Source organism: Antedon bifida, chromosome 1 (genome assembly GCF_963402885.1).
Source record: "Antedon bifida chromosome 1, ecAntBifi1.1, whole genome shotgun sequence".
Classification (NCBI taxonomy): domain Eukaryota; kingdom Metazoa; phylum Echinodermata; class Crinoidea; order Comatulida; family Antedonidae; genus Antedon; species Antedon bifida.
In genome coordinates, this window is record NC_136226.1 from 30151275 (window position 1) to 30439632 (window position 288358).

General features: G+C 32.7%; 25 protein-coding genes across 31 annotated transcripts in view; 10 read left to right on the forward strand and 15 right to left on the reverse strand.

Moving 5' to 3' along the window:
* Positions 1-418: 418 nt before the first annotated feature.
* LOC144835930 (uncharacterized) lies at positions 419-4898 on the reverse strand. The gene is made up of 3 exons (XM_078691063.1): positions 4691-4898; positions 548-2695; positions 419-454 (listed from the first exon to the last, which is right to left on the reverse strand). Exons 2-3 carry the CDS (start codon positions 2693-2695, stop codon positions 419-421), a joined length of 2184 nt encoding a protein of 727 aa, XP_078547189.1. The 5' UTR covers positions 4691-4898.
* A 4575-nt stretch (positions 4899-9473) lies between these two features.
* LOC144849133 (peptide-N(4)-(N-acetyl-beta-glucosaminyl)asparagine amidase-like) lies at positions 9474-22681 on the reverse strand. The gene is made up of 12 exons (XM_078706149.1): positions 22548-22681; positions 21172-21286; positions 20663-20794; positions 15683-15842; positions 15069-15291; positions 14512-14633; positions 13859-14004; positions 13344-13454; positions 12711-12896; positions 12048-12236; positions 11251-11425; positions 9474-10455 (listed from the first exon to the last, which is right to left on the reverse strand). The coding sequence occupies exons 1-12, from the start codon at positions 22658-22660 to the stop codon at positions 10280-10282; spliced, it is 1848 nt and encodes a 615-aa protein (XP_078562275.1). The 5' UTR covers positions 22661-22681; the 3' UTR covers positions 9474-10279.
* Positions 22682-22917: 236 nt separating this feature from the next.
* On the reverse strand, positions 22918-31651 carry LOC144835939 (protoporphyrinogen oxidase-like). The gene is made up of 10 exons (XM_078691074.1): positions 31498-31651; positions 30688-30819; positions 29425-29673; positions 28577-28733; positions 27952-28109; positions 27576-27648; positions 25799-25917; positions 25253-25366; positions 24282-24474; positions 22918-23819 (listed from the first exon to the last, which is right to left on the reverse strand). The coding sequence occupies exons 1-10, from the start codon at positions 31609-31611 to the stop codon at positions 23686-23688; spliced, it is 1443 nt and encodes a 480-aa protein (XP_078547200.1). The 5' UTR covers positions 31612-31651; the 3' UTR covers positions 22918-23685.
* Positions 31652-33392: 1741 nt separating this feature from the next.
* On the reverse strand, positions 33393-53649 carry LOC144849142 (uncharacterized). Its single transcript, XM_078706162.1, has 15 exons — positions 53535-53649; positions 51405-51561; positions 50002-50096; positions 49488-49611; positions 48903-49005; positions 48211-48398; positions 47490-47656; positions 39042-39171; positions 38364-38408; positions 37395-37448; positions 37198-37278; positions 36537-36581; positions 36389-36421; positions 35372-35514; positions 33393-34944 (listed from the first exon to the last, which is right to left on the reverse strand). The coding sequence occupies exons 2-15, from the start codon at positions 51496-51498 to the stop codon at positions 34654-34656; spliced, it is 1593 nt and encodes a 530-aa protein (XP_078562288.1). The 5' UTR covers positions 51499-51561; positions 53535-53649; the 3' UTR covers positions 33393-34653.
* Positions 40907-45639, forward strand: LOC144852822 (uncharacterized). Its single transcript, XM_078711106.1, has one exon. It carries the CDS (start codon positions 40927-40929, stop codon positions 45637-45639), a length of 4713 nt encoding a protein of 1570 aa, XP_078567232.1. The 5' UTR covers positions 40907-40926.
* Positions 53650-54045: 396 nt separating the features above from the next.
* LOC144850160 (V-type proton ATPase subunit E-like) lies at positions 54046-133625 on the reverse strand. Of its 2 annotated transcripts, XM_078707393.1 has the most exons (8): positions 133616-133625; positions 64743-64854; positions 64277-64342; positions 63519-63628; positions 62396-62621; positions 59128-59222; positions 58846-58933; positions 54046-54773 (listed from the first exon to the last, which is right to left on the reverse strand). In XM_078707393.1, exons 2-8 carry the CDS (start codon positions 64773-64775, stop codon positions 54711-54713), a joined length of 681 nt encoding a protein of 226 aa, XP_078563519.1. In that variant the 5' UTR covers positions 64776-64854; positions 133616-133625; the 3' UTR covers positions 54046-54710. The 2 variants fall into 2 exon arrangements, with proteins under 2 accessions (XP_078563519.1, XP_078563511.1); XM_078707385.1 differs by lacking the exon at positions 133616-133625 and having other exon boundaries at positions 64743-64886.
* On the reverse strand, positions 66445-85875 carry LOC144850005 (mitochondrial glutamate carrier 1-like). Its single transcript, XM_078707166.1, has 9 exons — positions 85736-85875; positions 81561-81741; positions 78798-78932; positions 78032-78087; positions 74690-74780; positions 70894-71012; positions 70341-70597; positions 69794-69893; positions 66445-68946 (listed from the first exon to the last, which is right to left on the reverse strand). The coding sequence occupies exons 2-9, from the start codon at positions 81572-81574 to the stop codon at positions 68726-68728; spliced, it is 993 nt and encodes a 330-aa protein (XP_078563292.1). The 5' UTR covers positions 81575-81741; positions 85736-85875; the 3' UTR covers positions 66445-68725.
* On the forward strand, positions 87033-94177 carry LOC144857300 (uncharacterized). The gene is made up of 13 exons (XM_078714621.1): positions 87033-87100; positions 87787-88082; positions 88379-88491; positions 88625-88798; positions 89203-89346; positions 89592-89687; positions 90101-90415; positions 90639-90731; positions 91135-91332; positions 91716-91791; positions 91915-92070; positions 92268-92399; positions 92573-94177. Exons 2-13 carry the CDS (start codon positions 87858-87860, stop codon positions 92642-92644), a joined length of 1794 nt encoding a protein of 597 aa, XP_078570747.1. The 5' UTR covers positions 87033-87100; positions 87787-87857; the 3' UTR covers positions 92645-94177.
* LOC144857464 (phospholipid phosphatase 3-like) lies at positions 94154-97673 on the reverse strand. Its single transcript, XM_078714622.1, has 6 exons — positions 97617-97673; positions 96927-97081; positions 96104-96354; positions 95778-95835; positions 95172-95348; positions 94154-94887 (listed from the first exon to the last, which is right to left on the reverse strand). Exons 1-6 carry the CDS (start codon positions 97663-97665, stop codon positions 94810-94812), a joined length of 768 nt encoding a protein of 255 aa, XP_078570748.1. The 5' UTR covers positions 97666-97673; the 3' UTR covers positions 94154-94809.
* Positions 98101-101479, reverse strand: LOC144857630 (putative phosphatidate phosphatase). Its single transcript, XM_078714623.1, has 6 exons — positions 101320-101479; positions 100550-100704; positions 99974-100221; positions 99731-99788; positions 99203-99379; positions 98101-98793 (listed from the first exon to the last, which is right to left on the reverse strand). The coding sequence occupies exons 1-6, from the start codon at positions 101363-101365 to the stop codon at positions 98725-98727; spliced, it is 753 nt and encodes a 250-aa protein (XP_078570749.1). The 5' UTR covers positions 101366-101479; the 3' UTR covers positions 98101-98724.
* On the reverse strand, positions 101750-106017 carry LOC144835948 (macrophage-expressed gene 1 protein-like). The gene is made up of 3 exons (XM_078691086.1): positions 105834-106017; positions 105182-105318; positions 101750-104545 (listed from the first exon to the last, which is right to left on the reverse strand). The coding sequence occupies exons 1-3, from the start codon at positions 106015-106017 to the stop codon at positions 102719-102721; spliced, it is 2148 nt and encodes a 715-aa protein (XP_078547212.1). The 3' UTR covers positions 101750-102718.
* Positions 106353-111793, forward strand: LOC144850210 (transmembrane protein 138-like). The gene is made up of 5 exons (XM_078707447.1): positions 106353-106463; positions 108410-108573; positions 109194-109365; positions 109556-109637; positions 111343-111793. The coding sequence occupies exons 2-5, from the start codon at positions 108449-108451 to the stop codon at positions 111450-111452; spliced, it is 489 nt and encodes a 162-aa protein (XP_078563573.1). The 5' UTR covers positions 106353-106463; positions 108410-108448; the 3' UTR covers positions 111453-111793.
* LOC144835957 (galactosylceramide sulfotransferase-like) lies at positions 113145-116707 on the reverse strand. Its single transcript, XM_078691097.1, has 4 exons — positions 116682-116707; positions 116219-116294; positions 114858-115149; positions 113145-114347 (listed from the first exon to the last, which is right to left on the reverse strand). Exons 1-4 carry the CDS (start codon positions 116705-116707, stop codon positions 113593-113595), a joined length of 1149 nt encoding a protein of 382 aa, XP_078547223.1. The 3' UTR covers positions 113145-113592.
* On the reverse strand, positions 120413-123205 carry LOC144835964 (galactose-3-O-sulfotransferase 3-like). Its single transcript, XM_078691110.1, has 3 exons — positions 123102-123205; positions 121710-122671; positions 120413-121161 (listed from the first exon to the last, which is right to left on the reverse strand). Exons 1-3 carry the CDS (start codon positions 123203-123205, stop codon positions 120416-120418), a joined length of 1812 nt encoding a protein of 603 aa, XP_078547236.1. The 3' UTR covers positions 120413-120415.
* Positions 124452-126741, forward strand: LOC144849951 (galactosylceramide sulfotransferase-like). The gene is made up of 3 exons (XM_078707090.1): positions 124452-124571; positions 124968-125320; positions 125913-126741. The coding sequence occupies exons 1-3, from the start codon at positions 124480-124482 to the stop codon at positions 126629-126631; spliced, it is 1164 nt and encodes a 387-aa protein (XP_078563216.1). The 5' UTR covers positions 124452-124479; the 3' UTR covers positions 126632-126741.
* Positions 129007-140757, forward strand: LOC144849929 (galactosylceramide sulfotransferase-like). The gene is made up of 4 exons (XM_078707061.1): positions 129007-129114; positions 137252-137336; positions 138118-138397; positions 139303-140757. Exons 1-4 carry the CDS (start codon positions 129023-129025, stop codon positions 140046-140048), a joined length of 1203 nt encoding a protein of 400 aa, XP_078563187.1. The 5' UTR covers positions 129007-129022; the 3' UTR covers positions 140049-140757.
* LOC144857796 (galactosylceramide sulfotransferase-like) lies at positions 130446-131692 on the forward strand. The gene is made up of 2 exons (XM_078714624.1): positions 130446-130519; positions 130701-131692. Exons 1-2 carry the CDS (start codon positions 130453-130455, stop codon positions 131444-131446), a joined length of 813 nt encoding a protein of 270 aa, XP_078570750.1. The 5' UTR covers positions 130446-130452; the 3' UTR covers positions 131447-131692.
* LOC144850120 (galactose-3-O-sulfotransferase 3-like) lies at positions 133622-135351 on the forward strand. The gene is made up of 2 exons (XM_078707327.1): positions 133622-133716; positions 134379-135351. Exons 1-2 carry the CDS (start codon positions 133650-133652, stop codon positions 135083-135085), a joined length of 774 nt encoding a protein of 257 aa, XP_078563453.1. The 5' UTR covers positions 133622-133649; the 3' UTR covers positions 135086-135351.
* Positions 140689-146760, reverse strand: LOC144849822 (galactosylceramide sulfotransferase-like). Of its 2 annotated transcripts, none has more exons than XM_078706902.1 (5): positions 146667-146760; positions 145382-145522; positions 144754-144820; positions 142090-142471; positions 140689-141709 (listed from the first exon to the last, which is right to left on the reverse strand). In XM_078706902.1, the coding sequence occupies exons 2-5, from the start codon at positions 145498-145500 to the stop codon at positions 140931-140933; spliced, it is 1347 nt and encodes a 448-aa protein (XP_078563028.1). In that variant the 5' UTR covers positions 145501-145522; positions 146667-146760; the 3' UTR covers positions 140689-140930. The 2 variants fall into 2 exon arrangements, with proteins under 2 accessions (XP_078563028.1, XP_078563035.1); XM_078706909.1 differs by having other exon boundaries at positions 145382-145553; positions 146667-146759.
* A 6037-nt stretch (positions 146761-152797) lies between these two features.
* On the reverse strand, positions 152798-166835 carry LOC144849515 (uncharacterized). Its single transcript, XM_078706447.1, has 21 exons — positions 166751-166835; positions 166206-166340; positions 165627-165771; positions 165061-165199; positions 162206-162280; positions 161909-162057; positions 161519-161603; positions 160887-161198; positions 160183-160297; positions 159837-159875; positions 159360-159520; positions 158945-159075; positions 158363-158681; positions 158067-158243; positions 157545-157658; positions 157352-157442; positions 156897-157033; positions 156156-156345; positions 155967-156025; positions 155359-155481; positions 152798-154543 (listed from the first exon to the last, which is right to left on the reverse strand). The coding sequence occupies exons 2-21, from the start codon at positions 166315-166317 to the stop codon at positions 154484-154486; spliced, it is 2733 nt and encodes a 910-aa protein (XP_078562573.1). The 5' UTR covers positions 166318-166340; positions 166751-166835; the 3' UTR covers positions 152798-154483.
* A 1919-nt stretch (positions 166836-168754) lies between these two features.
* On the forward strand, positions 168755-203624 carry LOC144849981 (L-lactate dehydrogenase-like). Its single transcript, XM_078707129.1, has 10 exons — positions 168755-168906; positions 169586-169734; positions 170175-170292; positions 170742-170852; positions 171004-171066; positions 171211-171384; positions 171670-171790; positions 172224-172347; positions 172860-173708; positions 203568-203624. The coding sequence occupies exons 1-9, from the start codon at positions 168822-168824 to the stop codon at positions 173028-173030; spliced, it is 1116 nt and encodes a 371-aa protein (XP_078563255.1). The 5' UTR covers positions 168755-168821; the 3' UTR covers positions 173031-173708; positions 203568-203624.
* LOC144849460 (receptor-type tyrosine-protein phosphatase beta-like) lies at positions 174162-191858 on the reverse strand. Of its 2 annotated transcripts, none has more exons than XM_078706382.1 (21): positions 191644-191858; positions 189120-189159; positions 187654-187932; positions 187001-187267; positions 186229-186501; positions 185439-185705; positions 184686-184943; positions 184002-184268; positions 183436-183714; positions 182283-182537; positions 181587-181865; positions 180830-181096; positions 180290-180417; positions 179349-179444; positions 178762-178828; positions 178444-178590; positions 177668-177805; positions 177376-177493; positions 176807-176877; positions 176434-176563; positions 174162-175945 (listed from the first exon to the last, which is right to left on the reverse strand). In XM_078706382.1, the coding sequence occupies exons 1-21, from the start codon at positions 191662-191664 to the stop codon at positions 175432-175434; spliced, it is 4161 nt and encodes a 1386-aa protein (XP_078562508.1). In that variant the 5' UTR covers positions 191665-191858; the 3' UTR covers positions 174162-175431. The 2 variants fall into 2 exon arrangements, with proteins under 2 accessions (XP_078562508.1, XP_078562499.1); XM_078706373.1 differs by having other exon boundaries at positions 176434-176566.
* On the forward strand, positions 192881-203057 carry LOC144849523 (death-associated protein kinase dapk-1-like). Its single transcript, XM_078706459.1, has 15 exons — positions 192881-192952; positions 193247-193298; positions 193514-193643; positions 193745-193852; positions 194028-194126; positions 194496-194600; positions 194882-194983; positions 195621-195746; positions 196052-196126; positions 196411-196527; positions 197447-197677; positions 198120-198220; positions 199182-199335; positions 200102-200281; positions 200765-203057. Exons 2-15 carry the CDS (start codon positions 193285-193287, stop codon positions 201923-201925), a joined length of 2703 nt encoding a protein of 900 aa, XP_078562585.1. The 5' UTR covers positions 192881-192952; positions 193247-193284; the 3' UTR covers positions 201926-203057.
* Positions 203625-204340: 716 nt separating the features above from the next.
* Positions 204341-213330, reverse strand: LOC144850129 (putative Bax inhibitor 1). 4 transcript variants are annotated; one of them, XM_078707362.1, is made up of 9 exons: positions 213312-213330; positions 210896-210981; positions 207478-207586; positions 206901-207015; positions 206286-206432; positions 206106-206185; positions 205566-205666; positions 205259-205331; positions 204341-204725 (listed from the first exon to the last, which is right to left on the reverse strand). In XM_078707362.1, the coding sequence occupies exons 2-9, from the start codon at positions 210955-210957 to the stop codon at positions 204708-204710; spliced, it is 705 nt and encodes a 234-aa protein (XP_078563488.1). In that variant the 5' UTR covers positions 210958-210981; positions 213312-213330; the 3' UTR covers positions 204341-204707. The 4 variants fall into 4 exon arrangements, with proteins under 4 accessions (XP_078563488.1, XP_078563471.1, XP_078563479.1 ...); XM_078707345.1 differs by lacking the exon at positions 213312-213330 and adding an exon at positions 211587-211682; XM_078707353.1 differs by lacking the exon at positions 213312-213330 and adding an exon at positions 211517-211562.
* Positions 213331-277477: 64147 nt separating this feature from the next.
* Positions 277478-288358, forward strand: part of LOC144849624 (dipeptidyl peptidase 4-like) — a 53212-nt gene continuing 42331 nt past the window's right edge. The window contains exon 1 of the mRNA XM_078706597.1: positions 277478-277567. Coding sequence (XP_078562723.1) covers positions 277478-277567 — 90 coding nt within the window. The remainder of the gene's footprint in view (positions 277568-288358) is intronic.

The window sequence follows — 288358 nt, forward strand, 5'->3', positions numbered from 1 at the left end:
TTATTATTACCCAATCGGGTATCCCGTTTAGGGGGTCCCAAATGAGGGGTTCTACTGTAATTATAACCTTTTGATATCCCAAATTACTGTATCATGTTATCTGTATAACCTTTGATAATGTATTCTCACCCAGTCCCCCCCCCCCCCTACATTAGAATACACAGTACGTTATAAAAGATATTAATGTGTACATTAAAATAAAACATTGAAATATTGAACATTAAACATCCAATTTGTATACACTATATTAAAGTAAGATCATGTGATTGTGTCTTACGTAGTTAAATGTAAAAACATATTTTTAATTAATTTCATAATTAAACAAAAATTAATATGTCAAAATATTAAGATAACAACAGAACATTTAAATACACAACTAAATTAAGACATAAAATGGTAATAATTTAGTTTGTGTACACTAATTGCTTAATAATGTGATTGTTCCTGATCTGTTCTGATTACGAACATTTAACAGAAATGTATCAATTATCTGGATGCATAAATGTTTTCATGTTTTGTAGCTAATTTAATAATTAAATATTTTTACATTGTTTGGTACATGGTTTGCAACTACAACTCTCCTTGGTCTTTGTGAGATTACAGCAATCCCTGCTGGAACATCCAACCCATCATCTTCGTTATCTATTCGTTTAATGAACTTACCATTTTGATCAAATAGTTGTAGTTTATGATTACTGGATACTATCATATTCCCATCCATATCTATGATTATACCACAAGGAGCCAAGACTTTACCATCTTCACCACCAGAGCCTACAAGGATCTTTATCAGCTTATCATTATCATCAAACATTTGTATTCTCTTATTATCATGATCAGCAACAATCACATGACCATCCTTTGTTACAGCAACATCATCTGGTTGTTTCATTTGACCTGCTTCACTACCTTCAGAACCTATCTTACCCAGTAGACTACCGTCATCAATATTGAATTTAAACACACAGTGACATTCACGGTCTGCTATATATAACATCCTGGTCTGTTGGTTTACTGTTACTCCATCAGGATATTTTAATACTCTTTTACCAAAGGTTCGGATTTCATGATATTGATTATCATTCATTACAACACATTTACCTAAATGGTCGCAATATACCATGTGACCATTGCCTATTTGATGCATGCGAGTGACTTGTACATTTTGTGGTATTTGTATCTTAGAAACAAAACCACCTGATTGATCAAACTTTATTAGATCTTTACTGCCACTTGACACTAACATACATCCATCACTATCCAATACTACATCTGTCACTTTGTTTGTTTTCGAATGTTCTTTATACTCTGATATGTTATCTATGGTATGTACAAGTCCAACAGGTTCCACCTTGATACTCACTGGTGAACCTATGACATGTGACATATCTCCATCATTGATATCCATGTGCCAGTCTTCTTCCAAATCACATCTACCTGTTACTGTGTACTGTCCCTTTCTGCGTGTTACTTCAGTGGCTGATTTCGCACCTGATGAGTTGCTTAGTGTGGCTGTTAATTGACCAACATCAATCTCTGCTAGACTTGATACTGTCACACTAAATGACTGTCCTTTTGTTATTGAAATGTTCTCATCTTCTTTATTAACCTTGTATACACCACCAAGAGTGATAAGTCTACCAACACCTTCGCGATTCATCAACTCAACCAGCTGTGGAGATGGAATAAACTTTAGTGTAATTCTTGTTCTAGTAAATGAATTGTCCAATTCATCCGCTGCAGCGTCATTCTCAACTACAGTGATTGTCGTCTGGTATGATGCAAGGTTTTCTGTTTCTGTTGGTTTATTCATTGTTTTCTTGATTGATTCCATCAACGTGTTTACTTGTGTCAGCTTGAATTCAATACTTTTAACTTGACGATCGATAACTTTGCTTTGTTCTTTATAAATCTGTGTAAGATTTGCCATCATTATCTTCGTTTCTTCCTTCACCTTTCTGATAATTGTCTTCTCGTGAATTTCAATCGCTGTTCTGCTTAACTTCAAATTAGATTCAAACTCTGATCTCTCTTTAGTAATAACATCTAATCTCTCTTTTAGTTTTCTCTTAATGCCTTCAGCTGTCTTCATAGTTTCAGTAACAGTTTTGTTGATGTCGTTCAGAGCTGTCAGCATTGGTATCACCTTATGTTGATTTCTATAACAACTGAGAATATGTTTGCAATCTTCACATGCAGAAAGTTTACATGTACGACAGTAATCTTCCAATTTTTTATCCGGGTGATTTTGGCAGTTTAGTGAATCTTCACTTTGTTCTTCTATGTCTGTATCCAGTGTGTATAGTGAATGGTTCGCCAGCGCAGGGAACATCTTATGATGTTGGATGCATTGTCGACACATATACATTTCACATTCAGAGCAATAGTCCTGAGGTTGATTCGCACATCTTGAGCATGCTTCTGGTTTTTCGGATTCAATCTTCTCAACGTATTCAACTAGGTAACTGATTGTTTCATTGCACTTCAAATGTTTCAAATCACCATCTTTAAGATCGTACGTCTGACGGCATTTTGGACATCGTATCTTGCCGTGTCTTCTCATCAAATCTTGCAGGCAGTTAAGACAGTAAGTGTGAAGACAGTTAAGCGCCTTTGGATCTGTGAATCTTTGTAGACAGATTGAACATTCCAAATCTCTTTTGTCAAAAAACTTCAATACTGTTTTAGCAGACATCTGTAAAATAAAATACAGTATTTTTTTTCAGTTAGTGTAAACTATAAGATGTATTCCAGACGGAAGGACAGAGTGCGAGGATGATCAATATATAGTCTAGGACCTGGGTCAGATTTGTATGCATTTAATTTAGGAGAGAATATCTCAACTGTTATAGGACAATTTGACCCCAACGAACAACATGGAATGTGTGCCAAATTCGCTATCCGGGACGAACATGCCCAAAATCGGGGTCAAAGGTTAAAAATGTGTGGTTCTTATATCTCGACAACCGCTTGTCGTACAGATTTGCTTTTGGTGTCAAATTGTTCAAAATATACATATTTATATTCGGTCTAACACAACTTTTAGCGAAAAAATGACCGGAAATTCTTTTACTGACCTTTGACCCAAAAATGACCAAAAAACACATTTTCAGGTTAAATTATTCTTTAAAATGCCAATGGACAAACTGTATGGTATCAAATGAAAGCATACACAATATGCTACCCATTGCTACCCAACTTGTATTGAAAATTTTTAATTATGAAGCTAATTGTATGGAAAATGTGCATATTTTGATTATTTTTATACAAAAAATGAATATTTGGTAGCGTAATTGTTATGTTTATTTATATAATATTAAATAATTTTAGTGTTTGAAAAAACTATTTGGTATCAAATGAAAGCCCATAAAATATTCTATCCATTGCTACCCAACTTGTATTAAAAGTCTGTAATTATGACGCTAATTTTGTTAAAAATGTGCATATTTTATTATTTTTTTACTAAAATGGGTATATTAAATAGTGTATAGTTATTTTGGTTTATTTATAATATTAAATAAATCAAGAGTTCTTTTGGTATCAAATTGTTTAGAATATACATATTTATATTTGGTCTAACACAACTTTTAGCGAAAAAATGACCGGAAATGCTTTTACTGACCTTTGACCCAAAAATGACCAAAAAACACATTTTCGATTAAATTATTCTTTAAAATGCCAATGGACAAACTGTATGGTATCAAATGAAAACATACACAATATGCTACCCATTGCTACCCAACTTGTATTGAACATTTTTAATTATGAATCCAATTGTATGGAAAATGTGCATATTTTGATTATTTTTATACAAAAAATGAATATTTGGTAGCGTAATTGTTATGTTTATTTATATAAAAAGTTGTGTTAGACCGAATATAAATATGTATATTCTGAACAATTTGACACCAAAAGAAAATCTGTACGACAAGTGGTTGTCGAGATATAAGAACCACACATTTTTAACCTTTGACCCCGATTTTGGGCATGTTCGTCCCGGATAGCGAATTTGGCACACATTCCATGTTGTTCGTTGGGGTCAAATTATCCTATAACAGTTGAGATATTCTCTCCTAAATTAAATGCATACAAATCTGACCCAGGTCCTAGACTAATAGGCCTACTGTTGGCTTTGGGTGAAGAAAGAATAAGAAAATGCTTTCTTAAAATTGTCTACTATTAAAAGAAGAGCAACCAACATAAAGTACGGTAACGGTTATAACCTCTGTCAATTATTATTTACGGGAAAGAAAAATCTAAAACCATCACCGCTATAATAATACAATGATCAACAAATATATACATAAGGAATGTTTATGATTTGAATAGGGTTAATTTTAATTATTATAAAAATTGAGGCGGAGCCAAGATTAATTCTGTCACGAATACAACATTCGTTATTCACACATTGTGTAACAACTTTTATTCAATTTCATGTATTGTAAATGGCGACACCACGCAGTAAATATCAAGTTGGATTTCACAAATATAACCCAACCTATCGTATCTTTTATTATAAAATGTTTACATAAAGCTAAGAAGAGTGGCCTATAATAGTAGAGCATACCTTCAATCGCTACAATGAGAGAAAATAATATATGGCTGGATACAAAATATATTGTCCATTTGTTATAGGTGTTAATACACATTCTAGAACCTTATTTTTACTATAGAAAAAGTTATGACTTACTTTGAAAATGTTGTAAACTTCAAAAGACTGTAAATATTTTGACGAACCTTCTACTTGTGTTCCTGTTGTCTGTTGTGTATTAGCCAATGTATCTTCTGGCCTTTAAATATTGTTATTGAACGTTCTTTCATCTAGTAGACTGGAAATGTGATCCGTCTACTTGCGATCAGTTGAATGTGTGTAGGTGTAGGTTATTCTCTGCTGTTAAGGGTGTATTGCACAATTCAAGGTACCAAGTTCACTGCAAAGTACACATATCTTAATAATATAATATTTGTATTTAGAAAATCAGGGTAGTAAATTAATAAAAAGCAAACTTCTTTGTTTGCTTTTTTGCGCAATTGTGAAATAGAGGTAAACAAAAGTCAGTTTACATAAGATAGTGTTAACCATAATATTTAATATTAACGTTATATTGTTACACACGAAAAGACCCGTTTGAGAAGTTGACTCAAACTTTAGTGAATAGGCCTACACTTTATATAATGTTAAAATTCCTCATGTGGATTTCAATTTTTATTAAAAGTTAATGAGTGCCTGGTCCTCCAAAGACAATATGGGTAAATGTTATTGTTTTAATACGTTTTAATTATTAAATACGGTTTGTCAATGTTTACACAAATTAACTTGGAAAAATAAGCCTTTTAATTTGAATTCATGATCAATTTGTAACTATAACTAAAATTGGGAAAATCCAGTGTTCTGATTGGACATGCTTTATTTATTTGTGTTTGCTAGTTACGCTTAGCAACTAGATACAAAATGTGTTATCAAAGTTTATAGATTAAATTGTGTAGGTCATAGATTTATCACGTAACCAGGTCCATGGATTTATTATTAACTTTTTATTTGTATTTCAATCAACAAAAGTTAACTAAATGAAGTATAGTAAACCTATGTTGCATAAAACAAGAATAAGGCTATTGAATGAATGAATGTTTGGTTCAAACTATGTCCTTTGAACAATGATATGTCTTCCTACTGAGTGCATGTTTTATTACAGTATTTTTTCTGTACTTTTTTTCAATCGTAAAACCAATCTTCCAATTTACACAAACAATTAACTCGTTGAATGAGGTGAATGTTCGTGATATGTTTTATAACACACCTAAACTAAGGTAAATTCAAATTCATTGTAAATGGCGAGCATGCACAGTCATATACAGCGGAATCACGCATTACCAATCACTTATTTTGATTTGAAGTGAAAATTGTAAAATCTAAAACTTCAATCTTGTTTTATAACACACCTAAACTAAGTTTAAATTCAAATTCATTGTAAATTGCGAGCATGCACAGTCATATACAACCAGTGGCGTATCCAGTGGGGTACAGAATTTTTTCCAAAAATGGCCAAATTTCGACCTTTTTATTTTTCGATAAAACTGGTTACCATAGCATAATGGACATGCGCAGAACCCATTATTCGACTCTACGCATGTTTATTGTGCTATAGTAACCATTTATGTCAAAAAATAAAAGGGTCGAAAAATGGCCATTTTTCGAAAATTTCCCAGTACTATAGTACAGGGATTTTTTCCAAAAATGGCCAAATTTCGACTTTTTTATTTTTCTATGAAACTGGTTACTATAGCATAATTGACATGCGCAGAACCCATTATTCGACTCTGCGCATGTTTATTGTGCTATAGTAACCATTTATGTCAAAAAATAAAAGGGACGAAAATGGCCATTTTTCGAAAATTTCCCTGTACTATAGTAAAGGGATTTTTTCCAAAAATGGTCAAATTTCGACCTTTTTATTTTTCGATAAAACTGGTTACTATAGCATAATGGACATGCGCAGAACCCATTATTCGACTCTGCGCATGTTTATTGTGCTATAGTAACCATTTATGTCAAAAAATAAAAGGGTCGAAAAATGGTCATTTTTCGAAAATTTCCCTGTACTATAGTAAAGGGATTTTTTCCAAAAATGGTCAAATTTCGAGCATTTTATTTTTCGATAAAACTGGTTACTATAGCATAGTTGACATGCGCAGAACCCATTATTCGACTCTGCGCATGTTTATTGTGCTATAGTAACCATTTATGTCAAAAAATAAAAGGGTCTAAAAATGGCCATTTTTCGAAAATTTCCCTGTTCTATAGTACAGAATTTTTTCCAAAAATGGCCAAATTTCGACCTTTTTGTTTTTCGATAAAACTGGTTACTATAGCATAATTGACATGCGCAGAACCCATTATTCGACACTGCGCATGTTTATTGTGCTATAGTAACCATTTATGTCAAAAAATAAAAGGGTCGAAAAATGGCAATTTTTCGAAAATTTCCCTGTACTATAGTACAGGGATTTTTTCCAAAAATGGCCAAATTTCGACTTTTTTATTTTTCTATGAAACTGGTTACTATAGCATAATTGACATGCGCAGAACCCATTATTCGACTCTGCGCATGTTTATTGTGCTATAGTAACCATTTATGTCAAAAAATAAAAGGGACGAAAATGGCCATTTTTCGAAAATTTCCCTGTACTATAGTACAGGGATTTTTTCCAAAAATGGCAAAATTTCAACTTTTTTATTTTTTTTAGATAAAACTGGTTACTATAGCATAATTGACATGCGCAGAACCCATTATTCGACTCTGCGCATGTTTATTGTGCTATAGTAACCATTTATGTCAAAAAATAAAAGGGTCGAAAAATGGTCATTTTTCGAAAATTTCCCTGTACTGTAGTACAGGGATTTTTTCCAAAAATGGCCAAATTTCGACTTTTTTATTTTTCTATGAAACTGGTTACTATAGCATAATTGACATGCGCAGAACCCATTATTCGACTCTGCGCATGTTTATTGTGCTATAGTAACCATTTATGTCAAAAAATAAAAGGGACGAAAATGGCCATTTTTCGAAAATTTCCCTGTACTATAGTAAAGGGATTTTTTCCAAAAATGGTCAAATTTCGACCTTTTTATTTTTCGATAAAACTGGTTACTATAGCATAATGGACATGCGCAGAACCCATTATTCGACTCTGCGCATGTTTATTGTGCTATAGTAACCATTTATGTCAAAAAATAAAAGGGTCGAAAAATGGTCATTTTTCGAAAATTTCCCTGTACTATAGTAAAGGGATTTTTTCCAAAAATGGTCAAATTTCGAGCATTTTATTTTTCGATAAAACTGGTTACGATAGCATAATTGACATGCGCAGAACCCATTATTCGACACTGCGCATGTTTATTGTGCTATAGTAACCATTTATGTCAAAAAATAAAAGGGTCGAAAAATGGCCATTTTTCGAAAATTTCCCTGTACTATAGTACAGGGATTTTTTCCAAAAATGGCAAAATTTCGACTTTTTTATTTTTCGATAAAACTGGTTACAATAGCATAATTGACATGCGCAGAACCCATTGTTCTACTCTGCGCATGTTTATTGTGCTATAGTAACCATTTATGTCAAAAAATAAAAGGGTCGAAAAATGGCCATTTTTCGAAAATTTCTCTGTACTATAGTACATGGATTTTTTCTAAAAATGGCCAAAGTTCGACCTTTTTATTTTTCGATAAAACTGGTTACTATAGCATAGTTGACATGCGCAGAACCCATTATTCGACTCTGTGCATGTTTATTGTGCTATAGTAACCATTTATGTCAAAAAATAAAAGGGTCGAAAAATGGCCATTTTTCGAAAATTTCCCTGTACGATAGTACATGGATTTTTTCTAAAAATGGCCAAAGTTCGACCTTTTTATTTTTCGATAAAACTGGTTACTAATAGCATAGTTGACATGCGCAGAACCCATTATTCGACTCTGTGGACCTTGGTATCAAGTATAAATCAATACGAATGCTATTGTGTTAAACGGCAAGTTAGATATTATACCGCGCCTATATGCGCGCCTTTGCCACTCGGTATTGAAGATGTTTGACATCGTCATAAATTACCATTTCCTAACATAATAAACAGTAACATCTACATGAACATTCTAGAATGTGTTTAGATTTTAAGAAACCATGTATAATTATTATAAGAACAATCAGAAACATTCTAAAAGTATGATCATATATTGCGTTATCATCATCTTATAGAGTCATAGTAACCAGTTATGTCGAAAAATAAAAGGGTCAAAATTTTTCAAAAATGGCCAACATATCGACTTTTAAAAAATTCACTTATTATGCGATAATATTGCCATATATGCACATATATTGCATTATCATCATCTTATAGAGTCATAGTAACCAGTTATGTCGAAAAATAAAAGTGTCAAAATTTTTCAAAAATGGCCAACATATCGACTTTTAAAAAATTCACTTATTATGCGATAATATTGCCATATATGCACATATATTGCATTATCATCATCTTATAGAGTCATAGTAACCAGTTATGTCGAAAAATAAAAGGGTCAAAATTTTTCAAAAATGGCCAACATATCGACTTTTAAAAAATTCACTTATTATGCGATAATATTGCCATATATGCACATATATTGCATTATCATCCTCTTATAGAGTCATAGTAACCAGTTATGTCGAAAAATAAAAGGGTCAAAATTTTTCAAAAATGGCCAACATATCGACTTTTAAAAAATTCACTTATTATGCGATAATATTGCCATATATGCACATATATTGCATTATCATCATCTTATAGAGTCATAGTAACCAGTTATGTCGAAAAATAAAAGGGTCAACATTTTTCAAAAATGGCCAACATATCGACTTTTAAAAAATTCACTTATTATGCGATAATATTGCCATATATGCACATATATTGCATTATCATCATCTTATAGAGTCATAGTAACCAGTTATGTCGAAAAATAAAAGGACCATAGTAACCAGTTATGTCAAAAGTATAGTACACATATTAAATTATAGTTTTTCAATAATTTATTAATTACAAGTTTTAATGAACACCTGTCGTTACTTCTACAAATTTACTATAACATAACATACATACTATAAAAGTTTCCACATATGAATCTATCTCAGATTTAAGCATAATTTATATAGATATCAATATTTTATACAATACATCATCAGACCGCAAATATATATATATAAACACATCAGGCATAGAATAAATTCTAAACCGCCCAGTGATATACTGAAATTTAATTAATTAATTAATTTGAAACGATAAAGATGAGGAAATCTGTGAGAATGAGAAAAAGTCACCCCAACCAAAATTCAAACCGGGAACCTTCTGCTTGATATGCAGATGTCCTTTAATATTCTCGAGGTGGTATAAATTTATGTGTTATTCATTTTAATGTTGTGAAATGATTTTAATGTTTATATTGAATTTCTCAATTTCTGAGATCAATACATGTTACAGATAGGAATACTGTACTAATTTACCCATATAATTGTCAGAATAATATATTTAAAATATTTTGGAAACACGGCGAACGTTTTGCAATTTTTAAAGTATTTTATATCAGGTTCTGCTTTTACGGATTTTTTCGAAAGCTTTTCCAACTTTCGTAAGTCCTTGATTGACACCGAAGTGTTTACGAAAGTTGGAAAAGCTTTCGAAAAAATCTGTAAAAGCAGTAACTGATATAAACTACTTAAAGGTGAAAACAATACACAAATCATTATATAATTTCTATGTATTTTTTAGTGTAATCTTAACATCCCAAGGGTAGCTGTCCATATCATTTAGGCCCATCCTGAACAGCTGTGTGTGTTGCCATGCAACGTCACCTTTACCTCCGCTTAGCACGGCTTTTAACGTAACTACTTTAGCTCCATTTATTTCAGTGATTCGTGCAGACTTTCCATCTGAAATTTACGAATATCATGATTTAATTTCAATCAATAGATTATGTTTCTTGCATCTTTGTAAAATGATTAGACATTATTATATATAATATTATATATATAATACTGTACAATCATATAAATCCAAAGGCAAATTACTGAAAAAATGACAATGCTGTGGGTATCAGTGGCTGGATCTCAATGGAGATACAAAATAAAAGCGAAAAGCTAAATCAAAACGAGAAGTAAAACAGCCAGAAAAGTTAGCAGAGCTTTCGGGCAACACTAGCCCTTCATCAGTGCAAGTGAAGGGATTTGGATAACGTCATAGTATAAAGCTGGCAAGTGCTGCCTGGGTGGACAGGAATAAAATAAATATAACAAAGGGAGACAGGGTGGAGTCTGTACTGTCTGTACAATCATATATATATACTGTATAATACTGCAATCTTCGGCCGTTTCCCCGCTAGCAAAATCGATCGAGCATATACAATAACAGTTTAAGAGCGCCACGGGCAGCAGGTCATCGTCGTTCGAGCATGCAATTGGGATGGAGGTATAGTAATCTCTTGCGCCCATTATTTATTAAAAATTATAACACATCAATCAAAGTACAATATTTATAAGTGTGAACAGGGAAACAACCTTTCTGTCTTCCCTAACTTAAGAATACAGTAAACATATTCACTTTATGAGTTTCAGTTTTCTAGAACATAATTTATCATGGTTCCGTATTATATTAAACTTCTAGATAAACAAGAATTAATACTGAAAATTAAACTTTATTGATAGTTAAATTTAAAAGTAAAAACCTACCTCCTTTAAGTAATACGCACGTTTCTCCATCACACAATGTCCAAACAATCCTTCCAGACTCAAAAGTTGTACTAACCAGCTTAACATCAATATGCTCTACAACTAAACCAGTGTTGGATACATCAAACCTCCAGCTAATGGATGCTTCTGAAGGACCTCCTCGTGCTAGATACACCTGAAGTTAATAAAGTAGTATAGTACTGTCAGTGGGGTTGTATGTAGATATAGACAGATTAACTTTATTAGATGTAATTGTAAAAAACATAAAGCTCTGTCTACACTATCAAACTAGTTTGACAATAAAAAGTGTGATGTGCCCAAATATGGTAGTGATATTCCCAAATAGTGATATGAAATCATCATGTCCGTATATGGGCACATGACATTTTTTTGTCACATAAAGGTTTCTAGTGTAGACAGAGCTTAGTGAATTGTACTTGGAACGAAACATAACATATTTTTGGAAATGACGCTGGATTAAGATGCAAGTTATGAATTTCAATTCCTGTCGGAAAAATAAAACAACTTGACGTCCAAATATATGGGGGGAAAAATCATTAAAAAAAATAAATTTAAAAAAAATTCAAAAAAATAGATTAATAAATAAAACAAAAATCCAAACAATCAAAGCTAAACCCAACAACAGCTGTGAATATTGCCAACACTAGTTCCGTGACATCAACATGATTGTGAGAACTCATAAAAACATAACAAATCTCACAAAACGAAGATACTACTTTGTGCAAGTTTGTCTTGCTTAAAAACCGTATTTAAATATATATGATAACGTTACCCACCTTCTTCCAATCATATTCTTCTTTTAAATTTATATTGCTCATTGTAAACACGCCACTCTCCCAGTCTTCCAGCTCAGTATTGCCATTGGATACACGTCTGTAGATGTTACTAGACGGCGAATATTGCACATGTAGTGTTTTACTCGTCTTTTCCATTTCTGTCGGTTCAAACGTGTGACCTTTGCTCTCCTAAGAGAATCAAATAAAGAGTTAACTGGTGTGTTGATATTTGGCATCAGACAGGTGACAGGCTGGGTGAGCGGCATTGCACTGCTTCTGTGGCGATTCACAAGAAGATTGTCTATAGATACACTGCATAACAGTAAAGAGCTATATGTCAAAATGCATCTTTTGAAGTATTGAAATATTTTATTTATACTGGGTAACCTCTTCAGTCAAAGATTGGTCTCCAAAAGGGCCCAGTTATGATCAGTGGCTGTGATTTATTAGTACACCGGGGTAACCCCCTACTCATCTCGAAAAATGTACTAGGTTCTTTAAAGTGCACATGAGCTAGATGTGAACACTGGACCTACGGTTTATAGTTCTTATCCAAGAAAACTCGTTCTACCACCAGAACCATGGAGCGAGTGAGCCTCTAACTCTTGCCGATGTTATGGCTACGTAATTACAGTCTACAATCCTAAATGCTCAGCCACTTACTGATATTGAGTTGGCAGCTCCCTGTGCACCCATTTCACCTCTAGAACTTCGCCAGGCTACCGAGCCAGATACCCTACCCTGCTCTTCACCATCTTGGGCTTTTTTAGTTGCTAAAAACTCTGCAAGTTCCAATGAAAACCTCTTTTTAAGAATGTCTTTTCTAAATGATGATATATTACGTTGCCTCTAAAAACAAAAGGAATTAATAGTTTGATGTAAAATTGAAGAAACACTAACAATTTTAAATTGCAGTTAAAACAGCATATCATTTAACTCACATAATTGTACTTTTAAGTACAGTACATATTATGAGAACACTTACATGTGTACTTAGTAAAAGGTACAGTTATGTCAGAGTAGGGCAAACATCTGACTAATTATCTTAAGCTCTGTCTACACTATCAAACTTTATCTGACAAAAAAATGGAATCGCCCATATATGTACATGATGATGTCATATCACCACCATATTTGGGCATATCACACTTTTTTTGTCAAGTTTAATAGTGTAGACAGAACTCTAGCTCCACAAACCAAAGCTATTTCGAAGTAGTTATCCAATTAGTAGCATATCATATACATAGCTACCACCCTCTACCTAAAAGAGACCACAGTGAGAAGGAATACACATACCGTATTGTTGAGCTTTTCTAATCTGTCCATTAACACTTCTTGACGGCACTGAGTACGCCGCGTCAAAACTTCTCCATGTTTAGAAGAATAACGCCATGTCACATCTACCACCTGAAATTATTAAAATGTATTTGAATGTGTATAAAAAATTAGCATACAACATACTGTACGAGACAATTCTTGCATCAATATATCAATTTTTCAAGGTTTTTTAAGTCAATTGAATGGTTAATGACCAGGTTTCGAAAACCAGCAGTAAAAACTTTTTTTTTCCAGTACACACATGTTTTTTATTTTATTTTAAAGATGTATTGTCCTCCAAAAACATGAAAAATGAAGATTAATTAAAGCGTATATATATACAGGATAAAAACATATCAGGTATAATAGATGTAGCACTACTTTTACATATGGTCCTGTTTTTAGAAAGAAAGGTTAAAAACATGCATAAAAACACTTTAAAATTTGCTAATAAAACTGTAAAAATATATATCTTGTTTACAAAGATTACCTACCTCTTCACAAGAAAATGCAATAATGTAGGTCAACTTCTTGTCCCATCCATTTTCATAGAGCAATGGTTTATCACAAGTGTTTTCACATGCGTCACAATGCAACCAACGCTTCTGAGAATTTGAATAAACCTCCGTCCACACATGGTCTATTGATGAGAGATATAGTAGTTACACACAAATGTTTTGTAGAAAATAAAACAAAAAATTGGTGAGTGTGTTTTCTATATATTTAGTGCATTGTTCGGTGTATGTATAACATTTGAATAAACCTCCGTCCACACATGGTCTATTGATAAAAGATATAGTTACACACAAATGTTTTGTAGAAAATAAAACACAAAATTGGCAAGTGTTGTGTAAAAATTACTATATATTTAGTGCATTATGTATGTATAAAATTGCTTTATAAGCAACAATTACTGCATTGTACCCCATAGCTTTTGGAGGTGTGTTTTTATAACTATGCCTTTTGTTTATTAACATCTTTGATTGGCTGAATTGTTTATTATGTAATTTTGTGACTGATACATGTTGTCCTTCTCTTCACCTGATGATAGGCGATGCTCGAAAAATGTTGTATTAATAAATTTATATTGAGGCAGTTTTAACTTGTTTGATTTTTATAAAATGATTGTATAGATATAAATTATAACCTGTCCAGTCAAGAACATATCTTGCTTCAAAGCCAGCAGCTCTACAACACAGGGTGAAACAATTCGCCCATTCACCGCATCGACCAGTCCGTGTCTCTAACAACTTGCCTGGGTCATTATACCTGCATAGTAAAGACATGAAATTATATGAATTAACTATATGGATTAACCTAGTAAACTATAGGTATTACCCTAGTTAACTATGTATTAACCTAATAGACTATTGGTAATAACTAGAGGAATATTAACCAAGTTAACTATAGGTACTAAACAATGTAAATAAACCTTTAATTTTTTTGTTTTATATATTTAGGCAAATTGCCAAGGGTAAGTCAAATTGCCAAGGATAACCAACCATAAGCGAATTCATTCACTATCCTTCTTAAAGGTGGCAATCCTGTTCACAACACAAACATATACACAAGATGCTCTACATAAACAAAGTCTTTGGGAGTGGAGTTGTAATTTGTCATTGGAAAATCCTGACATATGACAGGACTTGAACCCAGGACCCTTGGATTGGTAGCCAAGCATCATAACCACTTAGAGTTGTTTACCTTGGAAAACGTGTAGTAAGAGAGCATACTGTACACCTATACGCCTCTACGGTTTGGGCACCCCATCGGAGGTCATCAGCTGTTGGTACCTGCGTACCAGAGGCTTGCGTACGTGCCTGACAATGCCGACATGGTGGCGAATCCATCCAGCTAAAAAATCGACTTTTAAACCATTTTAGCAATTCTAGGAGAAGGTAATCTTGTAAATCATATGGTTTGTCATCTGGAAAAAAAAAAAGTTGTAGGAATTGAATTAAAGTAGATTAAAACAAGTAGTAGTACTGTAGTAGTATTTTATAAAGCTCTGACAGTTTGACAAAAAAAGTGTGATGTGCACAAATATGTTGGTGATGTGCCCAAATATGGTAGTGATATGACATCATCATGTCCATATATGAGCAAATCACTTTTTTTTTTGTCACATAAAGTTTGATAGTGTAGACAAAGCTTTAGAATAAATATTTTGTCTCCGAATGTTTGTTTAAATTCATTTAAATGAGTGGAAAATAAACAAAACAAAACCTGATTTTGTTTGTCTATGTTGAGCAGGGGCATGTATTTATTGCTACTTTCATATATACATTACTGTATTAATAATATTTTCAAGTCCTTACTTGTAGATTCTTGGTTTCTTTGCAATTTTCTTTGGGCTTTCTGTTTAAGTTCATGGAGGGGCATCACCTGACATGCTTTTTGTTGTAAGGAAACTTCTTCATATAACATCACATGATCAAATGAAACTTGGATCTTCCTTAAAAATGCTTGCTCCTCTGACTAAAACAAATAAACACTTAAAACTTTAGCTTTAGACACAGTTAGAAAATAAAATATAAACAAAATAAAATATAAACAGAAATAATATAATGTTGGACTTGATGCAAGGTATTATGCACTTGTCAATTGTATGACCCACTATACAACCCCCAAGAGAGGTACGTCATTTGTATGATCTGCGTCATGTATACCATGACGCACCCCTGTGTCACAAAATTGACTTACCTTTACGTGACAATGACGCACCAATTTTTTAAATAGTGACCAAGCTTTTCGAGAGAACAAAGAGGAACCATGACTGTCCTTTTGTGGTAAAGTGACATTGACTCACCGTTGTCTATTGAGGTGACGTACCATTTAGGTTTTTTAACGCACCACTGTGACATTAATTATTTGTAAATGACGCACCCCTGACACACCTCTCCCAGGGGTCATACAGTGCATCATACAATTGACAAGTGCATTAACAAAGGGGCTAGATACAAAAGCATATAGACCGGGCGCCCGGAAGATTTATTCATGTGAAAAGATACAAAAGGTTTGATGATTTAGTTAGGTGCGTATTAGGGCGAGATGCAATATTCGACATTGCTGCCGGGTCACAGCCTGTACATGGGGCCTGTGGGGATCATAACATAGGGGGGTAAAAATGCATTTATTCATGTGAAGCGATACAAGAATAAACTTTTTTGGATATCATTCGCAGTGGGCTACTAATGATTACATCACCAATGACAGCAACTTTATCCTGTACAGGGCGCCAAACAGCAACATTTTAGGGCCACGCCCAAATGGGTTTATTCATGTGAAGCGATACAAGGTTAAATCTTTTTTTAATGGCAGCAGTACATATTGGGGATGACAAAAACACCAATGACAGCAACTTTATCCTGTACATAAGCTCAGACAGCAGCCCTAAAGGTCCGCAGTTTCCCCCTATTCGGCTATATACTCGGCGCGTATGTCGTCTTATGGCGTTCAGCTAAAATACGTAATGCGGACTCGGACTGACAATAAATAAACAGTAGAATGGTAAAACAATAAATAAAGAGAGCAGTTGTTTCCTGTACCAAATCATCAAACATCAAATTCTTAGGAACTCGCCCAAAATGGGTTTATCCATGAAGTATGTAATCATTTTTGAAACTTTATCCGGTACACAGCAGTTCAAATGTCCGAGGCTCTATTCGTGATCAACAAAGTTGATAATACAAACACATTCACGATAACGAGTGACTTTTATTTTATAATTGAAATATATCTTTATTTTGGAATAATAAATAACACCAACAAAAACACTTAAAATAACCAACAGCAGATTTGTATTTTAGGGTAACATTTTGAACAATCAATATTATATCAAAATCATTATTTCGATCAAAATAATATAATTTAAGAATATTTTTCAGATAAACTAAATAATTACACTCATAATGATCGACACCGGTACCGATTATTGTACATTATTATTATAACTCGATTTAAATATTGTTTTAATTACACACTAGACACTAGTGATATGTCTATATGAAAAAAGGCAACGAAATCTAAATTTGCAACATTTTTTAACATAACATAATAGTATAAAGTAAATAATAGTTCGAATTCAACATAATCACTTAGAGAATTGGTAAGGTATAGATTAGACTATCGATTGCACACTATTACTGTATTTTTAACTCAATTTAAATTAAAAAAAGTAACCGTTTTCATTTGAATTAGACTGATAAAAAACAAAAAACTTAATTTGCCAACATTTTAAACATCGTTACTTGTCCATAATGGATCGACTACTGTATCGATTACTGCACATTGTTTTACTTTAACTGAACCAAGGTCAAATTTGTAATTGTTACTGTACTAACATTAGACAGTGATATCTGATAAAAGGCAACATTAATAATACTGGACCAAATTAAATATCGTTACTTATCCACAATGGATCGACTACTGTATTGATTATTGCACATTATTTTACTAACTAACATAAGAAAGTGATATCTGATAAACGCAACAAACTGAATCGAATTAAATATCGTTACTTATCCATAATGGATCGACTACTGTATTGATTACTGCACATTATTTTTACTATAACTGCCCAAGTCAAATTTAAATTGTTACTGTACTAACATTAGACAGTGATATCTGATAAAATGCAACATACTCAGGACTAAATTAAATATCGTTACTGTATCGATTATTGCACATTATTTTACTATAACTGTCAAATTTAAAATTGTTACCATGTGAAATCACACTCACCCAGCATCTGTTGAGGGCAAATTATGCATTATGTGGAGACACGCTCATACTCCTCAGCCAACACAAAACCTACACCCACTAAACTATGGATGGGTTGATAATGGTGATGGAAGGTATGTACCTAAATGGTTTGATGGAAATGCTCTACCAGATACGTTGACTAGTGATCCATACTCGGAACAAAGTGCTATCTTGACGATACTAATGCAGGAATATTGGAAGAAAGTGATGATGAAGAACTTGAAATAATAGATTTTGAAGCTGAAATCGATGATGACCAACCTTGGAGTGATGACAGTGAAAGTGACTGTGATGATGACGAATAGAGAAACTTAAAAGATTATGCATTACGGCTGATTTAATAGTTTTTAATCGTTTACATAAAACATTTGACAGTTTTGAAGTAAATATTGTATAATATATCAAATATAAATACTGAACTATTTGATCCATAGATAGTTGGCAACAAGAATCCAGTATCATTACAGTGTGATATAATCAAATTTATAAATGACGCTGTCACAAATCATTTAAAAAGAAATCCAATAGCCCCTATTGGTTTCATTATATCGTGTATTCTGTTCAGCTAGTAATATGGAATATGATGAATGTACAATATTCAGTTATTTAATGCATACAGCCAGTAACCTCGATGTCTTTGCTCAATTGTGCTTTTACAGTGTGTCGGTAGTTACACGTCTGCATGTAGAATTTTCGACCTGGGTTCAGTTAGAGTAAAATAATGTGCAATAATCGATACAGTAGTCGATCCATTATGGATAAGTAACGATATTTAATTTGGTCCTGAGTATGTTGCATTTTATCAGATATCACTGTCTAATGTTAGTACAGTAACAATTTTAAATTTGACATGGGCAGTTATAGTAAAATAATGTGCAGTAATCAATACAGTAGTCGATCCATTATGGATAAGTAACGATATTTAATTCGATTCAGTTTGTTGCGTTTTATCAGATATTACTTTCTTATGTTAGTTAGTAAAATAATGTGCAATAATCAATACAGTAGTCGATCCATTGTGGATAAGTAACGATATTTAATTTGGTCCAGTATTATTAATGTTGCCTTTTATCAGATATCACTGTTTAATGTTAGTACAGTAACAATTAAAAATTTGACTTTGGTTCAGTTAAAGTAAAACAATGTGCAGTAATCGATACAGTAGTCGATCCATTATGGACAAGTAACGATGTTTAAAATGTTGGCAGATTAAGGTTTTTGTTGGTTTTTATCAGTCTAATTCACATGAAAACGGTTACTTTTTTTTATTTAAATTGAGTTAAAAATACAGTAATAGTGTGCAATCGATAGTCTAATCTATACCTTACCAATTCTCTAAGTGATTATGTTGAATTCGAACTATTATTTACTTTATACTATTATGTTATGTTAAAAAATGTTGCAAATTTAGATTTCGTTGCCTTTTTTCATATAGACATATCACTAGTGTCTAGTGTGTAATTAAAACAATATTTAAATCGAGTTATAATAATAATGTACAATAATCGGTACCGGTGTCGATCATTATGAGTGTAATTATTTAGTTTATCTGAAAAATATTCTTAAATTATATTATTTTGATCGAAATAATGATTTTGATATAATATTGATTGTTCAAAATGTTACCCTAAAATACAAATCTGCTGTTGGTTATTTTTTAAGTGTTTTTGTTGGTGTCATTTATTATTCCAAAATAAAGATATATTTCAATTATAAAATAAAAGTCACTCGTTATCGTGAATGTGTGTTTGTATTATCGACATTGTTGATCACGAATGGAGCCTCGGGCATTTGAGCTGCTGTGTACCGGATAAAGTGAAAAAAAACCCAATTTTTTCAAAAATGATTCATATACTTCATGGATAAACCCATTTTGGGCGAGTTCCTAAGAGTGTGATGTTTGATGATTTGGTACAGGAAACAACTGCTCTCTTTATTTATTGTTTTAGCATTCTACTGTGTATTTATTGTCAGTCCGAGTCCCTATCACGTATTTCTAACTCAGCTGAACGCCATAAGACGACATACGCGTCGAGTATATAGCCGAATAAGGGGAACTGCGGACCTTTAGGGCTGCTGTCTGAGCTTATGTACAGGATAAAGTTGCTGTCATTGGTGTTTTTGTCATCCCCAATATGTACTGCTGCCATTAAAAAAAGATTCAACCTTGTATCGCTTCACATGAATAAACCCATTTGGGCGTGGCCCTAAAATGTTGCTGTTTGGCGCCCCGTACAGGATAAAGTTGCTGTCATTGGTGATGTAATCATTAGTAGCCCACTGCGAATGATATCCAAAAAAGTTTATCCTTGTATCGCTTCACATGAATAAATGCATTTTTACCCCCCTATGTTATGATCCCCACAGGCCCAATGTACAGGCTGTGACCCGGCAGCAATGTCGAATATTGCATCTCGCCCTAATACGCACCTAACTACATCATCAAACCTTTTGTATCTTTATACATGAATAAATCTTCCGGGCGCCCGGTCTAATAACATATAAATCAAAACAATGAATTACTAATGACTTACTGGTGATGGTTTACTAATTCCTCTGAGAGCATGTTGTGATAGAACCTTCAAACGGGCACTAGCTAGACATGATTGGATTTCACAAACAACTGATAAAGAATTAGTGTCTGGGAATCGAAGAAATTCATCATCCTGTGAATACAGTATACAGATAACAATTAGTAGTGGCCTAAAGCTTTGTCTAAACTATCAAAAAAAAGTGTTTCACAAAAAAAGTGTGCTTGCCTAAATATGGTAGTGATTTGCCAAAATATGGTAGTGATATGACATCATCATGTCCATGTGCACATCACATAAAGTTTGATAATGATAGTGTAGACAGAGCTTTACTTTATATTTTTTATATGGAAATATTGTAAAGTAGCCAAGTGCTGCAGTTCTCAATTTACAACAAAACATAAATTTACCCATATTTATCCTAACATTTACCAATTTATATTGATTTCGCCATGCAAACCTTCAAACAATATTTACCAATTCAGTACTATATTTGAAGGTGTTTTACTTACTTCTTCAAATCCCATCAAAAGTAGACACTCAACGGCACCAATAGATGGTAACAGACGGTCATTAAAAGCTTTATTTACTAAAGGAATGCTACAATATTTTGGAACTTTTGGATATCTGAAAAACAAAAATGCCTTAAATTATTTTTCAGTAATATTAATTAAAATATTATAACATTGGGTAGATGTACCAGACCTCGGCAATGTGCCAAACCTCGGCAGGTTGTATTTATATTAGTTATAATTAATTAAATAATTGATATTTTTTGTTTATCTTAACGTATAATATACTTTATTTATAGGTGGTAAATATAAACCACCGATCGTTTACTAGACACCAGCGAAACATGTCTGCCAGTAGCCATAAAAACTGAAACCTGAAAACCGGAAGTGACATTTCAGCAAAATAGACCAATGAGCTAACACGTGACTGTTCCATTTAAAGTTCCAGGGCATGAAAAATTACACACGAGGGACATGTCTGGGATTGAAATAGGCTCCTACTGTAGTGTAGCAACATTCCAGAATATTCCATTTTCAAACCAATGAAAAAATATAGGGTTTATGAGGGGTGTTAAGATGTTTGGTTGATAATTAATGATATGTGCCAGACTTCGGCACCTAACGGAAATAACTAATTAAATTAAATTATTTGCAATGTTGTTTATTAAATTTTATTCCAAATATAATTGTTGGTAAAATAAATTGAATATTGCTGTTTTTTGAATCATTTATTTCACATCTGGCCATGGCTAGGCCTAGCCTAGCTAGGCCTGCTATTTCATCGACGATCGATTGCGCAATCGCTCGCGCGTAATTCCAGGGCTTGCTTGGGCAGCGTATGCCGAGGATTGGCACACACATGCCGAGGTTTGGTACATAAATAAAAAACACATTTTTTATTATTGTTTGTTAATTATAAATATTTATTTGATAATTCACACTGTATTTACTACTTATATAAATACTAAAAACTCTAGCAAAAAAATATTTTGTGATGCTTTTAAAAAATACACGTAAATAACGAATTTCCCTGTAACCTGCCGAGGTCTGGCACATCTACCCTTGTCATTCAAGTGACATTATTATTTATTGTTGTTTCTCATTATTGAACTATTTTGTGATGCCAAACAATTTTTACAGATGTCAGAGAGTAATAATGTAGGCCTAGGCAGGGCCTAGTTTATTAATATTTTATTAGGCTAAATAACAATTTAACAAATTAGGCCTAGGCTAGGCCTAGTAGACCATTGTTGTACTGCACTGCTACTGTTATTAGAGTGTCTGTCTGGCTCGCGTAGTCCTCTCTAGCTAGCTAGCCTAGGCCTAGCGTTTTTCAAACAGCAGTAGGCCTAGCACTATTTATTTAAAAACCTTACCGTATTAGATTATTCGCAAAGCGAAGTAATAAATTCGAAACATCTAAAAATACAGGTGTTTCATTTTTAAGAAGTTGTTGAACGTTTTCGCTTACGACGACAGCGTTCGCCATTTTTGTTATTCTGCTGTAGTGGTCACGTGATAATGCTTCTTAGCACGACAGCGCCCTCATTTTTTCCTTTTTAAGTCAACAAAAAAACACTCTTTTTTCAATAAACATCAAATAACATTTCGCAATGTGATTTAAAATGATGCTGTTGTGAAGTCTGGCTTTTTCAAATCATTGAACATTTATTTCTTGTCAGGGAGGACATGATTTAACATTCATTTTTATTTACTGAAGCATCAAAATACCAATTACAAATTAAATTTATTTATAGTGGAAAATTACTTCCATTTATTGTCATTTGCATATAAAATATACATAGAAATTATGTTTGCTCTGAGATATACAAAAACAGATAAATGAAAAACTAACAAAAACAATTACAAAGTGTCACATCACTCTCGTATACTGTACTGACAAGCATTTAGTGCTCGAATGGCAGCTGGATAAAAGCTGTTACGAAACCTGTACGAGAGATGATGGACTGATAACGTCTAGCGCTACGTAACACCTCAAATACATTATGCATGGGATGAGTAGAATGTGGAATTCTTAGAATTCTTTAGTAAATATATTGTCATTCAAATTATCTCTGAATACAAAATTTTAAAAAAAAATATTTTATTTTATACAATCAAAATAATATAGAAACCTAACTGTCAAATTATAGAAACAGTGCTCATATTCGGAACATGATTTCATAATCGTGTCGAGCATAGCTCATTAGCGAAAGTTCCATATTTTTTAGTTTTATGAAAAAATGTCTCTGGCGGGATTCGAACCTGCAACCTCTCGCTTACAGGGCGAGTATCATACCACTAGACCACAGAGCCATATATGGTATTATCACAGATTTTCACCCACCAGATACATTCTCTCATACAACAAACGCCCTCATAATCAGTGGAGGCCTAACTAGTCATAATAAATTCCAAATTTAATACGCAACAGGTTTTTAAATAATATTGTATATGTAAATTAATTGTGTTTAGAAACCTAAATGATTTGTTGTACATAAAATGATTCTGTTTTTAAATAGATTGTATAATTTGATTGACTGCGTTGCGTGAATTGTTTATACAGTCATTAACACTGACTCCATAGTAAGATGATCCTAGCAATGATAGTGGTAGTCTCTCATCCATTATGTATGACTCCAGATTTTCTATAAGAAAAAATATTTATGCATTTACAATTATTTCTTTGAAAGATTATATAGAATAAAAGAGGATAACAAAATTGTGTATTTTACGCCACCATATATTTATCATTATTTTAAAATAAAATTTAATGACAAAAAAGATTGACGTTTCGGAACCATCATGGAACCATGATATATGAATAGGAATGTCCTAAAGGAAGTGTTCCTCTGTATATAACCGAGTTTGGTAACTCCAGAGGGCGCCATATTTACAAGGTCAATCGGTGATCTCAATTTACATCATCGCGCTAGCCTCGCGCCTTTGAACTTTTTTTGTCCTGATTTACCTTTTAAATATGGCGCCATCTGGAGTTTTTAAAGTAACTTATTATAACAAGAGTACTATTCCATAATCAATTCGAGTAAAAAAAGTATTTTTTAAATTAAATAATTATCAATTATTGTCTTTTATAATATTTTTCTTACCTAAAACTTTAAAATGACCTGGTTTGTAAGTTGGGATACATTTCTGATGAATTTTTACTGCAGTATTTATTGGTTCGTCAACGATACCAAGATGGTCTCTGATATTGTCCTTAGCAACTGTCAATAAATGGTCGTTATCTACCGAGGTCACACTCCCAAAATGCTCCTGGAACCAGCTTCCACCCATCATACACTGAAAAATAAAAGTAAATTTTCTGGTAATAGGATTAAATCGAAGTATAAATGCTTCATATTAAATGTGTGGCTTGCATGAGGTAACCAGCTTATATCTATTGTAATTATAATGTGTGGAGGTTTTACTGTATTAAAGTCTCTACTCGCTTGGTTGATTGAATATCACAGTTGTTATTCAGTAATACGGTGTAATACACAATATAATACAAATTTAGGAATGATACAGGATAATACGGTAATAAAGAAACAGGAACAAAGTATAAATGATGCTGTAAGTGAGGTGTGGCTGTAGATGTGCTTCTGAGGAAGTAACGGTAAGGTGTGTCTTAGAAGAAGTGTCTATGAGGTGTGTCTTCGAAGAAGTGTCTATGAGGTGTGTCTTCGAAGAAGTGTCTATGAGGTGTGTCTGGGCTCTTCTGAAACTTGGGGGTATATCGGCTTCTGTTCATTAGTATATGTCATTACATCATCTCTGGGCTTAACTATTGGTCCTAAGTTTGTCCAGGCACCTTTTGGATGTGTGTATGAGGCTTATAGTTCCATTTCCATTTGTCTATTTCATTTGTGTGACAGCACAATTTATTTAATATATGGTGAAGATAAATACAAAATAATAATTTGAGTTGCAATTAAAACCATAAGGTCAAAACCAGAAGACAAACAATTTTTCTTGTCCTGTTAGACCTTATATTTGATGAAAATACAGATAAACGATAACTATGTCGTTCAAAATGTCGTTTGTTGCCGCAAATTGAAAATTTAACAACCATACTTACTGTTAATCTGGTTGAGGGTGAATCTTGACTATCATTACTTGGAAATGTACATGAATCAAAGATTACACCTAGAAGTTTACTTTGTTGATTTGATGGAATAAGATAACCAAAGCCCTAAATAAATAAAGAAAATGTAGTATAAATAGTTGTATCAAATTCAATATCTTGATAGCAATATATATAAGAATAATCCAATGATGCATAAAAGATCTAATAAGGTCGAAACAGTACTGTAATGTCTGATTTGATATTACACTCCTCTACATTCTGCTATGTACATAGTACCCTGTATGCTGTTTTTGTTTGTTTCGAAACGGTGCATTTTTGATGTGAATACTATTAGCATTTTGCAAAGCATGCTCGTTGAGTTTGTGCACTCTTTGTGTTCATAATCCGTGTACCATGTCCCACATAACTGGCTCAGCCTATATATTGTGCCAGTTCTGTGGTACATACCATTTCGAAACCTAAGCTGCACTTGCGAGAACTGCAGATTGGATATATACAGTATATGTATGTTTTTAGATAGATACAAAACTGACATACCTGTTGCTTTAGTATATTGCCGTTATATTGCAAATTAACAACAGCAACATCAACCGCATCCATCGAAGACAGCGCATCCCTAAAGGTAGAATCATGCTTCGGTAAAACGGATGTAAGAGCTGAAATTGAAAAAAGGACACTGTGTAAAACTGAATCAATATGCTGTACACAATTCTGCCGCACGAATACAAGACTATGAAAGAAAATAATTCTACCAGTTAATTCTATGTACAAAAGTGGTCTTAAGCAAGCTCTGTCTACACTATCAAACAAGTTTGAAAAAAAAAAGTGTGATGTGCCCAAATATGGTAGTCATATGACATTATCATGTCCATATATGGGCACATTACATTTTTTATCACATAAAGTTTGATAGTGTAGACAAGGCTTTACTGCAATTGTCAAGAATATTTATTAATTACTTTTATATATGGGCTCAGGTTTTAACGGTATTTTAAACAAGTTAAAAAGTAAGATGATACACAGAAAGCTGCAACATATCACAACAGAATTCAAGCCTACTTAATGATGATTTTGTTTACAGATTTATGAAAAGGAGTACTGTAGATGTTTACATTTTGATTAGCAATAACCACTGACCTAAACTTATGTTCTGTTAAAGAAGTGAAGCCTTATATTAATTTTTATATGCATATTCTGATATTTATTTTATTAATAATTAATTAGTTCCTTTTTGACATTTGTTTGCTGCGCAAGACAATTTGTATATAATGATGGTCATGTTGAGAATTAAAATTCTCTCACCATACATGGTCTTTATAAAGACATCTGAAAACATCAACACTTTCAAAATACGACTAAAAACCCATTTTTACACAGAGGCATTTCCTGCTTAACTTTGTCAAGCGCCTTTGAACATTATTATGGATACTGGCGCTATATAAATCTGATTGATTGATTGATGGTCCTTATTTCTTTATTCCGGTGAAAACGTGCAATGACCGCACAGAGTCACTAAAGATGGTTTGTGATTTTGGCTATGCATTGATATCAATAAGGCGGTATTGTGTAAAATTTGGCTATGCTACACTGGCGAAAATATTCCCTGCGTTTATAGGCTAAGTATTATAAAAAAAAAAATCTATTATTTAACCTTGAATCCCTAAATAGTATCATTTAACTATGCAAACCTTCAAACAATATATTACCCAGCTCTACGGGGAGCTGTTACATCAACTTGTCAGAAGAGTTTATTTATCAAACGCGCTAAACTTGTTAACAACCTGACCTTTCTTAAGAGATGCAGAGACTCCAATGTTATCCCAAGAGGACTGCGGATTAATAGAAACAATGCTCTTCAATCCCTCCAACTGTGTGAACTTGCCGTTGTTTCTGGCTTTCACACCAATCCCACCCTTTCCCACTAAGTTTCCTGGACTTTCTGAATTCTCACTCCTGAGGACGATCAAAGCATATTGATCGAAACGTCGAGAAACTCAACAGTTCTTTTCAGAACTAACATATGTGGTGTACCGCAAACTTATATCTTCTTCAATTTTAAGGAGCAAACTTCATAGTTGAAGGCTACTGCTCCACTAAGGGTCCCATTGTGACATCGGCAGCCAACTACGGCGCCAATTCGTCTGTCCACGACAGTGTGTGTGTATGAATGAACTAGTACACCGGGGTAACCCCCTACTCGTCTCGAAAGATGTACTAGGTTCTTTAAAGTGCACATGAGCCAGATGTACACTGGACCTACGGTTTATAGTCCTTATCCGAGAAGACTATCAACATCATTTACCTTGTTATTTACCTTGTGAGGGTATTGCACTCAATACATGGTCAGCTTCTATGCAGGTTCCTGTACTTGTTGAAACATTAGCGACCTTAAAGAAATTTAAACATACTTCCATATTATACAAATACATAGATCTTGAGTACACCAGCAGTGAAGTCAACTGATGCTAAGTATCCGTCAATGAAGTAGGCTTACTTCATCAAGGCTTCTATGAATGGATGACGAGTTGGGAGCAGGAACGCTAGTAGACCAAACCCAGTACTGTTTTGATTACGATCATGTGGGAAATTACCTCAAGACGGCTACAAGAACAGTAAAGATGGTTTTGTATATATATTTTATAAGAATGCATATTTTAACAAATGTATTGTTATTATATGGCTAGCTTTACCTTTTTACCTGTATCCATTTCCTTGAAATCAATGGATGTACACGCTGTAGACGTCATCACACTAACTCCTGCATCGATCAAAGTTTCATATATTTTGTCGGGTAGCTTTTGAAGTCCTCCCTCTAATGACCACATTGTCCAACGCTCATTGTTGATCTCTCAATCAGGTGGTTTGATTGGATATCTGAACTACTTTCTACAAAAAAAAAACGATCAATAATAACTAATTAATGAAAACACTCATAAACTGAGTGAAGTACTTTGGAAAACATTGCCACAGAGAGCGCATGTTGATATTTTGGCCCACGTTAAAAGAATACAAATTTTCCTTCTTTTTTATTTGTGAAGCTATTAATAAACCGACTTTTATGCATTTCAATAGGCATGTTCTTTAAGTATATACCTATTTACACTGAAAAATTCAGAATGATAACTTGAAAATTGTAGGTGCTATCATGCTAACAAGTGCATGCAATGGAAAGAATATTTTCATGAAATAAATGAGTAAACTAATAGAGAGATTGTAAAACAGATATGCATGGCAAAGATATTCATTTGCTTTTTTTTTAATGTGGTAAACAAAAAGCAAAGGTAAATATAAAGAATAAAGAAAAAATAAAATTACCTTGTGTAGCTTTGGAAGGACTTAGACTAGCAAGAACAACCGAGCCACGGGACTGTTCCGCATCAAATAACATCGGAAAACATGCCCTGACACTAAGTTTACGGCAATCTGCTGCGAATACCCCAATACACAAAGCATCAACTAGATAATCTGCAATCTTAAACAATATAAAAATATTTCGAATTATAAATAAAACTGTAAAGGCCACTAAATCTAAAAAAGAAAAAAAAACCCTCCCCAAATATCACCACGGTATTTGGGGGTGGACATCTGGCATTTCTTGATTTATAATAGAAACAGGGGAAAAACTAATTGTCTAATTTCATTCTATCAAGTGGTTTGAAAGCCTTCTGGGCACATTCTTTTTGAAACCCATGCTTTATAGTACAATACTAATCTTAAGCTCTGTCTACACTATCAAACTAGTTTGACAAAAAAAAGTGTGATTTGCCCATATATTATGGTAGTGATATGCTTAAATATGGTGACAATATGTCATCATCATGTCCAATATGGGCACATCACATTTGTTTTGTCACATAAAGTTTGATTAAAGTGTAGACATAGCTTTAAATTCTGTCTACTAGTTTGACAAAAAAAGTGTGATTTGCTAAATATGGTAGTGATATATGACATCATCATGTCCATATATGGGCACATCACATTTGTTTTGTCACATAAAGTTTGATTAAAGTGTAGACATAGCTTTAAATTCTGTCTACACGTTTGACAAAAAAAGTGTGATGTGCCCAAATATGGTAGTGATATGACATCATCATGTCCATATATGGGCACATCACATTTTTGTGTCACATAAAGTTTGATAGTGTAGACAGAGCTTTACTTACATCATTTGAAAATCTTCGACTAATAAACGAATGTATACTTTCATCTTCTTTTAAAGATTTTTTCTTGAATATTTCTTTTATTAAAGTAGTGATAAGACGTTGACTAAAGAGTGGTTGTTTCTTGAAAAGCGCCCCAAGATTGTTAGGTAGAGTATGAAGTTGTCCGTTGGCGTAGATGAAGCGGTTTTGCGACCCAGGATGTGTCTGCAATACTGGTAAAACCGTATCAGACAAACCAAGATCATTTACCTGAATAAAACAAGGATGTTGTAAACTATAATTTAATTTAAATGTGAATCAAAATGCAGTTGTAATTACAACTCTCTGGTGCAACCATTTAACCAAATAATAATGAACATCAAAATTAGAGTTGATAACACTATTTTAATTCTATTTTATCAAAGTATTATTCAAAGTATTTTATCTTTTAGCATTGGATGTTTTTATGGTAACTTTACTGAAAATGATAAGAAAAATATTGAGAGACCACGTAAAATTGCACAACGTATTATTAAAGCTGATCTAACGCCTTGTTCATTTATCTATGAAAAGAGTATTTTAAAAAAAGTAAACAATATTATGGAAGACCCCACTCATCCGTTACATTACTGTTATAACTTAAATAGATCAGGTATTAAGGGTCTTTCACACCTGTTCCGGCACGGTTCCGGTCCGGCACCGGAAAATCCAATCGAACGTCAATGTTTCGTTTTCACGCGGCTACGCGCATATCGATTGGCGCATAGCCGCGTGAAAACGAAACATTGATGTTCGATTCCCCGGACCGGAACCGTGCCGGAACAGGTGTGAAAGACCCTTTAGGCTACGACCTGCAAGAGCAAATCTTTGCAGAACTAGAAAATCCTTCGTTGTAAATAGTATTCATATTTTTAATTCTAATGTAAGACGATAATGCAATTTTTAAATAGTTTTACATTTTTAACAGTATTTTTAACTTTTTATCTTGTATTTTTAATCTGTTATAATACTGCACGTTTTAAATTGTTGCAATATTGTTGTTTTAATCTACCAAGCAAAGTGAATTTCCATTTTTATGGACAAATAAAATTTCTTGAATCTTGAATCTTGAATTACTATTTTGAAAATTAATAAAAAGAGATAAATATACACGATTTCCCCTAATCTTGTATTACAGTATAGATGTAAATCTTAACCTGCTGTGGAGTCAATAAAACAATTAAAAGAGTAATTTCTTTAGCAAAAGACATAAAAAATTAAATGAAAACAGGACTGAAAGATTACCAAATCAAGTGACGCCCTACCAACTCCAAAAGGTCGTAGACTCCTTGGTCCATGCTCAAATATCGCCCCATTGTTCAGCCGAGTAGATTCAATCCAGCCACCAATCCGTGGACTGTTTTCCAAGACCGTAACCTTTATTAAAACAAATTCATTTAAATAAATAAAATATAATAGTTTGTAGGTACAGGTAAAAGGTAAGGAGGTAAGTATAATCAAAGATTTTACGAATCAATAATGGTTTGAACAAAATACTACTTTTTCACATTATAAAAATAATTTAAAGATGTATTGTCCCCCTGAAAAATAATGAAAAAAAATTTTTTTTGTTGAATATGCCATTTTAATGTCACATAATAGTTATTGACTTCGACCAAAAATTGGATCGAAAAAAAAATTATTTACCTGAAAAAACTGGAATTTAAAGCAAAAAATGGTCAAATTGGCTGCCAGCCAATGGATTTTTGGTTGAATTTAACCATTTATCATGTTATTTTATAAGTGAAAACATTATTTTTTTCCGTTTATTTTCTACGGAAGTAATTCACTTTATTAAAACTACAAAATAACCTATTCAAAGTCTGATTTAATTAATCTTCATTTTTCATGTTTTTGGGGGACAATACATCTTTAACTATATTTTTCATGGAATAAAATAGCGCATACTGTGCGATTACATTTCAATGTTGGTTTTGGTACGACTTGACCATTTATTGACAGACACCCTCCTAGTGTCATTTTCCTCCCTGCGAGACAACAGAAATTCTGGCCAGAGGTACGAGGCTAGCATTTGGGGTATGAGTTTGCCCTTACCTTATTTAAACACCTTTGGTGTTTCGATCCATTTAAAGACATCTGCAAGTAATAAGCAGCAGACAACCCACTTATTCCGCCACCAAGAACGACAAAATTTCGTACTTTTTCCATCACTTTTTCGGACGCAAAGACGAAAGACACCGCCGGCAAACACGGGAAAACCGCCTGATAACTTTTATGGCGCGCTACATATGCATAAATTTAAGTATAGAGTTCAATAACAGACGGACACATTATAATAAATTCTTTTTTGTGCTCTTTTTTTTATTGCACTAAAAATTGCACTTGAAATTTACAAACTCAGCAACAAAAGCTAAAGTATCTGGCTACAATTATATTAGTGTCACTAGGCTATGTTGCAGACCTCTCAACTTTTCCAATAACCTTCATCAAAGTTTCCAGATACCTCAATACATTGCAGATACAGAAATGCAAAAAAAAAAATATTGCTATAAAACCGGATTAACTGATGGTCCTAACTCCCCGATTAAAGCCGGCTTTATCAGATAGACGGTCTTACTAAAGCCACGCCTGTTAGACCATTTCTATAAAACAGTTTTAGCTAAGACCGCGTACAGTAACAAATTGAGGGTGTACTTTACACGTAGAATACCAAATAAGGTAATGTTCAACACGCTTGCCAGATTAACAATCATAACTCCTTCGAGTAGGCTTTAATTTTAAAGACCGCTTACAGGTTAGACCGTGGTATAGCAAAACGTGAACTTAAAGAATTTATTTCCAGTTAATATTGTTCGTACTATGTATCTATATTTTTTTTTTTTATCTGTCAACGATTTTAACTTCTATATGAATTTTATATAATCATTGTAAATTTATAGGCCTTTAATATATATTATGTCATTTGAATATTTAATATTTTATGTGTTGTACTGTATGTATGTTTTATCGAGGGCCCTGAATGATCAGTTCTATTTGGAACTGGATAGGCTACCCTCAGTAAAGATGATAATAAATAAATGGTCTATAATAAAGACTGCTTGCTATGTCACGAATTATAGCCGGCTAAGACTGTCTATGGACCGCTTATAGCAATCCGCCTCTATATTTATAATTTGATTTTAAATAGCGTCCTCTATTGTTTGATGTATTTTTCAAAATGGAATAGTGTTAAGTGCATAAAAATAAATAGTTTGATACACGGCATACATACATAATGTCTCCCAAAGAAATCATTATAATCTGGGCTTAATTAGGCAATCAATTAGCATAACTGTATTTTCTCTCGTCATGTCTAATTTTAATTTTACATGGCCAATAACAGGATGTCTTAAAGACACAATATAAATATAAATTTTAAAGAAGAAATTGGCTACGTTGAAACTTTTTAAAATTAAGGGTAAAATGAACGCTCGGTATTTAGATGGAAAAGGCAATTAGCAAATGACAAATGATATTTAAAAATTGAGTGAATGTTTTAAACAGGTTTTAAAGGCACTAAGACTTAAATAGAAAATATCAATAGAAGGATTATTATTAACTAAATTATTATACGAGGGGGGCAATCTATGGACAAAACCAGGCACTAAGACTTAAATAGAAAATATCAATAGAAGGATTATAATTAACTAAATTATTATACGAGGGGGGCAATCTATGGACGAAACCATCCTTAGTACAGTTAACTCTATTGAAGGAACAACTAAAATATTGTGCCATTATTAATGCGTATGTCTTATTTTCGTGAAGAGAAACATTTGATGACATGTCTAGCAGTGATAAATTATATGGCGCGCTATATATGCATAAATTTAAGTATAGAGTTGAATAACAGACGGACACATTAATATAATAATTTTTTTTTGTGCTCTTTTTTTTTATTTAGAAACGTTATACTCTATTTCATACAGCAACAAATAGGCTGAGCTTTGAATAAAAATATCGAATCAATATGCATCCTGTGCTTGGAAAGAATAAATATTAATATTTTACTATGTGTCATTGAGGTATACATTATAATAGGGACCAGATTGCACTAAAAATTGCACTTGAAATTTACAAACTCAGCAACAAAATCTAAAGTATATGGCTACAATTATATTAGTGTCACTATGTTGCAGACCTCTCAACTTTCCCAATAATCTCCATCAAAGATACCATAATACATTGCAGATGCAGAAATGGAAAAAAAAAAATATCTTGATTTTATAATTTTCTGTAGAGGGAATTACTATTATTTAGTATATTTTGATTGTATATTTAGCGCCCTCTATGGTTTAATGTATTTTTCAAAATGTGATAGCACCCTCTGTAGTTTGGACATGCTTTCATCCCCAAAATACTTCATTTTTCCAATTGGGAAGGCCCGGATGGGAGTGGCATTTTATTATAATACCCTCTTGTAACATGATTTACTATTTTTCAAGGATTTTCATTGGTAATTTGTAAGGCACGGTACAGTGATTGGAAGTGGTTTTCTTCCAACAATTATGCATAAGGAAATACAATAATACTCTATTACCAATCTTTTTTCTGAGAAATTTCCTGAAATTGTTTCACCAAAGATTAAAAAGAAAAATGGATAATAGCAAGATTTCACAAAAAATATAAATATTGCTTCCTTCCTTTTGTTACCACAGCGGATATGAGGTAAAAAAATAAACTAAACGAAAAATGAAAAAAATTACAAGATCCGTCAAAATACGTTTTCATAATAGCAAGATTGCACAGAAGATATAAATATTGCTTCCGATCCTCCATTGTTACCACAGCGGATATGAGGTAAAAAACAAATTACCAGAAAAATGAAACAAATTTCAAGGTTTGTCGGTCAAAGTATGCAAGATTGCTCAGAAAAAATATTTCCTTCTTCCTTTGTTACCATAGCGGAAGCGGATACGAGATAAAAACAAATTAAACGAAAAATGAAATAAGTATCATATTACAACCAAAATAAGTATTATATTTAAGAAATTATCAGAAAAAGAACAATAAAAACCTTCATTCTCAAATAAATAAATTTTAAAATTATATATAAACAAAAAAATAACAAAAAGATAAGTAAAAACTATTTGATTTTGTTGATAAATAATCTTGGAAACGTGTTTAAAAAATGCTGCAAGTGCATAAAAATTAAAATAAATATGACATGACATACATGTCTCTCAAAGAACTCTGGGATAAATTAGGCAATCAATTAGCATAATCATATTTTCTCTCGTCATGTTGTGCCATTATTAACGCGTATGTCTTGTTTTCGTGAAGAGAAATATTTGATGACAGGTCTACCACCAGTGTATTTTCATTACTACTATCTTTTATGTTTAAATAATCAACAGATCTGGTAACATCATCAAGGCTGAGCCTATCAACCGACAACGTTCCTTGCCCGCTGTCATACTCATTGCTGTAACGCATTCTAGAAGAGTATTCCCTTGATTTCAGAGAGTCAAATATCTCTGGTTCGGTTTTAAACTGTGGCACCTAAAGTCAAAATAATAAAAACATTATATATAAATAATTATGTACATTCATAACGATATAATCAGTACATTGATAAGTAATGCGACAATAATAATAATACGAATTTGTAATGCGCCAATTCCAGCAGTAAATGATCAAAGGCGCGGTGTATGAGAGAGCTCAATTTGAAAGAAAAAGATGAGTTTTCAAGGCAGATTTAAAGGCGATAGTAGAAGAACATGATCTAATAGAGGCGGGTAGTTCATTCCATAAGCGAGAGGCAGCAGAAGTAAAGGTGCTTAGGCCATACGTTTTAGTGTTAAAAGTCGGAACGGAAAGGAGACGAGAAGGTATGGGAAGAGGAAGAAGGTCAGAGATATAACGATATACAACCATTAATGTGAAATCTGCTGAAAAAATAAAACTACTAAAATAATTTCCCACTCACTCTATAACCAGCAGGTACATTGTGAAATTTTGGATCAGGAATTTCCCAAAACAGTTTCTTAACAGCGAGTCGAAAAAACCGGACTGCGAATATACCAATAGCTGAGATAAACAGCCCTATTCCTATGAATAATATGTATTTTTCTATTTAAAAAAGAAAATATTATTATTGATTATTAAAACAAGAGTATTACTGTCAGTTGTTTTCTAGTGTGGGCCTGATTGTTAATTTCAAATAAACTTGCGGACCAGATAGATTGTAGAATTAAAGGTCTATTTACGCCATACTTTATATGGAGTCCAGAGGAAGGGGTTTAAACCTGAAAGCACTTATGTTTTAAGGATATATACATAAAAAAACAATTTTCGGCAGTAGCTCTTTGTGGTTCATAGGAAATGCATTTGCATTTGCCTGTTGAGACCCCATGTTTCATTTTCAAGGGCAGTATAAAATAATTCAATTTGTATTTAAAATGTTAGAATTTATCAAGTATTGTATTTATTTGAATAAAAAAAAATAAATAATAAAAATTTGCTCCAGGGCGTTTATTGTTCAGGAAGGTTTTATGGGGGGGGGGGGGGGGGGCATTTATTCAAGGGGCGTTTATTTTGTTGGTGTAATATGGTAACATGTATAATCAAATAAATACTCCGTAGATATGAAAAAATACAACACAATTAATATCGAGAAGTGATAATATGAAAATTGTATCAAAATGCTTGGTAAATTTTAGATCATGTCAATCAATGAATTCTACTACAAATAGAAATGTGTTGTAGGCCCTAATACAATATTGTGTAGATATGTATGTGGAAGGTGTTTATTCGAGTAAATAATTAAAGGTCCCGGGGAGTTTATTCGAGGGGTGGGGGTGTTTATTCGAACGATGTTCTATGGGGGTGGGGTGTTTATTTGGGGGAGGCGTTTATTCAAACCGGGACATTTATTCGATAAATACGGTTGTATTTGAAGAAACAAACAAATGCTACTCAACAAAATTGACAAAACAAGTATTACCTGGCGTTGTTATTTCTTTTCGATGAACACTTTCTAAGAAAAATAAAATTAATATTTAATGTGAGCTTGCAATCTGAATTAAGATATGCGTAATGTACCTGTACATGTTTTATTCATGCTCTACTAAAAATAATTTAAAAAATATTACCTGAAGCTGATAATGGAGTAGTAGCTATTGATTTGGTAAAACTTTCTAAAAAAATAAGTATAGATGCTTTGGTCATTTCAAGTGTGATGTGCCTATATATGGTAGTTATATGCCCAAATATGGTAGTGATATGACATCATCATGTCACATTTTTTGATACATAAATTTGATGTGTAGACAGAGCATTAGAAACATTGGTAGTTTAATAAAATGCTAATATTTCCTGTCTTTCTCTCTGAGATGGCCAATTTAATTTAATTCATTTAAAAAAAAATTAATATTACTCTTTTGATTCAAATTATTTTGTGCATTATATTTATTTTGTTTATCTTTATAAATTCTATTTATTTTAATTTTAATTGTTGCATGTTTATGTCTTGTCATATTGTGTTTTTGTGAGGGTCCCTAATGATCAGCTTCGGCTGGATGGACCACCCTCGTAAAATATTGTTGAAATAAATAAATTTACTGTTTTGTGCCACCATTGATATTAACGCAGTTTAAAAACATATTTTTTAATGAGGTCATTTAGAATACAATTTTATTTATAGACTTTTTTGGAATGTACAATATGGTTGTTGATGGTATCCAGAAAACAGTGACACAACAGAGTTCATCTGAATCCAAATACATGTCAATACAATTCACAGATACAAATTACCTGGTGTGAATATGTCTGTCATCAGACTAGTAGAATTGTTTGTTGGTTTGAATGTTAGAGTAGCAGAATTGAATGGGGCGACTGAAAAAAACAGAAAACAGAAAAACTTGTATGAAAAAAAATGTATTGAAATATATTACAAACTGTCACAGGAATAGAAAGAAAGGCAAATTTGAAAAAAAAAAATGGGAAATTACCTTGAAATTCAACAGTAGATGGAATAGGTTTTGGTTTGGAAGATGAAAAATTTCCTAAAAAAAAAAACCAAATATATTTTATTTATTTTTTTTTTTATTCAATCGAAACCAACAGCGATAATTACCACCACTAACTGGTTTGATACAAATAAAGCCAGGACTGTTTAAAGCACATTGATTGGTCCTAACATTGATCAAGGGCTTCTCTCGTCCAGTGCCCACCTTGACCAGAGGAAAGGCATAAGCCAATACGTCTGAGGCAGATACTAGCAATATGCTTTAGGTAGTCATACTAATAATGATAATAATGTTCAATTTAATATTAGCGCAAAATGCAGGGCGCAGCAAAGCGCTGAACAATCAGCCAAAAAAGGAGCAAGCACAAAATTAATGGCGCAAATTAACAAATTCACACAATAGCTCCTGTACCAGGGGGATTACCAACTATCTGATAGAGACAGTGACTAATTTACTATTGGTAATCCTTGGCCATGTGTGCCCAAAGACATAAAATAAAATAGGTGGGATTTGAGGAGTTGTTTAAATGTGGCGAGTGATTCAACTTTCCTGATTGAGTTTGGAAGGGTTTTCCAAAGAACATCAGCTGACCAGGAAAAGGCGCGTTGTCCATAATATTGTATTTTTTTATTATCTTCCATAATAATGTAATACTGTTGATAAATGTAAGATTAATATTTACAGTGAGCACCTAATAACATATGACTGAGTCGTGAGGTAGTTTCCCGATTAATCGTACGATCAAAAGGGTACTGGGTATGATCAACTAGCGTTCGTGTTCCCACCTAATCATCAATTCATAGAAGTACTGATGAAGATATCAATCTGTGGCGACTGGAATGGACCCGAGACCTGGCTGTCTTCGACTTTTTATGTTAATAATGAAATTATCTTCTAATATTTAGAAAAGAGAACTGTATATCTCAATTGAAATAATAACCAAATAATTACCTGTGGATGTGACCGGAAATAACGTAGTTGATTCGGTAGCATTTCCTAAATTAATAGGAAATACTTTAGTTATTATAATAAATTCGTGTTTGTGATTCTGGTTTGGCTTAGTTCTCAGAATTATTTGTTTTGACATAGTACTCAGAATTATTTGTTTTGACTCAGTACTCAGAATTATTTGTTTGGACTTAGTATTCAGAATTATTATTTTTAATTGACAAATTCATGCTACTGTAATCAAACATTTAGAATTACTTCTTAAGCTCTGTCTACACTATCAAACTAGTTTGACAAAAAAGTGTGATGTGTCCAAATATGATAGTGATATGACATCATCATGTCCATATACAGTATGGGCACATCACATTTTTTTTTTATTTTGTTGTGTTAGAGGCTTTCTAATTTAATGAGACTGTGGCTTGGTTGCCTGTTACCCAACCCTAGGGTCTTGGTTCAAGTCCTGTTATAGTTCCCTGTTTTTCTGACGTCAAATACAGCACCACTACCTAAACCTCATATGAAACTTTGTTTGAGTGCTTGCTGTTTGATTGAAAACAAATTAAATAAAACTACAAAGAAAATTTCAAATGACCATTTTAAAGGTTAAAGTTTTTCATCAGAATTATTGTTTATTCAAACTTATTAACCATTAAATCATTACTGAATTGTGGTACTCACCATCTGGTTCAGTTGTAAATTCAACCCGTTTTGGTTCACTCCATGCTCTAACATTTTTACATCGGGCTTCAAATACATATTTTGTGTTAGGTTTCAGTCCATATTCAATCCATTTCTTCTTTTTTTCAAACTACAAGATAAGGAACAGAAATTAAAAACAACTGAATACAGTTATCAGTATGACTTCCACTAATATATTTTTATAATCCTATTTATTATAACCTCCCCAACAGGGTTTGGTAAAAGCTTCCATTCTTAATGTTATCTGAGTATAATCCCAACATACTGTACACTATTTTTCAAAAAAAATGTACCTAGGACAAATGAGACTATACTCTAATTGGCGATTTAATTTAGTGCCACAATAGCTAGGTTTCTAATACTTGCTGTTTAAAGCTCTGTTGTCACAAGTGACATAAAGTTGTGTATATATTTTGCAAGTCATTCTTACTTTTCCTTTTGTTTTCACTATTTGAACCTTTCTTTTGTTTTAGGAAGCTATTGTGTGAAGCCAGTGGAGCAGAGTATTTGTGTTGCAGAGAAGGATTGTGTGGAGGTTGCTGATTGGAGGAGAGGTGTAAGAGTTAAGTTAGTGTGTGAGTTGCTGATTGGTGGAGAAGGATAAGGTGGTGATATGTGGAAAATTGAGGGAATTTTGAGGTAGATGGAAATTGAGAGGAGACAGAGAAGGAGGGCTATGTTATGTTAAGCCAGAAAGGGATAGGTGAATATTGATATGAGAAACTAAGACGTACAGGAGAAGAAGTAATTGAATTATGGTGATATAGAGCTGAAGCAGAAAGGAAATAAAGAGATATACATGAAGTTAATAAATTGTGAGTTGGAGATAATTATGGTGATATAGAGCTGAAGCAGAAAGGAAATAAAGTGATATACATGAAGTTAATAAATTGTGAGTTGGAAGTAATACTATAAGGCTGTACTTAAATGTAGAACTGTTAATTGTTGAGATTACTGAGGATTAATTTAAATTGTGAATGTACATTGACGGAAGAAATAACTGTTGGAAACAGCAGACGTTGTTGCATGTAAAGAATTGTTTGGAAATATTGAAGAGTAACTGGATTGATACTGATATTATTTTACGTGGAAAGGAGAAAGAAATAATTGGTCGGGGAGCGGATTGCAGTGCAGAACGACATCAAGAAACAATTTAACTTTATATTTGATTTATTTATATGTCAGAAAATAGGAAGAATTATAATTGATAATACAAGCAGAACGGGAGCAGAGGCGTGGGAGTTGTTTATTTGCGGAATCGCTTTAACTTTTATCTTTCTAATTTGTTTTGTGTCAGCGTAGGAGAGAAGGCAAGAAGGAACGATATTGTGGACATTTATTATTGTTTAATTATTCATCTTGTGATATTATTGTATTTGAAAGGGGGGGGGGGGGGGTTTCGGGGATTTATTTAAAAATAAGAAGATTGTTGATATTTTGTTTGGAAGGATTGGGAAATTCGGGGAATTGCATAAAGTTGTGGGGAATAGGAATACGGTATCATTGTTTGAGAATCGGTTGGGTTTTTTTTTGTGGGTTTTTTTTTTGGGGTTTGAATTATAAAAGAAAGAATTGGTTGTCAAAGATTATTATTAAATTTTACTTTTTACATTTATATGTGTACGATTGTGGCTATTTACCGTTGTTCATCGTTGGTTACCGGCAATTACATGTCCGAAAGAGCCGTAATTGCGGCTGTGTGACATTTATGGGGGCTCGTCCGGGAAACTTTGTAACCTAGCGTGGACATTGGTAGATGAAACAATTGTACGTGATTCTTGGATTGTCTATTTGCCATATTATTGGCATACTGTATACTTATATTGGATACTTATATATATATATATTTTTTTTTTCTTAAGAAATGGATCTCACTAAAATTGTTGACGCAGGAAAAGCGTTGGGGTTAGATGGAGTGGAATTAAGAGAGTTTGTGGAAAAGAGAGAGGAAGCTGCCAGAGAGAGAGAAGAGAGAGCACTAGAGAGAGAAGAGAGAAACAGGGAGAGAGAAGAAAAACAGCGAAACAGGGACAGGGAGAGAGAAGAAATGGAGCGAAACAGAGACAGAGAGAGAGAGGCACTAGAGAAGGAAGAGAGAGAGAGAAGAGAGGCACTAGAGAAGGAAGAGAGAGAGAGAAGAGAGGCACTAGAGAAGGAAGAGAGAGAGAGAAGAGAGGTATTAGAGAGGGACGAAGCAGAGAGAAAAAGAGCGAGTGAAGAAAAAGAGAGAGAAAACGAACAGGCCTATCTTATAGAAATGCGAAGGTTAGAAATCCAATTAGAACAAGAAAAGAATCGGGCACGGCCGGGTGGTAGAGTATTACCCAATCCTGAGTCACGGGTTAAGGCCAGTAAACCTAAATTACCCCCTTTCCATGATCGAACAGATGACCTAGATGCCTATCTGAAAAGGTTTGAACGGTATGCGACTAGTCAGGAGTGGAAAGAAATTGAGTGGCCGGTTAACTTAAGTGCCCTACTAACTGGGAAGGCTCTCGAGGTTTATTCCAGGTTGTCGTCAGCTGAAGCTAACGATTACAAACTGTTGAAATTGGCTCTTCTAAAACGGTTTCAGTTAACCGCCGATGGATTTCGACATAAGTTACGAACAGCTAAGCCCGAATACGGAGAAAGCGGCCCGCAATTTGCTGCGAGGATAAGCAATTATCTTGATAGGTGGATTGACCTAGCAGAGGGGGAAAAAACCTTTCAGGGGTTAAAAGATTTATTGCTGCGAGAGCAGTTTACCGATGGGTGTGGGAAGGACCTAGCTCTGTTCCTAAGGGAACGTCAACCGAAAACGATACAAGCGATGGCTGAAATTGCGGAGCAATATTTGGAAGCTCGTGGGGGATTATTTGGTAAACCAATAGAGTTTAAACAAAAAGAGCCAAATTCTCCTCAACTCTCCTCTAATAATGTTCCCAGTACATCCTCATCACAAAGCCCTTCTAGTTTCCGTAGTCCAACTTGTTTTATATGTCATCGTGTAGGTCACCTAGCTAGAAATTGCAGAGCCTCAACTATGCATAAGCCAAACTCTCCTCCAAAATGTTACCGATGCTTAAAAACAGGACATATTGTCAGAAATTGTAGACAGGACGCCAACAGTTGCGCTGGGTTGTCTACTTCACCACAAACAGAGTCTGATTGCCAGAAATGTACAAAACAACACGAATGTAAAGCCAAAGAAGAAATTCCCGATGTGGGTGCCAGTATGGTTACGAAAATGTCAGAGTCTTTAAATCAATGTTGTATCAATAATGATGGTGATAAGGTCACTCTTCAATGTGGGCACTGTCTTCCAATTATGACAGCGGCTCTAAATAATTCAATTAGTAAAATGCCCGTTTATACAGGTTGTGTTGGGTCACGCTGCGTCTCTGTTCTTCGTGACAGTGGCTGTAGTGGGGTGGTTGTGAAGAAAGATCTTGTATCAGCCGAACAACTTACTGGGAAGGAGAAAACCTGTGTGCTGATTGATGGCACGGTCCGCAACTTACCGGTTGCATTAATACATGTTAATACTCCATTTTTTTCAGGAAAGACGTATGCACTATGTATGAATAACCCTATTTATGACTTGATATTAGGTAATATTGCAGGAGTACGAGCACCAGGAAATCCAGATCCCACATGGACAGAGCGAAATCTTCAAGGATGTTCTGTTGTTACCCGGTCTCAAGCTAACACTATGGATAAACCATTCAGAACACTTAAAACTACAGAAATACACAAGCAAATCATCACAGCGGGAATTATGAAAACCGCCCAGCAACAAGATATCAGCCTTGCAAAATTCAAGGATCTTGCAGAGAAACAAACTACAACTGTGAGTAACAAACAAGCCGAGGCTAGGTTCATTTATCATAAAGACCTATTATATAGGCAATTTTCCTCTCCTAATATTGAACACGGGGATAAGTTTACCCAACTAGTAGTGCCAGCTGACTATCGACGCCAGGTAATGCGCCAAGCCCATGAAACCTTATTAGGAGGACACCAAGGGGTAAAAAAGACGACAGATAAAGTGTTGACAACATTTTGGTGGCCTGGGGTAACTGCAGATATTACTCGATATTGTCGATCCTGTGACATTTGTCAGAGAACTGTACAAAAAGGTAGAGTTACGAAAGTGCCTCTAGGAAGCATGCCTTTGATCGAGGTGCCGTTTGAACGGATTGCCGTTGATATAGTTGGTCCCATTTTCCCCATGTCTAAAGGTCGTAATCGTTATATACTCACAATAATAGATTTTGCTACTCGTTATCCAGAGGCAGTGCCTCTACCAAATATTGAAGCTGAACGGGTTGCTGAGGCCTTGGTTGGTGTTTTCTCTAGACTTGGTATCCCGAAAGAAATGCTTACCGATAGGGGATCACAATTTACATCTGAAGTCATGAGGCAAGTTAGTAAGTTGTTGTCTATACGTCAGGTAATGACATCTCCATATCACCCAGCTTGTAATGGTTTGGTCGAACGGTTCAATGGAACACTCAAACAAATGCTGAAACGTATGTGTGCAGAAAGGCCTACTGATTGGGATCGTTACATTGACCCACTACTTTTTGCGGTTAGGGAATCTTCACAAGAAAGTTTAGGGTTTTCTCCTTTTGAACTGTTATATGGCCGTACCGTACGAGGACCCATGTCCATCCTAAGGGAATTGTGGACCGAAGAAATCGAAACACCAGAAACAAAAACCACCTACCAGTACGTTATGGATTTACGGGAACGACTACATGAAACCTGTCAGATGGCTCAGAAGAATCTACAAAAATCTAAGGTCAGGTACAAACAATATTATGACAAAAAGAGTAAGTCTCGGGAATTTGAGGTTGGGGATAAGGTACTACTTTTATTACCCACAGACAAAAACAAACTATTGCTTCAATGGAAAGGTCCTTTTAAGGTTGTAAAGAAATTTGGGTATCTAGACTACCAAATTGACCTTAACGGGAAATTCAAAATATTTCACGCCAATCTCTTGAAAAAGTATTATGAGCGAACCGCAGACATTAGTGCTGCCTTAGGGGTATCCGAGCCTTCTGGTATCCTTGAATTAGCTAGCACCGCTGTTATTGAATGCGAACCTAATGAAACATTTACAAATAACCAAAATTATCATCTATCGAATGAGAATCTTTTACAGCTCCACCCTCTACTAGCAAAAGAAACAACAGCCGACATCCACATCAACGAAAGCCTGGATGATACACTAAAGCATGAGGTGCACCGACTTATCGGAAACTACAAAGATGTACTGACGGATTTACCGGGTAAGACTACACTTGGGCAGCATGAAATCAAGCTGGAAACTGATGATACAATCCGTTCCAAGCCCTATCCACTTCCACATGCGTTGCGAGGTACCATTAAGGATGAGGTAACTATGATGTTAAATCTGGGTGTAGTGGAGCCTTCAGGGGCACCGTTTGCCTCTCCAATAGTATTGGTAAAGAAACCGGATGGGTCAAATCGATTCTGCGTGGATTTTCGGAAACTTAATCAGGTTACAGTTTTTGACGCCGAACCGATTCCGGACCAAGAGGAACTGTTCACAAAGTTGGCCCATGATCATTATTTTACTAAGATAGATTTAAGTAAAGGGTATTGGCAAGTTCCCATGGATGAAGCGTCAAAACCTTTAACAGCCTTTCTAACACCAGATGGTTTGTTTCAATTTAATGTCATGCCGTTCGGCTTAGTCAATGCACCGGCTACTTTCAGTCGTATCATGAGAAAATTACTCAAAGGAATGGATAATACACTTAATTATATTGATGACATTCTAATTCACACAGCTTCTTGGGATCAACATATGAAATGTTTGTCTGAATTGTTTGGACGTCTCCGCAGGGCCAATCTAACTGCTCGACCAAGCAAATGTTTCATTGGTTATGAAACAATCGAGTTTCTTGGCCATGTGGTAGGGAAAGGACATGTTCAACCTCGAGTGGAGAAGATACAAAGCATCTTGTCAGCCAAACAACCAGAAACAAAGAAACAACTCCGGTCATTCCTTGGGATGACCAACTACTATAGAAAGTTCATTCCTAATTACTCTGTGATTGCTTGTCCATTAACCGACAAAACGAAGAATCGGGAACCTAACCGAATATGTTGGGAGAAGGCCCAGGAAAGTGCGTTTGTTAAACTTAAGGAAAAATTAAACAGTACTCCAATTTTATGCCTTCCTAATTTAAACAAAGATTTTATTTTGAGAACAGATGCGTCCGAATATGGAGTGGGAGCGGTTCTAATGCAGCAGTATGGTGACGTGAAGTTTCCCGTGGCGTACGCTAGCAAGAAACTGCTTCCTCGAGAAAAAGCATATTCAGTGATGGAGAAAGAATGCTTAGCCATTGTATGGAGTGTACGAAAATTTGAGTCTTATTTATATGGACGAAACTTCACGTTGGAAACTGATCACCAGCCGCTTGTGTTTATGCACAGAGCGAAATTGTCCAATGGGCGAATTATGAGATGGGCCCTGGCGCTACAACCGTACAAGTTCCGAATAGAGGCGATTAAAGGCAGTGAAAATGTAGGAGCTGATTATTTAAGTCGAGTGTAAATAGGACCCGTCACGGTATGGAGAAAATGTTGATACATTATTCTTTTAGAGGGGAGTAAATGTCACAAGTGACATAAAGTTGTGTATATATTTTGCAAGTCATTCTTACTTTTCCTTTTGTTTTCACTATTTGAACCTTTCTTTTGTTTTAGGAAGCTATTGTGTGAAGCCAGTGGAGCAGAGTATTTGTGTTGCAGAGAAGGATTGTGTGGAGGTTGCTGATTGGAGGAGAGGTGTAAGAGTTAAGTTAGTGTGTGAGTTGCTGATTGGTGGAGAAGGATAAGGTGGTGATATGTGGAAAATTGAGGGAATTTTGAGGTAGATGGAAATTGAGAGGAGACAGAGAAGGAGGGCTATGTTATGTTAAGCCAGAAAGGGATAGGTGAATATTGATATGAGAAACTAAGACGTACAGGAGAAGAAGTAATTGAATTATGGTGATATAGAGCTGAAGCAGAAAGGAAATAAAGAGATATACATGAAGTTAATAAATTGTGAGTTGGAGATAATTATGGTGATATAGAGCTGAAGCAGAAAGGAAATAAAGTGATATACATGAAGTTAATAAATTGTGAGTTGGAAGTAATACTATAAGGCTGTACTTAAATGTAGAACTGTTAATTGTTGAGATTACTGAGGATTAATTTAAATTGTGAATGTACATTGACGGAAGAAATAACTGTTGGAAACAGCAGACGTTGTTGCATGTAAAGAATTGTTTGGAAATATTGAAGAGTAACTGGATTGATACTGATATTATTTTACGTGGAAAGGAGAAAGAAATAATTGGTCGGGGAGCGGATTGCAGTGCAGAACGACATCAAGAAACAATTTAACTTTATATTTGATTTATTTATATGTCAGAAAATAGGAAGAATTATAATTGATAATACAAGCAGAACGGGAGCAGAGGCGTGGGAGTTGTTTATTTGCGGAATCGCTTTAACTTTTATCTTTCTAATTTGTTTTGTGTCAGCGTAGGAGAGAAGGCAAGAAGGAACGATATTGTGGACATTTATTATTGTTTAATTATTCATCTTGTGATATTATTGTATTTGAAAGGGGGGGGGGGGGGGGTTTCGGGGATTTATTTAAAAATAAGAAGATTGTTGATATTTTGTTTGGAAGGATTGGGAAATTCGGGGAATTGCATAAAGTTGTGGGGAATAGGAATACGGTATCATTGTTTGAGAATCGGTTGGGTTTTTTTTTGTGGGTTTTTTTTTTGGGGTTTGAATTATAAAAGAAAGAATTGGTTGTCAAAGATTATTATTAAATTTTACTTTTTACATTTATATGTGTACGATTGTGGCTATTTACCGTTGTTCATCGTTGGTTACCGGCAATTACATGTCCGAAAGAGCCGTAATTGCGGCTGTGTGACATCTGTCTACACTATCAAACATTATGTGATGTGTCCATATGTAGACATGATGATGTCATATCACTACCATATTTGGACACATTACACTTTTTTTATAAACTAGTTTGGTAGTGTAGACGGAGCTTAAATGTAGGTAGGTACTTGCTAGGTGTCCTTGCAGAATACTTCAATAGTATTACCCCTTTTGCATTGCCTAGCAGAGATTTAAAGTTTCACACACCAGGACATGAACATCATGTGGTGTGCGTGTGTTGCAGTGCAAATTCTAGCGATGTGAAAGGGGTACATGTCTTTAAGCTCTGTCTACACTATCAAACTTTGTGACAAAAAAAATGTGATGTGCCCATATATAGACATGATGATGTCATATCACTACTGTATTTAAGCATATCACTACCATATTTGGGCACATTACACTTTTTTTATAAACTAGTTTGATAGTGTAGACAGAACTTTATGTCATTACCTCTACGCATGGACTCTCTGGGTCATTGGGCTGTATCTGACAAATCTGTTTATCTAAATTTGATCTGAGAGACTTGCTATTCCAATCTGTAGGATCTCTAAAACGGAGCTTTACTGTCGTCGCATTCAACATTTTGTGATCAAAATAATCCAGAGGATTAGGTATAGCTGGAAGAAAGAAGGCTCAAGTCAAATATGTTTGTTTCTGCTAAGTTCATTTTTTGATTTTTTAAACATTTTAATAAGGCCCACTTACAAAATGGAACTATTTAAGAACACTGCGTCAGGGAGTTGAGTGATTAGATGTTTTGCCCTACTGTTGGTGCAGTACCCACTGCTTACTTGGGCTCGAATCTAACCACTAGCCATCAGCGCAAGCTCGGTGGTCTAGAGGTATGAACGCCAGGCTAGTGATCTGGAGGTCGTGGGTTCGAGTCCCACCCGAGAACTACTTGCGAATTTTTTTGCAAGTATTCTCAAATGTACTTAGTATAAAGTACAAATTACGTCAGAGTAGGGCAAAACATCTAATAACACTATCAATCACATAATGAATGTGATGTGTGCGGAAATGTTACATAGGCTTATATATATTTACATACAATATTTTAAGGAAAACATTGCCTCATAGGCAGGCCTCCTAAATTTAGAAAATTGTAGCGCAAAAGATAGGACATATACTGAAACCACCCCCTTCTCAAAATCCACGCCACTGTACCTACCTACAATACTGGCTCTTAACTCGTATTTTATACCATACACTTTCATATACTCATTCATATAATCAATTCGAACTCCAACGAGAGCTGTGTTATGCAAATCATCTGGACAGCACTCTGTTACATTTCCAATCTTTCTTTTGTTTTTGCACTCTCTGTATCTTCGAAAATCGCCCATTTCATAATTTCCACTTTAAGAAAAAGAAATTTTTTTTATGTAAATGCTTTTAAAGAGTCTTGGGTTACATTTATATCTATATCCTACATGATACCAAGGCAATCTAACAACAAGACGTTAAGATAGGAACTTGTAACAGTCCTTTGATCTTATATCTGGCTGCGACAAATATCAACAGTACTGTAATTTGTACATATTCTCCACAACGTTAAGGGGTGTGCAACTGATCGTGTCGCAGCCACAGATAAACCATTTGATCTCCGGTTCTCAGCATCCTGTTGTTTGATTGCCTTGATGATGCACTCAGATCTTATAAACATTTTAGGAGAGAGCATAACTGAAAAATGCCCCCATTAAATATGGCAAGCTCAATTTTCTAAACAGATAATGTATACAAACTACTTTCAATATCAACGGTATAAAAAATCTGAAATTTTCCAAGAGATTTCAAGTTTAAATGACAAAAATCAAGACAAGTTTATATAGAAAGCATATTTCAATTTGCAATTATACTTACCTCCCATAATACATTGTGTAGTTTGTTGAATTTGAATTTTCTTTCCATGTAAAACATAAATCTGACCCAGTTCTTGACATGTATGTAATGTCTTCTGGTTGTTCTACAACAAATAAGTATTTTTTGCTTTGTTAATTCAGAATTTTGATGTTATTATGTCTCCCAACATTTATACAGGATACAGTGGCGGATCCAGGATTTTGAAATAGGGGGCCCAGCAGTGGCGTAACGGCTATGAGCGTTCACTGGCTAAACCCAGGGGCACCGGAGCTCATGAGGGCCCATGTGCAATGTCCAGAAGAAAAAACAGGCAATAAAATATGCCGAAAAAGGATAAAAATGCCCGAGGCCCATTGGAACTTGCAGGGCCACTTAGGTTTCCTAAAAATGGTGAAATAAAGGGCTGAGCTTAATGTGATGTCCTACAGTATCTTTTGCATTACAATTTGCCGGCAACCCGGGCTGGCTGGGTGTGAGTTGGGAGGTCTGCTGTAGTTCCACCAGATAGTGTACTACCTGTAAAGGTTTTACAGCAAAACAATATACTTTCAACATATTTTTGTTAATGTGATGTTCTTGACTTACGTGGTCTAAGCTTCTCATCTGTGCAATTCTGGCAACCTTGCGTGCACCGTACAGAATATTGAGGAAACTTTGCGTCTTTATCATTCAACTGCAGATTCCAGGAGACACTATAATCTTTCACAACCTAAAGTGTAATAAATGTTAATGGATATAGATAAGGCATTATAGATAAGAGGCACTATATAATATGTCAATGGATAATTCTTGTTTATCATTTGTTGACAAATGTATTTCTTTTCTTTTGTTTGTATATATATATAGTATGTTTCAAATGTTTGAAATAAAACAATTTTTTTTTTAAGGATTTAGGATTTTAGGATTACCGATATACCCGGAATAAATCTGGGTTGGATGTTGACTTGAGAATAATAGTACTGTCTTTACAAATATATTTAGGCTTAGTACAGGTAATGATAAAAGTTGGTTTATTGCTGATGGTACAATATAAAGTATTTTCAGGGCTTATGACATAACACCTAATTCTGTATCCCTTTCTTCACAAAAAAATTCTAACCTCTCTAGTGGCTTGTACCTCCCACTCATATTCAAAATTTCCGGTTGCAGACATCAATAAGTCTGCCTCACATACTTCTTTGACCATTTGGTTGTCTGTAATAAAGAAACAGTTTTTTTTAAATAAATGCCAAACCCATAGATAAATTAGTCACATGGTTTTTGTTAAAGAATACATGACTTTTTATGCAGATATGTTATGTGCGATTTGAACAATTTTCACATTTAAAATACTACATTCAAATTGCACAACACAATTTTAAATAGTGCAAGATATTTTTCATCATTTGATGCCAAAGATCGTAATTTTTAAACGTTTATGAATATATATTTAGGTTTTGGTGGATATGTCTGCTTAACAAATCCTATTTTATTATTATTATTAAATCTTAATATTATACAGTATTTATAAAGGCAAGTAAATAAATTAATTATTATTAATTATACAAAGAATACGATTTATGTTTTAGTCTAGCCTATGTAGCCAAGGTAAAGTGCTCTCAGTCGGAGTGCAGTGTGAATTAAGACGGCGATTCCTCCATTCCGTTCCGTGTGTTCAGATTGTGCAAGGGTATTGTTATATTCAATACGTTTAAGACTACGTAGGTTCTCAGTGAAATAAACACAAGAAATCGTCAAATTATAAACTAGTAACTTTACTAACGTCCTGTAAAAACTAGGCTTCAGCCCGAAAGACCCACAAGTATGCTCATAGTGCACGCATGCGCTAAAACTGATACACGCTGTTGAATAGTACGTGCTTGAGCATAAACAATAACACCACAAATTGCATAACAGCTTTTTTTATTTTAAACAAGAGGAGACGACTCACAATAAAACTATCAATGATATAAAACAAGATTATTGTGGTCAAATTTATGAGTCAATTTCTGTAACTTGTTACTATTTATGAATATTAGCAATCGGTATACTGGACAGTGAGTAATTGTTATTTTAATATAATGAAATTCATTGCAATACCAAAACTATTGTACAAATCTATTTTAAGATATATTATATGTTTTGTTTCAAAACCCAAAATGATGTAACCTCCTGTATCATTTTTGTATTATTGTTTAAATGAATAGAATAGATTCTAATCAAATCACCTTGTTTTAAATTTAAAGATATATTGTCCCCCTAAAAAAAAAATGTTCACATTTTTTTTAATATGCCATTTAATGTCACATAATAGTTATTCACTTTAACCAAAAACTGGATCAAAAAAAAAAAATTTTTTACCTGAAAAAAAATGTAATTTAAAGTAAAACATACTTAAATTTTCTATCAGACAATGTTTTTTGGTTAAAATTAAATGTTTCTTTTATCTTTTGTGAAAAAAATCAATTATGCAATTCAAGACAATAAATAGCTTTCAAAATAGTGTTAATAATTATAATATACCTGCTTTTGATAATGATATTATCGCCAGAGAGATGAACCAAAATAAACACCTCATTCCTCTGTCAACTCCTTCAGTATTAACTACAGCAACCATATATTGTGCTTTATACACGATTTCTTTCTAATTCTCAGAAATTCTTGGTAAATTGCGCATACTCTAATGAGGAAACAAGAATACTTAATGTCAAAATAAATGATGATTACTTTCAATCAGTACATAAAAATGGTACATACTACTATATTCATTAGAGAGACTTGTCAGTTATGCAAATTGAATTTAATTTAATTCTTATTTCCAGATATTAGTTACAGTATCCTGAATAAAACATTTCTATAAATTTTATAGTTAAAAAATGAAAGCTGTTATTTAAACTATGAATTGAATTATAAGTCAACAAAGATATTTTAAAGATGTATTGTCTCCCAAAAATTTAAAAATAAAGATGAATACAATTTGAATTTAGTAGGTCATTTTGTAGTTTAATAAACTGTTTCTTTTGCCAAGAAGATCAAATTTAAATACACACAGTTGTTTTTATTTCTGTATGCATGAAATTGATGAAAGAAGAATTCTCATACGATGGGTGCCTAGGGTTTTTCTTGCTAATCTCTGTCAGAGAGTAAAGCTCTATTTATACACTATTAAAATTTATGTGACAAATTAATGTGATGTGCCCATATATGGACATGATGATGTCATATCACTACCATGCTTGGACACATCACATTTTTTTGTCACATAAATTTTTATAGTGTATAGATAGAGCTTTACTCTCTGCTGGATGTGAAGGGAAAAACAATAAACATCAAAACGATATTTGCGACAACCAATTATCGTCAGTGAATTGTAAAATGAGCTAGGCCATATTATAAGAAACTGAACATTCAGATAATGCTCCAGCTACTGTACTGTACACCCATGGAGTTGGTACAAAACAATTGTTATGGGCGTCCCTGAAATTTAAACACATCACATGTTTGTATGTTCAGTCAGTCACGTCATCCAGATATTGATTGTTAATAATCAACCAATATTGTTGCACAATATTGTATTATTATCATGTTTTGTTAAGAAATATTGAATCATGTATGACTAACATGCCTTGTCTTTTTAGAATTATAGGTGTGTTACAAACTGCACTCTTCAATACATTCAGGAATGCTGTAGGTGTGCTGTTTGTATTTTGGTGTGTACGTGTAGAAGTTTACCAAATTTAAGCGTGTTGTAAATCACACTCCTCAGGGGCAGTTTAGGAGTGTGTCAGGTGAGTGAGTGATCGCACTCGCTCACCTCAAAAGACACGGCCTGCTAATAATTATGACAAAAACCCACATTATAATTTTATAATTCAATTCAATCTTTATTTATTTTGTTAAAAACATGAGGAGTACAATAAAAAAACAATTGTAATAAAATGACTGACGAAAATGGAACTCAATAAAACCTTAAAATAGGTTATAAAAGTAATGAGTTCAGTTAAAAGTTAGAAATATGAATTAATTATATAAAATGGTAGAATTGCATACCATATCAATTATTAGAATAAACGCCCTGCTTTGAATAAATGCCTCACTCGAACAAAGGCCCCTATAGAATATCATTTTAAATAAACGCCCCCACCTCGAATAAACGTCTCAGGGCCTTTATTTCCTCAAATAAACACACGCATATTTACACAATAATAATGGCATTTCTATTTATAGTAGAATTCATTGATTGACATGATCTACAATTTACCAAGCATTTTGATACAATTTTTACTGTATTTTTTTTCACTTCTCGATTGTATTGACAATTGTATTTTTTTAAATCTAGGCCTAGCCTACTAGCCTAGCTAGGCCTAGCCTAGATGTGGTCATTATTTGATTAACACTGTTTACCATTATTACACCCAAAAAATAAACGCCTCCCTCGAATAACACTTCCTTCGAATAAATGGATTTAAATGGACCCGCCGATTGAACTTCCCCAAAATTGTGCCCGATCGTCCACAGGAATCTTGTGTACCCCCGATCGTTTGGTTTGGCCGGCCACATCGACATTTATTAGGCTAGGCCTAGGCCGGTCGGTGTTAGGCCTACTTCCAACTAATTGGTATAGTATAAGGACGCCTAAAAAAGCATACTTACTCGTCGTCAGCTAGGCGTCAAGAAAATACAAATAACTTGCAATGAATGACACTTGAAAACAAAAACCCACATTATTATTTCGGTGACACTACTGTAACACGACACACGCGCTGCATGCATCGAATCGAATCAGTGTTGTTGAATCTGAGCATGCGTTATGATGAGGTAGCCACCATCAATATTAATACGTAATAATAGATAGAAGCATGGAGGAGGTATAAAATTAGTTTGATTAAAGATTTTTCACCCTGAAAAAATTGTTTTTTATTTAATTTAGGCTCCATTAAGCTATACTGTATAAAACTATAATCCATTTTCTAATTATTATCGATGAATGCTACAGTGAACACATATGGGTTTTCTTGTAATATTATTACAGAGCAATTGTTATATGGCATTAGTTTAGTGGCTCAAAAGTAATTTTGATTTAAAAAATCCTGGCGGCAACCATGGAGCGGCAACTATGTTTTTTTCTTGACTCAGTATCAACAACATTTGACAAAAGACCACATTCAGATTTTAAAATGGTTTATTTTTTTCAATGCATATGATTTTTTAATTATTTGACCAACAATTACAGAAAGATATTACAACGTACGTAAGAAAAATGAAAGGCTTAAGCAGAGTTAAGCTTTGCTCGGAGGTCAATAAATAAATAAACACTAACTTCCAGAGAGCATCGAGCGATATCATCTGCCGAGATGCACTTTGCACTACTGTGATAGTAGGCTTACCTTTCCGGTAGAAGTGCAGTATTCACAGTACTATATGACAATTACCCCCACGCTACCACTAAATAAACCAATTGATGCATAACATACAATAACGGTACAATAATACTTGAATATAAGTTCAAACAACAATATTCATCTTTATGACCAAATTTACATTCAACTCCCACATACTATATTATACCATATTTTTCATTTATAACCATTATACCGCCCACAGTCGAATACAATAATAAAACCAGATTTAACAATTCTAATTTCATTTGAAAACGTACTCAAGAATTCTAGTATGTATACTTAAAAGATTAATAAACTCCCAAGAAATTAAGTCTACACCATATAATATATCTATATAACTTTATTTATATTAATAGCCAGGTATTTTTGTTAAATGTCACAACTTCTTAGCGGATGATTTAAGGATGTTTCACTTGCTCGTTAGCATCTAATCAAGAAACTTCCTGTTTTCATTAGCACCAAACAAAGCTGTTCTTATCTGTGGTAACATCTAAAAATAAAATTAATTGTTTAAATATTTAAATATATATGTAAAATAAAATACTAAAAGATGAGGGCTTAGCTATTTGATCACTGGTGCGCGTACATACAATTGATGGACTAGTAATGTTCCGCCATACCACGCTGAGAGTCGCTTTCCAATCAGGTTTGAAATGAACAATACCATGAAAGCCCCAGTGGTCTAATGGTTAGGACAGCTGCATATCAAGCAGAAGGTTCTGAGTTTGAATCTCGGTTGGGGCGACTTTTTCTCATTTTCACAGATTTCCTCATCTTATCGTTAATTAATTAAATTTCAGTATATCACTGGGCAATTTAGAATTTATTCGGTGCCTGTGATGTTTATAAAATATATATATGAAATACTATCGAAATACAGACTGATGAACTAGCAACATAAAACACATTGAGCAAATATTAAATATTAGTACTGCTTTAATAAGGGACCACCTCTAATTAGAACAGAGAATTTATTCATGTCATGTAAAGATATATGGCTAAGATTCAATAATCAATATTGCTGCCGGGTCATATCCTGTAAATTTTCCCTGGGGACACCAAATAAGGGGGGTAAAAAATCGATTTAATCATGTGAAAAGCCACACGGATAAAAGTTGTTGGGCATCGTCCCCATATGTGTATACAATGTTAAAACAGCAATGACAGCAATTTTATCCTGTAAGTTGCCCGAGACAGTAGCCCCAAGTGACCAATGGTGTTATTCATGTCAAGAGCCACACGGCTAATTCCTTTTGCATTGTAACTGTCACACATTGGCATGCACAAAAATACCATTGACAGCAACCTTAACCTGTAAGTTGCTCTAAACAGTAGCCCAGTATCCCAACAATTACCGATTCGCCCCCTACAAGATTTAATAACTCGAAGAGCCACACAGCTAGTTCCTTTTGCATTGTATCTCATAGAGATATCTATTATATATCTATCATACTCATGACTTTGGGATAGGCCTATACGAAAATACCATTGACAGCAATGCCTCAAATTTCCGATTACGGTCCTCTACAAGATTTGATAAATCGAAGACAACAGCTAATTCTTTTTCTTAACTGTTACACATTGAGCTATACGAAATTATAATATTAATAATTACAGTATAATATAGATACAGTCAACTCTTCCAATACCGGACACCTTTGGACTGACCTAATATGTCTGGTTTTCTAGAAAGTCTGGTATTCAGAATGTGTTTTTAATGGTAAAAATGAATTTGGGACCTTTTGGACCTCAAGAAAAGTCTGGTTTTGCGAGAGTTTCCGGTTTTCAGAGAGTCCAGTATTGGGAGAGTGCTAATTATGTGAAAACAATCGGCATTAGATCTGACCCTTCGGGATACATTGTGTCACAGATTAACCCTAAAGTATAAGACAAATCATTAAAAAACATAGATGCCTAAATGATTTAATGTGTCGAATGACTAAATTTCTTAATTATCATCGTGTTCTTCTTCTTTGTCCCATCATCATTCCATGGATTGCTTACATACTGTATCTATGTTATAGGCCTACATAACTATCTGTATCAGAACCAAAATCCGACTACAAGCCACATTTTCTTCATATAAGTTATCAGCATCACATCAAATATAGCGTTTCCTGGCTCTTATTCTCCTGTCAATGTTTAGTAGTAATCGAGGCACTTAGTGACCATCCCATCGTTATAAATCCCAAATTCAGCAGATGCGGATTCTGGGCCAGGGTGTGTACTCACAGGCGGCAGTGAATTAGATATTATGTGGAATTAAAGCTATGGCTATATAGATATCGTGATAGAGGAATAACTAAAGCAAGTCTGTTTAGTAAAAGCACTATTCTTTCGAATTGCATGTTAGTAAACCTGGACACTGACTAAACTCAAGATCAGTGCTTTTGAGTTATGATATCATAATTGGATGTATGCTACAATGCTCGAAAATTCAGAAGCTAACAGGATAAAGTTGTAGCTGTCATGAGTGTATCCGAATGTGTACAGTTCCAATACAAAAGAATTAGCCATGTTAGCTCTTCACATGATGAAACCTGTCTGGGCCAACTTAGAGATTAAAGTTGCTGTCATGAGTATTTTCGTATTGTATAAGTGGAATTAGTCGTCTCTTCACGCGCTTAAATCTTAGTATAGGTTTATAGTAAATGTTTGGGTTACTGTCTGGGGGAAAACATTGCTGCTGGCTAACATGTATTTTTTATATTTTAATGGTATTTTCGTATATCCCAAGGGTAATAATTACAATGCAAAAAAAAATTAGCTGTGTGGTTAAATCTTGTAGTGGCTGGGGAATTTGTAGGCTACTGTCTTGGGCAATGTACAGAATAAAGTTGCTGTTAATGGTATTTTCGTATATCCCCTGCAATGGAAAGTTATAACAATATGCCATGTGGCTCTTCGAGTTATTAAATCTTGTAGGGGTCGGAATCGGAACCTTTGAGAAGGTTGTGTACTTTTGACCCATAGGCGTTCAGGGGGTATTTTGTAAAGGGGGTTTAAGTAATGTACTTTTTCCTTTCCTTCGGACTAACACGTCAATAATGGTTGTTCCCTCCATCCACCCCTTCTTTCCAACATTTCATGATGGAAATAATTATATCTCAATTTGTTTCTGTATATTAAGTCAACGATATGTTTAGTTACGATTCTGGCATGTGTGCCCATAATAATTATATCTCAATTTGTTTATGTATATTAAGTCAACGATATGTTTAGTTACAATTTTACCGTGCATGCAAACCTTTTTTATTCTTTGTCTCTCTCTCTCAACTACCGTCGAACAAGCAGGACGTATTTGTTTTACTTACTACCGTTGTTTGTTAACTCAAGAAACTTTGCGTATCCTGTACATGTACAGAAGAAACTATATTATCGGAATATATTATGTGTATATAATTACGGAGCCAAGTATAAGAAGCTACTAATGATATTTGAACCCAATGCATGCTCTCACAACACAGTATAGTGGGTAAGTTGGATCTCACTAAAGATTTTTTTATATCTCAATGGTATTTTCGTATATCCCATGGGTAATAATCACAATGCAAAACAAATTAGCTGTGTGGTTAAATCTTGTAGTGGCCGGGGAATGTGTAGGCTACTGTCTTGGGCAACGTACAGAATAAAGTTGCTGTCAACAGTGTTTTCGTATATCCCCTGCAATGGAAAGTTATAACAATATCCTGTGTGGCTCTTCGAGTTATTAAATCTTGTAGGGGTTGGAATCGTTAATTGTTGGTCTAATATCTGGGAAAACTTACAGGATAAAGTTCCTGTCAACAGTATTTTCGTCTCCCAAAGTATAATAGTTACAATGAAAAAGGAATTTGCCGTGTGGTTTTTTTCTCATGATTAAATCTTGTATGGCCCAACGGACGTTTTTGGGCTACTGTCTGGGGCAACTTACAGGATAAAGTTGCTGTCAATGGTATTTTTGTGCATCCCAATGTGTAACAGTTACAATGCAAAAGAAATTAGACATGTGGCTCTTCGCATGATTAAATCTTGTATGGCCCAACAGGCATTTTCGGGCTACTGTCTGGGGCAACTTACATGATAAAGTTGCTGTCAATGGTTTTGTGCATCCCAATGTGTAACAGTTACAATGCAAAAGGAATTAGCTGTGTGACTCTTGACATGATTAACACCATTTTTGAGTGGTCATTTTGGGCTACTGTCTCGGGCAACTTACAGGATAAAGTTGCTGTCATTGCTGTTTTAACATTATATACACATATGTATGTCCAACAACTTTTATCCGTGTGGCTTTTCACATAATTAAATAGATTTTTCCACTTTACTCTGACCAATAAGTCATCTACTCTAACTTGGGAGATCTTGTCTAGATATTGGTACTGGTATATTGGTATCACAGATGTCAACCAGCTTTTTGGAGATAAATCTATGCAATATAAACCCTAGTAAACTGTGATTGATTGATATTATTTATGATTGATTATTTGGTAGCGAGACAATTTGGCCCAGGACTATTCGTCTCACCAAGTGGGCCGAATTGTCTCATGGCCATATCATCCCGAATTTGAATATTTGCCTACCTGCTGGTTAATCTGGTTTAGTCTACTGTCAAGTGAATTGCTAACTTTTATCTTTGCATTTTGAGCCAATAACTCAATACCACCAGAACTGGAAAAAATATTAAATTGAAAACAGCATGATTAATTAATTTGCTTCCAATTATGAATTTATAATACATGAAGAAAACGTTGCAGCAATTGGCTGGTATGCGAGATGACGATAGCAACAGAAGTGAACAAAATTAATTCAAACAAAATGTATGACAATTAATAATTAACATATAACATTAATGTATAACTTACACGTGAGCTCCTAAATGATGATCCTTACTAACGGTAACACTCACATCTTTCTTAGTTGCTTCTTTATATTTTTCTATTGTTTTATCGATTACACTCTTTAAAAAAAATTGAAAATTATTATTGGGAAAGTGATTCAACTACTTTAATAGTAAAAAGATATGGCACACATGGCGTTTCATATGTACTTGATCTGGAATCTATTTAAAAAACAAATGATGATGGACTAACATCATAAAAAGACATTTACAGTACTAGACACTTTGTGCAAATATCAGACTTCTAAAAATCTTCATTGAATTAATTTCGTTATGTGGTTAGGATAAATTAGAATTTTTAATATAAATTGTTATTAATAACTGCCAATTTCAGGAAAGAACAGACGTACATTTTAATAATTACTAAGAAGCTGGTATTATTATAATATTTCATAATTAATCATCCTCTCATCATTATTAATGTTGAATTTTTAAAATGTTATTTGTTACAAGCCTATCATATTCTTCAAATCTCATATGATGATGGATGCTATGTTTACTATCTTTAAATGTCATCTAGTAGACACCCACCCACATTCCTAATTTAGTTTACGTCAATGCAAAATATATTTTGGTGGATGGTGATAACAATATTATGTCTGACGTCTGTCATGAACGACAATGTCAATTAGTTTTACATTCATCTGACTAAGCCAGGATTGTTTAAAGCATGTTGATTGGTCTGAACATTGATCAAGGGCTTCTCTCGTCCAGTGCCCACCTTGACCAGAGGAAAGGCCTGGGCCAATACATCTGAGGCAGATACTAGATGCAGGGGCTCAGCCCCAAGATTCAGCAGTGCTGATTTCAAATGCCTAATGGGACCCCAGCTCCATATATAGCACACGATATTCCCAGATGGTCTCCCATCCAAGCTCAAACCATTGCTTAACTTCAGTGATTTGACAAGAACCGGTGTTTGAACGTGGTAAAGCCGTATATAAATAATATTAATAAGGAATACATGATAACTGTATAATTAAGTAGTAAATCCGAGTTTAAAACCCCTATTGTAATAAAATATAAATCTGTGTAACAACATTGATAATAGTAGTAGTAATTAGTCTTGTTTATTTTATTTCATTTATATGTAATTTTTACTTTCTATGGACCAGAGATTCCCGAAATAAAAGATTGAATGAAAAAAATGAATAATGATCCTACTTAATTTCAGGTATTTATAATGAGCGTCATGAAATAAGCCCACTTTAATATTAATGGTACTAAAGGACATTTTTCTAGTGTTAAAAGAAATTAATTAAAATTTACTTTTATTTGTTTATATAGGAAAATACTATTTTGATTACTGTGCCAAGAATGCATATACAGTGGAATGCCTTCTTGCATTGAGACTATATAATATTTTGTCTGTAATATTGCTATACAACGATTTGTTACGGATATATTATGTGATCATGGTGTACCTGCCAACTCTCACGAAAAATGTGCGAGTCTCATGCATAAGGGCAGATTATTTATGCCTCACGCAAAAGTGGCTATTTCTCACAAATCCATTAAAATATTCAGAAAAAAACATTATTTTGAAATTAACTTGCCCATTATGAAGGAAAAATAGCCTAAGAATACACATTATTTAATTAATTTGACCATAATTAGCTTGTTTATCTGTATTGTGGTTAATAATAATAACCTATAAATTATAGGACCATGTTTATTATGTAGTACAGAAAAAACAAACATAGAGGGTGTATTTCACAATTATTTTGAGTTAAAATAACACAGAGGGCGCTCCATACAATTTTAATTTAATATCTCACACATTGGCCACTGGAAAAGTTGCCAGGTATAGTATAGTATTACAAAATAAAAAGATGAATACAAATGAATTACAAATAGTAACCCAGTTGACAGTTTTAGTTGAAAATCAGTAAAATTTCAATCTTATAATTTCATTATGAAAAGTCCTGTAGCACCAAAAAGGGGCTTATTTCTTGACACTTAACCGCTGTCAGAAAAGGTTTATATTTTATAACAATAGAAATCTTAAACTTGAGCTACCCTTATAAATAAGGTATTGTAAGATAACTGTTTATAAATTTTATATTTTAAATTTCCTAATCAAAATATTGTAGAAGTATAGGCTTGGTTCCCACTCGGACGCAACGCAAGGATGTTAGCGCAATGCAAGCGATTTAACCAATGACAAGCAATAATTTTGATAATCCATTGCTTGTGATTGTTTTTTTTTTGTATATATATTTAGGCAAATTGCCAAGGATAACCATAAATGAATTCATTCACTATCCTTCTTAAAGGTGGCAATCCTGTTCACAAGACAAACATATACACAATATTATTATTTATTATTATTACAAGTCGTTGGCAGTGGAAAAAAATACTGACATATGATATGACAGGACTTGAACCCAGGACCCTTGGATTGGTAGCCAAGCATCATAACCACAAAGCCACAACTTCACTCCTTGCGTTGCATCCTGATGGAAACCAAGCTTTATCAAATACAAGTGACAAGACAAATGGAAAGTAGATTTGAACTGCAACATGCACATACGTTAAACTATTATGAACGTCGACAATTATGCCATCCTATGACATGCTTCCAGAAAACTGAGGAGCTATAATAGATTCAAAATTGGCATTAATTTGACAATATTTCTAACTTTTTGAACTAAAACGCGCGCAAATGGTATAAATCAACGTGTTCGTATGACGGCATTTTAATTTGAAATGATGTCAATCTTTTTTAAAATGACTAGAAAAGGCTAGAAAATCATAATTCAAGAAAAAAAAACATGATTTTTATGCTGCGTGCGCACCCTACGCGTAAATTTTTTCGAAATTAGAAATTACTTTTGCGCATTTTGAAACTTTAAATGCGTGTGCGCGCATAACTTCTTGTGAAACATGACATTTTTAATCCATAGAAAGTTTGCCCTTGATATGACTTAAATTTTCACCAAGTGTCAATACAAAATGAATTTTGGTTTATAATCTATGACCAATCATTGAAATTCATAAAATCGTGCGTAACTTACGCTACGCGACTCTAAAGTCATATAACGAAGTTTCTTGCACATCTACAGGTCAATCTTATGACAAAGTTATACAATCATATGTTGACCAGAATTAGAGATACGCTGCCAACAAAATTCCGGGAAAGAAAGAATAACATAGAAGAAAAAAAAAAAGATCGTGACAATAACAAGGGGTTATCCGCCAAGTGCGGATAATCAATAAAATGATTGACATACTTCAACAATTGAGACATCCGCTTGCCGACAGACCACTACAACAGCTGGTTCCAACAGTTGAAAGAGACCCTGTAGAAGGAGACCTTCAAGGATTTGAGAATACCGAGACTTGTCTAACGTCACTTCTCCGAGTCGTCTTCTAGCTTCTTCTAAAAGCTGGTCCACATGATCTTCACGTGCTTTCAGAACTTTCAACCTGGCTTGATTCAGCATATTAGATTGTTGACTGCATGAAACAAAGGTCATAGATCATAAGGTTGTATTAAAATACATTTTTGCAGGTGCATTGAAATTATGTAATTTTGTTAGGACTAGTAAACAATTCACTGTAGTGAAACAAAAAATATATTCAGTACATAGAAAGCAATAAATAAATAAAAATAAGTATTTATATAATAAATAATCACTTGTACTGATGATGGGCTAGTGTTGCCCGAAAGCTCTACTAACTTTTCTGGCTGTTTTACTTTATCGTTTTGATTTAGCTTTTCGCTATTTTTTTTGTATCTCCATTGAGATCCAGCCACTGATACTCACAGCATTGTCATTTTTTCAGTAATTTGGATTTATAATAAATAAAATAATATACACAGGTTATACACAGTATATATACCAGTGGTCTAATGGTTAGGATATCTGCACATGAAGCAGGAGGTTCCGGATTCAAATCTTGGTTGGGATGGCCTTTCCTAACCTTAAATTAATTAATAATAAGTATCACCGGGAGGTTTAGAGTTTCTCTATGCTTGTAAATTTATATATTTTTATAGTTACTTAGCCAGTTAAAATATACATTTGACAATATACTGTAGTAAGTATACAGCATCAACAATATCAGGTATATGCACTGCTGGTTGTTTAAAAAAAACTATGGTAGGGTATATAGATTGTTAGGCGCCCTAATTTCTGGACTATACTATAGTACAGTATCAAATTTCTTTTTAACTACAGCCCTGTCTACACTATCAAACTTTATGTGACCAAAAAATGTGATGTGCCCATATATGGACATGATGATGTCATATCACTACCATAATTGGGTATATTACTACCATATTTGGGCACATCATATTTTTTGGTCTTTTTTTAGTGTAGACAGAGCTTTATACAAATAAGGACGTACATTCTTCGTTGAAGTTCCAGATTTTTTTCTTTACGCTCGTAATACTCTAAAATCTTCACTCGTTGATTTTGTACTAGACGTCCCTTTTCAATCTGAAATTCTTCTTCAGCCTGTCAACAGAAATGTAAATAAATATAGATTTTTAAAAAAATGTTTACAAGAAGTATATTTTGTCTTTCTACAGTTACTACTTTTATATTTTATACAAATTTTTATGATCAAACTTATTCAACTAATTCAGTGATGTTTGAAACTTAAGGTTTCTTTGGTGGGTGTGGGTAGTCTGAATGGAATCTTCGCCCGGTATCCCCCGGTAGGATCCGGTACGCCAGGTAGGAGCTCGGTATCGCCTGGTAAAACGATGCCAAGTACATGTTATTAAGATGCTTTAGAAATAAATTTAACTTAGATATATTTTTCTTTTCAGAAAAAAATTAAAATAATTATTAAATTTTTCATTTGTCACAATGCGTCAACAACAAAACATCACTTATCATAGAGGGCGGAAAAAACATTTTTTTTGTTTCAGTTTTTATATTTAAAAATGTACAAAACATACAATTAAATATCACAATAACATTTTGTTAATAATATAATGTTATGTTATATTATAATATATGTTAATATTATGTTACCATGTACTTTATATCATTTTATATCATAAAACCCCATCAGGCGATAAGAGGCCCTGCCGGGCGTAGATCAACATGACCCAGCCCACCAGCAAAATTACATCCTTGTAATTACTAATAATTTACCTTGGTATCAATTTCATCAGCTTTCTCTACAGCCTCTTGGTTTATAAAAGCCATCATATGTTCTATCTGTGTTTAAAAAATAATTAGTAAATATTATTAAATACGGCACAGGGACATTTCAACCGGGGGGGGGGGGGTTTTGGCCAAGCAAGGCAAGGGATGTTTACATTTATATAAATACATAAATAAGCTTGATTCAATAGATAGCATAGGCCCTAGTATTATTTTAGTATATTATTAGTAAATTACATTTGTGGTAAACTAATTAACAATGTTTGGTTTTAATTCATTAATTTGTTCTTGGCGTTTCATGAATTTGGGCTGTCCATAACCGGCGGCCGAATTGCACTGTGACCGCGTAGCCTCCCACTAGAAGGAAGGCCTAGGCCTAGCTATTAAGTAGTAGCTATTATAGTAGGCCTAGCCTAGCCAATTGCCTAGCTAACAAATGAATACGCTAATGCACCTGTTTCTGAACATCTTCTTCGTTAAGCGCCATATTTTATCTTGGGAATGTACTAAATGGTATAGAATATTATTCACAGAAAACACCGCAAATTAAATATTATTTTCTGGCTCAGTTTCTACTCTTTTTTTCGCCTCAATAAGAAATCATGTGATATGATGTGATATATCGATCCTCAAGAGTTTTGGTATATAGAGGGGGTACTACAGTTTCAAAGCACACTCGACTCACACAACCGATGTGGCCAAATCTAACATATTGTGCTTTATGGCATAAATTTGGGTCATTTGGTATTGGCATCGATTGTTAAAACATATGAATAGTTTTACCTAAATCTGCCACCCTTTTTGAAAATCTGAATCTAATGGCAACAGTGGAAAATCAAAGCAGAATTTAACCAATATCCCTATCCATGAAAATCCGTCCAAAAATATGAGAAAAATCTCTTGTAATATAATGATTTCTTGTGATGTGGTATTGTAATACCAAAGGAGGAAACCTTTTTAAAAATCCTATACACTAATCCAAACCCTAAAGCTCTTTCTACACTATCAAACTTGTTTAACAAAAAAAGTGTGATGTGCCCAAATATGGTAGTGATATGACATCATTATGGACACATTTTTCACATAAAGTTTGATAGTGTAGACAGAGCTTAACACGAACTTCATATAGCCAGCCATAACAACAGAGCATGCTCATGTCTGAGTCATTTATATTATTTTATATTCATATACCACATATACTGTACATATTATACCATATATCCTCAGGGTATAATCCCACTTCAGGTCTAATCCCACCTCCTACCTTATGTCTGATTTCACAAACAGGCATAGGTCCACCCCCAAATCTGGTCAAAAAGTGATGATTCTCCATGAAAATGACAAAAGTCTATGCTGGTCTTGAGTTAATTAAACACAGTCATTTAATGAGTGGTTAGTCCCTAATGAGTTAACTCATTGACATGGCTCAACGATTTGTTTAATTAAAGAAAGTGCCTTCAGAAAGTTGAATACCGTGAAATGAAATAAAGCTGCTCACCTTTTTATCATCTTTGCAATTGTGATCCAATAATTTCAATAATTTGGTTCAATTGTGATAGATTTCATTTGTAAAACATGCAGTATCACCGTCAAATCAATCAGTTATCATTGTGGACATCACCAATCTTAAGCTCTGTCTACACTATCAAACTTTATGTGACAAAAAAATGTGATGTGCCCATATATGGACATGATGTCATATCACATCACACTTTTTTGTCACATAATGTTTGATAGTGTACTGTATAGACAGAGCTTTATGACCAATCATGTCGTCATTAACATTATCAACCGTATAGTATACAGTTTATCAGCAACAAGATCGCCAATGCACCATCAATATGACAAATACAATGTTACCATCAACATTTATCGTCAATGCAGTATTATCACCAACATCACTCACACACTCTTTCATTCCAATTGTCTCTCTCCACCCAGGTGTATAAATGGGAACCCGGTATAGATCAAGACACAACTTTGCGCTGATTACTAGCTGCATTATGGGAGTATGTTTCCATACGTGTTTGATCCAAAAAAAATTACTGATGGTTAATAATGTTCAGCGCATTTCACAACATTAGGCGCTATATAAATCCAGGATATTATTATTATTCCAAAAATAAACAAATAAATGTTACAGACTGTATATTTATTCTCATATCTACAATAATCACTTTTTTATAATGTACATGTTCAATGCAAACCTCATGCATAGAGATTACTGCATCCATCTGCAACACTAAAGCTTGGTTCCCACTGGAACGCAAGCGCATTGACCAATCCAAGCGATGGTATTAATCGAACCGTTCCTTGTGATTGGTCAATGGCTTATGTCCTTGCATTGCATTCTAGTGGGAACCAAGCTTAATAACTAAACATAGGCTTATTATGTCAAATGGATCTTATCCACATAAAGAAATAATGTTGATGATGCGTCACATCACAGCCGTCGCTGGCACATCCTTTAGAACACAATCTTACCAATGATTTAGAATTACATTGTACTATATGTTTAACAATTTTTAAAAAGTAGTAAAAGTAAATGCCGATTCCTGAATGACTGTAAGTAACACAATACAAATACTGTTTACAGTAGATTATAATAGCCAATCACAGTACAGCATGTGATACAGGTTCCATGGCAAAGTATAAGGCTCTGTTTACACTATCAAACTAGTTTGACAAAATACTGAGTGTGATGTACCCAAATATGGTAGTGATATGCTTAAATATGGTAGTGATGGGTCAACCAGATCAGCTACAGTGATTAAGTTCACTTAGGTTGACCCTGGTCTCCCCAATTTCAGTTTTTTTGTTATGTATATACTGAAATAGACCGAATAAATAATGAAATCAAATATCACTACCATACCATATATGGGTACATCACATTTTTTTTGTACCATAAAATTTGATAGTGTAGACATACAGTAGATATTTCAGCATTACTTAGGCCCTATGACACATCATCTATAATATTCGATTACATTACTCTTTCCCTAATTAATTTCACAGAGCACCTTGTTTTAGTGGCTTTAAATTACTTGTTTCATTTATGCAAATTCACATTGGAATGAAGAATTAAGGAATTGTAACAAAATCGTTACTTTAGTTCATACAAAGAATTTAACTTTGTACGTGTACTGTTTTGTTTTTTGACATAATTGAAATGAAACTTGAAATTAAATCTAATAAACTCAACTTAAGCTCTGTCCACACTATCAAACTTTGAGTGACAAAAAAGTGTGATGTGCCCAAATATGGCAGTGGTATGACATCATCATGTCCATATATGGGCACATCGCACATTTTTTTGTCACATAAAGTTTGATAGTGTGGACAGAACTTCAGTTTATGTCAACCATTTCTCTCTTCATGATTGAGGCCTACAACATTTTTAACACCATTTTTATAACCAAGGCACGAAGCCTTCCGCTAAATGCTAAATAATAAATAAGACAGAAAATAGTAATACAACAACAACTATGCTTCTATTTTTAAAGGAACACAAAGCAATTTGTTGGAAGCTGTATAAGGCTTACTGTTATACAATATTCACATAAAAAAATATAATCTAATGTTATGTTCTCAGTTGCATATGTAACCCTGGTATACCAACCCAATTGCAATCTACTCTATAGACATTAAATGTCCCAACAAAATATAAACCATTTTACTAAATAAATAACTAAATTATTTAAAAACAGAATAAATAACTTCTATTTTAATTAATATCAGCTGTTTAGGTTCATTGTTCATTTTTTTTTCTTACTATATTAAAGTTGCACTTTTTAACATTTAGTAGTGGGGGGGGGGGGGGGGGCAGGATGCTGAGATACAGACATATCGGACCAAGTATAGTTTACTATTTAGTGTATTGTGGAATGGGTTTACACATATAAATTTACTATTACTGTATGAATAAATGCATAGCTAGCACTATAAATGATATTACTGATTGAGCCTAAAGCTTGGTTCCCACTAGATACGCAGCATAACAAAAATGCCCTTCCAATAATTGTGTTTTCCCCCGCCTGCGTGAAATCAAACCTGCGATGTTTGCAGCACTGTTGCGTCATCGGTTCCCACTTATGATTACACAATACAGCACTTTGCGTCAGTACGTTTTCCCCCTCCGACGAGAAGATACATAGCACTTTGCGTAGATATGTTGCTGCATTGCGTTCTAATGGGAACCACGCTTTAGGCTCAGTACATGTTTACTTTATTTTTAATTTTCTGCATACAATTAAAAACAAAGTAAAAACCAACTGAGCTCATGTCAATAATAGTCACAAAGGTCTGGCAAGTAGCATTCACTTATTACACGTATACGTTGGAAGATCTAAGGACATACTGTACGTCAAGGCATACTAAGAAGGTTTGGCACAAATACTCATCAACTAAATGACCGAAGCCACTAATTGGTCAATTCTACGGACGATTAATACCTAGGACGAATTCACCAACACCGATGTAGTACACGCCCTGAGCAATGCCGAATAATGGAGCTATTACGAGCATTCGACATGAAGCACCCTTGAAGAAAGCAGACACGCCCTCATTTCTGTATATTTTCATTGCACAATCCACGATACCGGTATAGCACTGTTCTCCCTTAGCTTGTTTTATTAACTGTAGTCTTGTCTTTATAACTGAAAGTATAAAAAACATAAGCAATATATTTAAACTGAAGCAGAAAAATATCAATAACATGAACTAATATCAATTTTATTAGTCAAAAGTATAGTAAATACATCTGGAAATATGAGCTGGTGACCCATATCTGAAAGAGCAGGGCCACGAGCTATCTTAAACCTACAGCTCCACAATATTTTTATTCAACACAAACTTTTACAATATTCACTAGTTATATGGCTTCACTTATACACCATGAATAAATAAATAATTCTGTAAAGATGTTCATGATAGAAAAAATATAAGTATAAAAAATCAAATGCATGCTCTACTTTGAAAAGGTCTAAGCTATTATATGACAGAGGAAGAGTTATTCAATTCCATCACGTACAGTTATATAGTTACTATTAAGTGTATACAATATCAAAGCAATGGGTTTATACAGCAAATGCTTGTTATTTGCAGTATATCAATTTAATTCTTAGATTTCAAATCTATAAAGTTTAGTATCAGAATATGTCGTGGAAGTAATTTCATTGCAATTCTCATGAGAAAATACGGCTTATTCCATCTACGTACTTCAGTACGCAATACTCTCCCTTAAGATTGATTGAATCTTTCTGCTGCATTTACGCATCGGTGAACATCATCTCATTTTATATGCTTATTATTAGTTTAATAAAATCAATCCAATGCATATTTATTTTTTAGCTCCTACGTACGTAATCAAAGTTTTCAAATCACATGTAATTCTAATAATCAAAGTATTGAAACGGTTCAAAATTCAAATATTTAAAAACAAATTACTACATTAAAAAAATAACTGATTTCTTTTGTAAAAACATAAATAAAATAGTTACTTACCATCTATAGGGTTGACTGATATGGAAGAACACGTTGCTGCTAGGCAACCAGATACAAATGAATGGCCAAACGTTGCTTTTCCTCCTTCATATGGTATCCCCTACAAAAACATTAAAAAATAATTTTTATGATATTTTTTTTTTACTTATTTAATCACACTCTTGTTTACAGCCAGCCAATTCTGGCTTATGAGTGAACAAATATATAATATAGCAATTAAAATAAACACAGATAAAAACATCAAAAAAATAACAAGTTTTAACAGTCTTATACAAGCAAAGGACTCAACATTTTTATATATTTAGTAGTAGTTTATATTAGCTGCTGCTTTTACAGATTTTTTCGAGAGCTTTTCCAGTCCTTGATTGACACCAAAGTAAAAATAATTTTATTTATGTAAATAAATATATTAAAATTTACTTGTTAGAGGGAATAATATTAATATATTTCTTTAAGTATTTGGCTTATGTATTCAAGTAACCACACCAGACACCAAATTTAGTTGAAATTGTTAAAATTTAAAATATAAATGCACAAAAGATCTCACCTTTTGATTGAGGTACGCAAACAGTGGAAAATAGATCATCGAAAATGGAATGTCTCGCATCAACGTGGCTCCAAGCCCCCGATATATTCCCAGAATTCCTTTAGCACGAAAGAGCTCCCTCGTAATCTCGATGGCTGTGGGTGTCCTCGACCCGGCAGCAGTCGCTGAGTAAGCCCTTGTGAGTAACGGACTGAGTTTGGAAGATAATTCTCCGGATGGACCTTGAGCTGACATGTTTCGAAGACTATTTAAGCTTGCTGAAAACAACAATTAATCAATTAATCATAGTGGTTTAAAAAGATTTAATTCTAATTTAAAATCTTTTTTTTTATGCATTTATGGAAATTAATTTTTAAGCTATAAAGTACAACAATAACAAAAAATGTTGGCCACAACAAGGGTATTTGATAAAAATTTAACTGTTAATTTTGTCTTTTTATAAGTGACATTTTTTCTATGGAAATTTATTAATCTACATTTTTCATGTTTTTGGGGGACAATACTGTACATCTTAAATTTTTAAAAATTACAACAAATATATAAAATATCTTACTACTTCTTCCAGCATCCTGAAGTTGAATTTTCAACATTTCCATAGGGGTGGTGATCACTACTTGGCACAGCCCAGCACCTCCCCCTGCTATCAGCTGTTTGTACATTGGAAGTTTTTCACTATTAAAAAAAGTTTTTAGTATGTATTGTAAGTAAGTTGCACAGATATATTTTATTTTTGACTTTTTAATTGACATTATTTAAATGGTTATTTAAAATTAAAATTAGGAAACAAAAAACTGAAATAAAAAAACCAGGTGCGAAGAAGGAAGAAAAAAGACCATAGAAACCTAGTAAAAAGGACTGTTGAAGGAACACTTAATATCTATAATAGCGAGCAACACGATAACGCTAATCAAATTTCTTGTTGAAAACAACACACTTAAATCAAATAAAACATATTTGTTCTTCATATAATAGAGTGATTTTATTGAATGTCAAAGCAATTGATTAAGCACGATATTAGCAAGTATCTGAAAGTGAGTGGGCAGTGGGGGTAGCGCCATTGGCTGTAATCGAAATCTCTGCAGACAGTATTTGCATTCAGGTATCATATGCTGTAAAAGAATATGAACAGATATTGATTGGTAAATATCTACATTCCATTCACAATGTAAAATGTAATTAACTTTGGATACAGTTTCAGATACGCCTGCCTAGAGCAGAATAGAACAGTCAACCAAATACTTCACAGAACGAAAACTGGGTTCAAATCCTAAACTCTGCAAATGCCTAGGATTCGGTACATTCATTCCATGATGTGCCTAAATATGATAGTGATATGCCCAAATGTGGTAGTGACATGACATCATCATGTCCATATATGGGCACATCAAATTTTTTGTCACATAAAGTTTGAGAGTGTAGACAGAGCTTAACAATTATTCATTATTATATACAGTACCTACTTTACTAGTGTTTATTTTTACATTAATATTCTTTGCGATTGCCACCAATAAGAATTTTGATTTTTAGAACGACTAGATAGTGTTTAAATTACATTGTTAATATTCTTCATGAGCACTATCATCAAGAATTAAAAAAACCCATTTTGACTCAAGCATAGGTATGACATGTCACAAATGTCAAAATAGTTGTCTTTTATATGAATAGCTGAATCTCCATCTAGAACTTAGACTATTTCACAAGAAACTTTATGTAAAAAAAAAATGTAATGTGCCCATATATGGACATGATGTCATATCACTACCGTATTTAAATATACCACTACCATATTTGGGCACATCACACTTTTTTTGTCAGGAACTAGTTTGATAGTGATAGTGTAGACAGACCTTAAGTATACATAAAAACTGATGTGTTTTCCAATTCACCTATAAGTACAAGTGTATAATCTATACAATTTGTTTTAAACAAATTACCATAAAAACCTACGCATACACTGATAGATTTCCAAAGAAACTATCCAGCATAGCGCATCATGCATTGTAGCATTAAACAAACTGGAGACAGATAGATAACAAGTGATTGCAACTAAGCCTCATGACACTACAGATATTTCATACAATTAATACTTAGATTTCAGATGACATTTAAAACCTAATAAGAATAGATAGTCTTCTTGGAACTTGTGAATAATGTGTATTTTCTTCTTTTTAATTTTTTGATTTGTATTATATTTTGTAAAATGTATCTTTGGCCTGAATAAATAATACAAAATGTATTAATGCACATACACTATAATGTACTGTTTTTCTACAAATGGTTTCATCTGCCCAACTGGAAATGTACACATATACATATTCTTTGTGCAATTATCTTTTAATAAGAGTAGTCAAAAGTTTAATCCAATAAAGTAAATAAGTCTTTTGGATCAATCACCTAGATCAGGTCAGAATCCAATCACATTAATAATATTAATTATATTTTAATAGGATAATAATAAATGAATTTATTGGGGTTGTGGCATACAGTGACCTCAAATAAGGTTTTTTTAATACAATTATTAACTTTACTAAAGCGATCAAGCAACCATTCCATAGTAATAATGTTCATAATTATGTATTAATGATTAATCATAAATTGAGACAGTATCATTAATAATAAACAAAGTTGAACATTACTATACAGTAATACTGTATTGCTTTCAACCAATAAAATACACATTTTATGATGCAATCTACTAACAAGTCTTTGTATATAGTAGCTGGTATACACTGTCTACTCTGTGTTACTGTACAGTAGCAAGTCTGTTTTTGAACCAGTGAATCATATAACAGTATCCTTGTTACAAGTTGAACATTACTATACAAAGTACAGTACTATATTACTATTCAACCAATAATATACACATATTGATGATGCAAGATACTACTAAATGGGGTCTTGTATACTACTGTAAACTGGTATACACTGTATACCAACTCTGGAATTGCCAGTCTGTGTTCCTTTTTGGACCAGTTCTTATTTGTTTTCTTATTACCATACTCACTGGTTCATTTTTTAAAGACTTGCATATTAGTATGTTAAGATCAGATTTAAAGGTTTCATAGATAGTAATTGAAAATTAATTACAATCTTGTTTGTTCTATTTCTGTTAGCTATTTATTTGATCTCATTTATTCATCTCTCCCACAAATGGATACACACTCTCGGCACATAATGAATTGTGGTTTTACTTTCCAATATTTACAATTTATTTCAATGTATTAGTGTACTAACTACCTACACAGAATGTACCCATATTTCTTGCACAATTACTAATACTAGTAGAGATAAGTTGTTTCCCTGAAGTGCTATTTAGATTTCAAGCAAATAGCAATGTAAAATCTAGTCTATATTTTGTGTAACATTTTCCTTCAAAACATTGACATACTGCAGTATTATGTTGGAAGGACATACAAAAAAAAACCCACAAAGTTAGTACTTTTGACTTCAAGACAAATTTGGAAACAAATTAAAATTTCGTTTTTTTTCCATATTACTGTATACAATTATGGTAAAAAATGTTCTCAATTCAAAGTTAGCTGTTGCTATCTGAATAGCAAATTTGAAAACAAATTAAAATTATCTTTCGTTTTTTTTCCATATTAAATTATTATTACTGTATACATTACAATTATGGTAAAAAAGTTTTCAATTCAAAGTTAGCTGTTGCTCTCTAAATATTATTATTTACATAAATGCATGAGTAACTTTAATACGCATCTTATTTATCTTTGACTTGAGTGGCCACTTTCAAAATGTCCTTGCCGCACTTTATATCTTTAAAACAGACTTTATCAAAGCGGCACACTTCACACAAGTAGGCACTTCTTGAAAGATGCTACTTGTCCAACAATTTCTGGTTTTTACAAAAGATTTGATCGTTTTACCGATTACAAAATGTTGTAACCAAATATAGGAATGCACAAATTTTCATCACAAGACCTAACATATTTTCACAGAAAGTGAAATTACCTATTTGGAAACTACAACAGTCTAAACTTGCCAATTACAGGATCAAACTTAATGTAACAAGAAAATGTGATGTGCCCATATATGGACATGATGATATCCCTACCATATTTAAGAATATCACTAACATTTATGGGCATATCATATTTTTTTGTCACATAAAGTTTGATAGTGTAGACAAAGCTTTAGGGGGTGGAGTAGAAAGAGTTGTGAGTTACAACTCTGACACTAGATTAGGATTGAACCCTGACATTAGATTAGGATTGAACCCTGACACTAGTTCAGGATTGAACCCTAGACATTAGGTTTGGAAGGCAAGCACATTAACCCTAACCCTAACCCTAACCAAGCTACTATCACATACTATCAGACTCACTTACCCATTTTTACTAAGTAACGCTCTAAAGATATCATTTCCAACGAGCTTGATGGCTTTCTCTGGCGATATCAACGTAACATTTACACCATAACCTAAAACACGAAAAGTAAACAGTTTAGTTTTGCTATAAATTAACTGACATGGAAATATGATTGATATTACGTTATTTATATGTAATTTTTAATAAAACTATTACAAAATAGAATAAACATACATTTTTTTCATTATAAATTCTGTTTTTGGTACAAATGATTATATATTTCAATGATATTCAAATCAAATCTATCTTTTTTTGTAAGGTATGATTAAATTAAAATAGGCACAAATATACAATTAAAATACAGTTTTTTTTCAAGTTTCATAGCTGTACTTATATACAGCGGTTACTCATTACATGATTACATGTACACATTCATTGCAATTGCTTTGAAAATTGTAAACGTATCGATCATTCAAAAGGGAAATAAGAGCACGCACATGTACGCTGCTCATATATCTTATGGAGACTGAATATCTGAAAGGCTTCCAGAATTTTAATCAATCTAATCTAATTTATAGCATTTGTAACATATTTCACATTTTTGATTGCTTACTTTTTTTTAAGAGAAAATTTGTTAAAATACCAACTGTACATGAATTTCAAAAGGGTACTTATATTAAAAATTAAATCAATAATTTTTGTTTTAAATTATTAATAATATGCTCTTTTTGACATTTTATTTAATTGTTAAAATACGAACTGAAAATTTGTGAAAAAGTGTATTTATATTAAAAATTAAATCAATGTTTTTTAAATTTTTTTATTAATAATAATGCTTTTTTTTAACATGGGGTTATTTATTGTAGATTTGGACAAATAATTTTTGCATATATAATTTAAAAAATGTTTGATGATTATAAATAAAAATGCTAAAATAATTGAATCAACTATGGTATATGCTTTATTCCTTGGGTTTATACTTTATTATTAATATTTTCAATTTATTTTCCAAATTAGCAATAGTTATAAATTATTAATATTATGTAATGCATTAAATAAATTAAATGCATTAAATATTAAAATATTAATTCAACAAATTCTTCTGCATTAAGAAGAAATGAGATCATGCTTTATCAAATAACACACCAAACATGGATATCATCCGTAAGACCCGCTGTTTCATCTCGTACGGAGCTTCCACTTGGTGAGCGTAGTGCCCTCATGGTTGGCGTGTTTCTTGCGGCAGAAGGTTGGGCGTATACTGAAACAGAATAAACCATGGCAAGACCATGCAACCACTGTACATCATTAGAGAACATACTGTCCCCTGTCGTATCTTATGTACAACAATGGAAAGCCTATATCAACCAGTTTTAAATGGTGCACCCAATAAAATACTACATCAAAAACAATCTCACATATTGCAGCATTGAACATTTAAAAAAATTAAATTTATGTAATATTTTAAAAGTTATGTTATATTAACATCACAGACACAGAATAAATTCTAAACCGCCCAGTGATATACTGAAGTTTAATTCATTAATTTGAAACGATAAAGATGAGGAAATCTGTGAGAACGAGAAAAAGTCACTTATATATAAAACATAAAAGAGGGTTAAATAATTGTTTTGCTTTCTATTTAGGCAAATACCCAAGGATAAACATAGGTGGCCCTTTCATTCTCAGCATGCGCTGTTTAGGTTCATCTCTATAAATAAGGTGAAATAATAAATGATAAGAAAAAGCGATTCACTATCCTTGGAAAGGTGGCAATCTTGTTCTTCACAAGATTTATTCTGGGGATTTATTGAAATATTAAAGCACCTACTGTAGAAATGTATAAATAGAATCTATGCCTCTACTTTGCAAATTTTGAATAAATTATAGTAAACTTTGAATAATAAATCAATTATTAATCATGATTAATTACAAATAATTTCATCACATTACATATGATATTGATTATGTAATAATCATTTATCTTGTGATAACGCATATAATAGTTACATGAAAATGTTTTTAATGTCAAAGGTTATTTAAATTCTTAATATTGCTATCTATTTTTTTAATGTATTATTATTTGCAGTATTCAACTTGTTCTTTACAAATTAATTCAATCTAATTTGACTGTACTTATTTTTTCATATTTATTTTTACTATTTAATTTTGTTTGTGATAATGCATAATAGTTACATGATAATGTTATTAAAAGTCAAAGATACTGTAATTTAAATTCTTAAAATTGTCTTTATTTAAATTACTATATTCATTTTTGTAATGTATTATTATTTTCAGTATTCAACTTGTTCTTTATAAATTAATTCAATTTGACTGTACTTATTTTCATATTTAGTTTTAATATTTAATTGTGTTTATTTAATAATATTGATATCTTATTTCTCACAAAATAATGTTTGATAATTAATTAATTAATTTAATTCAAGAGGTGCCAACTTCTTTGTTGGACATTGGCCCATGGTTTCCTTTTAAGATTTTTTAATAAATAAATAATTTTTTCAGAAGAAAATCCAGATTCTATCTTTAATGATATTCAGAAACAACTTCTTTGTTGGGACATTTGCCTATGGTTTTTTTATGCTGAATTTTTAATATATAATTTATTATTTTCAGAAGAAAAATAAAATCCAGATTCTATTTTTAGTAATATATTCAGCAAATTTAAAAATCAATAATTACGATTTACTTTCTTCCCCCGCTAAATCTGAAGAATAGACATGTAGTGTATTAGCTACCTACAGGGAAATGCTACTATAGATCAAAGGACTTGTGCATAAAGACATAAATAATTACTACACTATCCACACTTGACTAAAGGAATGCGTGTGTAAATAATATGCGTGTTGTGTGCAAGGAATATGTGTATGCGTCTGTACCAGCATAGAGATATATAGGGAATATATAATAATATAATATATATAATATTTAATATCTCTATGGTAACCAGGAATATTTTGTGTTATGTACTAAATTTACTTTTAAGTGCAATATAAAAATGTTAATATTTGATTTTTTTTTCCTTCTATAAAAAGAGTATAAAAGGCCAATTTACACAGATGAGTGGAATCGCATCCTGTAGCTTGTCCCACATAAAATATGCATCTATCATGAGCAGAAGCCGCCCGTTCGCTCCGCATGGTATGTAAATGGTCAAAAGGTTTAACATAGATTCTATAGTTGTATTACCGTTACCGCTCGTCTGTGTAAATTGGCCTTTAACATTTCATCAAGTTCACAGTGTGATTTTTACAAATTATAAATATGGGTGCAAAAAAACCCCACCAAATAAATGTACTAAGAAATTAATATACAACAATTCTATATTATAATATTCAAACTCACCTTTGTATAGACCACGGAATCCTTCTTGTCTCAACGTCTTAATGAAGCAATCATGCCTGTCGGGAACAAAAATAAGTTTTAAAAAACAATATCTTTAATAAGTGCAGTATAATTTAAACAATATCTTAAGATAGTATAGTATAACTTTTAAAATATCTTAAAATTGAACAGTATAATTTAAACAATATCTTAAGATGTGCAGTATAATTTAAATAATATCTTAAGATAGAACAGTATAATTTAAACAATATCTTAAAATAGAACAGTATAATTTAAACAATATCTTAAGATATTGCGGTATAATTTAAATAATATCTTAAGATAGTAACAGTATAATTTAAACAATATCTTTGATAGTGCAGTATAATTTAAATAATATTTTAAGATATTGCGGTATAATTTAAATAATATCTTAAGATATTGCGGTATAATTTTAAATTTTAATCAATTGATTGGCAAGATGTTTTATTCATAAAAATAATTGACTGACGAGAAGAAGCCATCAATAATTCATAGTACAGAAAATGTAATTGCTTATAATTCACAACTTTGCTGGAGGTGCAATAGGATACGTACTAGATAGTGATTAAGTTCGCTTTTTAGGAATCCTCTCTGCCTGGTTTTGTGTGTTGTTTTTTTCTTGCTCTTTGTCAATGTTTTGTAAATTGCATTTTTACAAGACACTAAATAAATGAAATGAGATTTTATAGCATGGAGATGCTACAATGAATTTGTGGAAATAGACCAAAATATGTACAGTACTTACAGACTGCTGTACATGCGAGTACCAGTACATCCAGTTTGCTGGTTCTGAAGACGTGTTTTGACTAAATCTATTGGAAAAATACAGGTTACTCCAACGATCCCAGCAACAGCACCGTTTATGCACTTGGCGCCAACTCTGTAAAACAATAAATACATGACTAACTTACTAATGACATTTTTAGTTAGTGAAAAGTTAAAATTAGTGGCATTTAACCAAACAGGTGAAAGTAAAGTAAAATTATGATAATTTCAAAATGAAAGAAATGTTATACTGTTCTTTTCTATTCTGGATTGAATGAATAATGCAAGATGACAAAATAAAAGGTATTGAAGTGACAGTAGAATCACTATGGGACATCCCTATTAAGAGGAAATGAACGAAGGAGGGAAATACAGTAGATTTTAACACTGTGGCAAACACATCATGGTTGTTTGTGGGGAAACTCCCACCTGAGGACATAGTTTATGGACTATACCATTTGTGGAGAGGGGTGTTCAATGAAAATGTGTACTCTTCGAGGAGAAAGGCTTTTGTTGGTTTATCCAGGTAAGGTAGGCACGAAATACTGTAGTTGATACATTTTTGTAGATGTTCCCTTCATAGCGGTTCTACAGTAGCTAACTCTACAAAATGCATGCAGGAAAATAGTACAATAACACAGTACAATTTTGTGTCAATACATTAATTATTTTTTTGAAACAAACTGAAGAATTAAAATTAGATAAAGTAAATTTTAAGAATTAAAAGTTTTAATTTTGTGATGTTAGACAAATTTAATAAAACAATCCTCTAATTTAATGGAATGCCGTATAATGTACTGTATTTATGCATAGATAATTATTTGCATAAATTATGCCTGCTAATGCTATTAATCACATGTCAAATTTGTTTCTGTTTTAATTGAGTAAATTTAAACAAAACTAATACACTTAATTACCAATGCAGATCACTATGCTGGTATATTACAGGCAGTTTATTAGTAGTACTGTACTTTATTTAAATACTATTATTAAGCTGTTACTAGTAATGTTAATAAATTATTTATGTTTTAAGCGATGTAATAAATAAAAGATCAAACAAATTATAATAATATAGATATCGCATAATTGCATAAAAACAATTTTATCTAAAACATTTAGTGGAGCTGAAGATTGGTGGTTAAAGTGCTTGCCTTCCAATCCCAAGGTCTGGGGTTCACCTGACCAGGACCTTGTGTAACTCACAACTCTTTCAACTCCACTCCCTAAGCCTCAAATGAGACTTAGTTTATATTTAAGCACACACAATAAATTATAAAATAGTTTATCCATCCTGTAATTGGCGAGTTTGTGCTCACTGTAGTGTTGGATGCTTATTTTATGAAAATTTACAAACACTAAACTGAAAATGTTTTATGAAAAAAAGCAAATTTTAAAATGAACACTAATTTAAATACAACAAGTGTTACATTCAATTGGAATAACACCAAATTGGATTACTGTACAACACCAAAATAACACTAACAAATAAAAACACCCAACAAAAACATTCATGATAAATTTGATAAAATTCAGAACACTGTATACTAGACATACTGAGATATTGGAATGCACAATAGTATCTTTTCTTTTGCTGCCTCTGAGGAGGACACTGGTTTAGCCTCTGAGGAGGACACTGGTTTAGCCTCTGAGGAGGACACTGGTTTAGCCTCTGAGGAGGACACTGGTTTAGCCTCTGAGGAGGACACTGGTTTAGCCTCTGAGGAGGACACTGGTTTAGCCTCTGAGGAGGACACTGGTTTAGCCTCTGAGGAGGACACTGGTTTAGCCTCTGAGGAGGACACTGGTTTAGCCTCTGAAGATGGACTGTTTTGACGTCTGGTGGCAGCGAGGGGAAAAATAAATACATTGCAATAAGTTTTTGTTTTATTAGTATTTTCATAATAAACTTAAGCTTGGTTCCCATAAATTGATAACGCCCGGTGCAAGTTGACCAATGCCAAGCGACAGTTTGAATAATCTATTGCTTGTGATTGGTCAAATCACTTACGATGCGATTTCGTCCTTGCGTTGCGTGTCTAGTTGGGAGCCAAGTACAACGATGAGAATCAATTTATGTTTTTTTTTTTATCAATTCTAGCAGAGGTTATTTCTTTCTTTAATGTTTTATTATTATTATATTAATAATTTAACTTAATCATTTCTCTTCCTCATAATAATTGTTATTATTCTACCAATACCATATAATTTGACAGGGGCCTTCAGTAATACCATTAAATTACGCCTCTTACATTAATCTGCACAATGCATAATGGGATCCATTTAGAATTTGATTGAAATCCAATATACAGTTAGTACATTATCCTTGGAAACTAAATTACCTAATGAATGTTTATTAAACATACTCTGAATGACTGACAGTATTTTTAATAAAAACACTAATGGTCTGACACTGACAGTACTGTAGTTTACTATTCGTTGTGTTCAAACATTACGTAATAAAATATTCCCCATACAGTTACTAGTGACCGACTGTACACCCCTTTAATATTGCCTACCAAAACTCTAGCGTTTACACACACTGGGATGTCAACCCTGGAGTTGTATACGGTATGTCACTCTGCCACTGAAATAATGGGTGTCCAGGGCCTAAAAGTAGTGAAATGATGTCCTATCTTTTTGACCTTCAGAGTTTGATATATGATATAAAAGGGACATAAGACTGGTACGATGAAAAAAATTCTAAGTAGTAAGAATCTAATATTAAATAACATACAGTACTTACCCAATATCTCCCATTCCTAGTGACGAAAAATGTTCTGGCAATACTTTTTTTGAAGGAACTTTTTTTGTTGTCCGTAAAAGTTAATAATGAATGTAGTTTATGTAAGTAGTGTCAAATCTGCAGTAATAATACTGTAACCAGTTAGGTTTTCTCTACCCGCACAAACAGTCAGTCAGGGTACCTGTAATAATAAACAAGTTATTCATAAAGTTATTTACATATATAATATATACAGGTAAATTACGGATATACTCTGTACGATAAATAATAAATATTTCATAATCAAAATTATAACAGATAATTAATACAATGTAACTGTAGATAATGAATGTATTTCCCTGTGTACGAATAATTAGATAAAGAATTACAAGACAAAATAAGGTAGCCCACCAGCATTATAGATTATAAATGATAAAAACAATCCGTCGGGTTGCAGAAAAATAAAAATAATCATTATTTTATTTTAAAAAGACATGGCTGATAAATTTTAAACCTGTTTAGCCCCGCCTAAATCCGTGCCTGGCCCACCATCCTGCCTTGTAGACAAAATTACTGTCCTCTAGAGGATGAAGTTATATTTAATAACTCAAAAGAGAGGAATCTTTTTCCAACATGCATCTTTGTTTGCAGTTTGATAAAGAAATTGCACTAAATAATTCAACTTGAAGTGAATTGTACATAATAGCTGTAGTGCTAGTGCAATGTTTGTTGATAACCATGTTCCCTCCTTCTATGAGTACATTCGGAAATCAATTTTTTGTTTCAAAACAAAAATTGAAAAAAGCTGTAATACTTTAATAACATGTGTTTTGTCTCGAATTCTAAAAGATTCAAAGTTGCACAGAAAATGGATTGAACTTCTGTATACATAATGTCATGTATACTTTTACATATGTTAACTTTTATCAGTATAGCCATTATAATGTTATTTCACTCCAGTTGAAAAGACGGTTTTCCGACGGCATTATTATGTGCGACATGTGGTATAGATTTTTTACTTACTTACTTACATTTATTAGAATATTGTTGTGTTATGATATGGACTTTGTTCTGAAATAAAAGTGAATTGAATTGAATATAAACCTTCATGTATTGTATCTTTACAACTGAATGATGGTACACAGTAAGCAGAGGATGAAATAAATTTCACATAGATATCTACACTATCAAACTTTATGTGACAAAAAAATGTGATATGCCCATATATGGACATGATGATGTCATATCACTACCATATTTGGGCACATCACACTTTCTTTGTCAAATAAAGTTTGATAGTGTAGACAGAGCTTTATACGAGACAATGAATCTTTATATTCTGGATAGTATTACAACTTTTACTGTAGGATGCAGAGAATGGATGTCATGACGAGTGAGAACAGCTGTCAGAGAAAATAATGCATACATCATTCATACAGTTGATGCATGCTGTTTCACCCAGGTATGCATAACACATGAACTTAAGCTCTGTCTACACTATCAACAAAAGTTTTGTGTGCCCAAATATGGTAGTGATATGCCCAAATATGGTAGTGATATGCCCAAGTATGGTAGTGATGACATCATCATGTCCATATACAGTACTGTATGGGCATATACTCAGTACTGTATGGGCACATCACATTTTGTTGTCACATAAAGTTTGATAGTGTAGACAGAGCTTAAGACCAAATATAATGCATTTAGTTTCGTCCTCATCAATTTTTAAAGCAGGTTCATGACTATATAAGCTTATTTTTTTTAATTAATAAATAACAATAAAATGGAAGGATTGCTCAATTTTTCATCAAAATTGCATAAATGCTATATTTGGAGTTTATAAACACAGTAGTATATATAATATATTTTTTTAAACACCAGAAATACAACCATCAAGATTTATACACAGTATTTATTTTTGGAAGAGCTACTTTAGTGTGTTAATTTGAACTCGAGAACTTACACAGAAGACAAGTCATAGTAAACATAACCAAATAAATTCTAAGTATAGAAATTAAAGTCAATATTGTAACAGATAATAGAGTGCCTATTCTAATTACGAGGATACTGACGTCAGCATACTTATGAGAGATAGTAAAGTATGATGATATCAGAATTCAATTCTATTTTTACTCCAATAAACATCCATTACGTTTGCCTCCTATACCAAGGATGTTACATAAACATTCACGAAGAAGGACATCTCCATCAAAATCAAGTCAATAATTTCTAAAATTTTGGGCACTTACTTCGATCCTTGTGATGCCTTTAATTAGAAATATGGTAGGCTCATTGTACAATGCATTAGCTAAGATAGATAATTGCATTGCACTGATTTTTAATAAGAAATGCATTACGATACTCATCGATGGTGCCTAAGTTAATGGACTGAAAGTCTGATAAATTCTATCATTAAAACGAAATCCCCTATTAGTTGTAAACCTATTAAGTATAATCTTCAGGTATTTAATCTTTCCCTGTAATTTCAAACAAACTTACATTTTCAAGAACTATATTTAAGTATTCTAGTGTTTATCAAGTCATTGCTCTGGTTAATGTTTAATGTTAAGGTCAATTTTAAATATTCATAATCTTTGCAAGAAAAGGAACCACTTTAAAAGCTTAGACCCCATTTACACTTACGATTTAGGCCGGCCCTGGGTCGGCCCTGGGTCGGCAATTGATAAGTGTAAATACTCCAAAAAGTTAGGCCGGCCCTGGGCCGGACGCAGATCTGGGCCACCTCTCCAGGTAGGTTCAGGAGCGGCTTTTACGTTTTGGGCCGGCTTACGCAGTGAACCGTGAACAACGTTTGACCTTTTTATGAGGTGGTTGTTATGACGATCCGACATTCTCGGTACATACCTTCTTTTTCGCGCGACAATTTGTTTTCTTCATCATTTATATTCCGTAGTTAAATTTATTTGTACCAATTTTTATAAGATGTCTGAAAATCGTGGTTCCAATTGGACATACGAGGAGGTACTTGGGTTGATATTTTGTAAAATGAACCTCCTCTTCATTATCCTCATCTGTGACTTCTTTCAATAAAGTATTCCTCCGCTTGTTTCGCATATACATAAAATACAGCCATATATATATAAAACAGTGGGGTTCATTTTGTTTTTTAACGGGACGGGACAAAAAACAACAACAGTATAAATATAAAATGGTCGGTTCGCGCGGAAAGTTGAATTGACGATCGAGCGAGAAAAATGTAAACAAACTGTACTTCGTATCCCAGCATGCAATGGTACTTCCGATAAAATTATTTACGACCAGTAATCTGCGTCGGTAGTGTAAACGCTCTGGGCCGGCCTAAAAAGTAAATATTTGCAACCGGCCCAGGACCGGCCCTGGACCCAAACGAAAGTGTAAATGGGGTCTTAGTTTTCCACTGATAAGGCAGGCCCCGTAGCCAGCATGAGGCAGATGAGGTGAGAAATTTTCAATTTTCACTACCCACCTCAATTCCCCAGCAGAGATCGTCATATTTTTAATTAATTATATTTAAAGAATCTTGCCTCGTCCGTTTTGAACCTCTCGCTACGGCCTTGCCTTGGGTTGTTAAATTAATATCTTTTTCCAGAAAAAAAGAGACTGTAGGCCACAAGAAAGTCAAGTTCTTAATTAAAGTAAACCTTCAGAAAGGAATAGGGGCTTGTAATGACACTGAAGCAGCGAGTGATAAACACAATTTCAAGCAAGTAAACCTGCTGTCAAAAATATTAACAAAACCCTGCTGTAGAATATAAAGTACCTGTAATAACAAAACTAAATAAAAATATAAAATAATTATAAATTAAAATATAAATTAATAAGTTTTTAATTTTGTTAGAAACATATTTAATACTTTACAATAATTTACTGGAAATTATCAAAAAATAAACAGAGATGAGGAAATCTGTAAGGGACGGAGAAAAAAAATCCAAAGTACATTGGTCGATTTACACTTACTTCCGTGTGTTGTACGTCCACAGGCAGCTGCAGCAGGCAAAAAGGACTCTCGACTCGGGGCTCGTCAGGAGAAAATTCGGAACCAGTGCAGTCAGTGTGGAATGTGTACGTCGAGTGTAGCGCATGCCGATTACCGGCGGCGGCGCAAGGGAATGCCTGTTTTTATTAATTAATTCATTACTAGGCCTAGACCTACAATATGCTTACATAACATTACTATAATAATTATTAATACATACCTTATAGGCCTATGCCGAGTGTAGTAGATAGAATGGGCTACAGCCTGTCAATGTTTTTGTTTCAATTTATGAATGAACAGATAAATAGCAGACAGTCTACGTAACCGCTTATTTACCGCTATTATTATGATCATGCTTTGTATGAATGGGACGGTTAGCAATGGCAACCATTACCTCTCATGTGTATGGTCAATCACTATTATAGATTCTTCTACTTTTTGAAAGGGGAAAATAGTTTAATTCTGTTATGTATGACGTTACAATTTATAATGCTCACACCTTTTACATAGTCTATCAATCTGCGGTGAGTATGACGTCGTTCTACATATACATTTTATTTTCATGGGGAGTTCATTACTTCTCTCCCTTTTTTTACCTTATAATTATAATAAGCCAATGATATTATACTTTGTGCGGTACTTAATTTGTACACACCCCTTTTTCTTTTTTATACCTCGAGTCTATTTCATTTTGCGGCGGATGTGTCACATACTACTCTGTAATTATTTGGGTGCGATGTTTTTCACACGTAAAAAAACACGAACAAAAATGTATTGGTTGTAGTGTATAACGTGGTTTTATGGGCCTATTTTTGGTTCTAAGTGAAGAAGGGGAAAATCCGTTTTTCAGAAATTAATAATGTTTGGTTTCTAATGTTTTTATTTGAGTGAGTCTGACCAAGGCAACTAAGAACAGGACACTCGGAGCTCGCCTTGTGCCAAGAGGAACTCGTATACACAGTCCTCTTTGATATTATGTCTGGCTACGACAAATACTGGAGTGATATGTACATAACTATTCTTTTAGTAAAGGCCCATGTGTACTAGGACGATAACGATCGACGATAAATAAGATAAACACACATTTTTCATGTATAAAACAAAAGAAATCTAAAAAGTTTTTTATCGTAGATATATAACCATCTATATGCTTCCTTTGATGAAAATAATATTTTCCCACGTCCAATCAAATGACGTCATGATTAGTAAAAGCAATAATATCGTGACAATACAACAATTTTATTGATCATGACGTCATTTTATTGGTTTTTTAAAAGCAGGGAGATTTAACCCTGATCAAAAACAGCATACATTATTAAAACTGATCGTGTCGCAGCCACAGATGAACTCCTTGATCTCCGGAGCTCGCGGAATCCTGTTGCAGATGCCTTGATCTGACTCCATGATCTGACACAATTAAATCTACGCTATAAATAGGTTGAGAGGGTCACCTAAACAAAGCAGCAAGTAATCGATGGGTCATCTCAGATATGTGAAAACGCCACCAGACGGTGTGACACAAGCAATGAGCAATAAAAATGATTTTATGTTGAAATCCACTTCTTTTTTATATTTATTAAGCCAGGTATGTATAATGCTATATGTCACTGTTGATTTTCTTCATTATGCATTCTTTATAGTAACACTGTTTTATTTGTTTACTACACATCATTATAGAGATCGTTCATTTAGCAAGTAGGTGTGAATGCAACAATGTTTAGTGTTACTAAGAAACAACACTAACAATTGCACAGTGGGGAACCCTTTCATTCGTGCCCACTCTAAGAACCTGCTTAAAGTCAAGAAGGTAGTTCACGGGCCTACCATTACGAGACCGCCCGTCCTAGAAGTAGCTATATTTTAGACTATATTTTCCATTAAAAAACTAAAGATAGGGTTTATATATTATATTATTATGTTAAAGATATATTGTCCTAACATTTTTTTTTCAATTTTTGTTGTTGAATACTTATACCATTTTAATGTCACATAATACTAATAGTTATTCACTTTGACCAAAAACTAGATGAAAAAAAAACTGTTTTTTGGTTAAAATTAACCTGTTTCTTTTGTCTTTTTATAAGTGTAATAATTTTTCCTGTGAATAACTTTATTAAAACTGCAAAATGGCCTATTCAAAGTCATTCATTTTTCATGTTTTTGGGGGACAATACATCTTTAATTAAAACGCTTTCTTTTGTTGGTATCATTGTAATCATCGGGTAATTGAGATGTTAAAAAATATCACATTATTCCATTTTTTAAATTTAGATGGATACTTTGTGACTATTTTACTTCGTGGTTGAAGTTCCAAAAGAATGGTTTGACAGTAGCTAAACAAGATGACAGAGACAACTGATCCCCACAGCACAGAGGGGCAACAAAGCGACCCAAACAAGCAAGTCTTCCCTTTGATTTCAAACACAGGTATTCAAGTTTATCCCATCTCACAGCAGCAGGGTCTTGACGAGAAATATGTTGGGGTTGAGTTACCGAAAATTGGTGAACGAACCGTGAAGAATTATGAGCCAAAAGAAAATAATGCACTCATACCCTCACTTCCAAAGGTAAGTTTATAAAATTTAATAATTTTTAAAAAAAATGTCACGATTTAAAATTAAATATACAGTCGACTCTCCCAATACTGGACTATCTGAAAACCGGAAACTCTCCCAATGCCAGACTTTTCTCGAGGTCCAAAATTTCTCAAATTCATTTTTACCATTAGAAACACATTCTGAATACCAGACTTTCTGGAAAACCAGTCCAAAGGTGTCCAGTATTGGGAGAGTCGACTGTAAATGATTTACTTTATAATTGTTTGCTGATAAAATAATGATGAAATTTATATTAATTTGTTCAGGTACCGACAAATAGAAAAAATACATCACAGAGATGCCAAAGAGAACACTTTTCACTTTTAGAGAAAACTCATGTTCCAGCAGACAGCATGCCATACCAAGTTTGCAATTTCAGGTGACATTTTTTTTTTTTTATTAGAAAAAAAGTAATTAAAAACCATAGTGAAACTTGTGAAATCCCAAAGATCAGTTTAAAATATTCACATAATATCAAGAAAGAAAATGAAAACATAAAATTAATTTTACAGATCGAGTTCCAAGATACAAATGGTACCACTGTCAAAGCGCCATCGCGACATGTTTACAAATTTGAAATCAGCGACAGTTGTCTTGAAAAAAAAGCAGGTTCCGGTTCATAGCAGGCGATTCCTATGGGAAGAAGGTATACATGAGAGAAAGCAAAGTCCAGCAAAGTGCTTATCGTAAGATTTCATTCTATTCCTAATCAACCTCTTTCAGTGATTAATTTTCATAATGTTCATTCATCACTGTTCATTGATACATCATATTCCTGTATATTGGTCTTCGCTACCCGAATCTATTAAAAACTTTTGATGTAGATTTAAGTCATATCTTTTTTATTCTCAACATCATGTATAGTTTTTTTTTATTCGTTTTTATGAATTTTAACTTTTTGTATTGAATTATAATGTTGTATAATAAAAAGCTGGGACTTCTGGCTTATATAGAGCTTCATTATCTCTTTAGAAGCTCCTGACTAAATAAATTTAAAAAAATGTAATTAAACCCTTTAAGTAGGGCCCTTTGGTAAGAATAAGTTGAGTTTTGTTTTTATACTGTACATTTTTTTTAAATAAAAAATTAGGTCCAAGACACTTCCTGAAAAGTTTGAAGATTGTGAAGAGCAGCTTAATCAATTCAGAGACGAAAAACGAAAGCTTGAACCGTACCATCGAAAAAAGCGTAATGAGCTCTGCATAGGGGGCGACACCATTCTCATATGTGAAAGGTAAAACATTAATTATATAAAGCTCTGTCTACACTATCAAACTAGTTGGACAAAAAAAGTGTGATATGCCCAAATATGGTAATGATATGACATCATCATATCATGGGCACATCACTTTTTTTGTCACATAAAGTTTGATAGTGTAGACGGAGCTTAAAGTGATAGATACAGTATAATCTATTTGAAGTGTATTTGTTTAGATTTAGATAAAAAGAGATTCAAGGCATGCAAATTTTTTTTTTCAGAGACAATTATAGTTCAGATTTAAATAAACTTCGTCATTTACCTCTGCCCGTGCATTCTCAAGAATTGCTGACAGGCAAAGGAATCAATCTACCCTCGTAAGTATAAAACTAATTCTAAAAGACATTGTTTTTTCTGATACTGAAATGCTTTCTTTACAATCCATTATCATAATAAAATAACAATAGAAATTCTTCTTAAAGATTGGCAAATATTGTATGATAAAAAACAGATATATATATATATAAAATATAAAACAAAAATTCATATATATACAGAATAAAGATTGGCAAATATTAGTATGATAAAAAACAGAAACATTTTAAAATTGATATACTGTACTGTACAGAGTACACACACATTATTGCACAAAAGTTAGGTTTTAAAAATGCAGTTATTGTAAAAAAGTTAAAATATGATAAAAATGCATAAAACGTTTGGTTAGAAAAATTTTTTTTTTTTTTTGGTTTATTTATTCACGGAGAAATAATTCTGTTTGATTTATTTATAGCAATCATTCTTGTCATCGTAAGCGTGAACAATGGGAGGCACGGTTAGACAACGAATGCAAAGCAATCGCTTACTCAGCTCCGCCAAAAACCTCAAAGCCAGAAGTATCTGCAGTAAGTTCATCTGACGAAAAGAAAAAAAACCAGCAACAGCCGGCTGTGAAAGTTCGTCGAACTTCTTCAAGAAAAAATATCTGTAAACCAAGTGCGACTAAGGATACAAAAACGGTTGTTGGGAAAGTTGTGCCTAATAAGGAAAAGAAAGACAAAAAGGATTGTAACCAAGCTAATGTTAATGTATTGCCAACATCTGCAGGGTATGTTTATATTTATGTTTTATGTATTTAAAAAGTACTATAATGAGAATTTTTAGAAACACCCCTAAACCTAAAATGGTACCTACAATTTAATTGTAATGTTTTTGTGACTGTATTTTCATGCTGTTTAAACATGCAGTATCTTCCTGGTTTAATGCAGGATTTGACAACACATAGTGTATGGAGAAAATACCATACAATACATACATACTCCTTCTTATAGGGATGAGGGATTTTTAGAAGATGAGCACAACATGGAGACAGATGAGACTAAACAAGAAGACCAACTAAGAGTGTTTCCTACAGAACAAGAAAGGTAGGTTAAGTACTACAGGGCCGTAGCCACCAGTCACTTTTTCACAGAGGCCTTTGACAACCCAGTGGCTTGAACAGAGATTGTTCCCTTTTTTTTGCGAAAACTCTATTTCTTGTGGCTACAGCACTATACTGTTACTGTACAAACAACGAGAAGGTTTTTGTCTCTTTGTTTAAAAAAGTTCAGTGTATATGTCACATATATGTCATATTCCTGCACTTCAACTGTAATTTTAGGATGCTCCAAGAATAAAAACACTCCACTACATCCTAAAAGATTAATCAGTTAAGTTCAAAGAACTTATTAGAAAACAACATTTTTATTGAACTTTAAAAGTAAATTAATCATAGAGTCCTATGTACTGCACACACCTTTATCAAAATGTTTCTGTTTACTTTTAAAGGCCAGATTCAGAAATGGACATTGAGTACACAAGTTCAGACCAAGAAATCATTAACCTTCGACCTCCACGTAGCTCAATACCGCTTAAGTCTGTCTCTCCAAACCTGCTGAAGGCAGCTGATCTGAGCCTATACCTTACAGATGACAGAAAACAGGAGCTGGCAGAACAATTCAACAAATTAGACTCAAATAAAGACGGGTATGTTTCACTTCTGCACGATTCCAATCACTGGAAGCTCTGTCTACACTATCAAACTTTATGTAAAAAAATAATGTGATGTGCCCATATATGGACATGATGATGTCATAGCACATATTTAAGCATATCACTACCATATTTGGGTACATCACACTTTTTTTGTCAAAGAAGTATGATAGTGTAGACAGAGCTTTTCTACGCTTAACAACAACTTTCATTCATTTATCAGTCAGAACTGGATAGCAATGCTGTCGCAATCTTTCATATTATTTTACCGTCATATCAGGTTCAATTAAAATTTAAGCGTTCTAGCTACAGATAATCCTCCTCTGAACACATTTTAAATTTGGTCTAAAAAGATCAATTTCTTTAATTATTTTCAGACATATTACTTTCAATGAATTGAAAACGTCAATGCCAAAAACATTAACTAAATACCAGGAACGGTTTATCAAAGAGGTGAGTCTGTCTGTCACTTGCTACCGCTCGTTACCTTTAAGAATAAAATTGAGATATTTATATGAGTAAAGAAAAACAATTGAAAAACAAATCTGGTATGAAATATTTCAATGACTTCCATAGGTTTATGATATAATAAGCTCAAGTACATTCTTTGGGCTTGAGGAGTTCATTAGTGTCACATGTCTCTGCCAGAATATCAGTAAGCTAGGTGGTCATTTGAGGGATGCATTTGAGGACTGTAATACAACGTTGGAACAATCCATTACACATTTTGTGGTAAGAGAACAAAAATGCTTGTTTTTAAAAGCTATACAGAAAATTGAACTTTGTGCTTTGGGGACAAGCACTCCCCCTTTTTGTCAGCTAAAATGTAATGCATTACAGTAATATTCTAATGTTAGTACTCCCCTGTTAGTGACCCAGAGATGAAATATTTGTTACTAAATCTCAATCAACAAAATTTATTTTTTCAGATGTTGTTCGCCAATGTGGACAGACAGCAGACAGGTTCTGTTTCAACTGATTCGCTCAAAGAGATACTCTCCATGGCTTTGAACAGAGATATTACAAGCATACCATTTGAAATGATGTTAAAAACGATCAATGTAAGTCAATTTGAATTTGAAATAATATCAGGATTTTAAAGATCCATTAATGGTAAAAACAAAGACCACAAATCTGGAAAGAGGGAAGAAAGTCGCCCAATAATTAGGAACTTCTCAGCCATATAAAACATTTTTGTTTGAATTTTTCAATATTTTTTATTTTGTTCTTTCAGAAAAATCACTCAGCAACAATCAACAAAGTGGAATTCCTTTCGTACATTCCATATTTTCTGACATTTAAATGAGTCAGATTAACATTTTAACCCAAATTTTTCAGAAATCTACCTCATTCAATGTATTCATTTATACTAGTTGAAAGTATATCTGCATTTCGTACATTTTAAGTCCAATTTACAAGAAAAAGGGTTTTTATTTATTTCATAGTCCGTTGGACTAGTTAATGCTGCAGATTTATGTGTTAATGTGCTAGTCCGAAAATTACAAACATACAGCTTAAGAAATGTCATCAGGCATGGTTATTATTTCCGTATATGCTGAGATATAATCCCACTTCTGGTCTATAATCCCACCCCATACTTTATGTCTGATTTCACAAACAGGCATATCCCCGGGTATAGTCCCAGTATTGATATTTGATCTGGATGTAGGCCTCTCTCCAGCCAGTTCAGATGAGTTTTTACAAGAAATGCTAACCAATCATTTTTTCCTGAACCAGGGTTTCCCCAGGTATAGTCCCATCCACCAAAATCGGGCCAATTTCATGTTCTAGCAGGGTGGGATTATACCAGAGGATATATGGTAATAATGAATCCAAGGTTTGGACAGAAGCTAATATAAACAGGCACACTGTTTTCTTTGCTACTGTTTTCCATTTCTTGTTCATATAATACTTCATACAGAAAAACTTACCAAGCAGTATTTTATCTTACACTGTATTTATTAAAACAAGATTTCAAAACTTATTTTTGTATATTTATATATTTACTAATAATAGTATGTTTATCTAAATTTATATACTTTTACAAATCTCACACCAAGTAAACAAATTGCAGCTAATTTTGCATGAAATAATATAAAATTAATACAAACTTCATTATTCAAAATGTATGTAAATTATGTTAAAAGGTATTAATCTTTATAAATATTCATATTTATCTTTATAAATATTCATATTTAATTTTCTATTCTACTAGAGTGTTTATTTTATGTTCTATATTTTTCTTACACCATTTTTAATGGAAGCAATTTAATCTGGTAAAAAAAATCGGTTTAACACTGAAATACTTTTATTCCTTATCTGTTTTATGATAATACTTCACCACTTCCAGTATTAAATATATGTAGTATTTTGGTCTTTCGCCATAAATGGAATAGCTGTGAACTTAAAACCAAATAACACTAAATGTACTAAATATATATATAGTACTATTAATAATGCCAAATAAACAAGCCAAACAACTTTTTTACTACTCTGAATTTCACCAGAGAATTTACCGCTTTTTTGTTCTCTTCCCTGTTCCAACCATACGTGTAGATCCCACCTGAGATTGATGTGGCTATAATCTATTTATAATTTAATGCTTTAATACTTATCCTATGAATTGGTAATTAAGAGGTCCTATTAAAGAGGTATGTAAGTACGAATTGTATATTGCCATTATTTTGAAAATATGTTAAGTTTGTAAATATGTTATATCACCTTGTTTGAAATATAAATAGGCGCAATATGTTTGTGGTGCGACTTTTTTAACTAAAGATTGTGTATTAATATTATTAAAATTTTGTGTTAATTTTGGAGCAATATATACTTCTGAATTTGCAAATAATTATTACATGTCTTTTTGTTGTCGTTTTCTTTTGTAGTATACAAAATGAAGTTTCCCACTGGCATTGTTTATTATACCAGAATTTAACGTTGTTAACATTGTACTGTGAGTGTTTGGAAATGATCTTGGTGATGAGAATGAGTTCTAATAGTTTTGACTTGTTTGTAGCATGGACTTAATAATATTATAGGTCCATGCTTGTATAAGGCATCCTAATTATCAAGTTATTCAACTAAGGCTCAGATAATTAAAAAAATAAAGTGCGGATCAGACCATACCAAACAACTAAGTACTCAATCAAAATGCAACGATTTGTCCTTCACGTCAAAGGTTAATATGTATCGCATTTATCCGGTATGTATCCGATTTGAATGAGATAATTATCGGTTATTTTTTTCTCTAGTGGAATCGGTTAAATTCCATTTCCACAGGCAGTTTATCGGTTAATTATTAGTTAATTTTTATCAGTTAATTATCGGTTAATTTTTGGCTGCAGAAACACTGCTTAATACATGAACTTAATGGTCATGATCTTAAAACTAAGCACCTCTTACCCCATTTTTACCACAATCTTCAAATTGTAATATATTATTTTATTATCAATAATAAATGCCTACTACGTTTTAGTCCACTTTGGTTTGGTTCGTATTGGATGGAGGAATGTTTGGTTTTCTTTGGAAAAAATCTGTTGCGCTAACAATCTGTAAATAAAAATTTTTTTTTTAAATATTGAAACAAATCTGAATTCATGATAAAAGTCTGTGTACACTATCAATCTAGTGACAAAAAAAGTGTGATGTGCCCAAATATGGTAGTGATATGGCCAAATATGGTAGTGTTATGACATCATGTCATCACGTTCATATATGGTCACATCACATTTTTTGTCACAAAGTTTGATAGTGTAGACAAGGCTTTATAGAATGTAGAAAATGAAAAACAAAAATTATTTTTCTGGTATGAATTCATTGTAAAATAAACTTACCACAAATAATGCAGAAAGTATACCAAGAGCTGAGCCAACGATAACATCACTAACATGATGCTTATACTCTGTGATACGAGAACAACTTGTAAAGATGGCTCCTAGAAACATCAGACCTTGCAGCATTGGTTTCAACAAAACAAACTTTTTTAATGTCCAACGCGACTCATAGTAACACTAAAAATATAATGTACAAATAATAATATTCATAATGTTTTCAAAGTAGATAAACATTGGTTTTAATATATGCAATGTAATTGAGAGAAATGGAATGAAATCCAACTGTATAATAAGCAGTGTTAGTGGATTCTTGTATGAAATTGATGGACTTTGGATGCAATTTATAGAGTAATTACTATTATATCATTAGGATTTTTTTTAAATAATAAATTATTCTGGCCAAGAAACTAGTAGTAGGGCTAAAATCTAAATAGAGTGTGCTATACATTACATACATATTATTCACTCATGCATCCTTCAATATCTACTTTAAATTTCACCGATTACAAAAATGGCCGATCCTAGATTTCATTATCAAATTGTTTCTGCTGGGTTTGACATACATTTTTTAAAGGTATTAATATTGTTATTTATGTTTTTACTTACTGATAAATAGACAAAGAAATAGAAAGAAACTCCAGCATGTAAAGATGGAAATGATCGACTGAAAAGAAAAAAGGGAAATTTAAAAAACACAATTCTATATCTAATTGTATAGAAAATAGAGGTTGAATGTAAAATAAAGCTCTGTCTACACTATCAAACTTTATGCGACAAAAAAATGTAATGTGCCCATATAGACATGATGATGTCATATCACTACCATATTTGGGCATTATCACTACCATATTTGGGCACATCATTACCATATTTGAGTACATCACAAACTAGCTTGATGTGTAGACAGAGCTTTAGGAAATGAATTCACTTACATTGCTTCATGGTACTTGGTATTTTCACATATAACGTCATCATTGACGGCGATATAATGTTCCTGTTGCAGCAGCTTTACGTTTGGCTGGCAGACTGCGTTGTAATACGGTCTTGGCACGCCACTAACATGCTTTAATGCTGTCCCAATGTTTAGTACAAACAGTATCCCAAATGTACATTTTGTAAATTGATTTAAAAAAGCATAAACTTTAGAATGTGTCTTGTTTGTCAAGATCTCAAATACGATGAACTATTGATAAAATAAAAAAAATAATGATTGTTTAAATTTAAATTTAAAATGCCATCACCATCTTTTTCTTTAACAGTGACTAATTATTAAATTCTGATTTTTAAAAATCCTAATATATTTTATTAAAATAATATAGAACATACTAGGTTTAATAATACATTCAGTAATACTGTATAAATACCAGGGTAAGATCCAAAGGGAATGCTTCTGATTTTATAACTGCTTTTTGACATATAATGTTAGCGCTCCGCCCACTTAAACAATCCTAGATCCGCCCCTGAATACTATAAACTATATCATTTAAAAATATTTATCTACACATGCCGATTCTGTATTACAGGAAAATACATGTTTAGGCCTAAAATTTCTTTTATGCCTTTCAATATTTCTTGTTTGGTTCTTAGTAGTAGATGCACTTTTATTAAGTGTCACCCACTGATATAAAAGCATATGTTCAATAAATTTTTATTATTGTTATTGCCATAGATGAACAGTTGCCATAATGATGATAAATAAATAAAAATGTTTAAAGATTTTCTAATCATTTTGATAAACTAAATCTTCATACTTACAGATGCGATAGGAATAATGAATCCAAGTTCGACAAGGAAAGCACTTGTGACCGTGTCTTGTACATACGGGTAACTATAACGTACATCACCTATATGATGGCCGGGCATATGCCACATCGGCATATACTTACTAATACAGTACAAACTTGTACATTCTTTAAAATTAAAAAAGCAATATTTTATTATCATTTTCTCAAATAAAAAAAAAATGAAATTTTAACCACTCACCATACAGACTTATGTGCTAAGTCAATTGTCATACTTAATTAATTTTTATTTTTTTATTTTTCCTTGCATTTTTTATATATCTGTTTTTTTTTACATTTTTTTTATATTTACAATGATCTCTTCTTTAATATTTTGGGAAAAAACCTACAACATTTTTGGCTTATCCAATTCCCTATTATCTCCACTTTATATGTGTAAAGCGCTAACCCATCAGAAACTAAGCAGGGAGTTTTATATAAAACAAGTACCACCTCCCTGCTTGGATTAATCCCGATTAATAGGTGTGTTCGGATCCGTGTGTTCTCAGTAAAAAGACCGGCGCCAGTGGTATTACCTTACCTAGGCCTGGCGATCTGGACTAATCAAATGCAGGTTAGCAACTGCCTTATAGGGACAAAGAAGCAATATGGAAGTGCAATAGAAAGTGCACATGACTATGTTATTATTTATTTATCTTCTTACCAATAAATATTAATAAGAAATCAAACACAAGTTCCAATGTTTCTACCATGGTTTCTACTTAGAATCCAAAATCTAAATTTAGTCGACACCAAGATCAACAGCGCCCTCATTTCAAAATTACTTTGATCAAAGATCTTTATAAAGCTCGGTCTACATTATCAAACGGTTTCAAAGGTTTGGTATGCCCAAATACGGTAGTGATATGTCCAAATATGGTAGTGACATGACATCATCAATGTCCATATATGGGCACATCACACTTTTTTCTGTCAAATAATGTAGTGTAGACAGAGATTAAGATCTTTGCTTTCATTATTTCTTTGTATTTGAGGCTTTCAAAATTGGCCATTAGAAAACAAAATTGAATGCCACATCCTTTAGTTCTAAAGTTTTTTTGTATTTACAGAACTTATCTGCTACCAATATTTCTACTTATTATTATACCTATGTTATAAACAGAAATAGAGTATATAGACATTTTTACTTCTAAACATTTTATTGGAAACGGTACTTCAAATTAAAAATCAGCATAGACAGAAATTAATTCGACTCGATTAGTTACAAAGTGTTTCTATTTTAGAAGTAGTTAGGAGGTAATTCACACTGGATCGAACACTGTTCTTTTATCTATGATTATTACTTATTATTAATGAAAAGTTGTAATCTTAAGCTCTGTCAAAACTATCAAATTTTATGTGACAAAAATGTGATGTGCCCATATATGGACATGATGATGTCATATCACTACGATATTTGGTCATAGCACTACCATATTATTTGTCACATCACTTTTTTTGTCAAACTAGTTGGATAGTGTAGACAGAGCTTTAGTTCACAGCTTGGTGAATGTATATAAATATTGCAAACTTTATTATAGTGTGTATATATAGTATATAATGCCAGTGTACAATACAATGTATAATAGAAATAAAGGTAAAGTAATTTTACATTATAAATTATAGTACTGAATTGGCAATGGCATATTTAGTGATAGTTATATATCTATTGCATGCAACTTGATACATTCCGAGTATACTATAGTTAGGTGATATTTACAAGCACATTTTTTTTCTCTTTCAGATAAGAATGTTTCTTGTCCGTCAAATACTTAGTTTTTCTTGTATTTAGGTTTCTCTTCTGTGTTTCGAGATCTTAAAATATCTGTACAACTGTAAACCTGAAAAGGTGATAAATAAGAAATAGGTTATTAGGACAAACGGCCATAATAAGAACATTGGAAGACAATGCAACTGTAGGCCTAGTAGTCATTCCAAAAGAATTTAATACTGAAGGCATGCATTGCAACCACACAGCCAAACCTCTGTCTACACTATCAAACTAGTTTGACAAACAAAGTGTGATGTGTCCAAATATGGTAGTGCTATGCTTAAATATGGTAGTGATAAGACATCATCATGTCCATATATGGGCACATTACATTTTTTTGTCACATAAACTTTGATAGTGTAGACACTTGGTTCCCACTTGGACACCAATGCATATTGACCAATCACAAGCACCAATGATCTATCGCATCGTGATTGGTTAAATTAATTGCGGTATGCTTACATCCTTGTTTTACTTACCACAAACAGCGCAGTTAATGCACCCAAGATCATGCCGGCAATTACATCTGATGTGTGGTGTTTGTAATCTGTGATGCGGGTACAACTTGCGTACAAGGCAAACACAAATGCGGCTGCTTGTAAAGTCGGTTTCACGGTCACTGGTTTCTGGGCTGTCCACCGTACCTGTACATATAACTGAAATTACACAAACACTTTACATATTTAATTGACAATCAATTCTCAATGTTATATAAAAAAAATTAGAAAAAAAAAATTCAGAAGAAGACAGCTATAAGAACAGTAATGAGAAAGGATTTATTTTGAATGTTAAGCTCTGTCTACACTATCAAACTTTACGTGACAAAAAAAGTGATGTGCCCATATATGGACATGATGATGTCATATCACTACCATATTTAAGCATATCACTACCATATTTGGACACATCACACTTTGTTTGTCAAACTAGTTTGATAGTGTAGACAGAGATTTAACACTGTTGTTTCACTACAACCCTTTGTTACTTAAAACTTTTCCATTACTTACCACAAAATAGATCATAGCGTAAAATGCCACACTGGCATGAAGAGCAGGAAATGATCGCCTGTAACAAAAAATAATAAATTATGTAATTAAGCTTTCAAAAATTCTTTTGAAAACAAAATTGTATTTAACATCTAGATTGGGCTGCTTGCGTTGCGTTGCGTTCGTCGGCTTATATCTTTACGTTGCATCTTTGGAATCAAACTTAACGAAAGAGTAAATTACAAAAATAAATCAACTCCTTACGTAGCTTCACGCAGTGTAGTTGCACAATCCTCATTGTCTGCAATAACGTATGGAAAGCCATCGGTGCATTTAGGCTTGCAGACTGTATTATAATAGGGTCTTGGCACACCAGTTACACTCTTTAATGTTTGTCCAATTATCAACATCAACAACATGCCAAATATGTACTTAGATATCTGACGAAGACATTCAACCAATTTCGACTGGCCTGCTTGTGAGGTTCTTGTAAATAGCTCAAACACGATAAACTGAAAAAGTGAAAACAGATTTATAGTTTTATGTATTAAGCTCTGTCTACACTATCAAAGCTTGACAAAAAAGTGTGATGTGCCCAAATATGGTAGTGATATGACATCATGATGACCATATATGGGCACTACATCACATTTTTTGTCACATAAAGTTTGATAGTTTAGACAGCGCTTTACAATAGTTAATGCTTGAGTTGATACTTTCGTACATTTGTTACACTAATTGGGTTTTGCTCTTTTAAGGGAAAAATAAGAAACATAGTAGTTGGAATGTATCTTGCGGAGTTGAATGACAATACAGTAAACTATTATTATCTTTACTTACCGAAAATATTGGCACTCCAATTGTGACCTGGTACAGAAACTCACCCGATAGAGTACCACTACGAAGAGGGTAGCTGTATTCTGGAGAGTTACAAACATGACCAGGCATGTGGGTAGTTGGAAGATGGTACTTCAAATAATGGTGGATTCCACCCTCTGTTAAAAATAAGCAAAAAGTGTGCCATATAATACCAGATTAACTATTTACTACAAACAGCTATCTATCAGTCAAATTTTTATATAATAAAAACACAAAAATAACATACCTACACTTGATTAAAAATATATCAACATAAAAAAATAATAAATTATTCACGCAGTACACAGTAAATAAGCTGTAGGACTAGGCCTAGGATAATTAATAAATTAAAATAGTTAGAGGCCCTAGGCCTAGCAAGAAAGGCTACCAAACATGTGGTCCGAATGAATGTCGTAACATTGTCTCTATATATACACTAAAAAAGACAGGCCTAACTAGTAAAAGAGGCAGCCTACATACGGTAGGCTATTAATTAGGATATTCTGGAATACTAGACCTAGCCTACCCGTAATAAGCGCCCTAGAATACTAGGCCTATTATTGTAGCTAAGCTAGAGGTTAGAGCAGGTGCCGCGCCAGGGTCGGGAGCTGTCTGTTCGCATGGCTGGAGAGAGTAGACTATCTACTATATGCTCTAGGCTTAGCCTAGGCCTAGCTAGCTAGGCTATCCTCTAGCTTAAATATAGGAGGCGTGTGTAGTAGTCGTAGTCTAGTTAATTTCTAGTTACGTACCTGCTAAAATAACAGCCAAATCAACTAAAAGATCAGCCATATTCATATGATGGAAGATAAATAAATATTTATTATCTAAAATAATTTCGTTTGTGAATCATAAAAGAGCATGATACCCAAACTACTTCCGTCGTCCGTTTGTTACTTGTTATTTCTGATTGGTTAATACTTTTATGGACTCAACCAATCACGAAGAGTAAACTTCTGATATTTAGGTAAGGTGTACAAAAAATGCATCTTTTTTACGATGTACAATTTTCTAGTAGTAGGAGTAGTATTGCTTTTCAATACAATGAGTTGATTTTTTTCTTTTTTTCGATGTAAATAGCCAAATTACGTTGCTTTTCTGTTATCTATGTTGTTGGTCCTGGGATTGTTTTAAACTTAATCTATTACTACCGTACACTAGTTAATGATATGTTTGAATTGTATTGAATAATAATGCATTAAACGATTCATAATATTTGTATATTTATTGCTCTGATCATTCGTACAATTTGTGATAAATAATACACCATGAACCTCCCAGTTACTATAGCATTACTAACTACTGAAAATAGAGGTGTTGGCCTAGGCTGCTATTTATACAAGCAAGATCAACTCACCTCGACTCAAAGCGAACCCACATTGTAAATATAAACACAAAAGTTAAGGAAATGACGTCATCGGGTCGCTGTACATTGTATAGGCTATATTATCAAATTTGTGTAACTGATGTTTTTAAAGCATCGTCTTAATTAAGGATAGGCCTAAATCAAGAAAGTACACTGTAATTTCATGTACACTTTAAAAATAGTGTTTTTCCACACATTTAGCTTTTAAACACGTATTTAGCGTGTTAAAACCTAAACGTGTTTATAGCTACACGTTGTTTTCCTCCACTCGTTAAGCAGTCAACATGTCACTATATTCAGTCGACATGTTTATCTACGTGTTTAGCGTTGCGTGCATATGATTTTACTGTGTCGAAAAAAGCTCCACACATGAGCTCCACACATGGCAAATTAAAAACGTTTTTAAAAACCTAAACGTTTCTTTATATTGCTCCACATGTTTAACAATCAACACGTCACTGATGTGTTGAGTTGGATACAGACTACATTTAGAATGTAGAACCTTAACATGTTCATATCTAAACATGTTTAAGGCTAAATGTGTAGTAAAAGTGGGTACAAAATAGATATTTAAGATCTAAACACTATTTTTACAGAGGTAATAGGTATGAAAGAGCATTCGTTGATTTAATATTTAAAATTGGTAACCATTATAATGTCATGTATGCACTGAGTAATAACAAATTATTTAGAGCGCGAGAAGAAAAAACAATCTGCACGGAAAAGTGAATTAAAAAAGTGAAGCAAAAAGTAAATATTCAGACCATAGAATCTCAAAACCTATGTTACTGTACAAATGTTAAGAAAGAAAATGTTAACAGATAAATAAGTGTATATAAGTATTGACTTTTAACGGTGGCAGTAGACGCATAACTATCGGAAACAGCAGCAGAGGTATCCGAAAGATAATCCGGAACGTTTGGCGTTTCGTCTCCAAATGCATACTTGTTCCATCCATCTGTACTTCTGTTCTTCAACCACATTTCTCCTACTGAGTAATCCATATAGGCCATGGTATTAGTGCGATTGGCGGATGGCTGTGGTCGATCTGCGTAAGGTGGTCTGATGGGCAGTTGAGTAGTCCCCAGTAATATTCTATCGCCGCTGTTACTTCCATTCTTAGAACGCAAACAATAACTAAACAGACATGTACTATCCATTATAGTAGCTGTATATGGTGAAAATCCGTGTGGACATTTCTTTAATGTTTCATCGTAAAGATTGTATCTGGTGGTCGCATTAGCTGCAAACGGATTGGCAACGTTGCAAGTGAAAACTCCGCCAAATTCGATGCTAGATGCCAGCGTATGGGCTCGTGTATCCTTGCTAACACATACTCTTACACCGTACCCTAACGATAAGGCTATAAAGTATTCGGGGCAGTCTGTGCTTTTAGTGACAGGATTTGGAACATTTGGCAATGTGTACATACCACCGAAATAGTACTTTGTGTCCTTATCATTACGTTTACCACACCAATAGCTTGCGATCTCAGCATAATCTGTCTTTCTTTCCACAGTCATCACATCCATACACGATCGCCGAAACCAACCTTTGCTAGTGCATTCGCGTTTCATACTTGGTACGTTGTTTGGCTTTGAGATTGTCTGCCTCGAAATGAAATACCCAACAAAACCGTGCGGGCAATTCACCCATCCTGTAAATGGATTATTCCTAACTTCTTCATCACACATAGTAGACGACTCGGACCAGCACGTTGTATACGCACCACCTATCATGTATCCACTTTCCTGTTCGGGAGGGTCACATAAATCTGCCTGATTGGTATTGGCCAGAAAATTAAAGTTTTTATTTTCACTATCCAAGCAACCTTTAATTGTGTTCATTGCGTAGTATCTATAGACAGCATTTTCTATTTCAGCGGACACCTGGTAAATAAGGAATTTCGGCATATCTCTGATTAATGCACTTGTGACGAATGTATGTAAAGGTTCTCCTGCTTCGTCTAAGGCAACCATATTGTTGTGTATACCGTCCTCCCAATCACTTATACTCATACTTGACCTTAGCACCGGACCACCATAACTGTCGATATGATTATCAACTGTTTCTAAGTTCATCCTACTCCTTGTTCCTTCTTCTATTGCAGCACCTGCTGATACCGACACTCGGAATCTTCCACCGAGGAAATTCGCGCTGGCACTGCTCTTTATCTCTGCCATATGAGCATCTGATGTATCGCGTTTTGTATTCTCCATTTGGAATTCTTGGATGATGGCAGCACCGGCTTCAACCCTAGTTAACACGTGCGTACCAAAGTCACGTACCATTTCATCACTAAGATACGCCGCCATCACATTATCCCCGTTGTTCAGTGTATTTCCAATCTCCATGACACGAACTTTAAACTCATCCGTCAGAGCTGTTCCGACAGATCCCAATAGAACGTTGTAGATTCGATGACGTAATTGTACGCGCGTGGTGATCATTCCTTTTTTGGATTGTCGTCTTTTGTTTGCCTGTACTTCTAAGGAGAAACTTCCGCTGACTGATACACCGAGTTTTCTAAATGATGCATCTGCATTTATAGAAGCTGATTTGGCGCTTTTATATTCTGACCAGTGCTGAAACACGTCAACAGAATTATCAACCTATTAAGTTTTTAAAAGAGAAAAAATAAAATATATATGACTGTGATTGAAAACTAGAATCACTGAATCAATGTGTTGATGTTTGTAAATTCTATTGAATTGGACATGCACCTTAAAGCTTTGTCTACACTATCAAACTAGTTTGACAAAAAATATGGTAGTGCACGCCCAAATATGGTAGTGATATGGGTACATCACATTTTGTTGTCACCTGATAGTGTAGACAGAGCTTAAAGCTGATTCAAATCAACCGACGGCAGTGCTCGTGACGTGATCGGTAAACTCAAAACTCCCATGATGCACTCCGATGATTTATCACAAAAAGTTTGATCGCAAAATAAGAACGAGCCTCGATTGATTGACAAGGCCTACTACCAGGGCCGTAGCCAACATGAGGCAGACGAGGCGCTCACTCTCGTCTGAAATTTTCAATTTTCAACACCCACCCCAATCCCCCCCAGCACAGATCGTCATATTTTATATTAATAATAATTATATTTAAAGCATCTCTGCCTCGTCTGTTTTAACCTCCTCCCGCTTCGGCCCTGACTACTGACTATCTCCAATAGAAGAAGATAATGTAGCCGTTATTTACTGTTTTTGCCCCACCCTGTATTTGAGACTAATTTACCTTACCTTACTCTGTTTGATTGGAATAGTGTACATTCCATCGGGTATTAGATATTGCTCATCCTCAGTCAATCTACATTGTTTGTATTCATACTTCATTACCATACCCATAAAGACATTTCGCAGGTTGTCCCAGCCAACACCTTAAATAAAATGTTACATAATCAGTTATTATTGAGTTTAACCATAATGTACAATTTATCCAAATCAGATTACTGTCGTTTCCAGTTTAAAATAAAGGTCAATTCAGACTGCGTCGTACGCGCGCGCGACGACGAGGTCCGTCTTCACTCTCGTCGGTGCTGTCTGAGTTGAATCCCGACGAGACGAGTCGTCTTATCATAGCGCAGTTTTAAGTCGTCGGGAGAACATTAAAACATGTTTAATTTTCTCCCGACGAGACGACTCGTCGGGTCTCGCGTACGACGCTGTCTGAGTTGGCTTTATTAATGCCTGGAGCAATAAATAATAAGTTCCGATCTGTTCCGATGATCAAATCATTTGCGACTACATAAGATATACGAATCAATATGTCATCAGCAAGGTGTTTTACTCAGGCCTAAATACGTGTTAATTCTGAGTCTTTAAAAAAAGCAATACAAAGTGGAATATAATGTAAAAGTTGCTTTTTTTCATTGCAACGACTAGTACTGCTTACCTGGAAGTACTCCTAACACACGCATGCCTGTGCCATTATTTTCAGTCAGAAACTTGCAATTCTGAGGATGTCCTTCTGGTAGGCGGACGTGATATCTCCTACTGGTCTCATTATTGTCGGCTTTACAGCACGTCGGTACAAGAACCGCAAACGAAACAGCTAAGATCACCACGTTCGTGAACATACTGCTAACAATGAATAGCTACAAACTCAAAACTAACATTTATAGTATCAAAACACTTTCGATATTCCAAATTTGGATCGAAAGTCTAAAGCATTTTTTTATTAGTTTTTTTCAAATTATTACCGAATAAATATGAGCTATTTGTTATCATTTTTATCAATTTCTAAAATTTTGAAACAACTTATTTACATCATATTTGAAAATACATTTCTAATTGTTTCTGTAATTATTATAAATAACATTTGTTTGTGTGTAAATAGTAATACTGTAATACGCTAATCACAATGTTCAATTTGTGCTCTTTTGGCGCGCCATACATTATTGATCGTCGTTAAGTAACGCCGAAATGTTAACCCGCATGCTGCGCTGCTGTGTGTGGCTGTTTCACAAACTCCATCCACCAACAGGCAGGCCTAGCTATTAAAAAAAAAAGGAGACAGAAAACGGTAGTCTATAAACTGATGAACAAAATGAGCTAGCCTATAAATCCTTTCTAGCATAGTATAGGGCCTATCCCGCCTAGGCCCTAGCTAATAAGTAGAGGCTAGCAAGGCTAGGCAGATAGCCTAGTGGCCTGGCTAGCTAGTACTACTATAGGCTAGGCCTTTATGGTGCTACTGTAGTATAAGAATGTAGCCTAGTAGTACTGAGTACACTTTAGTTTAGGAGTGTCTAATTATATAAAAGCTTATATAGGCCTAGGCCTAGATATGTTTATACTTAGATTAATAAGAAAAATATATTTTTGTTTATTATGATCATATCTTAATTCTTATTCATCGTATAATACATTTTAGTTTTGCTTGTACTTTCATTAGAAAGCAGTCTACTCTATTAATTATTATAATTATATAGGGGGCCTACATATGGGAGACAACCAAAATTACGAACAATAATTATAGATACTTGTTTTCATTTATTTCATTAATATGGCTGCACTGTATTATCATTCTACTTTTGATAATTAACTTTTGCGGGTGTGTAGAAAGCGACGACCTCGAATTGGACGACCCCAACGACCCGGGCGACCTCGAATTGGACGACCTAGAATTGGACGACCCATAACACGAAACCGACGACCCCTATAGCCTAGCCTAGCCTAGGCCTAAGTGTGGTATTAACATCCCGAAGCCGAACATAGCCAAAGATCTTTAAACCATACCTTATATAATACTCGCAAGCAAGCAATTGGTTGAAAAAATACAGAAATATCGCCATTTGATACTGAATGTGTCGACACGAACAAACGAACATATATGGAACGCCAAGAGTGCATCATTAAAACTGCATTTGACTCGATTGGCACACGAAATATCATAAACATGGCAAACCGGGTAAAAAAACGGCCCCTTTTTCAGCGGCGGGTAAGGTTTGCTCAGTGGATTGGACATCGCTAACCCAAATAATCAAATCAAATCAAATCACCTTACCCGCCGCTGAAAAAGGGGCCGTTTTGACCTGATTTCCCATGTTTATGATATTTTGTGTGCTAATCGAGTCGAATGCAGTTTTAATAATGCACTCTTGGTGTTCCATATCTGTTCGTTTGTTCGTGTCGACACATTCAGTATCAAATGGCGATATTTCTGTATTTTTTCAATCAATTGCTTGCTTACGAGTATTATATAAGGTATGGTTTAAAGATCTTTTGCTATGTTCGGCTTCGGGATGTTATACCACACTTAGGCCTAGGCTAGGCTAGGCTATAGGGGTCGTCGGTTTCGTGTTATGGGTCGTCCAATTCTAGATCGTCCAATTCGAGGTCGCCCGGGTCGTTGGGGTCGTCCAATTCGAGGTCGTCGCTTTCTACACACCCTAACTTTTGCTGATTAATTTTGTTTTATTACAACGCTGGCATTGATTTTACTGTTTTATTCTTTTATTATAATAAAGAGTTTGAGTCAGGCCAATCTCTGTCTACACTATCAAACTAGTTTTACAAAAAGTGTGATGTGCCCAAATATGGTAGTGATATGCTTAAATATGGTACAGTAGTGATATGACATTATCATGTCCATATATGGGCACATCACATTTTTTTGTCACATAAAGTTTGATAGTGTAGACAGAGCCTAATGTTGCTACAGTATAAGTAAAAGGATACCTCAACAAGAACTCAATCCTGACCTTCAGATCATTCCAATTCTCTATTACATTTTTTTTTCATTTCAAAACATTCACATAACAAGATATCAGAAAACAAAGTGATTAGAAAAAAAAAAGTAAACAAATAACATAAATTATATTGAAAATTATGATTGTTGATTTAATAAAATTGAAAAATTTACGTCTTAACTAAAACATACATAAAACATAATCTATGTATTAATCTATGTATTAATAATTACAATTTTTTTTTTATTGAAAATCTTATTTATGATGTAAAAAAAAGAAGTTAATTAGTACCTGAGAACCTGTGTGATAATCCAACATGCAAGTGGGCCAATATCGCGGTGTGCTGTATCTACAGTATTTCCTTCTATTTGTTGATCTCTGTGTAAATGCATTTGCTGATCTTATACGTGAAGACAAAGTGGCTCAGCTAGTTCTCTTTATGTGAGTATCTGTGCATTTTGTAAAGCTGTGTCCACAAACTTTGATGTGCCCAAATATGGTAGTGATATGCTTAAATATGGTAGTGATATGACATCATCATGTCCATATATGGCCACATCACATTTTTTGTCACATAAAGTTTGATAGTGTAGACAGAGCTTTAGCGTAACATTCAAAATATAAATGCTTTACACAATCCTAGTATTATTTATATTGTAACATGCCTTACAGTGTGTATAATACTACTACACTCTTTTTTAATTTAATTCCCTCAATAACTATATATCAAAATTCAAATTTTAATATTTTATATTACACAGGCAATATTTGTATACATAGTACTCTACTGTAGTGTAGTAATAAATGCCTACTCAACCATGACAGCCAGGTCATGTGATTAAATTGGTATACTGTTTGGTTTTCTGAAAAGTCCAGAGTAGGAAAAAATTCTGTTTTTTGGGGGAAATTTCTGTGCTTTACGGTACTATAAATGGCTTTTACTGTGAACTTTCTCCTGTGTCATTTTTTGATTGTATATACTGATCTACAGAATAACAATTTTTAAACTAATAGGAATGAAGTGTAGGATCCTTAAATATATGTTTTATTTTTTTCTACAGAGTACAAGATATATGTCTGATATTCGCCACTATTGTCATTTTCTTGATGTTCTTTAATACGTACGTATTTCAAGCAGGCCTTGTCGGATTTCTTGTGCGTAAATTTAAATCAACTATTATAATCTTGTTCATCTACTTTATGCTGTGTTTAGGACTTCATCTATGGACAGTTGTAAGCATTTTATTTACTTATTTTGTATATTTTTAGTAAAATTGTATCATAATTGTTCCAGTAAATTTAATTGGTATTTCTTTTTTTATAGTTGTCATTTCAATTATATTACTGTTTACATTATACACAATGAAACTTTTCTATTAGAAATTTATGAATTTTACTTCACTTTCACTTTTGTTTTACTAAGCTATTGAGATGGAGTAGACCGAACCTGTACATATGGGAAAACAGACCTGGATATACAGCCCTGTATTCATTGCAACGAATTGGTAAGACCTGAATAGGTTATACAATACAAAGATAAACATTTTTTGCACACATGGTGTTTCATACATATTTGATCTAGAATAGACAACATTAAAAATACATCAACGTCTAATACAAAAGTGTAAAGCTTTGTCTACACTATTAAACTTGACGTGAACAAAAAATGTGATGTGTCCATATAATAGGTTATAGAATACAAAGATAAACGTTTTTTGCACACATAGTGTTTCATATATATTTGAGCTGAAATAAACAACATAAAAAAGACATTAACGTCTAATATACAAAAGTGTAAATGAGAACTAATTTCCAATTAAAGAAATGAATGAGTTTCGATATTGCATTTCATCATGTGATCACAACAATAAAATAAACTATTTACATTGGCGGGGCCTAAAGTAGTGAAATACAGTAAAGTGCTGATCGGAATTATTTTATGTCCTATCTTTTGCATTACAATTTGTGAAATTGGCCCCCATCCCACTTTGAATTCGCCCCGGATTTAATTTGTATTTAAATTTAGAAACATTTATATATTGACTGAGATGCACATTCCCAACTTATAGAATAATAAAACTATTTTATTTTAAACCTACTCTCTTTATAAAAAAAGTTACTTTTAAAATAATTAAAATAAATGTTCGTGCATAATAATTTGGTTTCTTGTTTTTTCTTCTAATTTCCTGGTTATTAACTACCATATATGGTGATAAAAATTGTACTGTAGCTGATTTGCATAATGTTTATCTTCTTTCGAAACCAAAATTTATTTTAATAAGTTTTTAAGATAACAGGATTATTTTCTCAGGGCCACCAAAGACATACTAAAAATGAGAGTTATTCAAAGTTTGCATGTTGGCTTGGCCGAAATTACTCTCGTTTTAAGTCAGGTCACCAATGGCAGGTTGAGGGAAGGTCAGAAATTTGATGGGAATAAAAACAGATTTCATAATTTTTTTTTTTATTCACAATTACAATATTCAATAGTATACCAAAATAAGCTGGTGCTTGTCAGTTTGGTAACCATTTAAATGTACGGCATATACATGCCAGACAACATTCATAAACAAAAACAATTATGTACAACATGGGTTGCTGTGAGGAAATTCCTCCTACTTTAATAGTGGCGCACATAAGCGCGACCACCAATCAAAGTGACCACCACAGGTGAGGTATAAAATAACAAAAAAAACGGATGAATTTGTCCCCAGGAGGCCGCACTACCAATCATGAGCGACTCAGTATAATAGGCCTAATGGTTGGTAGATGATATACTTTAGGCTTTTATGTTGTATGGGTGGATATTGGTCGAAATTTGACTGTAAAAAGCTACTCAGGACACACTATGTAGACTCAAAATACCGATGACCAAAATGCTACCATATCAGGGATAGAAAGCCGATCTACCAGTGTAGCTCTTGCGCTATTTTTAGAACTCAATTTCAATCAATCAAAATTAACATTTATCTCCAAAAAATCTCCAATAAATCACAGAAATGAAAATAACAATAAGACATCAAGCGGTACATTTAATTGCAGTATAAATCATATTAATACATTTTCAATTGGTAGAGGTAAATATATTACAAAAACATGGCCGCTAAGTATCATTTGATAACTAATATTTTGCAATCTTTTTGAAATTATTTACATTTTGTATGGTTTATGTTTTTAACGATTATAATACTATCATTCAATTTATTATAGGAGCTGTGCTGTATTACTATTTTTACAAAAGAACCGCATTACGCTTGGGAGACCCACGCTTTTACCGAGATTCAGATTGGCTGCGTCAAGAATTTCAAAAAGTGCGGTAACACGAAACTATCTATTGTCTACCCTTTGTGTGTGATTTAAATTTAAACCTTGTATAATTAAACCAAGAATCGACGGGTACAAATGTGAGGTGATGTTCACATTTACCTTGAGTGACATTCAACGGGTCATCATCAGTGGTGTAACGCAAAGGCCTGAGGCCCCTGGTTTAGAGACCCCAAGTGGCTCCCCAACGCTGGAGGCTTCAGGCGTTTTTAGCCTTTTTTGACATATTTTAATGCCTGCTTTCTTCCTCTAGCCCAGCTCAGGGGGCTCTGTAAGCTCGGGGCCCTTGGATTTAGCCAGTGAGCGCTCATAGCCGTTACGCCACTGGTCATCATCGTATGATGTAAATAAAACCAAATTTCTTCTTTGTCACGTAACTAAGGTATTCAAATGACCAATCAGAATATACCGTTAAAAAAGTCAATTTTGTACAGTCACCAAATATGGAAGTGACTTTTCTGATTGGTTACATTATTCTGTCACAATCTTGAATGAACAACGACTAATTATTGATTGTTCAATTTACTGTGAAAATTTAACAATAAAAACGGATTTTGTAAATATATTTATTTTACGTGTGTCACAAATTGGACCCTCTTTTTCACAAACTATTTTGTATCTTTCATTTTATATTGTTTTTTTTAAACGACACATTATAGTAGCTATGTCAAAGGTCAAAGTGATATGCAAATGCATATATTAACGTTTTGTTTCATTTCACTTGTGATGTATTTATTCGTATACAGTTCCATTTTTAACTACTTCTATATTGTTTTATGAATGACGATAATTAATAACAATACCGATACTGTTATGTTAACAGAGATGACGTTTATGCTAGTTTTTATTTTGGATTGTTTATAAGTTTGTTGCCAAATTAGGATAAATACTATTCTTTTTCTATACAAGTTTAAGTTTTATTTTTTTTTTCCACCGAAACCGTTCAATTCATTTCAATATAAATGTTTTTTATATATTTACAAATGACAATAAATTTACTTACGTAAGTGCTGCAAATTCATTCATTCCGGACAAAGTAATTGATAATAATGTTTACGTAATATTTTTTTAGAAATTCTGTAATAAAATTAACATACTACACAATATATACACAATTTAACCCAACAATTTTAACAAATAAAAATCTTTTTAAATAAATACATTTGATAACCATTGTATAGTGCTGATTATACAATGTCGTCTCTACCACGATAATTTCATTTATTTCGTCAATACAGAAAAACATAACAAAACCCATGAAGGTGACAGGATTAAACAAAAGCAAACTTAATTGCTGTACAATTAATAATAAACAGTTTTAGATAATTGTTGTATTTGTTTTATAAATATAATAAAGTTTCAGTTTAATATCTTAGGCTGAATCAAGGTATTTTATGGAAGGCATAAATAGCATTCTTGCCAGTGTAAAGAAATTGCTTTGTTTATGTCAAATTTATAGTTGTAATTTTCTGATTTGTACAGTATTGTTGTTTTTATACACAGAGCCGTACACGTCCAATTAGTAAACTTTATCTATTTACTATTCCATATTAAATGTTCGTCCTTAACTAAAACTGGTTACAGCCTGTTTGCTCTTCTTGTTGACGGTCTCATGCTAGTAGTAAGTCATTCTGCGCATGCTCAGAAACATGAAAATCTATCATGACTTTTAGACTCGATAGCTGTATAGCCGGGTTCTGAAACGACTATTTAATATTCCATATTAAATGTTCAGCAGCAACTAAAACGGTTTACAGCCTGTTTGCTTTTTTAGACGTTCTTATGCTTGTGGTAAGTCATTTTGCGCATGCTCAGAAACATATGAAACTCTAGCATGACTATTAGACTCGATAGCTGTGTAGCCGCGTTGTGAAACGACAGGAATTACCTCTGTAAACTAGAACAAAAGCGCGTTTGTGTTGTATTTTGTTTGTATTTTTGTTGGCCGGACTTTCATCCGCCGCAATACAGGAACAGATTTAAGTAAAATTAAGCGTGTCTCTGGTTTTTTCCAGTTTTCTCCGCTGCCGCGTTATCGTTTAACACCGGCGTCAAATCCAATGCGGTATCTCACAATACGGATTAACGGTTAAACTACTTATCTTTTAACGCCGGCATAAAATCCAATGCGGTATCTCAATGCGGATTGACGGCTAAGTTAAGTTGTTTTTGTCTAATATATTCTGTATACGGCTGCTCCCACCATCCTAACCGGCGACACCCTTCATCCATTTGTCCAAATGCGTCTCTTTTGAATTGAAAATCGCGAAATAATCGTCCATCGACTCTTTTATCGGTGCATTTTTCTTCCCAAAATTGTTTTTGTTGTTTAAATATTTCCACCTCTTTTTCCATGCGTTCGTTGCCGAATGCTTGCACACGCCTCCAAAACGTCCGATTAAAATGATCGAATAGGAGCACGTCTCCTTTATTCCATTTCCGAATCCGATGTTTTTCAGGTTCGGTTAATTCTCGTATTCTTTGTTTATTTCGTACGACCTTGGGTAAATACACAATATCGTCGTAATCCCAACACATTAAATCTTTAAGAAGAATCATAGATTCATCAAAATAATCCGATATTAATACTAAATCGATATCCTGATCTAAAGACGTTATCCTCTGTTTAATCTTATCTTCGTTGAATTTATCACGCATGCGTGTTAACCCAAAATCGTGCATCATGGGACATTTATTCGGACCGTACGTATAGTTTATGTTGGATGGATCGTTCTCGGCTCGTCTTATAAACTCCATTAGCGGATTATCATACTGGTCAAGTCCAAGTTTATGACTGGACCCGTAGTAATCGAAAGTGGATTCGAAATTCTTAACTGGAGATCTCACAATAGAAACAAATGCTGTATTCGTTGCCATGACAGCTTGCATTTCTGAAAATAAGAAGAACTAGTTTTGAAAATGAAAACTAAAAGCTACTAGTATTTCTACTTTCGAAAACATTAAAATCCATAATTGTTTTATTTATTGCTTTAATCGTAAATAGAAATTTATATATTTCTTTTCGTACATAAGTTAGGGACCCCTTATGAAACGTCACAAAATATTCATTAGTCATGTCCATGAGGATGATAAGTAAGAATTGCTACAATTTGCTAAAGCAAACGCATGCATTCCGTCGAGTCGATTAAACTATGGATTTTACATGTCGATGTATGGGGTTCGAATCCCATGAGCGACTTCTTTTTACTTTATAGTGAGAGACCGATTATAATATAGAGGGTTAGGTTTAGTTATTTTATATGTAAGAAGAAGTTTGGCTATCTTTCACATAAGTTGGTTTCATTTAGCCAATTATCGCTAAGTTTGGTGGGCTGGTAGGTCACCAACTTACCCGGGTAAATAACTAAATGTCCGTCTCGTAACCAGGACAGTTAAATTACCTTGTTTATTGAAGACAGCATGATGACAAAATATATCGTACTGTTGTATACCAGGTATGTGCATCACAAACTCGCGTTTGAACCGCCGCGTGTAGTCGAAGACGTGTCGGTAGTAAAACGCGTTTTCGTTTGGAAGTGCGAACGTTAAATTGCGTTTATCACCGAAACGCAGTAGTATATTTTGCAACGTAGAACTGGCGCATTTGTGCGTCTTTTGAAATAGTATGCTTGTCCTAGGTTTACATCTGTTACTGTTTGGTGAGTTCTGATTCTTTTCTTGCTGCGGTGGTACCTAAAATATGGGAAACAGAAACAGCGTCACTTTAAAGCCTTTGTCTACACTATCAAACGTTATGTGATGTGCCATATATAGACATGATGATGTCATGTCACTACCATATTTAAGCATATCACTATTTGGTCACATCACACTTTTTTTATCAAACTAGTTTGATAATAATAATGTAGACAGAGCTTTAAAAGTTGTAACTGGAGGAATGAAGTGCTCAATACGAAGCAAACAAGAAAAGAAAACGCCATCAATGTTTCGACGTTCCTGTGTTGTGCTTTTTAAAATATCAAAAATGAATAACAGTACATGATAGGAGGGAAATGCTACTTATAAAAGATCGCAATGTGATAGGTCACATTGTGAAAGGATCCCACGGGTGTGGACTGTGTAATTGTGTTTATGTAATTTGTAAAACATTTTGTCTGCTGACACGCAGAGATGTTCGTGTCGTACATAGAATCATGGAAAAGTCTGAATCAATCTTCTACAATTAGATTCATATGCTTTTAAGACTGGAGATTACTATCATCTGTGACCAGGGCAATCTAATAACAGGACACTGAGCTCGCCTTGACAAGATAGGAACTCGTAAAGGCCCTTTGATCTTTTGTCTGGCTGCGACAAATACCAACAGTGTGTGTACAGTCATAATGAATATGTCATATTCTCCGCGGCGCACGGTGTCTGTTAAAAATGGGCGTGGGACTGATCGTGTCGCAGCCACAGACCAACCCTTTGATCTCCTGAGCATCCTGTTGTTCGATTGCCTTGATGTGACTGAGTAAATAGATAAATCTCTCTGAAAAGTTTGGTTTTCGATAATTTTGTTGTGGCGTTATTATGGGCACGGGCTTGCCTTGCCTTGCCAAGATATGGACTCGTAACAGTACTGTAACTATGTTAAAAATTGGTGTGGAACTGTGTCGCAGTCACAGATACACCCTTTGATCTCCTGAGCTCGGCATCCTGTTGTTCTATTGCCTTGACTGAGTAAATAGATAAAACTCTCTATGAAAAGTTTGGTTTACGATGATTGTTTTTGGGGCGTTATTATGGGCACGTAACTTACATTTTCATTTATAATCTTAACAAGTCGATTAATTTCTTCCTCTAACTGTAGTATTGGCTGTGACCCCGGCTGTGACCTACAAAAAACATAAAGGAAATAATCTAAAGCTCTGTCTACACTATCAAACTGTATGTGACAACAATAATTATGTTATGTGCCCATATATGGACATGATGATATCATATCACTACAATCTTTGGGCATGGCACTACCATATTTTTATGCCACACTTTTTTGTCAAACTATTTTGATAGTGTAGACAGAGTTTAATTGATTTTGTTATAAAAATTATGTTATGATTAATCAAAATAATGTTGCTATTTTGTACTTATAAGTACCATTTCTTTATATTTCAAACCATTAATTGTTCATTTGAAGCAATTACCATGAAATGTGATTCAACTACATTGTCTATGGAACGGAAATGGTGCAATTAATACTTCGCTAGTAGAATAATAATTACAAACAAAATATTACCTTTCTTGGCATGCCTGGTTGTGTCCAGGGTGGTTTAGGTGTAACGATATTAACATATAGAAGATAATAGTGATTAACAACCCAATCCAAAACAGTCTTTGTTTCATCTTCGTTTTATCCTCAGTTCTACGAATATCATAATTTAATTTCTATTTGAGAAAAAGGAAATGGAGGGGAAATTAACAATCATCAAATAATAATGATTTTCGAATATTCAAACGACATTTTACTTAATTTAATACTGACCCACCGGCTTATGATATTATGATTGGCCTACTTAACTATTTTGTAAATAATTGTCAGTAACACCACCACGAAAGGGACAACCAATCCGATTGGATTGAATGCGACCATGGACCTGATCGCGACAACGATCTAGATTAAGCGATCAGAAACTAAATAGATTGGAATCTATATTAGCAAAATGTAGAAAGCGACAGAGGACGTTCTATTTAACAATGAAGATGCAGCAAACTCGAGATTTTAATAAGTTTGTGTGACGTCACCAATATATCGATTTTGTTCCTGAAAATCAATGGTTGATTTTCGTCTTGAAAATTATGGACGTTATCGTGCAAACAAAGATATAGGACTTAAGACATAGACAAGTACTTGTATGTATAGACAATTGTTTGCAAGTATTTTACCAATAACAGCTAGGGAAATTTACGAATGGCTGGGTATCAAAAAGTACGACTAAAGCTCTGTCTACACTATCAAACTTTATGTGACAAAAATATGATGTGCCCATATATGAACATGATGGTGTCATATCACTACCATATTTCGGCATATCACTACCATATTCGGGCACATCAAACTAGTTTGATAGTGTAGACAGAGCTTAAGATACGGCGGTAGGAACGCATTCGTCAACATAGTGTCTTTCGTGGCATCCTCACTGAACCCTTATCGTACATTTACATACATTTCTACTCTATTCATTATCACTAATACTAATCCTAGATACAATCATGACATGAAGAAATTACGTCATCATGTTTCAATACCTTCGTTGAAATATGAATTTCGATGACTACTGATTCTACACCATCGTAACATCATCGATGCAATAGTAGGCCTACTCTTAATGTCATATTTTAACAATTTATTTTCTTTGTACAAATTCAACTTGTCTAATAAATGCCAGGTTCTGCTGCGGATATTAACAGAATCGATTTAACATTGGATTTCATGAATCATGGATGAATTAGAAGCCGTCTAAAATAACATGATAAATGATTCTATGTTATAGGCGTTATTGTAATAGAGGCTTAGTAACACACAGGATACACCCATTTAAAGTGACCCAATTAGAAAATAAAATAATATTAATTATTATTATCAAAATATGATTTCTTTTTGTGAGGTAATCTTTTCCAAACTAGGATTAAGAAACTATAGAATTATAAATAAACGTACTTACCTAGCATAGTTCATTGCCTGCAATGTACACGATATTCAACCTTTTCCAACGATGTCATATCTTTACTCTGCTTGGGAATATTTTGGTTTTAAAAATCAGGTTTCCTTCTGTATGAATCACAGAGCCGAGCAGAGGAAACAGCTTATTAGTACAACTTTCGTGAAAACAGACGATAAGTGCCTTACTATGACATCATAGTTTAGAGAGCGCTGATTTGTCAGTTGTTATAGGCCTACACTTCTTGTGTTGAAATTATTTAAAACTCGCAGAGTCGCTTTCCGCGGCCGTCGGGATACGTTTGTGTCGTGGGGATGGCTACTCCATTATCTGCAGTAGTGTTGTATATTCCAATTAAATGGATTGGTGGTGAAAAAGAAATATGAAAACAAGAACCTTACTTATTATACCACCTTGTTGTAATTTATTCTACAAATATGAAAACACATACGGTAGCTTATAATACCTTTGTTGCAGTCTTTTATAGAAATATGATAAAACCACATACGGTAGCTTATGTACGTTTTATACTCATTTATTAAATTCATATTTTAATAATGAAACGTCTAATATTAAAGGTACCTTATTTATCGTGTTATTAATTCTGTTTGCACCGAGAATTTGTCACTTATTAAGTCTATTTTTTATGTTAATTATTGTAAGAAAGTTAAGTCGCATTTTTAAAATAATTTTGTATTGACCACGGTATTTGTGAAAGTGTGAACTTCTTATTATTTAATAACGATTTAGATAGCATTTACATATTATTATGATTGCCATTTTAAATATATTTATATATTACATTGATTTGTGCTTCTCCTTCTGGAGGTTTTATGAAATAATTTAAAAAATATAATGTAGTAAAATAATACTGTTAGCCTAATACATAAATGACAATATAAACCTGCACCAGCAAACACGCTAGTATCGTTCGAATATGACATATAGGCCTAATAATCCTGGCGTATAAACAGACGATCAGGCCCACGGACGATCGGACCCATCATACACTTTGAGCTGGTGCACAATTTTGAATCAAATCCATGAAAAAAAAATGATTCGATGTGAAACATTCTTTGGTATAATGTTATACTGTGACGACACTACGAAAATACATCGTTATACAAGAAAACAGTTGTACCCTAGACTTCATTTACAGTATTAAGCTCTGTCTACACTATCGAACTTTATGTGACGACAAAATGTGATGTGCCAATATGGACACGATGTCATATATAACTTCAAACGCGCGCGTGCCATAATGTATCAGATAATATTGATTATTGATTATAAGAGCACATGCATGTCAATTCTACGAACAGTAAAGTACCGTATAGTTATTGATTTTGTAAAACGGTTAATTATCAATTATAGGATGATCATCTAAGGAAATATCGCATTAATTTGGTTGTCAGCAGCAGTTTACGTTAAACAAAGAGTGACATCCGTTCTACAAACAAGGCATCAATCTTAGGGCTTAGAGAGACATTACAATATAAATATAGTGGTTGGTGAAACCCCTTCGAAGCAGCTGAGGGAATTAGGAAGTGTCTCAAGTACTCCTCCGCCTACCGGTTTCTCGCCGATAAAAACCAGGACGACACAATGGGACAAAACAATAAATGTATAATTCTATATTTAGTTGTAATTATTGTTTTGAATGACAAACGAACATGAAAGGTCATGCTCCTTTGGAAAAATATAACCTAAAGATTGTTGTTTATTGCTGGTCCAAGAAATATAAAACACGTGGGCAATTATAAACTACACATTTTTTCATTCAAAAAATCATTACTTATAGTATTCATTCATTTATAGACAGCATTTTTAAATTGTGTAATGCACGTCATGTGTTATCATTAAAGATGTATTGTCCCTCTGAAAAATAATTCTTACATTTTTGTTGTTGAATATGACATTTTTATTTTTTTTAAGTTTGACATGTGAAAACATTTTTTTTTTCGTTGGAAGAGATTTACTCTATTAAACCTTCAAAATAACAAATTCAAAGTCTGATTTAATTAATCTTCATTTTTCATGTTTTTGGGGGACAACTCAATTACCTGATTTGATTTGTGAACACCAAACGTGGCGCGATACAAAATACACGAAATGCGTAGTTTAAGTGATATAAGTGATTTTCTATTTTATATTATGTATAATATTATGAGAAAATCGAACAAAGACAATCAATAAATAAATCATTTCCACTGAATGCAAGAAAATAATGAAAACATACACAATTTTGTATAGTATTTAATTGCTGATAAATGTTCTTTTGATAGTTAAAACCCCTGTTAGTTATCTATAGTAGTAATATTGAACGCCACATGTTGTTTTTGACGTATGTATCTCGTATAAAACACTTCCAGTCTAGTCATTCTCCAACATGGCGATCCTTCTTCCATTTTACCATTTGCTTTTACACCAACAAAATAACGAGAGATATTACTGCCGTTTGTACACTTTTCTTTCCAAAACTCTTTTCTTTCTCTGAATTGTTTTAATTCTTTCCGCATTCGATCTCGTCCGAACTCCTCTATTTCCCGCCACAATGATTGGTTGAAATAGTCGAATAGTTGTACGTCACCGAAATTCCATGTTTTGATTCGATCAGATAAACTATCATCAATGATGTTTCTACTTTCGTTTTTACGAACAAGTTGAGGGAAATAAACAATATCGTCAAAATCCCAGCATAATCTCTCTTTTAGAATAATCAAGGACTCGTCAAAATGATCCGTAATGACTGCAAATTGCATTGACGATTTAACATTGTTAATTATTGAATCTATCACTGATTCATTTCCTTTATCTTTCAGCCCAAATGCATTTAACATTGGGTTTCGTTTCTTAACGTATTTCGCATTTGATGGTTCTGCTTTCTCGGCTCTGTTGATGAACTCGAGTAAAGGGTTCGTGTAGTTGAGTAGGTCCAAATGCTTTGCATATCCAAAGTATGAAAAAGTTGACTCAAACACTCGAACCGGACTTCGAATAACAGTCATAATGAGGGCGCCATCATACACAATGTTCTTAAATGCTAAAGGTAGACACAACAAATATCAATATAAATGTTAATTGTTATTTCTTTTATTTTAATGTTAATAATATCAATATCAACATTTATTATATAGGGACCGTTCGTTTTTACGACTCACCACTAGTACGCACCTATTAAGTCTACGCATGCATGCTCATATTTCTGGAAGTACGCTGACTTTTCGACTCAACAGCTACGTCATATAGTCGATCGCGTGGGGCGTCGTGAATGTAACACTATAAATTAAGGATCTATAGAATATCATTGAATTAAGTACAAAACATCGTATAATAAAACATGGAATTATCAGCAAATGTTGATTATAATCCAATATGGTGAACGGTTTTTTTTATAATAACTAAGGCCTTGTCTACACTATCAAACTTTATGTGACAAAACAATGTGAATGTGCCCATATATGGACATGATAATGTCATACCACTACCATATTTAGGAATATCACTCCCATATTTGGGCAAATCACACTTTTTTTGTCAAACTAGTTTGATAGTGTAGACAGAGCTTAAAAGATATCACAGGAAACCTACCTGTTTCATTGTATATACAGTGGTGACATAGAAGGTTATATCTTGGAACAGGCAACTCTTCAACAAATTCCGTTATCAGTGGTCTGCTCAGGGTGTACATGTGATCGTATGGATTGTTACCAATTTTTGGAAGCGCAAACGTCAAGTTGTGTTGGTCACCATATCGGAGAAGTATGTTTTGCATTGTAGAGCTTCCACATTTGTGAGTTTTAAGAAATGCGATGTTCTTTCTTGGTGTACATTTTTCCGGTACATACTCTGCCGAAACACGCTGGGTGTTAATGCCTTTTGGTGTTGTTTGGTCAGTGAAGGTTGGTGTGATTTGGTCAGTAGTGTTGGAACCGTTCGTGCCATGGTCAGTAGTAGTGTTAGAGTCGTGTTTGCCTTGGTCAGTAGTGTTGGAACCGTATGTGCCTTGGTTCGTAGTGTTTGAACCAACATGTGTGATTTGGTCAGCAGTGTTGAAACCGTGTGTGCCTTGGCCAGTAGTGTTGAAACCATGTGTGCCTTGGCCAGTAGTGTTGGAACCGTGTGTGCCTTGGCCAGTAGTGTTGGAACCGTGTGTGCCTTGGCCAGTAGTGTTGGAACCGTGTGTTTCTTGGTCAACAGTGTTGGAACCACGGAGGTTTATATCTCCATGGTTGGACGCGTGTGTTAATTGGTCAGCAGTGTTGGAACCGTGTGTTATTTGGTCAGCAGTGTTAGAACCGTGTGTTATTTGGTCAGCAGTGTTGGAACCGTGTGTTACTCCAGTAGTCTTTGAGTTGTGTGAGCCTTGATCAGCAGTGCTGAAGCCGCGTGTGACTTGGTCAGTAGAACTGAAGCTGTGTGTTCCTCGGTCATTAGAGCTAGGACCTGGCCTGTACGTTGTCGTTAAATGCTGTGTTGAACTTTGTGCCCCAGCTTGTAATCTTGCAACTGAAACATTCGGCGCTGAATATTCCCAAAGTCGATTTAAAATACTGAAAATAGTTACACGTTTTTAGTTTAGGCCTGCTTAAAAATATTTCACAAACTTGAATTTGTTATGGCCTAAGTAGGCCCGACTTTCATTCAATATTACAATGTGATAGGCCTAATATTCAACCATCGTGATAATATATTAGAAATATTGATTACTGTGAAAAACAACGATGGTGGTGATGATGGTTAGGAAGTGATATTGACATCAATGGACAGAGCCATTCGTAGTTCAATTCAATCAAATTACATAAAGCTCTGTCTACACTATCAAACTTTATGTGACATAAAAATGTGATGCGCCCATATATGGGCATGATGATGATCACTACCATATTTAAGCATATCACTACCATATTTGGGCACATCACATTTGTTTGTTACATAAAGTTTCATAGTGTAGACAGAGCATAAGGTATCTTCAAATCTTACCTCCTATCATCAAAGGGTGATTTCGACCACAAAATCCAACTGCATCCAGTTATAAATAAACTGACGAGTAGTACATTTCGGTAGTAGTATGCTAATGTCGCCATTTGTAGTTAAATTTAACAATGAATTATTAAGCTAACCACCAAAAAGAGGTGTAATCAATCAATTATTCAAATTAAAAGGGAAATCGATATCGGGGCATTCAGAAAGTAAGCTAATTCATTCGCCTGTGCTTGGTTTTGTTTAAAAGTTAGAAGTGATCGGTTCTTTCTTTGTTAATAAGTTATACTAATAATTTACTACGGATGCCCGCTATGCTTAAATCATGGAGTAGTTTAAAGTCTGGTTCCCACTATAGGACGTAACGCAAGGACGTAGACGCAACGCAAGCGAGTTGACCAATCACAGGCGACTGTTCGAATAATCCATCGCTTGAGATTGGTCAAATCACTTTGCGTTGCGTTACGTCCTTGCTTTGCGTCCTAGTGGGAATCAAGTTTTGATTAAGTAGATAGACTTAAGATTTAGATTGTGTGTCACGTGATGATAATTATGTAATAGGTAGGCCTACTCAATTAAACCCGTCCTACAATAGTGTATTTTTTTTTCCGTTCATATGCTAGTTCAGAATTGTATATGCTCATTCTTAATGCAATCGCGACCTCAGATGACGAGAGTATGGCGCGCCAAGCTGTCATTTATTCGGAAATAAAGATATTCTATTCGTGAAATAAAACTAATATTTCATTCTGTCAAGAATGAAATCTCTCAACTTATGAAAATATTTGCCATTGGAAACGTTCATTATTTGTAAATTTTAATATTCATAATACAGCAATTTACGGCAAATTAGTATAAAGCAAAGTTACCAATATAATAATAAAAAAATAACTAATAATAATAATAATAATAAATAATAATAATAAATGAAATAATATAATAATAATAGTTATATTATTATTAATGTATAATAATGAAATGGTACGGTAGTGAACATGCGCAGTCTCACAGGCAGTAGGTCTATAGTAAACATACGACGAAAGTTACAACTTAATTCTAGATTATCTCAAATGAAAGTATATACAGTAATTGATTACTTCGTGGAGGGAAATGGTTTGAAATGAGAATGTAGTATTTTAGCAACAAACTCCTTTCATTCTATAAATATTAAATACAGGTGCTGATTAGTATAGGCCTATTTACAATTTTTTTTAAATATCCATGTTTTATTATGTACCAGTGGATTTGTGAATGTGTCAGCTGCTTAGTTTACGCCCCAACGCGTTATTTTCAATTTAAAGGATTAGGGAATATATAGGGATTACCGTACTCTACTAAACAACCCGAATTGTGAGCATGAAAGCAAAATTAACTTAAAATGTCTAAGTTAAGGGCATTTGTTATAGCAGTTCTGTGTTATGGTGTTTTTATTTTCGCACTTTTTACATACCGGCTAAGTCCACTAAAACAGTGAGTATCAACTTGTGTTTACTATTTGTTTATTATCATTCTCTGTATACAAATCAACCTAATTAGCCTAATTTGTATGTCGTAACAATAATAATAATAATATCGAACAATTATAAAGCGCTCGTATCGCAGCGCAACATGAAAAGAATAACTACTGAAATAAGGTGAGTTTTTCAGGAGAAATTTGAATTGAAAAGGGGATGGAGTGTAACGGATGGAATGAGGAGGAAGTTGGTTCTAGATCTCTGGTGCCTGAACACAGAAGCCCTATTAGGCACGGATTTTAGGCTGGTTCTAGGTGGTGTCGTAAAACGACCACAGTCGTGTTGAAGTTAACTCGTTTACCGTTCTTTAGAATTGACTTCTTAGGCCTATAGCTAATTTGTGTTTTTACAGTTACAGATACAGAAACATACAGGACCACAAAGATGTCTCTAATGTCCTACTTGAGACTAACCAAACACCATTCAGTGGAAGAAATCAGTTTGCGAAACCCACAAAAACCGAATGCAAACCTCACACAAACATAGTCTTCTACAAAACTCATAAATGCGGAAGCTCGACAGTTCAGAATATATTTTTAAGATTCGGAGATAAGAACAACTTGACTTTTGCTATGCCTGTGAAGAACACTTTTGGATATGATCATATTTTCAGTCTTTCTATTCCTTTCAACTCAAGCATGGTTGAAAACTTACCAAGTAACGAATACAATATACTAGCGCATCACTGTGTATATAACAAGACTGGTGAGTTGTTTTCTTGTTGTAGTTAACCCAACAACCAACCCGATGCTAAGACTAGTTCTCTTAAAAACAAAATGCCAAGTAAAATGGGAACAACAATCATTTGATAAATAGCCATTCAAAGTGAGTCGTGGCCGAGTGGTTAAGACAGTGGAACCGTAATTACGTAGCCATAACATCGGCAAGGGTTCGAGGCTCACTCGCTCCATGGTTCTGGTGGTAGAACGAGTCTTCTCGGATAAGGACTATAAATCGTAGGTCCAGTGTACACATAGCTCATGTGCACTTTAAAGAACCTAGTACATCTTTCGAGACGAGTAGAGAGTTACCCCGGTGTACTAGTTCACAAACAGCAACTGCCACACACCGGCGACAAAACCGGTAACCATATCAACTCCTTTATGAGCATGGTGTGGAGGATGATTCAGGAGAACCAATGCCAGCCCAGAGAGGAGATGTGGCGTATGCCTGAGAGTCGTATCATGATGAGTACTGTATCTCGTCTGCTACGCCCCTACGACCACCTAGGTCATGGGACAACGAAACGAAACATTAAAAGTTAATTATTATTATATTAATATTATTTTTTTTATAGGTTTTAAAGCCATTATGCCTTCAGATTCTTTCTATGTGACAATCATCCGGGAACCAGTGTCCGTCTTTCATTCTCGATTTGAGTATTTTCATTGGGATAGACAATTGGATCTACTGAACTACTCAAATCCGATTGACGAATTTATGAATCGCATTGCCGCGTTCGATAGACATGATTGGTCTAGATACATCAAAAGAACAAACGTTATGTTCCGCAATTTTGACTACAAACAGAAAATAGACACTACTATAATGGCAAAGATGGCAATGGCGAATATGGAAGAAGAGCTAGATTTTGTTATGCTGTTGGAGTATTTGAACGAATCGTTAATTCTTTTAAAGAATAAATTATGCTGGAGTTTTGAAGACATTCTGTATGTGCCTAAGTTAGTTAGAAAACAACGTTTTGCTATCAACGAATCGTTAGCGAATAGAATTCGTAAATGGAGTCGCTGGGATGTGATACTTTATGACCGATTTAACACCAGTTTTTGGAAACAAGTCAACAAATTCGGATTGGATAAAATGAAAAGAGAACTGCACATTTTTAAAGACAAACAAGATGACCTTCTGAAAAATTGTAGTGAAGAGGTGCAGTTGAATGGGAGTATGAAGAAGAATGCTCTATGTTGGAGGGTCTGGCAAGAAGAACGCAAATATACAAAATACTTACGAAATAAACAATTAACTCGTTATAATAAAACCGTTCAGCAAACATAATTGTTCTGTTTAAGCTTGGTTCTCACTAGCGACGCAACGTAACGCAACCTATGCAACGTAAGAAAATGCCCTTCCAATCATTGTGTTTGCCCCGCCTGCGTGAAATCAAACCTGCGATGTTTGCAGCACTATTGCGTCTTAGGTTCCCACTTGTGATTACGCAATACAACACTTTGCGTAGATACGTCGCTGCGTTGCGTTCTAGTGGAAACCACGCTTTACGCTTTGGATCAGCGCCACCAAGTCAATATTGACTATGGCGGCACACACACGCTTAAGCTTGGTTCCCACTAGCGACGCACCTACGCAACGTAAGAAAATGCCCTTCCAATAATTGTATTTGCCCCCGCCTGCGTGAAATCAAACGTTCGGTGTTTGCAGCACTGTTGAGTCGTGGGTTACCACTTAAACTTGGTTTCCACTAGCGACGCAACGTAACGAAACCTACGCAACGTAAGAAAATGCCCTTCCAATAATTGTATTTTCCCCCGCCTGCGTGAAATCAAACGTTCGATGTTTGCAGCACTGTTGAGTCGTGGGTTACCACTTAAACTTGGTTTCCACTAGCGACGCAACGTAACGAAACCTATGCAACGTAAGAAAATGCCCTTCCCATCATTGTGTTTTCCCCCGCCTGAAATCAAACCTGTGATGTTTGCAGCACTGTTGTTCCCACTTGTGATTACGCAATACAGCACTTTGCGTCAATACGTCGTTGCGTTGCGTCGCTAGTGGGAACCACGCTTTATAAAACGGTGCGTTCTAACATTAACAGTTGCAAAAATAAATTACATCAAAACTAGAAAAATTAAACCAATAGTAAAAACCAAGTACGTAAATTAAAATAAATAAACTTAGTATTACAGCCAATATTTAACTGAAATTGTATACTTTTTCAAGGTATTTAAACTATTGGAAAAAGTATTTTTATAATGTGGATAAAACTAAATAAATTAACAAATAATTAATAATAGTTATTAATTTACGTGGTGGGCGGTATATATTAAAGTTATAGTCTTAGTAATACACTGATATACGACACATAGTCTAGTAAGTAAGTAATATTTATTGCTTTCCAAGAATAGAATAATTTATAAAACAGCATTAAAAAAAAAAAAAAAAACCTAAAATAATAAAAACATTAAACTTAAAAAATTAAACATGGAAAGCAGGAGATAATCCTTTAAGCCCAAAGGCTTGTTTCCAAAGGGTCCTCAAGAAATTGATACAATGAAAATTCAAAAATATAAATCAACTATTATTTATCTTATATTACAAATTAATTTTAATAACAAATTCAACTTATGCTAAGTTCTGGTAATCATCATTATAAAAATATATTTACAAAAATTCAGTCATTAATTAAGTCTATAAAATGTGCATATTTGTTAACAATACACTGTAATCATTATAAAGCTCTATCTACACTATCAAACTAGTTTGACAAAAATATGGTAGTGATATGCCCAAATATGGTAGTGATATGACATCATCATGTCCATATATGGGCACATCACATTTTTGTTTGTCACATAAATTTTGATCAGTGTAGACAGAGCTTTACAGTAGTTCTTAGAATATTTCAAATGCAATAATCATAGTAATCGGTAACTTTGCGGAAATAAATGGAATGAAATGAATATGTAGTATTCTAGCAACACAAGCTAAAAAATGTCTCATTATTATTTTGTTTTTTTACTTTTGACTTCTTTCTTTATTCATCCAAAAATGATTACTACTAATAATACAGAAACGAAAGGCTGCACCCGAACGGGACGCGATATTTCTTTTCGTACATTATGTTTGGGACCCCTCATGAAACTTCACAAAATAAACATGAATATTCATTAGTCACCGAATTTTTTATCCTTGTGTGACAAAATATTTCATTTTATACAAAGTGGAGTTTTCAATGTGTCAGCTAGTTATTTACACCTCAGTGAGTTACTTTTAATGTACTGTAATCGATTAGGGATTGATTTTTACTTTACAACATAGAGTTCACTTCAAAACTGTCTAGCCAAAGTACAATGTTTAAATCAAAGCAGTTTGTTATGGAAACTCTGTGTTTATATTTTGGCATATTTTAAAAGGAACAAACTATGAGAGTTACAACTTTATTTTACAGAATAATGAAAGTTTATACAGTAATTGATGACTTGGAGGAAAGTGGTTTGAAATGAAAATGTGTTTTAGCATTGACTACATGTGATTAGTAAGGCTGACTATTAACACCGAGTGTTTAATCCTAGTGACAAAATATCCATGTTTCATTTTATATACCAGTGGATTTGTGTCAGCTGCTTAGTTTACACCTCAATGAGTTATTTTGTAGTGGATTAGGAAAGATTATTCATTAAACAAACTGAGTTCAAAGCAAATTAACTTAAAATGTCTAAATTAAGGCAATTTGTTATAGCAGTTCTGTGTTATAGTGTTTTTATTTTCGCACTTTTTACATACCGGCTAAGTCCACTAAAACAGTGAGTATCAACTTGTGTTTACTATTTGTTTATTGTAACTCTCATTAGGGCCGCTGAATAATTATCAAACCAAAATACAATTCATGTCGTAGCTCATGTTACATCTTGTACAAAGGCTACATAGTCGTGTTGCTAGTCACACAGCCACTTACTGTCACATACACTTATCATAACTCATGCTTTGATTGTCAGCATACGCTGTTTAGGGTCACCCTCTTTAAATGAGGTGAAATAAACAAAAAATTAAAACGTTTCATTTTTGTGCTTGATTACAATTATACTTTCGATCACAGATTTGTTTCTGTCAGATATCCACCTAGTATCGGAAGAAGCTTTCAGTTCGCAAACATCGTAAGTACAATGTCAACAGTGACAATAAAGCATTCTGAAATAATCATACCTAATGCGCATGAACATAGCGTTTCATTTTTAGTTATTTTTTGCGTCATCTCTGACGTTTCATTTTTTTAGCAGCAACATATTTTAACACAAGTCTGGGTTCCAGAAGGAGTTTTGACTTAATATTAGTAAAAAGATAAATATTTTGGCACTTATGGCGTTTCATACGTAAACTACTTGAGCTTTTTTAAGTTTTTACTTTTGTTTGTTTACTATTGCTTTTCATCCACACATAAATGTACATTTCCACATACCAATAATCTTTTAGTTTCTATAATTTATAAATATTTATATAAATAATGTATGCGAATTATTCTCAATCATTTACAAAACCGTTCTCTCAGACCAGGTAACACATCTGTAAAAGCTCTGTCTACACTATCAAACTTTATGTGACAAAAATGTGATGTATACCCCATATATAGACATGATGATGTCATAGCACTACCATATTTGGGCATACCACTACCATATTTAGGCACATTTTTTGTCGCATAAGTTTGATAGTGTAGACAGAGCTTTACATCACTAAATTCAGTTTGAATAAGATTCAACGAGTACGTCTTATAGGCCTATGTGTAATTTCATTAAAAAGATGTATAAAATACTTTGTATAAAATATTTAGAGCGTGTTGAGAGATTCGTTAAAACATTCAAAATAATTTGATCCATAATTTGTTTAGCAACCAGATCGCATAGGGCACACAATAATTATTATATTGTTTTCTTTATCTTTCAAATGTACGTTCTACAAAGTCTACTAAATGCAAGCCTCACACAAACATAGTCTTCTTCAAAACTCATAAATGCGGAAGTTCGTCAGTTCAGAATATATTTTTAAGATTCGGAGACAAGCACAACTTGACGTTTGCTATGCCCATGGAGAACACTTTTGGATATGATCATATTTTCAGTCTTTCTATTCCTTTCAACACAAGCATGGTTGAGAATTTAACAACGAATGAATACAATATATTAACACACCACTGTGCATTTAACAAGCCTGGTAAGTTTTATTCCTAAGCTCTTCTTACCTCTAATTGGTTATTTCCTGGTTCAAAACAAAACTCATTGCAAATTGTCATTTTAATAATTAATAATCTGAGCTGAATATTGTGCATATGTCATAGTATTTTTTAATTAGACAGGCATTTTTATCATTTCTAACTTGTACGTTTTTTTTATAGGCTTTGAAGCCATTATGCCTTCCGATTCCTTTTACGTCACCATCATCCGGGAACCAGTGTCAGTTTTTCATTCTAATTTTGGTTATTTTGGCTGGGAAAAGAAATTCGAACTTCAGAACTACTCGAATCCCCTCGAAGAGTTTATAAACCGCGTGGAAACATTTGACGTAATTCCACCAAGTTATAAAACCAGAAGAGATGTTGTGTTTCATCATTTTGACTACAAACAGTCTATAAAAACTGATACAATGGCGAAGATGGTAATGGCAAATATGGAAAGAGAGCTAGATTTTGTTATGCTGTTGGAATATTTGGACGAATCGTTAATACTTTTAAAGAATAAATTATGCTGGAGTTTTGAAGACATTCTGTATGTGCCTAAGTTAGTTAGAAAACAACGTTTTGCTATCAACGAATCACTTGCGATTAGAATTCGTAAATGGAGCCGCTGGGATGTGATACTTTATGACAGATTTAATACTAGTTTTTGGAAACAAGTCGACAAATTTGGATTGGATAAAATGAAAAGAGAACTAAAGATATTCAAGGAAAAACAAAAGGAGTTGCTGGAAAACTGTACTGATGAGAAAGATAATGTTTTGTCAAAGGTTAAAAATACGAAGTTTAAATCTCAGATTGAAGAAGGTGGGTTTTGTTGGAAGATACAACGTAGTGAAAGTAAATATACTAAATATTTACGAGAAAAACAGCGAAAACTCTTTAATCAAACGAAAAAGATAACATAAACCTATTAAAATAGGATTACTATGTTTTTGGAAACAAGTCGACGAATTCGGATTGGATCAAATGAAAAGAGAATTAAAGATACTTAAGGAAAAACAATTGGAATATCAGAAAACCGTCCCATTGAAAGAGATAGAGTATATCATGAGCATTGATAATAAAACTAGACTATGCCGGAATGTAATACGAGGTGAAATGATGTACCCGTTATACTTTACGCTATGGGACATGGAACAAAAATATGCCTAAAATGAATTTAATGATCCCCTATCGGGGAAAGGAAGTTATTCAAACAGTGCTAGTAATTTATAATAAAGATGATGATAATTTTTCTAACTTTACGCAAAGTGGATGTCTATATGCCTATTAAAGTAAATTGATATCAAATCAAAGTTTTGTTTATCCTTACTGTTACATCAAAATAATATTTAAGAGGGGCGAATTCCAGAGAAAGCAACAGCTTGAAAAGGTCTGTTCAGAAACCGAACTAATATACTGTAATTAAATACGCCACAAATTTATATATAGGTCTAATGGGAAACGAATATATTAATGGAGAATGATTCCAATGGCGTTTTGAACAGCTGTTTGATATAAAGTGAAATCGTCACTTTCGAATAATCAACCAGTGAGCAAATAACACCAAATATCGATTATTAATTATTAGCAGTGTTAATAAAAACTTACTACGGCTTTTGGATGTTTACCTTTTAGCTTTAGCTTTGGTCGTTGCTGAATATGATGTTAGTTAATTACCGAAACTAGAAATGTAATAATGATTTTACAAAAAACGATTCGATTGCTTGTGTTGTACATTATTTTGATTTCAGTATTTGTATCTTTTTGGTTGATTCCTCTAAAAAGGTAAGTTCCAAATAATTTTCTTTGAACCTCATCCATTTCTGTATAACAACTTATATTTTTCGAAGCTTTTCAAAAACCTTAAACGCATAAATGTTAATTTAAATTCAATTTAATTGATAGTAATTCTAGTTAATAGTTTATAAAACTTAATTAAAGAAAAACGAGAAATTAGTTTCGAACTTTGACTGTTAAAATCAATCACAACTGATTTTTTTTAACCATACAGTAGGCATGCTTTGAAAGTTGATAAATCCTTTGATACGATCAATTAGAATTAATTTGTTGAAATTTGGCAATATTTTTTGGATACAAAAAGTTACTGTACATTTAGCAAAACTTCATACATCAAGACTATTGTATTGTTCAGTTAGATTAGTCCGTTTATAAAAAAATTGTGTATTTATTTTCTAGAGACAGATTTATTACCAGATACGACAATAACTCACCTAATCCAGTCAAATATACTCATTTGCAGTTAATAAATATAGTAAGTGATTTTAACAAACAAAGTTAAGTGATATACTGTATTCAGTCTGTAGTGGTGATATTAAAGAAATTATTAAACGTTTTAACAAACACGCAACTACAGTTGCAAACTAGACTATAATCATTCTCTGGTTTCGTGGCACAGAATCCAACATTCTACTTTTGCTCTCTCACATTTTTGTAGGCATATTGAAATCACGACATAGTCTGTCATTCTTCAAATATTCAGATTTATAATACTGTTAAAGTGAGTTTGTTACCGTCTACCGCATCGCACGTATATGGTATTGTATACCATATCATATACGTGCGATGCGATATGGTATACCATATCAGAGGGATCATTGGTGCTAGTGCGGTGGTAGCATCAGCTGAGAAATATTATTCTGTAGGCCTATAATTCTGTTATCAGTCACCGACAAAGCATGTGTATCTACACTATTAAACTTCATGTGACAAAAAATCTGATGTGCCCATGTCATATCACGACCATATTTAAGCATATCACTACCATATTTGGGCACATCACACTTTTTTGTCGAACTAGTTTGATAGTATAGACAGAGATTTAGTGCACTACGATGTTAGTTGATGATGAGTAGAGCATGTCGTTTAATCAGAAATATTTCTTTCTTTTTTCAGTCACCAGAATTTGCAAATTCCACCAAGATTACTAAACAATGCAAACCTCACAAGAACATCGTCTTCTACAAAACTCATAAATGCGGAAGTTCGTCAGTTCAGAATATATTTTTGAGATTCGGAGATAAGAACAACTTGACTTTTGCTTTGCCTGTTCAGAACAAGTTTGGATATGATCATGTTTTCAGTTTGTTCTTTCCTTTCCAACCAAACATGGTTGAAAGATTAGCAACGAATGAATACAACATACTAGCGCATCACTGTGTATATAACAAGCCTGGTGAGTGTTTTGCCAAGTTCAACACTATCTCAGCAGTAGATTTTCGGTACTGTATCTATTTCCGAATTATCAAGGAATATTTGGTAATACAACATCACATGTGTTTCACATGTATCTAATAGTAACCTAATTCTTATCCTAGCCTTACATGATACAGGCACCACATGTGATGCTGTATTACCAAATATTCCTATGATACCTCGGAAATAGATAGTATTTGGAGATACAGCACTGGAAATCGGGTTTTGTTTTTCTTTTCACAATAAATCATTTTTCTATCTCTATACGTATGTTGTACGTATCAGACTTCTTTTCATCATTATCACTCCAGGATAACTCATCTGCACAAGTTCAAATTATCTTGGTCTAGGTCTGCCCATATACACTATGTAGATATGTAGACCTATAATTTCAATTTCCAAAGTCAACGTTCATCATAGGCCTACAATCATTTGGTCATCAGCGTAACTAACGCTTTGTATCCCTGTATCATCGTAAAGAATCACGTTTAATAAAAAAAATGTTACACGAAATACTGATTAATTATATATATTCTCTACAAGTATAAAACCGTGGTTTTAATTGGGTTTTTTTTCTCTTCATTTTCTGACGAAAATCACGTACAAACTTAATTGGTAATTGTATTTTATGTTTTTTTTTAGGTTTTGAAGCCATTATGCCTTCCGATTCCTTTTACGTCACCATCATCCGGGAACCAGTGTCCGTTTTTAAATCACACTTTGCTTATTTTAATTGGGGAAGACTGTTTAAACTTGAGAATTACTCAAATCCTATCAAAGAGTTTATAAACCGGATGGAAGCATATAACGTCTTGCCAATTCAATTGAGGTTCAAAAGAAATGTTTTGTTTCAAAAATTTGACTACAAACAGACTATAACTACAGACATAATGGCGAAGATGGCAATGGCAAATATGGAAAGAGAGCTAGATTTTGTTATGCTGTTAGAATATTTGGACGAATCGTTAATTCTTTTAAAGAATAAATTATGCTGGAGTTTTGAAGACATTCTTTATGTGACTAAAAATGTCGGAAAGCGGCATTTTGCTATCAACGAATCGTTAGCGAATAGAATTCGGAAATGGAGTCGCTGGGATGTGATACTTTATGACAGATTTAATACTAGTTTTTGGAAACAAGTCGACGAATTCGGATTGGATAAAATGAAATTAGAACTAAAGATATTTAAGGAGAGACAATTGGAATTTCAGAAAACTTGTCCTATCAAAAGAGAGATACAACCCATGACCATTGATAATATAACTAGGCTATGCCGGAATGTATTGCGGGGTGAAATGATGTATACTTATTTTTTACGAAGAAACCAACGGAAACGTAATAAACCTTAAAATTAAAGCTTGGTTCCCACTAGCGACGCAACGTAACGCAATCTACGCAACGTAAAGAAAATGCCCTTCCAATAATTGTGTTTGTCCCCGCCTGCGTGAAATCCAACCTATGATGTTTGCACCACTATTGCGTCGTCGGTTGCCACTTGTGATTACGCAATAATACAGCACTTTGTGTCGATACGTCGTTGCGTTGCGTTCTAGCCACGCTATAGCAAGACATAATATCTGTATCTGTCTACATATTATTTTTCCACATCGATCCACTAGGCTAACCGATCTAGACAATCAACCTTAAACTTTAATGATAATTGCTGCAATAATCAGAATGATATTTATAGCATACTTATTATTTCAAATAATAGACTGGCGTACAATGGTGTAAAGTTACGCGCGTGAGGGCTATTGCAAATATTTGAAAAGAAACAGAGAATCAACATATGTCATATCAATAAATATTGATCACCACAACCACAGCTATCTTGTCTTATCACTTGCACGTATAGGTGTAGAATTGAATGCTGGTGCTTATATTCTGAGATTTAAGTAATAATGTATTTGCGGAAACTTCTTTTAACGTTTGTCTTATATGTTGCGTTAACTTTGGCGCTGTTAATATTTTTGTTGACTCCAAAAAGGTAAGTGTAACACAATATTTCAATTAAGTTGTAAGCTTGAGCCATGTCACGTATGCAAAAGTGTTCGATACAAAGCAGAGCAGAATAGAAACCAAATAATTCACTTATAGATTTGTTTGAAATTTTAATTTGATTATTCAAATTTATTATTTTAAATTGTTGAATTGGTTGGATTTATTGTTTAAATACCGATGGCCTGAATTGTATGTTACTTTGTTTGAAACACCATTTCCAGAGTTCCAATTGATAAATGTGGGCCAAATTTAGATATAGGCCTAGGCTTCTGACACATGTTTTTAACATTGTGCCGCACAATGTAAGGCTTATATCATTGCATGCTGTAGGCTTAACAGACGTGTTTTTTTATATATAAAATGGCTAGAAAAGTTTCTAATTCATGCATTAGGCCTATTCACATTTAAAATGTGAGAAAATATTATCTTTGGAATTGACGCAGATGTAGCAACTGTTCTTATTGATTACATTACAACGATTAATGGCTACGAACGTAATCGTAACAATCATTCAAATCCACTTCGGACTTCTGGTTAGTGTAGGGTCAGTTAGTACGGGCAAAATTAGGGAAATATATGATCGGAATACTTATATAGGCATTACTGGTATTTAATGAAAAAAAACAGGGCGGCCCTAATCTTGCTAATCTGAAGCACTATTGCTATGTGATGTGCCCATATATAGGCATGATGATGTCATATCACTACCATATTTGAGCATACCACTACCATATTTGAGCATACCACTACCATATTTGGGCACGTCACATTTATTTTTTTTTTCTCTTTTGTGGTTAACCACCACCTTTATTCATTCAATATTTCATACATATTTCGTTCACATTTCATTTTCATACATTAAATTTCTGTTTTCTACTTTTTTCGTTATTTTCTGATTTTTACTCTTTTAACCTTTATACATAATTATAGTGTTTTGATTATATGCATACAAAAACCATAAAAATCTACACTTCATTTTGTACATGATATAATACTGTGCATTTTAAAATACAAATATGGATGCCACTTATAAGTTACAACATGCCTAGTGTATTCATATCTTTTAAAATATATTTAAACTGAATCCAGGGATTCTGGCATACAGGTTTTTTAAGTTCAGTTTTAATTTTAATTATGTATATGACGTACACAGCTATTGAATACAATTGATTTTTTAATTGACATTTACTTCCTAACAGGAGTTCTTTGAACGAGCTACTAATATATTGTCAATTTTTTCCACAGTATTTGATTACGTCTACAATAATAAAACATATGTTTTTCGTCTTCAATGACTCCACAATTGTTACATATGTTATTATTTTTCAGTTTCCAGTTATACAGTTTTAGATTTGTAGGTACAATTCTATTTAGTAATTTGTAATTCAATTAAGCAAATGTCAACGACAATATAATCGTTAAAATTAAAAATTCGACTATTATATTGTGTTTTAACATATACAATGATAGGCCTCATCAATCAATGACGTACTCCTGTGTATTTGTGATCACAGATTTGTGGGTAGATTCGACAAAAACGCACCTGTTTCTGTCAGATATCCACCTAGTATCGGAAGAAGCTTACAGTTCGCAAACATCGTAAGTACAATGTCAACAGTGACAATAAAGCATTCTGAAATATTCATAACTATACTGCGCATGTACATACATGCCATTTGCTGCGTAAATCCATGTTACGTTGTTGGACACGTTTTTTTTTGTTAGCAATGCACATTATAAACACATGTGTTTGTTTCTTCCATTCAAATCTTCATCAAAACATCATCATAAATATCATCTAAATATTTTATGCCAATATTCCACGGGTTTCTCAGGGAATAAACTATTACACGACTAATTCTAGTATTATTATAATATCATATATATTGTATATAATAAATATTATTCAAGATTCAAGTTTTACTGTGATGGATCGAAAAGTTTCCGAAGTCATTTATTAAGGCATTGTTGGTGGCGCATTATGTCGCATTGCGTTACTATTGTTCACTACTGGTCTTCGCGGGCATATTTGCATATCAGGTGAAGCATTATGATAGGCTGCGTGATCGTTGTATAAGCAGAAGTTTATTTGTTCAATATTAAAAATGGAACACAGTATTCATTTAAATGATATGAATACATGGTGAATAAATATTTTTAAAACGCGACATACAGTACTGTATATATTCCTTAAAATATTTTAAAAGATATGGTTACTTGAATATTAATACAAAAAAAACATAAAATATTTCTTATACAGTATCTTTCAGTTTTGTAACAGACATATACATGTTATTCCTCTCAGTGCGCATCTTTATGGTAGTTCCTATATAACAATGCATTTAGGTATAGTGTTATTTATTTACATATTTTCTTTCAGACATCAAACTTAAATGTACGTTTTACAAAGTCTACTAAATGCAAGCCTCACACAAACATAGTCTTCTTCAAAACTCATAAATGCGGAAGTTCGTCAGTTCAGAATATATTTTTAAGATTCGGAGACAAGCACAACTTGACGTTTGCTATGCCCATGGAGAACACTTTTGGATATGATCATATTTTCAGTCTTTTTACTCCGTTCAAACCAAACATGGTTGAGAATTTAACAACGAATGGATACAATATATTAGCACATCACTGTGTATTTAACAAGCCTGGTAAGTTGTGGATTGATGCGAATTAGTAGCGTACCCTCGCGACAAAAATGGGCTTACAACAAATATCAGGCTTGAGGGTGGTTCAGAGAGGTGGAAATTAGACGTGTTTCAAAATATATTTGCTAAAATTGATGGAGACATCAACAATAAATTATGATTATTTTTGTAAGATATATCAAGCCATGGTCATTAGACCAATTTTCTCTTGACTATACGTGATCAGGCATTGCATGTTTACTGGAGAACGCGGATTTTGTAAGGACAGTGCGAATTTTTGTTTTAGGCTAGCCTAGCCAGGCCTATCAAAGCCTAAGCATCAAATCATAAATAACAGACCTATTCCAAATATAGAAGAATATTTTTCGTCAGATTGGGTGGGAAACTAGATTTATGATCAGAAACAAGTTTTATTCCGATCTGTTTATTATTAAACAAAATCTAGGCCTAAACAATAGTCCAAATTGCTATCGCCTCCTATCCTAGGTCCAAGTTACCAACTGTTCCTGGTGGTAAGCGCAGGCCTAGGCCTAGGCCTAACTAATAGCAGGCCTCTAAAAATACTAATTTAGGTCTAATTAATTGATTTATTTCTTGCTCTTCTTACCTCTAATTTGTTATTTCCTGGTCCAGACCACCTTCTTGCAAATTGTGTATCTGAAAACTGCCATAATGCAATTTAAAAACCGTAAGTACATGCCTAGCTTGATGCTTACTACCTGGTTATTCTGTCAACTAACTATTTACCGTCTGGTTGGCACGCGCGCGCGTGACTCTCCGTATTTCGCCTATTCGATTACGTCACTGAATTTTTAATCTGAGCCTAATAGTATGCATATGTCATAGTATTTTTTCTTATCTAGACATGCATTTTCGTCATTTCTAACTTGTACGGGTTTTTTTTTCAGGTTTTGAAGCCATTATGCCTTCCGACTCCTTTTACGTCACCATCATCCGGGAACCAGTGTCGGTTTTTCATTCTTATTTTGGTTATTTTGGCTGGAAAAAAAAATTCGAACTTCAGAACTACTCAAATCCCCTCGAAGAGTTTATAAACCGTGTGGAAACATTTGACGTAATTCCACCAAGTTATAAAACCAAAAGAGATGTGGTGTTTCATCATTTTGACTACAAACAGTCTATAGAAACTGATACAATGGCGAAGATGGTAATGGCAAATATGGAAAGAGAGCTAGATTTTGTTATGCTGTTGGAATATTTAGACGAATCGTTAATTCTTTTAAAGAATAAATTATGTTGGAGTTTTGAAGACATTCTGTATGTGCCTAAGTTAGTTCGAAGCCAACGTTTTGCTATCAACGAATCACTGGCGAGTAGAATTCGTAAATGGAGTCGCTGGGATGTGATACTTTATGACCGATTTAATACTAGTTTTTGGAAACAAGTCGACAAATTTGGATTGGATAAAATGAAAAGAGAACTAAAGATATTCAAGGAAAAACAAAAGGAGTTGCTGGAAAACTGTACTGATGAGAAGGATAATGTTATGTTAAAGGTTAAAAATATGAAGTTTAAATCTCAGATTGAAGAAGGTGGGTTTTGTTGGAAGATACAACGCAGTGAAACTAAATATACTAAATATTTACGAGAAAAACAGCGAAAATTCTATAATCAAACGAAAAAGATAACGTAGACATATCCTTTAATTTTTCATCATCATTGAAAATTTTAAAGCTATGTTTAACTACAAAAAATGCCACCAAATAGAACACTCATGCCTATATTATAGGCCTAATTGAAAATTAAGCCAGTTTAAAGTTTCTACCAAATGGCAATACTCAAAAAATAATATTTAATGTATCTTAATAGTACTTTCAGCCCATAAAATATGAAAAAGATCTAAATAACTATCTAAATATTTGTAAATTAGACAGACACGTCCTAAAAACTGTCTCACCGTGACTAAATAGGAACATTGGCAATTACGTACCCTGTGGTTGTATGTTTCTTTTCTTTTATTACATTTAATGTAACATGTCTCTGGAACACTTACAGTATTCTATGAATAAATATACTCTATGTACAGTACCAAACATGTGATATTGAGAACAAAGGAAACCAAAATGATAATTTTTTTTTTTAAATAAACATGGCTAATTGTACGACTCTGGCTTATTGCACTCAACCTGACTTCCACTATTGATAAAACTTAAAATCTAAAAAAAAACACTAGAAACTTCAAAAGTAAAAACTATTATTTTACATGAATAAAAACAATTGCCCCTTTACACTAGTCCTTCATGGTCAAAAAGTGTTTTTTTTTAATTAGAAGTAGAAAATAGGACCATACTAAAATGTAAAGAATGAAATATGTATCAGCACATGTATAATAAAGTCTTAAAGAAGAAAAATTAAAAACGTTAAAATAACCCGCAGTTTGATGAAATACTATTGTAAACAACTAAAATGTTTTGGTATTTAATCCATGCAATAGATTATTCCATGATGGCCTCTTTGACCACAAATATAAAAATAAGTTATAATAACAATAATTGCTAAAAGTGTCTCTAAGTAACTAGTCGTCCACTACAAAAGTTTTAAACTTTAAAATCTGTTTTCGTTTTAGAAAATCAGTATATGGTAGTTCAGTACGTACTAATCTATTACAAACTACATTTTTGAAAGCTGAAGGTTTTAAACGGAAACTCTCAACTTTTATGCCCCCTGGATGCCAAACCCGTTTATCATTTTCTACTACAGATTCGATGCATAAATCTTCATAGTATTGCTTTCTTTTAAGTAGTTTTTCAACCTCTTTTGCCATTCTATCTTTTCCAAAAAGTTCGATTTTCTCCCAAAATGTTTTGTTAAAATGATTGTATAATTTCACGTCACCTTTGTTCCATTCTCGGAGCTTTACTGCATTTGTTTCTGATACTTCTCTAACAGACTCCTGAGCTCGAGCGTTTAAAACAAAGTAAACAATATCGTCGAAATCCCAACACATTAATTCCTTCAATAAAATCAACGATTCGTCAAAATATTCAGTTATCATAACTAAATTAAATTGCTCACTTAATTCCAAAATCATACTGTCAATTTTGTCTTGATTATTTTTCTGATCGAGTAACAAGCCTAGATCCGATAACATGGGATCTTTAGCATGTTCTTTAGAACCATGTGATTCGTAATACGAATTTGGATTGGTTAAGAATTGTCCTAAAGGGTCATCATACTGTGTCAGTTTGTAGAGTGAATCGTACTTTGAGTACGTGAACATGGATTCAAACATGGTGACTGGATCTCGTAGGATGGTAACAAACACAGCATCAGGTGGTAAAACTTCTAACATTCCTTCAAAATAAAAGAACACAATTGTTAGTCAGTAACTTGATTTTTAAAATGTATTATTAAACTGTATTTACATTTTACTTTATTTCGGAAACGGACGTCCATAGTTACAAAATCAAATGCATGAATAAGTTTAAATAAAAAAGGCAGACACAGACAAAAAAGATCATCTCAGGATCTCCATCATTTTGTTATGGAGCCTGGATGATACCATAATACATTGTTTCAATACAAAATGTTAGTTATTTTTCCATTCTAGTCGTGAACGGGAACAACTTTGAATGAGCGTTTATTAAAGTTTATAAGATAGTTCCGTGCAGACAAACTAGGTCTACTTTGATATGAAATATAATATTACATCTTCATTAATTCACTGCAATTACCTTTATAACTGAACCTTGTATGGTGGCAGAGTATATTGTAATACTTAGTGTTGAACGGCCTGATGTGGTGTTTATCAAATAAACCATAACCTAAGTAATTTCCTTGTAGGGGTATCACAAAATTCAGATTATGTTCATCGCCATAACGGAATAAGATGTTCTGCACTGTGCTGCTGCTGCATTTATGCATTTTGAAGAAAGCGATGTTTATTCTTGGTTTGCATTGCTGTTGTGTTAGAGAGCGTGCTTGGGTCTTGGGAAGTGACGCGTTCGGCGTTTGTGATGCTGACGCTTCTTGTTGTTGCTTCTCCAATGTTTTAGAAACCGTTGAATTTAGTGTCGCATTTTTTACGAAGTAAGGCTTAAAATCCGGCTTTACCTCCTTTGAAATAAGATAAAATCATCATGAAATAACTAAAGGTTTTATAGAATCAAGATACAACTTTACTTTAAAAAAAAACTCAATACGCGGTAACATGGGTGTAATCGATCTGTAGTAATATATTACATACACAGAAAATATTGTACCAATTATTATAAGCATAAAAACAGTTTTAATAACATTTGGTAGGAAATTAGTAAATAAATCTCTTGTGTTTTTCTGACATAGGCCATGTATTGTTGGACATTTACAGAAGAATTTTATATTTTTGTACGGCAATCTTTGTTAGTGGCATCTAGGGCCTACTCCATTAATAGACTAATACAGTTTATAATAAAGCTTTAAAACTGCCTTCTTAAATTCAAGATATCAATCGATACCTTAAGTGTTCTACCTCTAGTAATGACAATTTATCAAAAATTATACAACCGAATTTCATTACCCAAAAAATATCATATCATTTCTATTAATAAATTAAGTTATGAATATTAAAGAGGAAAACGAGTTATTTTGGATGATTTAAACCTTATTTGCCTCTCACTTCCAGATGACTGAGTGTGAAACTAATCAATTAGCGCCCTCTAGAGAGCACTAATACGAGCTCCTTTGAGAGTATTGATGATACAAGTGTAAAAGATAGGTTTTACAGCACGACACGTGACTACGTTCGTCAATTAAAAATGTGTATAAGAAAAAGAAATGCTTTTGAGGAGACTAAGTGATACTGAAAATTATAGTATGAAAATCTTTAAAGTGGTTAATATATCAAAGATTAAAACACCGCTATTAGGATAAAATATAATGTCATTATAAAGAACATAGACCTAATATGAATGAAATATTTTTTGTAAATATCCATTCGGTGTTTGGAAATTTGACAGCAGTATTGTGGCATAACGTAGGACTATGTCCATTAATATTATGGGATTATGTAACATGTAATGCAGTACGATTACGTTACTTTAGTTTACACAATTGTACTCCTACTTTGTCTAAATTACGTTACGTTATTTTACACTGTTGTAGGCCCACTTTGTCAAAATTACGTTACGTTATTTTACGCTGTGATATTGATTGATTGATTGATTGAATATATATTTATACTGGGTAACCTCTTCAGTCAAAGACTGGTCTCCCAGAGGGCCCAGCTGGTGATCAGTGGCTGTGATGTACTAATACACCGGGGTAACCCCCTACTCGTCTCGAAAGATGTACTAGGTTCTTTTAGACCTACTTTGTCTAAATTACGTTACGTTATTTTACACTGTTGTAGGCCCACTTTGTCAAAATTACGTTACGTTATTTTACGCTGTGATAGACCTACTTTGTCTAAATTACGTTACGTTATTTTACACTGTTGTAGGCCCACTTTGTCAAAATTACGTTACGTTATTTTACGCTGTGATAGACCTACTTTGTCTAAATTACGTTACGTTATTTTACACTATTGCAGACCTACTTTTTGTCTAAATTACGTTAATTAATTTACATAATGTTAAAGCGTTTCTTACAAATGTAATTACACCAATAATTTCATATTCTGTGTCGATGTCTTAATTAGCATTGAGTGTCAGTTAAAAAATACTTTTTCCTCTGGGATCTTATTTCTTCTGAGTGGATTAAACTAGAAGATTTGTATATCCAATTTGATATGTTCATCTCAACCGTATAACAAATAGCGTTATTGAGAAGTGATGATTACTGTGTTCAAGCAATGTGTTTTTATACATTATAGCCAATGTTTATTCTAACCAACAACATTTTTTCTACACCATTTAAAAGTGGTACTGTAGTTTATGATAATAATAATAGATAGATTTATATAGCGCAAATAAACGATGTCTCTATGCGCTCGACAATAAAGAGAAAGAGTGGAAAACAAAAGGAAGAGAACAAAAACACAAAAACACAATATGGTGGTTGATATGCTTGCCTGCCAAATCCAAAGATCTGTGTTCAAATCCAATGATCATTTCTGTGAGTTTTCATATTATTAGTGTTGTATTTTGTTGAAAAACCTTTGCAATTATTATTTAAGAGCTGATTTTCATATATTAATGAAATTGATATTTAAATGGGGTTCTTTCACTAATAATATTTGCTTCGTGAATTTTCCTCTTTTCTTTGTTTAAATCAGCTATTTTTAATTTTTCATAACTCAAAGAGAATAAAAGTTGTTGTCATTGGCAATATAAACACGATACATTATGAGTGTTTCCACTGGCCTTTGGTTAGTATTTTTATTGATTTAATTTAATGAACAACTATTTATTATAACTTACTTGTTGATGCGCAGCAGCTTCCTCTTGTACCATGTACCATAACTGCTTTAGCCTAGATTCCGATTTACTTAAATGAAATGAAATAATAAGCTACTGTACTTATACTTATATACAACCTTTCACATTGCTTTGCATGGAAGCGCCCCAGGAGATGTGTTTTTTCGATATAAAAGGGTGATAAATGTAAACTTATTTAATCATTAATGTAATTACTGTGTTGTACATATGTTTGTATTACAATTTTCTTTCCTATTGAAATGTTGATGTTATATTTGTGATACGTTGGCTATTCAAACTGTGGATACACTTTCCAAAAGCTTTGTCTTCACTATCAAACTTTATGTGACAAAAAAATGTGATGTGACCATATATGGACATGATGATGTCATATCACTGCCATATTTAATCATACCACTGCCATATTTAAGCATATCACTACCATATTTGGGCACATCACACTTTTTTGTCACAAACTAGTTTGATAGTGTAGACAGAGCTTAAGACTCTGATCATTGACAAGACTTAGAACATTATCGCTCGAGAGCCGATGTGAATGAAGCTGACTTAGCTGTCTATAAATTGATAAATTGTAATCAAATTATAATAAGTAAAATATAAATTATTTTACCTGTTTGCATATAGGCTTATTTTTCTTACACTGTCATGAAAGGTGCGAATTGTACAGTAGATGAAGATGAAGAACAAGGTGGTACCAACTAAGCATTTCTTTTTTGTTATCATTACCATCTTTAATCGGCATCATCTATAACTTCATAGGAAATATGAAGATGATAAGCATTCTATAAAAAATATTGTTGAAATGAAATTTAAGTTCGATCGGACACAGAATGGTAACATTTTATTACTGACACGACATTCAGTGGGTTCTTTAATACTGTGTTTTGTCGAACTCTGAAACATGGCCAATTGTGTGATTTCTCGCGTTCACTATATTAAAATACTAATACTTTACTTTAAGTTCTGTCTACACTATCAAACTATTTTGACAAAAAAAATGCGATGTGCCCAAATATGGTATTAATATGATGTCATATAATATGGGCACATCACCTTTTTTGTTACATAAAGTTTGATAGTGTAGACAGAGCTTTAGATATATCAAATACAGTAAGCCTATTCTAGTAAACAACATCCACACAAAAACGTACATTTCTTTGAGAAAAGCATTCTCTTATTTCTACTATGTCTATATGTAAATTAGCTTTGTCTAAAAATGACATTAAAATAATATTCTTCATTTTTATTGATAAATATATTTTATCTAATTCATATAAATGACTGAACTTGTAACAGTTTCGTCACCGTTTTGTTTAATTATATTGATATATCAGCATTCTGATGGTTTAACGTGTACATTTAGCATAATCCAATTCATTTATTATGGATGACAAGAAATTAAATGTTTCTGAATATTTTTTTTATAATCGATGTAGTACGGTACATGTTGAAATAGTTGCTGGAAAAAGAATTATTCTATTAACACGTCACTAGCGTATACAGCTTGAATTTAGCCAAATGAGACACGAATAGGCTAGGCCTAAATCTTGTCTATAAACAACTCCGTGTAATCATGTAGTACGGTACAGATAGTTGCTGAAACTACAAAAAATGATTTTTATATTAACACGTTGTATAGCGTACGGTATACAATGTATATCCATACAATTTAGCAAAATGAGACACGAATATAGGCCTATATGTATTTATAGTAAAAGCTGTCTATAAACAACCTCATACTTAGCTTGTGGTGAAAAACACTGGGTCCAAAGTCCAAATCATCAATGAACAATAGCTATACTTACGACTCATTCATTTTCTCAATAATATAAGACCATTATATTAATATTAAATCCCGTATTAAATATAAGAATACAATTTAAATACGACGTTACCTTAAAGTGCGTTCAGCGTCCCACCGATAGAATCCGATGAGAACAGATGTCAAATGTGTGAAAAGTTTCCTCGCACCAGTAACCCATTCTGCTGCTGACGAGAGTACGAAATGTGTGTTATCGACTAAAAGAACACAAAATGAACAGGCACACGCATGCGCGGTAGATTGACAAAATAATTAAAGTCTGGTTTGAAGAAAGTGCGCGAAATTAATACAACCTGAAGATTATGATGATGATAACGATTAATTGAAATGTACTCTTCCCTGGTTAATGACATTTTATAGTGTTTTAAATAAGACCGTTATGCGATGAAAACGAGGATGATGTGAATAAAGCTCTGTCTATTATATTTCCTCCATGGTTTACACTAAAAAAAATGTGATGTGCCCATATATGGACATGATAATGTCATATCACTACCATATCTGGGCATATCACTACCATATTTGGGCACATCACACTTTTTTCGTCAAACTAGTTTGATAGTGTAGACAGAGCTCAGACATAGAAAGTTGGCAGGTAAAAATTCGATGACAATAAATTTATTTTCGCATAGGAAGGCATTAGGCCGCCTATACGAAAAACGACAAATATAATATAATTGCGTCATCATTTATTCTAAATCTATTTATTTATTTTTTTAATAATACTTAATATACTAGTATAGGTCTAGATCATCCAATCGATTAAAGTAGGGCTAATAACCCTGATTAAAGGGGTTTTACTTTTAAAACTGACCCGGTGGTAATCTAAAGCTCTGTCTACACTATCAAACTAGTTTGACAAAAAAGTGTGATGTACCCAAATATGGTAGTGATATGCCTAAATATGGTAGTGATATGCCTAAATATGTCCATCATCATGTCCATATGAGCACATCACATTTTGCTGTCACATACAATTTGATAGTGTAGACAGAGCTTTAGACAGAATTAGGTGAACCATAATGAGAGCAATCCTAATGAGAACCATCAGTTTGTATCAATATTATATTTCAGGGAGACATTGATTTCAGAATGCCGCAATTCACGCGTCGATGGGCACAACACGACAGCTGGCATATAGACAATCATTGCTATTTTCTTACCTTCTGTAAACAATTAGAGAATATAATCCGCCCTAACCAGTATATTGATTACTAAAACAATGATTTTATAGTAAATACACGTAATGCAGGGTTTATATGCTGCGTAAATAATTCTTTAAAAAACTCAAAATTCGGAATATAGGCCTATGCGTTATTCACCCAATAATACAAGAGCTGTATCGTGACTAGCGACATTAAAGAGTACACAGTATCGTGTCTTCTGGCAGCAACTTTAATCCCATGGGATACCGTATGAAATCGGGTTCTTTTGCGATATCCCAATATTGATGACTGTGCGTCCATCAGCTATTTTTTAAACTTAGGTCATGGGTCGTGAACCGTTTAAATCCGAGTTTTTGTTAATTTAGTGGTAGGCCTGTGTTTGGATAGTGGTTAGCTCATTGAACAAAGTTTAATACAAAATATATAAATAAAAAATAAAATTAGCTATACCTAATTAGATATATCACCATTGGCATTATCTATTTATTGACAATAAAGATGCAATAACGATTAAATCAGAGGGGTTAATTAAAAACTCTCTGATTAAAGCTATAGGTTAACACATGGAAGTATAAAACATAACGCAACGCAATGACATAAGCCGCACCGCAAGCGAATAGACCAATAAAAAGCGATGGATTATTCGAACTGTCGCTTATGATTTGTCAATTCGCTTGCGTCGCGGCTTTTACGTCCTTCGTTGCATCCTAGTGTGGGAACTACTCTTAACGCAATGACGTAAGCGCACCACAAGCAATTCCACAACTCGCTTGTGATTGGTCAACTCACTTGCATTATGTCTGGGTCGTTACGTTAAAGCGCGGTTGCCACTAAAACGCAACGCAGCGTTACATTTCATACATTACGAAACATTATGTTGTGTTGTAAATAATTATGTAGTCTGCAATTAACATTTAATGTCTTTAATTCTCTTGTGTGCACTTTTCCTCCAAATTGGGCGTTAATCAAACGATACGCGCACCTAATACGCGCGCCTAATACAAACACTTAATTTACTATTCACCGTGTACTAAAAGACATGCGTATTAAGAATTAATACTTAAATGGCTATCGGTATTACGTCACGATCTTATGTTCAGCTATGAACAATTGTATGAAAAATGTAAATATCTTGAGCTGTAGGCCTATACAATGCCATCAAAATCGCATACAATGATACTGTACAAGAATCTACAATACACGGTTTCAATAACTAATGGTAGCATATACAATATCTATATATAATTTCCATAATAAGATATCATTTTAGTGATTATGCGACTCTGTTTCAAACTATGCATCCATTTCAAGGGAACGATAAAAAGCTACTAAGGAGATAATTTAAATATTAAGGATAAATTGGCTGTGCTCGCTAACTCATTCAGTTATCAATTTAAGAACCGACTTTGACGTTTATTTAGAACCGAAGTTCAATTAAAGAATTTCATGTCTATGATAATGTACAACAAAGGAACGCACACAGTGATCGCGCGTTCATATGGTTAATGATATGCCTGCCCTTTTGAACGCGTTCACTCTCCGATAGGCCTACTAAATACTTATACAGTATAATGTTCCCATATATTTAAAATTAATCAAAACGAAAATCAATTTTGCAATACCAATATCAAAGCCTCGTTCCCACTAGGGCTCCTCCTCGACGTACGCGCGCAAGTAATTTGTTGGTTTGTTCAAATTACTTGCGCGTACATCGAGAATCGCCCTGTGGGGAGCCATTCTTTAAGCTCCGTCTACACTTCATATTTTGTTGTCACATAAAGTTTGATAGAGTAGACAGAGCTTTAGACATACTTAAATTGTTAGTTAAGTTTTCAATATCATCATTATTGTATACTTGAACTGCGTCCATGTAACTTTCATGTGAAGGATGAATAAGTATATCTGTATTTGTGACTTTATATCAACCAATTTTGAACAAACATTATAATGATATAGGCATATGTCTTGATCTTCAAAACTAAAGCGTGGTTCCCACTCTAGATACGCAACACAAGGATGTACGCGCAACGCAAGCGAGTTGACCAATGACAAGCCACTGTTCGAATAAGCCATCGCTTGTGATTGGTCAAATAACTTACGTTATTTTACGTCCTTGCGTTGCGTCGCTAGTGGGAATCAAGCTTTAGATAGACAGTTTGGTGTGCAAATGTCCAAAAATCCCCCTATTTACATATCTCGAATAATGTTTAACATTTTATATTAGATGGCTTTCTTTAAACTAATGTGGTTGAGTTCAGGTGGCTTGAGGGTTGTAATAATCTACAGTATTTTCAAACAATACATTAGGAGGACACAGGCTATACTACAGTGTCATTCCATGTGTTTATACCTCCATGGTTATTCCATAGACCGGAACAAGAAGTATAACGTGCCTAAGGTGACAATCTTACTTAATGATTCATGTGAGTGAGCTAAATATACCACACAAATGGCTATATACACGAACATAGCAAATACTATAAATACATTATGTAATTAGAAGGCCATACTATATTGCTTCAACATAATTGAACAAGAAAATTAGAACGACAAATTAATTTAGAAGGTTTTTTTGAGAACCGAAACGATGGCAATTGATATTGCTATAAAGAATTCAATATACAACTGCATTTGATAACGTAATAACATCTCGACTAATTAAAGATATTTGACGGACTAAATTACAACTATCCGAAATACAATGATGATTTACCCAAAGTACAGAAATAATTAAATTCAGTGTAAACTATAAGACAAATCCAATCAACGCCATGAATAAACTTGCGTTTACATTAAGCGAACTTCAACAAAATGATGACGATCGCCAACGATGACGTAAAATGTCTAATTTTTTGTTGCCATGTTGTTTTAGGTGTTTGTAGTTATTTACACTGTAAAAATAGTTTTTAGATCTTAAACATGATATTTTGTACTCACCTTTTCCAAACATTAAACATGTTTAGATATAAAACATGTTTAGGGTCTAAATACATTATAAACATGTAGTCTGTACCCAACTCAACACATCCGTGACGTATTGATTGTTAAACATGTGGAGCAATATAAAGACACGTTTAGGTTTTAAACGTGTTTAATTTGCCATGTGTGGAGCTCACAGTAAAATCATAATATGCACAATACGCTCCAGGCCCGTAGCCGGGGGGGGGGGGGGTATGGTTCGGGCGACCCCCCCCCCTTTTTTTTTTTTACAGCGAACCCCCCTTAACCGACTGCGAACCCCCATCCCCGACATGCCCAATACCTCACCCTCATCTCTGAATTCTCCAAATACGTGCCCCACACAGTACAAAAGGTTATTCGTAAATTGAATAATATGAATAATCATAACACTCGGCGATTAAATAGTCCACGTGTGTGAGGAGGAGAAAAAAAGTACGAATACGATCGTTTTGGTCATTGGTAGCATGCTGCATGAGAGTGTCTTCTCCGACCAATTAGAGGTGCCATTTATCATGAATGTTATGTGCGAGAGTACCATTTCCGGCCATCTAGGGGTGTCATTTAACAAAATTCGGAGCGGGGCAGTGTCCCAAATACTTAGTGTCCGAACCCCAGATACCAATCCCCCCCACCCCCCCCCCCCCCTCACCACTTGACAGATCCTGGCTAAGGCCCTGCGCTCAAAACGTATCTCCTTATTTTCAAAATACGGCTGCATCATAAACGACCAGTCTTCAATTCATAATGTAATTTTGTCAATAGTTTTTGTGACTCTAATATTAACCCCATGTGGGTTACAATTAGAGTAGTGGATTATTATTATAGATTGACTTATAAGGTGGGTTACTATTAGAAGGAGGGTTACTATTAGAGTGTGGGTTACTATTAGAAGATTTATGGTATAGCCTTCCGACGGACATAAAAAATGTGTGGCTATGAAGTATAGTACGTGTATCATCATAGAGGATTATATTGAATATTAATATATTATACTAGTAATATATTAATATATTACGCTATAATATCTATGGTATCATGTACTGTAGTTTACATTATAGCATCTGTATCAATATCATCTATTTACATTGATTAATATTTAATTTCCATAACAAATTGCTGTAAATAAATATAGGTAGAGCTATAATAAGCATTGAATTTGCCTTCTCACACAAAGTTCATGTTGAACTTGAATGCAAAACAAAATACCGAGTGAATGATCATAACAATCGGCGATTAAATAGTCCACGTGTGTGAGGAGGAGAAAAAAAGTACGAATACGATCGTTTTGGTCATTGGTAGCATGCTGCATGAGAGTGTCTTCTCCGATCAATTAGAGGTGCCATTTATCATGAATGTTATGTGCGAGAGTACCATTTCCGGCCATCTAGGGGTGTCATTTAACACTTAGATTCTCGCAAGAGTTACTTGAGTAATTATGATCTATTTGACGTTTGTGGGTATTAGAACTTTTTTTACGAAATTGAAATATAAAATGAAGATCACATCAAAACAATTCGAACCTTGTCAAATCCACCGGGTATATGATAACTATTTACAGGTAATATCATTTAAACGACGTCGGCAGACTCGGTTCATAAAGTCGGCTAATAATTTCAATCTAATCTACAGAGAGACGGTATGTACATAACTTGCTATTTATTTTATTACATATTTTATGACATATAATAATGACATACGGACACGTCTGAAAACCGAACATGGTTGATTACGTATTTCATGCCAACTTAAAATGTATTTCCATGTTTAATTATTACGTACAATAAAGAATATGAGTATCAGTGATACAAATACAATAGTATTAATAGTAAGATCATGGAAAATTAGTCTCCGGATGGGACGTAAAGCCGTGGGTCTTGTGCAACTATACATTTAATGGTAGTGATATGACATCACCATGTCCATATATGGGCACATCACATGTTTTGTAACATAAAGTTTGATAGTGTAGACAGAGCTTAAAACTATTCGAAGAGAGGGTATTGTCTGATGTGCACGATGTCATGTAGGCCTACACTGGGCCTTCTTTTTGGAGAACAGAAGTGTATTAAAAAAGTCATCCATTATAAAAAAAAATCTATTTTATTTATATTTCAGTGAATGATTACGTTAAATAAAATATGATACATGTCCAAGATAAAGTCATTGGATTGTACATTGATAAACCTGAATCCAATGACAAGGTAAGCTGTATAATACGGGGCACTGCTTAATAGACGGTACAATCCATTCGTTTAATCCAAAGTCAATTTACACATTAATGATTATAAATTTCACATGGCAAAATTTATACACACTATAAATTAACAATAATACTTCTAGATGCTTGATATTACGAAAAATAATACATTTTCAACAACATCTATCATTATTAATTAGTATTCATATTTATTTACATATTTCAATCTATATGCAGTACTGTAGTCTTGGGTTTTCAGGTTTTCGGATATGTTGTTTTGGGTTCCGAAAACTTTCTCAGTTCAAGGCAATCTAACCACTGGATGTTAAACTTCGGAGATCTAAGGGTTTATCTGTGGTTGCGACACAGTCAGATCTAACCCACCTTAACAGACACCTCGCGCGTCGCGGAGAATACTGTACATAGTACAGCACTGTTGATATTTGAATTGTCGCAGCCAGACATACAATCAAAGGATTGAGTTCCTACTTAGTAAGGCGAGCTGTGTCCTGTTGTTAGATTACCTTGCTAAGATGTGTTTGGATTGGAGATTTTCTCTGTAATTTTGTACTGTCTTGTTCTGTTTTTTTACCAGTTTTATCTTCAATATATAATAAATAAATCCTTTCCATCAGCCTTTTGGTCCTGCATTGTATTATCATGGCCTCAAACACGCCGCCCTACTCATTTCCTAACAACATACTATCTAACCTACATATCCATATGTAAAATTCCAAAATTACATTGTTTTATCATAATATTAAGAACTCGGAAATCGTACAAGATAAATTAAATGTCTAAACAACCGACCTTACCACATATATTAATAATTCATTAATGTACATTAATTATAAATAGGATAATTGCCAGTTAGTTATATTGAAAAGAAAAGTGTCTATAAATGCAAATTTACCCTTGAAAACTAATATTGCACTAAAGAATCACACACACTAACATTAAGTTTTGCCTGAAATATAGAGTTTACATCTAATTTTCTTTGATTTCTTACTAATATTTAATCTATACTTAAGAATATATCTTGTGTCTATACCATATTACAACATTGAAACTAAACACTAAAGCATTTTCATATTTGCCTCTGAAATTACATCAATTTCTATGCCATAACCACAATGCAGCAGAAAATATCGTTCATGAATTAAATATCTTTGTATTCCTTTGTTTCTATTAATTAAATATATCATATTTAAATTACATTAAAATTACAAATTCTCATTTATATTTTTTTATCAGTTGTTCATAAAATGCCCACAATTTAAATATTGTATTAAAATTTCGAAAAATATATTAAAATATTATGTGAAAATAAATTTAACTGACATTATATCATATAGATATTATAGAAAATAATCGTTGTTTATCCTATCGCATAATAAAAATATAGTACTTTCAAAATAGTCTATTACAGTAATTTTTTAGAGTTTATCAAATCAATTGTCTGATTGCCTTTACCAGACTAATAACAAGATCTTAATAAAATTTGTTTAAAATAAATTGTCTTTTCAAGGTAAATTAATAATTATCAATCTCGTCAATATGGCATCTTCAGTTTTCACCACCAACCAGATTCAAGAGAAGTTTTTTATAGTCACCGGATGTATCACCCTGTAAAAGACACAAACATAACTTTTTAACTATATCTAAAAATATAAATTATAGTCAACTCTCCCCATACCGGATACCTTTGAGCTGACCAAATATGTCTGGTTTCCGGAAAGTCTGGTATTCGGAATGTGTTTTTAATGGTATAAATGAGTTTGAGACTGTTTGGACTTCACGAAAAGTCCGGTATTGGGAGAGTTTCCGGTTTTCAGAGAGTCCGGGAGAGTTGACTGTAATACACTGAGTAGCTTCTCTGTTTTTATAAACTTTTGTTGTTTTCAGGTCAATTAATAATAACTCATAGGTTAATTTGCTTGGAGGTCAAATGTCAAATTTACATGTTTCTCTAGAATTTGACACATAAAGCTGCATGTCATTACCTAAAACAATTCTATAGAAACAAAATAATACATGCCATATTGAGATAATCACTACATAGGATACAAGCCCACCTACATATTTTGATTAATTTCCATGAAAAATAATCTGTGTTGATATAGGTTGACCCAGTACAATGACCACAGTTTATGATAAGAGGACTTAGGCAGGGGTAACGTTTGGGTGACATGCTCCCACTTTAGCACTGCCCTATTCAAAATCCTGGATCCGCTCCTGTTTAGGGGCTTTAGGGCCACTAGTATGGTTGGTAAGGTTTCAACCTGACTACTTTTTTACAGAGGCCTTTGCCTTGCACAGAGATTGTTCCCTTTTCTTGTGACAACCACATCACTTTATTTCTTGTGGCTACATCACTGGGCTTACGCCAGAGGCCATTAGATAATTATCATTGTATAAGTAGAAATGTCAACTATACTTACAGCAATGGTTTTCCCAAGAGATTCTGAGAATGCCTTTTGATATTCACCCTTAATGTTCACCATATCAACCTCAGAACGTGATATCACAATCCTCATCAACTTATCATCATCTGTGCCAGCTCCCTACATTTTAAACATATCAAATTATATTTAACAAAATTATCTGACATCCTAATAAACAACAAAGACTTTACTCTTAGATTATTCTGAACACTATGGCCCGTATTCATGAAAGGGGACTAACTTTAGTCCTGGATGATCTCTGGATTTAGTTTCATGAATACGGGCCTATAAGTTTTGTTTTACAACTAACTAGTTTGATCCGCTTAATTTAAATAGCTGAAAAATCAATCGGGTATTTCAATTTGCACACAGGTCCTAGCCAGTGGCGTAACGGCTATGAGAGCTCACTAAACTCAGGGGTCCCAGAGCTTGTGGGGGCCTCTGAGAAGAGCCCCCAGGGGAAAACAGACTTTAAAATATGTTGAAAAAATACTCAAAACATCTAAGACCTTCAGCGTTGCAGGGCCACTAAGGGTTCCTGAACCAGGGGCCTCAGGCCTCTGTGTTACGCCACTAGCCTACAAAAAATGAACAGTATAAAATACCTTCATCGTCTTGTGCAGTTTGTCGCTGAAGTATTTGTGTTTGTTGCGGACACATCTCACTGAAAATACAAAAGAACACAAACCATCAATTTATTTTGTTTTATATTCTGGGAAATAAAAAGGCATTGGAATAAACATTATGAAATGGAAACACTTGACGGAAGCAGAGTCACATTTAATTGTACTTACCAATAGTAAGCATACTATTTTTAAGATCTCCAGACATCTCTTTCTTAATAGCGACTTCAATATCATTCTTGGAGATCTTGGAATATTCTTCAAACGTTGCACGTAGTTGAGCATAACTGCGAGACGCCAGTATAACGTTGAAGCGAGATTCATCCGTTCCCCACTTATCCTCACCAGCTTTAAATAAATCCTGAACAAATTGCAAATAATATCGTATTTCTGTATTTAATTATACAAAAGACAGTGAGAATTATCTTTATCATTTTAAGAAGCTTGGTAGTAGCGTTCCTTTCCAGCGAGTGAGTGGCCGTAAGACAGTGGAACCATAATTACATAGCCACAACATCGGCAAGTGTTCGAGGCTCACTCGCTCCATGGTTCTGGTGGTAGAACAAGTCTTCTTGGATCATCAGGATATAAACCGAAGGTTTAGTGTACACATCTGGCTCATGTGCACTTTAAAAAACCTAGTATATCTTTCGAGATGAGTAGGGGGTTACCCCAGTGTACTAGTACACACACAGCTACTGATCATAACTGGGTCCTCTGGGAGACCAGTATTTGACTGAAGAGGTTACCCAGTATAAATAAATAACAATTTCAAAAAATCCTCTATGAGTCACATTGTTTCCTAAAACCACACAAACTCAACTTCACCAATCAAGAGTTCAAATTGTGTATATTTTTGTGTTTGCCACCATGAACTTAAAATCGTGAAATAAAAAGAATTATAAATCTTACGTTGGCATCATTCTTGGCTTTGTCGGGGTCAACGACATCACCTTCAGGTCGACTTCCTTGTAAGACCGATGTCAGAATACGTCCAAAGCTGCCTGATGTATCATCTTCAACATCCTCTTCCAAATCTTTGTCAAATTCTATAATAATCAAAATATGACTTAAGCCTTGTCTACACTATCAAACTTGACAAAAAAGTGTGATGTGCCCATATATGGACATGATGATGTCATATCACTAACATATTTAAGTATTTTACTAACATATTTCGGTACATCACCCATTTTTGATAGTGTAGACAGAGTTTAAGAAACTGCCAAATACTGTACAGTAGATTGATTTGGTGCATGGCATATATTATATGCACTTAAATACTGTAATACATAATATATTGCACATCTGCAGTGGGTCTATTGCATATATTCATAGTGAATTTAAGATATACTGTTTGTACAAACCTTCCTCATAAGCCTCTTTGATTGCCTCTATTGAGCTGTTTGTTCGAGTACACAGAATCTCAATCAGTACATCTTCATCTGTACCTAGTCCCTGGAAAGAGAACAAAAAATAATCATAAAATTAAAACTCCATTGTGTGACTATAGAAACTCTATTGAGTGACTATATAGAACATATAAAAGGTGTTACTTACTTTGATGGCTTTGTTGAGTTCATGCGCATCGTACTTTTCCGGAGTCATCATCAAACCTGTCAACATTGTGAGCAACTTACCGCTAACCTCACTCTTAAATTCCTTCATCAAATCCTATCAATTAAATATCAGACAAAATCAGATTTTACAAGGCTTAGGTCTACATCTTTTCCATTTGAATAATACGTTGATTCATTAATACTACTGTATATCTTCTGGTATTATCCTACCCCCTAGAACACGATATTAGGCTTTAGGATGTGGGACTATACCCGGGGAAATCCTGGTTCAGGAAAAAAATGATTGGCAAACATTTCTTGTAAAAACTTATCTGAACTGGCTGGAAAGGCCTACATCCAGACCAAAAGTCAAAACTGGGACTATACCTAGGGATATGCCTGTTTGTGAAATCAGACATAAAGTAGGTGGGATTACACCTGAAGTGGGATTATACCCGAGGATATACGATATTATTCTTTTACAATATTTTATAACATTTATCAAAGTAACTGACAATATTACCTTGCCAAACATTTGTTTAAATTGTTTAGCAATCTTCTGTCGTTGGTCATTTGACCTTTGACTTATAATATCAATGATTGTCTTTTCATCAGTACCAAACCCTTTCATGGCCTTGCGCAGCTTTTCAGCATCACTCTGAGGGTCAAAGTTCTTCACCGGAGTTACTATTCCTTTATCCTACAAAAAAAGATATTTTCTATTTAATAATATTATTGGTTAAACATCCTATTTACCATAAACAGTATAAAAAATGTTGTACTGTAATCATATTCGCAACAAATTAATAGATATTGTACCTTTGGCAACTTTTCTTTGTGTGACCTCTGACCTTCTTTTAGTCTTCCATTCTCCTTTTCCTTCTTGTTTTTACTTTTGTCTTTGTTATCTTTCTTTCCTTTACCTTTACTGGTCATTTTGTCCAGCATCTCCTGACCCATGGATGAAGCAAATAATGATACTGTACTCTCATAACCACTTTTGACAGCTAGGTCATAGGGCGTGTCACCCTTGGCATTCTTGACCTTAGGGTTGGCATCATTCTCCAATAACATTTCAACAAGCTCTTGTCCATCTGGTCCAAGAAGAACAGCTTCATGCAGAGCAGTGTTACCCTTCCTGTATATAAAAAAATGTAACATCTAAGTGAAACCATTTAACCAACATACCAACAGTTTTCAGGGTAAGTTCACTTGAATCTAAGGCCTTGTCTACACTATCAAACTTTATGCGACAAAAAAGGTGATGTGCCTATATATGCGCGGGTAATGTGATGATATCATATCACTACCATATTTGGGCACATCACACTTTTGTCAAACTAGTGTAGACAGAGCTTTACGCTCTAAACACTTTTATTGAAATTGTTTGTGGCTGATTACCTGGCAGGAGCCTTGGTGTTGATCTCTGCTTCGGCATCAACCAGGATAGCAACAGCATCAATGTGGTTATTCATTGTGGCTAGAATAAAGGCAGAGGTGCCATCTTTGTTCTCACAGTTAGGGTCTGCTCCCTAAAAAGACAAAATTAATCAATTCAATTTAAGTAAATAAAACATCTGTAAAGCTCTGTCTACACTATCAAATTAGTTTGACAACAAAAGTGTGATGTGCCCAAACATGGTAGTGATATGCTCAAATATGGTTGTGATATGACATCATCATGTCCATATATGGGCACATCACATTTGTTTTGTCTCATAAAGTTTGATAGTGTAGACAAGGCTTAAGAAATATATCAAGATAGTCTACTATTGTAAAATATACTAAGGGAGAGCAAAGCTTAGAGGACACTTACTTCATCTAATAAATCCTGAACAACCTCTTCATCCCCATCTCCATTAGGTCCGACCTCTTTAATCAGTTTACGATCTTCTGGGGTCAGTTTGTCATTATTTTGTGATGATAACTTTTTCTTCCCAGTTTTCTTGGTTCTTTTTACCTGTTTGTATGGTGAATCTGAAGAAAATAAATGTAATGTATTAATTTAAAGCTCTGTCTACACACTATCAATCTAGCTTGACAACAAAAGTGTGACATGCCCAAATGTGGTAGTGTTATTTCCAAATATGGTAGTGATATGACATCATCATGTCCATATAATAGGGACATCACATTTTGTTGTCACATAAAATTTGATAGTGTAGATAGTGCTTAAGTTTGAGAGAAACAATCACTCTAAAATGTTTTGCAGATGTTGCTGTTGTACATCCTATTGCTAGAAAATGGAAACTTTACAAAAATGTTTACAAATTTAAATGATAGTTAACTTTACCTTCTTCTTGTTGAGCCAGTTGTTTAGCAAGTATTGCACCTAGAAATAACAATTGAAAAAAATGATATGGTATTGAAATGGAGGCTAGTGATCTGGAAGTCGTGGGTTCGAGTCCCACCTGAGAATTACTTGCATATTTTCTCAATGTACTTAGTATAAAGTACAAATTATGTCAGAGTAGGGCAAAACATCTGACCAATTATATGGTGTTGATTTTAATATATAATGAATTACTATTTTTTTTTAGGTTCTCAATTAGGATTATACACACTTTGAAGAAAAGGGTATTTTGTAATAATGTAAACATACTGTAAGTAAAAAACCAAAGTATTATAAAAGTCCATACTTTTTCTAACTTGAGATGCACGAGTGGCTTTCACATTGTTGTCAGCTCCTCGAGATTCAAAGCTTAAGACCAGAGTTACATCAACGCCATCATCATCAATCTCCAGTGAGGTAATCTGAGATAAAAAACAAAAAATTAAATGTGTGTTTACTAGATATGGAAACATTATATCTAACATCTTACTGAGGTTAGTGTTGAGAAATGTTTAGAAAGGTAGGCCTACTATAGGTGTGCCTACACTATCAAACTTTATGTGACAAAAAAATGTTATGTGCCCATATATGGACATGATGTCATATCACTATCATATTTGGGCACATCACACTTTTGATACAAACTCAATAAATGTAGACATTGTTATCATAAAAATTTGATTATTTGCGCCTTATAAAGCTCTATCAAAATTTATGTGAGAACAAAATGTCATGTGTTCATACATGATGATGTCATATCACTACAATATTTGGGCACATCATACTTTTTTGTAACACTAGTTTGATAGTGAAGACTTTAACAACTTTACAGATCTCAACAGCTACATTGTTCCAGAGGAGTACACAGAGAGGCACAACATTTTTTTTTCAGTTTTGTATTACTAATTGTACTAAGTGTATGGAAAACTCGAATATTGATTAAACCCATCATTAGGCCTACTCATAATTTTAATAATGTGGTTATGATGATAATTCAAAAAAAGGTCTGACCTTTCCCATTCTTGGCTTTCCAACTTCAGCCCTAAATTCTGAGCTTTTCTGAGTGTACGCTTCCAGATGAGCACATATGTGAGCTATCTGTTTTTTCCAGTAACCTTTCCCTGGGCTTATATCAATCAAGTTAGGCATCATCTTAGTCTGACTTGGACTATCTTGTACCATTCTATCAACATTGTCACGCTGTTGTTTTATCACTTGCTCTTGAGTTGGATAGAACAGACCTACAGTCTGCGTGCCGGTCGACTGATTTAAAACGGCAGGCAGCGGCAGTGAAAGAGGGCACCATCCATTTACATCCAAAGACTGAAGGTATAACAGAAGCATTTCAATTCATATTATTGTCTTGTAATTGAATGTACTGTACTTACTACAATACTGGTTACTGTACTATTTTTAGTCGCGGTTAAGGCAGGTGGTCCGCCGCAAATAGGAACCTTAGGGGAGTTGAAAGTTGTGGTATGTGTCGTCCACACCTGTGCGCAATTCAGCCCAGTAGGCTGCAAGTAGCAGGTTATACCCCCATTACATTTACATATTACATTAGATTTATTTACGTGCCTGTACTACTTTCAAAAGGGGTTATGGTTAACAAAAGTACCTCATAATGAGTTAAATACACTTACGTTGACTTGGACTGGAGGCTGTACCATTTGATGCTGAGGTGGCTGGCTGGCACGGGGACTAACATGAGGTTCATGCATGTGGTAACTATTAAGTAAATATAAAAAACAATATGAAACAGTTCATTCTTCCTTCAAAGACATATTTTATAGAACAATCAATATTCTAATGATACCAAAATAAATATAATAAATGCTAAAGCTCTGTCTACACTATCAAACTTTATGCGACAAAAAAATGTGATGTGCCCATATATGGACATGATGCAGTCATATCACTACCGTATTTGGGCGTATCACTACCATATTTGGGCACATCACACTTTTTTTTGTAAAACTAGTTTGATAGTGTAGACAGAGCTTAAGCAAAAATCCACAATTAAGTATACTTACTGAAACATATAATCTGTACCAGCGCCTCGTGACTGCATAGGTGGTACAGGACTCGTACCTCCCCATGCTTGGTATGGCATCATAGGGGCCTGTGTACCCATCATAGGGGCTTGTGTACCCATCATAGGGTTGTGCGAACCCATCATAGGCTGAAAATAAAGTTAGTTATTACATATTTGTACAATCTTCTCCATGCAGTACACATTATTGATACAAACATATGTTTAAACACTATTTAAATGACATTAATAATGAAATAGAATTTTAACATAAAACGAACGTAATATAAATACTTACATATGTTTGTGTAACTGGATATTTGTTTGTAGATCTTGTCAAATCAATAACACCATCAATACTTTCATTCAATCTCTGAAAAAAACAAAAGTAAAGCTCTGTCTACATTATATATATTATGATGTGCACATAAATGGCATGATGTCATATCACTACCATATTTGGGTGGGATCCAGTCAAGTCGCCCCATCGCAAAGTCGCCTCATACAAAGTCGCCCAATACAAAGTCGCCCCATCGCAAAGTCGCCCCAAAACAAAGTCGCCCCGGCACAGTCGCCCCATCGCAAAGTCGCCCCATTACAAAGTCGCCCCAACGCAAAGTCGCCCCAACGCAAAGTCGCCCCATCGCAAAGTCGCCCCATCGCAAAGTCGCCCACGGTTTTATTTCTGTATGATTATGAAGCGCCGCCGCTAGTAGTACGCTGTTTTAATCATATCGGTTGCGTTTGATATCGATTGCGTTGTTACTTTGGTCGCGCTAAATGTCGCATACATTATAATGTTTATCCTATTATATACATAATTTGTGTTTTAATTTTTATTTTACAGGTTTTAATGGAGTGATGTGCTTTTAAAAATCATTAAAAAAATACTCCCTTGTTTGAAAGTTCTAAAAAGATTATCCCTGATTTATAGTTTCGAAAATGTTAATTTAATATGATTTTAAAATTAGTTACCAGAGCCACAATTACGAATCTTTCTTCAACCTACGCGTGGATACCAGCTCATTTTTTAGGATAATATAATAAATGTATAAATGTGTAGTAGGCCTTCGTATAGATTTACAGTAGTTAAAACAATAACAGTGTTGTAAGACAATGAGTGTTATAGGCTACTTAATCATTTTGCATTTATTGACAAGTTATGTGTCTTAATTTTATGACTTTTCAAAATGAAGAAAAAAAAAAAAAAATTTCATCGCCGATATGATTGTTTTACATGCAGGTATTTTAGTAAAATTTAAAACGCTACATATTGACAATGGAAAAACCATCGTACAGTATCGTGTGCGTGTTTTTTAAAAAGGGGAGTCCCCGACGGTCAGCAGAAAGACGTAGCAGCTGTGAGGAAACAGATACCAGAAGGCGCAGCTCCGATTGGTTTCAGAGAATGTTTCAGATGGCGAGTCGCCTTTTATTCAACAGCACAATGATCATTTTACTGAAGAAATTCTTTTCAACCCTTTTGGTTATAGAACATTCTAATTATCATGCCTAATAAATATCCTCATATCGGGTGTTTATTTAATTTTAAATTAAACAAGACAGAGGCACGGAGTAATACGTACACGGACGTACGACGAATACACACACGCACGTCATCATTTACGACATATAGTGGTGATATGATGCAATTTTATAATGGATATAATGATGGGATTGCCTTTCCAGGCTTACAATCAATGTTCATTGTAATACTATGTATATAATAGTAAACTGAATGTTTATAAATAAATTGTTTTACGTAATTTGTTGCATATAAAATAAAAGACACAGACGCAGCCTACGTTTCCTATAAAATATTTCACATTTAAATAATTATGTAGTGTACTGTTAAATGACATTACATTATGCTGGATAATACTATAATCTTAAACTATGTTTACAAATTGTCATTTTTTAAGGCACACATCTTTCTCATCATACTGACCTGTAAAATAAAAACAAAAATCAATTATTAATATAGGCCTAATAATAATAAATATTCATCGACCAAAGTAAAAATAATCTAGATCGTATAACATCATTTTATCGCGACCAAAATTAAACGCGACCGATTTCGAACGCGACTGATATCGTAAAACTCCGGCGGGGTTTCCCCATCTTCAGATGATGCGTTGTAGTGCGACAACGGCGGAGTAATTACGGGGGTTTCCCTCTGGTAAGCTAGCACGTTAGTGCGACCGCGGAGTGATTAGTCGGGGTTTCCTCTCTGATGATGGGGGTGCGTGACGATCGTGTAACCTGAGACTACATGGCGGGACTTCCCCTTTTATGCATACACGTTCCGTGTTATTTTGTGTATCATTGCGACATTTTACGCACTATTTTTTAACGTTTTGGGGCGACTTTGCGATAGGGCGACTTTGTGATGGGGCGACTTTGCGATGGGGCGACTTTGCGTTGGGGCGACTTTGCGATGGGGCGACTTTGCGATGGGGCGACTGTGTCGGGGCGACTTTGTTTTGGGGCGACTTTGCGATGGGGCGACTGTGTAAGGGGCGACTTTGTATGGGGCGACTTTGCGATGGGGCGACTTGACTAGCATCCATTTGGGTATATCACTACCATATTTGCAGATGTTTGATGTTTGCAAAACAAGGAAGACCAGCACTCACATACATTGATGTACTAGAGACGGATGCTGGTAATGCAGAGAGAGGAACTGGCTGTCACAATGGCAGATAGGAAGTTATGGAGGAATCTAGTCATATAAGTTGGGGTATGTCCCAGACTAAGTAATGCAGAGAGATGAACTGGCTGTCACAATGGCAGATAGGAAGATATGGAGTAATCTAGTCATATAAGTTTGGGTATGTCCCAGACTAAGTAATGCAGAGAGATGAACTGGCTGTCACAATGGCAGATAGGAAGTTATGGAGGAATCTAGTAATATAAGTTCGGGATGTCCCGGACTAAGTAATGCAGAGAGATGAACTGGCTGTCACAATGGCCGATAGGAAGATATGGAGTAATCTAGTCATATAAGTTTGGGTATGTCCCAGACTAAGTAATGCAGAGAGATGAACTGGCTGTCACAATGGCAGATAGGAAGTTATGGAGGAATCTAGTAATATAAGTTCGGGATGTCCCGGACTAAGTAAGTAACAGATGCTAAGTGATGTATTAACGCACCTTTGATTGGTTTCTGTGACTTCTCCTTGAGTCCATGATAAAACTTTGATCATCATCCTCGTTGTTGTACTCCGTATCAGGAGATACATACTCCACCATGAATGTCTTACTAACAACATCACTTTCTCTTAGACCATTGCTGTAAATACACATTAAATAACATATTTAAATACTGTGTAGTTTTCGTATCTGTCTGTCTTATTGAGTCAAATATAAATATAATCCTGTCTTAACTTGTGTTAAGCAAGGCAATCTAACAACAGGATGCTAAGCTCCGGAGATCAAAGGGTTTATCTGTGGCTGCAACATGATCTGTTCCACGCCCCTTAACAGACACCGCTCGCCGCAGAGAATATGTACATAGTACAGCACTGTTGGCATTTGTCGCAGCCAGACATAAGATCAAAGGACTGTTAAGACTATCTTGGCAAGGCAAGCTCAGTGTCCTGTTGTTAGATTGCCTTGGGTTAAGTAAGAAACTGAACATTGTTTTTAAATATTAACTGAAATTTATATTGCATAGACCCTAAAAGAATTGGGTATAAAAAATAAACTATCCTGCCAACCTTGATACTGCAATGCTTTTAATGACTCGTTTTCCTTTGTTTAGCAGGAATGGTCCCTTGTAGCGAATTGTTGATTTGTCCGATTTGTTGAAGGGAGCTGGTTTATTTCCATTTGTGGTGAAGTATACAATAGATCCGGATGTATCTGTAAAAAGCAACAGTAAAATTGTTTAAAATAATCTAAAACTAAATGAACTTTACGACTAGTGACCTCTGTATACATCTGACATCTCACTATCTTAATATTAATACTAATTAAGACATGGATTCGGATTAATTAACACTAAAGCTACACTATCAAACTAGTGACAAACAAGCACAAATGTGCGATACTCGGGGTACAGCAGCAAAAGAAGATGTCATAAGACCGGATGTAACGTCACATACACATCAATAACCTCGCTACCAAATACGGCTATACGGTACCATCTTCGAGACGTGATATGGCTGCATCCGGTTTGAAATTTGGCTTTGAGGACATGTCCTTGTAGTATATTCATGCCAAATCCCAGCTCAATACTGTCACATAAAGTTTGATAGTGTAGACCAAGCTTTATTTTCAAATATTTAATTTTTTACCAGATTTTATTTCAATCAAAGTGTTGGTGTCTATTTGGTTCCCACTTTGTCCTGAATGAGGAATACGCAGGGGAACGATTGTTGGCACAGAAACTCCTCCTGCAGACGGCATCTTTCTTTTTTCAAATATAAGTCCTAAATAAAAGAAAAATTTAATCAATAAATTACATAATTTTCTGGAGCCTCATTGCTAAATATTATTAAATAATAATGTTAATAATTTTTTTTCGTCTTTTCAAACAACATTCCTTCAGGCAATTTATATTTTCAACATTTTAGTCATAATCATAACATACGAATTACATTTAATTAGCGGCCTGTGTCTCCATTTATCTAAACAAGCATGCCTACTCGTCCACAGCAGCTATGCTGTACTGGCGGTGGCTAGCCAGGTCTATCAACTGCACTGACTGAGCGGCTTAGCATCTTAGCAGGTTGAGCGTACTCAACTAACTAATCAGATCATGGATAGTAAATAAGTCCGCGCCTACCTTAATCAATAAAATGACTTAAATATAATAATTAAGATAAAATTACATACTTACAGCCGTCTAGTTTTCACACTTAAAGTTAACAAACACACCTAGCTAGGCCTAGCCGTTCACTTTGGTTCGTACTCAAATAAAATTCCACTAAATAATCTAACACACTTCGTGAAAGAGGACAGAGTTACCATAGTGATAAAAAACACCAATACAAATACATTGGAATAATACATTCAAATCATAGGGGTGTATATTACCTACTACATTAATATATTCCGATTCCGAATCAAACAAAAGTATAATGAAACAAAATGTGACATACAATATACAAATATGCTAAACGGTTTAACTGAATAATACACTACCTTATTTTAAACGACTTTTTTTTTAAAGATAATTTTCTTGACTATACCTCCTACATGCATAGTGTGTGCCATTTATCATTAGTTCATGCATGGATTATCCAGATCGATCGTATACGATATTTGCTTATGATACTATGCTATTAGACGCGCGGCAGTCCAAATGATGAAACAACAACACCAAACATATATTGTGTACAATAAAATAAATACATTGGGACAGAATTTTAAAACAAGCTTCTAGGATAGGCCTACATTAATGTTTATATATAATACTAAAACCAAGTAATATAATACAAAACGTCTAATTCATTACAATGGGTACAAAATATAATAATTAAAAAATTATATAATAATACTATATTTCGAATACTTCAGACAGCTGAGGCTTGCCATAGATAAGTCTGAAAATTGGTTTTATTTCTATTAATGTATTGTCATGGAGTAAATATATCTACTCCATGATTGTCATGGAGTAAATATATCTACTCCATGATTGTCATGGAGTAAATATATCTACTCCATGATTGTACTTGTGAATATGTTGAACTTTTTATATAGGAAACTCTCTAGTTCCTTCGTTTAAATGGAGAGCCAATAACCAAATAAATATTATAATTTACAAATATGGTTTTAAACATTTTTAGAGGTTTTTACATTGTTTCCACATCCGGATAAAACAACCTGTTTTCCACGTGAGGGATCATTTAAAATAAGTTTATAAATATCATGTTTGCCTATTGACATTCATAAATCAATTAGATTAGGCATATTTCTTTTTAAAGGGTAGTTAACACAACGCATAAACACAGCAAAATACCGGTATCGCAAGATTATATAATCATGACAATAAAACGTATGGAATTGATGATATATACGATTTTATTCGTTTTTCATTATGCCTTATACACACGAATTGATGAATGTACCGGTAACAAATTTTCACCGTATGGTCATAAAACATACTGAACATGACTGACCGATATAGTAGGTCTATGAAAAGCAGCCTTATAATACATTATGAGAGCTTGGGGCGGTCCCAATAACTGCGTCATGATATGGAATGTTTTTAATTGAGGGTTTTAGCTCTATAAAATCGTTTGAGTATCATTACTTTATTATTGTTGGTGCAAAACCATGCTCACGCCGTGCAGGTTCGTGAATCTATTTAAAATCCAAGGATCTAAAGCAGCTACACATGCACGAAATAGTTACGGTCCTATTTGTAAGTTTTAAATATTATTCGAATGTTTTTTTTAATTTGTATATTATTTATTTATTTAAATAGGTCTTAAGTTATCTATTATCACTTTCTTCTTGAAGATTTCGTTTTCTTCTTATTTACCCCATTGTGCAAGTGCAAATTCTTATCCCATCGTTTTTTATTAGGCCTACGTTCAAATTTATCCAATTACCGTATTAAATCAAGGTCCTCGCGGATTCATTTCAGATTAACTACTTTGAAATTGTTTAATATAGGCTTATTAGTTGGTGGATATTACAATTATAGTTTCGTTGTTCTTATTATTATATATACTATGTAAACCTACGCCTCATTGATTCATACCTGAGTAACCTGAATAATTATAAAAAACCGGAACAAATATTATGATAATTACCGGAAGCGAAAATTCAAAATGAATATTCATTATTGTTTAAAAGGGTGGCGCTCTTTGATATTATTTAAGTTATCGAGCGATTACTCACGTACACCACTTTGATATTTACAACGTACACCGCGTTTAATTTCCATTAATGTACCGGTAACCATGATTTACACAATAACTGTTCTCATTTGGATGGTCGGACGCTTCCTGGGAAGTTTTTGGCCAAAAGATGACGAATCTGCAATAGGTAAACATTTATAAATACTTAAAATGTTGTATTTTATGTCCAGTCTCTTGCAGGAGGCGTACCTGGATAAGCTTTGTGCAGTGTACGCGAAGTAGTTCAACCCAACTCAGTTACTTACCAGGTACAGTATGTGATGCAGAAACAGATCCCGAAGGGGGAGGGTGGTGCCACACTGAGGCAGATGTAGATCAAGAGGGGCCCCATTTGGAAAGTTAAAAGGTTGCAGGATTTTTGATTTCAGGACAGCTCGAGTATCCCATCACATAATTGATGCCTTGTCGCCTATCTATTCCCAACATCATTTTTCCTGGTTCCTGGTTCGGTCCTCAGGGATGTCGATGGGGAATAGACATCATAATCAGTTGCACAATTTAAAAGCCATCTACCAACTCCTATAATCAACCTAATCCCTATACCTAAATAAACTGAACCAATTATCTCTAAATAATTTTCTACTCAACAAAAATCGTTTTTTGTTTGTTGTTAATCACCTTGAAAGATGTCAATGTACATTATACAGAAATACGGATCCTCTGTGTCATGCACAAAATGACATGAAATGGCCATGTCAATGGGTATACCAAGTTTTAAAAATGTGACATAAATAATAAGACTAGATCATTTGTAATTGCCTAAATTAAATTATTTAAGTAATAATTAATTATGTGTTTTTTGCTAGATAAAATAGAAAGATATCATCCTACCAGAGCAGAGCAACCATTGGCCGGCAAATTGCCAGGTGAAGCGGCAACATGCAGCAACATAAAAGTGACTGTGGTTGGAGTCGGACAAGTTGGAATGGCATGTGCCTTTAGTCTGATAACTCAAGTACGTAAGGCTTTATATCTATCACACCCGAATAGATTCTTGTGGGATGCTTGTGGGTCACATGGAGTTTAATAGACATATACTATCAAACTCTGATGTCAGAGTACATTATTCTTGTTGTGTACACAGTGGGAAAATTATGTTTTATATTCGTGCAATAGAGCAAATAATTTCATTCGGTGGAACATAAAATTATCTATTTTTATGAGGCGAAGTTGAGTGAAAATATAACATTTCATCTTCCACCGATTGAAATTATTTGCCTCATTGCACTAATAAACATTCATTATTTGTATAATATACAACCTTATTGCTGCCAATGTTCAAATTTAACATGGGGCATCATACTAGGTTAAATCTTTTTTCATAATTCCCTTTTGGAAAAACTTAACAATTCTGGCTTTGGGAGAATTTTCTGTCTATACAATTATCTTTTACAGGGTGTATGTAGTGAACTTTCTCTTGTTGATGTGGTAGAGGATAAGTTAGAAGGAGAGGTACTTGATCTACAACATGGCCTAGCTTTTCTTAAAGGAGTCAAAATCAGTGGAAGTACAGGTCAGTAAGTGTCCGCAGTTGCAAATGATAACAGTACTGGAAAAAAAAGTACTGGACAAATAAACACAAGTTTATTTTAAAAGTACTTTACAAAAGACTAATCCTTGTAGCTCAACTACTGTAAATGGCAAAAAAACAATGGATCTGTGGTTATTCAAAATAAGTGAGTGAGCGGTTAAGACAGTGGAACCGTCTCATTTGCTCCATGTTTCTGGTGGTAGAACGAGTCTTCTTGGATAAGGACTATAAACCCCAGTGTACACATCTAGCTCATGTGCACTTTAAAGAACCTAGTAGATCTTTTGAGACTAGTAAGAGGTTACCCCGGTGTACTGGTACACACACAGCCACTGGCACTCACACATACTGAGCACTGTGGGAGAACTATTGAACAGGCTTCCCAGTATAAAGAAATAAAATAATTATAACTTGGTTTATTTTATTTGCAGACTATCGAGTGACTGCTGGCTCCAAATTGTGCATAATCACTGCAGGTGCTCGTCAGAAAATTGGTGAAAGTCGCTTGAACCTTGTGCAAAGAAATGCAGATATCTTCAAATGTAAGGACATAGTTGTTTCAAATTAAAATAATCATTAAAAAGTTATTAATTATTATATTAATTCAGAGTAATTTAAAAAATGTCTATAAAATGTGTAAAATTTGCATTTGCTCAATTCAATAAATTTGTTAATTTTGTCTTCTGTTTAAAGGTATTGTTCCCCAGTTGGTGAGGTACAGTCCAAACACTTGTATACTAGTGGTCAGTAACCCAGGTATGTAACAGTAATGTTTTTTATTTGTGTGTTTACTTAGGGCTTTAGAACTCTGATAATTGACCAAAACCAGTCATACAATTCTTAAATCTGCATTGTATCCATTTTATTTACTAAAAATCTTTTTTTTTGTCATCACAAAAGTTGACATTTTGACGTACATTACATGGAAGTTGAGCGGATTGCCTAGTAACCGTGTGTTTGGGAGTGGTACTAACCTAGACACGGGTCGTTTCCGTTTTTTACTTGGAAAGAAGCTCAACATTTATCCGACAAGCTGTCATGGGTGGATCATCGGGGAGCATGGTGACTCCAGTGGTAAGAATTTATTTTGTCCTAAAGTTCTGTCTACACTATCAAACTAGTTTGACAAAAAAGTGTGATGTGCTCAAATATGGTAGTGATGTGCCCAAATATGGTAGTGATATGCCCAAATATGGTAGTGATATGACGTCATCATGTCCATGTATGTGCACATCACATTTTTTTGTCACATAAAGTTTTGATAGTGTAGACAGAGCTTAAGATTAGAAGGCAAGGTTGGACTGTTTTTATCGGTGTTGGTAAAAATTCAATTTTATATAATTTCTTGTTGCTTCTCAGTTCCTGTCTGGTCGTCTGCTAACGTAGCTGGAGTACCACTCTCGTCACTCAACCCCCTAGCTGGTAGAGAGGATGATGACCAAGAGCATTGGTATGGTATCCACAAACAAGTTGTTGAAAGGTAAAATTACGTAAATTTAGATATTTCATTGACCATTTCACTGAATTGGGGTTTTTTGTAGTGCCTTCATAGATTTTATGGAAATAAAATACAATGTATTATGTATAATGTTATGTAAATAAAGCAGCCAAAGCATATTTACTCCTTGGCTTGTCTTTTTAGCACTATATCATAGAGGCAGTGGCGTAACACAGAAGCCTGAAGCTCCTGGTTTAGGAACCCTAAGTGGCCCTCCAACGCACACTGGAATCCTTTTTCGACATTATTTTAATGCCTGTTTTTTCCTCTGGGCACTGCTCAGGGGTCCCATAAGCTCCAGAGCCCCTAGATTTAGCCAGTGAGCGATCATAGCAGTTACGTCACTGCATAGAGGGTGCTGTTATCTTCGGTGTTATAAACATAATCATTTCGCTTTAATTTCTTTGTTTTAAAGTGCGTATGAAGTTATACGACTAAAGGGCTACACATCGTGGGCTATTGGTCTGAGTGTTAGTAGGCTTGCTGCCTCAGTTATGAGAAACGAACGAAGTGTCTTTGCCGTGTCTACTATAGTCAAGGTAATACGTGTTTTAAATCATTAAGTAACTTTCTGTTTTTGAGTACTTTTACCCATTTGGTTTCTACTCTAAATTCAGAAATCAAGTTCTTACTTCAACCCCGTAGCCAGGATTTTTACATAGGGGTTCTTTTTTCCTCCTGCAATCATATGCAACTGAACAAAAAATAAAATGTAGGCACTTGTCTAGTAGTAAATGTGTCTGCTTAATATAGGATTGGACAAAAATTGTCATGAGTTAGGCCTATTTACTAGCACTTTCCACTGATGTTCTCTCTTTGAAAAGGGCACTTCAGGAAAAGGTAGGTTCTTTCAAATCCTACGAACCCCCCTGGCTACGGGCTTGTACTTCTTACCTTTCCCTACTAACCATGCAATACAACTGCCATAATTGCCAGAATTAAAGTACTGTATGGATTATAACATATTGTATAATAACCAAAATATTCGACAACACTCTTTGAGAGAGACAGAGTTGTAGTATAGTATACAAGAAATTCACTATTTTTACAGAATTACCATGGAATTGAAAATGAAGTGTTTCTTAGCCTACCCTGCATTCTTGGCAGTGATGGCATCGACCATGTTGTCATGCAGAACTTGAATTCTACGGAACGTCAACAACTGCAAAGAAGCGCTACAACATTATGGGATGTACAACAGGGACTAGATCTGGATGTATGAATATGCCGCAGCGTGTGTTGGTACTTTGTGCTTGTTAGTTGTATGGGATGGAAACCTAATTTTGCAAAAAGCAACAAAAAATATGTTGAACTTACTAGTGTAACTGTATTGTAGCTTAACCTTTTTTTATTTTATGTAATTTTGGTAAAAAAGTATGCAAAAGTCTTTCTAATTCTTCCCATCACTGCAATATAACAGGTGCTATATTATTGTTGTAAACTATTGAACACAATGAATGTAGATAGACTAGAGAGTACACTAAACTAGAGGGTACACTAAACTTGAGGGTACACCAAACTTGAGGGTACACCAAACTAGAGGGTACACTAAATAATATTTGAAGTTGTTGTAATTGTAGGAAGGCTCTTAGTGTCTTCTTTTAAAGCTCTGTTCACACTATCAAACTTTATGTGACAAAAAAATGTGATGTGCCCATATATGGACATGATGATGATGTCGTATCATTATCATAATTGGGCACATCACACTTTTTTTGTCAAACTAGTTTGATAGTGTAGACAGAGCTTAAGGCTTTGTCTACACTATCAAACTTTATGTGACATCAAAATGTGATGTGCCCATATATGGACATGATGATGTCATATCACTACCATATTTGAGCATATCACTACCATATATGGGCACATCACACTTTTTTTGTCAAACTAGTTTGATAGTGTAGACAGAGCTTAATGCTTTGTTACTAGACAAATGATTGCTGGATGATCAACAAGATGTAACATTATTAAATTAATCAAGGTTTGATTATTCACAAACTTGAAAATAAAGCTAAATAAGTAGAACTTTTCGATTTTGACTTTGTTAATTGTTATCTTAGTGAAATACCATACAAACTCTCATGCAGACAAATAAAAATAGTGATTATGTTATTTTAAAAAGACATGTCTGTTAAATTTTAGTGGGGGGTGGGGGGTGAATGAGCTTGGATTGGCATTGTATAGAGCAAAGGCGGCCCCTGGTTTAGCACTCCTAAGGGGCCATCCAATGCTAGGTAATTGCATTGGACCGATCATGCTCTGCTCTTGGGTTCATAGCCATTACGTCGCTGTCAACTGAATCGAATTCATGTCATTGTCATTTTTCTATAAACTGAATTACAATAAAACACAATTACAAAAACAAAACGTTTATTAAAATATTATTATAAATATGTATAAAACTAATGCTGACGATTTTTCTAAGAGTTACCACAAAAGGGTATACCTGATGCAAACATGTGACCAATATTTATGAATATCAATAATAGTGTTTAACTTTAATTTACATATACATGTGACTTTAAACAATCTCATGAAAATTGTCCATGTTTGGTTATTAAATATTTTGTTAAAGATGTATTGTCCCCCTGAAAATATTTGTTTAATTTTTTTTTTAATATGCCATTTTAATGTCACATCCACTTTGACTAAAAATTGGATTTAAAAAAATGTATTTACCTGAAAAATTTGTAATTCAAAGCAAAAATGGTAAAATTGGCTGCCAGCCAATGGATGTTTGGTTGAATTTGACCATTTATGTTATTTTATAAGTTAAAACATTTTGTTTTTTGTTTTTTTTCCTATGGAAGTGATTAACTTTATTAAGACTACAAAATAACCTATTCAAAGTCTGATTTAATTAATCAATTTAATGTTAACGTTTTGGGGACAATACATCTTTAAAAGGCACTTAAATTTAAATGGAATGCTAACTTACAAATCTTTTTTTAAAAAAACATAAATTTATATATACGGTATAAAGGTATTTTTCATCAAGGTATAGTTTACAAAGGATACGTTATTAAGTACTCATGTACCTGTATATACATGTGCAAACAGTCTTCTTGGAATGTTCTTTAACTCACAACATCCTAAATACCATCGGTGGTGTGTGCGCTATTGCTCCAAATTAATGTTTATACTCAATACTTGAAAATATTCACAAAATTGTTAATAATATTTATATTGTTAAATTAACAATCCCCCTATTTAGAACAGAGATTGCAATAATAGCAATACCCCTATTTAGAACAGCGATGATTGAATTAATAGCACAGGGGGTACATTAGCAATACTCCTATTTAGAACAGGAGTTGCATTAGCAATACTCCTATTAGAACAGGGGTTACATTAGCAATACTCCTATTAGAACAGAGGTTACATTAGCAATACTCCTATTAGAACAGGGGTTGCATTAGCAATACTCCTATGTAGAACAGGGGTACATTAGCAATACTCCCATTAGAACAGGGGTTGCATTAGCAATACTCCTATTAGAACTGGGGTTGCATTAGCAACACTCCTATTTCTAACAGGGGTTGCATTAGCAATACTCCTATTTAGAAAAGGGGTTGCAATAGCAATATTCCAGTAAGTTTCTTAATTATTGTTTATACTTAAATTTATTCTATTTCGATAGTAGATTGAGATATTGCAACTGATGCATCCTTCTTATCATCTTCATCCTGAATAAGTTCCTCAGTTTTTGCATGACCATTACTCATTTCTACGTTGTTTTCTTTTAAAACATCCGTAGAATCCCTGTTTTCTTTCTGTTGAAGTGTAAATGATGTTTCTCCAATTTCATGTTCATCTTCCATACCCCCAGTCCCTACATGACCGTTGCTCATTTCTACGTCATTTTCTTTCTGTGTAAATGACGTTTCCTCAATATCAATTTCATTTTCTATAGCCCCAGGCCCTACATGACCGTTACCAATTTCTACCAAGTTTTCAATTGAGGTATTTGCGGATCCTTTTCTTTCTTGAATGAAATTTGATTCAAATTGTGCAAAGTTGAGATCCCACCGTTCTTCTGGTTTTATCTTCATGCTCACAAGATTAACATCTGCACGTGTCGTTGGAGCCTCACGGAATGTTCCATCCTTGCCCACAATTGTCCGCAGTACTTTATTCCTAATTGTGAAGTAATAACAAAGTTTATATTAATAGTAGGAGGAAGGACGTACGCTCTGTCTATATTATCAAACTAGTTTGACAAGGAAAGTGTGATGTGCCTAAATATTGTAGTGATATGCCCAAATATGGTACTGATATGACATCATTGTGTCCATATATGGGCAGTTTGACAGAGCTTAAGATTATTCATCACCAATAAAAAAAATTGTGTATTTACCATAATAAGTACAAGGTTTGGGTAAAGCAAAATTAACATATATTTAATTCAGTAATGTAAAGCTTTGTCTACACTATCAAACTTTATGTGACCAAAATGTGCTCATATAAACACAATCTCACTACCAAAAATAGGCACATCATACTTTTTTTTTTTCAGATGATGGGATGAGTAAAATGAACAATGTGTTTCAATTTCCATTGCTGTACTCTTTTCTTCATACCAAACTTAAGTATGTACTTGTGTGTGTACTTAAGTATGTACTTACTTTGTACGATAACTGTAGACCAATATAACCATAACACCAATGAGAAGCAAGATAATTAATCCAAGTACAACAACAATAATGACAACTTCTTTATCTGTATCTGTATCAGTTTTATCATCATTTCCACTATCTGCTAAGAAAACATACCAAAGTACTATAACATGCAGAAATTTATTACAGAGTAATAACAGTCCATTTAAGATCATGAACTTAAGTTCATTTGATAAAGTTTATAAATATGACTGATATGTATTCATTACTAAAAGTTAAGATAATTTGTACACTAAAGCTCTGTCTACACTATCAAACTAGTTTGACAAAAAAAGTGTGATGTGCCCAAATATGGTAGTGATATGCTCAAAAACTAACTTACTGAGTGTAATAGGTTCAGAGTAGAGTGTATCTGCATAGTAATCTGTGTTGTAGTAGCCTCTGAATTGGTATCTAAAAAACAAAACAAAAAACAATTTATGCAAATTACAATTGTTTATGAACTATTGACAAACATTTAAGATGAATATTGTGGCTTGTTGGTATATTTTTATGGCAATCTTAAAGCTCTGTCTACACTATCAAACTTTATGTGACAAAAACATGTGATGTGCCCATAGATAGTGTCATATCATGACTACCATATTTAAGCATATCACTACCATATTTAAGCATATCACTACCATATTTAAGCATATCACTACCACATTTGGGCACATAACACTTTTTTTGTCAAACTAGTTTGACAGTGTAGAAAGAGCTTTAGGGTTTTAAAGTTTTTAATTAATAAATAACTGTTAAATTTAACATTATGAGCAGTGCATTTTGTCCACTTGAAGTACTGTACTATACACACAGTATATAGGCAGAAACAAAAAGTAGTAAGTTGTTCTAGTTGGAACGATATTTCTTTTAATTTAAACCACAATTTGAATGAACAGAACACTTTACACATAAGTTTTTCCTGGCTTCAGTGGTCCATTACAGAAGTCAGAAGCAGATGCAGCACTGCAGTCAACAGAACCCACATTTATGGTAACATCTGTTGCACGCTTTTTACGATTACCAGCTAATAAAATGAAAACAAACAATTAATATACATTCATTTACATATAAGTATCTTTTTTTTAGGGAGAATAATTTAGGAAGAGACATATTCTAGGAATACTAACAAAAAAAATCAACAACTAGAGACTTGAGGCAAGTCTACATTCAACTAATTTTTCTCTTAAGTTTTACTTACCACTTCTTACAATGCTGTAGTCAAGGGGTTCACTTGTCTGATATCTTGGGGTGGGGTTATTGTTGATAACCTGGCCCCAGCTTGGTAGCATTGCATCCTGGTATGTACCTGTTTCACCCCCTTTTGAATCACCAATTGCTTTAAGAAAATATAGTTATTTTTAAATTGATCACTCCAATTATATATGTGTAGAATTAATATTGTGTATACTATATTTGTCACTATCATAACATAATAACATAATATAAAAAAACTTCATTAACAAATATGACAAAAAAAGGCCAAAATAAATCAGCTTTTGCTATTCGAGTTTTGGCCTTTTATGTAAAATGCATTAATTATGAACACAATTGATTGTAAAGTTATTTCTTTTTAGACATTAGTGCAACAACTTCAATTACCGTCATTGAATATATATATATATATGCGCTACGCACGTAAATTGTATTGCCATATGATGAAATATGACCTGAAATTTATGAGTACCAAATTTGGTTTAATTATGATACACGCTTGTGAAGATATGATTGCAAAATGTGATTTTGTTAATTCGCGCGTAGCCAGTGTAATTTTTTATTGCGCACCATGAAAAAAAATTCCTTGCCATACGAAATAAACGCTGAAAAATTGACGTAGCTAGATGAAATTGATGTCAAGATAATTGACAGACAAAATAAATGCTAAGGAAAGAATAAATAAATAAAGATTCTGACAAAATCAATAATATGCATGATTATGCATGTAACTTAATAAAAATATGTAAGTAGAAACAATACCTTGTTGTTCAGCTACAATGATAACAAATGTGGAAACTGGCCCATTGTCTTCAGAAAACAGTAAGTCATTTATAGACACAGTGAAAGATGAATTAGTAATGGAATTTTCTGCAACCTTTTCTGGTTTCATGGTACTGGGCTCAGGTTCTGCAAAAACAAAAATATTATTTGTTTAAAACCTATATTAAAAAAATATTATTTGTTTAAAACCTCTACTAACAATTTGCTCTAGACATGGTTAAACTTTCCAAAATTCCTTTAAAAGTAATGCTAAGCAAGTTAAGTTGAGTATAATATTATACAGAAAAACTAAATTACCATTTGGTGGAATAACACTAGAGATATATGCTGCAACTCCAATATTGTCAGCATTTTTGACCTGGATCTGTAATGACAATGACAACTTCTTTTATTTTCTTTGAATGATGACAATTTCAATATGACAATAACTAATAAAATTACTGATTTAATTAAAGAAAAGGGGAAAATTCTAGAAGCAAATGCATATAAAAGAAAGAACCCCATAAATATACACATGAGAAAAGACAATATAATAAATACTTTTATGAAAATGATATGAAATTCAAGTAAAAAATGATTTTTATTAGATAGTAGTAATAATGATGCTGAAAATGACTACACTATCAAACTTAACGCAAAAAAACATGTGATGTGCCCATATAAGGACATGATGTTGTCATATCACTACCATATTTGAACATATCACTACCTGGCCATACATTTTTTTGTCACATAAAGTCTGATAGTGTAGACAGAGCTTAAGGATAAAATGAAAAAACATTGAAGATTCATATGAGAATAATTATAATGATTGACAACAAATATGAATTTGATTAAGATACTGCATAAATTAAAAGCATTTTTAACCAATGTATTTCACTTACAACAAATGTATAGTTATAACCAGCAAGAAGGTTTTCATACGCAACTACTGTTTGATGAGCATTAAGTAACCTGACATCTGAATCACTTGGTAATCCCTGTAAATAAAAAAGAAAAACTATTAATGAATACAGTATAACAAATCGCTCTTTTGCACTCTTAAGCTCTGTCTACACTATCAAACTAGTTTTCAAAAGGAAACAATATTCTGCAGTACATTATTATACCTCTTTTAAGCTCTGTCTACACTATCAAACGAGTTTGACAATAAAAGTGTGATGTGCCCAAATATGGTAGTGATATGGCAAAATATAGTAGTGATATGACATCATCATATTCATATATGGCTACATCACATTGTGTTGTCACATAAAGTTTGATAGTGTAGACAAAGCTTTAGTTTTTGTAAACATTCTTTCTGTGCAACATAAGACTGAGGACGTGATGTTGCAATCTGCCTTGTTTAACAGACGAAACCATCTTTCAACTCATGAAAATATTCACTCTATTCCACTCATAAACACTCATTATAACTATTAAAACACAACAAAGTAACAGGTCAGGAAATACTTGCAACATGATAACAAAATTGTGATGTGCCCATATATAGACATGATGATGTCATAGCACTACCATATTTGGGCATATCACTACCATATTTGGGCACATCACTACCATATTTGGGCACATCACTTCCATATTTGGGCACATCATCATTTTTGTAGTGTGGACAGAGCTTTAAACACGCTCATGCTACATATTATTAGGCTTCAAAGTAAATTTGTTTTTCCTGTTGTCGTGGGACAACTTGTCATCGCAATGGAGAGAGCACTGCGTATAAAGTTTTTTCTGCATTGCGTATTGTTTTGCTCTTTCACAATTATATTGATAACATGAGTGCTTTAGAAAGAGATATTTTTGTACAAGAAACAGAAATACTTACTGGAAATTCTCCAATTCTGTTAATAGAGTAGGCTTCTATAACCCCAAATACTTCCAGTGGAGGATTAAAAGTTAAAACTATTGTTGATTCTGATTGTTTTGCTGCTACATTCGTCACTGGTCCTGGAACTAAGGGTAAAATAATTAAAAATTAAAAAGAAATTAATTTAGTACATTTGAAAAAAGGATCATAATAAAATGTTTACCGGTTTTCATGGCGATTAAACTCTAGTATTTGTAATTACATTTACAGTACACCAAATGTTACTATAATCATAATACTTGTATGTAAAATGTAACACACAACTTAATACATTATAATTATATATAATTACTATGTAAATAAACCTTGTGGAAAAAACTTATACCATATACAAAAAGAAAATTAAAGGTTGTAATGACCCTTGGAAGAAAAAACAAGAATTAAACATGTCTTTCAACACTATACTCCACTAAATTACATACCAATTTGTATACAATCAAATTTACATATGATTGAATATTCATGATGTTTAATTTACATATTCATTTTTATACTTACTCCCTTGTGAAGTTGTTATAGTTCCTACAGTGTCAGCACTTGTACTTGTTCCCGCTACAGCAGCCAATGTCACTGTGTACTCCATGTAAGGTAGTAAATCTTTAAATGTATAATACGTTGCAAATTCGGACAGAGTTGGTACCTGTATGTCAGACGGTTGAAGGGTAATGACGTATCCATCAAAGTCGCCCTCGGGTTTGTCCCAAAACATCGTAAAACCTGATGAGGTTATCTGAGAAAAACGAATCTCCTCAATCGCAATTGGAGCTGTAAAAATAAATAGTATAAATTGCATTAATTTAAATCTGCTTGTTGTTATATTTAAATAAATTGTTACAGCTTGAACAAGCTGTAATACGGTTCGATCTCTCGATATATAACATGTTTTTACTCACACATACCCAACCTGTGAGAAATCTCGAGAGAAAGCATAATTGGCGAGCTATTTGATTACTATGATTGGTCAATTTAATACCATGGGCAATACATGCGTGCGCAATAACAACTCGGGATATCTCGTAACAAAAACAGGCCTCTCATCCGTGTGGTTTTTCTCCCGATTTACTACAAAATTGTATTCATACTATTCAAACCTGGTTAAAATTTGTTAAATTTTGCAGATGTGAAAAGGGTATAGTTGTAGTCTGTAAAATTTATAGTAATAAATGGCAATTGTTGTTAGCAATTCATGTTATTGATTTTGTACTTTTTTTCTAAAGGATTGTAAAGGATTAAAGCATGAAATATTGTTCCTTACTTGTCGTTGCTGTTACATTGAAAGGTGTACTCTTAAGGCCATCAATTTCTGCTACTACTTGTATGAAATACTCTGTACCAGGATACAGATCAGTCAATTCAACATCAAATATTGAGACTGAGGCTAGCCGGTCATGCATGACAACTGTATGGTTGTCCAAATCGGATGACATCGCTGTTACATGGTAAAAACAGCCTGTACAGTCGTGGTCTCTAATTTGAACGGTGATAGAGGACGTTGCAACTTGCAAAATGCTTACATCTTCTGCTGGTTCGGGAACTAAATAAATCAAATTATTTTTCGTAATCAAATAGATAAGAAGCATGAGCAAAAAGATGTTGAAGTACTGTGGCTAGGTGGTTGGATGCCTGCTTACCAAAATCAGGGTTCAAATAATATCAAAATCACAGGATTTTTCTGATGGAAATGATGAAACTAGCATAAAGGTCAATTAACAGAGACAAGCGATAAGGGTAAGCGAAAAACCGCGTATTAACTTGTCTCACATAGAATCTGTATATCTATATCCTCAGCGGAACCTGCCCGTCTGCTCCAAGTTGTGTGTAGATAGTCATAAGGAGCATAGATTGCATATTGTTATTATCGTTATCGCTCACTGTAAATTGACCTTTATGATGATTTTTTTTTTTTTTTGGAAAAGAGAAAGAAAGCCCCTATAGAAACTGAATTTCTTACCAGTGTATATAAAGAATATCTCTTGTGTAGAGTCCTCAAACCCTTGTCTTTCAGTGTGTATGGTTACAAACTCTGAAGAACCTGAATTCAATCCACTAAAAACAACCAATTGTTCAGCATCACTGGTTCTGGTGTGTGTTGGACCACAAAAGCAGGATACAGTAACCATGTCGTATAGGCCTTGAGGTGGGGTCCACGACAGCATCACAGCAGTGGTGTTTGCTTCCTGTATAATGTTTGTAGCCTGTGCTAAAGCTGTTTACGATAAAAATGTACAGGAAATTTAATCCAAATCCTAATATAGGTAATTCGGCATTGGTAAGCCTGTTACTAACAAAACGAGTTATTGATAATACATCTCATACTAAACGTATTTATTGATAAAAAAATGTAACATAGCCCATAATTATCTCCGGTCACCTGACCAAATCCTGAGTCAGCGTGATTAATTAACAGTGTTTTAATTTATTATTAAAAAGAATTAAACAGAAATTTGTTTTGAAAACTGGCATATCATATAAATAAAACAGTAAAATACACAGAAAAATTGCATCAACGCAGATAAGCACTACAACACAATTTTCAAATTTCTCTTGTTTTTTTAACAGTTTGTATAACTAATTTATTTATTTTTTTACAAATTTATTATGGTATAAAACAACATATGAACAACAAGTAGCTCGGAAGCTGAAAATGAACTTACAAAAATACAATTGGGATAAAAAGTTATGTTATTATTATTTATTTTATGACCGACTTCTGTCGTAAACGACAATGTCAATTAGTCTTACATTCATCAGAATGATGACAAAGTCAGGACTGTTTAAAGAAACTTTGGCTGGTCCCAACATTGACCAAGGGCTTCTCTCGTCCAGTGCCCACCTTAACCAGAGGAGAGGAGGCATAAGCCAATACGTCTGAGGAAGATACTAGATGCAGGGGCTGCCATAAGAGTCAGCAGTACTGATTTCAAATACCTAATAAGACCACAGCTCCATATACAGCACCCTGTATTCCCAGATGGTCTGCCATCCAAGCTCTAACTGGGCCCAACATTGCTTAACTTCAGTGATCTGACGAGAACCGGTGTTTCAACGTGGTAAATTAAATATAAGAAAATGATGTAACAATTAATTAATCAATAGACACTTACTTGTCTGTTGAACAATCTCAGCTGGTAGGCTAAGCACTCCATTTCTTTCAGCCACGACACTTATATTGTATCGTGTACCAGGTTGTAATTGATCAAATCGCATGTCAAACGTTGTCTGTGAGCTTTCAGGTTCAATTGTAACAGAGCCTAGTTTTTGGCCTAGCTCTGATGTTGGTTGTCCTATGTATTTACAGCTCTTACACGTTGCATCACTCAGTGTTACGACAATAAAATCAAGTCCTGCACTGTTTGCAGATTCAACAGTAGGCGTGTCTGGAACTGAACAAAAACGAATTAATGTTACAAACTCAGTCAAGTGTGGACCAATGTGTTGACCCCGTCATCTGGAGGTCAACGGTGACATTCCCCACTACACTTTGAGAAAGCCAACTGATAGTTGCCGAAACGTCAGGTAAATAAAATATTTTTATTTACTATTACACCCTACAGTTAAGATATAATTAACGGTTAAATTTTAAATTAATTTTATCTTTTGTGCTAAAAACTTGGAATCAAAATAAATTATAGTCATTAACATTTCAACAATTATAATAAATATTACTTACTTGTTGAAGGTAGTACAGCAATCGTTTCGGAAATACTCTCTTCATTTAAAAATGTTTCAAAAGTTATAAAATAAGCTACTCCGGGTGATAGGTTTGTGTATATGCAATCTGGCGCGTCATTGGTGTAGAAATCCTGGACTTTATCATTACTGCAACTTCCACAAGTAACTCTTACTAATGTGTAGGTGTCTGTAGGAGGCATCCACATCAGCCTAATGGATGTCTGATTCACTTCATAAACAATATCCTCAACCGATGTGGTCACACCTAAAAATGATAAATATCAATAATATATAATTTTCAATAATGAGATCAAGTTCGTCAGTAAAATAACTTGCGTATCAAGACAGTTTCGCCAAGCTCTCAGCTAGACTTTGTAAGTTGTTGTGTGTATAATTTTCAGTGATTTAATATATATATCTAACAATTACAGTGTGTTTTTACAACAAATTCAGTAGCATAGTTCCCAACCGTCTCGCATCGTGCGTAATGGTCCAGCATTTCAAAGTGATTTTTAATGAAACACAGCTGTGGCTCAAATGCTTCATGTCTGAACGAACTTTGTAATTGTTTTTGTTAGTTTTTCATTTATCTGCTTTTGTACATATTTCCTAAGTATATTTTATATGCAAATGACAATAAATGGAAGTAATTTTCCACTGATGAATTATTAAAAACACTGACCATTTCGAGCGAATTTTTGAATGCTTCTTTCGCCATCTTTAGCTAAAACTGTAACATACACTGTGTATGTTTCTTCTGGGTCTGGATCAAAATACTCATAACCATTTGCATACGTCGTATCAATGATCACAAGGGACGTTGAATTGTGTACCTCTACTTCATAGTTTTCAAAAAACCCAACAGAAGGGGCATCCCAATCAGCTCGTAGGTGACCTGCTTCGTTGAAAGTCACTACTAAGTCTTCCACAGGGTTTGGTGCTGAAAAACATTACAAATTCAATTGTAAAAGTGGTCATATGTTTTAAAAAACTATCATCAAATCACATGACACTGAGAATGACAAATTTTAAGAAATGTTTATTTTTTTTTTATCTTATGTGGGTTCATCACACTTTTATTTTCATACAAATGTTCTTCATCTCTTTACATATATTTTTCTCTAAACACATTTTCATTTCAGTACACTATACATATTATTATATATACTGTATTTATACAGTCGAGATTTAACACAATGTTTTGTAGTATAAATGCCATCATGATGACATCGCACTGTCAAGACTTCAATGATTGTGTTTGTTTTCTGTTTACAAATATTTCTTTTTTGTCTTTTTTAATATTAAGGTAACTGTTATTCTTCATATTTAGATAATAAGAATGCTGTTACCGTCATCCAATTTATTGCCATACTATATTTCTACGATGTATGTCAATATATTGTTAAAAAAACGAGACTCTTTTTTTAATACATACTTGTTGATATACGAATAGTATCAGAAGAGCTGAATTGATTGTTGCTATAAGCAATTATTTCAACTCTGTATTCAACACCAGTCATCAATGTCGTAATTGTAGTTTCAGATTCACTGCCTGGTACCGTTAACACTTGTTCTCTTGTTTCTACGTCCACGCCTTCGTACGTTAATATGTAGAAGTCCACAAAGCCATTATTCGATGTCCAACTTAATGTCAGGGTGGTTGTCGTCTGGGATCGATTGGTAAATGTAGGTGTAGCGAGAGCTAAAAGAATAAGAATCATAGTTTAATTTATAATTTTTGGAAAGGATGTATCAATACCTGTAAAGCTTCCTTCCCACTAGGATGCAATGCAAATGAATTGACCAATGTGACAGTCGAATAAATCCATCACTTGTGATTGGTCAAATCCCTTACATTGCAATATGTTGTTGTGTTGCGTCTCTAGTGGGAACTAAGCATATGAGAAAAAAACTAGCCTTTCTTTTATCTTTTTATCACATTCTCTCTATTCATAAGAATATTTGGTAATTCAGCATCTCATTTATATCACAAGTGGTGCCTGTATCATGTAAGGTTAGGTTGAGGGTTAGGTTAATGTGAAACACATGTGATGTTGTATTACCAAATAATCCTATGATACTTCGGAAATAGAGACAGTACCGAAAATCGGCTGGCTTTTCACCAGTGAGAACTAACAACGTAAGCATGATGTAGTATAAGCAAAAGTGTTGCAAACCGGCCCTTTTACTTCGGTTGTATTTTAACATCAATTAATTCAACTTACCTGTTGTAATATAGGTCAAATTACTTGTTTTTGTTGACACTCTTGTTGACATGGAAACTGTAACGACATAGGTTTCACCTGAAAGAAGTCCTGTGACATCTGTAGATCTGTCGTTAGCATCGACAGTTATATTTCTATTCAGAGTATCAATGTTTTCACCATAATATTCAACAAGGAATGGACCAGCTAAATACAACAGATCTTCAGCCCACCAGTTAATGGTGAATTGTGTATTTCTTACAGACAACACACCTACAAGAATGTCGGGAATATCTACAAAAAGAGAAAATAATAATAAAAATGAATTATTAATTTATTTATAACAGTGCGAACAGATAACAAAATGTATTATTAATATAACAATTTCTTATAAATATATATGAAAAAAATTAATTATGATACATTGTATCATTCATTGATAACATTTGCAGAGGCAACACGTCCCATGTACAGGTAGAATTACTTGCACTATCAAACTAGTTTCACAAAAAAGTGTCAAATTTTTTGTCACATAAAGTTTGATAGTGTAGACACAGAGTTATTGAAATCATGCATCATCAATACTGTAAGACGTACTTACGCCTTGTTAAGCTCTGTCTACACTATACAACTTTGTATGTGCCCATATATGGACAAGATGACATCATATCACTATACCATAAGTATATGGGCACAGTCACACCTTTTGTTAAACTAGTTTGATAGTGTAGATAGAGATTAATTCTTAACTTAAAATTTGAAAGAAATGTTTACTTTAAAAAATTAGGATTACCTGTGCTATAAAGAGCAGATGAAAATATAAACTCATCATTGTAACCAACATTGAATACCGAGATTTCATAATTACTTGAAGACGACAAATTATAGTAGGTTACATCAAACGTATTCCCATCTAATTCCTTTTGATCCAAATTTAAGACTCCTTCAGGACTGAGATATACATTAAATGACTTGGCCATTTCTCCATCTGGTAGGCTCCACCGAAAACTTAACGTAGATAAAGTTGATGATACTGTTTCAATCTCCGGGGAAAACACCACTAAAATAAAAAGAAATTGAATGAAATAATCTTAGATTGGTTTGACATTTTCAATACTGTATACTGTAAAGTACTATTGATTAAGCTCTGTCTACACTATCAAACTGTATGTATATATGGACTTAATGATGTCATATCACTACCATATTTTGGCATATCACTACCATATTTGGTCACATCACACACATAAAGTTTGATAATGTAGACTGAGCTTTAAACCTTAACTTCTTGTTTTAGTTATAATTAGTTTTTATGGATTTACTCTAGACGAAGAAAGAATGGAGTTTTTTCCTAAATGTTGTAAGTTTTGGCAGGCATGCAAGTGTAGTGGCCTATAGGTGGAATCTGATGGGGGGTTTTATTTAAAAGAAATGTACATGACTTACTTGTATTAACTTCTATCTTTCCGCTTGTAGAGTTGTCAGTCCCATTTACAACTAATACAGAAACTCCATATGTTTCCCCAGATTTTAATTCAGTCAGCAACAAACTACGACCACTGGCCTCTATCGTTTTCTCACGGGTAACGGTATCGAAAAACTTTCCGGTTGCCATTACGATAAAATGACTTATTGGTTGTGCACTGCCGTCAAATTGCCAATCAACTTGAATTGCAGTTTCATTTTGAAATGTGGAATTTTCAAGAACAGGAGTTTCTAGCACAGCTGAAAGGAATCAATATCAAATAGTTTGGTAAATTTTAAAATGTTGATATGAAGTTTGCGGTACATCACATATATTTTGCCAAGCAAACCTTCAAACAATATATTAAATTTTTTTAAATATTCAAAATTAAAGTGAGATGTACAGTATCTCTGATTACTGCAGTACTGTATAACTATACAATTTAATTTGTGATTGCATACTCTGTTAACTGGTTAAAAACTATTTCTTATTTTTTAATTTTAGAGTGTTCTTATAGTCATTGGTCCAATCATTGCTTTATAGTTTAACTTTGAAGATATATTGTCTCCCTACAAAATCTTTTTTTCAAATTGTTTTGTTGAATATTTAATATCACATAATAGTTACAAGGTAAGTGAATACCTTTATTAAAACCGCAAAATGGCCTTTTTAAAGTCTGATTTTATTAATCTTTATTTCTCATGTTTTTAAGGACAATACATCTTTAAAGATGTATTGTCCCTTTGACTAATTCCAAAAAAATAAAAAATAACAGATTTCGAAAAAAGGTGGGTCATTTTGAAGTATCATAATAGTTATTAACTATCACCAAAAATTTTTCGAAAAAAAAATCATTTAACTGAAATACAGACGTTTTTTTGTTAAAAAAATAACTTTGACTTCCAGTCAAAGTTTTCGATCAAAACATATCCCATAATGAAACGCGCTTGTTTGGCTACTCTGTATGCATAATCATAAAACTTCCTTGCGATCTGTGTGAAAACACCTTCTCAATCGCGACGAGTTGTAAACAATCCTAATTAGCATCATGCATAATGCGTACTCGTGGTTTGAAATGTTTGTTTACTTTCGCTCGCGACGATTTTCCAGACAAATGTAATCAAACTAATTTACCTGTTAATTACGTAAACTTGTTGCTTTTGGCTTGAATTTTCGACTTAAAGTGAATAACTTTAATATTACTTTGATATGGCCAATTTAAATTTAGAATATTTTGACCTTCATTTTTTTGTGTTTCAAGGGACAATACATCTTTAATGAATTCTTTTAAAATGTGAAAATATGAAAAAATGTGACAGTAATAATTCAATATTGCAAACATTTTGGTAAGGCCCCTACTGTATATTGCTTTTAACTTTAATTGATTCACGATATTTGAATTACAGATACAGTTTGTAGGATAATAATAATTATACCACTGTCTTACCTGCTGAACATGTGCAAACAAAACATAATAAAGCCGCAACCTAGAAAAAAACCATGAATACAGTATTAATATACAAGAAAGAAAGGAGAAATAAATGGAAAAAGATGTTGATGATAACAATTTTGGCAAAAAAGTTTTTTTTGTTTGGATAATAGATCTACATTTACTTATTACTTATTTAGGCTTAAAGGGTCTTTCACACCTGTTCCGGCACGGTTCCGGTCCGGCGAATCGAACATCAATGTTTCGTTTTCACGCGGCTATGCGCCAATCGATATGCGCGTAGCCGCGTGAAAACGAAACATTGACGTTCGATTGGATTTTCCGGCGCCGGACCGGAACCGTGCCGGAACAGGTGTGAAAGACCCTTAAAAGTTGGACGAGTTTGGAAATTTTTCAATGTTCTCAAAATTGTCACTAAAATTGGGTCTTCTTAACATAAAATATTCCAAAACTTAGACACTGGAAGTAGACACTGAAGGTAATTTGTTTTAAAACACATAACTGTAATTTTCAAAATTGGTGGCTGGTGGTAAATATCTTAATTAATCCACTAAATAACTTAAAAACAGCACAAAATATAATTCAATTTTCCATTTTCTTAAAATTGTCACTTGAACATTGGGTCTTTTACTGGTTTGTTTTAAACATTTCAAAATTGAAGCCTGGGTTAGAAAAATACTGTACAATGTAACAAAAGTTGGTGGTCATTGGTAAACTCTTAATATAATCCACTAAATAACTAAAGAACAGCACAAAATACAATTCAATTTTCAATTTTCTCAAAATTGTCACTAAAATTGGGTCTTTCACTGAAAGAACTGTAAATTTCTCTGCTTAAAATACTGTACAATGTAATAAAAACTAGTGGCTGGTGGTAAATATCTTAATTAATCCACTAATAACTTAAGAACAGTTCAAACTACAATTTACATTGTTTAATTTTTTAAATGTAGACCTACCCAGTACTTGAAATGATACATCCTATAGTAGAAATATGCACTAAATCAAGTGGGACAATGTAATATTATAGTACAATGTTGGTTAATACATCGTAGGCTTACAAAGAAAAGAATACGCTAAACGTAGGGTATTGTTGAGGGCCGTATTGTGGTGATTCATGGACCTACCCAGTATAAATATGTAAATCCTGATCCAGACAAAAGCTGGGGAGATTTTCTGCATGACTTGTGATCCTTTAAAGACTCCAGTAGCCTACAGTAAGTCAGCTAGAATACTGCAGTCTGAGTAGGTTTGGAATCATGACTAAGATATTTGTACATACCAAATTAATAATAATGAATCTAAATTATGTGATAAATAATATTTTTTTTCTGGTTCAAACAATTAGTCAATTAGAAATATGTTTGTTTTAAAAATTTAAAATTCTTACATGACGTATACAAGTCCCTTATATTTTTGAACCAAGATCATTTAACTTGTCAAAATTGTAATTAGGATCATGGAACTATCTAATTGTATAGCTCCATGCTTTGATATGCAAATAGAGGGTCCTCATTATCAACTAACATTATATTTTGTCCACCTTTATGTTAAAAATAAAATCATTTACTGTTCCAAAAACAAAATTGTCTAATTAGAAGGCACTGGCCTGAAGTATACATAGACAACTATTAAATTTGTCATCAGCAGCTGCTATATAAATATAGCAATTATTACAAATAATAACATTCAACATTTACACCATTAAATAGAGAATTTTTTAGGCACTATCCTATCATGTCCGCAAGTACTCATGTACTACTACAGTATTACTGAAATTGACAATTTAAATTCTTGAAATGTCTTTTGCTTCAGAAATTAAAAAAACATTCATTGCAATCCAAAATGAGAACTATACAGCTTGTAATTAATATGTTAATCATATAATTATTAACATTAACAATATAAGTTGCAAAATAAACGCTTACATTTAAACCAGATTCCATCCGGACAAGGCTTAAAACTCAGTATTGGGTAGATAATTATTATATCTGATTAAGTTATAACCAAAAACCAACATTTTTTTATATTTTTCTTTAGGTAAATAATTTGTTTTCTTACTAACTTTTTGATCAAATGAATAATTATTATGTGACATAAATGGCCTATATTAAAAAAAATGTTGTGTTTTTCATATCATTGCTGATATCATATATATATTGTTCCACTGAAAAAAACAATATTTAAAACATAATTTTGTTGGTGAATATGCCATTCAATTATCACATAATTATTTTGACCAAAAAGTTGGTACGAAAACAAATTATTTACCTAAAGAAAAATATCAAAAAAATGTAGGTTTTTGGTTTATCATTTATTTTTGTCTTTCCTTTTTAAGAATATTAAATTTTTCAAGTCTGATTTTATTAATCTTTTTTTTATTATACCAATTCACCATGTTTTAAAAATTAAAATCAAACACAGTAAACAACCAAAGAAAATAGATGTTATATGTAAACATAATATTTATAATATCACCTGCCACAACCCAGTTGTCAATAATCCGTATACTATTACTCACCGAAAACACAGTCGGAATCATTGTACGCCCAGCCGAGAGTGTTGAGAAGAGATCAAAACCAAACAGCAATGTTCCAAAAACCAGTTGTAGGCCTACTTCTGACTAAGAACACCCAGTAAACAAAATGATTGATACGATATGATTTTAAGTCGACATTTTTTCTGTAAACCTTATTTAAGCAGCCTACTTAACCCACTAACTAGATTCAGTGTGCGTTTAATTGCAGCCTGGTACTTGGTTCGCCTATTGTTAAAAAACAATTGTCAAAGAGAAATGCACGCTTCATTGAGTCCATGACAACGAACTACTGAACATGCGCAAGTAAATTTTTTCTTTTTTTTACAAAAAATTTCAATTCTCAGTTACTACTGTATTTATTCAAATAAATACCTCTCTTTGAATAAGCGCCTCTCTCGAATAAAATTCCCCCATAGAACATCACTCCGCCCCGCCACATGCAATATACACAATTTTGTATTAGGTAGGCCTAGTAGAATTCATTGATTGACATGATCTACATTACCAAGCATTTTGATACACTTTTTACTGTATATTATTTTTACTCGGTATTAATTGTGTTGTATTTTTTCATATCTAGGGGGTATTTATTTGAATTAACCATTTATACGCAAAAAATAAACGCCTCCCTTGAATAATAAAACGCCCCTCTAAAAACTCTCCTGAACAATAAACGCCCCGGGGCTAATATACATACGTTATATATACCATTTATATTAAAATAAAATGATGAGTAATGGTACCTAGAAAAATAACATATACAAGCTAGAATAGTCACATTACACGTCACTCGTCTGTTCCCGTGGAAGCCGCAGATTGGCATATATCATTTTTTCAAACTTTTTCCCGAACTTTGAAATGACATTTTATCTGAGATTTATATGTATATGAATATTTTATAATAGGTTGGTGAGCTTTCAAAATATGTTTATTACCAAAAATAAATTGTTATTTCCGGGTGTGACGGTACTACTAGTCAGTCCATGGAGGAAAAAATAAATTTTCCTCCATGGTCAGCCTGAGCAGGGAGGGAGTTATTTATTTAATTAGAATAAATTCCTGGCCCTGAGCAAAGAACTTATCTGTTTGGTCTGCTGAGTACGTGCTGAGTTTTTTTTTCAAACACGCCCTCTATAAACGAAAAGGGAATTTCCCAACAATTCTTCAATGCTGATTCGTGATAAACTAATAACAATTCGTAGACAACCAACATTTAAAAGAAAAACGCAAACATTCTTTTTTACTTCCTTCACTAGGGATCGGACGTGAGTTGATCCAGCAGTCTTGGCAGGTAGCGTATCTCGAATTATCTTCATTATCATTAGTTATCCATCCTGTAATAAATAGTAAACGGTTCATGTTGATCTTGGCTTAAAACTAGAAACGTAGAGTGTAGGCCTAGAGCTATGCTATTATAAGTGGACAAAGTGTCGGTGTGTGTGGGGAATATATTGTATCTTTCGGTGTGGTGATCTACTAACTAGGCCTACTAAGCTAGCTAGATACTGTAGTGGAGACAATTTATGAAAACTGAATATATACCTACATAATTAAATTTGGTTTTTTTTCATATTAATTTATGCAGCCTTTTTTTTAAAATGATGATTCAGTCAATTAGACAAGATGGCTGGAATTAGGTAAGTTAACTAATAATATATTATAATTATTATATATAGAGTAGTAATGCTGTAGGCACACTCATTGACTATTTAATATGAATATCTCTTAATATGTAGGCCCTACTTTGACCTGGACTCACTAGATCCTCTCTATCTGTTCCATACAATCACTTTCCTATGTTTGTTTTTTTGTGGTTTTTTTTTCATTTTCTTTTCTATTTTTCCCCCCCAAGAACCTCTTATAAACCTGAAGAGGAAATACTAACAGAACCAAAAGAGAAATTGTTTCATGCTGCGAAAAATGGATGTTTAGAAATCTTTGAACGTGAATGTGAACAAAATCAGTCGCTTTTGAATACCGAAGTAGGTTGTTTTTTGTTGTATTATAAGCATTTTGTTATGTTATTATGATAACAATAAAAACACAAATTATTCTTGTTTACAAATTTGTCTTATTTTTTCAGAAAGACTCAGATCTACCAATTCATGTAGCAGCATCCAACGGTAAACTTGAAATTGTAAAGTACATTTTAAGTAAAGATAAGGAAGAGTTTCTTCACAAAACAAATAAGGTTTGTCATTTGTAATCTTTTCGACAAAACAATACAGTTGTTCTGAGGAAGGGTAATCACTATCAGCAGCAATGGTGTGACCCTCGAACTCCAATAAACATAAGTAGAGTTCTAAGAATTCATTACCAATTATGGAACCTTCCTGTTTAATGCATTTTAAATGTTTACTTTACAGCATCAACAAACACCATTACATTGTGCTGCTAAATTGAATAGAATTGACACTATTTCATATCTATTGAAGGAAGGAGCTGATCCGAACAAAGAGGATAAGGTATGGCTTAATAATAATAATGATAAGGATAATGATAATAAGTTGAAAACATTTTGGTCCACAGCGCCTGTGAGCAATCTTTGGAATCTTTGGATGCTATATAAGGACACATTATCATTATAACTGATGTAAAAAGTAAATATGACTTTGGACCCATGCATAGATAATAGATAGTAGTTAGATTGAACATGTAACATACAATGTAAATGTAGAAACAAAGCATGTGCATGACAAATTGGAATACAAAATACTTTCGGTTTTTTTATCTCCTAAGTAAAATAAACATTCTTTCTCTCTTCTAAGTAAAATAATCCTTGAATGTAGCAGAACATACTAATATTAGTCAACTCCACAATGTTCATCTTTTAGTATGGAAGAACTCCTCTTCGTCTTGCTATTGAAGTACAAGCCAAGTGGGAGACCACTGAAGAACTTCTGAATTGCGAAGGAACAAATTTTGATACAAAGGATGAAGTATGTTGAACTGTATTTGTTTGTACTCAAAGTTTGTTATTATACAGTATTGCTATTTTCATGCTTCTACTGTACTATTTGTGTGCCATGTTGGACACTGTTACCCCCAGTTGTCAACAAAGTATAATAATGATATTCATTTTAAAGTTTTTTGTGTTCTTCACTCGAAAATTCCTACTATTTTAAACTAAAATGAATTTGAGTGGTGATTGATATTATTGAGTTTCCACTTAATTTATGGTTGTTAATTTATGGTAAATTTGATTTATGAAAATTTATAGGAGGACAACTCATTGTTGTACACAGCTGCAGCAAAAGGCTTGCAGAAGGTGTGTGAGACACTCATCAAAGAAAAGAACAGAAAGGTTGCTGAGATTAATGAGGTAAAATTTGGATAGGATTGGTTCACATAACATGGTTAAAGATGCAAAGATACTTGGTATCAATCATTGGGTTCTTTTTACTAAGAGCCTGTTCAGACCTACAGAGTTATGCTTTCGTATTGTACGCGGTGGTACGGAAAAGATAAGTGGAAACCACCTCTTATGACACTGATCTTTCGTTCGTTACGACAGCTTAAGGTACAAGTGAACTCCGCTTATTATACGAAAGTCATGCATCAACGATTTTGACCTCTAACCAATCAAATTTACTCCTGAATACCAGATGTCCGTCCAAATCTGTGATACGTACGTTAAGCATTAGTTAAGCAAATCTGAACACTTTGCTGTTACAACGCTAATTATAATATGACAATGCTTGCGATACGAAAGCATAACTCCAAGGATCTGAACATACCCTTACCCTTTTTTTCTCATGACAAATAAAACCAAAAGTATTTAAAAAAATTACACTTGGTACATAATTAAATTACTCCTGACAGTTCTTGACAGTACTGATATAACACAAACAATGTTAAAATTACTATTAAAGTCCTTCAACTATGTCAAATTAATTCTAGAACATTGATTAATGTTCATGTATTGTTCATATTAATGTTTTTACTTTTGTTCATTTCAGGAAAAAGAAAATGCTTTGTTTGCCGTTGTACGTAACCTAAATGGCAAAGATGCAGCCAAAATGGTACAATGTCTTTATAAATGTACAGATGAAGAAGACAAGGAGAAGATACTACTCCAAGAAAATGTATGAAATTATATAAATGAATGCTCAGTCAGTCAGGAATTGTTTACTTGTTAATTTAAATAGTGGTCCAATGGGAAGGTTAATAAAGAATGACCTTTTAACCCCAACAGATTGGTTACACTGGCTCTTGCTTTATTTCCCTTTTGTGTTTCCTGCCACTTACTTTGTAGTTGTTTGTTTGATATAATAATAAGAATAATAACTGTTAATAGAGGAATATTGAATACAACTAGGTATATATCCGACAATACATTTATTCAAAATGAAAATGTCTTTATTTAGAGTTACCTTTTCTGATTTAACAGAAAGATGGACAAAATATCATAGCAGTTGCTGATGGCAATGAAGAAGTTGTTGAATTTCTGAAGACACAACTATCGGTATGTACTGGTTTTTTAAATATTATAAATGTTTTTTCACAGGATTTTTAGCTTCCAAAAGACAATTATGCAATTATGCTTTTTTTTCTTTCTGATGAGCAGAATGATTCTGTTAATAGCCATGACAGAGATTAAAATATTTCTTAAATTCTATACAAAATCAAGAGAAAAAAAAAAAATTAAGATATCAATAATTTTGTTATGTGTTATATTTCTTGATAATTTTTTTATGAAAGTCTTTTATTTAAGAACTATTACTGTTATTTATTTTAATGTTTTTTTAGAAATTTGAGCATATTGTGTCTGTACATGAACATGATAAACTAAATCAGGTTAAGTTGTATGTTCTTGGACCGGAAAATGTTGGCAAGACTACCTTGATTGAGACTCTAAAGAAAGAGGTAAGACTAGTCCATGATATTAAAACAATACATTGAAATTATATACTGTATATATAAATTCAATTTATTCGAAAAGTTTTTAAAAAGTGGTGAGAAGGAAAGAGGAAGAAAAGCAATAAAATTCAAATCAAAATTAATATTTTTTATATAACTTATGTTTGCAATATTCTGATAAATATTGTGTTCTGTGGTACCTACTGTGGCCCTTACTGTATTAAAAACACAGTATAACTAGAAAGCCACTGCGAGAGTGCATACCTCCGCCTACTGTAAAATTCTCCTACATAAGATTTCTCCGGGAAAAAATATATATATATATTTGTGTCTGTCTTAATGCTATTTGTGATTTAGGCTAATTTCACTACAAGCATGTGTATGCGAGTTTGGTGTAATGGTTATGTAACAAGCCAAGCTAACAATAGCTTCAGTTGACTAACAATAGAACAGCAATGCGAAAATCAAACAAGTGAATTTGAAAAGAAATAGGTTTTTAAAACTACTCGCATCAAAAAAGGTGCACATTCAATCAAATTATGTTTTAAAATTTCAAATCACAAATTATAACTCTTACCTCTTGTACAAAAATGAAGTTTTTTGGACAAATAGTTCTCGGAGAAAATGCAATTTCAGTTTACTTGTTACTTTAAGACTGCTCGCCGGCTTTGAAAAATTCTGTCCTATATTTTAACACTAGCAGGTCTGAAAAGTATACTAAAAAGTGGTCCAGAATTGGGACCATGGTCCCAAATGGTCCCAAATGGAATGGTCCTTGACCACATATCTATCTGTATATTCATTTTGGTAAAGATCTTGTCAGACAACCAAACACACGCGATCGATTACATATACCTCCTTGGCGGAGGTAAATAATATACATTCTTTGTTATATTAATCATTTTATTTATTTTGTCTCTTGCAGCAGCAATATTCATTTTTTATGAATATATTTCAGAATGGTTGTGATATCCAAACCAACTCTGGTATCAACATTCAAACTTGTAGCATTCCTGAAGCAGGCTTTTTTAGTGTCTGGGAATTTGGGAAAAAATACTTAACAGATCCACTGTTTACAGATGTCCATAGTTCTGTCATCCTTATTGCTTATAGAATTGTGACAAACATTGAGGAGAGTCAATTTGTTTATCCTCAGGTAATAGTTTTGCCTACAGTATACCATTAATATTTGATCAAATCATTGTTAACATATATAACCATTTATTTCAGACTACATATACAGTCTTTCATTAAAAAAGATAGTGTATGTAAAAAGTGGAAAAAATCAAAATCAAACTATGTTCACAAAAGCCTGGATTAAGCTTCAGATTCAGATTAAAAATCCTAAAAAAAATTATTTATGATTATACTAACGTCTTCTGCATTCTATTCAAAACGTATGTGTGATATAACAAAAACGGAACATAGCCTACTAGAGTTTAATAATGTATAGTAGGCCTAGTTTACATGGAATGAAATGTCAGATTCTCATTACTAAATACTAAAAAATTAATAAAACATGAAATGTCCTTACCATGTATTGTATGCATAAACATTCATAGTTACTAATCCAAATGTATCATTTGTTTTGAAATAAGATTCAAGATTGTTTAAGGTTCATTATGAGGTCATCGACCAAGAGACCTAGAGTCATTCTTGTTGCAACCCACTCTGATGAAGCAAAAAGTACTGATTGTAAGTAAAATGTGTGTTTATTAGTAGGGACTTTACGAAAAAGGACCGAAAGCCACAGGACATTACTAATAAATAATTTATTCATGAGCTTTAACAAAGTGGGCGGAGCTTTGCATGAAATTCTGACGTCTTAACTTTATGAGGACGATAAAATTTGCATTTTCCCGTTTACGACTATAAATATGGTACATGTAGCCTTAAATACACAGTTCAAATTAAACTTGAAACTCTAAATAACATTTGAACTTCTAATTTAAATGTTTAACAAAATACATTTGTATTGTTTTAAAATTGCTGTGTTAAAAGCAATACATTTTACACGGCGTTTGAATACAAGACCTCTAGCTAGGAAGGCTAGGCCTATGCTGTATCACCATAGGCATGTCGAACACAGGATATCTGTTGTCCTCCCCCTACCATCGTCGAACACAGGATATCTGTCGTCCTCCCCCTACCATCGTGTTTTGTAAAGCCCCTAATGAATCTTTAAAGTGGACCAGTTACCAAAATCATGTAGCAAATAAAGTGTCAAAAGTTTAAGAATTACCAATACTAAATTTACTTTTCTCTAACATTGTTCATTTGTACCTGTATATGTACTACTGCAATCTAATTTGTTGTGTCTACCCATCTAACATACTACTAGAATAAATTATACAATATACAAGACACTAAAGAACAATACACACTTCAAACATCATTGGACCAACACAAAATGCTTGGTTTTAGGTCTAAATCTCAGAATAGTACAACAAAATTCACCTTTCATGAGAATTTCTTGTATTTTCCCCTTAAATGTACATGTTGCAAGAGTAGTAAGTATATAATCTGTTCAATACCACTATATTATGTTCAACATAATAACAATTGATTATTAGACATAATCCTATGCGTACAGTATAACCATGGACCTAGGAAATATTGGTATGTTATAAAGACTTATTATTTTAATCAACAGTTGCTAGAGAAAAGGCAGAACACATTTTGAAAATGATGAGAGAACAATTCAAGGATTTGTATATTGTGGATGTGGTCATAGCTGTTGATGCCAGAAATGAGAAGGGAGTGGGCTTATTGAGGAAGACTCTAAGAGCCCAGAGAAATTCTCTTTTGGGTGAGGTAAGTAAACATTCTTCTGAAACTAAAGCTCTGTCTACACTATCAAAATTCAAGTTCAAAGGTCTTTCTGAAGGTAGTAGGTCCATGAATAATTCATATTTCTGACAGTTTGTCAATAATGCTTAATAATTATGAAGTGTAACCCAAAATTATAAGAAAATAATGTTTTCAAAAAGGCTTGGCATTTCTCTCTGGCTCTCTATTCTGATTAATTTTTACTCGGGTACCCGAGTTTAGGTCATAAACATGGTACCAATCGAAAAAAGTGCGATTTATAAAGTACTACTCCTCCCTGTATGCTACAGGGACATGTCCTCAAAGCTATAGATCTTTTAATTTCAAACCAGATGCAGCCATATGACGTCTCAAAGATGGTACCTTGGTGCCAACGATTTTCGTCATAATATAGCCGTGTTTGGTGTCATTTCAAAGGTCTTGACTTGGAGAATAAGAATATATACAGTAAAACCTATTTATGATATTGTGACGTCACCGGAAATAGCAAAAAATCACTTTGAGATTTCATAATTGTGATGTGATGTAACTTTTCGGAATATAGCCGTATTTGGTAGCGAGGTTATTGATGTGCATGTGACGTTACATCCCGTCTTATGACGTCATTACAGCTTCTTTTGCTGTACCCCGAGTATCGCACATTCATGCTTGTTTATCTCATTTGAGATTCATCCACTTTTATACCCGCAGCGTAATATTTCTTTTTCAGTAAAAATAATAAGATTTTCTCTTTTCAACTATTAATCTATAGACGGAAGGCCATTTACCAGAAGAATGTGAAGAAATCTCAAAATATTTGGCAATGTGTAAGAATAAGTTTCCCGTCAAGTCATTGACGGAGTTCAACGACTTGATCAGAACGGAAGTCAATCGCAATATAGATAAGAAACAATTACAGCAAGCCAAAGATTATCTACTAAAAACTGGTCAGGTAATTACTTCAAATATCGGTATGTGTATTAAATGTATATAACAATTTTTCTAAAGTTTATCAAAAACACTAGACCTACAATTGTTGACGTTTTGTAAAATTAATGCATATATATTACTTTAAAAACCAGGTCATTCCTTGTCTTAAATGTACGTTTTATGGTTAATTATGAAAAGAGAGAAACAATGCCTACCTAAGTAGCTCCCGTCGAATGTCCTCTCATGGACAGTCTTAGGCCTAGCTTAGCTATGCTCAGTTTTGTAGGCCTAGCTGGTAAAAATCGTATGTTAGCTATAGGCCTAGCCTGACCATGGAGGTATAAAAATAGATACCTCCATGGCCTGACGTTGTCTTGTTGCTAAATTAATTGTCTTCAAGAATTCAACTAAACTTTGTACAGATATATTTATTCAGAGATTACTGTATGTTCTCAGGTAAAATGTCTGATATCTTCATATAAACAATTAATATAACTTTTTACAGATCTGTGTTCTGAAAGATGATCAAGTTGTTCTTTCCCCTGAATGGCTGTTCAACAAATTATTGGGGCGTCTTCTGGCACCAGATCATACAGTTCAAAGGGCAGAGAAAGGCAGATACACAAAACATGAGATATATGAACTGTTTAAAGACTTTGTGACCAACACAGATGAATTGATCAAATTGCTTGTGAATTTGGAATTCTGCTACAAGAAAGATGATGAAGAATGTGCTAAATTGTTGATTCCTTGTAAGCTGCCAGCAAAAATGCCGTCAGATGTGTGGAAGCTATCAATGACAAATCCTGAAACAGAAATTGTATCTTACGCAAGGAGAATTTCTTGTAAAAATATGCTTGACAGATTCCCAAGCAGTTTCTTCCCAAATGTTCAAACTTTTCTGGTAGTTATGTCTGAGAAGAATGGAAGGAAATTGAAATTGTGGAGAAATGGATTGAAAGGAAGTGATGAAAAGGTAGACTTTATTATCCAGATGTCTCCCAGTCTACAAGCAGTGACCATTTCTGTACAGGTCACTCTCAAGCTTGTTTGCAAATTTCAGATAGAAAATCAACAAAGCCTTGAGAAATGTCACAAAGTTCTTCTTACATTAATCAATCAGGTGAATGATACCAAAGCTAAGACTTGTCCAGAAACACACACATGCCTAAAATATGTAAGTGGTGAATGCCTTAAGGCATGTGAAGATCCGAGTGAAATCACAGAAGTTTATTCACAAGATGAGTTGATTAAAGCAGAAGAGAATAAAAATGGTTGGGTAAGTTCCAATCAAGATCGAGTTGATGACATTCTTATTAAAGGTTGCAGCCGTGAAGTCCTTGACAAGCTTAAATGGGAGAGCAGTGTTAAATGGATACCAACATACATCCTTTTGAAAGTAGCAGTTAAACTTGACCAATACCTGCCGGACGGACATGACTACCGAGCATTTGCTGCAGCTATTGACTTGGATGAGAAGCGCAGGTCTTTGGAGGGAAAATGTGAAAGTATTACAATAGCGCTTTTGGATGAATGGTCCAAGATAGATGAGAAATCAACAATAAAGAAGTTCAAGACAATACTGGAAAGAACACCTATTGTTGATAGATTAACTAAGAATCGAGGAGACGTGGCAGAAGTACTTGTTGAATTGAAATTCCAATGAGTCTTTCGGTTACAATTAACCAAAATGGTGAACACTGGTGCCAATTAAATCACTTTTCTTTCATTCCATTAAGGTTCAGTGACAAATGATTATTGAACTACCAGCTGTGTGAGGTAGTATATTATTTAATAATTACTTTACTCCAATTAGAGTTCTCTCTCTTGTTGGAAATTCCTCCTCAAAACAAATTTCTAGGAGCCTGTTTTCCTTTTTTTAACCTTTTAAAAGTGGGAGCTTCAGCTTTTTTTAGCACCTTGATATAACAAAAATGCCAATTTCAATTTTTTCATTATTACTAGACACATTTTAAGAGTACTACTGTACAGTAAGACTGTAAGAAAGTACATATTCCAAATAATGAAATACACATTTTGTCAAAATTTAAAACTGAAATGACACAGCAGATGGGCACTTAATTCAAGTTGATATTGGACTATTATTTAAACTGCAAGTCATGTCTAATATGCCATATTTTGAAGTGATACACAGTTTGGTTAGTATTTATATATTGAAATAATTAAGTAAATATATACATTTTAGAAACAATTTGTTTGCAAATTTTTAAGTAGTTTATATCAGTTGCGTATAAAGGTATAATACTAGAACGTCTAAGACCAGAACGTCTAAGACCGTATTTTATTGCACTGATAATGTTGTTCGGCGTAACAACAAAACATGTTTGCAAACATTTTTTTTATATCAAACACAAAGTTTATTTTAATTTTATTATGCTGTCGGAAGTTCAGCAACATTATTCACGACATCACCTTAAACACTTTGGTGCCAATCAATCAAGTATTTACAAAAGTTGGAAAACTCTCGAATAATCTGTTAAAGCAGCAGCTGATTAGACTACTTAAAAAATTAAGTAAAAATATTTTTCATTATTTAATGTTGATGATTATTTGCAGATAATTACTGTATCCTATTTAACTTCAGTCAGTACCAGTGTCATTTAGTAGACCGGGCTGATCATTGTTAATGCTATGATATTTTGTACTGAACACCATCATGTTACACAGTGTGTGGTACTATTTGATAGTAGTGCATGGTGTTTAGTAGGACCCTTCTTTGGTACACAATAATAGAACACAAGAGTACTAAATCAAACATTCAACAAGTATATTTGACAATGAGCTAATTTATTGAATATAAAGTCGTATATACCACCAATCAACCAATGAAAGATTTCTAGAAAATCTTAAGTTATTTTAGTAGTGTAAATATAAACTGCAATACATTGAAGCTTTGTTACTCTAAGTGAATTTTTTACTACAGAAAGAGTTGTAGTAATTAAAATAAATTATTATGTATATTCTGTGACTATTACTCACTAGTTTAATTTATAGTTTCAATATAATCATGTCCACAAAAGATCACATCATGTGACCAGATATTGTTTGAAAAAAATTGTTACGGTTGAGCGATTTCAATATTAGCAGAAGGAATGTGCTAAAAACACTTGTTCTTTAAACGCTATCAAAGCATGGAGATGTGAAAATGATATATATATTATGGCTTCATGATCAAACTTTATTTGACAAAAAAGTGTGATGTGACCATATATGGACATGATGACATCACGTCATATCACTACCATATTTGGGCACATCACACTTTTTTTGTCCAACTAGTTTGACAGTGTAGACAGAGCTTAAGCTGAGCTTTACATTTTAGCATTATCAAAAGTTACATATAATTAAGCTACAATATCAGACCAGCGTTGACTCTTTGGGTACAGACAGTTCATATTCTTCAATATATTCTTCATGTGCGTTGGTGAATACTGTAAGTGGCCAGGTTTTACTGGAATTCTGGCAAAGTATCTACCATAAGTTATTTTAACTGTGGTTTTTCGTTGAAATCAAGTATAATTGTCTTCTTCCAGATACACTTCCTTATTCCAAAAGATTTAATGCACAAAAGGTGGCTGTGAACAAGTCCCAATTGAAGACATAACAAAATGCATACCATTTCTAAAGCTCTGTCCACACTATCAAAAAATGTGTGATGCGTCCAATTATGGTAGTGATATGACATCATCATGTCCTATGGCCACATCACATTTTTTTGTGACATAAAGTTTGATAGTGTGTAGACAGAGCTTTAGATATAATAGAAGATTGAAGCTTCCAGTACAGTTTTAATGATACATGTCAACTAACTATAACAATTACCTGATAACCGAGTATAACGTACATTCACATGCGCTAAGTTAATATAAGAATCCAAACATTTACGGTGACTATACCTACTATTGAAAAAATCATGAAAATATTGATGGCCTTAAAGCAGATATCACAAAAACAATAACGGTTTGAAAAACTAAAACTATCAATCTGTAATAATAATAATTTAGTCTGTGTAATTTCTGTTCCGTACATTCATATTACATTATATAACAAAAACCATATCTAAAATCAAAATTTTTAATATTTTATTAGTTTTTATTAGCTTTCTGTTGTATTTTCTGTTTCAAAATGAAAATATAATTTCTATATTATTTCTAATAAATTAAAACTCAGATATTGGGTTTTTTTTCTGTTTAAAAATGTATTAATAGTAATTGTTAATAGTACAATGTTTTTATGTCACAAAAGTTACAACCGTTTCTATGATTTAAATCAATACACCCCTAAAATATTCAAATACAAAATACACCTGTTTGACATTTAATTGAAATTAGCCAATAGAATTATAGTTAAATAAAATAAAACCCAGACAACAAATGAAAAGTCACTATAATAAGCATTGCATATCACTTGACTTTTGTGCCGAACGTTTACTTTCTTCGTTTTTCCTGAAATGAAATAAATATATTTTTATTTTAAATTATTTCCAATAAATTTGAATTAAATTGGCCAGCAAGCTTTTATTAGGGACTTTACGAAACAGGATGGGAAGCCACAGGACGATGCTCATGAATAATTTATGCACGAGCTTTAACAAAGTGGGCGGAGCTTAGCGTGAAATTTTGTCGTCTTAACTTTTTGAGTACGATAAAGTTGGTATTTACGGTACGCAAGTAATGAAATGGCTATGTTGTCTGTTTATGGTTTTATGCTCTAGCAAACACAGAATCTCCGTCATCCTCCCCTACCCGACCTGTTTCGCAAAGTACCTATTATTTAGCATGACATTGAGCTAAAAATCAGACGCATAATTTTTGTTTAGTGGATTATTTAGAGGGTCAGGTTAACTTTATTTAGGATTTAAGTTGATTTCATGTAACTAGATATATTTAGCTATTTTTGTGTGACCAATTCCGTTGCCAGCTCTAAATGATAAAGTAATCTAAACTAATTACCATACCAAGAAATAAATGTTACTTACACTTTTGTCGGACAGGATAACAAGAAGGTGACGGAAAATGTTAATAAAATCAAGAAACAAATCAACTGAGTGCCTAAATGAAAAAATACAATTTATTAAAAATTCATAAAATTTTACTATAATCAAGTCTTTGAATAGGTCATTTTGTAATTTTAATCAAGTCAATCACTTCCATTGAAACAAAAATACAAAATAAACGGTTAACTTCAATCGTCTGGCAGCCGATTTGACCATTTTTTTGCTTTAAATTTCATTTTTTCAGGTAAATAATTTTTTTCTTTCGATCCTAACTAATAATGTCACATACCACACATAGTCATTGTCCCCATTGCGTTTCTTCTCAATGATCAACTGAGTGTCAAAAAGAACAAATCCACAGAACATGAACAGTCCAACGTACATCTCAATCTTCAAGGGAAAAAATCATAAAAAATAGTGTTAACTAAAGCTATGTCTACATTATCACACTAGTTTGACAAAAAAAGTGTGATGTGCCCAAATATGGTAGTGATGTGCCCAAATAGTATTGGTATGATGTGATCGTGTCCATGGGCACATCACATTCTTTTGTCACATACAATTTGATAGTGTAGACAGAGCTTAACAACAATAATTTGTGGTGGTATATCATTAATGTGAACCTGTATAACCATGACAATGGCCTTATCTAATTGAATGGAGTAATATCTCTTACGAAGCACATCCTGATCACCCCTACAAACAAGTGGTAAAGTCTGCCAACCCATTTCTCATTGAGATGTGAATTAACTTGTCCATGTTTATAGTAATTTTCTCACTAATTTTGTATTTCTTATGCCTACTGTAACATAAAATAATTGTAAATTACCCTGAAGATGACGGCCGAGCGAAGGAACAAGTTGAGGAGGCTTACTACAAGTAGCATAGACAACATGGACATAAGGCTTCCTGTAGTCAAATTGAAAGAACAAAAGATTAACTTTTTTATTTTATCACTAATTATTTTAAAATACACCAATCATAATCAATAGTTAAGGTCAAAGGTTACCTCCAAGAAACAACCAATAACGTTGCTGTGTGTAAAGTGCACAAAGACTAAGGCTTCCAAAAATGACGACACTGCCCATGAGTGCAGTGACCACAATACTGGGATCGATGCTGATGACCACATCCAGAAGAGGTCCGAGGGACATTCCTGCAAGAGAACAAATGATATTAGAGCACCACTTCTTGGTCTTGTACATTTGGTAGTATATGCTTGTATATTTTACATCATGTACTACATACTTTACACCTTCAAAATCGCATGGACTCAATGTAGTATAGATATGGGGTTAAAAAAGGCACACTGCCTAAACTTATCCATTGCATCTAAACTAAACTGTACAGAAGAACCCTTTCTATTGTGACCCTCTATGACACCCCTATTAAGGGGACAACCCTATACAGGGGACATCCCTATTAAGGGACACACCTATTAAGGACACCCCTAATAAGCAGACACCCCAATAAGGGAAAACCCAATTAAGGGGACACCCCTATTAAGTGGTTACCCCTATAAGAGGACACCCTATTAAGGACACCCTATTAAGGACACCCTATTAAGGGTACATCCCAAACATCATAGTATAGACTGCTGTTGAAACAAGGTGGATGAACTCACCAGAGAGCAGAGCAAAACCAGACAACTGGCCAATACGTTTGCCCTCGTTCTCTTTAGGGGTCATCCCCAGCCAGATCAACAGTCCTATTGACCCGAATGACGTCAACATGCCACCCTGCAATGGAAAGGTCAAGAAAAACTAATTAAGGTCACCGGTTTGAATCTACAGTATTCAGGATTTTGTAATAGCAGAAACCTTTTATATTGTTTGAAGGTTTGCATGGCGAAATCAAATGTTGATATAAAGTTTGCGGTACACCACATGTATTAGTTCTGAAAAAAACTGTTGAGTTTCTCGACATTTCGATCAATCTTTTCAGAAGTAATACATGTGGTGTACCGCAAACTTTATATCAACAGAAGAAACCTTGTAATGTTGGAAATGGTTAAAAAATAAATATAGACACTGCTGCAAGAGGTCTATTGTACACATTTTAATCACTATTTATTAATTCTTCTTTATATACTGTTTTATACCTGATTTAGAGTACCATGTATTTCAGCCTTTGGCTACGATTTTGATAATAAAAATAAATAAATATCCATAGGGATTTAATCATAACTATAGAGTTTGTACCTTCCATATTCCAGTGAAGAGGTGGACATATGCCCCTGCAGCTGCAGCGAACATAGCAATGGCAAGGCATGTATACACCTTCCTCAGATGTGCTTGTGTGGATTTCTCACTGAAATTAACAACAATTATTTTCAACTATAAAGAAAATGTATTTTTAGCATTTGAAGGGCAAGAATATTTAATCGGATGTTAAGCTCTGTCTACACTATCAAACTAGTTTGACAAAAAAAGTGTGATGTGTCCATGGACACAATTATGTCATATCACTACCATATTTGAGCATATCACTACCATATTTGAGCATATCACTACCATATTTGGGCATATCACTACCATATTTGAGCATATCACTACCATATTTGGGCATATCACTACCATATTTGACCACATCACTACCATATTTGAGCATATCACTACCATATTTTGGCATATCACTACCATATTTGAGCATATCACTACCATATTTGAGCATATCACTACCATATTTGAGCATATCACTACCATATACGTACATATATATTACTAATTTAATGTATTCACATTGTAAAGAATCTTATTTTTTCGGTTTTTGAAACAGGTGCATAATTTATACATTATGTTGTAAAATCATATTTTTATGGATTTATTATACAAAGCAATGTTCATTTTATTATCGGCAAAATACGTGTAAGACTGAACAAAATTGAGAAACATTAAAACCAGGGAAGAGTGAAATTCTCTCTTCCCAGATTAAATGAATCTTTGAATCCATTCAATTATTTTAGATCTATTTATTAATGATAAATGAATACATTACCTAAAGCTCTGTCTACACTATCAAACTAGTTGGATAAAAAAGAGTGATGTGCCCAAATATGGTAGTGATATGCCCAAATATGGTAGTGATATGACATCATCATGTCCATATATGGGCACATCACACTTATTTGTCACATGTTTGATAGTGTAGACAGAGCTTTAGCACAACTTTGAGAATTAATATTCATTTAAATGTACATAATGTTCGATAGTGTAGACAGAGCTTTACTAAATAAATTATTCATAAATGATGAAAGTAGAACTGTGTAACACTAGAAGAAGTGACAACTAAGTTCATATGACAAATGATTAAAAGACACCATCATTATCAGTTAGGCACCCTTCATGTAAAAACAACTACAGCAGCATCAGCAGCAGCAGACCACCGCAGGTGAAATTGATTTCGCATTGATAACAGAAGCTAAGAAGCTACTTAGGCAAAGTTAGCGCTGGAAATAGGACCAGGTTATCAGTTGGTGCTGTGTTTGGATTGCTCAGTCTACTGTACCATTCATTACTACTGTATTTGGATTTTAAAATTATAAAGAAGGGAAATTCCCTGAAAAATTCCACATGACAGCCGAAGATGAAAATGAGGTAATTATTACTGTAAATTTAGGATTATGATTGACAATTTTTATCAAATATTTAACAAAATTTTTGTTTACAATTATATGTACCTGTATATTATTTTATTTTTAGTTGCTGTTAATATGACAGTAAGATACCAAATTGTATTTCATTTTGTTTTAATTCTCGATTTAATATTTAATAAGCCAAAGCATTTTATTGGAATGCTTAGAGTAGGTATGAGACAACTTGTTTTAAAAAATTGATTCCTACTAATTCTCAAATATAAAATAGTCATTTGTATTTTTTTTTTACAAAAGTTTGGTTTTTGTAATCAATTTTAGTGCAGTAAGCTGACATAGTTTTTATATTTTTATTATTTATTATGAAGACATTTTCTAATTTTAAGTAATGTTCAACCTTGTCTACACTATCAAACTTTATGTGCCCATATATGGACATGATCATGTTATATCACCCACCATATTTGGTCATATCACAACCATATTTGGGCACATCACACATTTTTTGTCAAACTAGTTTGATAGTGAAGACAGAGCTTTAAAAATCTAAAAATAATGACACTGCAAAAAGGTTTGGTAATGAACAGTAGCATTATAGTTATACTGTAGGGATAAACGATTCCAACTCACTAGGTCCTTTAAATACGATTTAATTTCTAACATAACAACATCTCCCCCAATGGGTCAATTTGTCATAAGTGATGTGTTCCAGATACAAGTCAGTTTAAAGAGCATCTCCACAGGACTCATTAATTAAATAGCAGGTGTATTTATATAAGTACTAATATTTCCTAGTGAAATGTCATCGGTGAAATTACTTTTTTTCAGGTATCCACTGAATTGATTTTAGATTCATAAATTAATATATAGCAATAATTTGTGTCAAGTAAATAATTCTCCTCTCTTTTGGTGAATCCATATGTTGCTGTCTTATTTTTCCAAAATGTCAAATTATAGTTAAATGACATTCAGTGAAAATAAGAAAGTTCGTCTACGGATTACTTTTAAGAATTTTTTCCATGAATTTCGGTCATTCACATGCTGGATAATTTAGTTTTACTGTGAAGATTATTTTGAATAAATATACTATTATGAAAATATTATGCCGGACTACTGACACAACATAATGTAAAGCTCTGTCTACACTATCAAGTTCAAACTTTATGTGACAAAAAAATGTGATGTGCCCATATATGGACATGATGATGTCATATCACTACCATATTTGGGCACATCACTACCATATTTAGGCACATCACACTTTTTTGTCAGAACTAGTTTGATAGTGAAGACAGAGCTTAAAAGAGTTAAAAAAGGTTGGACTGTCTTTTTGTTATTAACTGGGTCACTTGGGCGAGGCAAACATATATGTACTGTGTTTTGGTTAGATTTTCTGTGGGTTACACATCATTAGTATCAGCCCGTAGGTAGTATGCCTATACCTTAAAATACCTTAAAACACCTTAAATAATAGTAATAATGTTCAATTTATATAGCACAAAATGCAGGGCAACTCTAAGCGCTGAACAATTGACAGAAAATGTAAAAAGCAGAAAATTAATTCATGTTGAAAGTGGAAATTAAAAAGGTGGGATTTGAGGATTACACTGAAATAACTTCAGGAAAGGTTTAAACCACCAGTTTTTCGGATTTCAGTAAGCCTACAACATTTAATGCAAGTAGACAAGTTGTCCAAACTGGATTTTTTTCTTGATGATGAGGAAGTCAAAACAAAACTTTCATTATTCTTATCTCGTATCTTGGCTTATAACTTAGACAACAAATTTGGGACTTCTTTTATTTACTTAAAATTTATGTAATATTAATTTATCTATTTTTAGCATTATTTCAAAGTGGTTGATTTTCTCTCTTATGTATTTTTTTTAGGCAAATTGCCGAGGATTAACCATAAGCGAATTCATAAAGGTGGTAATCCCGTTCACAAGACAAACATTATATATTATTATTTGAAATATAAAAGAACATTGTATTGACCAAAATGATCTTTTTGTAAAAATTACACTTACATTTGAGAAAAATCTGTGAGCGCCTTCAAGCTCAATTTACGTGTTCTAAAAAATGAATCCATTTTTATAAAAATTCGAATTCCAGCCTGTGAAAAAAATAATATTTATCATAAAAAAAAATGTTCATTGATAAAACCACAAAAGCTTGTATTGTATAGACTTTTAGCTCACCTCAGCATACATAGTTTACAATTTACCATAAAGGTTTATCGCAAAAGCGATGAACCTCATTGCACAATGCATGATGGGAAGGGTTTAGGAGCAATGCGTCACAATGCGTTCGTACGTACAAAATTGAAAAGGTACTCATCAATGTTTATGTTTTCAATTCAATTGTATACGACAAGTGACTTTACACACGTCAGGAGCGCCTCTTGCCTTTTAGGTGGCCCGGCTGGTGGCAGCATACCTAGCCTATAGCCTAGCCTGCCCTAGAGTAGTGCACTGAGTCTGAGCAGGGTCCTGGCGGGGAGGTAATTTATAGCCTAGCTAGGCCTACCTCTAGAGGCTAGGCCGGGAGGCCTACTACTGTAGATAAAATTGTTATAATACCTCCCTGCTGGACTGAGTTTACTTACACTCTAACTACACTTTTTTTATTGTAACGAGAAAACAATATACCTATATTATGACAAGTATTCAGAGCAGCCTATATAATATTTATAAATAGTAAGTTATAAGTAAAACCTACGTGTATTTAAAGAAATTTTCTTTACTCGAAAATTCCCAACCCAAACATAAACGTCGTACCTATTCCATTACGTCATCACAAGTTGAAAGGTCAAGAAAGAACTTAATTTTGTTTAGCCTACGTTATAAATTATAAATGATGGTGGGTTTCTTTCAGCTTTTGTTTTTAAACCCTTATGTCACACTTTATGACTACTTTATTTAGTGATAATTAAAATAGTAGCTGTAGATCCTAGTCACGTCTATTAAGCATACCAGTACAATTACTGCTGTAAAATTTTAGTGATGATCAAAGAATAATTATTTGTGATAGAGGGCGACAAACACATTATCTTGATTATCAACACTGTACTCGCGCACAAAAATGCCATTCATTTTGTCATTAAATCAGTTTGGTTATTCTGTTTTAAATATTTAATATTTTATTATTTAAAAAAAAATCAATTAAAGCAAGAAGAAAGGTAAAAAAGGCTATTTAAAGCTTAAATTAATTTAATATCAAAATACCCTATAAAAGAGTAGGGGATCGTCTCCCGGTATGCTGATCTGGTAGGTGCTGCACTGCTGGCTGCCGTGGGTCCGTGGAGGGCCTAATCCGAATTTCCTTAGTTTCCAGCTTGAGGACAAATATAAATACCTTTACCTTTTTACCTTTACCCTTCTGATAAATGCTGAACAAAAAGTGACGTTTACGTACTAGTTTGGTAACATTTTTTATTTCCGTTTTAATTACCAACCTTTTGTCATATATTTTATACTTACATCGAAAAGCATGTTTAATCAACTAAATCACAAAATGTAATACCATAGGGGTTATCCTATGTAGTTATAAGTACATTTGTGAAGTTGCCTTCATACATTATACATTGGTATCACATTAAAACAAATATCATGACAGCAAAGTACCATGAATAATTTGTGAAGTGTTTTAATGTAAAGACCTTAGCGGACACAAATTAGACAGTGTGTTCGATGTGAGTTATGTTTGTACAACAGTAGTCTGTGTTCCAGACGGAGTTTTGTTTTAATATTAGTAAAAAGATAAATATATTGGCCCATATGACGTTTCATACGTATACTACTTGAGCTTGGATACTCCAGACAAAATTCGAAATAAAAACAAATAAATTTTAAAAAAGACAATAAATACAGACTTGGGGCAAGTCTAGGACAACAGTTTCAGGGGCAAAGAAATGCTGAGATAAAATATATTATTACAATTTCTTTTCGTAAAATTAAAGATATTATATGATTTTATATCTTCAATAAGGCATACGACCAATACTTGGTAACTTCGTGTACAGTTTCCACATTTTACTAAACGGATTGCGTTTCATCATTTCAGCTCAATTCTTCGTAGCAAAAACTGTTTTATTTTTAAAAGAACACGTTTTGTCAATATGGTTTTATTATTTGTATCGTGACAATAATAAGTTCCAACATCTTAAGTATGATATGACTAAAAATAATATTCGGTTGTGAATCGATTGTAATCGAAGCAGCCAAACCTAATTGAGATGAAATCTTGTCAACTGTGATACATTACGTTTATAAATAGAATAGAAAACACTTGTGCTGTTTATTAACGAGGGCATCGTGCATTATGGAATGTGTACAACATTCATGTGGATTATGAAAAGTAGGCCTACACATGTTTGTTGGCTGGCTAGGCTCGGAAACGATGTGAATCGATTTAATAAACAAAATATGACTATAAATTATTCACTTATTGAAATTCTAGAATCAAGCAAGCAGATTGTTGAATAGAGGATAGGCATATAGGCCTACTTGGTTGTCTGGGCAGGGCCGTAGCCAGCATGAGGCAGACGTTCGCGCTCGCCTCGTCTGAAATTTTCACCACCCACCCCAATTCCCCAGCACAGATCGTCATATTTTATATTGATATTCATATATTGCCTCGTCTGTTTTTAACCTCTCGTTACGGCCGTGAATGGGGGTGCACGCACGGGGGAAAAAGTAGGCCTAGGCTACAGAAAAAAATGGTTCCGCTAAAAGTTTAGTCGACTTAACATGGTTACGACTAAGGGGCCGACACAAAGTCCATGGGCCATACGATTCTTTTAGTGTCCGAATCTCTATAATTAATTCTGAGGCGCTCATTAAAATAAGAGTTGTGACGAAATGACGAAACAGTATGCAGGCCTGGTACATGGGCTAGTTTCATTTAATGTGAAACATAATTATGTTTTTATACACCGTCAATACTTTCAATTACTTAGTATTTGATTGGCGTTTGGGTGAAGAGGATTTGATCGATTAGTGAAACTCTTTAAATGCAACTTGATGTGAGTCTGTTATAAGTTTCTATCACAGCTTCGGTATTGATTTGGGGTCTCCAACTGTAACTAGACATGAAACTCGTCACTTTGACGAGTTAGTTATCCGCACCACGACAAACGCCACGTGCACGTCATACGTTGGAATATTGCACACAGATAAAGATTATGGCATTATGACAAGAACTGAAGAATATGATATGCTGTTAGTGCTGAATTCTGTCAATTTGTGTCATATAGTATATACATGCAAAGAGTATAATCTGTATACATATTACATACAGTGTAGAATAGGTGAAATTACGGGACCCGCCATTTATTCCAATTTTTAACATGGCGACGGTATCAAAATGAAACACTTAAATAGCAATTTCTGGAGGAAATTATCTCAGGAACAACATATTAACGTGTAGAAGAAATTTGAATACGTAAAATATAGATGCGCACCCTTTTAAATGTGATGAACTATTACGCAAAATATGAAAATACGACTTTTTTTATTCAACTGGCCATATGATGACGTCACAACATCCGATTGGCAAAATGTTTACATGAATTCGTATCTACAATCCAATAGCTTCCAGAAAACGTTTTAATCGTGATTATCACATTTTATTCTTACGAGCTATTACAGATTAAAATTTACTGTAAAGATGAAATTAATGACCCACGTAATTAAAATGTTTAGGCACGATGACGTCATAAAAATTAAAATATTTTTATCTCATGCTAAAGAAAGTTGATTGACCTACACAATATATAAATTTAGGCGAAAAAGGAATACAGATAAGCGTGATGCGCTCCATTGAATGTGATGAGCAATAACGAAAGAGACAAAAATCCTATATTTTACATTCGTGTGGCCATACGATGACGTCACAATGTTTTTTTAGCCTTATCGATGCATGATCCGATATCTACAACTCATCAACTTCTAGATTTTGTAATAAAAATAAACGGTTCACGGTTTACTTTAGAAACTATGACTGTTTAAAAAAAGACATAATTTTGACGATTTTTTAAGCTTTTTCATAAAAAACGCGCACGAATTGTCTAATTCAACGTGTTCGTATGGCGTTATTTAAACTGGAAAAGGTCTAAATTGTTTTCAAAATTACTAGGAAAGACTTGAAAAATATAATTCAAGAGAAAAAAATATGTTTTTAACGCTACGTGCGCACCGCGTGCGTAAAAAATTGCGCGCCCGTGGGAATTTTTGACATGCTCAAAATGACAAGAAACGCATAAAAAGTTGATTAGAAATTAATTTTGCGCATTTTGAAATTTTAAATGCGCGTGCGCGCGTAACTTCTTGTGAAACATGCCATTTTTAATCCGTAGAAAGTTTGCCCCTGATATGACTTAAATTTTGTCAAAGTGTCAATACTAAATGACTTTTGGTTTTTAATCTATAATCAATCATTGAAATTCATAAAATTGCGTGTAAGTCACGTTGCGCAACTATGACGTCATTCAAAAATAGGAGGTGCACAACTTCACGTAAATGCCCATATGTTGTCAAAGTTATGAAATGTTATGTTTACACATTTTAGAGAAACGCGACTCACAAAAAGGAAGGAAGGATCCAAGAATAATACAGAAAAACTAGATTTGAACTCGTCACTTTGACGAGTTCGGGTTATCCGCGCAAACGCAACATGCACATACTTAACTATATGAACCTCGACAATTATTATGCCATTCTATGACATGAAATAAATATGTTTACAGTGCTGAATTGTACCTATTATGTAGCACTAGCATACACCATATTACAGTATTTTACAGAATAAACTGTATATGTTATATACAGTGTAGCATAGACAAAATTACGAGACCCATCTTTTAAATCCAATTATTAACACGATGACATCATCAAATTGACAAATAAAGATAACAATTTTGGAAGATAATTATCTAAATAATTACATTAAAACAAATTTGAAGAATTTTGGGCACGTAAAAGTGAGATGCGCTCTCGTTTAAACGCAATGAACTTTTATGCAAGAGATGAAAATATGACTTTTTGAATTCAACTGGCCATATGATGACGTCACAACATCTGATTGGCAAAATATTCACATCAATTCGTATCTACAATCCAATAGCTTCCAGAAAACATTTTAATCATGATTATCACTTTTTATTCTGACGAGCTATAACAGATTGAAATTTACTGTAAAGATGAAAATAAGTGACCCACGTTATTTACGTTTTTAGACATGATGACGTTATAAAAATTAAAATATTTTTAATTCATGCGAAAGATAGTTGATTGACATAGACAATATTAAAATTTCGGGGGAAATGGAATATGTATAAGCGAGATGCGCTTTGTTGAATGTGATGAGCAATAACGAAAGAGTAAAAAATCCTATATTTTACATTCGTGTGGCCATACGATGACGTCATAACATCCGAGTGGTAAAGGTTCTGCATGAATTCATATCTACAACATATCTGCTTACATATTAAATTAAAAAAATTGGGGGTCGTGGATGATCCTGAGGAGCTATAATAGATTAAAAATAGGCTTAATTTTGACAATATGTTGTCACTTTTGCAACTAAAACGCGCGCAAATGGTCTAAATCAACGTGTTCGTATGACGTCATTTTAATTTGAAATGATGTAAATCTTTTTTAAAATGACTAAGAAAGGCTGTAAAATCATAATTCAAGAAAAAAACACATGATTTTCATGCTCCGTGCGCACCTTACGCGTACATTTTTTCGCGCGCGTGGGAATTTTTGACATGCTCAAAATGTCATGATCAGCGTAGAAATTTGATTAGAAATTATTTTTGCGCATTTTGAAATCTTAAATGCGCGTGCGCGCGTAACTTCTTGTGAAACATGCCATTTTTAATCCATAGAAAGTTTGCCCTTGACATGACTTAAATTTTCACCAAGTGTCAATACAAAATGACTTTTGGTTTATAATCTATGATCAATCATTAAAATTCATAAAATCGCACGTAACTTACGCTGCGCGACTCTAACGTCATATAACGAAATTTCTTGCACATCTACAGCTACAGGTCAATCTTATGACAAAGTTATGCAATCTTATGTTGACCATAATTAGAGATACGCTGCGAACAAAATTCCGGGAAAGAAAGAAGAATAACAAAGAAGATGATGAAGATGAAAAAAAAGATATTTACAATCACAAGGGTTATCCGCAACTAAGTTGCGGATAACCAAAAATATTGATCCCATACAGTAACAAGGAGTTATCCGCTCTACCAAGCGGATAACTAATAATGTCTCAGGGAATACAGGATTTTACACTCAATAGATTCTGCTATGAGGTTATGCCAAACGATAGTGGATGCGCGCTATATTGCCAGTGGTGTGGTGGAACGAGTGAAGCATATAACATTACAATCTTGATCGAAGCTATCAACCAACGACCTTCTGCTCAAGCAGGCGGTGTTACGTACATTCGTTGATATAAGTATGTATATTATTTTGTCATACCGTGTGTAACATGCATTTCTTGAATACAGTGTGAAAACATATATTACTTTGAGTAGAATCTTATTCATACGAAGTGTGAGTTACAGCATTTGAAATCAGTATATACTATAGACGCAGTCATCCTCAACTTTGGGAACTTTGGAAAATAGTAGACCGATCCGGTGGATATTTTATGTTTTGGATCACTGTTTGGATTTAGGCGGGAAAGCAGAATGCACCAGGGTGTGTCGTCTGGTGGAGGTGGAGACCAATACGCCAAACCGGACAAGAAAAAAAGAGCAAAACATAGCATCAGTTTAAGTCAAAACTATAAACCGCGAGAGGGGGTGATTCAGATAGAATTGAATGAGGTAAACACATTTATTTCTATTTTCACATAATAATTATTGTATTTAAGTACATGTCTAGTAAAAGTTGTAGGTATTCCTTTCTATTGTCTTGGTTGAAGATTTCGCTTTCAATTTGTGAGCACTGTTTAAATAAGTTAAATCCATAACACCAACCTCTCCCCCGCCCCATCCACTGAAGACTATTGACTTGAATTGAAATACTTTTATTTAGTAGTAGTATTTATACTGGACTCTTCAGAGGGCCCAGTTATGATCAGTTGCTGTGATGTACTGATACACCAGGGCAACCCCCTACTTGTCTCGACAGATATACTAGGTTCTTTAAAGTGCACATGAGCTATATGTGTACACTGGACATAATGTGTGCATAAAATGACACCCATTTAAAATCTGTTTGCCCATAAATTCGACGAAGTTAAATTCCGGGCCATTTTATACCTTAAAATCGTTGAATAACTAATCCAACAAAACAGGCAAATACTTTTAAAAAAAAACTAAAAATACCAAATGACATGTCATTATACCGTATAGGCCTTACCTTTTTAAATATGTTATTATATGTTATATCGTTATTTTTTTAGAATCGTTATGATATGGTTTGACGCCATTTTACATATGTTCCCGTCTGAATGTCTGAAGAATAAATATTAAAATTGTCAACAATAAAATGCCATTTGTAATCATCCATCATCAACGTTAATATAGTGTGTTTAGCGTTTGTATATCTCTTACATACAGCTGTAAACATGTTCTCTTTTGGAGACGACAAATCTGGACTAAATGTAATGTATACGTTTGACTGTACTTAAAGATATTTTGTTGTGTATTGGTTCTTTTAAATGGTTCCCAATAAACTTGACGTGTTTTCGGGTTTAGAGCTCTGTCTACACTATCAAATTTTATGTGACAAAAAATGTGATGTGCCCATATATGGACACGATGATGTCATAAAACTACCATATTTGGGCATATCAGTACCATATTTGAGCACATCACACTTTTTTTGTCAAACTAGTTTGATAGTGCCCAGTAAACGCTCATACCGTGTACTATCTCGGCCCGTCATAGACTTTAGAATTGAACATTCATCTAAAAAAAATGAGGAAGGGGTCGGATGCTGATTCATTCATTCATCAGTGGAAAATTACTTCCATTTATTGTCATTTGCATATAAAATATACATAGAAATTATGTTTGCTCTGAGATATACAAAAACAGATAAATGAAAAACAAACAAAAACAATTAAACAAGTGTCACATCACTCTCGTATGGTATACTGACAAGCATTCAGTGCCCGAAACTTATGATTTAAAAGACGCTCTTTACAAAATTATATGCATAGAAATCATTTAGGCCTAATTGTCCTGAATGTTGTTAGCAACATATGTTTTAATGGATTGATGAATTTTAATTCATTCAATCTTTTTTTTTTCGGAATCTCTGGTCCATAGAAAGTAAAATTACGTATAAATTAATTTTAAAAAAAATCTCAATCGGCATTTCAACACTTGGTTAATATCAAATCCAGGGTCACTTTTATGTTTTAACATTACAACCAATGCTTTATTAAGTGAAATCTCATAAAAAGTGTTCTACTATTTATATAAGAGATATCATTTATAGGATTTTACGTAAATATTTGTCGTACATATTATTTCTAACTCTTCTCAGTCATATTGCCAGAAGCAATAATATTATATTTTCTGTTTTTGCATGTAACCATAACAACATATTCTGAACTCATATTTTACGTACATCTGTTCTGAAAAATTATTTTGTAAAAACCAGTAGAACTTTCATGTTTCAAAATGGGGCATAAAATAATTGTTTCAACTTGGAATTGTCCTCTATCGTTTTACAATTTAGATCAAATGATGTGTAAAGCTCTGCCTACACTATCAAACTTTATGTGACAAAAAATGTGAGGAGGAAAAACAGGCATTAAAATATGTCGAAAAAGCTAAAATCCCCCGAGGCCTCCAGCTTTGAAGGGCCACTTAGGGTTCCTAAACAAGCGTTACACCACTGGACCAGTACCGATTCCCTCTCCCATATCAGGGGTAAAACACATCACAAACATTGAATGAATCGTGTATTCGCGATGTAAGAGGTCAAATAATATTCTGTAAGAAGTAGAATAACCATTGATTGCTTTTATTATCGTTTTGTTGCACTTCCGAGATACATACTCTACATATCATTGGAAACAGATCGATAATCTGGCGAGTGAATGAGCATGCGCAGGTATTTAAATCATGTCTACCTCGGTTACCTATTAAATATAAGTAATTATAACAGGTTTGTTTACACTTTATACTTGACAGCATCCGATAATCAGTGTGATGTTTCGATAAGGTATTTTATATCCGTTTGAACATGTTCACGCTTAATAAAGTGACTGATTTATCAATTTAATAATACTAATAGCCAAGTGTTATTAATTAGATTACGTGCAATGGAACGTGTGGATAGTACACTAATGCACTGGAGAATATTGGATTTACGCATCATTATTGATATTTCAATATTTTGCTTTCCAATATACAAGACATTGAACTTTCTTCATTATTTTTATTACAAGGACGATATCACATTATTTATTATAAATTATAATATTAGATATATTGTGTGAGTTAATGGTGGGGTTGTTTGGGTGAGGGGGTGGTGGGTGTTGTCTTTACTAAACGATTTCATTTCACTCCTTTTTTATGCATGCCTACATAATCCAGCTAAACTTAGTTATTTCCTTCCTTATTTTCATTAAGGACAATCGCAAATTATTTATTATAAATTATAATATTAGGGTGTTGTGTATATTATTGGAGGAGGGGGTGGGGGAGATGTCACTCTTTTTTATGCATGCCTATAACATACTCTATCTAAACTTTGTTACGGTGTGATTGTTGTTGTAACGTATTTTATTCCGACCATTATAGAAAAACCCATTATAGACAAAAAATGGAATTAAATATTGATATCAGTGTCATGACGTGAGTACCAAATGTTAAAGAAGAGAAATTGTTAAATTTTTACTTGATCAAGACTCTACTTTTACTTATAACAATCAACTTTTATGTAATATTTTATTTTTTGATCAAAATACTCTTTCAAATAAGCAAAATATCATTTTATTTAACGGTGAAATATATAGTTGATTCCAAAAGATTTGCTATTAAGATTTTTGTTGTTACATATTTCCACCTTCTGTTGCTAAGCTTATATTTGTTATATGTTGGGGAGGATCCTGGAGACTATGAGCCTGTGCCTTGTGAGGAGCCTCCGGTTGAAATATTGAATTTAAAAAAAAGGAAGAGTGATTCTATAAGCCTAATAACTGCACTTAGGATTTTAATAAAATGTTAAAGCCTTAGTTGAAGCATATAAATATAGTTAGTTATATGTTTCAGATGCTCCTCGAGACTAAGGCTTTACCTTGTAAGGAGCCTCCGGGTAAAATATTGAATTTAAAAAAAAGGAAGAGTGATTCTATAAGCCTAATAACTGCACTTAGGATTTTAATAAAATGTTAAAGCCTTAGTTGAAGCATATAAATATAGTTAGTTATATGTTTTAGATGCTCCTCGAGACTAAGGCTTTACCTTGTAAGGAGCCTCCGGGTGAAATATTGAATTTAAAAAAGGAAGAGTGATTCTATAAGCCTAATAACTGCACTTGTTGAAATTCACTTCCGATTTCAACTCCTAAGTTATGATATAATATTATTATCTGTTTAGATTGGTTGTAACGAATGCTGTTTTAGTGATGTTTCGCTTGCTCATACAGCACCGTCCTCGACTTTTTATGCATATAACGTACTCGTTACACACACATCATTTACGTTTTGTCATCAAATTGTAAATTACATTTTTCGTCATTTTTATGTGTTTAAGATTATCGAATAATATTGTGACATGATTTCGAATTCGTCGTATTCATCATATCTACCTTTACAGATACTTCAATTGGAGGCGAAATATATCAACTGTAATTGGTATGATCGGAATGATGATAAAATGAAGAGGTTAAGTAGAAACGTAATAATTATGTCAAGTCAGATTAAACTATTTTTAAACGGTTGATTTGCACTCATGTGGAAGTAGATCAGTTTGCAGTGCTTGCAGCCTATAGGGTTTAAAGTCTTGTCTACACTATCAAACTTTATGTGACAAAAAAATGTGCCCATATATGGACATGATGATGACATATCACTACCATATTTGGTCATATCACTATCATATTTGGGCACATCACACTTTTGTCAAACTAGTTTGATAGTGTAGACAGAGCTTAAGCCTATACAAAACTGAATGATTCAGCCCCACGTAGAAATGAGTGATCGAAATGTGTTCTACCTTCTCACGAGCCTCTTCTGTATAAGATTGCAATTATATGCAAAACACCGTAGCAATGCAAAAATAATACAGTACAGTACTATATGAATCAAATCGATTACAAGCAGTGTGAACACCATACTGTATATGATTTATGAAATAAAAATGATACAGGGCCTAAATATACTTATTTTGGTAGATAAACGTAAAACAAAATCGTATTCTTGTCATATATTCAATTTGTAAGTGTAATTTAATTTTACGTTCCACCTCTGATGTATTTTGCCCATTGAACAATTTGATAAATATTATCTGTATATTACAATTAAAACGGTGACGCTTATCTCACGGGTAACTCTGTACATTTGCTACTAATAAAAACCATTTAATACCAGTATACACTTAATCATGTATACAGTTTACGTGTGTTTAGTCAGGTTGTAGCTGCAAGTTGCCGTCACGGTCAATATTCCTCTTAGATATTACGTAACTCGGTCCTCTGGATTTATGATCAATAGTCTACTAGCGCTCACCGTAAAATTTAATTGTAGACGATCTTCTGACAATACCATATATTTGTCTAGCGCCCCCTATAAATTCCAAATTTCTATTCAATCAAAAATTGTAATGGTGTATTCAATTGAACTTTATTTAACCACGTAGGCCCAGATCAACACATGGTTGTTCTTCCCGGGGGCCGTTCGCAAGCAAAATACAAATATAATTTCAACAATGTGTTAATATTATGTAGAGTATAAATACATTTATGAAGTTATGTTAATGAAGTTTAAAACGAAATTTTCAAAGTATTCATTTGTTTTGTGGTCCAACACGCATATAAAATGGAATTAAAGTGCATTCTTTTCAACAAATATAACCTATAAACACCTTACATGTTTACATTATTTTAGCCGCTTATAAATCAATTTCTATATAACACAATGTATGCCCATGCATTATAGAAATGTGTATTTTACTAGGGTTAGGCTTTTTAATATGAATGTTGATTTTGTTGTGGGAGATGGCTCAGAACAATTAAGATAGTGCTAAAAATAACCGTCCGTAATCAAGAAATTGAAGAAAAAAGTCAGACAATTAAGTCATACTACCAACATACTACTAATACTGTGAAAGCGATTCTAAAAAGTTTTCTAACTATAGTGGGCGCTATTGATGTTGTGATTGCTTATATCCGCATGCTAAGCACACATCTAATTGTACGCATGTCCGAAGTGGTCGAGCGCGATATGCAAGTTTTGGAATAAGCAGACGATAAGAACGTACTTTTTGGAATGTTTCCCGCCGTTTTACGGCAATCATCAAGGCCCGGTGGTCAAGGGGACTCAGTTGATGACCATCATCAGGTAGGTTTGCACATTTTATTGTTTATTTTACGAGATTCGTAAACATGTACATTATATAGAAATATTATTAGGCCTATTTTACCATTCATGTTTACGTCACATAGGCTTAAATAGGATGAGAACTGATATAGGAGGGTAAGCCTACCCGATGATATAGATGCCTGGTGTACGAGAACTCAGAGTAGGGCCAGAAGCCTCTGTTGGAGGCCTAGTTATAGTGACTCCACCTACGGTAATACCCGCTGTTTCAAAACAACCTGTCCCCTTCTCTCATTTGCAACACTCATTCCTATCATTAATATTATTATAAATTAATATTTAAACTTCGTTTTTATCAACAAATTCATTCAAATTTTAATCAAATTAATATTTATAATAAAAATATTAAACTTTTAAAAATCTGTTAATTTCCCCCCTTTTCTCAGAGATCTACCACAGTCAATAAAGACAAACTTTGAGAAATTCAAACTCAAATTAAATTTGCAGTTTGGTGTTTTTTTATTTTCAATTTCACCATTTTCCAGTTGGCTGCAAAATGAAAATTATGATTTAGTAATCCTCAGCAGATGTTTTCACCCAGAGGATTTCTGCATTGTTACAGATGAACGAGTTCTAATCACAAGAAAATCTTTCAGCTGACAAGATAACTTTGCTTATTATTTAACCTGTAAAAAATAATAAATGGTTATTTTACACATTTTTTTTTTGTAATTTCGATAACCATATTGGAACAAAGTTTGAACAGGAAACTTTTCACACTCACAAATCTTTACCATTTATTGACATTCGCAGTTTAAAGTTTCTTTTTAATTAATTTTATAAACCATCTTCTCTAATTTATACTTTACAATTAATTAACCATAGCAACACATACAGTGTAGGAAACAACCCATTTGTGAACCTACCTACCAACTTCAACAACTTATCTTGATTTTCGTCCTTTTGGCGGTAGTATTGTATACTACTGAATAACTCTTCTTTAGTTATAGTAAATTTTAAAAAATCCACTGTACCTTAAACACTATAGATTCTTATTCTTTAGAAATATTTCTATACAAAACATTAGCACAAATAAAAAAGCTTGTAATTACTATATAACATGCAGTAACAAATAATGTAATTTGAAACTAAAAATGATATTAGAAGTTAGTAAAATTCACATTTTCTGGTCTGTTGAATATAGTAATGTGGTTAACATGCCATTTTTTGCATTTTAAAGCAAAAAAACATTTTTTTCCTACAAAAAGCACACAAAACATATTTAGTGTTATTTATACGACCAAGAAATCTTAAAAGATTTAAACAACAAATAATACTTTAAATGTCCTAAATTTAAAGTACTTCTCATTATTGTAGGCCTATTATTTTATATTTGATTGTTGTTATAGTTTCTAAACATTAGACCATCCATAGAAAACGATAAAAATGAAGAACTTGTATTTTAATTCTAGGGTTCTGTGTCTATATCGCGATTAAATGCAAGTTACACACAGCTCGGCACCTCAAGCACTGCTCAAAAAGTTGTTACGGTAAGAAACAAAATATTCCAACCTCAGATACAGTATAATTGACATTCATATGCTGTCTTTAATGTATTTAATTTATAGTTAGTACCTGTACAACTATTGATATATTTGACAATTAGTATTTAAGCTGAATTATATATAGTTTACAGTATGTCTAGTATAAAATGTCAGATTGGAAATTGGCAGATCCTGAATTTTGTTATCTGTACCAGGTCCTCCTCCACCCTAAATCCCACGAATCCATTGTCATCCGTCCCAGCTTTGGATATTAATTAACCTTTGTTTCCAGCATCAAGCTAATCACAATTTATATAAACCATTCTACCTTAATTATTGTACAATAATCTCATTGTAATGTTTTTCTATTTTGTTAATAGTGGTATCTGCTTAAAGTCTTTTTCTAGACTTATTGTGACCACCATCCATATTTATAAATATTTAAAGATTTATTAAGAAAATTATGTATTATTTGTGGAAACTAATAAACAACAACAACCTACCCATTAAATTTTGTTTCAAGACGGTAGACGAAGGAGAAGTTAATTTAAGTGACTGTGACGATTGAAGAACGTAGACAGTGTACACATCCGGTGTGTTCAATTACTGCCTTCTTTAGTTACTGTCCCCTTCAATCGCACTTCCTTTAGTTACCGTCCCCTTCAGTCACCGCCTCCTTCAGTTACCGTCTCCTTCAGTTACCGTCGCAAATCAAAAGCTAAAATGTGGGAAGAACTAGTCCACTGGTCTAGATCTACAGTACTTGTAATAGTTAGTCGTCGTGTTTCTCAACAATATATTTCGTCAAGTTCAATTACAATAGAGAGGTTTCGCAACCTTACGAAAACGATAACGAAAATGGATACGTCACGCACACGTATTCGTTTTTCGTAAGCCAGTAAAAATCTTTTTCGCATGGCAACGAAATATTGAGGGCGCCGTCCAAAATATGACTGCGGTAAATTTGAGCGAAGCGCAGGTACGTGTTGCTTGGCTGCCTAGGCCTAGCGTAACATCAAAGCGAGTGAGGACTTTAAAAACTGCTATTTATCAAATTTACCTGGCATTTTAGTAAATTACTTCTGTAAATTACTTTCAATAAATCTATAATTATATTATAATCATGAATCATTCCTGATTCAAATGCAAAATGTGAAAAATAGATCAAAAACTATACTCGTTTTGTAATTACGAATATGACTGGTGATATTCGTCAACACGAATACGCTTTACGAATATGAAATGGGGATCAGCTCAAAAGTTTCACAAATGTGTGGCGTATCCGTTTTCGTTATCGTTTTCGTAAGGTTGCGAAACCTCCCTAATACTGACTGACTGCCAACTATGGGTTTCATCCGAAATGCAACTCTTAAATTTCACTCCACCTCTTAAAATTCACTCCACCTCTTACAATTCACTCCAACTCTTACAATTCACTCCAACTCTTAATTTTCACTCCACCTCTTAAAATTCACTCTAACTCTTCAATTTCACTCCACCTCTTAAAATTCACTCTAACTCTTAAAATTCACTCTAACTCTTCAATTTCACTCCACCTCTTACAATTCACTCTAACTCTTAAAATTCACTCTAACTCTTCAATTTCACTCCACCTCTTAAAATTTACTCCAACTCTTAAAATTCACTCCAACCATTAACTGTCTATAACTGTATGTAGGAATTCCCTGTTTATTTACAACATATAGAAATATATGATGATCATGTCTGTGGTTTATTATCAAAAGTGGACTTAAGTATCATTAAATACCAGTGCTTTATTGAGAATATGATGACTTAATTTGTTTGATATTGTAACATTAAATGTTAATAATCAATCCAGAATTATTGTAACACCATCCAATATTGTGTTCACCATCGGAATTTAATCGAATGTAAGCCATGTCTGTTTGAGCTTAATAAGACCTTGGATAGTACATCATTTCGTAACCATAACTAATTTAAGTTCGTTACAAATTAGAATGCACTTGTGCGAGTCAATGCAGCTTTTCCTTCCGTTTAGATTATCCACAAAACAATGAAATGCTCAGATATCAATACATTTGAATTAAATATGAAGACTACAAGAACAATGCATACAACCAAAGAAATGAATTCAATAATCAGTATTCACAAATCGTCATCAGACACAGATTTGTAGCTAGGCCATTGGAATTAGTGAAATAATTTGTTATTATATTTATTCTTTTTTATATGTGATATTTATTCAATTTCACAATAGGTAAAAATCTCATTTAATCTTCTCCGTTCATTTGATTATTAAATTGAAAGGATATCGTGCCAGCAGTGAATATATATTCAACAATAAAAAACAACTTTTTAAAATCAACCACTTCTGTAAAAAAGCATCTATTTGATATAGAAGAGCAGTATGAGTTTATACATACTCCCATATTATTTTCTTACATCTTATAATGATTAAATAGCATAGTATAAAGCTCTGTCTACACTATCAAACTGCCCAAATATGGACATGGTGATGCCTAAATATAGGCATCATCATGTCCATATATGAGCACATTTTTTTGTCACATAAAGTTTGATAATGTAGACAGAGCTTTAAACTGACTGATTGTCATCATTCCTGATGATCAATTAAAGACCGAAACTACACAAACCAAAAGTGGTGTTGGTAGTCTATGAGTGCTGCTACCTGTCGGTTTATCCAGGCAAGCAAGCACGAAATAGACATTTAATCATACCTTGCCTAGTCTGTATTTTGTATACCATTTTAAATTTGACAATAATACATTGAAATAAACTTGTGAATTTAACCATTTGTAAAATACTCTCCCATATGTAAATTTATTCAACATGTATTTTAACAAAAAGCCAATACTGCAATTGCATAATGAGTTGTATTTAATTAAAACCTGTGAATGCCAATGTTTATATTACTCGTTATTGAGGGAAACCATCGCCAGGAACAGCAGGGCATTGGTTGTATTGAATGTTATGGAAAATAATTCCTCCATGATAAAATATAATGATAATTGCTGTAGAAAGTCATTAGACATTTTGAGAGAATTAATTTGGCGGTGCCAGAACCGTCAGATGACAACAACTTAAATGTTCAGTATATATCCAGCATTCTGACCTGACTGGCCATTATAGTTGAACATTTACCATTTATTACGTGCCTGCTTACCTGGATAAACCGACAATATAGCCCTTTGTCTCCGAAGAGACCTGGATACAATTACGAATAAGAAAAATCCGTTTTGCACCCCTATCGGATAATGGCCTCGTCCGCAACCACGGCCTTTAGGAAGGGAGCCATCCAATGTAGTAGCATCATCATTTCTTTTCGTACCGCCGTAGTGTGTGTACGTGATACAGGAAACGAATTGAAGAATTCCAAAGGTTTCAACCTGACCACTTTTTCACAGATAAGAGCCTTTGACAACCCAGTGGTTTGAACAGAGATTGTTCCCGTTTCTTGCAAAAACCGCACCACTTTATTTTTTGTGGCTACATCACTGAATACAGATTTGCTAATATTAACATCTTTTTTGGTTCAAAATATATTTAGTTTACTGTGACTTCTATAGTGTTAGTAATCACATTTTGTTATACAAATTTAAGCATCTCTCCTTACAAATCCATTTACATTGATATGGTACATTGATATGGTGTTTCCACTGGAGATTTGCCATCAATGTTATGTCATTTTGTTATGGCTGATATACAGTACTGTATTATATAGATCTATACTAATATAATTTTACAGGCATTGAGAAACTCTTTCTTTGAAATTGTCATGTACACTAAAACTTGATGGTAAACTATTATGTGTATGAAATCTGCTGGCATCGTCAATTATTTCAATGATAGTAAAAATGCATAAAGTTACATAATTATGATTTCATATTAATTACACTAAGCCGGGCCTGCATAGCGGCCATTATTTCACTTCATCCCCTTCCCCCTGCCCCTACCGACACATTTTATTTTGTACTATTATAATATTATTAGGCTGTGTGATAAAGATAGCAGCCATTTTGGATGCCATCTTCGATTTGAGGATGACCGCAGTAAATTTGCAACGGTACACCTTAATTATTTTTCCTAAGGGTGTACTAAGTTTGTAGATAGGTGGCAATGGGCACTCTCTAAGCTCTTGGACCTCCGCTTATACCTTTAGTTTAGGCAAATAGGTAAGCCTACAAAGTACAGAGTAAACTGTATAAAAATAATCCTGCTGTCCTGATATTCCTATAGTAGGCTTACTGTAACCTGCAGTATAATATTAATAGTACCTTGCTATAAAATTGTAATAAATCTATGCGAAATTATCTTAAACTTTGTATTAAATTATCGTTTATAGATCTCATTCTTACGCAGGTTCTCACAGATGGATCTCACCTGTGTTGACAGAACCCAGGTGGGTAGCCTCTGTTAGAATTAGTAAATAGGCGCATGAGGTTAATTTAATGTGGAAAAATAGCAGCTTGCCTTTAACGAAGAGAGCAGCAGGGAAGGGGCTTTGGTAACATGCTAATATCAATCTATCTCTTGTTGTATTTACACTGACATCTATCAAGTTTAATATTATTACAACTATGATAACCAATGAAATTCATCCCATGTCACAGCATATCTAATTCACATTGCCTTAAGAATTCTCTCTGAAACCTAGAATAAAATTAAGTTATAAAGAAAAAAATTAAGTCAAAATAGAAAGTTAGCCAATTTGCAAGTCTGTTGCTACCGTGTGATGTCGGGGGGTTTGCGGAATACTAAACATCATTTGTACAATTTTTTTCTCTTCATTTTCGATATTTCGCTCTTTCCCGAAAAAATAAATTGTCTCGAAAGGAAAGATGATATTTGTTTGTTGAGATGTTCCCACTTGAGGGCAAAGTTCATTTATGATAGGGGTGTTTCATAAAATGTTATATATTCAAGTTGTAGTTCTCTTTTCGGAGAGAATAGGCCAATATAAAATGATCAATGTCGATTTATCCAGGTAAGCTAAGACTTGACTACCAACACCACTTTTGGTTTGTGTAATTTGAATTGAAAGAATATGCTATTAGTGGTACTGTAGGTTACTTTATATATTTGCATACTTGTAGACTACGAACATACAGTAATTATGCTGCTAATCAACTGAACTAAAATGTTTGGTAACCTTAATTATATATAATTATATACAAATTACCACTCTTTATATCAAAGCATTTGGTAATTCAGTTATAATAACCAAAATAATACAAGATTATATCATTGCTTTTATGAGAAATTTTATTAAATATCGATAAAACAAGAGATGGATCATTGTTCACAAAATGACGATAATATTTTAAATTTGAATGTTTATGTTACTTGATCCTTTTAACACGAGGGATCAAATAAGAATATTGAATCACATTTTAGATTGGTTATTCTTATTTGCATTTTAAGTGTATCCATTATTGAAGTTTATGCTTGTGAACTTACATAGTAAAAATATGATATCCCTCTGGAGTTTCGTCAGTAACGTGTGATAGTAACAGTACAGTAATTTGAAATCTATTATATTCATTGAATTATTACATTTCTCTATGTGAACTGAAAGTGGTGATGCTAACATTAATGATGGGTTTAATGTGTTACTAATAGGAGACAAGCAATTTTTATCTGTTTTTATCATCAATGACAACTAAACTGTTGAAAATATCAAGTTATTGACAGTTATCAAGGATAGGACAAAACATCTATCTACGTCTATTTCGTGCCTATAGCTTACCTGGATAAACCGACAAATGCCATATTCTCCTCTAAAGTAGAAAATTCATTGAACACCCCTCTTCATAAATGGCACATAATAGCTAGGCTATCTACAATGATGATGTTATTCTTTGAGATTTGCTTGTTAATTACGAAAACATTATAGTAATAAGTCAGAATTTCATCTCTAATTTGATTTCAACCTTTGAAATATGATATTAATAACGCATTTATTTATAGGTGGCTGCTACATATTGACAGTCATTGCATATGATTTATTGAACTCTGATAGTTTCTTTGGTTGTCGTTCAAACGTTGCTGAGCGAGGTTATAAGTAGGTGATCAAAGAACTGTGTAATAGGGAGAGCCTAAAGCCCTGTCTACACCATCATCACTTGATGTGACAAAAAAATGTGATGTGCCCATAATGGACATGATGATGTCATATCACTACCATATTTGGGCACAGCACACCTTTTTTTGTCAAATTAGTTTGATAGTGTAAACAGAGCTTAAGGTACTATAATAAGGTACTAAATATTTAATGCAATGTTCCTAACCTTAAATGTTTGTAATCAAATCTTTTGCATTGTCCAAAATCAAGATATTTACAGAGATTTTAATGTTTTTAACTTGGCAAAATACTTTACAAAGCATTTGTCAACTTTGTACTGTACCTCTAATACTTGCTTATGTTTGTTGCACAATTTTCAATTTTAATTTTTTTGCAAAATATCTACCGACTATGCCTATTGATTTTTAGGAACATTTTATCGATTTTTGTGAAAATCAATATATATGTTGCTAATGTTACAAAAACTAAAAAACTTGAGTTTTACCTTTATCTTCAATATATGGGCAGTCGCTCTCTAAATTTTGCCAAGTACTTTTTTATTTTAAAAATTTGTATTTATTCAGGTATAAAAGCAAGTACTGTAGCCGCATGGCTAAAAACAATAACAAAAATGCAGTCAAAACTAATGAAAAGGTACAACAAAATTGCTCTGTATCTCGCTTTGGCTCTGAACTATTGTTAGCATATTAATTATTGTAGGTATGGGTGAATTTTTAAATCTTTCAGTTCTCAGTTTTGTTTTGTTTGGTTTCTAAGCCTTAAATTTATCCATATTTGGATTGTTCTCCAGCAGTATCTACATCTGCAGTATTAATAGTAACTGTAGGTTGTTCAACTTTTGAAGTTAGAAAGTAGGACTATTTAATCATATTAATAGTTTACAGTTTATAATTAGAGCTGTTAAAGCTAATTGGATTCTTACCAATGTTTATGTTAAAGTGCAAGCTGATTACCAAAGTTGAAGATATACATAGACTTTGCTTTCTGAAATGAGAATGTGTAAAAGATTAAAATAAAGTTTTACTTGAGGTTTGTCAGCACTGTACATTTAAGTAGATTACTCTGTGGATATTTCAACAAACAAGCTCTAGCATTACAAGAGTCTAAAGCTAAAGAAAATGATGCATTGATATCTTTGGAAATTAAAGAAACATCTTTAAAAATGAATGAATTTTCTATTGACCCAAAGGTAAGTAAATTTGTATTACCGTATAGCAATCGACAAAAACTATAAAGATCTGTCTACACTATCAAACTAGTTTGACAAAAAAAGTGTGATGATTTTTTACTTAATGAACATTTTTTTAAATGAATGAATTTCTGGTGATACTGTGAGTCAATGACATTTGAAACTACACTAATGTTTTTTTTTTGTTTACTATGTATAGCTTTGATCTTTATTAAATATGATTACCATTGTACTATTTTTTAAATATGTATACAGCATGATAATTTGAAAACAAAATGTTTGTTCAATGCGTACTCTTTTTGCTGTACCTACAGGCTAGAATCTATTAGTATATTCTTCGTACTGTATGGGCGATTTTGTCAGAAGCCTTGTAAACATTTATTTTCCTAATTGTGAAAATTAAAGTTGTAAGCTGTATTAGTTCACCAGCATAGTGAATGAAGAGTTTAGTTTATTGCTAGTGGGCTTCTGATTTATTGTTATATTTGGTATGCTTGTCATGGATGACATTGTTTTCATGTGGATTTACACTTTTAACGATTGTGTAAATAGGTGCTATACAGTACCATAATTATAATTTTATTCAAGAAACTGTTTGCTTACATACAGATAGAAACATCAATTTTTTTTTGCATTTTTCATTGCACTTTTTTACATTATTGTAGCCTAGTTTTTATAGGTGTATGATCCACTTTTATAAGTTTTAATTTAATATTATTACCAAAATGATATATTTCACCATTAAGTATGTTTTAGTGACTGTATTTTAGCAAATAACGTAGAATGCGTTAATACAAATTATATTAGGACATTGTCAATCTGTCATCCATGATAAATGTTTCAATGTGTTTCCCCACATAATGTAGATATTACAATCATTATTTTCATATCAAATTATAGTATTAAAATGAGCTTTAGTGAGTGAGGGTCCCAACACCAATGAGTTGGTCTAATGTTGCATGAACTGTCGCTCACTGCTTGCTATGCATCATTGATTCCACTCTGAAACACCTGCGATATGCGTGAAAATCGTGAGCAAGTACATGATTGGGCAAGTATGACAATCTTGAGCGAGAACATGACAATCTAAATCTCTGTCTACTGTACACTATCAAACTAGTTTGACAAAAAAAGAATGTGATGTGCCCAAATATGGTAGTGATATGACATCATCATCATATCCATATATAGGCACATCACATTTTTTGTCACATAAAGTTTGATAGTGTAGACAGAGATTTAGATTGTCATGTACCACTCAAGATTGTTGCCCAATAATTCCATGTACTTGCCCATGATTGTCAAGTAAAAAGAAATTTTTGTTTCAATGAGCAAACATGATATTCCTGTGCTAATATAGCAATCTCACATTTGTTTGACAGTCTCTGCAAGTTCTACAGTCTAGTACTGACCATCTTGTACCAAGTCTAAAGCTCTGTCTACACTAGTTTGACACAACAAAAATGAGATGTGCCCATATATGGACATAAGCATATCACCACTATATTTGGGCACATCACATTTTTTGTCACATGAAGTTTAATAGTGTAGACATAGCTTTAAGAAAGTTGAATTAACTAGAACAAAGCACAAAATAACAATTTACTGATCAGTGATTATCTAGTAAATTACTGTTATATAATTACAGTTAAATATATTTACCATAATGGACAGACATTATAATATGATATGATGTACAGAAAGTACAATTCACTCGCTTTCTGTCGATGTTGATACTGGCTAATTACGATTTAGGAAGACTTATGTTGTTTCAACAATACATTCAACTTTCAACTGTATTAAATATATGTGTATATGTAGGCCAGGATTTAATTGTAATGCTTTTAAAGATTTTATTAGTTGTTCACCTGACCTTAAATTAGTTTTTTTACTTGATTTATTCAAAACATTTGTTGCCACTTAATCGTAAGAATGATATATAAATTGAATATTGGCTATACAATACATGGCACTGTACTTTACCTACATCTTATTAAACTATGCACATTGCTTGAAAATATAGGAATCAATGTTATCAGAGGCATATTAATTGAAGTAGAACCAATCCAAAAAATGTAAATATATGCTTTTACACTATTTAATTTCATTTAAATTTACTTCCATATTGCATAAGAATATAAGATAAATAGATAAAATAATGCAAAAAATGGAGGGAAACAACCAAAAGAGCAATGCCAATCTCACCCCTATTTTAATACAGGACATCTGTGTTTTTAATGTATTCCTATTTCCTATTTTTAATTCACCTATAAGACTAGAAGGGGACAGACACTTTTCCAGTTTATGCTTAAACCTCTATCTCCTTAACTCCTCAAATCCCACATTTTTAATTTCATTTTTTGCTCTTTTTTTTTCTGTTGATGGATGCGGCCTGCATTTTGCGCTACATTAAATAACATTATAATTAATTTAAGTACATTCTTATATAATATAAACTATTTTATTCTGATAATACCAAATTATACGGTGGTGTATCAGCGATTATTGTCTTAGTTCTCCGTTTTTGGTTGAAAATATTTTAAGACATTGAATTGTTTATATAGGATAAGAAAGATTGCATTAAAAGCATCCTTAATACAACAGTGATAGTTTATCGTGTTCTCACTCCAGCTGACTTACTTCTTTCAAAGACTCTTGTAAAAATAAGAATCTACTCTGTCTATGGCCAAGGAATGTCTTGGTATCTTAATTGGTTGAACCAGTATTTGGACGAACAACACTTACGTTATCTGTATTGGAGTGAAAGATAAAAGTTGGGTATTTATATTATTGTGTAGTAAAATTAACACCAATGATACAGTATGTCTATAAGAATGAAGTCCTTGCCTACCAAGAATAGTAGCTTCTCAAAGGTACTGTATGTGTTTGTATTATTTTATTACTTTTAATCATGTATAGTTATGTTATGTTCTTGTACTACAGTAGTAAGTTTAGTTTGATGCCTCTCTCAAGTCAATATCGATCTGTTCAAATAAATATAAATTGTTATTAAGGATCAAAATTTCTATTTATAAAATAAATCATTATGATACTTGTTTACTACTACAGTAAAATAGATCTAAGAACTTTTACTTTTTTACAGTCGGTTTGGGTTTTGACAAACTAGCTTTACACTCACATATTTAAACTGATCGAATCTTATCCATGTTACAGACATAATTGATCATGTCATAAGTATCTTATCTTTATTAATATTTTCAACACTTAGAGACAATATGTATTGTTAAAAGCGCTATATAAATTTGAAAACATTAACATTATACATCCATTTTGTTGACTCTAGAGTATATCCATTTTGTTTTTTGATTTAACTCCCATAGCTTTCAGAAGTATTTTACATCCAACATTTAAGCTCTGCCTAGACTATCAAACTAGTTTGACAAAAGAAGTGTGATGTGCCCATATAGTGATGTACCCAAATATAGTAGTGATATGACAACATCACATCACATTTTTTTGTCACATAAAGTTTGATAGTGTAGTGAGACATTTGAATACATAAGCTAGACTGTAATGTTGACTTTTTTTTCTTTCTACAATAGAGAAAAGAGCATGCGAACATTAGCTTTCCAACATTCTAGATGTAACTGTGCTGTGTAATGTAAACATTAAGCACACCTTTCTCCCATAAGGTGTCAGTTGATACAGATGCTTAGGTCATTTAATTCAATTATAAAGTTGATTATTAAGATATAGATTTTATTATTCTTCCTGATTAGATCAGTTATAAATTAACCTAGATTTTCTACATTTACATAATATTACTAGTAGAGGTAATTACATGATGCACAAAATGTTTTATTATGAAGAAATAAAACAAGGGCAACTCCAAATGAGACAGAAGACATGTTAAGAATATTGATGATTTTATCTTTTAAAAATTTCAAGAATTTGATGAACTTTTTCTGTTTATATATCCAAATTATTTACAAAAGTGTCACTGCATGAACATTTGGCTATTAGGTCATCATTGCTTTTGTAAATACTTCTTTATAATATGTGAAAAAATAGATACATCCGATTCTTGAAAATTATCAACTATCAAAACGTTAAACATATGTATTGGCACTGAACATGTAAACTTTTGTTTATGTGACTTTATGTAATTCTTTTTTTTGTATTGTATATTTGGATTGTGTATATGAGGGATGATGAGTGATGGACGTTTTTGAGTCTCTATGCTCTATGTTGTTCCTCGACAAAATGATACTTTTTTTATATTTGTTTAGTCTATGTACATATTTTAATGTTTGATTTTGGTATGAAATAAATGTTAAATTGAATTGAATCTTTCAAAAAACGTTATAATACAATTTTAAGTCAAAGACTGTATTGGTATATTGTGTACATAGTTATAAAAATATAATACAAAAACATTACATAACATTTCTTCCATCGTTATGTGTTCGTTTTTTTCTTCAAATTTATTACATAACATACCAGTTATTTCACACTTCAGAATATCAACAAATTTTCATAAAGTCTTCCGACTTTTAAATTAGTGAAAACAAACATCCCTATAGACCAAAACCTGCTGTGAATTCCCAACCTCATTACATCTTGGATCAGTATATTTATTTATGTGGTATTATATATTAATTGCTTATTAAGACTTTGATAATTATGTTGTATACACTTTATAATAGTTTAGCATACTTTTATAGGCTATTGAGAGCTTGTTTATTATGTTATAGAATATTACATACATACAGTAGACAGTGCCATAGCCACGAGAATTAAAGTGGTACGGTTGAACCTATTAAGGAGGCGTATTCGGGACCCAACAAAGTATCGCATAATAGGGGTGTCTCCTCAATAGGGATTGGCTGTACGATTGTGTTAAAAGATATATTGCACCTCATTCATCTCATGGGAAAGTGTCCCCTTAATAGGTGTGTCCTAAAGCCCTGTCTACAATATCAAAATAGTTTGACAAAAAAAAATGTGATGTGCCCAAATATGGTAGTGATATACCAAAATATGATAGTGGTATTACATCATCATGTCCATATATATGCACATCACATTTTTTTGGGTCACATAAAGTTTGATAGTCCCTTGAAACACAAAAAAATGAAGGTCAGAATATTCTAAATTTAAATTGGCCATATCAAAGTAATATTAAAGTTATTCACTTTAAGTCGAAAATTCGAGCCAAAAAAACAATTTTACGTAATTAACAGCTAAATTAATTTTATTACGTTTCGTCTGGAAAATCGTCGCGAGCGAAAGTAAACAAAGATTTCAAACCATGATTATACATTATGCATGATGCTAATTAGGATTGTTTACAACTCGTCACGGTTGAGAAGGTGTTTTCACACAGATCGCAAGGAAGTTTTATGATTATGCATACAGAGTAGCCAAATAAGCGCATTGCATTATGAGATATGTTTTGATCGAAAACTTTGACTGGAAGTCAAAGTTATTTTTTAAACCAAAAAACGTCTGTATTTCAGTTAAATGATTTTTTTTTCAACTAATTTTTGGTGAAAGTTAATAACTATTATGATACTTCAAAATGACCCACTTTTTTTCGAAATCTTTTATTTTTTATTTTTTTGGAATTTGACAAAGGGACAATACATCTTTAAGGAAGAGTATATTGTACCACTTTGTATGCTACTACTAGTAAACTATCACTGTATCACTGTACATGGAGATACCTGTAAAATAAATAAATAAAACCAACATATGGTCCAAAAAAACACTTATTAAATAGAAAAATATAAATTATTAAAAGTACCATATTTGTCCTTGAGACAATATTTGTATTGAATGATGATAAAAGAGAAAGGTTTTATGCAATGTATTTTTTTGAATGTAAATATATCATTAAAAAAATATATACATAATATTGTATAGTATACTAAAGTACAGGTAAAGTACTTTACTACTGTATTCATTTTGGAATCATCTCGCAAGATTTATTTTCTCTTTGCGGTTCATTTTTGACCTTTGATTTTCTCTAGATGGAAAAATATAATTTGTATCCATATTTGAGCATTTAAGTAAAGACTAATTGTGCTATTAGTGCTAGAAGAAAATAGTAATTGAGGCCCAGTAATTATACAAATCGTTGTGTAGCTATTGCTGGCTGTATTCTCAAACAATCTTTGTTTTATTTGTACTCCAGATTATCTAATATGTACTTGCTAATGAAACTGATATACTTAATATTTTTAATGTTTTAAAAAGTTAGTACAAGGGGAAAAACTTCCTATTTCATACCTAGCTCATGAAACTAAATAAACTAATGTGTCTAGAACGCTAGTATTATATTCACATCAAACTAGAAACACCGGAGTGCAATTTAAAAAAAAGTTTAATACTGTCCTACTGTATATGGATGATAAATACAATTAAAATAACATTTGTTTTGCCGATGGTGACCTTTTGACCTGCAAACTCCAGGTTTTTGCTAGGCGATTTGAAAGACTACCATAATCAATATTGGTTTGTGTATTTACAACTAGAAATCGACTCAATCAAAATTGATATGCCGAAATGACGTATAATTTTATTTTTTAAATTGATGCTCGAAATAAATGACATTGTGTAACTTTGTCAATCATCTGACTTCATCAAATCAGAAAAAGTTTCTAAAGATATTTAACATACTGAATCTGAAACGTAGGGGACCCCTGCGAAAACTCTGGAGATTTTCCACAAAATTCTATTCACACTATGCAAACCTGGTTACAAGTTGTTACATTTTGCAGTTGTAAAAAGGATATTTAAAGTTTTTCTACCAGGACCATAGATTCAGCATTTGTAGAGCACTACATGATTCTGTTCATTAAAATTCTGTTAAATTATAACGAAAATAAAATATAATACTACTTGTAGTTATTTCGCAATATGCAACAGAAACACCCAATGATTTCGATCGATACATTAATGCAAGATTTATAAAAATAATGTAAGATGACGAATGATGATTTAATGGTAAGTATGAAATCAATTGCATTAATAAATAACTAGAAATCAAATCATTTTATGTTTTCACTCTGGGGAGTTGTAGGCCATCAAATACAAATTAGCTAATATTTATGGGATTTGGTTTGACAAACTTAATAAAAGCCAATAAATTTTGATTTAATTCTGATTTTTAATTTACTAACAGTATTTGTTTTTCTTGTGTAATATTTCCATTTAAAAATAATGTATTTTATGTTCAGATTTTCAATTGTTTAAAAAAAGATGAAAAATTAATTTTAAAAAAAATTATTTCCAACAATTTTTTTAGGGGGACAATACATCTTTAAGTTATGGCGTAAAGCAATATAGATATAATAAATTTCAGAAAAGAAAAAAAACTTATACAACATTAAAAACAATGTTTCTGTTTATACATTTAAACTCAACAATAGATTTACATTTTTTAAAGCAACATCAAACAAATTCTAGAGTTCCTTTACAACTACCATATAAACTCACATGATTGAATGGGTTTAGTGTTAATACTGTACACATCAATAAAACTACAAATTTGGATGGCATGAGTTTAGTGTTACAAATGTTACCTCAAATTACCATATTTATTGGTAATGCACATAAAGATATCGACCCTGTCATTTACAACTTAACAATGTGTTGGCACTGGGTTTTATAATTAATGTGTTTTATATCAAATTAGCTATTAAATTTATTGCAATCAATTTACCTTTCAACAAATTGATTTGCTGTTTTTTATGTCGCATAAAAGACATTGATTTGTGATCCCTCCTCTACTGAAGTTTTCTAGTTCAGTTATTGTGATACAATGACCTTCTTAATTTGTTGTTACACAGTATACAATATATATTGGAAAAAGGAGTTCAAATTATATTATAGTTTCTTTCCTCCTTTCCTCTTCCTTCCATCCCTCCTCCTCCTTCCTTTCCTCCCTCTCTCCTGCTCCTCCTCCTTCCCTCCCTTCCTTCTCCTTTCCTCCCTTCCTTCTCCTTTCCTCCCTTCTCCTTCCCTCCCTTCTCCTTTCTTCCCTCCTTTCTTCTTCCTTCCCTCCCTTCTCCTTTCCTCCCTTCTCCTTTCTTCCCTCCTTTCTTCTTTCTTCCCTCCCTTCTCCTTCTCTCCCTTCTCCTTTCTTTCCTCCTTTCCTCTTCCTTCCTTCCCTCCCTCCCTCCTCCTCCTTCCCTCCCTTCCTTCTCCTGCCCTCCCTTCTCCTGCCCTCCCTTCTCCTGCCCTCCCTTCTCCTGCCCTCCCTTCTCCTGCCCTCCCTTCTCCTGCCCTCCCTTCTCCTGCCCTCCCTTCTCCTGCCCTCCCTTCTCCTGCCCTCCCTTCTCCTGCCCTCCCTTCTCCTGCCCTCCCTTCTCCTGCCCTCCCTTCTCCTGCCCTCCCTTCTCCTGCCCTCTCTTCTCCTGCCCTCCCTTCTCCTTTCCTCCCTTCTCCTTCCCTCCCTTCTCATTTCTTCCCTCTCTTCCTCTTCCTTTCCTCCCTTCCTCTTTCTTCTCTCCCTTCTCCTTTCTTCCTTCATTCTCCTTCCCTCCTTTCTCCTTTCTTTCCTTCCTTCCTTCCTCCTACCCTCCCTTCTCCTTTCTTCCCTTCCTTCCTTCCTCCTCCTTCCCTTTCCTCTTCTTTTCTTCTCTTCTCTTTTCTCACCCTTACCCCTTTCCTCATATAAATCATGTATCCACTAGTAATTGGTGTAAATAAATGGAGTAGATACCTGGAATCATTGGTTTTTGTTTTAATTGTGTAAAAATTCACAAAACTTTGTACTGTAATGTCGGTTGGCTTAGGAAGGTCTTGTTACAAAGAATCAAAAAGCAATTTGTAATGAGAGAAAAGATCATTAAGTTAAAGAGACGCATTTTATAGGATGCTTTTAAATATCAGAAGTTACAAATACAGTTAATAAAAGCACTTAATTTATGCCAACCAGTTTTCATCGCTAGCATTTATATCTCATATTTTTATCAATTTGAAATATTTATTAAAGTATGTGTATACTACATTAATTTTATGATGAAGCATACAATATTATCATTCATACAAACCTATATTTATTGCAATACTAGAGGTTGATCCAGGATTATTTTAATGTGAGAGTATTAAAAAAGGTATTTATTCTGGTCCTCAAGCTTAACTGGAAACGGGGGAAATTCGAATTAGGCCTCTACGGACACACAGCAGCCAGTCAGCTACCAGATCAGCACACCGGGAGACAATCCCCTACTCTTTTCGAACGTGCACTACTCCTATATTTACACAGGAAAAACAGCTTTACTTCCCATCCGAAGGACAAGGCAATTACAGTAAAGCATCTTGCCTAAGGATGCAATCAGTACGGAACAGATGGGCTCAAACTCATGCCTATTGCATTAATCATTATTATAGTCTGTCAAAATAAGATTACATAAAAAATTATTTCATAATTTCATAAAGCTATCCAAGAGGAGTGTGTGCCCCTAGCACTCCTCCTTCGTGGATTCAGTACATTTATTGAATCAGTGACGCAGAGTTTTAATATCACAATTCAGTGCCGTATGAGAAATAAAGAGATGCGGTGATCGAATAAGGGTACGTCAATTTTTGTACAAGCCACTAGGTTGTCAAATGCCTATGTCAAAAAGTGGTCAGGTTGAAACCTTACCAACTGTACTGGTGGAGACGGCCATGTAATTTCAATAGGCACCGAATTGCACCCCAATAAACCCAATTAATTATACTTGGACATTTCAAACCTGGCCCTGATATTCATCAAAACGCTTTATGCAACAGGGATCAGCTCAGAAATTAAGAAATTGATCTGTTTTCGTTATCGTAGTTGTGCCACAGGGTTGTCAAAGGCCTCTGAGAAAACGTGATCAGGTTAAAACCTTACCAACCGTACTGGTGGCTACGGCCCTGCAATTTCAGAGCCTGGCCCTGATATTTGTTAAAACGAATACGCTATACGAATATGCAACAGAGATCAGCTCAAGTTTAGAAATTGTATGATGATCTGTAAAATTGTAGTACGGTTGCAAAACCTCCCTATTGATGTATTTAAACCGACAATATTATTTAAAAGATGTTTCTTGATCACTGATAAGAGATAACAAATAGTATATTTACCGGTGAGAAATGAACAGTAAATACACAGGTGGGAATAGTGACCGAGACAGCTTTGTGTAATTAGGAGTTGTTGATGAAACTAAATTCTCGTGAATGAGAAAACTAGAAAGCTTATAATTCCGATGGGATATTCAATAATGGTGCCCATTTCTATAATGTGCATCAAGAATAGAATCTGTATATTGTTTAATTATTTGCCAGACTCGAAATATTATTTTTATATTCTATGTTGTTATCAAGATTATAAACCTAATTCATTTCAATCAATTTAAATTGTTTTTGAGCTGTTGATTTCAACTCTGTGTACCAGAAAAGCAGTATGGCTTTTTGTATGCGAAATAGATAAGAACCTGAAAATGGAAATTCACAAATCATTGGGTTATAAGTTTAAATGAGTAGATAACAATGGAAGTCTAATCTATTCTTATGCTCTGTCTACACTATCAAACTAGTTTGACAAAAAAAGTGTGATGTACTTAAGTCTATTTCGTGTCTAGCTTACCTGGATAAACCGACAATAGCCCATGCTCTCCAGAGGGAGGGCTTAGATATGAAAGTATAAAGTGTGATGTACCCAAATATGGTAGTTGTATGCCCAAATATGGTAGTGATATGACATCATTATGTGCATATATGGGCACATTACACTTTCTTTGTCAAACTAGTTTGATAGTGTAGACAGAGCTTAATTCAAAGTGTACAATAATCAACATCATTAAGACAACAATTGATTTTAATTAATTAGAGTTTTGACTATTTATATTTAATAGCTTTAAATGTTAACTGTAATATGAAAATAGTTTGAGCAAAATGATTTATTAGTTTAAAGCCCTGTCTACACTATCAAACTAGTTTGACAAAACAAGTGTGATGTGTCCAAATATGGTAGTGATATGACATCATGTCCATATACTGTATGGGTGCATCACGTTTTTTTTGTCACATAAAGTTTGATAGTGTAGACAGAGCTAATCTAATCTATTTTAGAGTTCTCTCTACACTATCAAACTAGTTTGAAAAAAAAGTGTGTAATGTACCCAAATATGTTGGTAGTGATATTCCCAAATATGGTAGTGATATGACATCATCATGTCCATATATGGGCGCATCACGTTTTTTTATCACATAAAGTTCGATAGTGTAGACAGAGCTTAAGCAATACCATTTCAGCTGTTGATGATCAAGCACATAGTGATTATAGTCACAAAGACATCATAATGATGACGGCATTGTAAGCTTAATACATATTTGATATGCACTTGATTTCCACAATTACACACAAGTTCAATATCTATCAATTGTAAACTACTTTAAGGTCAAATTTCCAACATAATCTCAACTCAAATTCAAGAGTGTCGTCTATTGAGCGTCGTGGGAAGTGCGTCAATTCTGTTGATTTTGTGGCCATCAAACAGGGTCTTCCTTAACATTTTTTCTTCTTATTTTCATTTTTCGATATGTTCTCCCATCGAAGGGGAAAAGACCTATGTCGGTTTATCCAGGTAATCTATCACATAGACTACCAACACCACCATTCGTTTGTATTTCTTTTCACTCTTCTTTATCTAAATATTAATATTGTGTCTTGATGTTTCTGGTGACTTCAATAATGTTTTCTCTGGGGCGAATAATAATAATAAACGATAAAGTGTTCATATGATTTAAATACAGTACACAAAACACACATTGTTAAAATAACATCTCTTTAACAGAGCCATTCTATCCACCACTGACATTGTCTTGTGTGCTCTATTTTATTTTATTTAATGGATTACTTTTATTCATGTGAAGCGCATATAGGCTTTATGCATTATGTGCTTAAAAGTTCAAATTTATTTTTAATATTATTAAATAAATCTTTTTAATTGGTATATATTGATTTGGTTGTGTAATACATTCAGTGTGGAACTGTGTATATGTGAGTAAATATGCTACATGCACAATGATTACATTTTCCTGTTTTTTTTTCTCCATATAAATGTGTCATTAACGATTTAAATTTTGCGGAACGAGGTCAGAATATGAACTAAATAATGTAAATATAACTTATCATGCATCCCCAGTTGCAGATTTATACAGCTGAAACTATAAACATTTAAATTAACCCAGAAGCAAGACTCATTAAAAAGGAAAATATATTATAATTATGATAATTAATTAGTAATGTTATGATGAGGATTTTACAAGGTTTCTGGTAGAGAATTTATATTTCGCGATTCAGAATTTATAGTCATTTCATTTTTAAATTTAATTTGAACGTTTTTTTTATATGCACCTACACTACTGTGTAAACTCATGATTACCTTGTCACATTTATTAATATCATGCAAACCTATAGCTCTGTCTACACTATCAAAATTTATGTGACAAACAAATGTGATGTTCCCATATATGGACATGATGATGTCATATCACTACCATATTTGGGCATATTACTACCATATTTGGGCATATGTGTAGAAAGCGCTTTAAGGATTGTTTTGTAACATTATTTCATGTCTAAACCTCTGTGTGAACTTATGCTAATACTATTACATTATATAATATCATGCAAACCTTAAAGGTTGTTTTGTAACATTATTTCTTGAACCTACCGTGTGAACTCATGCTTTACCTGAGTATAATAGCATTAGTATCTTGCAAGGTCCCTGAGGTTGTTCCGTAACCTTTTTCTTTCGTGAACCAGTCCTTTCAGCGTGACAGTATTATCACAGTGTAAATGCCTTTGGGTTCTTTTGCAGCTATGCCTTCCTGACATGTAATAATATTATCTCGGTTTTAAACTACTAATTTGATTTGATTGTGTCATCTGTATCATATGTGAATAGATTTCTTAAAATATTTTCCACATAATTCTCTCTACATTATGTATCCTATGTGAATTACCCAAGTACTGTTAATAGTCAAGGATTAAAATAAATGGCATAAAATTGTAATTTGAATTGTATTTGTAATGTATGTAAAATCATCCTTTATTTCAAATAAAAAACATAAGAATGTAACAAACATCACAGGTCACAGCTTGGTGGGGGCCAAGCATATGCAGGGCAAAACAATTAAACAAATATAAAACACATTCAGATAATATCAGTTAATTGGAGGGTATTTCTCCTAATAGTCAATCATTTAATATCAAATCTGTCTCCATTTGTGCACAATTTTTTGTTAACAGTGCATTAGTGTATATTCTTTCTAAATAGTAATTCTGTACAATAGTCATAATCAATAGGCTGTGTAACTGTATTTGTTTCAAAATCATACCATCGAGGTTTAGTGTAACTTAGCAAACACATAAAACGTTCCCGCAGTTCTCGTTGTCCCAGATACGTAAACACATACAGCAAAACAAAAAACGCCCTATATTTGTTTTATCTTTTATCGTAGATTTCTAATTATACGACAGATTTGATATTAGCTGTATAAATTTAATGAAATTTCTATGTCTTCATTTATATGGCAGATTTGAATTGAATACAAATTTGAAAGAACAACTTTACATACTTGGCAGTTATTGGTGTACTAGCATTCAATCTTTCAGACACATAGGTCATGAACACAACGTAAACCAAAAAATGAAAACTAAAAATTCATTAAAAGAGATATTGTCCCCCTGGAAAAATTTATTATGCATAATACAGTGGTTATTTAAATTGAATAACTTTATTGAAACTACCATTGTTAGCTATTTAAAGTTTGATTTTATTCATCTGATCGGAGTTGTGGCTTGGTGGTTATGATGCTCGGCTACCAATCCTGGGTTCAGGTCCTGTTATATGTCAGGATTTGTTCTACTGACGATTTACAACTTCTCTCTCAAAGATATTAAAGACTTTGTTTATGTAGAGCATCTTGTGAACAGGATTGCCACCTTTTAAGAAGAAGAATAGTTATGATTATCCTGGCAATTTGCCTAAATAAATTTTAAAAAGCATGAAAAAGCCAAAAACTCTTATTTTAGTATCTTTGTGTACTCACTTTTATTTATAAATACGGGACATAGGCAAATCCCCATCATATATTTCCAATTTAGTTAAACGTAGTTTGCAAAAGATCTCTTAGGTTGACCACTAATCCATCTGCACTTTTTGTTCCACCCAGCCGCCTTAAGACCTATGGTTGCAGCTCCTAAACTGTGGAACAATCTTCCTGATCCTTTCAAAACACTCTTAAAAACCCATCTTTTTTCTTTGTAATTTCTTTCTGTTTTTTCTCTCAGCGCTTTGGGACAATCTTTTGATTGTATAAGCGCTTTATAAATCGAACAACATTACATTGCTGTAAGAAACGAAACTGTAAAGAAAACATACAATGCTACATGGTTCACAACAAAGTTGTGTCCTGAAAGGTTTCAATCTGTTCAAAGGATTGAGGCTGAAAATTTTACCATGAAATAAATTGCTTCTGAAATATCAGTTATTTAAAATCTCTAAGTGACAATTAATCTATAATATAGTATTAAAATTAAATAAAAGCCCAAGAGAAATAACTATTAAATTAAATCAGTTTTGTAAATGAAAAAATAAATTAAAAAGATGCAGAAGAAATTCATCATTTATGTTTTGGCATTTCTTTTTGTACTCGAGAAATGATGACGCTACTACTTTGAATGGCCCCCTCTTGAGTGCGTGGTTGTAGATGATTCCATTATCAAATAGGGGTGCTAAACGGAATTTTATCTTTTCGTAATTCTATCCTCTCTTCGGAGAGAGAGGGCTTGTCGGTTTATCCAGGTAAGCAACACTCATTGACTACCAACACCACTGTTGGTTTGTGTAATTTAACTTTTGCAATTTCATACCTGAATTGGAGCGATTAAAAATATAGGTCTTTAGCAATTAGATTCATCACTACTATGTAATTGTACCTTTCCAGTGATTCAGCATAACCAGCTGTTTTTGTTTCATATTCAGTTATAATTAACTTATTGATGAAATATTTTGCATACATAATTCAGTTGAAAACACTGTTTATTTTAGGATTTACTAAGTATGCTAATTTACACAGATGTCACCATAGGCCTGAGGTAAATGTTATATTAACAAGTCGCTTTCACACTCAATGCATAATACTTTTACATTTTTACAGTTAAAATCAGGCCGTCGTGATTATTAACTTAGTATTAAATTAAATTTGTTTATTGATTTTAAATATAGGTCACTCCTTTATGCAACACGCATTTTTTTCTCGTTACTTGGTTTTTGAGAACAGTTGTATATTATAATGTTTTACTAAATAAAATATTGAGAAATGTAAGTTTGACCAGGAAATTGTAAAGCTATGTCTGCACTATCAAACTAGTTTGACAAAAGTGTGATCTGCCCAAATATGATAGTGATATGCTCAAATATGGTAGTGATATGCCCAAATATGGTAGTGATATGATGACATGTCCATATAATAAGGGCACATTACATTTATTGTCACATAAAGTTTGATAGTGTAGACAGCGCTTTACAATTTTCCTTTGATCAAATAGTTATTATCCATAAAACTTGGTTTATGCAAGAGCTCTAGCTTCAGACGTCTTCTCTCTAGAGGGCTCACTTTATAGTGTTAAAAATGTTTGTGAAAAGTTGGTAAAAGGCAAATACTAAAGTAACATTTTCATTTACAGTTATGATTTGCTTAATTTGGTATAGTATAGAACCCCTCCTTTTGGACCGCCTATTGACCAAACACACACATATTCTTGGGACACCGCTAAACATGACACTTTTTCTGGGAAGAATAAACAAGGAGGGAGAATAACAGTATATGTGTTTTTGTGATGTCCACTCAAATGTCTTTCACACCTCCTTCCGGTCACACTCTAGCAAATAAAATTGCACCTCAATGTTTTGTTTTCTTTGGGCCCTATGTGGTTATATGCGCCTTTCCTTTTACTCGATATGAAACGAAAAGTTGCTAATGCTGTACAATCAATCCAACTGGAACTGGAGTCGTACTGGAGCATTTTAAAGGCATTTAAGTTCATTAATTACAGAATTTAGTATAACAAGTTATGCTTATTTTCTTTAAATTAAAACAATGAATGAGTTCATTTTAAACCATATTTGAACTTAATTTAACCATGTAACAATACATTTCATTGAAATGTAAAGTTAGTTGATCAAACATATGAGTATAAAAAAAATAAAACATAAATTAAAATAATGAACTCCCCCTTTTCATTCTGGGTTATCATTTTAAATCATATTTGAACTTAATTTAACCATGTAAAAATACATTTCATTGATAAACGAAAGAGTCGTTCTTGCATAACATGAGAAGGTTTCTTATGATTTATCGTGAAGATATTTATCATTATCAGATGCTCTTGAGAATTACAAATCTTTTCACGCAAAGCATTTTGTAAACACTTTTTGTATAGTTTTAATGTCATTAGGTACAGTAAACTCATCAGGTAACACTATATTCACAGTTTAATTGTCTGATTAGTACTGTAAGTTGATAATAATCCCTTGTACTGTAATCAATAACCTGTCCACCCCCTGGAGTAAGTTCGTTTAGACTCTCGGTGGAGTTGAGGTGATATTCAAAACACTACCAGTGAGTGCATTGTCTTTATTCATATACTTTGAACTTTTATCCCTGGCAAATATGATAAATAATGTCATTCACATTAAACTGGTAGTTTTTTCATTAAAAAAAATAAGAATAGGAAAACGAATGACGCATATACCTACAAGGAAACAAAACACTGGGACCTTTAATAGACATTTTAGTAGGACTCGTTGAAACTTACCATGGAGATCGGTCAGTACAAATTACTGGGCCTTTTAGCACAAGAGTATTTATGAAACACAAATTCATTTTTTATTTGAACATCATATTAAAATTTGATAAAATAGTCAAATCATCTTTTCAATACTGTATGCATTTATTATAATTAGTAGTAACTAGGCCCACTGAAAAAAAAGAAAACATGAAGAATGAAGATTAATAAAATCAGACTTTAAATAGGCCATTGTCTTGAGTTTTAATAAAGTTATTCATTTCTGTAAAAAAAGAAAATGTTTAATTTTAACTTAAAACCATTGTCCGACAGATAATTTAGGTATTTTTTGCTTTCAAAATGAATTGGCATATTAAAAAAAAATGTGGAAAAAAATTTTTTTTTTAGTGGGACAATATATCTTAAACAGAAAATAGTTCGTTTTAGGTGATGGCATGAAATTCAACTTTTTCCATTTATTTTCATTAATTTCTTTTACTTGTTTTCACAGTTCTTTAAACACCACATTAACGTAAATGTTTGAAGTGAGCCCTCTTACATGATATGTATGAGTATTCTTGGTTTACTTTCAACTTGAAAAATGTGGTTTGCTGCCCTCTGTTGTTTTAAACTTGCATAAAAAGATTTTCCATGGAGGTATTTTGAGACCAACTAACTTCATCTATTCTGATTAATATTATATTTTACTATATACGTACAATTATACTCATGTTTTAAATTATTTTGAATTATATTTTAATCCCTGAAAATGATAACATTATATTGGAACTACAGTATTATCAACATAAGACTTCCAAATTTAATAGAAATTTGAGAATTTTAATTATGGACTTGTTTTATATATTTGAATGTTCGTGTTTGTCACATAAACGAGTTTGAACCAGGCCTATATAGTAAAGTTTAATATATTTTTATATTATTGTATTTTTTGTATGTACTAAATTTAGTATGTGGGGAATAATATATAATTTGTATTCAACAATCATTTAAAAGAAGTATTTCCAGTGTTTGAAATTAATTTTATATCAATATGCATAATTATACATTGTGTATACAATAAATAAAAGATAAGCTAACTCAAACTTGTTTCTTTCTTTCTATATAATAATAATAATTTATTGGCACTGCACTTTTTTATCCGTTAGCACACTTCAACTTGTGAAGGTGTGTCCAAAGAAACAAAATATAACAATAAAAAAGAGAAATACAAAAATGGGAATGTACAAAAAAGAAAAAACAATATATAATACAAATTTTGTATTCTATATTGAGGACTAAATAAACCTACCGTCTGTATCATAAATCTTCTTTTCTATCATAGTTGTAATCATACACTTTATAAATGGAGCCTAACTAATAGCATTTCACATAATAATAATAAGTAGAACAGTATAGGTTGTCTGACATTTGAAGACTATAGGCTATGGTGACATTTGGACACTATAGGCTATGGTGACATTTAGCTAAAGTGTGTATATTATTGATTCTAGTGAAAGATTAAATATTATCTAAAATGCTTGTCGTCATATCATTCTTCTGTCTAATTGCTGAAACGTTCTACTCTACAATGTTTTGTACAATGAAAATAAACATGAACTGAAAATTTATATTGTATCCTATGAAAATAGGTTTTTGTTTTCATTTTAATTTCTATAGAAAGTCATAAAAGTGAAGAAAATGTTTTCAGTCGGGGATGTTGTAGTTATTAAGTGGGTGGGTGGACCTCTGGATGACCAATGACCCAAAGTTTAAAATATTCTAGTGTTCAGATTCTGCATTTTAAAAGAAAAACATATAATATAGTAACTTCATTCTTTATACAATAAAGGAATTAAATTTACAATTGAATTTTACAAAAAAAAACATTGTCTTACAGACAATTTAGGTATTTTTTGTTTTAAAATTTAAGTTTTTTAAATAAAACATTTTTTTCACGAACATTTTTTTTTTTCAATCCAATTTTTGGTCAAAGTGAATAACTATTATGTGACATTAAAATTGTTTTTTTTTTAGGGGGACAATATAAACACCAAACATACAGATCAAACATATCAACAACAAAAAAGAATTAAATTTATCTGGTCATACATATACCACTTTGTAACACATTTTTTGCACTGTAATATTGTGTTTTGACAGGTTTTTGCATTCCAGTCCAGCAATATTCACCAAATTAAATCTACAATAATAATAATGCATTTAATCAATATTAATCTCTATGGAATGCGTTGCCTATTGAAATCCGTCAGGCTACTTCCACCAGTGTCTTCAAATCTCTCCTCAAAACCCACCTTTTTAATTTGTAATTTTTCAAAATTTTCTGTCTTTGTAAAGCGCATTGAGGCTTTCAGCATAATGCGCTATATCAAGTACCAGTTATTATTATTATTAATATTTTAGTAATTAAATAAAATTATTCCAAATTAAATCCATCCCGTTTGTAATATTGCTTTATATTGTAATCTGCTGCCACGGTATTAAATATTAATGATAAATGATTGATTGATGCTCAAAGAAATACTTGTTTGCAGTTTCATCAATGGCAATGACAAATTGAAGCTTGTTTAAATTCATCGATATAAATTAGTTTCCGTAAAATTTGATGAGTAGAATGGGATGATTGACTAGATTCTATTTAATGAGTAGGAAAGGTTGATTTTTTAACATGCAACCAGCCTCACATTACACAATATTATAAACATTTTTACTTGATAAAAAGACCTTAAATAGAAACATTATATAAATTTACCATGCAATAGTATACAAGTAATTAATGTTTATGAGTTGAATGATGAGAATATTTCATAAGTTGAAAAATTGACTGCTCTACCACCTCGTTAAATAGAGCAGTAAATTTTTCAGGTCATGAAATATTCTCTCCTTTCTTTTCCTTAATTATTTGTGTACTGTTGCATGGTCAATTTATATGACCTATTTAATAGGTCTATCAAGTAAAAATGAACATGCATTAGAGCCGTTCATTATCACCATTAGATATCACTTTTCTATGAGATAGGGCTAATTTCAAATGACACGCGATGCCTGACCAATCAGATTGCAAGAATACAATCAGGCGTGTTGTAAATGAAAATATTTAACTTTCAAAAAAGTTTTTCAATTTTCAAGAAATTACATAAAATATACCATTAACGTAAAACGCCTCTTCCAAATGTTCTTGCCTTAATGGCATAGAAGCATTAGCAGACATTTTACGGAATGAGTCAAGGATAAAATGGTATCTGCAAGCAACGTTTTTTAAACGTAATAATGGCAATCAATCATGTAATGTTTATTACTTTTTTCTTTTTTATTATAAAATCTTTAAGTTGACCTAGTTTTAGAGAAGACAGTCCAAAAAATATCTCAACATTCATAGCCACTGTCAGTTTCTTCCTATCTTCATTTTATTTATCTCAGATTTCAATTTTGTTAAATTATTTAATGTACCGGCATATACTCTTTCACTTCAAAGGTATAGTTTTTGAAATTAAAACTTTATTTTAAATATATACGTTCATGAAAGATTCTACTTTTCATACTTCATCATTTTAAAATGATCGGTCGTTTTATGCAAATACATTTTTCAACTTTTTCCTATATTTTTTTTCTGTATACATTTTGTATGGTATAGTTTGTATCGTGTCTCGAAAAACCAGTTTAGGAAAGAAAATCAATTCAACTATGTTTAGAGAGAGTTAAACCAATATTCACAGGATCTTACAGTTTATCTATGTGCTTTTAAACATTAAAAATTGATATACAGTAACAAAATGATATACTGTACAGTAAAAAATGATATACTGTACAGTAAGAAATGATATACTGTACAGTAAGAAATAATATACTGTACAGTAAAAAATGATATACTGTACAGTAAGAAATGATATACTGTACAGTAAGAAATGATATACTGTACAGTAAGAAATGATATACTGTACAGTAAGAAATGATATACTGTACAGTAAGAAATGATATACTGTACAGTAAGAAATGATATACTGTACAGTAAGAAATGATATACTGTACAGTAAGAAATAATATACTGTACAGTAAAAAATGATATACTGTACAGTAAAAAATGATAAACTGTACAGTAAAAAATGATAAACTGTACAGTAAAAAATGATATACAGTGAAAAATGATATACAGTGAAAAATGATATACAGTGAAAATGATATACAGTTAAAAAGGATGTACAGTGAAAAATTCTATACAGTAAGAAATGATATACTGTACTTTGAAAAATGATATAATATGAAAAATGATATACAGTAACACATTATATACGGTGAAAAATGATATACAGTGAACATTGATATACAGTAAAAAATGATATATGATACAGTGAAAAATGATATACAGTGACAACAATTATATACAGTAAAAAAATGATAACAGTACAGTAAAAAAAATAATATACAGTACAGTAAAAAAATGATATACAGTACAGTAAAAAAAATGATATACAGTACAGAAAAAAAATGATAACAGTACAGTAAAAAAAATGATATACAGTACAGTAAAAAAATGATATACAGTACAGTAAAAATATGATATACAGTACAGTAAAAAATGATATAAAGTGAAAAATGGTATACATACTATTATTAACAACAAATGAAGTTTGCATTGCATAATCATAAATGATACAGTGAAAAATGATATACAGTGACAACAATTATATACAGTAAAAAAATGATAACAGTACAGTAAAAAAAAATAATATACAGTACAATAAAAAAATGATATACAGTACAGTAAAAAAAAATTATATACAGTACAGTAAAAAAATGATATACAGTACAGTAAAAATATGATATACAGTACAGTAAAAAAATGATATACAGTACAGTAAAAAATGATATAAAATGAAAAATGGTATACATACTATTATTAACAACAAATGAAGTTTGCATTGCATCATCATAAATGTATACCAGTTTGAGTTTAACACTGCTGACCTATATTGTCTAATACCTTATGTCGTCATGATTCCAGGCATAGTTTAATTACTAATTATCTGAATTGCAAATTACAGATTCATATCAAATCCTTAGTTAAAGCATTCTCAATCAATAAAACCGTTCACAGTGTTGAACTTTGCGCCGTTTTATTACATTAGAAAGCAATAATTGTGTTAATTAGTTTAAATTAGTGAACTTTCCATCGCGTAGTGTGAATACAGCAACTTATTGATGTGTGACACCACAAGATTCATTTGCCTAAGCATTCCACTATTGCGTTTTAATTCATCGTTCTGTGATGCTAAATCAGCGGGGCGATATTATAGACACTGTTATTATCACACCAAACTTTCCTCTGAAATTTCACATAAAACCATTCCAGTTTTACCGTAGAAGAATTGACAAATGTTCTGATTATAGTGTAAGGCATCCAAGAAATTAGATTTTTCTTTATTTATATTTTTGTTTATTTTTTCTGTATGTCAATTCTGATTATTTTATAAGCTCTGTCTCCACTATCAAACTTTATGTGACAAAAAAATGAGATGTGCCCATATATGGACATGATGATGTTATATCACTACCATATTTGAGCATATCACTACCATATTTGGGCACATCACACTTCTTTTGTCAAACTAGTTTGATAGTGTAGACACAGCTTTATGAATTATCTTATTGTTACTGTACTTTCACGTTCTATTGCTCTTTTTGACCATTGAGGATAATTTCTTTTTAAATTTACTGTGCCTTCATGTTGCTTTTAGTTTCCTACATGAACACTCTTGTTTTAAATAAAGGGACACATTCTATCTTTAGAAATTATATTAACTATTTTGATCGTTAATCTCCCATGGTGTTGACTAATAGAATAATATGTGCATTTTGTCAGCTATGTTACATAATAGCACATTCAATAACAGGTGGACATATTATCATATTAAAGTATGCTCTAACACCTGTGTTATTTAAATTAAGGATAAAAAATACTGATTTAATTCAAATTATGTTTAATAATGATAAACATAATTTGATTCAGGGTAATTGTTATATTTGGATCCAGTGTAGTGTGATCCTGTGTCAAGTTAACAAATACTATTCAAAATGTAACCCATTTTTATGTTCAAGGTTTTTGAAAATATATTAGGTAAAATATTTGAAATATATCAATTATAAGCCCACCCTGGGATTTAGGCAATAACACACACAACCCCAACTCTATTGATCTATGTCCTTTGGTACCCATTACCCATATAAATTGAAACCAAATTTGATATGCAATGGGTTTAATGGTTCTGGAAAGGTATGAAGTCTTTAGCATATACCATTTACAATTATTGCTCTGCGATTTTATTACATTACAACTAATTCCATATGGATTTGATTTCATTGTAATTAATTCTTGTAAATACTAGTAAGATTAATTATGTATGTAGGTATAATAAAAAGTAGGTTCAGGACAGATATTACCAGGGTATGGATTAGTTTGTCAAATATTGAATATTCTGTGTTTGCATTAATAATTAGATCTGTAATGATATGTTATGCAGAAATCAATGTATATAATTCTTTAATAATTAGGAGCTGACTTATAATTGACTATAATCGTTTGTGGTATTACAGATATTATTTAACACCATTAAGCTCTGTCTATTATCAAACTAGTTTGACAAAAAAAGTGTGATGTGCCCAAATGTGGTAGTGATATGCTCAAATATGGTAGTGATATGCTTAAATATGGTAGTGACATCATGTCCATATTTGGGCACATCACATTTTTTGTTACATAAAGTTTGATAGTGTAGACAGGGCTTCAAGCTTTTAAAAAACTTGTTATTTGTATTTATTGCGGTATTGCTGTTTTTCAATTAAAAAGAGATTGGAAAAAATCGAAAATTAATTTAGCTACAAAATGAAATGAATGTAAAATCAATTGTAAGCTATCATTTTAAAGAGTTTTCATTAAACGGAACACTTTTATTTATTTGGATTTAATGTCCATTGACTATAAATTATCTTTTGCGTCTGACAGTTTTCTGCAACGCAAGAAGTATGCTGATGTAAATGCTATAATTAATATTCAGTTATGGAGTGTTCCTTGAGGGGGAATACTTGGCGATTTTGTCGGTGTCTAAACTCATCTATGCCTGCCAGCCAATTAGCCCAATAGTATCTAGCATCGTGATTACCTCACTCAATAAACATGTTTTTATTGACATATTACTGACATGAATTCATTAAATTCATATAACAATGTACACCAATTAAAATTATCTTTTTATCAGAAATTAAAAAGATAATTAAAGATAAATTTTTGGTTATAAAATATAACCTTACTCTGTAAATTTGTCAATATTTTTTTAGAATCAAGAAGCAGAGAGTTATTCATTTTCCTCCCCTGTATCGATAATGGTTGAGTCTGACATGGTTAGTACTTAGGTTTAGTTAGCTGTGTAAGGATGACAACCAGGACAGCAGCTCCACAATTATTGAGGATACAAAACTAAGATTGGCAAACTTCTGTCTAACCATCGATAAGTGGATTTCTTCATGTTACCTTATGTAGCCGTTATCACTATTTTAATTTTTGTCATTGGGGCCCTTCTTTTGATATGTTGTTTTAGTACCGTTACAATGCATGCTGGGACAGTACGTTCTCACACTGGTAGTGATGCCGTTAAGCATAAGGTAAGGAAGTTTTTTCGTAAAATTGATGAAATGGGTACTTTACCATATACGTTAATTGTTTATGATGCAGATTATTGCATTAAACTATTATGCCAAGTTCATAATGGAAACGTGTCGTCCTATGCTTCTACAATGGTTATTAAGCCCTGTCTACACTGTCAAACTTTATTTGACAAAAAAATATGATGTGCCCATATATGGACATGATGATGTCATATCACTAGCATATTTGAGCATATCACTACCATATTTGGGCACATCACACTTTTTTTTTCAAACTAGTGTGATAGTGTAGACATAGCTTAACTCTTCTCATTCTACATTCAACAATTTATAGTCCTTTAAAAATATCTTCAAGGTGTACATCTAATTTTTAAATGAAAAAACTATTTCAAACGGGAAGACTGTCTGTCCGATATTATTTCTAATAGATTTTATATACTGTAGTAATTTTAGTTTAGTGCTTCTTGACGTTTTGGTAATATTTACAGACATATTCAGCACTGCTCATTAAATTAGTTCTTAGTGCTTTCAATTGTCATCCAATTTACTAGTAATCATAGGTAACAACATTATTTTGCTATTTGATATTTTGTTAGATCAAACGTAAAGCTCTGTCTACACTATCAAATGATAGTGTAGACAAAGCTTTACACATTTAAAGTGTTTAGCATCCTTAGAAATGTCTAATTATTTTGAAAATAAAATTCAAAATTAAATTAAAATTTAACAGCCATGTCTTTTTAAAATAAAATAATGACTATTTCTTTATTTTTCTGCAACACGATGAATCGTTTTTATCATTTATGAAATATTTAGCCCCCTAATATAATGCTGGTTCCGCCCCTGGCTCATGTAAAACATTATATCCATAAACTTTATTGTAAAAGTTTTTTTTTTTGAAGAATCAGAAGAAAGGGTTAAATACTATGTGCATTGATACATACATCATACATCACATTCATAATATTAAATGTATTCAATTCCACAGTGAGTTATGTTTTGCAGATTGTTATTCATGTTCTCAACAAATGTATACCTAATACAAGAAGTAATATTAATGATTGAGTGAATTACACAGAACTTAGTTAATCTACAGGGAGATAAAGGTTGCTGTTAATTGTACATGTGTCCTAATATATACTTAAACCATTACTGAAAAGCTTATAACTTACACAAGAGAATTCTCATGTTTACGTTTTCTGTTCCTTAGTGAAATTAAATTGTTTTGCTAGGATAATAACTAATAGAAGTAGCTTTAATTAAAGGTATTGTATAGTAATGCAATATAGCTATTAAATGCATTATTATGGTATATGATATCCTCCAGTATTGAATATACTGTCACAATCAAAAAGCATAACATTTCCCATTGAAAATAGCTGTCAAATCAAGTCTCAAAAAAGTAAGAACTTAAAAACAGAGGGGTAGCAAAACAAATGTGGATAGTTTATTTATTCCACTGCTCTGAACAATAATCTTTGTCGCAATTTTCATGGCTAAATTTTGAGTTTGTGCTTGTGCCTAGCTTACCTGGATAAACTGCCAATAGCCCATGATCTCCAGAGGGAGGGCTTAGATACGATAATGAGCTTAAATTGCTTTAATAACTGAAACCAAGTAATTTGTAATAATTCTGCTGGAATAATACCAATTTCTAAAATCCAAAAGCTTAATAATAGCAATTATAAACCATTCAACATTAAGCCTTTAATGATTGTCACACTTTTATTGAGTAATAATCTAGTTTATGTCCGAGTTATGCATTTGCATTTATGATATGCCTACCTGACCAATGGCACTTCAAATCAAAGTGGTGTCGGTCAATTATTAGTGTATTATTGACATTTTTATGTAAATTCATGATTAATATTATTTTTAAATTCATGATTTGATTCAACTTGTTAGTGTCGGTTTCATCGCTGTTAGTTGAGAACTGAATAAAATAAAAAATAAAAATAAATAAAGATTAATATTTTTATTATTAATGTGGTTATTTAATGTAATTTATGTTTGAACATTGTAACTATTCAAGGTATTCTGTACAGCATTCCAATTGTTTGATATATTATTTATTTAATTAAATATGCTCATTAAAAGTATGTCTAGTCATGTTGTGTCTATAGGTCTAGTTTATAGCTTTCCCAACCAAGACACCCTTTTGGCAAATTTCATTTCATTTATATATTTGACCAACAAACCATAATATAAAATATACAGTAAGGTACTGCTAAATATGATTGATTACTATAACTATAAGAGGCAGCAGTACCATGATCTAAACTAAAATAAATTTAAATTAAACAATATATTTAGACATGAATATAAAAAAAACCAAAAAAACAATTACTATATACAAAATAAATTAAATTAAATACTCAAAACAAAAAAAAGAATAAATTTCTAGTTTTATATGTTCTAGCAAATATTACATAGAAACAATAACACAAAGTGGGGTGCGAACGGGTGGGGATGTCAAGAGTGATGATACCACCATTACCTGAAATAGTGCGACCCTTTTTGGAGCGAGATTTGACCTGTATACAACTTTAGAAAAATGACATAATACTGACATGATTGATATGCCTGATCTAATAATGCTATTAAAATTATAAATAGAATCGTGATAAGAGACAGTAATGACAATTGGAAATTACAAACAAATCTAGGAAAGAAGAATCAATATTGAGTCAATTTAAGGTACTCTGATTGCATAATTTATTTAAATTGTAACATGGTCATCTCAATTAAAGAGCACATTGTGAGTTTATTGTCTCTTGATAAATAACTAATTAATTAACTAAAAAAATTCAGTCTATTTCATGCCTAACTTACCTGGATAAACCGACAATAGCCCTTTCTCCTTGAAGAGCGAGATATAACTTGAAAAGTAAACATTTTTATTGAACACCCCTTTCCACAAATGGAACTATGCAATTATACTACACAATGAGGTACAGAAAATATTTCATATATATTTTTTTCACGCAAGGTGCAGGTCAATTCTTAGTACAGTATATGTGTTTTTTTTATGTAACAAAATGTAAATATAACTTGAGCCTACAATATTTTTTTTAGAGCTCAGAGACCTGAGAAGGCCAAGATTGAGCCCTAGTTAGTTAGGATAATAAGCCGTCAACCCAGTCTTGATTTTTTTTTTTTTACAAAAATTAAATATAAAGTAAACATAGATTTATGTCAGTAATATATTTGCAAAATAAAAAATTTAAATTTTTTTACGAAAAATTGCATATAAAGTAAACATAGATTTATGTCAATAATATATTTGCAAAATAAAAAATTTAAGAATGTCAATGAATTAAAATGATAGCTGTATACTATGACCATCCTGCAACATTTATTTTAATCATCCATTAATTGAAATGTAAAATGATATATCCAAACATGTCGTACAACATTATGAAATATACCAAACCATCAAGTACAGTATATGTTTATGGTAAACCTCTCATCACTACTTAACAGTATATTAAGAGTATTTTTATAGCTGCTAGATCACCATACTATATTTAATGTTTATGGTTTTAACATAATCATGTTTATAGGCTGTGTAACAATATACGCGTGTTACTACCACCGACAAACGCATAAAGCTTTTGCTCCCAGACGTGATAGGCTTAAATTCCATTTGTTAAATGTAAAGTGACAGCTTCACCTGTTTCGTATTAACATTACGAAACCTAATTTAATTCATCCTTTTTGATATAGAAACTCTTGATTTTCTATGTTGATGACATGGTTAAATCATACACAGTGGATCTATACTGGTCAAATAGTTTATTTCGTATTATTTCAACATGGCCTCATTGAAATATAACCTTTCATCATTCACCTCATGCCATTATTTGTACAATTCCACTCCTAAACATTCATTATTTGTATTAATTTATAACTGATCATTTACGTGCCTACTACAGCTATGATATTACCTCACGACTCAGTTGTAAGCCCAGTCACTGGTGGGATAGTCTTTCTAACCTAAATCAATATGCTAATTAAAAAATACTTTTTCGGGAATAAAGCTCTCTCTACACTATAAAACTTTATGTGACGAAAAAATGTGCTCATATATGGACATGATGATGTCATATCACTACCACATTTGCACATATCACTACCATATTTGCACATATCACTACCATATTTGGGTACATCACATTTTTTTGTCGAACTAGTTTGGTAGTGTAGACAGAGCTTTAGGTTAGATACACTTTTTCATTCATAACTGCATTCACACAACTGTTCATTACTGCTTGCCTGGATAAGATTTGATGTGCGGAAATTTTACCTTTTTCTGTTGTTCTAATTGATGGTAGATTGTCACATTCTCGACTCGAGAGACAACCTCTAAAAGCACATGCATCAATTCGGCAATATTTATCAAACGAAGTTAGTTTTAAACATCATTATTTAATGTTAAAATTCATCACTGTCCATCCAGATTAATATGAATAATTCATGCTAAACCTGTATTCCATTATAATTTTGTATTCCGTGCGATAAAGATTTGCAAGAGTGTTTATAATTGTCCAATGATACATTAACGCTAAGGTCGTTGACATCGGCATCTATTTCTAAAACATTAATCTATTTTGAAACATTAAAGATATAATGTCCCCCTAAAAAAATTTTTTTTTTTCACATTTTTTGTTGAATATGTCATTTTAATGTCACATAATAGTTATTCACTTTGACCAAAAACTGGATTGAAAAAACAGTGTTCACCGGGAAAAAATGTAATTTAAAGAAAAAAATACCTAATTTGTCTGTCAGACAATGGTTTGTTGTAAAAATTAACTGTTTCTTTTGTCTTTTTATAAGTGAAATAATTGTTGGGAGGGTTTTTGTAGTTCATTGCTAAAGATTTTGAATAAAAATGTTTTTAGTTCTCAGTTTGGTATTATGACAGTGGCCATTTTATATTATTTTAAATCTAAATCTTTTAAACATTTTTCTATATTATTTTTATTTATTTACATAATTTGTAAACATTTCTGGTTTTTTTTTATTTAAAAAAAAATTATGAATAAAACTGAATAAATTATTTGATAAATTTACATATTATTTTAAGCTCTAATTTATTCATATTTGCTAACCATATTTTTTTTAATATTAGTATTTTTTAATTATTGATATTTCATTTGATTGACTTATTTCATAGACCCCACTCACATATCTTTTATTATTAATGAACAAAGAACACTGTATGTAGAATCCATATCTTTAAATGGTATCAGTGAATAGAAGACTTGTCACAAAAAAATAATACAATGGAATAGATACAGTATTTACACAATTTTACTGCATTAAAGAATACATAAAAACTAGTAATAAAATGTATTGCAATTGTGACAACATGTATCATTATCTGTCATTAAACAATGTGGAGTAGATAACATCAACAAAATGTATAATAAAAATGTATTTTTTCAGATGGTTTTTTGTTATCATAATTATCATTTTGTCATAATGGCGTCTTCTTGAGTCCAGAGTAATTTAAAGATATATTGGCATTTCCCTGAAAAAACAATTTTTTTTTGGTTGAATATGCTATTTTAATGTAGCATATTCACTTTAACAAAAAATTTGATCGATAAAAAAATTATTTACCTGAAAAACAAACAAATTGAAAGCAAAAATTAGTCAAATTTGCTGCCAGCCAATGGGTTTTTGATTGAATATAAACATTTATCATGAAAACATTTTTTTTTTATGGAAATGATTAACTAATGTTAAAACTACAAAATACACTATTAAAAGTCTGATTATCAATTTTAATTTTTCATGTGTTTGGGGGACAATACATCTTTAACATTACGGGAAGAGTGAAATAATTTCACTTTTCCCTGGTTAAATGAAGATTTCATTTTGACCAATAGATCAAGTTTACATTTTTAACAATAATTCATCAATGTTTGACAGTGAATTCATAAATGTCAAATCAACAAAATGAATATGAATCAAATGCTGTAAATTACAATCATCCAAATTAAGTCAATCAAATACTATTTCAATTAATTTGTTTCAGTAGCCATTGAATTATAAGAATTAAGCGATTTCAAAATGACAATTGCTCACAACAGATATATAAATCATGGACAGGATATGATCAAATGTGTCATCTTGTACACTAAGTAGTTTTAAAACTCTTTTTTTTTATTAATATTATTGGATTAGATGATATGGATTCCTTGGCAGGTGATAAGGCATTCACCTTTATATTAAATTTATTATTAATCAAAGTAACATTATGGTGGTCTGTTTCAATTTTAATCTTAAGCTCTATCCACACTAGCAAACTAGTGTGATGTGCCTAAATATGGTAGTGATATGCCCATATATGGTAGTGATATGATCCATATATGAGCACATCACGTTTTGTGTCTCAAAGTTTGATAGTATATACAGATCTTTACCTGAATTAGGAATACAATACATGTTATAAACCGTTATTTATTAGAGCATTGGCAGTTAAGCTGTTGAATGGAAGGGCACCATATTAGCGAATTCGTGACCTATCTGCGACCTGATTGTATGTTATATGGTAGTGATATGCACAAATAATGGTAGTGATATGACATCATCATGTCCATATATGGGCACATCATGTTTTTTTGTCACATTAAGTTTGATAGTGTAGACAGAGCTAGAAATATTATGATGTATCAAGACTGACCAAAGTACATCAATGACATCATGCAATGTATACATATAAACATTAATAAATTATTGGAAAACGTCATTACTTTGCAGTAATGGGAAATTATTTCTATGTTTACATGTGTTGCTATAGTGATAGACATACTCATAGTATATAAACACTGGCTTATGTTTACTTAACAAATGAACATACAGAATAAACATTCTAGAAGCACATACTTGAACATAAAAATTGAGCCCTACCAAACATATTACAGGCATAAACATATCTAATATATTTCTTATGCAATTTAAAAATAGAATCAATCGATACAGTCGTCTATAGCTAAATTCTTTCTGACAGTTTAATATGTTAAACACTCCCAGCGAGATAAATTAAAGTTACTACCTCATACGAGGTTTAATTAGAAACTTGTTGCTCAGGGCTGTCGTCGTCGTTTATCTCAAACAATTAGTTTCGTTGCACAATTAAACAGTCTCCCTCTATATCCATGACACACTTATCCTTACAACTCCACAGGCCGATTTTGATTGTCAACTTCGCAATTTTCATATTTTAAAATGAAATAAGTGCATCTACCTCTATTTTACCAACATTTTTATAGAAAGTCATATTTATCCAATCAATATTTGCGTTAAAAAATATTAAATTTATGTAAACACTGATGTGTTTGAATTGGTTTTATTGGATTTTGTATGATATTAGTTGTAACCATTTGATTACATTAACATTGGAAAAGAGTAAATTGAGGAAACGTACAAATATTACCAAATTTAGGAAATAGTGTAATTTTTTTTTATCCTAGAAATCTCATCTTGTTTGTATCTAATAATTGTTTATATTGTATTTCAAATTCCAAATAATTTATTTCTAATTATTTTTTATTTAAAGATACATCGTCCCCCTGAAAAATTGTATTTATTTATTTTTTTTTAATATGCAATTTTAATGTCACATAATAGTAATATTCATCTTGACCAAAAATTGGGTCCAAAAAGAATTATTTACCTGAGAAAACTATAATTTAAAGCAAAAAAATAGTAAATTGTTTGTAAATTTAACTGTTTATGTTGTCTTTTTATAAGTGAAATAATTATTTTTTTTGTTTTTTTTTTACAGAAGTGAATAACTTTATTAAAACTGCAAAATGGCCTATTCAAAGTCTGGTTTTATAAATCTTTATTGTTCATGATTTTGGGAGACTATACATATTTAAATAACTTTATGTCTCATATTTTGTTATTTACATTGATTTCATTTTCTAATGTATCTTTTGTATCTTTTTCTTTCATGTTGTCTTCATTGCTCTGTTTACTACACGCAGGTAAGGTTTTCATTTTATAATTATTTTTCAATATCTATTATTAATTTACAATACATTTGTGTGTATCTCCTAATTTAAGACTTGATTATTGCAAAAAAGTGTAATATGATATGCAAGTATCTGAAAGTGTACTTTGTAATAAGTAATTTGTGATACATCATCCTACCAGTGGTGTAACGCAGAGGCCCAAGGCCCCTGGTTTAGAGATGCTAAGTGGCCCTCCATCATGCTTGGGCGCGCTTTTTTTATTGCTCAGGGCCCCCACAAGCTTCGGGGGCCCTGGGTTTAGCCAGTGAGTGCTTATCAGTGGCAGATCCAGGATTTTGAAATAGGGGGCCCCAGGGCCTAAAATGGAAGGCTGAGCTTAAATTGATGTCCTATCTTTTGCATTACAATTTGCAAAATTTAGGTGGGGGGTGGGCAGCCGGCTTGGCCCAACTTAGATCCACCCCTGCTGGTATAGCAGTTACGCCACTGCATCCTACTAATGTACATATTGTACATCAATTAATATATTTTTTTTAAATAAGATGTTACTGTATGTAATAGGACTTGTGTTATTTATAATTATTCATAGCTGAATTTTTATTTAAAACTTTAAAAGTTACTATCAATAAATTCTCAAAAAAATACAGATTGAATTTTTATGTGCTGATATTTGTTCACATGATTCGACGTTTAAATCGTTGCCTCGTTCTTCAAAGCAGACAATTTTTTTTCTAGGTTCATTAATCTGACTCTTATTTTCATAGTCAAGCAATGTCACGTAATAAATCAATAATAGGTTTCCGATGTGATCCCATTCTAGCATCAGGTTAAAGGTCAAATAACCGATCTTTGACCTTTCTGAAAATACATGGGATAAAGCTGAAAGTGAATTAAGCTTCATAAATTTCGACACATGGCGACATGTTCTGTGCATCGTTTTTAAATTTTAATTCACGTTGCGTTTGAAACTACCGAACAGTATTTCATTTAATACGAGCATTTGTTACTGAACTGTTAATATATAGCTTAGATATAGACATGTATATTTCATTTTTCTAAGTCTGCACATTCATATTTTTCATGTCATAGCAGATGCAATATTCAAGATTTTTTATTTCAAGATGTTTAATATTGAACCAGTAGTTTTTACTTCTCATTTTTTATATTTTTTCTTTATTTATAATAATCTAAAGCTCTGTCTACACTATCAAACTAGTTTGATAAAAAAAAGTGTGATGTGCCAAAATATGGTAGTGGGATGCTTAGATATTTTAGTGATATGACATCATCATATCTATAAATAGTCACATCACATTTTTTTTCCACATAAAGTTTGATAGTGTAGACATAGCTTTAAGTTCTGTCTACACTATCAAACCAGTTTGATAAAAAAGTGTGAAATGCCTAAATATGGTAGTAGTATGCTTAAATATGGTAGTGATACGACATCATCATGTCCATATATGTGCATATCACATTTTTTGTCACATAAAGTTTGATAGTGTAGACAGAGCTTTACACAAAATAGCAAAAAGCTTTCAAGTTTCAAGAAAAAAAACGTTATTTAAAAAAACAGAAACAATATAGAGCTTACAAAGAAAGCAATGAAGTTAATAATACGTATCATTAATTTGATGCAGTGTTCAGCTTGCATGTTCACATACACAAATTAATGTGCTTAGAAAAATGAATTTGTTACCATCGTTACATATTTCCACTTTTAACAAATCTATTGTTATTCTACTAAAGGAATTTTAGATTGAAATAATAGGAAATGAAAATATTTAGAGCTTTTTTCGATTTTTCGAGCTTCTAGATATATTTCAAATATGTACATTTTTTTGTATTGAGTGTATATTGTATGTAAGTTATATGCCATTTTTCAAGCTCTTTTTCGTTTTCTCAATAACTTGGAAATTTGAATTTGTAAATTTTGTTCGATATAAAGTTTCAGTTTCATTTTATTTTTTTCTATTAATGGTACATAGAAATTAATAATAACGAAATAAATCAAGAAAAAATACCATTAATAGTGGATTTTAAAGAAAAAAAAAACTTGTCACGTACAAAACCATGAACAAAACAAAAAAAGCTAAATGTGTGCAGATTAATTTAGGACAGAACAAGTTTATATTTGGTTTACCTATCAACAACTTTGCATTTGTATACCGTTAATCATATCGATATGAAATTAAAAACTATATTTTAAATACAACATAAAAACAAAAATACAATTTTCTATTCCAAATATACATAATAAACTAAAGGAAATCTATGCCATAAAACATATCACTTTAAAATTACATAATAAAAACAGAGTGCATAAATCAAACATAATCCAGCCTATTACTAAAGCTCTGTCTACACTATCAAACTTTACAAAAAAAATGTCCATATATGGACATAATGATATCATATCATAATGTCATATCATACCATATTTGGATATATCACTACCATATTTGGGCAAACTAGTTTGATAGTGTAGACATCTTAAATCGCAGTTAATAATAGAAGTCTACAGACAGGCTTAATAAAGTAGAAACTAAATACCTTCAGATATTATATGGGTTTATTAGATACATACATCTGAATTATTTTCAATATTTAATTTATGTTATATGTTAGATTTTTTTTTTAATAATAAAAATAGTATTGCTATGATTGTATTATGTAATTGAAAATGCATACAATTTATTTCTGATTTGGCTAGTTTCATCTTTTTGTTTCATATTATGAAAGAGTACTCTGTAAAAAAAATTATCAATTATTTTAGAAACATCTTCTTAACAAGGTGTAGCAGACATGTAGATACCACTATAACTCTATTGTTGCCTGATAAACCCCATATTCACCAATCACACTTAAGTGAGTTATTTCCCTTAAATATTAAGTTTTTCACTTAACTCAATATTTCCCTTAAATTGTATTCACCTAGATAGGAGATTTTTTATTTTATTTTAAGGTTAAAGATGTATTGTCCCCCAAAAACATGAAAAATGAAGATTAATTAAATCAGACTTTGAATAGGTTATTTTGTAGTTTTAATAAAGTTAATCACTTCCGTAGAAAAAAAACCGGAAAAAATAATGTTTTCACTTATAAAATAACATAATAAATGGTTAAATTCAACCAAAAATCCATTGGCTGGCAGCCAATTTGACCATTTTTTGCTTTAAATTCCAGTTTTTTCAGGTAAATAAATTTTTTTTTGATCCAATTAAAAGTCAATAACTATTATGTGACATTAAAATGGCATATTCAAAAAAAAAAATTATTTTTCAGGGGACAATACATCTTTAAGTGTTTCCCTTAGTCTAAGTCTGAATGGTGAATACGGCCACTCCAAAGTTTGCTAAGCAATGTGAGAGGGTACTATTTCTATTGTTTTCAATTTAACACACTTCAAAACCTTTTAGTTATAGTAGGTAATTACTGGTAGGCATACAAAGTGTATCTTGTGGTAGATAGCTTACCTTTATGAATAAATTTATATTATTTGTACATCTGCTGAAAGTCAAACATATATGCAAATTAATCGTGAAATATTAACCATATCAATTGCCCTATTCCCTAGAATCAAACCCTAAAAAATACAGACATGTGTAGAGGGCAGTCTAACTAATGTAAAAAAGTTTGTACTAGATTGGTGGCAGCATTTAAATGATCATTGATATGAAGAAATGCACTGTATCAACTACCCCCTCAATTTTTATTTAATTTGTACAATATAGAAATAGTGTAGGGCCATAGATGGCAGTGTATATTTTGTCATAGGATGGAATAAATGTTTTAATCATTATAACCAATCACATGCTACTCATAACTGACCAATAATGGAAGAGCAAACATCTCGTTCTTAAGAAGTACCAATTAAGTGTTCAGGGTTTCTAATTAATGAAAATGAACAGTTTAATTATTGAATACAGTATTAATGCATATAGTTTAACCAAGATTATTTATTAATTACTAGAAAAGTGCATAATTATAAATGATTGATTTTATTGGCAACCTTTTAATGAAAGTGTACAATGCATAAATGCAAATAATTATTTTGGAAAAAGATGATATTCAAGTGAGAATTTGGAATCCATTAATACCCTTATTTTTAAGTGCACATAAGATTTTACACATTGAATATAATTTTTCTTAAAATATTTGAATAGTATCAGGTTACTAAGCAATTTGTATTGTACAAATATCAACACTGCACAAATGATATCTACTCAATTTTCTATTCTAATTCTAATGCTGTCTACACTACCAAACTTTATGTGACAAAAAAATATGATGTGTGTGATGATGTCATACCACTAAACATATTTGAGCATATCACTACCATATTGGGGCACATCAAACTTTTTTGTCAAACTAGTTTGATAGTGTAGACAGAGCTTTATGATGGTTGCAATAATAAAAAAAAAGAAGTTTTATTTAATATTTTCACTAGATGCTGCTGTGGTTTTCTTGTACAAGCATATCATTGGTGAACATGTACTTAAAATCGAACAAATCATGAAAATCATATTATCATAGTTTTCTAGCCACAATAGAGCGTTGCTCTTTTGTTATGCTTCATTTTAAATATTTACTCTATTATTTTTACATGCAAATAAATAAATATTTTTTGTTTCGATCCAGTTTTTGGTCAAGTGAATAACTATTATGTGACATTCAAATGGCGTAATAAAAAACAAATGTGAAAAAAAAAATGTTGGGCGCAACATCATTGATAACAGTGCACTATAGTTTTTTTTATATATTTATTTCAACAATATTTTACGAGGGTGGTCCATCCAGCCGAAGCTAATCATTAGGGACCCTCACGGGGGGTCTAGCACATATTTATTTATTTGGTAATACCGTGTATTGCTTAGGCATATATGATAGATATAAGCGGAAGTATTCAATCTGTACTTGTGCATAATATGTTTCTTTAAGCAATGATCCATCAAGTGAGTAAAGTACTCTACTTACTATTCTAATGATCAGATTTCTATTTAAGATCTTTGCTGTATTTAATGAATACTAAATTTTCTTTTAACCTTTTAACATTCGCATATTTATTGAATTCAATTTTACAAGGGTTGACATTTCTTTCCTCTAGAATATGGTTGAAAAGTAATGAAGTGTAATGAATATAGGTTGTTTTTCATACTTTTATAGAATTTATTGAATAATGCTCCAAAATATGCTCCTTGTGCAGTTCCCATAAAATCACTCCTAAAGTTCTATCAACAACAAAAATGTGATGTGCCCATGTATGGACATGTAGATGTCATATCACTACCATATTTAGGCACATCACACTTTTTTATCAAACTACTTTGATAGCATAGACAGAGCTTAATTTTATTTTATACAGATTCTTTAAAATTATTGTTATCCTTGTTTTACTATTTCATTTGCCATCAATAATACCTTTGTATACCTGAGTATAATCCCATGTCCTAGTATAATCCCACTCACCAATTAGGCTAATTTTCCTTGAATAATGTGTTATATTAAAATTTAATATCAATCTATTAGACAAATTTTACTGAAATAGACCGAATAAATAATGAAATGAAATTTTGGTGCCATGGGGAATCACTTTACCCAGTCATATGCAGAATGTCAAATATTTTGTATGAATATAATACTCCATACTTTCTCATATTATTGAATGTTTTTACTAGCCATTTCAATTGTAAATTTTAAGATTCTATGAATCAAACATAACTATGTCATTCTGCATCTAGGGCAACAATGTAGGTTATCGTAAAGTGGATTTAGTATGTGTTATTCATTTAATTAATCACATGCCGAGTAAACCAAATACAAATAACATAAATTGCTTTTCGTCTTCAGAATAATTACTTTCTATCAGCTAGTGATTATGTTCAGCATTTTGTTATTTTCTTTTCATTTAATGTAGGACTTGTCTAAATATGTAATTACAAATATATTATACTGGAGAACAGAGATAATTTCTTGTTTTCGATTATTGTTGTCAAATCTCAAATCGTTATTTGTTGCTAGACAATGTAAATGAAGCATCAATTATACTGAGTGTACTTAAATTGAATGTAGTAAAAGTGAGGTTTTGTATTGGTTAAAGAAATCAGAACTTGTGTTTGAGAAGGTGCGACTGCAAAAGAATCGTACTTGTGTTTGAGGTCTGTCCGAGTGGCCAAGCGGTTAAGTCAGGGGCGCCACAAACATAGCTAACTATACGGCACAGGTTCAACACACTTCTCGACCATTGTTCTGGTGGTAGAACAAGTCTTCTTGGATAATGACTATAAACCGTTGGTCAAGTGTACACACATTGCTTGTGTGCACTTTAAAGAAGCTAGTAAATCTTTCGGAAGAGTAGGGGTTACCCAGGTGTACTAGTCCCCTGTCGTTGTGTACAGACGGGTGCCGTTTAATGGCAGTACTTGACACAAAGGAACCCTTAGAGAAAAAGAAGGTTGTGGTATGTGTCATCCACCTGTCGCAGGTTATTCCCCATTTACATTTGCAAGGGAGATAAAAGAAGAAAACTTGTGATTGAGATGGCGCGACTGTAAAAGAATCAAACTTGTGTCTGTCCTTTTGAAAAAGATGCTTTACTGTCATTACCTTGTCCTCTTCCTAAAAACACATTAAAATTCTTTGTATTTACTATTATACAATGTGTGTGTGTTTATACAGATCATTAAAGTAAGTGCTGGCAAACATTAAAATCAATCATTTGCAACTGGAGGTACTTACATCATTTATTTTGTTTCACGTTTTAGTGCTCCTAGATTCCGATAGTAATATATTTACGCGCCGTATACACCAGTATGTTTATTTAAAGAATTTACAATTTGTAAATACTTTGATTCCCTGAATTCTATAAAAAAAAAAGTGTAATTACATTTGAAAAAAAAAATACATTGAATATTGTGTATCATTAAGTCTTCTTATAGTTTCTTCTTCTTCTCCCAATGGCTTTCGTGTGATGAATTTCATTATTGTACCGCATGATGTACATCAGAGTAGACTCTACTTGATTTTTGAGCAGTTTATTTGCAGATTAGAGTGCGGTAATTTGTCATACCATAATGTTCAAGACATACGTAAGTTTACTTTCAGACAATAAAGAACAATTCTAATTATAGTCTAGAAATCTATAGATCATTAGTATGCCTTATTATTAGGTGAATATTATTTATATGTTATTGTCATTTTTGTATTGATTGATATTGATTATTGAAGGACAAAATATTACTTGTCAATTTTAATGTTTATCTATAGTAGGCCTATGAGTGATCTAAGTATATTGGTGTTAAAAATAATTTTAAACAAAAAATATAATTTATTTTGTTGGTCCTTTTTTTTTTCAGAAAGAGAATAACTAAAAAATAGCCTATTCAAAATTTGATTTTATTTATCTTTACTTTTTATGTTTTAGAAGACATACATCTTTAATTTCCCTGTGTAGTAACAGTAGTAAAGTTGTGCCAGGGATATGTTTAAAGCTCTGTCTACACTATCAAACTTTAGGTAACTAAAAAAGAGATGTGCCCATATGGACATGATGATGTCATATCACTACCATATTTGTGCATATCACTACCATATTTGTGCATATCACTACCATATTTAGTCTCTGATAGGGAATCTTTCTTTAAGCTTGCATATATTTTGTTGCAAGTCTTCCTTTAAAGGTTAAACATTTTATATATTCTTTAGATCGCTTAAGTTATTATCTGAAATGGCTTCCCTCGGTTAATTTGTCATTTCAATTTGGATGATTGCCGGCAGGTTTTTAACTACGTTTGCAACCAAATCAAAGATGTATAGCAAAATAATATTATAGCATTGTGCATAAAAAACATTTGAGATGAGGTTATTTAAATGTCATAAAAGATCATATGGAATGAGTTTTTATTGAATTTTTGCTTTTAAAAGGTTATTTCTTGGTAATAATAATAAATAATTTGTCCAATTTGTTTTTGTATAATTTTCAATTTCACTTCAATCTAAAACTGAACTGTATACTATGCATGTTACAATTCTTTCCAATTAAGCAATGCCATATTAGAGACTTTCTTTTTCTGCTTTGATTTATATTTGAAAGTTAGTTACAATGCTTTTTGCTTTCGTGATTAGGAATATTGTATTTGGCATCAAGGGGTTTTTAAAGCAGAATTGTTGATTGTCTGACACCAGACATTTTTACATTTCACATTTTCACTATTTGCTACTGTACATATCAATAATCGGTTCACTTATAGATATTTGTCGACGATAAAAACACTGAACATTACTTGTTATTTGATTGATTAATTGCATTCATATTCAAAAACGTTTATTTTGATTTCTATTTATTTATTTGACATGTTTTAATGACAATTAATCCTTCAATTATGTTCCGATAGAATTTAGTTTAATTAGATTCTAATTTGAGCTGTTTCATTCAAATTAAGATCCTTCTTTGCTTGCTTTGATGCATATTTTAGTTTTTTTTGTCTGCAATATTAACAAATCCATCAAAGGTACAAAACAACATTGATTATAAATACAATTTACCAGGTGAAGCCATCCGATATTAAGATTAATTTGTTCTAAATATATTCTTTATAGGATTTGAAATTAAATTAAGTATAATTGATTATGATTAATATATTCAATGTGTTTTGTAGAAAGCTGAACGTGATGTACTCGTTTAAGGTAATGCGATTATCCCACGAATAACGCAGTTATTAGATTATCTTTAGGTTAACATATGCAAAATGAGGACAAGCCTTATCTCCATTACGTACGCCTCCCGACAATCTGCCAAATTGTTTGAGATGCAAAATAAATATAAGAATAATAGCCGTCCGTCTTATATTCAATCTCCCCTACCTTTGGTGATTAGTGAGGTTGTACCCTGCAATCTATGAAGCAAAAGGCAATTACAATATGTTTATAGTAGCGACGTGCCATACACTAGGAATCTGCTGTCAGTAATTACCAGTGGAACACAACTAGCTAGGCACCAGATTACTGTCAGCAGCATTCTTTACTTTTGCATTAACTACACTGACATGTATATGTCTTGTTCCAACATTGGATTTAAAATTGCTTAAAGTAAAGAAGTTCAAATAAAATATCAGAGTTTTTAAAAAAAATCTCAATTGGATTTGTATTTCTGAGCAGAGCGAATGAATATCATATAGTGAGATGTTATAATCAGAATCTCGCAAGTAAAATTTTAAAGGTGAAAAACAACTTCGCGATATATCAATATTTTTTGGAGAATTTGAGGAATTTCTACAATACCAATGAATCTAGCGGAAAGTTTAAAACCCATGAAATATGTAAGTTGCTTTTTTACTATTATTCATTTAAACTCAATATCATTAGTTTAAAGAAATAATTAGCAAAAGTATTAAAAAGGACGCAAATCTGCTTGCAGGGAATTGGATGATAATCACCGACCAGGCAGTAATCTCTGTTTATTATACCATATTGTATCAGATTCTTGGAAAAAGTTTTGTTATTTTTTTCCAAAACTGTTCAACAGTATTCTTACTATATATATATTTCTATATTTTTTAAAACTTTATCAAAAAGTTTTCTGCTAAGTGATTCTAATATTTATTTTTATTTATCAGTTGGATTCAAGATTCACCTGGTAACAATGTCTTTACTGCTTTTTTTACTTGTTTTCTAAAGCTCTGTCTACACTATCAAACTAGTTTGACAAAAAAAGTGTGATGTGCCCAAATATGGTAGTGATATTCCCAAATATGGTAGTGATATGACATCATTGTGTCCATATTTGGGCCATCACATGTTTTTGTCACATAAAGTTTGATAGTGTAGACAGAGCTTAACCCGAATAACTATCAAACTAATATTAATTAATAGTTTTATTATAAATTAATTTTTGCATTCTTGACTTGATTGCAAGCTTTATTAAATCTCTCTAATTAAAACAACTAATCTAACAATAATTAGGGCATTGATTAATTATTTAGCTTTAGAGTGACTATTGGGATGAGATTTGAGTAGTTTGAATGTGGCGAGTGATTCAGCTTTCCTGGTTGAGTTTAAATGCTTCATTTTGATTTGCTTGTTGCTTTTCATTGAGGACAAGCTTGAACTTAATTTCATTCCAAATTTTAAATGAGTAGGCCTATAAATTTCATTCTTTATGTTTTCATGGATGAATTCATTTCCCATTATTGTCGAAAGAAAACAAAAACAAGCATATAACAATATACAAATAATGAATGTTTACGAGTGTAATGGTACAAATAATGGCATGAGGTGAATGATATACATGAAAAAAAGTACTATTGACCGTTCGATAGTGCGTACTGTTGCACGGCTTGTGACCCATACTTGTCCAATCAAACGACAGGAATTTATTGAGGTGTTATATAATACCAACTAATTATGGCAATATATAACATTTTTATGATAACATCGATGTTTGTTTAAAATGTAATAAATTTGACATTGTCTTGTGAACACTTTGTGTTTAAACAGGTTGTTTAAACATGAACGTTAATGGTTTTGGATTTCGAAAGCACAAAAAGCAAACAAAATTGAAAGCTAGTGTGCTTTGATATTAATTTATCAAAATAAAACCATACCTCCTTTGTGAAAGGCAAATGTTTGACATAATATTACATTACTATTGAATATGATTAAAATAATGGAAAATGGTATAATGTATCTTATTAGACTAGAAACTAAATACGTTATTCAAGAAAATTGGAAATTCATTTTGCTTGGCATAATTAAGATAATTAGATATTTCATATTTTGAATAATTGTAAAGTACAAATATTTATTTGTATACATGAGATTGGTGTAGTTATGTTTTATAGTTTGGTGATTAAAGATTCAAGATTTACTTTAAAAAAGATGTCATGATATTTGTTTTCCAGATATGAGAAATAATATTTCATTTCATTTATTTCGTCTATTTATAAATAATAAAATTCACAAGGTACAGAGCACTTTAGGGGGTGGACGGGATGGTAAAAAAGTGAAACAAAACACTATCGAGTGACTCTCCGACCTCCTAAATAAACACATGAATTTAATTTATTGTCCAAATAAGTATTTTTTTACCGATTAAAAGTTATTTTCAGGCCTCCACTTAATTAACCAATTTGGGTGCTGTTCTTGCATTTAGCTTGTATATATTACACTTAATCTAGTCAAGTAGTTGAATAATAGAATGTTGATGCCAATAATATAACTATTCCCTTGGAGATTTGTTTTGCATTGCAGCCTTTATTAAACAACACTGTAGTATGTCTTTGAGAATCATATTAAACATAATTTCATAAGTACGCTGACCTAAGATAAATATTGAGTGCGAGTATTATGTATTTAAATTCAAATTTTGTGATTAACCAATTTATGGTATTAGAATTATCTATTTCTTCATATTATTGATTTTCATATAAATGATGATGGAATTAGTTTGTTTGCTTAAATCTATCCTCTGGCCATATACATTTATTTATAAATCTATTCAGAAATATTCAAATTCAATTGATGTAAATTTGTACGTATATTAATTTTAGGCATATTCTTCCAGGCTGTTTAGTTTACCGTTTGATTTAGCTTTTTGCTTAATTTTATTTGTATCTTCATTGAGATCCAGCCACTGATACCAACAGCATTGTCATTTTTCAGTGATTATTTTATTTTGTATCTCCATTGAGATCCAGCCACTGATTCTCACAGCATTGTCATTTTTTCAGTTCTTATTTTATTTTGTATCTCCATTGTGATCCAGCCACTGATACCCACAGCATTGTCATTTTTTCAGTGCCTATTTTATTTTGTATCTTCATTGAGATTCACTGATACCCACAGCATTGTCATTTTTTTCAGTGCTTATTTTATTTTGTATCTTCATTGAGATCCAACCACTGATATCCACAGCATCGTCATTTTGTCAGTAATTTGCCTTTGGATTTATAAATATTAAGAAAATTGTTTGTAAATCTTATTTAGTTTATTTTATGTAAAAATACATGATTTTGACTTGACAAACATTATAATGAGTAGTTTCAAATCTACACAGATTGCGAACAATTCCAGTAAGTGCTTTTAATGAGTGCACTCTATATCTCAACAGATTATTTTAATCTGCATTTTAAACTGTGACTTTTAATTAGCCTCGTTACTATTAGCCAATATGGTAGCCTTTATTTGTTTGTATTTTTTGTCAATCGATACGAGAGGAAAATACTGGAAGCATCATTATTATCGATTTTATTTTTGTGTGTTATTAATTTAATATCAGATTTATTAACCGCACTGCATATTTCTGCTGAAACATATGATAATCGGTTTTCTAGTCAACAGTAATCTCAAATGAATTATTACGCATTTGTTAGCACATGTTTTCTGTGAATATTGTTTTATGAAGAGTTTGAACAAAGAGCAGACATTTCCATATAAAAGAGTGAATTTTATTGACCTATGGTATATTCAGCTTTATCTTGTGCGGTGTTTTTTTTTTTAATGGAATTCGCTTGTTGATTTGCGTCAGACAACAGATTTGTTAAGTCGTTTAAAATTGTACATATTCATCTTACAATTGAAATCTGTATGCCTAATAGTTTGACGTCAAGCCTAAATCAGTGCATTAGCTACAGGTATATTCGCTCTATTTTGCATTCATTAGTGCAAAACCAAGTAAACGTGTACAGTATTCTTCCTTCCGTCATTCTCTCTCTCTCTCTCGCAACAAAAGAATATAATTTAACAAGAGGTCAAGGAGTACATTGAAAATCTGTAGAAGCCTTGTAATATTGTTAACATTTTAGTAGAGAAGATGGGCCAGTCATTTTCAAAAGCTATTGCTGCAAAATCTTCATCGGGCTCAACGTCAAATTTTCATGTACACATGAATTTAAATATCAAAGTAAGTTGTTTTGATTTTGCTAGGCTATTTTTTTTAATACGATTTCAAATTATATTCTATTCTGTGATGAATACAGAAAATATATTTAGTATTGTGTTAGAATTTAGTGTTTTTACATTGTTGTGTGTGCCATATGTATGTATTTTTTTGTAGTCTTAGATTAAATCTGTTTCTGTGACAATGTAGACATGTTTCATTTGTTTTTCAATTTGTTAAACAAAAGATGATTTAAGAGAATATTAGTGATTTATTTATAAAAAAATTAAGGTATGAATATAAATCAGTATGTTTGGTGACAATTATGATGAGAATGATACAATGATGGTTGAAATAAATAAAAAAATTAATAATAATAATAATATTCTGGTAGTTATTAGTTATATAATGGTGATGTTGAGATAAGGGCGTGTTGGGCTACTGACCGTGGGTTCGAATCGAACGTTTGTCGAATTGCTTGATACTTGGCAAGACACGTAAGTTTGCATCTCTCCACCCAGGAGTACAAATGGGTACCTGATAAGGTCAAGACACAACTTTGCGCTGATTACTAGCTGCATTATGGGAGTATATTTCCATAAGTGTAGTTTGATCTGAAATTGATGGGTAATGATATGTAGCGCTTAGTTAGAGGTTTCACAACATTAGGACGCCTGATTGATTTATTTTACTGTTACTTACATTGTAAATTTGTTTTGTTATTCATTGTCCTCTTAAATATGTAAATACACAGACTTTTCCTATAGATACCTACACCTTGATTTTCCCAATATCGCTATATACTGTATGTTTCCATTGTTTGTGTACAGTTTCAAACGGCCCTAAATAAGGGGAGCCTAAAAATGAAATTATGAACTTAACCTTAGTCTTTAATCATTTTTCCTACTCACACATCCACTGAATAGGTGTACACTTAATTAGGGGATACTCTGTTGTGTCCCAAAGGTGTCCCCTTAATAGGGATGCTATTGTATAACAACAAACAATTATTATATTCTTGAAATAATTTCATTTGGATCCTAATATAGAAGAGAATTTTCTTTCGAGGAAAAAAAACTTTTCTTCTACAATTATTATATTGTATAACAATAAATCATTTTATTTTTCAAAATCTGATTCTCTGATAAGTTTTGGAGCTGATCCCTACTTTGTATCTTTATCTGAGAAAACAAAAACCATTAAACGCTGTTAAATTTCATTCATTGCAATATTTATTTTCGAAATAATGTCTGCAATGAAGGCTATATAGAGGTCAGCATAGGCAGGTATCCTATTAAGATCTTTGCATTGTGTTAAACGCATTTATTTGAATTAATTAATTTCTCCAACAGTTGTATGCAACATAATGTGAATTGGTATGGGGTCATTAGCTATGCAATATCTAACACGTTACAATCACACTGTTCTGTAATGATTAATTGAATATATAGTGTACTGTGCTGTGAGTGTATATACAGTGAAGTATGCAGGTGCCCGAGTCTTTGCGGGAGACTCCAGTGTAAGAGAGCTTTCGGAGTTTGTTTATTCACATGCATGGACATTGAGACATGCTTTCTCTCTCTCATATGGGAGATTCAAAGTGCTGGAGAATGGATCGATGTAAATGGTTCCTCTGCTTTTCTTCTTATTTTAGGATATTTTATGGATCATTTTTGTGTGTAAAGTGTCGAGAAACATTGTATTAGGCGCTATATAAGACTACCATTATTATTATTATTCTAGGTGTCGCGACCATGTCCTATCTTTTGCCATATAATTCACCTGGCAACAAACAATTAAAACAAATTTTATGTAGGTCCTAAATTCTTGAAAATCAAAAGACCTATGTTATCTAAAATCTAGTTATACACAAATTGCAGTTTTGTTATATAAAGTCTGTATGCATATATTGTTTACTTTGAGTTTTTGTTGTCATACCTTATACCTACTGCATGAATATATTTTGTAAACATTTTGTATGGGTCGAGAGTGTTCCTCCGTTTTAAAGGAGAGTAATCAAATAAAATATTATTATTATTACCTTCAAAATTATTTTTATTTTTTAACATCGAAGCAACCACATCTTAAATATATGATTTAACAAATGAATGGGTCAAGAGTTTTCCTCTGTTTTAAAGGAGAGTAACCAATAAATATTATTATTACCTTCAAAATTATTTCTATTTTTTAACACCGAAGCAACCACACCTTTAGGTAAAGTTTGTATAACTACATACCCTAGATCCGAAATGTTGGTGGTATATAGTACTGGTAAATATTTTACTGAATGTGTACTTCATTAACTGATGCTGATGACTTTTTATGTTAATTAACTGTTTATGCCATAGTGCTTGATATTATTATTTCATCAGCTGTTGTCACTACAGGACAAAAACATCGCCATAACTCTTCTCCTTTTCAATAATTTGTTATTTTCTATCAGGCGTAGTTGGCCTCTATTACTGTACTTTGTCATCTATCCATTAACACTGGTATAATTAAAGTGTTGTATTATAATATTAATGAACACTAGAGTTTCGTGTTTCAAAATGGGGAATCGTGTATATAGACAAATCTTGTATCCTCATTCTCTTAAAATAGTAATCTTATTTTTTTAAACAAACCTAATACATAGACAGAGTGGAGTTGTGGCTTGGCTACAAAAACCCAGGGTCCTGGGTTCAAGTCCTATCATATGTCAGGATTTTTTCACTCCACTCCCAAAGACTTAATAATTGTTTATGTAGAGCATCTTGTGTATATGTTTGTCTTGTGAACAGGATTGCCACCTTTAAGAAGGATAGTGAATGAATTTCGCTTATCCTTGGCAATTTGCCTAAATATATATTTTTTTTTAAATGATTTGAATTCTTAATAACTTGGTGACAGATTAAGTATTTTCTATATAGCCCCCTCTGTAGTTCTACATGATCTTAACTTAGACATCTCAAGATTTTACTGATTTAAGATATATAATTATATATATACCATAATGATGCATGGTTTATATGGTTTAAACATAAAAGAAGTCTAATTTTACTTTAAAGTCATTTTTATAGACCAACTAGAATCAGTGGATATGACTCGTAGACCTGGTTAGTGTCACAAAATCATGTATCTTTTTTTTCTAAAAAAATATTAAAACCTGTATAGTCTATTTGTAAACGTATCGTCACAAAACATTATATAACATTTTATACCATATGTTATAAATCTACTGCTGGTTTTGCTGTTTAAATTCATTTTGGAGGACAAATGGCGTCATCTTCATTTAACAGTGCGATTGAAAGAAAACACATTGGATCGACAGTTGGAGTATTACAAGTGTTCTTTCTTTCAGCTGAGATGAGATACTAATTAGATGTGTAATTTACTTGCATCTATTTGGAAATGAACAATGTATTTACCATTGTGTGGACATACACAACAGTTGTTTGAATTGTATCCAAATTATCAGAGATAGATACACATTTAAATCTCAGAGGACATCAGCAACTTCTTGTGAATGATATTTTATTTTAGTTCTGTGTATGTAATGTACTTGCATCTATTTGGAAATAACCAATGAATTAATATTGTGTTGATAAAAACACCAGAGTTTGAATTGTATCCAAATTATCAGAGATAGATACACATTTAAATCGCAGAGGCCATCAGCAACTTCTTCTGTATGATATTTTTATATTTTAGTATCTTATTTTGAGTTGCATGAAAACTATTCTACAATTCTCGGTGGATTACAGCGTAGAATTAGTTATGAGCAGAATGTTCTGAAAGGTTAGCCATCAAATAATATAACTACACAGTGTCTGTCATAAGATGAGATATTTTATAACGTTTTGAATTGTCCTTGTTGTCAGCCTGCTTGCTGTTTTCTTTTTCATTTCGCATTCTTTAGGGGAATAGATTATTTTATACTGTGATTATGCTTTGATATTTTGGTAAGTTCTCATCCGCTGTATGTACTAGAAAGCTATTGGATTTGTAAGATTGTTGGCAGTAACAACTAAGATATTTTGAATGGCCCACATGTGGGCTATAACTCGTTGACAGGTTGAACATTACAGCAAGTAAAGTGGATGAAAGATCTAAAAAAAGCAGAACTGTTTTATGCCTACTGATTGGATATTATTATGGCACACATAAAGCTTTCATATCAGTGATATAATCAAACTCAGCTGGTATACTTAATTATATCCTAGTCTTATAGTATTGTCATACTGTCATATTTGGTTGCTTATGGAGATTTCAAGATTTTCAGTATGAGCTGTCAACTGGTAGTGTATAGGCTGGATCCACTGCTTTTTTGATTGCTATTCTGTCACACGATCACACTTGCAGCGTGTTGTGTTGATTCACTCCTTTCTCTCAGCCCAACTGCAATCGCGTTCTCTCCTGGCATTATAAGTGTAGGCAAACTCTATTTTCCCCGGTAAATTAAGTATACAAGAAGTTTGTTATCGATACTGAATGAGTGAGGAGGAGAAGATTAACTATGGATAACGTGTCGAATATTTCAGATTCATTGGTTGAGGAAGATGATGAGAAGGTAAGCAATTCAATCATCATCGTTGTAAAGTAATGTTCGTTAGAAAACACAAGATACTTGTGATTTTGTCTATTGATTTTTAAGATGATTAACAACTTGTATAGCTTCTTGTGCTCCGTCTCATTACAATTATTTTGCATATTTATTTACACGCTGGAGCTAACGGTATTTATTAGAGTGCGTCTTTAACGTCCAATCACAAAGTTGAATACTCTTCATGGGCTTTACCTGATTGGAAATGTTTATGCTAGAGGAACGACAGGTTGGTGTTTTATTAGTATACACAAAAACTTTTTTTTTTACCTAAGTATTTGGTATCTGAATTGATATTGAATTGTGAATGATTTTGTTGCTGTTATTTTTTTTTCTCTGGTATATAAAAGTGGTTTCTTTTTTCTGTATCTAATTAGATAATTATTCTATAATTTAAGTTGATGATAGATCCTTAGAGAAATTCAATCATGTGGTTTATCTATCAAAGACTTTATGTTGATGTTACAAATTTTATAAATTTGAATTTCAAAAAACATAAATGTTTATTACATTATTATGGTAATATTTTAGATATTATTATTATATTTTAGAGGTGTGATATAAAATCAGGTATGAGGCTGTGGTGTTGTTTGGTCACTTGATTTGAACTCCTTTGAACTTCTGCAAAGGATGAAATAAAATGTATTGTCAGTTATAGGGTCGGGATAAATAAAACACTTGCTATGATTAGCGTAAAATATAGCATTGAAAGTGAGAAATCATGTTCTTTCTGTACTATATTTGTACATTTTTACAAATATATCTTTATCATTATAGAAGTCTGCACTAAAAATGATCCAATTGCAATAATTTAGCATTTGACCTTGCCTATACAGATAATTGTACCATATTGATTAATATTGATGTTTTTGTTTTTTTTTATAACAGTAACTACAATAAACTTGTAGTAGTAATTATTATTAGTTTTATACTTTTAGAAAATGCAATTACTGACAGTAATTTTAATATTTAAAACCAGAATTGAATCAGTAATACATCATATGAATTTTACGTTAATAGAAAACTGTACATTTTATGAAATTAAATGTTTACTAAAAGTGTACTATCAAAAACAAATGATATTCCAAGTTAATCTGATTTTTTACCATGTTTATTGGTTGGTCTTTTATATCTGTGGGTTTTTGTGAAATTCAAAGTCAATTTTTGTTGTATTGAAACTATGTTTTAGATTATGTGTATTAAAATGTAATAGTGTGTTTATCTCAGCGAACTATATTTTTTATTATCAACATGATCATTTGGTTAACATATCACTGAAGATTGTGTGCATAAAATATTAATATAAGAAAAACATTTGAAAGTATGACACCATGGATATGCTCAGTTAAATCGGGATTAATGGATGTCTGACTAAATACATGTAAATAATGGTAAATTCAGAAGCGAATATAGAGTGTTCTCTTTAGTTAATAACAGATATCGTTTTCATCAAAATGCTTGGAAGTTAATATATGCTTTATACGTTCTCGTGTTCTTCACTTTTTGTCAGATCTTAGTGATGAAACCAAACTATAAATCATTCCATTTTAGATACATTCTCCTTCATCAAGTATTATATTTTTCACTGACAACATTTATAATTAAATTTAATAACTTTTACTTTTTCAAACTTCAGTTTAAAAACAAATAAAGATCATTTTCACAGTTAAATTTTCTAATTTAAAGTATATTTTTATTTTTTAAATATAAGAAATAACTTAATATTGTTAAATTTATTATTGTATCACTTAAAGATGTATTGTCCTCCAAAAAAAAAATTTTTTTAAACTTGTTTTGTTGAATATGCCATTTTAATTTTTTTTTTCTACGGAAGTGATTAACTTGGTTATAACAACAAAATGGCCTATAAATTCAAGGTCTGATTTTATTAATCTACATTTTTCATGTTTTTGGGGGACAATACATCTACTACATTGTAGTAAGTTTTATTGTTGGAATTTGATATTATTTTAATTTAATATAAAAACAGCATGGAACTCGATTGTTCATTGTGCATTACTAGACGTGAAAAGAACAGCCCCATATAAAGGATATTGTTAGATAATTGTCAATATAAAAAATAATTCTATGCTTTGATTAAAGTGTATTGATCTTCATTTTTTTCTTTATTCACTTTGTTTTGGTAATACACAATGGAATATTATATTCCTAATTTGGGAAAATATTATAATTCATTTAATAAACTGCTTAAAGGGGGCACTCCGGGTTTAACATTTTTATTGTTCATTATAAAATATAAACCTTTGCAACAACGTCGATAATAACCTTACTTATTTTTCGTCAGCGGTAAAGCAGAATAAGCGTTGTGAAATGCGCACCATACTTTTCCAAGGGTTGACAGTATACATATTATTTTCAATTCATCATTTTCACCATGGTTATCAATAACATTCAGTGAAAATGTTCCTGTCTAAAGCTCTGTCTACACTATCAAACTTTATGTGACAAACAAATGTGATGTGCCCATATATGGACAGGATGATGTCATATCACTACCATATCTGGGAATATCACTACCATATTTGGGCACATCATATTTGTCAAACTAATTTGATAGTGTAGACAGAGCTTTAAGTAAAAGATAATCTTGTAATTATTGGATTTGAGCATTTGTAGAATAGCAGATAGTGAATCAGTGTACTGATGAGACATTAGAGGCCAATATACTAATGCGACGTTAGAGACCCATAGAGATTTTTACATTTTCCACCATTCACAATTACTCTCTTTTACAATTCAAAACAAACAAACATCTTCTTTAAAATGCAATTGCCAATTCATATATTTCCTGGAGATCGCATTAATAATAACATTTTCAGAAAAACAAACTAATGGCCTGACAGGACAATTCACCTGTTATAAAACTGTGTTCGCACTAGGTTAATCTGTTTATGATCACCTGTTGTAAAGCTGTGTCCACACTAGGTTAATCTGTTTATGATCACCTGTTGTAAAGCTGTGTCCGCACTAGGTTAATCTGTTTATGATCACCTGTTGTAAAGCTGTGTTCGCACTAGGTTAATTTGTTTATGATCACCTGTTGTAAAGCTGTGTCCGCACTAGGTTAATCTGTTTATGATCACCTGTTATAAAGCTGTGTCCGCACTAGGTTAATCTGTTTATGATCACCTGTTATAAAGCTGTGTCCGCACTAGGTTAATTTGTTTATGATCACCTGTTATAAAGCTGTGTCTGCACTAGGTTAATGTGTTTATGATCACCTGTTATAAAGCTGTGTTCACACTAGGTTAATGTGTTTATTGGAAATTCAGACTTGTGTTCATCATTTCATACATCACTGAATTTTTAAAAACTGAAATTATTTTTTGAGTTGAAGTTGATGTGAAGTACATGTTTGGTATTAGGCTGCTATACAAACAATGTTGCAGGCAATTAGGCCACTACTAGAAATATAATTATTTGCACATTAATTTGTATAATGAGAAAAAGATCACATGTAGAATGTTGATAGGATTTTATGAGTTTAGTCAGAACTTTACGATTTCATTTCTTTTTAATGATATGTCACGGTCTGTTCGTCTGCAATCATGTTTCTAGATTTACTTTCTTTTCGCATATTTAATATCAAGATACTCTGTGTGTATGTGTAGTTATAATAAACTGTCTACCAAAACCTGAATATTAAATGTTAATATAGCTTCTATTTTCCGTGTTTGCTTCAGAAACAAATGCAACTAGGAGAGTGCATACCTCCGCCTACTGTAAAATTCTCTTACATAAGATTTCACCAGAAAAATATTTATTTTTATTTTTGTGTCTTAATGCTGTGTGTGATTAGTCTAATTTCACTACAAGCATGTGTATGTGAATTTGGTGTATATGGTGATGTAACCAGCCTTTCAACTAACAATAGTTTCAGTTGACTAACAATGGAACAGCAATGGCAAAAACAAACGGATGAATTTGAAAAAAAAAAAATCAGAAAACCTGTACATTAAATCAAATTAGGTTCTAAAATTACAAATCACAAATTATAACTCTTGTACAAAAAAAGTTTTTTGGACAAGTAGTTCTCGATAAAATGCAATTTCAGTTTACTTGTTACTTTAAGACTGCTCACCAGCTTTTGAAAATTGTCTACTATCTTTTAACACTAACAGGTCTGAAAATAATTATTAAAAGTGGTCCAGAATTGGGACCCTAGCCCCGGTTGCCTATTTTGGTAAAGATCTTGCAATAACTTTTTGAGTAATCCTGCTAAACAAACATAGACACACGCGATCGACTACAAATACCTCCTTGGCGGAGGTAAACTATGATAAAGATTTACTCTATAAGAACAATAAACATTACCGAGAAATAATATAACGTACATAATGTTCACCATGTGTACATAGCAAATAGTGGAGCTACTTAATACTTGGCAATTAATCAGTAATGCTTTGTATGCTTTTAGAATGATGAAATATTAGATTCTAAAAATACATGAATCGCTTCCGTTCTTCACACAGTTATTAGTTGTATCATGTAATATCTGATAATTGTAATGATTATTATGGAAGAAGCATTGAGGAGAAAGATCTATGTTAACCTGTAGTGAACTTCAATATTTCGTAGATTATGGAAAGTAAAATTGAAAATGTGTAAATGATATAGATGAGAACAAGTTAACACATTAAGATATTCTTTTTTCTTGTCATACAGATGACCGACTACTGTTTTTAATTTACTGTGAATTCAGATCAATTATGTCAGACCATGGACCTCCGTGGTCAGAGCAAGGCAAATTTGAGTTATTAAATAGAATTATGATATAATAGAGTTATGATATATAGTAATATGAGATATTACAAGCATAAAACTGCATCATTGTACAAGAAGTTGTTCATATTCTGACACATGAGGGAATTATATCTATCAAGATTATGATTTTTACATGAATATTTTATAGCAGTTTTGATAGAATTTTTGTGAAAACAGGTGAAAAAGTCTTCTTTTTGGGTGTATAAATACACGACCTACTTTCTTCTCTTTCTTATTGATGACTTGAAACGTTTTATGGAAATTCAATATTTTTACTTTAACCAGGGAAGAGTGAAATTACAAATTTCACTCCTTCCTGCTTTAACATTTTGCGACTAGTTAAAATCCAACATATTGAAAATTTTTATTGTATAAATCGCATTTTGTAGGCCCAGTGTTATTTGATATTGATGGTAATGGAGTATTTTCTACTATTCTTGATACGGTATATTTTTCTCCTGGCCTAATATTGTGCTCCCGTTTTCCACATTTTCTCCCGGATTACAAATATAAATATTGATGTATATGTGTTGTTTATTCTGCATTAAAATATAACAAAAAGGTTTACAAGCAAGCAAATTTACGATATTTAAGCCATTGTACGACCATCTGTGGTCAACATTTTAAAAATTTTTCTTAACAAAAAGGAATTCCCCTCACAATGCCACCATGTGATACCATTTGTGACATCACTCACTGCACTCCTTACCTCTCGATAATAGATAGAGGGTGCTGTTGACCTAAAAAAACACCACCCGTTTTTTTTTACTTTAGATGTTGGCATGTATGTGATTGCATATATCTACAGTATTTGACTTTTCTGGATTAATCAGGTTCAGTTCTTGTAATGCTGTTATAGGTCATTTTTTATAGCGGTTCGTAGGTGAATTCTGTCAGGATTTATTCAACGTCAACGTGCTAAACCATTTCCTAACATGCATGCTTTTAATTTTTATCACATTTCTTAATTCCATTCAGTAAAAGCCTTGCTTTAAATTAAATGGATGTAATCATAATTATATGTCACTTAAATGTCGTCCTTTGACAATTATTATGTTATTACTTAAATGGGATATATAATACCTTCATTGCCATTTTATTAATTACTTCATCTCAAATAAGTTATTCATATCGACATGTTTCATATCGATTGACCTGAAAAAAAAGTAGACATCGTAATACTTCATTCAGTACGTTAATTGAGAAAAAATATGAAACCAGTCGGAACCACCGCTGATTGTGAGGGCGTTTGCCGCTTTGGTCTGTTTTATTGAGAAGTTCAGATGTTCGAATCTTGCTAGATAATATTTTCATAGATATCATGCCTTTATATGATTATTCCATGTTTAAAATTTAATTAAAATTTGTAGTTATAGAAATTGTTTATATTATATTTACTTTGTTTTGACATTATGGCCAACACTTAATCAGACCCACTCTATTAAAGG

Coding starts and splice junctions, on each gene's coding strand:
- LOC144835939 (XM_078691074.1), bottom strand. CDS start 31,611: ATGGAAAAAGTACGAAATTTTGTCGTTCTTGGTGGCGGAATAAGTGGG. Junction 25,918..27,575: donor GAGTGCAATACCCTCACAAG/GTAAATAACAAG, acceptor TTTCAATTTCAG/CTCTTACATCCGTTTTACCG. Junction 25,367..25,798: donor GCAATATACTAAAGCAACAG/GTATGTCAGTTT, acceptor TTATTTATTTAG/GGCTTTGGTTATCTTATTCC.
- LOC144849822 (XM_078706902.1), bottom strand. CDS start 145,500: ATGGTAATGATAACAAAAAAGAAATGCTTAGTTGGTACCACCTTGTTC. Junction 142,472..144,753: donor AAGCTGCTGCGCATCAACAA/GTAAGTTATAAT, acceptor CTTATTTCAAAG/GAGGTAAAGCCGGATTTTAA. Junction 141,710..142,089: donor TACAAGGTTCAGTTATAAAG/GTAATTGCAGTG, acceptor TTTATTTTGAAG/GAATGTTAGAAGTTTTACCA.
- LOC144857630 (XM_078714623.1), bottom strand. CDS start 101,365: ATGAATATGGCTGATCTTTTAGTTGATTTGGCTGTTATTTTAGCAG. Junction 100,705..101,319: donor TTTGGCTGTTATTTTAGCAG/GTACGTAACTAG, acceptor TATTTTTAACAG/AGGGTGGAATCCACCATTAT. Junction 99,789..99,973: donor ACTACACTGCGTGAAGCTAC/GTAAGGAGTTGA, acceptor TTTTTGTTACAG/GCGATCATTTCCTGCTCTTC.
- LOC144835964 (XM_078691110.1), bottom strand. CDS start 123,205: ATGGCGACATTAGCATACTACTACCGAAATGTACTACTCGTCAGTTTA. Junction 122,672..123,101: donor TCACCCTTTGATGATAGGAG/GTAAGATTTGAA, acceptor AACTATTTTCAG/TATTTTAAATCGACTTTGGG. Junction 121,162..121,709: donor CTGTATATACAATGAAACAG/GTAGGTTTCCTG, acceptor GTCTACCTTTAG/CATTTAAGAACATTGTGTAT.
- LOC144857300 (XM_078714621.1), top strand. CDS start 87,858: ATGACAGAGACAACTGATCCCCACAGCACAGAGGGGCAACAAAGCGAC. Junction 89,347..89,591: donor ACCATTCTCATATGTGAAAG/GTAAAACATTAA, acceptor TTTTTTTTTCAG/AGACAATTATAGTTCAGATT. Junction 90,732..91,134: donor TTTCCTACAGAACAAGAAAG/GTAGGTTAAGTA, acceptor TTACTTTTAAAG/GCCAGATTCAGAAATGGACA.
- LOC144849142 (XM_078706162.1), bottom strand. CDS start 51,498: ATGGTTGCTGTAGTTAATACTGAAGGAGTTGACAGAGGAATGAGGTGT. Junction 48,399..48,902: donor TACACAATGTATTATGGGAG/GTAAGTATAATT, acceptor TTTTTCTTAAAG/TGGAAATTATGAAATGGGCG. Junction 35,515..36,388: donor AAAAGAAATAACAACGCCAG/GTAATACTTGTT, acceptor TTTTTTAAATAG/AAAAATACATATTATTCATA.
- LOC144849460 (XM_078706373.1), bottom strand. CDS start 191,664: ATGATTCCGACTGTGTTTTCG. Junction 181,097..181,586: donor CAATGTAACAGCAACGACAA/GTAAGGAACAAT, acceptor TTATTTTTACAG/CTCCAATTGCGATTGAGGAG. Junction 177,494..177,667: donor CTACAGCATTGTAAGAAGTG/GTAAGTAAAACT, acceptor TCATTTTATTAG/CTGGTAATCGTAAAAAGCGT.
- LOC144849929 (XM_078707061.1), top strand. CDS start 129,023: ATGTCTAAATTAAGGCAATTTGTTATAGCAGTTCTGTGTTATAGTGTT. Junction 137,337..138,117: donor GCTTACAGTTCGCAAACATC/GTAAGTACAATG, acceptor ATTTTCTTTCAG/ACATCAAACTTAAATGTACG. Junction 138,398..139,302: donor CTGTGTATTTAACAAGCCTG/GTAAGTTGTGGA, acceptor TTTTTTTTTCAG/GTTTTGAAGCCATTATGCCT.
- LOC144835930 (XM_078691063.1), bottom strand. CDS start 2,695: ATGTCTGCTAAAACAGTATTGAAGTTTTTTGACAAAAGAGATTTGGAA. Junction 455..547: donor CAAACCATGTACCAAACAAT/GTAAAAATATTT, acceptor GTTCGTAATCAG/AACAGATCAGGAACAATCAC.
- LOC144850120 (XM_078707327.1), top strand. CDS start 133,650: ATGGTTGAAAGATTAGCAACGAATGAATACAACATACTAGCGCATCAC. Junction 133,717..134,378: donor CTGTGTATATAACAAGCCTG/GTGAGTGTTTTG, acceptor GTTTTTTTTTAG/GTTTTGAAGCCATTATGCCT.
- LOC144835957 (XM_078691097.1), bottom strand. CDS start 116,707: ATGCCAAGAAAGGTAATATTTTGTTT. Junction 116,295..116,681: donor AGAAAGGTAATATTTTGTTT/GTAATTATTATT, acceptor TGTTTTTTGTAG/GTCACAGCCGGGGTCACAGC. Junction 114,348..114,857: donor TGCTGTCTTCAATAAACAAG/GTAATTTAACTG, acceptor TCTTATTTTCAG/AAATGCAAGCTGTCATGGCA.
- LOC144849523 (XM_078706459.1), top strand. Junction 194,984..195,620: donor AGGTTGCTGAGATTAATGAG/GTAAAATTTGGA, acceptor TGTTCATTTCAG/GAAAAAGAAAATGCTTTGTT. Junction 196,127..196,410: donor TTCTGAAGACACAACTATCG/GTATGTACTGGT, acceptor ATGTTTTTTTAG/AAATTTGAGCATATTGTGTC.
- LOC144852822 (XM_078711106.1), top strand. CDS start 40,927: ATGGATCTCACTAAAATTGTTGACGCAGGAAAAGCGTTGGGGTTAGAT.
- LOC144849515 (XM_078706447.1), bottom strand. CDS start 166,317: ATGCCGTCTGCAGGAGGAGTTTCTGTGCCAACAATCGTTCCCCTGCGT. Junction 159,521..159,836: donor ACTGGCTCAACAAGAAGAAG/GTAAAGTTAACT, acceptor TATTTTCTTCAG/ATTCACCATACAAACAGGTA. Junction 158,244..158,362: donor ACAAAGAAAAGTTGCCAAAG/GTACAATATCTA, acceptor CTTTTTTTGTAG/GATAAAGGAATAGTAACTCC.
- LOC144850005 (XM_078707166.1), bottom strand. Junction 74,781..78,031: donor ATTCCGTGGTCTATACAAAG/GTGAGTTTGAAT, acceptor TTCGTGTTTTAG/GTTATGGTGTAAATGTTACG. Junction 70,598..70,893: donor TCAGGATGCTGGAAGAAGTA/GTAAGATATTTT, acceptor TGTTGTTTTCAG/CAAGCTTAAATAGTCTTCGA.
- LOC144849951 (XM_078707090.1), top strand. CDS start 124,480: ATGTCTAAGTTAAGGGCATTTGTTATAGCAGTTCTGTGTTATGGTGTT. Junction 124,572..124,967: donor CGGCTAAGTCCACTAAAACA/GTGAGTATCAAC, acceptor GTGTTTTTACAG/TTACAGATACAGAAACATAC. Junction 125,321..125,912: donor CTGTGTATATAACAAGACTG/GTGAGTTGTTTT, acceptor TTTTTTTTATAG/GTTTTAAAGCCATTATGCCT.
- LOC144849133 (XM_078706149.1), bottom strand. CDS start 22,660: ATGGCGAACGCTGTCGTCGTAAGCGAAAACGTTCAACAACTTCTTAAA. Junction 14,005..14,511: donor ATATGTTCTTGACTGGACAG/GTTATAATTTAT, acceptor TCTCATCAATAG/ACCATGTGTGGACGGAGGTT. Junction 10,456..11,250: donor GTGCGTATTACTTAAAGGAG/GTAGGTTTTTAC, acceptor CGTAAATTTCAG/ATGGAAAGTCTGCACGAATC.
- LOC144850210 (XM_078707447.1), top strand. CDS start 108,449: ATGCAAGTGGGCCAATATCGCGGTGTGCTGTATCTACAGTATTTCCTT. Junction 108,574..109,193: donor GCTCAGCTAGTTCTCTTTAT/GTGAGTATCTGT, acceptor TTTTTTCTACAG/AGTACAAGATATATGTCTGA. Junction 109,638..111,342: donor GTATTCATTGCAACGAATTG/GTAAGACCTGAA, acceptor AATTTATTATAG/GAGCTGTGCTGTATTACTAT.
- LOC144835948 (XM_078691086.1), bottom strand. CDS start 106,017: ATGTTCACGAACGTGGTGATCTTAGCTGTTTCGTTTGCGGTTCTTGTA. Junction 105,319..105,833: donor TGTGTTAGGAGTACTTCCAG/GTAAGCAGTACT, acceptor ATTTTATTTAAG/GTGTTGGCTGGGACAACCTG. Junction 104,546..105,181: donor TTCCAATCAAACAGAGTAAG/GTAAGGTAAATT, acceptor AAAACTTAATAG/GTTGATAATTCTGTTGACGT.
- LOC144849981 (XM_078707129.1), top strand. CDS start 168,822: ATGATTTACACAATAACTGTTCTCATTTGGATGGTCGGACGCTTCCTG. Junction 168,907..169,585: donor AGATGACGAATCTGCAATAG/GTAAACATTTAT, acceptor GTTTTTTGCTAG/ATAAAATAGAAAGATATCAT. Junction 172,348..172,859: donor CCGTGTCTACTATAGTCAAG/GTAATACGTGTT, acceptor CTATTTTTACAG/AATTACCATGGAATTGAAAA.
- LOC144857464 (XM_078714622.1), bottom strand. CDS start 97,665: ATGGTAGAAACATTGGAACTTGTGTTTGATTTCTTATTAATATTTATT. Junction 97,082..97,616: donor TTTCTTATTAATATTTATTG/GTAAGAAGATAA, acceptor TTAATTTTAAAG/AATGTACAAGTTTGTACTGT. Junction 95,836..96,103: donor ACCAAGTACCATGAAGCAAT/GTAAGTGAATTC, acceptor TTTTCTTTTCAG/TCGATCATTTCCATCTTTAC.
- LOC144857796 (XM_078714624.1), top strand. CDS start 130,453: ATGGTTGAGAATTTAACAACGAATGAATACAATATATTAACACACCAC. Junction 130,520..130,700: donor CTGTGCATTTAACAAGCCTG/GTAAGTTTTATT, acceptor TTTTTTTTATAG/GCTTTGAAGCCATTATGCCT.
- LOC144850160 (XM_078707393.1), bottom strand. CDS start 64,775: ATGGCGCTTAACGAAGAAGATGTTCAGAAACAG. Junction 64,343..64,742: donor AAGAAGATGTTCAGAAACAG/GTGCATTAGCGT, acceptor TTTTAAACACAG/ATAGAACATATGATGGCTTT. Junction 58,934..59,127: donor CATCATTTAGGAGCTCACGT/GTAAGTTATACA, acceptor TATTTTTTCCAG/TTCTGGTGGTATTGAGTTAT.
- LOC144850129 (XM_078707337.1), bottom strand. Junction 206,186..206,285: donor TTATTGGTTGTTTCTTGGAG/GTAACCTTTGAC, acceptor ATTTGACTACAG/GAAGCCTTATGTCCATGTTG. Junction 205,667..206,105: donor GCTCGGCCGTCATCTTCAGG/GTAATTTACAAT, acceptor TTTCCCTTGAAG/ATTGAGATGTACGTTGGACT.